At 43.5% G+C, this 262,136-nt stretch overlaps 4 protein-coding genes and 2 long non-coding RNA genes across 8 annotated transcripts; 2 read left to right on the forward strand and 4 right to left on the reverse strand.

The window, feature by feature from the left end:
• Positions 1 to 36,462: 36,462 nt before the first annotated feature.
• Positions 36,463 to 71,637, reverse strand: LOC137534321 (gastrula zinc finger protein XlCGF17.1-like). Its single transcript, XM_068255767.1, has 7 exons — positions 71,340 to 71,637; positions 54,251 to 54,333; positions 50,829 to 50,931; positions 49,612 to 49,707; positions 45,748 to 45,842; positions 44,802 to 44,919; positions 36,463 to 38,020 (listed from the first exon to the last, which is right to left on the reverse strand). Exons 3-7 carry the CDS (start codon positions 50,860 to 50,862, stop codon positions 37,203 to 37,205), a joined length of 1,161 nt encoding a protein of 386 aa, XP_068111868.1. The 5' UTR covers positions 50,863 to 50,931; positions 54,251 to 54,333; positions 71,340 to 71,637; the 3' UTR covers positions 36,463 to 37,202.
• Positions 55,933 to 58,275, forward strand: LOC137534323 (uncharacterized). The gene is made up of 3 exons (XR_011024356.1): positions 55,933 to 56,018; positions 56,105 to 56,206; positions 57,856 to 58,275. It is a non-coding gene; the product is annotated as an uncharacterized lncRNA (long non-coding RNA).
• On the reverse strand, positions 63,648 to 68,756 carry LOC137534320 (uncharacterized). Its single transcript, XM_068255766.1, has 3 exons — positions 67,975 to 68,756; positions 65,426 to 65,588; positions 63,648 to 64,542 (listed from the first exon to the last, which is right to left on the reverse strand). The coding sequence occupies exons 1-3, from the start codon at positions 68,387 to 68,389 to the stop codon at positions 63,711 to 63,713; spliced, it is 1,410 nt and encodes a 469-aa protein (XP_068111867.1). The 5' UTR covers positions 68,390 to 68,756; the 3' UTR covers positions 63,648 to 63,710.
• Positions 69,056 to 71,829, forward strand: LOC137534322 (uncharacterized). Its single transcript, XR_011024355.1, has 2 exons — positions 69,056 to 69,117; positions 71,593 to 71,829. It is a non-coding gene; the product is annotated as an uncharacterized lncRNA (long non-coding RNA).
• A 7,482-nt stretch (positions 71,830 to 79,311) lies between these two features.
• LOC137534319 (zinc finger protein 182-like) lies at positions 79,312 to 107,045 on the reverse strand. Its single transcript, XM_068255765.1, has 9 exons — positions 106,661 to 107,045; positions 103,400 to 103,513; positions 99,542 to 99,639; positions 99,376 to 99,445; positions 98,646 to 98,750; positions 92,959 to 93,056; positions 92,097 to 92,205; positions 91,752 to 91,832; positions 79,312 to 84,501 (listed from the first exon to the last, which is right to left on the reverse strand). Exons 2-9 carry the CDS (start codon positions 103,428 to 103,430, stop codon positions 83,666 to 83,668), a joined length of 1,428 nt encoding a protein of 475 aa, XP_068111866.1. The 5' UTR covers positions 103,431 to 103,513; positions 106,661 to 107,045; the 3' UTR covers positions 79,312 to 83,665.
• A 19,253-nt stretch (positions 107,046 to 126,298) lies between these two features.
• On the reverse strand, positions 126,299 to 227,672 carry LOC137534328 (zinc finger protein 665-like). Of its 3 annotated transcripts, none has more exons than XM_068255776.1 (11): positions 227,409 to 227,630; positions 222,057 to 222,162; positions 221,853 to 221,938; positions 220,919 to 221,030; positions 215,815 to 215,913; positions 211,162 to 211,263; positions 172,994 to 173,016; positions 137,034 to 137,132; positions 136,620 to 136,709; positions 130,931 to 131,307; positions 126,299 to 127,010 (listed from the first exon to the last, which is right to left on the reverse strand). In XM_068255776.1, exons 2-11 carry the CDS (start codon positions 222,088 to 222,090, stop codon positions 126,830 to 126,832), a joined length of 1,203 nt encoding a protein of 400 aa, XP_068111877.1. In that variant the 5' UTR covers positions 222,091 to 222,162; positions 227,409 to 227,630; the 3' UTR covers positions 126,299 to 126,829. The 3 variants fall into 3 exon arrangements, with proteins under 3 accessions (XP_068111877.1, XP_068111875.1, XP_068111876.1); XM_068255774.1 differs by lacking the exons at positions 126,299 to 127,010; positions 130,931 to 131,307; positions 136,620 to 136,709; positions 137,034 to 137,132; positions 172,994 to 173,016 and adding exons at positions 143,958 to 145,189; positions 147,809 to 147,995; positions 154,200 to 154,558; positions 155,801 to 155,987; positions 157,059 to 157,387 and having other exon boundaries at positions 227,409 to 227,672; XM_068255775.1 differs by lacking the exons at positions 126,299 to 127,010; positions 130,931 to 131,307; positions 136,620 to 136,709; positions 137,034 to 137,132; positions 172,994 to 173,016 and adding an exon at positions 197,855 to 200,035 and having other exon boundaries at positions 227,409 to 227,669.
• Between the last annotated feature and the right edge of the window lie 34,464 nt (positions 227,673 to 262,136).

The raw sequence follows: 262,136 nt of genomic DNA on the forward strand, positions 1-262,136 counted from the left end.
GTGAAGGGCGGGCAAATCAGGCAGAGGAGACTAAGGGCGGATATTACATCACGACTGGCTTCAAAATAGCCACAGTAAATATGGAAACTGTCTAGAATAGGATTCTCTACTTTTCCTTTATAAAATTCACAGGAATCATAACGTGGACAGTGCAATACATGTGTTATGTAAGTAGAGCAAGTATTTATCTACTTATATATATTTTTTTCCAGAGATAGTTTGGCTGACAGATCCTCTTTAAAGGGGACCCGAACTTTCATTATGCTTTATTTAAGGCCCAGTTTTTATTGCCAGCTAGGTAATAATACTTTCCAAGGTATCAAGCATTGGGTTCTGGGGGATCCAAGGACATTCCAGAGAGCACAAGAAAAAACACAGACACTAGGAGCCCCTTATGGTGTACTATGTTAGGGTCACTTCTTGGAAGCGACAAGTCTATAGAGTAATACTCACAAATGTGACTAGCAAGATTGTATGAGCTAGATTTGTTTCTCAACATTTTATTGGTATGTACCCCTTTTAACACCCTGTACTGGCCAAGTACCCCCTAGCGTAGTAAACATTATCACAAGTACCCCTTGACAAATATATATTTAATCAGAGTACATTATAATTGGTTCTAAACAATTTCCAAGCATTTAATATTGCTTTTAATTAGCTAAAATACTAATTTGGAGTTGTTTATATAAGATTTGTAATTTTCTAAAACTTTAAATGTGTTATTCTTGGCTAAGTATATGAAGCCCGAGTACCCCCTGGAACCATCAGAAGTACCCCCTGGGGTACGCGTACCACACGTTGAGAACCTAGGACTGCTAGAAGACTAACAACCACAGTGTAATAGCCAAAGTACTATTTTTACATTGATTAATATAAACCCAAAATGTTTTTTGAGGGGTTCTTCCTACTTCCTAGTTTACTTTTCAGAGGATGTTCATTCTTGTAAGTTAACAGCTTCCACCTTTTTAATCAAAGCGTTCTCCTCGCCTGAATCCAGGGGACCATCTTTAGTTATTTTTACTTTGTGGTCCCAGTCTGCCGTTTCCTTCTTCTCATAGCAGATGGAGGGAATCTCACCTCATACTTCCTTTCCAAGATTGAAGCGAACACATGAAGGGGAAAACAGATAGCCCAATATACTGCAGTATGTAGGTGATTCAAATGTCATAAGATGGAGTAATAATCACAAACGTGGTCACCTACCGTAAATGACAAGCACTGTACGAGCTGGTGAGAAGAACAATCCTGATCCCACTCAGATTAAGAAGTCGCTCTCTGTAGCAGTTAGAAGGGTTAACACCCCTCCACCAAGGGTGGACAATGATCAATGAAACCATTGGTAGAACGGAGGTGCCAATAAGCATGAAATACGCTAAAACTGTTTAAAAAGGAGGCCGCGGTGGACTTACCTTTGGATGAAAGACACCAATGGTCTGTTTAAGAAAAAAAAAAGCAGCTTTATTAGAGTGACAGGTGCTCAGGGCTGATGCACTTAGGATCTCCCTACGGCACTTTTACTTGACCTGATAAAGCATAGTTCACCGTAAACCGCATTGTCCTATGTGCATAATAAATGTTGGGGTTTTTTGCATCTATGAAGCTTGCTTCTTGAAGGTAAGACCCACTTACCGTCAATTGTACCACGTGATATATACACCTTCACCTTCCTTGGGTGCCTCCTACCCCTCCCATTTATTAGAGTCAACTCCTCTCCCCTTTCCAGGATCTTCGTCTTTAGGAGATAACCCAACCCCTGGAAATACTGCAATTTTCTTGGCATTGCAGACCAATCTAGGATCCAGTCTCAACACCATCCCTGGGATACAGTATACCTCAATCGGTTAATTCTGGAGGTAGACTGAGTGACAGGATAGCCATGGTCCTTGTCCTGCCCCCCCTCCATGCCAGAGCAACTGGCATCACATTCAACAATGCCCTCCATCCTTTCCCATAGTAGATTCCTGAAGAGGGAGATTGACTGGGGTAGCCATGCTTCATTAGATAAGGAAAGGGAAGGAGCCTGAATGGCTGTCCATCTGCTATGAGAAGAAGAAAATGGCAGACTGGGAACACAAGGTAAAATAACTAAAGATGGTCTTCTGGATTCAGGCGAGGAGAACGCTTTGATTAAAAAGGTGGAAGCTGTTAACATACAAGAATGAACATCCTTTGAAAAGTAAACTAGGACTGGATCCATTGAGAACTGTCTGCTATTAAGGCCTTTTACAGATGGGAGGCTGAATTGTACGATTGCCAAGCAGTTCAGCGACTGCTGTCCGCCATTTCAATTGAGGTGAAATTTAATTGCAGCGGTAGTAACACCATGCATGTCAAGCGCTGACATGCGGAGGCAGCGAACCGCTACATGTTGAGTCTGAGCACAGCGGCAGCCCCGCTCAGATCTGACTCTATTGGGGACCACCTGTCTAGTGCTTGTGCCAAGAGATTACACGTGCCTGACCGGTGCAGCAGAGCAGCTGACATGCAGTGAATACACTGCCTTTCAGTTACCCATCTGAAAAAGGCCTAAGGGCTTAGGATTTGCTGCCCTCACCTGGGCCATGTGAAATCGCAATGAGTGCTGCTAAGAGGTATATACAGAGGTTGGACAAAATAATGGAAACACCTTGAAAATCAACAAAATATATTTTAATATGGTGTAGGTCCACCTTTTGCAGCAATTACAGCCTCAATTCTCAGAGGTATTGATTCATACAAATTGTGAATTGTTTCCAAAGGAATTTTAGCCCATTCTTCAGTTAAAACCCCCTCCTAGTTCTTTTAGAGACGATGGCGGCGGAAATTGACTTCTTACTTGAATCTCTAATAACGACCATAAATGCTCAATAATGTTGAGGTCTGGGGATTGTGGTGGCCAGATGAGATGCTCAACTTCATTAGAATGTTCCTCGTGCCATTCTTTAACAATTCTAGCTGTATGGATTGGGGCATTATCATCTTGAAAGATGGCATTCCCCTCCGGAAACAGTTCTTGAACCATAGTATGAACTTGGTCGCCCTTAATTCCTAAATAGTCTCTGCTGTTAATTCTTCCATGAAAGGAAATCATTGGCCCGGCGGATTTCCAAGAAATAGCACAGAACAGAACCCTTGCCATGTTTTATGGTTGGGAGTAGGCAGTCTGGATGAAATGCTTCTTTCGGCCGTCTCCAAACGTACACTCGGCCGGAGGTCGGAAATAAGGTAAACAATGATTCTTCAGAGAAAATCACATTTTTTTCACTGCTCGAGGGACCAATTCTGGTGGTTTCGACACCACTCTAAACACTTTGAAACATTTATCTTTGAGAGCAGAGGTTTTCTAATTGCAGTTCTTCTGTGGAATCCAGATTTGTGCAGCTCCCAACGAACAGTTTTTGTGGAAACTGGGTTCTGTGGGTGTTCATTCAGCTCTGCAGTGATTTTAGGAGCCGTGGTCTTGCGAGCTTTTCTAACAATTCGATTCAGAGTTTGACGGTCTCTCAGACAGCTTCGACTTTCGTCCACAACTGTGCTTTGTGTGCAGGCGCTCAACATATGAAATATATAGTTCCAGTCTCTCAAAGTCTGTTGGTATCAATATTTCAGCTTCAAACAGTGATATCAATATTTCAGCTTCAAACAATGATTCAACTAAATCCCGCACCAGATCAGATGGCTGATTAAATTACAGATCAGCATATCACGCGTGTCATAAAGCATCCAACGGTCTTCTGTCTTTCTCAGTATCTAAAACTTAAACAGCGGACATAGCGTAATCCAATTTCATAAGAACATACAACTGACATCCCTCAGCCTTACACTCACGCCAGGTGTCAAAACACAGTGTCCCCACCACCGTCAGTGCCAGCAGTATTGATATACGCTCACCAGATGCCAATGCTGATCCAGCAATATGCGCTTATAGGATGAGCCCTCCTCGTATTCAACTTTTTTCTACGTCCTTCAATCTTAAAACAAACGCCACATAGCGTAATACTGGTGAGGGATTACATGGAATCATTGTTTGAAGCTGAAATATTGATATCACTGTTTGAAGCTGAAATATTGATACAAACAGACTTTGAGAGACTGGAACTATATATTTCATATGTTGAGCGCCTGCACGCGTATACATTTTCTTGTTTGTTAGGGGGGTACCTTCCCCTCCCAGTGTGTGGCGACCCGTATAGATTTATGCTTGTGCATCTCTTCTCTTATATCTGCATATTGTTTAACATTGTTTGAGGAGTGCCCACAGTCACATTGTACATTACCACAACTGTGCTTTGCTGAGGACGTTTTTCCTTCTCTTTCAAAGGTAGTCATTAGTTTTGACACAGTACCGCTTGGAATGCCAAGCATTTGGGCAGTTTCTGTTACAGTAGCGCCTGCCATATGAGCACCAACAATTTGGTCTGTTTGAAAGTCTGAGAGATCTGCCATTTTTATAAATTTGGTTTAGATATCTGTAAAAATCTATTATTTTAATTAAACATATCAAATAACAAAAATAATAAAAACATTTTTTAAATATATATCAAGTTTTGATTGCTTAAAACGTTCAAAGATTATGATGCCAAAATTTTAGGTGTTTCCAATATTTTGTCCAACCCCTGTATATTAGTGGTTGTTTAATTATCCTCCTTGGCGGTTCAATTTTTCCGCCAAGGAGGCTGCATTGCACTTTTTTTTTTAATTTTTTTTTTGTTTCATGTAGCTACCTGAGTGGTAGCTACATAAAACACCACTAGAGGGCGCATGTGTCCCTCTAGTTCGATCGCCGCCAGCCACAACAGTAAACGGGATCGCGTATAGAACGCGATCTCCTGTTTGGCTTCTCCTGTCGCCATGGCGACGATCGGAATGACGTCATGGACGTCAGCCGACGTCCTGACGTCAGACCCACCTGATCCAGCCCTTTGCGCTGCCCGGGACTGATTGGTCCGGGCTGCGCAGGGCTCTGGCGGGGGGGCCCTCTTCCGCCGCTGCGTGCGGACGATCGCCGCAGAGCGGCGGCGATCGAGCTGGACGCGCAGCTAGCAAAGTGCTGGCTGCGCGTACAGCAATTTACAGAACAGGAATCGCCCCACCAGGGGCTGAGATATACTCCGCGGCGGCTTACCCCGAGCTCAGCTCGGGGTTACCGCTAAGGAGGTTAAAGCATCAGCAGTCGGGGCATAATTACAAATCATGGGTCGCCCCAGATAAAATATCATAGACTCCCCGCTCCCTTGTTTTCACCCTCATCCCTCCATGCCCTATATTGACCCTCGCTTTCACATCCTACCAAGTGCAGCCAACATCCACAACAAATGTGGCTATCATAATCCTCTCCCTCCCCACCAAGGGTGGCTACCATTCACCTTCCCACATAAAGTGTTTCTACCATGTGCCCAACTCTGGGGAATTCTCCTATCTGGCACGATACACGACCTGATGAAGCGGTTTTAACTGCGAAACGCGTTGTCATTTTAAATTGCCCTATTAAACAATTTTTTCTTACCCAATGGGAGTGACTACTTATTAAGGTAGGATCATTCCATAGTTTTACGCTAATAATTTGTTTAAACTGTCATTATTACCACTGGGGTATATATCAACAGTGACCTTTACTTGCCAACTGGGTTATTGTTTTCTATGATAACACTCTCCAAATTGAAAATTTATTGTAATTTAAAAACTACATCACGAGTACCCTCTAGGGCGCCTCCTATCCTCCCGTGCTGTATACCCTCCCCTGGGACCAGGGGACACCACCTTGACAGGTGGCATCTTTTTGAAGGAGCTACGACCACTAGAGTTGGGCCGAACGGTTCGCCGGCGAACTTCGGTGGTTCGCGTTCGCCTCCCGCAGGCGAACGTTTGCGGAAGTTCGCTTCGCCTAGTTCGCTTCATAAAGCAAAATTTTTTTCACCTCCATTTCACTGTCAGCAGACATGTTATTGTCAAACAAACACACTGCTTTCAATGCTAGAGAACCCGCCCACCCTCCCATCAAGCTAGGTCCTTTATACCATTTGAATCAGTTGTCTGCCTACACTAATTAATTATGGGACAGCTGCTACACACTCTGCCTGGGAGATTTTAATTGGCCTCCTCCCTCCTCCCTCCTCCCTTCAACCCTTCCAAATCCAAATCCAAAAAAGCTTTATTGGCAGGACCAAATACATTTAGCATTGCCAAAGCAAAACAAGACAAAACATTAACATGGGGGGGGGGGTTTGTGGGAATAGGGAAGGATATAGGGAGTTGGGGTATATAGTCCATAGGTGTGTGGATGATGTAAGGGGCAGCATGGGGGACTGGGATATACAGTCCATAGGGGGGTATTGGGGGGGAATACAGTCCATGTGGTATCATGTTCCTCTCAGTTGGTGGCAGGCTGTGACATATCGGGCAGCTATTTGCACGGTTGTTTCCTCCTCCCCCAGTAGGATGTAGAGTTTCCGCTCCTCATCTGTGGAGGTAAAATCCTGGATGTGGGCGGAGAGTCTCTGGAAGTGGGCGGTCCTCACAGGTGCATATTTGCTGCAGTGTAGCAGGAAGTGGGCCTCATCCTCCAAGACCTCCTGGTCGCATTGTCTGCACAGTCTCTCCTCCCGGGGCTTCCATGTCTGTCTGTGCCGCCCTGTCTCTATCTCCAGGCTGTGGGCACTCAGACGGTACAAACTCAAGACCTGTCTGTCTTTGTGGTGATGTAGCCTCCCCAGATATGGAGCCATTGTGTACTCCCTCTGTAGTGATTGATAGACAGCGAGTTTCTTGGAATTCTTTATGTCACTTCTCCATTCCTCTATGTATCGTTCCTTGCAGCTTTCTATAGTCTGTTTTATTTGGGCTTTTGTCAGCCTGTGTTGGTGGCCTTGGCTGGGCTGGCTGCTGATGCTTTGCTTGAGAGCGCGTGGTATGGCCTCGCCCCCCTGGCTCAGTGAGGCTTTATGGTGGTAAGTGCTGGGGTTGCTGCTCTGTATATGCGCCCAGTATGAGAGTGCCCTCTGCTGGATAGTAAGCCATAGTGGGAACCTGCCTAGCTCTGCCCGGCAAGCTGAGTTTGAAGTGCTTCGATGGACTTGGAGGAGATACTTGCAGAACTCTAGATGGAAGATTTCTGTTGGGCTGGAGTCCCATTTTGATTGGTCAGGGTAGGTGACCGGGCCCCATACCTCACTGCTATAGAGCAGGATTGGGGTGATGATGCTGTCGAATATCTTTGCCCACACTCTCACTGGTGGTTTTAGGTGGTAAAGCTGTCTTCTGATGGCATAAAATGTTCTGCGGGCTTTGTCTTTCAGGGCCTGTACTGCTGGTTTAAAGCTTCCTGATTGGTTGATCTCCAGCCCCAGGTAGGTGTAGCTGTTAGTGGACACCAGTGGGGAGCCATTTAATATAAATGAGGAGGTAGGGGTTTTATTTCCATTCTTCCTCTGGAACACCATCACTTTTGTCTTCTTTGGGTTGATGGGCAGTGCCCATGTGGTACAGAAAGTCTCCAATACTGACAGGCTGTCCTGTAGTCCTTTCTCTGTTGGGGAGAGCAGCACAAGGTCATCTGCATACAGCAGGAACTTCACCTCACGGTCATGCAGGAGGAGGCCTGGAGCTGGGAAGGATTCCAGGGCTACAGCCAGTTGGTTAATGTATATGTTAAAGAGTGTTGGGCTCAGACTGCAGCCCTGCCTGACTCCTCGACCCTGCTTGAAGAACGCACTTCTCTTCCCATCTACTTTCACACTGCATTGGTTCCCAGTATATGAACTCTTGATGACATCATAGGTTTTTCCTCCTATTCCACTCTCTAGGAGTTTTAGGAAAAGGCCTGGGTGCCACACTGAGTCAAACGCCTTCTTAAAATCAACAAAGCAAGCGTGTATTTTGCCACGTGAGTTGTGGACATGGGTCTTGATGAGGCTGTGCAGTGTGTAGATGTGGTCGGTTGTGCGGTGGTTTGGCATGAACCCGGCTTGGCTTTTGCTGAGTACGTCCTGCTGTGTGAGGAAGGAGAGGATCCTCTTATTGATGATGCTGTTAAACAGTTTCCCCAGTGTGCTGCTGACACAGATTCCTCTGTAGTTTGCTGGATCATATCTGTCTCCATTCTTGTAGATGGGTGTTATGAGGCCTTCACTCCAGGCCTGAGGAAAGGAGCCCGCCCTCAGGATAAGGTTGAATAGTCTTGCAAGTGCCTCATGTATGTCCGGGGGGCTGTATTTGATCATCTCTGGCAGGATGCCATCGGTACCGCTAGCCTTCTTACATTTTATCAGCTTTGTTCTTTCTCTTATTTCCTGCACCGTGATTGGTGTATCCAGAGGGTTTTGAAAGTCCTTGATTGTCTCCTCCATGTCCTTCAGTTTTGCAGTTATTTGTTTTTGCTCCAGGGTTTGGGCATTTTCTGGGATGTCTTTGTAGAGGTTCCTGAAGTAGTGGAGCCAGATGTGGCCATTTTGGATATGAAGAGGGCTTTTTTTAGGCTTTGCACCGATATGGTTCCAGGTCTCCCAGAATGAGTTGTCTTGGAGGGAGTCCTCCAGCTGTTGGAGTTTGTGGGAGATGTGGCTCTGTTTTTTCTGCCTGAGGGTGTCTTTGTATTGTCTCTGTAGGTGGTCATGGGTTTCCCTTAGGTCTCGGTTGTTGGGGTCTCTGTGTTTTTGGTTAGAGGCTGCCCTTAGCGAATTACGTAGAGCCTTGCATTCACTGTCAAACCATTTTTGGGACTGTTTATTTGTGGATCTCTTGAAGTTGGTCTGCTTGAGGCCTGCTTGTACTGCCATGGTATGTAGGATGTTACTGAAGTCCTTCACTGCATGGCTGACACCTTGTTGGTTTGGTTCATATGGGTTGTTATAAAAGTTTGTCAGCAGTTCTTGGATTTTGGCAGTTTTGGTCATGTTGGTGTATTCGGTGGCAGACTGTTTGGGCCATTTGAGGGGTGGTGGCAGCTTGTAGAGACCGGTCTGATGAGGCTGCTGTGTGGTTGGTTTGTCGGTGGATTTCAGGTACAGCAGGATTTGGCTGTGGTCTGACAGGTGTGTTTCAGGGGTGACTATGAGGGCATTGATGTTTATGGGATCTGTGTCTGTGACAGCATAATCTACCACACTGCTGCCTACGTGTGAGTTCATAGTGAATCTCCCAAGAGAGTCACCCCTGGTTCGCCCATTCATTATGTATAGGCCAAGGCTCCGACACAGGTTCAACAGGGCTTTCCCGCTTTTGTTTACTGTCTTGTCATAGCTGTTTCTTGCTGTCTGCATTGGTTCCTGGTAGTAGCTCTCTCCTCCAAGTATGTATGCGTTTCCCTCAGAGGTCAGATAGTCCTTCTCTGTGCCTGTTCTCGCATTGAGGTCTCCATAGATGAGTACTCTGCCCTGAGACTGGAAGTGGCTGGCTTCTCTTTGTAGGACCTCATAAATATCAGGTTTGTAGTAAGGGGACTCTGTTGGGGGGATATATGCTGCACACAGGTACATGTCAGACTGAGAGGTGAGGATGGAGCTGTTTATTTTGATCCAGATGTGGCTGTCTCCTCGTTTGATAGCTTTAATGTGCTCTGTAAGCTCCTCCTTGTACCAGATTAGTATGCCTCCTGAACGACGACCCTGTTTAACGTTCTTGTTTTTCTGTGAAGATACAGAGAATTCCCTGTATCCCATGGGTGCAAGAGATTCATCCTCTGCCCGGGTCCATGTCTCCAGGAGGATTTGAATATCAATGTTTTCAAGTCTCTTTTTAAAGTCTGGATCATTTGTTTTGCATCCAAAAGCTGAGGCATTCAGCCCTTGAATGTTCCAGCTACTGATAATGAGTGATGTCATTTTAGGTCTGTATACCTTGTAATGAGCAGGGATTGTCATAGGACTCAATATTTTCGGGGTGTCGCATCAGTATACTATATAAAGTGCTACACAAAGTCCTGATTTCCGCCGTGTTTCTGTCCTCCCTTGTTCCGTGTTGCCATTGTGGGTCAGGCGGTTTCCTCCGCATTTGTTGTGTTTGTGGCGGCTCTCTTTGGTAACGCTTTATTGGAGTTTGCCATCTGTGTGTTGGATTAGGTCTATCTTGGGGTCTCTGAGGTCTATCAAGTACCATGTCCTTAAACTCCTTTGCAAGGAGGCTGACTCCTTGTTTGCTAAGGTGCTTGTTGTTGTACAGGTGGTGAGCTGAGATTGTAGGGTGCTGTGCCAGTTGTATGCCTGGTGAGGATCTGAGACTGGAGGTCAGCTTTGCATTGATTTGTTGGATTGTCTGGTGAGAGATATCTTTTCTTGGGAGCAGGGAAGAGAGGATAATCTTTGTATTGGGGAATTTCAGCTGTGCCCTTTTTGCAATTTGTGACAGTTTGTCTGTGATGGTTTCTTGGTCTATGGTGTTTTGTTTAATGTCATTGGTCCCGGTGTGCAGGATGAGATGTTTTGGGTCAGTGAAATGAGGCTCATTAATGACCCCTGCTACTTGTTCAATAGTTGAGCAGGTGATTTTAATGACATTCTTCCCTGGAAAGAGTCTCTTTATGTCCAGGTATGTCCCATTAGAGTCTATAATCAGCACAATGTCAGGACTGCGAGGTCTATAGGAGCCATTTGCTTGGTGTTTAGGCTTAAGCTCTGGAGTGTTGGGTGGGGCAGTCTTGGCAGCATTTGGGGAGGGGTCTTGCTGGCAGTGGCTGGGCTCTGAGGTGTTGGGTGGGCATGTGTTGGTAGCATTTGGGGAGGGGTCTGGCTGGCTGTGGTGGTCTTTGGTGTTTACTGTATCTTGTGTGTGGTGTACAGTGCAGTCCTCAATCAGCGCACGACTTGTGGGAACCTTTGTACATTTTGTTGTCACCTCTTCTTTTGGCTGATTTAATATCTGTATTTTCCGGATCTCCTCCTTAAGCTGTGAATTCTCCTCCTGCAGTTGTTGAAGAGATGCTTTGATTTCACACAGAGCTTCAGTGTGCTCAGATTTCAGCCCTTCAACCTATTCCCTCCTCCCTCCGGGAGGAGGGTGTCTTCTGGCAGGGCATTATACTACTTTAAAAGCCAGTATACATCATACCATAGCTGGGAATCGAACCCAGATCTCACTGTGCGGTGGACACGTCACCCTAAGCAGTGTACCACTACAGTAGTAAGTGAAGCTAGCCGAAAATGTACCATTAATGCTCAATGCAATAGAACCATTAGGTTGCTTAAAGGAGAACTGTAGTGAGAGGTATATGGAGGCTGCCATATTGATTTCCTTTTAAGCTATACCAGTTGCCTGGCAGCCCTGCTGATCTATTTGGCTGCAGTAATAATAATAATCCAAACATTTGTATAGCGCTTTTCTCCTGTCAGACTCAAAGCGCTCAAGAGCTGCAGCCACAGGGACACGCTCAAGAGGCCACCCTGCAGTGTTAGGGAGTCTTGCCTTGAACTCCTTACTGAATAGGTACTTGACCTAGCCAGGATTTGAACCCTGGTCTCCCATGTCAAAGGCAGCACCCTTAACCAGTACACTATCCAGCCACTGTAGTGTGAATCCCACCAGAAACAAGCATGCAGCTAATCTTGTCAGATCTTGCAAAAATGTCAAACACCAGATCTGCTGCATGCTTGTTCAGGGTCTAGGGCTAAAAGTATTGGAGGCAGAGGATCTGCAGGATAGCCAGGTAACTGGTATTGCTTAAAAGGAAATCAATATGGTAGCCTCCATATACCTTTCACTACAGTTCTCCTTTAAAGGGAACCTTAACTGAGAGTGATATGGATGTTTCCTGTAAACAATACCAGTTGCCTGGCAGTCAAGCTGATCTTTGTGACTGCAATAGTGGCTGAATCACACCCTGAAACAAGCATGCAGCTAATCCAGTCTGACTTCAGTCAGAGCACCTGACCAGCAATTTCAGGCCAGCTTCAGTTGGTATAGTGGATAGTGTGCTTGTCCACCATACAGAGAGACCCAGGTTCAAATCCCAGCCAATGTGAGTTGGCTTTTATGCTACAAATCCTTAAAGGGAACCTAAACGGAGAAGGATATGGATTTTTCCTTTTAAAATAATACCAGTTGCCTGAATCGCCTGCTGATCCTGTGTCTCTAATACTTTTAGCCACAGCCCCTGAACAAGCATGCAGATCAGGTGCTCTGACTGAAGTCAGACTGGATTAGCTGCATGCTTGTTTCAGGGTGTGATTCAGCCACTATTGCAGTCACAAATATCAGCTGGACTGCCAGGCAACTGGTATTGTTTACAGGAAACATCCATATCACTCTCAGTTAAGGTTCCCTTTAAAGGAGAACTGTAGTGAAAGGTATATGGAGGCTACCATATTGATTTCCTTTTAAGCAATACCAGTTACCTGGCTATCCTGCAGATCCTCTGCCGCCAATACTTTTAGCCCTAGACCCTGAACAAGCATGCAGCAGATCTGGTGTTTGACATTTTTGCAAGATCTGACAAGATTAGCTGCATGCTTGTTTCTGGTGGGATTCACACTACAGTGGCTGGATAGTGTACTGGTTAAGGGTGCTGCCTTCGACATGGGAGACCAGGGTTCAAATCCTGGCTAGGTCAAGTACCTATTCAGTAAGGAGTTCAAGGCAAGACTCCCTAACACTGCAGGGTGGCCTCTTGAGCGCGTCCCTGTGGCTGCAGCTCTTGAGCGCTTTGAGTCCGACAAGAGAAAAGCGCTATACAAATGTTTGAATTATTATTATTACTGCAGCCAAATAGATCAGCAGGGCTGCCAGGCAACTGGTATAGCTTAAAAGGAAATCATTATGGCAGCCTCCATATACCTCTCACTACAGTTCTCCTTTAAGCAACCTAATGGTTCTATTGCATTGAGCATTAATGGTACATTTTCGGCTAGCTTCACTTACTACTGTAGTGGTACACTGCTTAGGGTGACGTGTCCACCGCACAGTGAGATCTGGGTTCGATTCCCAGCTATGGTATGATGTATACTGGCTTTTAAAGTAGTATAATTCCCTGCCAGAAAACACCCTCCTCCCGGAGGGAGGAGGGAATAGGTTGAAGGGTTGAAGGGTGGGAGGAGGGAGGTGGGAGGATTCCCTAGCAGAGTGTGTAGCAGCTGTCCCATAACTAATTAGTGTAGGTAGGCAAATGGTATAAAGGACCTTGCTTGGAGGAGGGAGGGTGGGTCCTCCAGCAGTGATGTGTATTTCACTCAGTTAGGTGTGGCTCCAGGTATTAGAGCTTTTGAAACATGTTTTCTATCATTTTTCCAGGTGATAGAATTTTTTAAAACTTTGAAAGTTCGCCTCCCCATTGAAGTCTATTGCGGTTCGCGAACTTTTTCGCGAACCGAACCTTTAGCGGAAGTTCGCGAACAGGGTTCGCGAACCGAAAATCGGAGGTTCGGCCCAACTCTAACGACCACCAATACTACCTCACAAGGCCGAGTGGGGACGGTACTTCCCCACATGCAAGACAGACTGGTTGCCTCACGTGCAACCCGGCTTTGTGAGTATATACGATCACTTCTTACAATCGATTCAAATCGCACATGAGATAATACACCAGATCGGGCTCCCGCCGTCTTCCCGCCCCTTTTTTAATTTTTTCCCAGTGCACAGTTTCCACCATTTCCCACCCCCAGTTATAACTGTGGCCAAGATAATCCTCCACTCTCCCCACATAACAAGTGCAGCTTCCCCCCTCCCCCCCCCACTACAAGAGTGAGCAGTTTAGCTACATTTTTACCCTCCAGCAGCTAGTGTGGCCAACATAATGTGGATTCCCCCCATCCGTGTACAATTTACCAAATCTATGTAGTAGAAGGGAACACTGAGCGATTATACCAAACATTTTTTTTCTAATCAGCCTTTATTTTAAAGATTGAAAAGGAACACAATCCAGTAAATACAGAAATATACCATACAGCAGAAAATATCAACAAAGTGTTAGGGCTGGTTCACACTTGGCACTTTTTCAGCACTTTGCAGACTGCGGGGGAGCGATACCAGGTTGACCAGCGAGCGAAACCGGGACGAGCAATGAATGCGTCAAAATCATGGCATTGTCCCCCCAATATTAAATATGTGGAAGCCCCCCGATGCCCGGTGCACTATACCTGTTCATGTCTGCCGCTGGCTCCGCCGCAATCCACGTACATGCGCCAACATATATGACGGAAACCACGTGGGGTGTGTATGTGGATCAGGGTAGTTTCTAGGTTAAATTGCACCCAGAGCGAGGGTGTAAAAATTGCGCCCCCACCCCTGTGGACTCGCGAATCCTTACTCTTTAGGGACAGTCACACAGCCACAGGTCACAAGTAGATCTGCCTACTTACTGGTGACCAGCAGCTCATCCAGGAGGAAGCAGGGACCAGGAAAACACACCGGTGAAGAGAGCCAGGAAAGCCGACTCCTCCATGGGCGCCACGCACTGACAGTCTGCTGTACCGCTATAGGACATCAGGTGTCATCACACGGTGTTGACATGATGATGACTTGACGTCTGACGCAGGCAGCCCAGGAGGAGTCAAGAAAGGTGATCGCACTGGTAACCTTCTTTTTCTTCCATTTGGCTGCACCGCACGTCACCAGCTCCCTAGCGGTTATGTCCTTCTGCCTGTGCCCCCCTTTATCTACTTCCCAGTCTGCGCCCAGGGCGGTTGCCCTGCCTGCACTGCCCAAGAAACAGCCCTGATGTGGATTGCGGCGGAGCACGGAAGCAAGTGGCAGACATGTACAGGTAAAGTATAGTATATGTAACATTAGGGGGACAGCGCGGGTCTGCAAGGCGATGGATGTGGCGTCACAGGGCTGATTCCTGATAGATTTCAGCATGTAATCGATTGGGAGTGGACCTACGGTGTATGGGCAGCCAACATATCTCTTTCTAATCAGATTCGATCAGAGAGAGATTCATCTCTCCCAACTTTGTGAGTAAAGAAAGAGGGACACTTTAAGACACGCCCCTGCCACACTTCTAGCCACACCCTCAGCACACCCCTTGCCATGCATATCACAAGGAATTCAGAATCAAAAGATGTACTTTTGTCATTCAAACCACACTGGTCCTTTCTATCATCACTAGTTGTTCTTCATTTTAACATTTGAAAACAAGACAGATATCAATCTAATTCATGGGAATAAAGTTTAGAGTCAGTTAAACACATTTTTCAGTAGTAAATACATATATTAACACAGATCTGTACATCGGTCTTGAAAGAGGGACTGTCCCTGAAAGAGAGACAGTGAGGAGCTATGGAGATTTGTCTCTAGTTCAAATCTGCCCATCATCGCTAGATGTAAGGGTACCTTAACCCCCCTGGCAGTATGAAAAATTCCGCCAGGGGGCAGCGCAGCATTTTTTTTTTTTTTTTTTTAAATCATGTAGCGAGCCCAGGGCTCGCTACATGATAGCCGCTGCTCAGCGGCATCCCCCCGCCCGCTTCGATCAGGAAATCCCGTTCAAAGAACGGGATTTCCTGGAGGGCTTCCCCCGTCGCCATGGTGACGGGGCGGGATGACGTCAGGGACGTCATTGGGAGTCCCGATCCACCCCTCGGCGCTGCCTGGCACTGATTGGCCAGGCAGCGCACGGGGTCTGGGGGGGGGGGGCGCCGCAACGGATAGCGGCGATCGGGCGCGGGCCGGCAGCGATCAGTGTGCTGGTGCAGCTAGCAAAGTGCTAGCTGCGTCCAGCAAAAAAAAATTATGTAAATCGGCCCAGCAGGGCCTGAGCGGCACCCTCCGGCGGCTTACCCCGTGTCACACACGGGGTTACCGCTAAGGAGGTTAACAAGTTTGCATATGCAGCGGTGTGACAATTATTACTACATAAACTGTAAATAAACGTATGGGATAATTAATTGTATGTGTAGAATTAATGGCAAATACGGTATATATGGAACACAGAACAGAGCTACTGTAATATTTCTTTTTGTCAGTCGCCTGATATACTGTATAGTCGCCATCTAGTGGCTACTCATACTTTTTGGCCCCCTACGTGATGCTGACTGACTCTGGATATAGTAACAAAAAATGGGTGGGGCATGTGTCATATGTCATGTGAAACCCATGGTCGGCTGCTTTATTCAGGCTGGTTGTGAGTTAATGCCTGATAACATTTGTAGGACATGAATAATGGCACCGATACTGAATATACAGTACTGTACAAATAAGCTGCATGGGAAAATGAGGAATAATGTGAACATAAACAAAAGAGGATGCAGTATTACCACTTCCATGTTGCAATCACCAATAAAAGTATAATTACGGGATTGTATGCACTCCCGGGTATCTCTTCCCTTGTTAGCGATGACGCTCTGGGTAGCGTGTGGAGCGCAGTACAGGCTACTTCCACTTGCAGTGCAGATCAGAGGGGACCTACTTGCTGCAAAACCAAGGAGAGTGGAGAGTAGAGTGCTAAGTCCCACCTGTGGAAGTATCAGAGCCATTTGCTTATTATTATTGGCTGCATTTTGAAGAAAGGCTTCACGATTGGCTCAAGTGTGAGCAGAAAGTTTTGCAGGCCAAGTTATCGGAGACAGAGGAAGCAAGTGGCTGCCTCTATTCAGTGATGGCTGAAATTTTTAAGGAGCCCTGGATACTGTATTTAGTGATTTGTCCAGCCTGGCTATGCAGCCCTAAGGTATACTTAAAGTGATCCTTAAGCCTATAAAAAAAAATAAGTTTTACTCACCTGGGGCTTCTAACAGCCCCCTGCAGCAGTCCCATGCCCTCACAGTCACTCGTCGATCCTCTTGTCCCCCGCCGCCAGCTACTTTCGATTTCAGCGCGACAGGCGCACTGTACCTGCGCAGGCCTAGCCACGCGTCTCCTTCTACGCGTTCCTGGGTTCTATTGCGGACGGGAACATGTAGAAGGCTTTGCAGGGCTAGGCCTGTTGGCGAAGTGAAAGTACCTGACGGTGGGGGACAAGAGGATCTGATCGAGACTATGAGGGCACGGGACAGCTGCAGGGGCTGGTAGAAGCCCCAGGTGAGTAAAACTTGTAGTCCACCAAATGTGCAAGTGCTTGTACTGTACCTCCAGTGGGAGGACAGAGTTGCTTCTTTGCAGCAGAGAATGTACCAGGGCATGCTGGGCTATTTCTAGGACAATGTCTGATATAGTAAACCACTTTTCCTAGTCACTTGGAATTTAATGAGATTAAACGGTACTGTATATAGATTATCATACTATCAGATTAAGTCTGTTTTCAGATATCATCTACTTCAGTGCCTCAAATATCCACAAAGCTGGCTGCACCCACAGGATCATCAATTTTCTTTTAGATGTTGTCAGAATTTACTGATAGGTTTGATTATATATAAAGACAAGAAAATGAAATTCAGTCATAACTGTCACAGCCTTTGGCTTGTTACTGCATCACCAGTGTAGGTTAAAGTTACCCATCCATCCTGAAATCAAATCTATATGGGTGATGTATTTCTTTGCTGAATAGCATACAGCTTATGATGTTTCCACCTTCTTTCTCTGCTCCCCCACCCATAGTTAACCACTTGCCGACCGCACGCTTATACCGTGCGTCGGCAAAGTGGCAGCTGCAGGACCAGCGACGCAGTACTGCGTCACCAGCTGCAGGCTAATTAATCAGGAAGCAGCCGCTCGCGCGAGCGGCTGCTTCCTGTCAATTCACGGCGGGGGGCTCCGTGAATAGCCTGCAGGCTGCCGTTGGCGGCTCGCAGGCTAAATGTAAACACAAGCGGAAATAATCCGCTTTGTTTACATTTGTACGGCGGTGCTGCGCAGCAGCGCCGTAAGGCAGATCGGCGATCCCCGGCCAATCAGCGGCCGGGGATCGCCTCCATGTGACAGGGGACGTCCTGTCACTGGCTGCACAGGACGGATAGCGTCCTGTGCAGCCTCGATCGCCGGGGGGGCAGCAGGTAGGAGAGGGAGGGGGGAATTTCGCCGCGGAGGGGGGCTTTGAGGTGCCCCCCCCCCCCCCGCATCACCCAGCAGGCAGAAGAGATCAGACCCCCCCAGCACATCATCCCCATAGGGGGGAAAAAAGGGGGGCAATCTGATCTCTCTGCCTGCTACCTGATCTGTGCTGGGGGCTGCAGAGCCCACCCAGCACAGATCAGTAAAAACAGCGCTGGTCCTTAAGGGGGGGTAAAGGGTGGGTCATCAAGTGGTTAAAGGGAACCCGAGGTGAGAGGGATATGATGGCTGCCATATTTATTTCCTTTTAAACAATACCAGTTGCCTGGCAGCCCTGTTGATCTTCTGGCATAAGTAGTGTCTGAGTCAAAACCCTGGAATAAGCATATGGCTAATCCAGTAAAACCTGAGTCAGCTGAATCAGAGTACCTGATCTGCTGCATGCTTGTTCAGGGTGCATGGTTAACAGTATTAGGGAAAATAGATCAGGGCTACCAGGTAACTGGTATTGTTTAAAGGGAAATAGATATGGCAGCCCCCAGATCCCTCTCACCTCGGGTGTAACTGTCGGGCATAAAATCAATTCTTTATTTTTATCTGGTAAACAAGTAATAAGGTTGCTAACCAGGGAATCCAAAGGTTTAAATCACAATTTTCTTGTTGATAAATGATCATTCCCCAGTTTAACTTATTCTTATTTGGTACATTGCAGCACAAAGGAAGTTGCAGGGCATGCTGGGTTGTCTTTTTTTGCTTCTTTACTTTCCTCTCAGACTCAACTAATGCAGCCCGATTGGCTGAAGCCTCTTTCCCCTGTTTTCCTCTGCCACACCTCTGTTCCTCTCTGATTGGCCAATATTCATGCTGAGACAATGCACTTTCTATTGCAGAGCTGGGTGGGAGTGCCTGAAGACTGGAAGGAGGGCGGGCAATGCATACACAATCAGGCAGAAGAGAGTAAGGGAAGAAATTACATCAGGATTGGCTTCAAGATAGACACAGTTATATGGAGGATCCTAAGAAGGATTTTGTCTTTTTTTTTACTATAGACAAATCAATAAAATCAAAACATGGATAGTGCAATAGTATGTTATGTAAATAGAGAAAGTATTTATCTACTTACATAGTTACATAGTTATTTTGGTTGAAAAAAGACATACGTCCATCGAGTTCAACCAGTATAAAGTACAACACCAGCCTGCTCCCTCACATATCCCTGTTGATCCAGAGGAAGGCGAAAAAACCCTTACAAGGCATGGTCCAATTAGCCCCTAAAGGGAAAAATTCCTTCCCGACTCCAGATGGCAATCAGATAAAATCCCTGGATCAACATCATTAGGCATTACCTAGTAATTGTAGCCATGGATGTCTTTCAACGCAAGGAAAGCATCTAAGCCCCCTTTAAATGCAGGTATAGAGTTTGCCATAACGACTTCCTGTGGCAATGCATTCCACATCTTAATCACTCTTACTGTAAAGAACCCTTTCCTAAATAAATGGTTAAAACGTTTTTCCTCCATGCGCAGATCATGTCCTCTAGTCCTTTGAGAAGGCCTAGGGACAAAAAGCTCATCCGCCAAGGTATTATATTGCCCTCTGATGTATTTATACATGTTAATTAGATCCCCTCTAAGGCGTCTTTTCTCTAGACTAAATAAACCCAGTTTATCTAACCTTTCTCGATAAGTGAGACCTTCCATCCCACGCATCAATTTTGTTGCTCGTCTCTGCACCTGCTCTAAAACTGCAATATCTTTTTTGTAATGTGGTGCCCAGAACTGAATTCCATATTCCAGATGTGGCCTTACTAGTGAGTTAAACAGGGGCAATATTATGCTAGCATCTCGAGTTTTTATTTCCCTTTTAATGCATCCCAAAATTTTGTTAGCTTTAGCTGCAGCTGCTTGGCATTGAGTACGATTATTTAACTTGTTGTCAATGAGTACTCCTAAGTCCTTCTCCAAGTTTGATGTCCCCAACTGTATCCCATTTATTTTGTATGGTGCTAGACCATTAGTACGTCCAAAATGCATGACCTTACATTTGTCAACATTGAATTTCATCTGCCATGTATGTGCCCATATAGCCATCCTATCCAGATCCTGTTGCAATATGACACTATCTTCCTGAGAGTTGATGATTCTGCACAATTTTGTATCATCTGCAAAAATAGCAACATTGCTCACTACTGCATCTACTAGGTCATTAATAAATAAATTGAAGAGCACTGGACCCAGAACAGACCCCTGTGGGACCCCACTGCTAACAGTCTCCCATTTTGAGTACGATCCATTGACCACAACTCTTTGTTTTCTGTCCATTAGCCAGTTCCCTATCCATGAACACAGACTCTTCCCCAGTCCTTGCATCCTCCAACTTTTGCACCAGACTTTTGTGGGGAACAGTGTCGAAGGCCTTTGCAAAGTCCAAGTATATCACATCTACAGCATTCCCAATATCCATATTAGCATTCACTACCTCATAAAAGCTGAGCATGTTAGTCAAACAGGACCTGTCTTTAGTAAACCCATGTTGATGCTGAGAAATAAGATTATTTTCTACTATGAAGTCATGTATAGTATCTCTTAGTAACCCCTCAAATAGTTTGCATACAACTGATGTTAAACTTACAGGTCTATAATTTCCTGGATCAGATTTTTTGCCCTTCTTAAATAATGGGAAAACGTGGGCTGTACGCCAATCCACTGGGACTCTGCCAGTTGCAAGAGAGTCACAAAAGATAAGATAAAGGGGTTTATCTATAACTGAACTTAATTCCCTTAGGACCCGAGGATGCATGCCATCCGGGCCAGGTGCCTTGTCTTTTTTTAATTTATTTAGTCTTGCCTTCACTTCTTCCTGCGTTAAGTATTTAATATTACAGTTAGAAGATTGAGACTCTTCTGCCTCTGTAGTTTGCAACAGTGCTGTTTCTTTTGTGAAGACAGAAGCAAAGAAAGCATTTAATAACTCTGCCTTACCTTGGTCATCCACCATTGAGTTCCCATCCTCATCCTTTAGGAGTCCTATACAGTCAACCTTTCTTTTTTTAGAGTTAATGTACTTGTAAAACTTTTTTGGGTTAGATTTGATATCCTTAGCGATTTGTTTTTCAGCTTCAATCTTTGCCTGCCTAATTTCTTTTTTACATATTTTATTGCACTCCTTATAATTGCTTAGTGCAGCCTCGGTCCCCTCCTGTTTTAAGACCTTATAGGCATTCTTTTTCCTCTTCATTTTATCTTTAACCTTTCTATTCATCCATAGAGGCCTTCTTTTATTCCTAGACATTTTTTTTCATATGGGATATACATACTACAGTATTGATTGAGTATAAGTTTAAAAGCTTGCCATTTCCCTTCAGTGTCTTCCCCTTGTAGTACATTATCCCAGTTCACCAAACTTAGTGCCTGCCTAATTTGAGTGAACTTTGCTTTTCTAAAATTCATAGTTTTAGTGGTCCCGCTGCCCCGTGGCCTATCAGTCACCAGATCAAACGTTATCATGTTGTGATCACTATTTCCCAAATGTTCTTGAACCTGCACATTTGATACATTATCTGGTCTATTAGAAATGATCAGATCCAGTAACGCATGCCCCCTAGTTGGTTCAGTTACCATTTGAGTCAAGTAATTGTCCTGTAGTGCTGCCAGAAATCTGCTGCTTTTACCAGAATGGGTAGCCTCAATACTCCAGTCAATGTCTGGAAAGTTGAAGTCGCCCATAATTATGACCTCATTTTTACCTGCAGCTTTTTCAATCTGCTGTAGTAATCGCAGTTCTGCAGCTTCATTAATAAGAGGTGGCCTGTAGCATACCCCAATAAGCAATTGGCAACTTTTATTTCCACCATGAATATTTACCCAAACGGACTCCACATCTTCGCAATCTTCCTCCATCTCATCGTTGAGGACAGCTGTAAGAGAATTCTTAACAAAGAGACAAACCCCTCCACCTTTTTTCCCTGTTCTATCCCTCGTAAACACATTGTATCCTTTTAAATTAGCTATCCAGTCATGGCTTTCATCCATCCATGTCTCAGTTATTCCCACAATGTCATAGCCTTTGTCATTCAGAATGAACTCTAGTTCGTCTATTTTATTTGCAAGGCTCCGAGCATTGGTTACCATGCACTTTATATTTTTACCACCACATTTACCAATTTTGTTTACATGAAATTGGCTACTTGAATTTTTACCAACCTCCTTAATCTTTACACTGTCCCCACCCCCCTCTCCACCCTCCATAATGATAGGTTCCCACTGTCTTTTTACCTCATCTTGTCTACGTATTGAGACTTTATCCTCCCGCCTCCCCCCAGATCCTAGTTTAAAATCTCCTCCAACCGTTTAGCCATCTTCTCCCCCAATGCAGCTGCACCCTCCCCATTAAGGAGCAGCCCATCCCTGCTGTAGAACCTGTAGCCGACTGCAAAGTCTGCCCAGTTCTCCAGGAACCCAAACCCTTCCTTCCTACACCAATTTCTCAGCCACTTATTTAACTCCCTAAGCTCCCTCTGTCTCTCAGATGTAGCACGTGGCACTGGCAGTATTTCAGAAAACACCACCTTGGAGGTCCTTGCTTTAAGTTTATCTCCAAGTACCTGAAAATCCTTTTTGAGGACCTTCCATCTCCCACTAACTTTGTCATTGGTGCCAATGTGTACCATGACAGCCGGGTCTTCCCCAGCCCCACCCAGTAATCTGTCAATTCTTTCCGCTACATGCCGAACCCGAGCACCCGGGAGGCAACAGACTGTACGGCATTCGCGGTTTCTTCGACAGATTACCCTATCTGTGCGCCTAATAATTGAATCCCCTACCACCAGTACCTGTCTAGCCTTAGCTGCACTCCTATTCCCTTTCTCGTTACAGCAGTCTGCCCCTTGGTTGCTAAGGAGCACATCCTGCTGCAGCATTGCTACTCCTGAATCATCCTCCCCAATATTACGCAAACAAGCATACTTATTAGTGAGGGACAACTCGGGACTAGCCTCCCTGCCACTTTTTCCCCTACCCCTTCTAACTGTGACCCAACTAGCGGCTGCCTCTGCTTCTTGGTCCGGCTGTACTCCACCCTCCTCATCTTCAACGGTTCCATCCAGTGTCTGGATCGTGAGATCCAAGCTCTTCTCCATGTTGTGTATGCTTCTCAGTGTTGCGAGATGCTTATTTAGCTCTGCGACTTCCGCCTCTAACTGAGCAACACGCACACACCCAGGGCAACAGTAAACACCCTCAATCCGCTGATCAAGGCATGCATACATGTTGCAGGATGTACACTGCACAGCATAGTCCAACATGATGACTTTTGTGTGGGGAAAAATTATTTAAAGTAAACTGTGGCGGTAAAAGATGAAACGGGAGATTGAGTGTAGCTGGGGAGGAGGAGAGGGAGAGTAAGTAAAGTTGGGGCGTGTGGGGAGTGAGGGGAGGAGAAGGGGGGGGAGGGGGCAGGAGGGGGGAGGAGGGGAGGAGGAGGGGCGGGAGGGGTGGAGGAGTGGAGGTGGAGTGAGTGAAGTTGGGGTGGAGTCCTCAAAATTTAAAGACTACACCACAGCGTGCCTAGCACATTCTAACCAATGCAAAAAACCGCAATATTGATTGAAGGTTTTTTTTTTTTTTTAGTCCTTATCTACTTCCTCTCACCACTCTCTTTGTGCCTGTGTTGTAACGCCTGTTTTTAACGCCTATGCCACTTGTGTCGCAGCCACTTAGTGAGCAAGCCACAGACTGAGCAAGCTCAGTACTGAGTCCTGAAGCTGACCAAATACCTTCTGTTGCAGCTAATCCCTCCCCCTAGCCAATTGCCTGCTGCAAAACAAACTAGAGGGAAAAGAAAAAAAAATTGTACTTTTAAAAGCTGACACTTGCTGCTTAATATCAGATGAACCACAACAGACAATCCACCAGATATTGCAGCAGCAAAAAACAATATACAAACAGCAATGTAATATAATTAGTGCTCACAATTTCCAGCAGTGAAGTGAAGCAGCCCTTCACCAAGATTAAAGGGTTACTTATATATGTGTTTTTTTCTAAGATTACTTATATATGTGTTTTTTTCTGAGATAGTATGGCTGACAGCTTCTCTTTAAAAACACCACAATAAGCTCAACATCTAAAGCCCCATCTAGACTATGGGACATTGTAGCGATCCGGCGGCTCGATTAGCCGCGGGATCGCCTCTTCCACGTGCCCGCCGCGTCCCCGCTCGCCGCATTCGATTCCCCGCTCGTGCCCGCTCGTCCCCGCCGGCGCCGCTTATCTTCTGCTCGATTCCCTGCCATTGTCCCCTCGCGGGGAGCGAGCAGGGAATCGGCGGTGCGGAGATCCGTCCTGTCGGATCTTATCAATCGAGCCGCATCAGCAGCTCGATTGATAAGGAGCATCGCGGCCGCATCTACTCGTGTAGATGCGGCTTAAAGCTCGCTGTATTATTTATCCATGCAGGGATATGGTACAGTTAGAGAAACAAATGTTCTTGCATTGTCTTGATGACATGAACTATAAATTGTTCTGAGATTACTGATATGTGGAAAACCCACATCTGCAAGAATATTTTAATATTCTTTTGCATATTTAGAGGCTTTGTTTATTTTACACAGATTTTGTTATTCACACTTTTGCAGTGACACTTTATATATTGCCTATTATTTGAGATATCAGGACCGGATTTGTACTTTCCAGTGCCCAAGGCCTGCTGCCAACAAACCGCCACCCACCCACCAGTATTCTGTCCAACACCCCGACCAGCAATATCTGGTCCGAATGGGCTCCCCTCCATTGTGCAGCTCTGCTCTGATCTCTCTCTGCCTGAATCTGGTCAGAGAGATGGGTTGGCTGCTCATACTCTGCAGGCTGATTCCTGATTGATTTTAGCATGAAATCTTTCGGGAATTGGCCTTGTGACTCCGCGTCTGCCTCTGTCCCCCTAAATGTTTATATGTGCCCACTAGTGTCCAGCCCTCCAGCTTACGTATTGGCACTCCATGTGGCTGCCGGTGTATATAATGAGGGGCGCGTGTGTGATGTCAGCAGCCATGTGGGGCACCAATGCAGAAGCTGGAGGACTGAACAGTGGACAAGTGAGATATTTGAATTGCATAGGTTAGGGGGAGGCACATGAACAATTGGGGGGCAGTGGCCGGGGGCTACATCACGTATGTTGCTTGTTCTGATATCTCTTGCCGTTACTGCTGCCCACCCGATCGACCATGTCGGGCTGAGATTTTCCAGCATGTTTGGTCAATACATTCGACCACTTTCTGACCAAAAACGGTTGAATAATCAATCGGGCATGCTTGTTGCAGCATTGACTTACATTTGATTTAATAACTATTATCGAACCAGATGGTCAATCGATCACAAAATCGCCAGATGTAAAGCCACCGGTAGCCAAATCTACTGCTGCTGACCTTTTAACATTGGAATTCAGCAAGGCTATTGAATTTGAAAAAAAAATGCACCCATGCATATTGAAATGCTACTTTTATTGCTATGCCTTTACAATGAGCCAGGAAGGAGTTAAACTGGAAAATAGAGACTGATGCTGCCATACATTTCTCTAGGTAAAAAGAGCCATTCATTTCAATACAAAGAGATCAGAGGTGGGGGAGGAGTGGGGAGAGAAGAGGAATGTAGGGGTCAGGTCCTTAAAGGACAGATGCAAGCAAGATTCAAAAAAAGAGATCTACTTACCCAGGGTCCCCTCCGTTGCAGATGCCAGGTTGGCATCTTCTGCGCCTGCACGAGCGTCGCTTGCACTCACATGGTCTGGAGTGTTCTGCACAGGTGCAGTAGTCCTGCGCTTGCGCAGAACACTTCAGACCACGTGAGTGTGATTGCGAGTGGCGCTCATGCGGGCGCAGAAGGTGCTGACCTGGCAAGGTCGCTCTGCATCTGCATCAGAGGGGGCCCCAAGCCACCGGCTGGGAGCGGAGCTGTGGCGAGGGACATATTAACTGCCAGGGGCTGGAGGAAGCCCCAGGTAAGAATTTTTTTTTTTTTGCTCGGACCTGGCTGGCTAAATAAATATACTGACAGCTGGAGTACTAAAGTGGAGCTGGTATTCTCATGAATTTGTGCTGTTCAGGAAAACTTCTTACCGGACCAAGAGATCTGCTCTCTACAACCCAGACACTAGTCACTGAAGCTTGTATATCCTGATATCATCAGCAGACAGCAGATGTAGCAGAGCATGCTGTGACCTTCTCATCACACACCAGGAAGTGAGAGAGATGCAGGGAACTCTGGAATTCAGGCTGTGTGCAGAGTAAAACAGGACAGCCGCGGACCAGGAGAGATGATTAACGTTGACTGATAATCCAAACATTTCTCTGATGTTAGATATGAACTCCTGCTTTCAGCCTAAAGAAGTCAGAAATGTATTGATGATCCTCTCTGAGACCCATTGGAAAATCAAATGGGGGACCTTCCCTTCCCCTGCTTCCTCCCTTGTACATGGCTGCACATTTCTGTTAGTTTATTTTACTTTCCCTTTTGTTCTCTTTCCTACTCCCCTTTGTCAGGACCCAATAATGCCAAATAGACTCCAATCTAATAAAGAAAGGTGTGATAGAACAAAGCATCCTCGGCTCATGTGAGCAGGGCATGCTATGTATCCCATTTAGTAGCTACAACTCACCTAAGGTTAAAATCTTAATTCTGCAGATACATTATTTAATAGGCAGTTGGAAGAAAAGTTGAATTGAGACCTCCCCTGAAGAGGGGTCTTGCAGCATAAGTCTTTGCAGAGCAGGATCATCCACCAGGCAAACCTAGGCAGGTGCCTGGGGCGCACTGGTTGTCAAGGGGCCCACCTGCTACCTTCTCTGACCTCTCTTTATTTCAGATTACCAAAAGGGACCACAAAGGGGCGATAAATCAACTACCTTGCCTAGGGCCAGGGCTGTGGAGTCAAAGTCGAGGAGTCAGAGTCATTTTTAAATACCTGGAGTTGGAGTCGGGGAAAAAAATGCACCAAATCCTAATAAATTCAAATTGTAATTAAAAGAGAAAATATGATAAAACGTTCTGTTTCTCAGAAAATAGTCATCATAAATAATTTATATATACAGTAATAGCTGTGCTTAGTCCACAAACATGAAATAAACCAATCAAAAAATAGTTACTTGTGCTGCTTCAATAAAGCAGTCCCCGTATTTTTAAATTCAGATATACACATCTGATTGTGACTGTATATATGGTGTGTACACAGGAATCTCTTATACATAATAAATAACATCTATGCTGTAAGTATAAAGCCTGATGTGAATTAAATCAATTCATTTGATATGTTGTTAAAATTGGGTTTGGTGAGCATCATCCTTATAAGGGTCTAAACGACATTGATGTGCCAGATGGGGTAATTACTCACACTGGTCAAAACCTGTATGGAATGAAGTTTTTCTTCAATTCCTCCCCTCCCCCCCCCCCCTTCCAGTTTCTCCCCAATACCTGTGATTATTAAAATTGTGTCTCAGGTTCAATACTTACCTGGGACTTCCTTAACCTCCCTGGCGGTATGATTATTTCTGGATTTTAGGTTTTAAAGGCAGTGCAATTTTTTCAGACCCTAAAAATCATAGGGCCCGTTTCCACTTGTGCGGTGTGAACTCGTCACGGAAAACGCAAAAACGAATTCGCATGCGGACGCGAATTTTACCCCGAATTCGCGTACATTTTTGCATATGTTAGTAAGTATGCAAATGTAACCATGTCAGTGCCTGTGTGCTTTTACATTAATTTTATGTGAAAACGTACGCAAATTTGCGGTAAAATTTACATGCGTTTGAATTTTCCTATTAAATGCATTGTATTGAAATCGCCTTGCAGGGTGCGAATTCTGACGGCTCTGCCGTGCAGATTTTTCCTGCACACAAAACCGCACAGGATTTCTGACAAGTGGAAACAGGCCCATCCACATGTATTGGTTATGCGAATCTGCATGCAGATTCGCTCTAGTGGAAACGGGCCCTTACTGCTAGATAGATCTGCACCAGCCCTTCACATTACACACCTCCCATGGATCTAGCTCGGGGTTACCACTCTGAGCTGTGGATTTCCATTCAGAGCCTGACTCGGGGTTACCGCTAAAGAGGTTAAGCCCCCTTGAGGTTGTTTGTTCCTTGCCATCTCCCCAGGTGCCTCCTTTCACCCACAATGCTGCCTGAAAGCCTGGCTCAGTCGCGCTTCATCACGCATGCGCGGCCCGGCCAAGAACGCTCGCCCGTCACGGTCCCATCTCGGGGAGTAATCTGCACCTGCAGAGTAGTACTGTGCAAGCACAGAATGCTCTAAGCTGCAGGAGCGCGAAGCTGGGACATGGTCCTCCAGTACCTAAGGCTGAGACACCAAAGTGCGCCTCTCCATCCCTCCCACCCCAGCTGTCACACACTGATTGCTATTAGACTAAGAGGGCCACAGGGCCCACGACCTCCCCAACACCTTAATATCTAGTTATCTGGCTTGCAGTCACTGCCATGTATCCCCTTTTCTTATTTCTTTCTGCTTTAAACACAATATGGGAATGGAATGAAGTAGAAGGAAGATCCGCAACGATGTCTTCACAAAAATCCTTTATTTAGGACATATCCTAGTAGTCAAAACCTCCTAGCTGACATGTTTCGGACCGAGGTCCTTAATCATAGCTATGTGTCCTAATTAAATAATTTTTGTAAAGACATCGTTGTGGATCTTCCTTCTACTTCATTCCATTATGATTGGGCCAGGCTGCCTTTGATCCAGCACTGTCTGTCACAGCACAGTGGAGCAGTTTCCTGACTTTGTACAATATGGGAATGATAGCTGAGTAAGTTGTGCGCCCCCTCCTACAATGCGCCCTAAGGCTGGAGCTTCTCTCTTGCCTCTGTCCGAGCCTGGGGGAGTGCAACTCCGCCAGGCTTTCGGACAGTATTGCAGGTGACAGGAGTCACCCAGGGAGATGGCGAGAGACGAGCAGCCTCAAGAGGGCTTACAGAGGAACTGTCGCAAAAATCTTAAAAATGTTAAACACATACAAATAAGAAGTACATTTCTCCCAAAGTAAAACGAGCCATAAATTACTTTTCTCCTATGTTGCTCTCACTAAGGTTAGGTCCACAGTAGGTCCGTTGCAGATTGGGTCTGTTTTAAACTGATCCGTTTTTCTAAACTTTTTTTTTTTTCCCCCTGTTTTTCCTAAAAATGCTTTTTTTTTGTAGCATACAGATGGGTTAGAAACTGATCTGTTTCTGTGTCCAAATCTGCCTGTGTAGAGGGGGGTCCGTTTTTCTATTGCCTGCCATTACGCCTCCATGTATCAGGATCCAGATCCGTTGCGTGAAAATGCAGCACATCCGGACCTTCCGTTCAGTTGTTAAAAACGGGTCCCCGCAAACGCAGACGGATCAATTTTTTGTTTGGGTGAAGACAGCTGCTATTTTTTAAATTGCTATCCGTGGCTCTAGTTTTGATCAGGTTTTAAAAATGGAGCCATGGATACGTTCCCGGACCTAGTGTGGACCAGGCCTTACAGTAGGTAGTATAAATCTGACATTACCGACAGGTTTTAGGTTAGTCCATCTATTCATGGGGGATTTTCAGCATGGCCTTTATTCTGTATAAAGACATTCCCTGAAAAAGATTTATACAAAGATACTGGCCAGCCTCCCTGCTGCACACTTTTTTGGCAGTTGGACGGAGCAACTGCCATTCACTAGGTGCTTTTAAAAATAAAGAAAACCCTCAGAATCCGCTGCAACATCCCGCTGCAACATCCCGCTGCAACACCCGCTGCAACATCCCGCCGGCCATACGGAAGCGCCGGCGGGATGTTAACCCGACGATCGCCGCATACAAAGTGTATAATACACTTTGTAATGTTTACAAAGTGTATTATACAGGCTGCCTCCTGCCCTGGTGGTCCCAGTGTCCGAGGGACCACCAGGGCAGGCTGCAGCCACCCTTTGTCGCACCCAAGCACACTGATTTCTCCCCCCCTGCCCCAGATCGCCCACAGCACCCCACAGACCCCCCCCCCCCCCGTGCCCACCCCCCAGACCCCTGTTTGCACCCAATCACCCCCCTAATTACCCATCAATCACTCCCTGTCACTATCTGTCAACGCTATTTTTTTTTTACCCCCCTCCTGATCACCCCCCCACCCCTCAGATTCTCCCCAGACCCCCCCCCCCCCCTATGTACTGTATGCATCTATCCCCCCTGATCACCTGTCAATCACCCATCAATCACCCCCTGTCACTGCCACCCATCAATCAGCCCCTAACCTGCCCCTTGCGGGCAATCTGATCACCCACCCACACTGATAGATCGCCCGCAGATCCGACATCAGATCACCACCCAAGCGCAGTGTTTACATCTATTCTCTCCTCTAAACACCCACTAATTACCCATCAATCACCCATCAATCACCCCCTATCACCACCTGTCACTGTTACCCATCAGATCAGACCCTAATCTGCCCCTTGCAGGCACCCAATCACCCGCCTACACGCTCAGATTGCCCTCAGACCCCCCCTTATGAAATGACCCCATTCTAGAAAGAAGACACCCAAAGGTATTCCGTTAGGAGTATGGGGAGTTCATAGAAGATTTTATTTTTTGTCACAAGTTAGCGGAAAATGACACTTTGTGAAAAAAAAACTATTAAAATCAATTTCCGCTAACTTGTGACAAAAAAATAAAAACTTCTATGAACTCACCATACTCCTAACGGAATACCTTGGGGTGTCTTCTTTCTAAAATGGGGTCATTAGTGGGGTTCCTATACTGCCCTGGCATTTTAGGGGCCCTAAACCGTGAGGAGTAGTCTTGAAACAAAAATGACCTGTGAAATCCTAAAGGTACTTATTGGACTTTGGGCCCCTTAGCGCAGTTAGGCTGCAAAAAAGTGCCAATCATGTGGTATCGCCGTACTCGGGAGAAGTAGTATAATGTGTTTTGGGGTGTATTTTTACACATACCCATGCTGGGTGGGAGAAATACCTCTGTAAATGACAATCTTTTGATTTTTTTTACACACAATTGTCCATTTACAGAGTTATTTCTCCCACCCAGCATGGGTATGTGTAAAAATACACCCCAAAACACATTTTACTACTTCTCCCGAGTACGGCGATACCACATGTGTGGCACTTTTTTGCACCCTAACTGCGCTAAGGGGCCCAAAGTCCAATGAGTACCTTTAGGATTTCACAGGTCATTTTGAGAAATTTTGTTTCAAGACTACTCCTCACGGTTTAGGGCCCCTAAAATGCCAGGACAGTATAGGAACCCCACAAATGACTCCATTTTAGAAAGAAGACACCCCAAGGTATTCTGTTAGTAGTACGGTGAGTTCATAGAAGATTTTATTTTTTGTCACAAGTTAGCAGAAATTGATTTTTATTGTTTTTTTTCACAAAGTGTCATTTTCCGCTAACTTGTGACAAAAAATAAAATCTTCTATGAACTCACCGTACTAACGGAATACCTTGGGGTGTCTTCTTTCTAAAATGGGGTCATTTGTGGGGTTCCTATACTGTCCTGGCATTTTAGGGGCCCTAAACCGTGAGGAGTAGTCTTAAAACGAAATTTCTCAAAATGACCTGTGAAATCCTAAAGGTACTCATTGGACTTTGGGCCCCTTAGCGCAGTTAGGGTGCAAAAAAGTGCCACACATGTGGTATCACCGTACTCAGGAGAAGTAGTATAATGTGTTTTGGGGTGTATTTTTACACATACCCATGCTGAGTGGGAGAAAGATCTCTGTAAATGGACAATTGTGTGTAAAAAAAATTAAAAAATTGTCATTTACAGAGATATTTCTCCCACCCAGCATCGGTATGTGTAAAAATACACCCCAAAACACACTATACTACTTCTCCTGAGTACGGCAATACCACATGTGTGGCACTTTTTTGCAGCCTAACTGCGCTAAGGGGCCCAAAGTCCAATGAGCACCTTTAGGCTTTACAGGGGTGCTTACAAATTAGCACCCCCCAAAATGCGAGGACAGTAAACACACCCCACAAATGACCCCATTTTGGAAAGTAGACACTTCAAGGTATTCAGAGAGGGGCATGGTGAGTCCGTGGCAGATTTCATTTTTTTTTTTGCCACAAGTTAGAAGAAATGGAAACTTTTTTTTTTTTTTTGTGACAAAGTGTCATTTTCCGCTTACTTGTGACAAAAATTAATATCTTCTATGAACTCACTATGCCTCTCAGTGGGTACTTTGGGATGTCTTCTTTCCAAAATGGGGTCATTTGGGGGGTATTTATACTATCCTGGAATTCTAGCCCCTCATGAAACATGTCAGGTGGTCAGAAAAGTCATAGATGCTTGAAAATGGGAAAATTCACTTTTTGCACCATAGTTTGTAAACGCTATAACTTTTACCCAAACCAATAAATATACACTGAATGGTTTTTTTTTTAATCAAAAACATGTTTGTCCACATTTTTCGCGCCGCATGTATACAGAAATTTTACTTTATTTGAAAAATGTCAGCACAGAAAGTTAAAAAAATCATTTTTTGCCAAAATTCATGTCTTTTTTGATGAATATAATAAAAAGTAAAAATGGCAGGAGCAATCAAATAGCACCAAAAGAAAGCTTTATTAGTGACAAGAAAAGGAGCCAAAATTCATTTAGGTGGTAGGTTGTATGAGCGAGCAGTAAACCGTGAAAGCTGCAGTGGTCTGAATGGAAAAAAAGTGGCCGATCCTTAAGGGGGGTAAAGCCCACGGTCCTCAAGTGGTTAATGGAGCGGATTGAACAATCATTCCATCAATCATTCTCTTGATCCAAATTTTTTAATGATTCTTTTAGTCTTATTGCTTACTATTGCGTGCTAAAAGAGGATGATGCCAAATTTCTAGACTAGAGAAACTCATATTGTGCACCCCCTTCCTCACAAGAGAGCAAAATGTTAATGCAATCCTGTAGTGTGAAGAATATAAAGGCTGCCATAGTTACTTATTATCAGACTACGCCGATTGCCTGGTATTCGTAGTAGACTGCGCAGGTGCAGTGCATGCCCGGTGAGGTGGGTGCGTTCATATGCAGAAGTGCTGACCCACTGATGGGTCGCCAAGCCTTTCGGGGAGCCAGCAGGACAATGGGGTGCACTGGAGCTGCGGCGAGGGACCCAGAAGACTTCTAGGGGCTGGAAGAAAGCCCCAAGTAAGTAAAGATAGATTTAGCTCTTCATCTCGTTTGTCCTTTAAAGTGAACCTGAACTCTTGCACAGTACACAAGGAAAACAGAGAGAATTGCACCCGGTGTGTTTTTAGAGAGAAGAGCCTGTCTAATTCCCCCTCATCTGTAAGTAATCACAAGTGTCATTTATCTCTCAGTTGTGTCAGCACAGAAATTCGACAGATGAGATACAAAAGTGACATGAATGTCTGATTGATTGATTGGTGTCCACGATATATATGTCAGCCTCTTTTATAAGTCAGTTATAGTTCAAAATAACACATTTTTTCATTCTCATCAAAAACTGGCTATGAGATATTTCTAACCATAACACTCTCATGGAAGATTGACTTTGAGAGTGTTTCTATCTAACCATAACATTCTCATGGAAGACTGACCATGAGAATGTTGCTATCTACAACACTAGTCAAAATATGAGATAATGTGCAAGTTCTCACATAAGCAAAAATAGTCAGACGTGTTCTGTGACGCTTCTAAAGCACGTTGTGATCACGCAGTCATGTGTCTTGTCTGCACAGGCGCACTGATACAAGCACATGATGATCACGCACCCTTATCAGCACAGGTGCATGGATGAAACGTTCTACGCCTGCGCAGACATTGAATTCTGTCTATATAAAGAAGGGAAAATGCTTTTGAGGGGGGATTCTCGAAGGACAAGCAGACATGCTGTCACCAGGTATTTCCCCTCCGAGGTCGCTGAGGTCCCCCGATCTTCTCTGGGTGATGCTGCAATACTTGGTAAGAAATAATATTGATGTTCACTAATTACTCAAATACAATGTAATTATGATTCTGAAAGCCTAGATAATTATTATAACAGGATTGTAGGTCAATAAATATTACTATGGAACCTTCCCTCATGTTTTGCTGCAATTCATTTTACCCACTACGATGGTGAGCGAAGTTAGAGGGTTTAAAAACCCTTCCCGTGAGGCAAAACAGCCGACACAACTAATATGTAAACACAGGATAATTAACCCTTTGTTTTGTTTACACGAAAGCAGACATTAGACACACTGCAGATTTATTGCAGGAGTTATGTGAGAGTAAAACAAATTATTTACTTACCCAACAACTATACATAAAATGTACAGAGGCGTGATATAAAATTATATTTACAATCAAATCAAAAATACATTGTTCACTTTTAGTTAAATATTTCTGCCAACACTACAAAAATGCACAATATTATAGTAGTCAGGCAATATCATGCTAAACAGTTTGATATGTTAAAAATCTATTATTTATTGTAAGAAGACGTGCACACAAACGGAAGCAGTTACCCATAACAACCAATCATATAGCAGCGTTTTCATGAAGCACACATTCTAATTGGATGTCCACCTGGAATGGCTTCACTATTGCTACGGTTTTCCTGTCACAATAAACCAGCCCTGACGTCATCAGGTATTTCTGCAGGTCTATGCTGTTTGGAATTGTTGAAAACATAAATACAGGACTGGGATTTGACTCTACTACCATGTAGTAGTAGGATTGACTGAGCAAGAAGAGCAATGAAGACCACAAGCTCCCCTGCAGATTCTGACTATAGCTTTTAAACAAAAAATATTTTCTATTGTATAGCAAAATGTTACAACCTTTTCCTGGGTCATATCTTAACATAGCCATAAAGTTCTACGGGGTGGGCCATTTATATGGATACACCTTAATAAAATGGGAATGGTTGGTGATATTAACTTCAAAATGGCCACCATGGTCACCACCCATCTTGAAAAGTTTCCCCCCTCACAAATATTAATGTACCACAAACAGGAAGTTAACCACCTTAGCGGTATGGACGAGCTCAGCTCGTCCATTACCGCCAGAGGGTGCCGCTCAGGCCCTGCTGGGCCGATTTTGTTCAAATAAAAAGCAGCACACGCAGCCGGCACTTTGCCAGCCGCGTGTGCTGCCTGATCGCCGCTCGAGCAGCGGCGAAAGAGGGTCCCCCCAGCCGCCCAAGCCCTGCGCAGCCGGAACAAATAGTTCCGGCCAGCGCTAAGGGCTGGATCGGAGGCGGCTGACGTCAAGACGTCGGCTGATGTCCATGACGTCACTCCGCTCGTCGCCATGGCGACGAGGAAAGCCAAACAAGGAAGGCTGCTCATTGCAGCCTTCCTCGTTACTTATGCTTGCCGGAGGCGATCGGAAGAACGCCTCCGGAGCGCCCTCTAGTGGGCTTTCATGCAGCCAACTGAAAGTTGGCTGCATGAAATAGTTTTTTTTTAATTAAAAAAAAACCCTCCCACAGCCGCCCTGGCGATCTCAATAGAACGCCAGGGTGGTTAATATTACCAACCATTCCCATTTTATTAAGATGTATCCATATAAATGGCCCACCCTGTATAGTACTGATGAATCCAGAAAAAATTCCATATGTCAAATGCAATTAGTAATCTTTCAAAAGATGTCTCCCCTTTGCCTATTGTCTGCTTCTCCCCATTGTCACCTCAGGGGTATATAACATGATGACGCCAGGAGGTGAAACCAGTCAGGTGAAGAGTGGGAAACAATTTATTATTCTTTAGTACCACGTCCAAGTGGGAAGCGCATTTACCAAATGGGTCCTAATAAGTTTAGGACCCTGAATGTGAGTAACACCATTGGTTTACTTTGTGAAGGTCTTATGTTACAATACAAAGATTTGTGATTATTCCACTAAGGTGTCCTTCCGTCACTTTTATTTTCACTCCTTGAACAGGATCGGAGGTGACAGTGGGGAGCAGAAGACACTAGGTAAAGTGGAGACATCTATTGAAGGATCACTGTGTACATGTATGGAATTATTTTTGGATTAATTAGTGCTACAGCACTATGGTTCTCACACTGACTGGTTTGGGATACAGGTTTCCTGTTGGCAGCTGGTATTGAAGGATCCACTAGATTGTGAATGGAAACGCCAAAGGCATGTTCATATAATAACAAAGTGGGGTTGTTGAAGGATAAGGAGTGTTATTGAGTGTGTAAGTGCATTACAGTGTAAATGTAAAGTATCAGCAAGCACTGCTTTATGCACTGGTACTCTTTATATAATCCAATGTTTTGGAACTACATAGAGCCCCTTTCTCAAGGTACGAACACCTGGTGATTTTAAAAGGAACCTGAAGTGAGAGGGATATGGAGGCTGACATACTGTATTTATTTCCTTTTTTAAAAAAAAAAATGCCTGGCTGTCCTGCTGATCCTCAGCTTGAAATACATTTAGCCAAAAACTCTGAACGGGCATGCAAATTAAGCCTCGTACAGACATCTGACTTAAATCAGCTGAGGTGGTTGATAAACACCTCAGCCGACAATCAGGCATGTGTACGGCACCCAACAACCCCCGACACCCAACGACCCCCGACACCCAATGACCCCCGACACCCAATGACCCCCGACACCCAACCCGCGAGCAATCCGCACGATGGATCTACTCAACCTCATCGACACCAATCCCCCCGCTGATTCCATTGTTCGCGCCGCTCCCCCACCCTCTGAGTGATGTCACACATGAGTCACTTTTCACAGTATCACAGCGCGTCGTCCGCTACACAGCTGTGTGTAGGCCAGGCCAGCAATGTCACCCAAGGAGATCAGCTCCTGATCCCAGATGGGCGACATAAGTACACAGTGCATTCGCTGCCTTAGATGTTTCTGACAGAAATCTGAAAAGATTAGCTGCATGCTTGTTTCAGTTGTGTGATCCAACCCTACAGATCACAGAATGCCAGGCAACTGGTATTCTTTAAAGGGAAATAAATATGGTTGCCTCCACATACCTCTCGCTTCAAGTTCCCCTTAACCCAGGAATGCAGCACTTGCAACTTTGGCGATGTGTGCCCGCCATTGGATGCAGCAAATGTGTGCTGCACTCTGTTATGGATAGACTGTGCAGTATCGTGCACACAAACACAGTGAGAACTTTTACTTCATAGATCCAGAATGTCTTGATTCTATGAAAAGTTCTTACTATGGGTTCATGCATGCAAGTGCAACATCACAAACTCTAATTCACTCGCCCTTCAGCAACCCCCACTATCTGATATGACCAAGGGCAGGTTGTAAACAGTTACCTACAATTAGTAGACACATTCCATAATGTCTGCGTTCGCTGAATCACTCCTGTCCTACCGTGTTCTCCAACCATAGTAAGACATCCCCAATGTGAGCCAGATCTGTAAAGATTCAAGGCCCTAACTTGTGAACCTTGTGAGTTTTCTGATGTAACATAAGATGAGTCCTCTGGGTGAAACATCTCCCACACTCAGAGCAGGAATAGGGCTTCTCCCCTGTATGAACTTTCTCATGGATAAGAAGAGTGAATTTTCTACTAAAACTCCTCCCACATTCGGAGCAGGAGAATGGTCTCTCCCCAGTGTGAGTTCTCTGGTGAAACATAAGATGAGTCCTTTGGGTAAAACTTTTCCCACACTCTGAACAGGAAAATGGCTTCTCTCCTGTATGAATCCTCTGATGGTTCCAAAGACTTGCTTTGTCACCGAAAAATCGGCCACATTCAGTGCAGGAATATGGCTTTTCTCCGGTATGAACTTTTCCATGTGTAGTGAGAGACGATTTCTGGGTGAAACATTTCCCACACTGTGAACACGAAAACGGCTTCTCTCCGGTATGAGTTTTTTTGTGTCTGGCAAGATTTGATCTTTCACGAAAACATTTCCCACACTCAGAACATGAATACGGCCTCTCGTCTTTATGAGTTCTCTGGTGTGCAGCAAGGGAGCTTCTCAGGCCAAAACATTCCCCACACTCAGAACATGAGAAGCTTTTACCCTCTTTATGAGCTGAATTAGGGGTGGCAGTGTGGGCAGAACTCTTCCCACGCGTAGATGGATGAGATGATGGACCTGCTCTAGAAGGTATTGGATGGATATGTGGAGAACCAGGGTTTTCATCAGGATTTTCTATTGTGTCATTATCTACCATTTCACCATCTGAAGAAGTAACAGGATGGTCCGTTGCTCTATACCTTCTGTATTGTCCATCTGGAGAAAAAAAAAATATGGAAGAGACCAGAAATGAGAACATACAAAGCTTGGTTGGAAATTCTTAAGACTACCGTAAATCCATTTTTCCCTGCCTTCCAACCACTTAAAGGTGGCCATACACTGGTCGATTTGCCATCAGATTTGATCAACAGATAGATCCCTCTCTGATCGAATCTGATCAGAGAGGGATCGTATGGCCACCTTTACTGCAAACAGATTGTGAATCGATTTCAGCCGGCGCGAGTCCCCGCTGTCTTCTTCTCCGCTCCGGCTCCACTCCGGCTACTGAACTTCCTGTCCAGGGGAAGTTTAAACAGTAGAGGGCGCTCTACTGTTTAAACTTCCTGCCGGGACAGGAAGTTCTGTGTACCTCGGAAGCCCAAAGCGGAGAAGAAATGGTCTGGAGCCCAAAGCGGAGAAGAAGACCAGGGGACTCGCGCTGGCCTGAACAGGTAATGTATACCCGCTGTATTGCGTCGGTCGCCGGGCATTCAAACGCCGCTAACGACGCACTCCCGACCGCAGGCGACCGAGAAAAGTCTTCCGTACGGATGGGTCGACGGAAATCGACGGGAATGATCGATTTCAGACGGAAATCGATCGTTCTGTCAGCGGTGTGCGCGGCGATTTCACAGCCATTTCGATCACTGTGATCGAAACGGCTGTATATCGGCGGGAAAATCGTTAGGTGTATGGGCCCCTTAACAAATACACAAACAAGGGTTCACCCACAGACCACATGCTTATACTCACACGTGGCCCTGCAATTTCAAAGGAGGCATCATCTCCCTCCAAGTAGGCTGTGCTAGTTTTCCTTCAACCACCCTGGCCTCAGGTTGTCCATCATGTCAACTATACCTCCCTCACATGGAGAAAACAGGAGGAAGTTTGAAAGACCATGCAGCATCCTACACCTCGCTGTGCAGACCTTGTCACTCTGGTAATAACAGGAGGGGTATCAGCCAGGTCCCCTGCCCATGGGGAGTTGGGTTTTAAAGAGTTTGTATACTTCTGGCTTTATTTGCTAAGCTTATCCACTTGTGGAGAACATAAGTGATCCTGGAAACCTGGATTGGATTTATAAAAAGGACAAAACCTGTCCGCTCTTAGGTGCCTTTGCCTGAAGCATATCAGATTGTAGTGAGGGTTGCTGAAAGGTTTGTAACATAGAAGGTATATGATTGTAAAAAATAAATAAATAAATAACTTTTTGCACTGCACACTCACATGCAAATGTCCAAACGAATTCACAAATTCACTCATCCAGCCACCACTGCTCTCCCTACAGCTAAGTTAAAAGCCGGGGTCTTAGTTCATAAAGGAATGCATTCCCTTACATAGTCACCTACACTACGCAGAAGTACTCAGGTAAACGTAGGTGTCCTAACTCTGGCCCTGTAACATGCATAGTGCAGACATGCAAACACATTCATTGCATCAAACCTATCAATGGATTAGGAGTACACATCCTGACATCCTCTCCTGGGACAGATAGCGCATCGTACTAATCGCACAAGGGAGCTAACGTAATGTATCCATGCGCACCATGCACATACACCAGCATAAGCTGTGTGCATGCTGATCAAAAACACAAACGGGAAGGAGAGAGTGCACTAGATTAACCTTTCTGGTGTTAGGATTATTTCCAGATTTGGGGTCTAAAAGCCATGCAATTTTTTTTTACAAGTTTTAGACCCTAATAACAAGAAAAAAATCATACCACAGAGAGATCTGCAGCAGCTCCTGCATATAACTCACTCAGACACGGGATTACTGCAGTGAGCTTCAGACTTCCGTTCCGAGGATGACTCGGGATTACCACTAAGGAGGTTAAAACCCTGGCAACAAGGGTCAGTAACAAGAAAAAAAACACATAAATACAGGCACATTGCCTCTAGTTAGGACATTTAAATAAGTTATTAAGAAAAGGGAGGTGCTAAAGGGGGTGTGGCCAGAAAAATAGCAAAAAAAAAAAAACTCTTAGCACACTCGCATGCAAATGTTCAAACTAATGCATTCACAGATTCACTCATCCAGGCACCACTGTTATCCCTACAGTATATACTCAGTCCCAGGTAGCAGGGGCTTATGGGAACTCAGTCTGGGCAGGAGGAGTAGGTTACTAGCCATTGATTTCAGAGGCAGAGGGGAGGAGGGAGGAGACTGAATTTACACACAGGCAAGCTGATGTCATCTCCAGCCCTTAGGCCTGTGACAATGTGACAAACAGAACATGGCTGCCCTCATTGTATCACAGCAATAAATAATCATAAACTTTTAAAGCTGTTTGCAGCTATATTTGCTGTGTAAACTATCTAAACTTTAGATAAGGTATATAGACAAGTTATTTGTTATGTTACTTTTTCATCTCGGATCCTCTTTAAGTAATCTTTTTGCTCATTACAGGATATATTTCTGGGTGTGCAGACCCTAATGTACATTTATTTCTCACTTTTATAATTGTTATTTAGTATTTATATAGTGCCATCTTCCGCAGCGCTGTACAGAGTATATTGTCTTGTCACTTAACTGTGCCTCGAAGTGGCTCACAATCTAATCCCTACCATACTCATATGTCTATGTATGTATCTGTAGTGTATGTATCGTAGTGTAGGGCCAATTTAGGGGGAAGCCAATTAAGCCATTCTGTATGTTTTTAGGATGTGGGAGGAAACTGAAATGTCAGATAAAAGTATTTTAGCTTCTATTTACTTTTCAGGAAACTGGACTGAATTCAATAAGCTATTGAACATGCTCATCCACATACACTCACCTAAAGGATTATTAGGAACACCATACTAATACAGTGTTTGACCTCCTTTCGCCTTCAGAACTGCCTTAATTCTACGTGGCATTGATTCAACAAGGTGCTGAAAGCATTCTTTAGAAATGTTGGCCCGTATTGATAGGATAGCATCTTGCAGTTGATGGAGATTTGTGGGATGCACATCCAGGGCATGAAGCTCCCATTCCATCACATCCCAAAGATGCTCTATTGGGTTGAAATCTGGTGACTGTGTGGGGCCATTTTAGTACAGTGAACTCATTGTCATGTTCAAGAAACCAATTTGCAATCATTCGAGCTTTGTGACATGGTGCATTATTCTGCTGGAAGTAGCCATCAGAGGATGGGTACATGGTGGTCAAGAAGAGATGGACATGTCAGAAACATTGCTCAGGTAGCCCGTGGCATTTAAACCAGGGCTGTGGAGTCGGAGTCATGGAGTCGGGCAATTTTGGGTGCCTGGAGTCGGAGTCGGGAAAAAATGCACCGACTCCGACTCCTAATGAATTTGTAACTGTAATTAAAATAGAAAATATGATAAAATGTTCTATTTCTCATATAATAGTCATTAAAAATAATGTATATATACAGTATATATACAGTAATAGCTGTGCTTAGTCCACAAAAATGAAATAAACCAATCAAAATTAGTTACTTGTGCTGCTTCAATAAAGCAGTCCCTGTATTTTTAAGGTCAGATATACATATCTGATTGTGACAGTATATATGATGTGTACACAGGAATCTCTTATATATACTACAGTGGTGTGAAAAACTATTTGCCCCCTTCCTGATTTCTTATTCTTTTGCATGTTTGTCACACTTAAATGTTTCTGCTCATCAAAAACCGTTAACTATTAGTCAAAGGTAACCTAATTGAACACAAAATGCAGTTTTAAATGATGGTTTTTATTATTTAGTGAGAAAAAAAAACTCCAAATCTAAATGGCCCTGTGTTAAAAAGAGATTGCCCCCCTTGTTAAAAAAATAACTTAAAGGTGGTTTATTACACCTGAGTTCAATTTCTGTAGTCACCCCCAGGCCTGATTACTGCCACACCTGTTTCAATTAAGAAATCACTTAAATAGGAGCTATCTGCCACAGAGAAGTAGACCAAAAGCACCTCAAAAGCTAGACATCATGCCAAGATCCAAAGAAATTCAGGAACAAATGAGAACAAAAGTACTGTAATTGAAATCTATTGAAAGCCATTCCTAAAGCTTTGGGACTCCAGCGAACCACAGTGAGAGCCATTATCCACAAATGGCAAACACATGGAACAGTGATGAACCATCCCAGGAGTGGCCGGCCGACCAAAATTACCCCAAGAGCGCAGAGAAAACTCATCCGAGAGGCCACAAAAAACCCCAGGACAACATCTAAAGAACTGCAGGCCTCACTTGCCTCAATTAAGGTCAGTGTTCAAGACTCCACCATAAGAAAGAGACTGGGCAAAAACGGCCTGCATGGAAGATATCCAAGGCGCAAACCACTTTTAAGCAAAAATAACATTAAGGCTCGTCTCAATTTTGCTAAAAAAACATCTCAATGATTGCCAAGACTTTTGGGAAAATACCTTGTGGACCGGCGAGACAAAAGTTGAACTTTTTGGAAGGTGCGTGTCCCGTTACATCTGGCGTAGAAGTAACACAGCATTTCAGCATAAGAACATCATACCAACAGTAAAATATGGTGGTGGTAGTGTGATGGTCTGGGGTTGTTTTGCTGCTTCAGGACCTGGAAGGCATGCTGTGATAGATGGAACCATGAATTCTACTGTCTACCAAAACATCCTGAAGGAGAATGTCCGGCCATCTGTTCGTCAACTCAAGCTGAAGCGATCTTGGGTGCTGCAGCAGGACAATGACCCAAAACACACCAGCAAATCCACCTCTTAATGGCTGAAGAAAAACAAAATGAAGACTTTGGAGTGGCCTAGTCAAAGTCCTGACCTGAATCCTATTGAGATGTTGTGGCATGACCTTAAAAAGGCGGTTCATGCTAAAAAACCCTCAAATAAAGCTGAATTACAACAATTCTGCAAAGATGAGTGGGCCAAATTTCCTCCAGAGCACTGTAAAAGACTCGTTGCAAGTTATCGCAAACGCTTGATTGCAGTTATTGCTGCTAAGGGTGGCCCAACCAGTTATTAGGTTCAGGGGGCAATTTCTTTTTCACACAGGGCCATGTAGGTTTTGAGGTTTTTTTCTCACTAAATAATAAAAAACATCATTTAAAACTGCATTTTGTGTTCAATTATGTTATCTTTGACTAATAGTTAACGGTTTTTGATGAGCAGAAACATTTAAGTGTGACAAACATGCAAAAGAATAAGAAATCAGGAAGGGGGCAAATAGTTTTTCACACCACTGTAAATAACATCTATGCTGTAAGAATAAAGCCTGATGTGTAGCTGTGTGTAATAGAGATGGTCAACGAGATGGAAATAATTCTGCATTGATGCTGATTTATGCAAATGTATGCACTCCCTTTGCTGATGAAATCAAATAATTTGATATGTTGTTAAAATTTGGTTTGGCGACTACAAATTAAAGGGTAACTGAGATGGATGAAAAGTAAAGTTTTATACATACCTGGGGCTTCCTCCAGCCCCCTTCAGGCTAATCAATCCCTCGCTGTCCTCCACCACCCGGATCTTCTGATATGAGTCCTGGTAATTCAGCCAGTCAGCGCTGTCCGGCCGCATGCCGCTCCCACAGCCAGGAACATTCTGCACCTGCGCAATAGTGCTGCACAGGTGTAGTATGCTCCTGGCGGCGGAGTGTGTGCATGCGCACTACGCCCGACTGGCTCAAGTACCTGGACTCATAGCACAAGATCCAGGTGGTGGTGGAGGACAACGAGGGACTGATTATCCTGAAGGCGGTTGGAGGAAGCCCCAGGTATGTATGAAACTTTAATTTCATCTGTCTCAGGTTTACTTTGTTACACAGTAGTACTATACTCTACATATGCACTCCCCACAGAGCTGCAGGGAATCCACTGAGAATGTTGTACACATTGAACACAGAGGTGTTGTCTATCGCCCATAAACCTGGTTCAGATTGTGCATGAAGAATGTGTAATAAAGGAAGAATCTCCTCATTCCCCTGCAGAGTACCTGCACATCATTCTTACATGTACCCACACTTACATTGCCCAGGGCCTGATAGATGTTCTTTGTTCCGGTTTGTACCTTTTACAAGTACTCTTACCAAGGACTAGTTTTAGTCTAAAGGGAATAAATATAGTAGTCTACATATCCTTCTCACTTCAGTTGTCTTGTAAAATTCCTAAGCGTTGGCAGTTAAGAGACGAATTTCATGTTACATACTTTTAATCAACAAAATTGTAATATGCAAATTAGAGGAGTCGGAGTCGAGGAGTCGGAGGAATCCTAAACTGAGGAGTCGGAGTCGGTGGATTTTTGGACCGACTCCACAGCCCTGATTTAAACAATACCCAATTGGAACTAAGGGGCCTAAAGTGTGCCAAGAAAACATCCCCCACACCATTAACCACCACCACCAGCCCCAAAAAGCAAATAGCAGGGGAAGTGCTGACTATGTCAGCGGTGCCCTGCATCTGTTACTATTTTCCATGGAGCAAGTTATGTGGGGTTTCATTGCTATCAGTTGCCTGTACTCATGTTGGCTCTGCTCCTATCTCTGCCAATCCTGGCTTCCTACACATTAATATTAGATGACTGTGGGCCTCTGCTGCCTAGCGTTAATTAGACATATTGTTAACATCCTGTGTTCATCATTCAGATCTCTGCCGTGGCAAACTGCTAACACAGCTGAGATATCAAATTACAACTTGCGCTTAGTCAAAGATGAAGGGGAATTAGACATCTAAACTATCTAAATACATACATTTCTCTATGCTTCCTTCTGTCCTGTGCAAGACTACAGGTCCACTTTAAAGGGAATTAAGTGGACCAAATAGGGAGAGGCATCTGTGATTTTGATGCAATTGGTGTTTATTCCTCACCTGTGCTGATCTCCAGATGATTTTCCTCTTTCTTACATGGCTCAGCATCATTCACCCATTCCTCCTCCTCATCCTCTTCCTCCTTCACTTCTACTTTAACAACAACAACATTTTCATTCTGAAAAGACAAAAAGTAATACAACTACTATGTGACAGTCTAAACAAAATGTAACCACTTTTTAAGACATAGCATACAGATTTTTCACTAAGCAGATGGCTGTGTAGAAGTTCTTACAAACAGGTGCTCAAATGCGGCAAGAGAGGTGGCAGTTATACAGTTTATGATCCTAGTCGCTCAACAACCAATTACCAGAAAGCTGATGTTGGGAATTTTGTGGCTCCTCAGTATAACATTCATGAGCATACAGAACAAGATGGTCTAGCCTGCTGTAATAAATCTTTAGCACTGAGGCATCATCCACACAAACCTCTGACTTTGGATAGCTTTCAGTTTGCATCCAGTAAGACATCAGTTCATGCCCGGCTACATAAGTGATTAAGAAACTGGGGGTGATTCGAAGAAAAGCTGACCAAACTGCAGTCAAACTAATGGTAAATTGAAGTAAAATGTCCATGTTCACCAACCCCTTTCAGGAGTAAAGATTAGGGTAAATTCCTTGGAAGATATTTGCAAACACAGTCACACAGTATTTGCATACACATTTACATCAACTCGGAAATATTTGCATCTCATTGATCATCCCTACTTGTTAGTGTTACAAGGTCTGAGGTGTGAATGGGAGCCAGGGGTGATAAATTTGGTGTTATTGCTCTCACAGTCTCTCATGCTGGTCAATGTAAGTTCAACATGGCAGCTCATGGCAGAGAGCTCTCTGAGGATCTTAATAACAGAATTGAAGCTCTACTAGAAGAATGATTCTCTTTACTCCCAACTTTACTACACAACTCTGCTGTATTATGCCATGAGACTCCTCACTCCAGCTACCTGATAATCCTGTGACAGGCTGTGATGGTCTTCCTGTTTAGGATGCTGGGAAGGGAGAACACTGCTACATCTCTCATTATGGCTACTCGGTGCAACTATAAGAAAGAAACATAAACATAAAATAAGTCTATAATACACTATGCTGTGATCTATAGTGCAAGCTACACATTCAGGCACATAGCTAGAAATCCATTGGCCACACAGCAAAATCCTATATCAGCCTTTGTGCCTCCACTCCCACCAAAAAATAGTTCTGTTAAGCTTAAGCAGCTCTTCTGCCCCCTCATCATCCTCTTCCAGACAGTTGTATTAGGTAGCTTTTACCCCAAATTCCTCCCCAACCAGTAGTATTAGATAGCCAGATATGTCCACAATTAGCAATATTAGGTAGTCCTGTAAAGCTCCCCAGAATGTATTAGGTAGCCAGATGTGCATCCCAGTAGAATAAGGTAGCCAAAGGTGTTCCTCAAATAGTATTAGGTAGCCCAAGGTGCCTCCAGTATCAAGGAGACCCCTAGAATAGGTGGTAGACAGAGGTGCATCCCAGTATTTGGTAGTCATAGATGCCCCCATATTAAGTAGCCAGAACTAGCCCCCCACCCCATCATTATAAGTAGCCAGTGATATCCCCCCCAGTATAGGTAGCCAGTGCAGACATCACCAGTTTTAGGTAACCAGAGGTAGCCCCCACCCCCATGTATTTGGTAAGCAACTCACCTCTCTGCGCTTCCAAAATGCGATCCGCCTTAGCCCTAGGCATCCCATCTCTGTAGTTCCAGCGGCGTCTTTCATTACGTAACTGGCTGGTCATGTGATGAGAGACGCAACTGAAACTACGGAGACACCTAGGAGGAAGATCATAGTTATGGGCGACTTCAACTTTCCAGACATTAACTGGAGTATTGAGGCTACCCATTCTGGTAAAAGCAGCAGATTTCTGGCAGCACTACAGGACAATTACTTGACTCAAATGGTAACGGAACCAACTAGGGGGAATGCGTTACTGGATCTGATCATTTCGAATAGACCAGATAATGTATCAAATGTGCAGGTTCAAGAACATTTGGGAAATAGAACGTTTGATCTGGTGACTGATAGGCCACGGGGCAGCGGGACCACTAAAACTATGAATTTTAGAAAAGCAAAGTTCAATCAAATCAGGCAGGCACTAAGTTTGGTGAACTGGGATAATATACTACAAGGGGAGGACACTGAAGGGAAATGGCAAGCTTTTAAACGTATTCTCAATCAATATTGTAGTATGTATATCCCATATGGAAACAAAATGTCTAGGAATAAAAAAAGGCCTCTATGGATGAATAGAAAGGTTAAAGATAAAATGAAGAGGAAAAAGAATGCCTATAAGGTCCTAAAACAGGAGGGGACCGAGGCTGCACTAAGCAATTATAAGGAGTGCAATAAAAATTGTAAAAAAGAAATTAGGCTGGCAAAGATCGAAGCTGAAAATCAAATCGCTAGGGATATCAAATCTAACCCAAAAAAGTTTTACAAGTACATCAACTCTAAAAAAAGAAAGGTTGACTGTATAGGACTCCTAAAGGATGAGGGTGGGAACTCAATGGTGGATGACCAAGGTAAGGCAGAGTTATTAAATGCTTTCTTTGCTTCTGTCTTTACAAAGGAAACAGCACTGTTGCAAATTACAGAGGTGGAAGAGTCTCAATCTTCTAACTGTAATATTAAATACTTAACGCAGGAAGAAGTAAAGGCAAGACTAAATAAATTAAAAATAGACAAGGCACCTGGCCCGGATGGCATGCATCCTCGGGTGCTAAGGGAATTAAGTTCAGTTATAGATAAACCCCTTTATCTTATCTTTTGTGACTCTCTTGCAACTGGCAGAGTCCCAGTGGATTGGCGTACAGCCCACGTTTTCCCATTATTTAAGAAGGGCAAAAAATCAGATCCAGGAAATTATAGACCTGTAAGCTTAACATCAGTTGTATGCAAACTATTTGAGGGGTTACTAAGAGATACTATACATGATTTCATAGTAGAAAATAATCTTATTTCTCAGCATCAACATGGGTTTACTAAAGACAGGTCCTGTTTGACTAACATGCTCAGCTTTTATGAGGTAGTGAATGCTAATATGGATATTGGGAATGCTGTAGATGTGATATACTTAGACTTTGCTAAGGCATTCGACACTGTTCCCCACAAAAGTCTGGTGCAAAAGATGAGGATGCAAGGACTGGGGAAGAGTCTGTGTGCTTGGATAGGGAACTGGCTAATGGACAGAAAACAAAGAGTTGTGGTCAATGGATCATACTCAAAATGGGAGACTGTTAGCAGTGGGGTCCCACAGGGGTCTGTACTGGGTCCAGTGCTCTTCAATTTATTTATTAATGACCTAGTGGATACAGTAGTGAGCAATGTTGCTATTTTTGCAGATGATACAAAATTGTGCAGAATCATCAACTCTAAGGAAGATAGTGTTATATTGCAACAGGATCTGGATAGGATGGCTATATGGGCACATACATGGCAGATGAAATTCAATGTTGACAAATGTAAAGTCATGCATTTTGGTCGTACCAATGGTCTAACACCATACAAAATAAATGGGATACAGTTGGGGACATCAAACTTGGAGAAGGACTTAGGAGTACTCATCGACAACAAGTTAAATAATCGTACTCAATGCCAAGCCGCTGCAGCTAAAGCTAACAAAATTTTGGGATGCATTAAAAGGGAAATAAAAACTCGAGATGCTAGCATAATATTGCCCCTGTTTAACTCTCTAGTAAGGCCACATCTGGAATATGGAATTCAGTTCTGGGCACCACATTACAAAAAAGATATTGCAGTTTTAGAGCAGGTGCAGAGACGAGCAACAAAATTGATACGTGGGATGGAAGGTCTCACTTACCAAGAAAGGTTAGATAAACTGGGTTTATTTAGTCTAGAGAAAAGACGCCTTAGAGGAGATCTAATTAACATGTATAAATACATCAGAGGGCAATATAATAGCTTGGCGGATGAGCTTTTTGTCCCTAGGCCTTCTCAAAGGACTAGAGGACATGATCTGCGCATGGAGGAAAAACGTTTTAGCCATTTATTTAGGAAAGGGTTCTTTACAGTAAGAGTGATTAAGATGTGGAATGCATTGCCACAGGAAGTCGTTATGGCAAACTCTATACCTGCATTTAAAGGGGGCTTAGATGCTTTCCTTGCGTTGAATGACATCCATGGCTACAATTACTAGGTAATGCCAATGATGTTAATCCAGGGATTTTATGATCAACAGGGATATGTGAGGGAGCAGGCTGGAGTTGTACTTTGTACTGGTTGAACTCGATGGACGTATGTCTTTTTTCAACCAAGGTAACTATGTAACTATGTAACTATGTAACTATGAAGATGGAAGAGTAACGTCACTTCTCCATGGCTCTCCATAAGGCCCACTGTAGACCCTTGTAACCCCTCCGCTGAAACAGGGTCCCCCCATGGCTACGGGCCCCATGGAAACCGCTGTGACTGCTATGGTGATCCCTACACCAGTGTACACATTAAATTATTCTTCGACATATCTCCTTAATATACCTGCCCCTAAGGCTACGCTCACAGTGGAAGCTTCATTGCGTTGCCTGTAGAACGGATGCAACGGATGGAAAAAAATCACACCACACATTATGCAACCATTAGGTTGCATACAGTCAATGAAAAGTATGCTTCACTGCCTCTGTTAGTGCATACGTTATGGGGTAATGCACCACATGCACTCTGAATGCTGCATAAACTTACAGTACTATTGCCGTGCGACTTTCTATGTTAAAATGCCCACATAAGGTCCCACCACAACGCCACACTGTATACGTAGCCTTAGTGTGTATTACTCACCTGTGCTGATCGCTACTGGAATCTCCTCTTCTTCTACCTTCACTACATGCATTTCTTCTTCCTCCTCAGCTTTCTTTACCTTTACATCTCCAGGATCTGAGAGTAGAGAGGAGAATGATGCCGTGTGACTGATACCATGACAATATACCAGACTGTGCATGTCTCTGCACATTACTTGAGACGCAAATCATTCCAGTTTGCATATACATTTAACGCAGCTTTGAATTAGCTTTATCAATTCAAACTACTGAAGGAAGTGAATTTATTTGGCACAATTTTAATCTTTATACAGACTAAGGCTTGGCAATAGCACAGACATATAAAATTACAGGCAGGGATCACTGATATATAAATAGTATCAGCAAAAGGCATAAACTACTAATGAAAGAGAAATACCAACCAAGAGTAGATATTAAGGATGCCAGGCAGATATCTACCTCCAAGAAATGACAGCTCACTTACTGCATGAAGCACTGCAGCCTTTGTCAGATGCCACTACAATGAGATATTTTAGTGTTATTCCCATTAGTGGCTTCAATGTTGTGTCTGGTTGGTGGGTGCACATATTCGCCCCATTGCTAATCACATGCTGCACCATTCTTTTTCACTGACAGAGGAGGGGCGTGGAGAGATTGTTCTAGAGACTGAACGAGAATGTGTGACTTTTATTTAGTATTCCTCACTTGTGCAGATGTCTCCAGGAATTTTTTCCTCCTCACATGTCTCATGTCTCACATCTGTCTCTTCTTTCTCCTTTTTAACTTTAGTCAGACTGTCATCCTTACAAATGAACAAATAAAACATTTATCACATTTGTTCATTTGTTTGTTTTGTCTACCACTATCTGTATAAACAATACAGAGCTTTTAAGACCTGTTCCATCTACCTTGCAATGCTGTGAGAGTGTGTGCCCCTCCAGTGTGGAATCTTGGGAATAGAGAGGACCTGTACATCTCTCTGGAGGGTTCCTGTTACTGGAGCCACCTGTAGGAAACGCACACTGACTGAATACATGCATTCTATCAGAGGTGTGTATTTAGGTGAATACTGTGTACTTCCCTTATCCTTTATAAGAAATGCAAAACAAAAGTTTGCCTTCTTAAAACCGAAAGTATTTGCAAGTATGCAGGTTGGAGTGAGCATATGATGTCTCCCACAATGCAACACTACTAAATATGCAAATCATCCTTTATAAGAAATGAAAAGTCTCCTCTTACCCGGAGATGGGAGGGGTGGCAGACCCTCCATCATGATGCTTTTGCACAGAACCCTGTCTCCGAAATATTTCCACTCCAAGTTTCAGCATAAAAGCAGATTGCACTACAATAAATGAACAGAACCACAAATTAATATGTTGTATTTTATTGGGTGTCTATATATAAACTCCAGATCTCCATTTTGAGCTAATATTTTTAGTTACATCTACCATACAATTAAAGGCCTGTACACCTGTCTGACTAAGACCCCGCGAGTGAGCCACCTGGCAGATCAACTCACCCCCCACAACGGCTGATCACATTGTCTGTGCCACTCCACTGCCCTATAATGAGGGCACCGACATACCTATACGGATTGCACCTTCATACCTATACTGATGGCACCTACACCTGACTTCCTATGCTAAGGGGCTTCTACACCTGACTTTTCATACTGGGGCACCTATGCTTTGCTACCTATACTGATGGCACCTACATACCTATACTGAGGGTAACTACATACCTATACTGAGGGTAAATACATACCTATACTGAGAGCACCTACATACCCATACTGAAGGCACCTACATACCTATACTGAGAGCACCTACATACCCATACTGATGGCACCTACATACCTATACTGATGGCACCTACATACCTATACTGAGGGCACCTACATACCTATACTGAGGGCACCTACATACTTATACTGAGGGCACCTACATACCTATACTGAGGGCAACTACATACCTATACTGAGGGCAACTACATACCTATACTGAGAGCACCTACATACCCATACTGATGGCACCTACATACCTATACTGATGGCACATACATACCTATACTGAGGGCACCTACATACCTATACTGAGGGCACCTACATACCTATACTGAGGGCACCTACATACTTATACTGAGGGCACCTACATACCTATACTGAGGGCAACTACATACCTATACTGAGGGCAACTACATACCTATACTGAGGGCAACTACATACCTATACTGAGAGCACCTACATACCCATACTGATAGCACCTACATACCTATACTGAGGGAGGGCAACTACATACCTATACTGAGGGCAACTACATACCTATACTGAGGGCAACTACATACCTATACTGAGAGCACCTACATACCCATACTGATGGCACCTACATACCTATACTGAGGGAGGGCAACTACACACCTATACTGAGGGCACCTACATACCTAAACTGAGGGCAAATACATACCTATACTGAGGGCACCTACATACCTATACTGAGGGCAACTACATGCCTATACTGATGGTACCTACATTCCTATACTGAGGGCAACTACATACCTATACTGAGGGCACCTACACCTGACTTCCTATACTGGGGACAAAAAAGAGACAATTAACCATTTTTCCTTTCAGGGAGCTAACTCCGAGGTCCCTTCTTTTTTTGTATTGATTGTTCATACAAACGAGATTGTACCACGTATGGGCATATCAACCAATCTTAAATGTTTAGTGTGCTCACAGTGGATTTGCCTCCAGAAGTCTCTAATAGGTGAGAAGTTTGTTTGACAACTGTGGCATAGTACGATGGGATTGGCTGGTGTTTGTCACACACCTATAGATGTCGGCACCAGTCTAAGGGTTAATTACCTGAGGCAGCCCAGTTGAAGGAGTGACTGCTGATGCTAGTCTATGCATCATCATTCTGTGCAGAATGCTAGGAAGCAGCATAAAGACCAGTGTATGCTTGTTTTCACAAGCTACATATACAGATATGCTGTCTCTTGTGCTTGTACAATAGCACTGGAACATTATTTGCCTGATTCCCAAGCACATTTTCTCACTCCCAGTCCTTCTTTAGCCTACCAGTAACCTTAGAAACGTGCCAGTTGTTCTGTTCCCCATCAATGGTCATGTATCTGTAGCAGTGTTTCTCAACATTATCATAGCTCCCAACTGTCCCTCTTTTGGAGGGACAGTCTCTCTTTGGGAGTCCTGTCCCTCTTTCTTCCTCATTTGTCCCTCTTTCAGGACTGATGTACAGATCTTTGTAAATAGATGTATTTTATCTACTGAAAAATGTGTTTAATTGTCTCTAAACTTTATTCCCATCCTTTAAAATGATATATTTCTTATTTTCAAATGTTAATATGAAGGAATATGAACCAAGAAAGAAAGGTTCAGTGTGGTTTGAATTATAAAACACCATATTTTTCTTTTGAAATCTTTATGGTATGCGTAACTAGGGGTGTGTCGCAGCGAGATTAGAGGTGTGGCTTAAGTGTCCCTCTTTCTTATCTCAAAACGTTGGGAGGTATGACATTATTATAGCATATATCTCTTTAGGAAGCATGGTATTTGCTGAATGCCCCTATTGGAAATAATGTCACCCTAAGTACCCTTTATCACATATAGATTTATTATAAGCACTCAATACTTGCGTATAAATGCTTTTTTAACAGTGTTTTACCCTTTGGGGTTAATAAGAGGCGGACATGACTGAATAGCGACTGAACAACAAAAATCCTTTAAATTTGCAAAATAAATGCTTGTTCAAACTTAGTTATATATAATCTACCATTTTCAAATGCCCAAACTCAATATAAAATATTGGCTATAACATCTGTAGGATGGAGTCACCAGTGCAGGAATCTCATAATAGGACATTTGATCAATCCAAGTCATGGATGTTGTCGTCTATCTATAAAAAAAAAAGTTTGATGATGAGAAAGCACCAAATTACGTTCCCTGCCCTTGGTGGAAACCGCTTATAGCTAGAACACATCATCACTCACTAGAGTACCAATGCTATCATTGGTACTCTTCTAGACCAATGCTATCATTGGTACTCTAGTGAGTGATGATCTGTTCTAGCAATAAGAGGTTTCCAACAAGGGCAGGGAACATAATTTAAGGGGGTTAAACAGGCGGGGGGGGGGGGGGATAAGTTCTGAACTCAGAACTTCCTCTCTGTTCTATAAGATAAGCAACAGCATAATAACCTTTAGGGCCCATTCACACTTGCAGATCGCAAAATGCCAGTGATTTTGCTAGTGTTTTGCTCTGGTGTTTTTTGTCGATTAACGCCAAAAACAATCACCATTCACACCTGGCGATTTTTTAGCGATTGCGTTTTGCGCTTCTATAGCACTAAAACGCGATCGCCGGGAAATCGCCTGAAAATGGTGCAGGCTACGCGTTTGCGTTTAGCGTTTTTGGGCGAATTGCGGCGATTAGTGCAAATCGCCCAAATCAGAACGGGCCTATAGACTTTTATTACCCTAGCGCTTTGAAAAGCGCTAGCGTTTGAGCGTTTTGCCGAAATCGCTGGCAAAATGCTCAAGTGTGAATGAGCCCTTAACCACTTCAGCCCTCAGTCGTTTTCTCTTTAAGCATCAGAGCAATGTTCACCTCCTATTCATTAGCCTATAACTTTATCACTACTTACCACAATGAACTGATCTATATCTTCTTCTTTATGCCACCAATTAGGCTTTCTTTGGGTGGTACATTTTGCTAAGAGCCACTTTACTGTAAATGCATTTTAACACGAAGAATAAGAAAAAAACGGGAAAAAAAATAATTATTTGTCAGTTTTCGTCCCTTATAGTTTTAAATTAATACATGCCTCCATAATTAAAACTCATGTATTGTATTTGTCCAGGTTATTACACCGTATAAATTATGCCCCTATCACAATGTATGGTGGCAATATTTTGTTTGGAAATAAAAGTGCATTTTTTCCGTTTTGCATCCATCACTATTTACAAGCTTATAATTAAAAAAAATAGAAATATTTCATCTTTACATTGATATTTAAAAAGTTTAGACCCTTAGGTAAATATGTACATGTTTTTTTTTTTTATTGTAATGTTTTTTGTTTTTTTTATTAAACATTTTATTTGGGTATTTTTGGGAGGGTGGGATGTAAATAGTAATTTTTTGATGTAAATATGTGTTGATTTTTGTTTTTTACATTTAGTTGTAGTTTGACTTTTTGGCTACAAGATGGCAGCTATGAGTTTGATTACATGACGTCACTCTAAGCGTAACATGTACGCTTAGAGGGACGTAGGGGAACGTAAGAGTCAGAAAAAGCGAAGCAGTCGCTTTTTCTGCGGGGTAGAGGAATCAATCATCGGGCACCATGGCCCGATTGATTGATTCCTGGGCTAACGATCCGCGGCCGGGAGCGCGCGTACACACGCGTGATCCACCGCGGGTGCGCACATGGCCTCCTGGACGTAGCTTTTACGTCCAGGAGGCTTAGATGCGCTTTGAGTCCTATGGGAGAAAAGCGCTTTACAAATGTTATTGTATTGTATTGTAAATGGTTAAAGAGAAATATTTCTTTGTTACAGCTGATACAAATCCAAAAATAAATCACAAGTGTTTCTACTTCCTTCTTTCATGGAAGCAGACATATTGTTAACATCCTGTGCTTACAAATGAGCTTATCTGCCTTATCTGCCGTGGCAGTCAGGTGACACGGGGAAAGATCAAATTAAGACTTGTTATTAGACATATATTAGCAGGAATTAGACAGGGCCAGGCTAAACTCTGTAAATACATACAGGGTGCATTTCTTTATGTTTTCCTTCTGTCCTGTGCAAGAGTACAGGTCCACTTTAATGGGCATGCATAGGCAAGGGTGATAGAGGGTATTAATGTTTGTATTATATTGTGATATTTGCATTGCAGTTTTTCTTTTCATGTACTGTTATTGCACTGAGACCTCTTGGTCTGTTGGCTGTTCACATATTCTGCGTTTTGGAACGCATGGAAAGAGCACAGAAAACGCATGTATAAAAACGCATGCGTTTGTACGCGTTAGTGATGCGTTTGTATGCGTTTATTCTATGCGTTTTTTTCCCAGAGAAAACCAAGCGTTTTTGATTAAAGGGGAAGTAGTTTGTAAAGTTTTTTTTTTTGCATTGTAGGTGGTGATGTCATTTCCTGGGTGTGGGTTGTGAAGGTGTTGTCAAGGGGAAAGGAGTTTGCTGGTGTGTGGTGAGCGAGAAAATGTATTTTTTAGCAGGTTTAGCTTTGATTATTATCATTGCGATTGTTACCAGGAAACAAGCAAAGCACAGGAGGTACTGGGTACACCCTTTATTGACGGAGAGGAGAGAGAAGGGCCAATTTTGGACATTGTACAATGATTTGCGCAAGCACCCAGATAAATTTTTTAGTTATGCCCGCATGTCTATTGTGAGGTAAGATTGTTATCATTTCTATTTCTTTCTGTATGTCGGCTGCAATTGTATGTAACACAAAATAAGCAATTGTGCTATGTTTGTAGTTTTGATGAACTTTTGCAAGAGCTATCTCCTGAGCTTCAACGTGAGGATACCCATTTCCGGCGAGCAGTTCCTCCATGTGAACGACTTTTGGTGACTTTAAGGTAAATAACCCAAGTTATTCCTTCCTTGCATCCTCCTTGTGTATGAGACATTACTACTCACCTACTTCACTATGTTTGTGTATTGCTTTCTCATCATTTCGTCAAGTTTTTTTTATACCCTCTCATGGTGTGTTCATGAAATGTTTCCTTCTTTATCATATAATGTATGAAGGCCCCTCCCCCGCCTCCTCCCCACAAACACAAAAAAATGTGATAGTATAAAAATTTGTATCCACTTCCCCCTCTTATTATTCCACTTGCATGTCTGGTGTCAGTATTCATGCTGTAAATGGAAATGATTTATCAAGGCAGATATACAATCAATTTTACTTACCTGTACATTCCTCCAGGGTCACTATTCCAGCATGTCCCTTTTCACAGCTGTGCAATCATCCCTTGTACGCTAGTTCCTCCCCTTCACCATGTATGTTATGCTGCTGACTTGCAGGTAGGGCTGTACTGAATCTGCACAATAGGCGGTGTCAATCACAGGTACGTGTTCCACAGTGTACTGTTCAGTCATTGTGAGGCGCACTTGAGGCTGAATAACATCGGCACTACATGGGCAGTACAGGTTTGTGTGCAACGGATGTTGTAGTACCTGTGTTCTTGAAATTGCGGCTTCTGGAAACTTTAGGTCATTTTCACATTTGTACATAAACATAAGTCCAGTAATTCCTCCTAGCATTTGGTAATGCTACTGCAATCCTGCACATCCTTGTATTAATGTGGTTTGCACCAGCCACCATTTGTAAACATTTATAGTAATATTCACTATTAAAGGGAACCATAGACGAATGGTCATTATAAATAGAATAAGCTTTTATACATACCTGGGGTTTCTTCCAGCCCCATAAGCATGGATCGCTCCCACGCCACCATATTCCGCTTCCTCTATCGCTGGTACCGGGTCCCGTCACTTCCGGCAGATGCGGCCAATTGTCGGCATCACAGGGGCTACCTCCATATTCATACGGCTGTCCAGTATGCGGTATCACGAGTACGTATTTGGAAGGAGGCCCCTGTGATGCGGACAATTCTCCGCGTGTGCTGGGCGACCGGCGGTAATGACGGCACACGGTGCAGACGGATCCAGGCAGCGGTGGTCGCCAGCATGGGAGCTATCTGTGCATACGAGGCTGGAGGAATGGCCAGGTATGTATAAAAGCTTTCCACCAACGTCTCTGGTTCCCTGTAAGGGGCCCATACACCTAAGGATTTTGCTGCTGTTGTACAGTAGTTGGACAATACTGCACCCTGTATTTGTGAAACTTCCTTAGCAGTAAAAGTATGTGATGACACAGGTGTGGATGCTGCAGCGGAGAAGCGAACAGCATACACAGTGTGACTTGCGTGTGCCGGAGCAAGTAATGTATGCAGGGTGGAGGAGGGAACAGCAGCAATGCAACTGAGTGTGATCTGTTTCATGCTGAAAGTGAAACACAATCAGTTTACATGTAATGAATGTATAAGATCCCTTTCTGATCAGATTCGCTCAGAGAGGCATGTATGTTGTGTCTCTTGATATGCTGTCAAATTGAGTATTGTGTGTGTACCTTTAGCTTCCCTTTATTCAGTATCGTCTCATGTGGTATCCCTATACCTCACCCTCTCCATTCAATGTATCTATTTACTTACCTTTTCCCTAGATTTCTGGCCTCTGGACAATCGTATAGTGCCTTACATCTGGAATTTAGACTCGGTAAAAGTACTATCCAGTCCATCGTTCTAAGTACGTGCAAAGTTATTTGGCTGAAGCTGCAACCCAACTTTATGAGATTTCCCGATAAAAAGAAATGGATGGAGGTGGCTGATTTGTATTGGAGAAGATGCAATTTCCCTCATTGTGTTGGTGCAATAGACGGAAAACATGTCCGAATGGTATGTCCACCTTGCAGCGGGAGTAATTTCTACAATTACAAGAAATTTTTCTCTATTGTTTTACTTGCTATCGTTGATGCAGACTATAAATTCTTGTACATTGATGTTGGGTCATACGGCAGCAGTTGCGATTCTGCAATTTATAACCGTTCTAAATTTGGAAGATTGGTGCAAACTGGACGTTTAGACTTGCCTGACCCAAAACCATTGCCAGGGATGAGTGCTCCAAGTTACCCATTTTTTTTTGTTGGGGATGAAGCCTTTGGCCTATCTACGTACATAATGCGGCCATATTCAAGTCGAGCTATGAATGGAAAGAAAGCAACATTCAACACTCGCCTAAGCAGAGCACGCAGAATGGTTGAATGTACTTTTGGAATTCTAGCAGCGAAATGGCGTATTTTCCAAACATCATTGCACATGGCGCCAAAAAATGCTGTGTGTGTGATAAAAGCAGCGTGCATCTTGCACAACTATGTCAGAGAGAAGGAGGGTGTGAATCTAGATGAATCGGACACCCCAATAAATTTGTCAGCTCATCGTGCTGCTCCAAGACCAAACAATGATGCGATACAAATGCGAGATAGCCTTGCAGATTATCTTTTTTCGGTCATAATAAATCTATGGAGAGATTGGTATAAGTCATGAAAATTTGCCTTGCTGAGCATGCTTTATTTGAGTGCAAGTAATTAAATACTTATTGGCACTATTACTAAATTACTATACCTGGCCCTTCATGTCTTCTCTGTGAATTGTTTTGTTATGTGATAGGATTTTACAGATATTGATGTTTACGTAATCTGTGTCACTGGGGAGTTGTATTTTAAGGTGTTTATCTTGAGATTGTGTCTCGGTTTCATTTTTGTCACTAAAAATACTCCGTATCAGAAAACTTGGTCTGTTTTTTTTAACATAGATTTTTTTTTTTTACTTTTATTGTACTTTATATCAAAAAATATGCCTGTATGACTCACTTAACCACTTGCCGACCGCACACTCATAACGTGCGTCGGCAAAGTGGCAGCTGCAGGACCAGCGACGCAGTACTGCGTCGCCAGCTGCAGCCTAATTAATCAGGAAGCAGCCGCTCGTACGAGCGGCTGCTTCCTGTCAAATCACGGCGGGGGGCTCCGTGAATAGCCTGCGGGCCGCCGATGGCGGCTCGCAGGCTAGATGTAAACACAAGTGGAAATAATCCGCTTTGTTTACATTTGTACGGCGCTGCTGCGCAGCAGCGCCGTAAGGCAGATCGGCGATCCCCGGCCAATCAGCGGCCGGGGATCGCCGCCATGTGACAGGAGACAGCCTGTCACTGGCTGCACAGGACGGATAGCGTCCTGTGCAGCCGGATCTCCAGGAGGGGGCCAGGTAGGAGAGGGAGGGGGAGGATTTCGCCGCGGAGGGGGGCTTTGAGGTGCCCCCCCCGCCACCCACAGCAGGCAGGAGAGATCAGACCCCCCCAGCACATCATCCCCATAGGGGGGAAAAAAGGGGGGCAATCTGATCTCCCTGCCTGGACCCTGATCTGTGCTGGGGGCTGCAGAGCCCACCCAGCACAGATCACTCAAACCAGCGCTGGTCCTTAAGGGGGGGTAAAGGGTGGGTCCTCAAGTGGTTAAAATAGACGTTAGAAGACCATTGTTTTGTTTCCACCTATAAATCATATACCTACGTTTTGTGTTCAGTAAACCCACCTCACTGCAGATACCTAAGTTCTGTGTGCAGCGAACACCCCTCAGAGCATTTAATTGTTGTATGTGATTGATGGCCTATAAGGTAATAATTTTAACTACCGAAATATGTGTTGCACACTTACCATTTTTCCATGTTACCTCTACTGAGGTAATTACATTCCTCCCTTACGTTATTGTATGCAGTCCACCACACACACTGCCAAATCCTTCATGTCTACTTCTAAAATACTGTACATCAGGTAGTACATACTTACCTTTTTACACCCAAGACACAAAATGAGTGTAAGGTACTGTTAGCCAAACACATATGTACAATAGTATGTGGCCTATTTTTGTTCACTGTAGTGAACATTGGTAAGCAGTGCATTCTTATCTCTAACATAATGGCCTCGATTCATAAAACTGCCTGCGAGCGGGGAAAGTCGAGCGGGGAAACACCGCTGTCGGTATTTCCGCCTTCAGGGTGGTAATTCATAAAAATTTAGCTACTTGTGATATACGTGCGGAGATACTCCGCTGTAGGCAGGCGTTAGGCTGTCGGGAGACGTGCGGAAACAGGGGAAGCAGGCGGAATCCCTCCGTGCGGTGTTCTCTCTGCAGCTGCTTGGGAGGTCTGTCCCATTCACTGCAATGGATTCCGCACGCTTCTCGCCACATCAGAGGTAGCGGTAATACCCGTCCGCATACCGCTACCTCTAATCTTTATGAATTGACATTTGTTACTGTTGCTGTGATAATCACCGCGCAAGGCGGTGATTGATCACTCTGCTCGCAAATGTCGGCTTTTCATGCGGAAAAAGCCTTTATGAATGCATATTTTGGTGTGTGGTCGGTAAAGTGAGCGTTTTTTTGCATTTCCGAATGCGGGAATGCTTTATGAATCGAGGCCAATGTTGTATTAAAAAATACAATCAAAATAGTTCAACCGAACTTTTATTGTCATGCAAAAGTACGTCCTAAACAACAGGACAGAATATTTGTAAAACCAAAAAATGGTGTACTTTATAAAAGTTACAACAATTGTCTTTCTAGACAGAACTTGTTCCAAAAACAAAACTTCAAGATAGTTTTTTCGGAATTGTCCAAAAACATAACATACAATTGAAACAGTTGGGTGTTGCAAACAGTATCACAGCTACTTACTTAATACAGTATTTCTCTAATAATTTGTACCAACCTAAATTGGTGTTGACTTTAAATGCATATTTGCATGCAAATGTAAATAACCTTTGCTGGTAAAGTAGTTGTAACGGTAGTAACAGGGCCGGCCCGCCCATGAGGCGGGGTGAAACTTTTGCCTCAGGCGGCACTTCTGGGGGGGCAGCACCTGCCCGTCCGTGGGTGTGGGGGGCGCCCGAGCTTGAGGGGATAGCGGGCAGGAAGGGGGTATTGGGCCTATCGGCGGGGAGGGGGGTCGGACCCCCCCCCTCCCTCGCCTGGGTCCCCCGTCCTCCGCTCCCCTCCAGCTTTAAAAACTTCCGTGCTGGCTGCAGCTATGTGTAAAAGAGGCAACAGGCGGGATCACTCACCTCTTCCTCATTCCAACGTGTGCTCCACTGACGTCACTTCCTGCGCCACAGAAGGAAGTGACGTCAGTGGAGCGCAGGCTGGCCTGGAACGAGGAAGAGGTGACTGATCCCCGCCCGTTGACTCTTACACATAGCTGCAGCCAGCCCAATATCCCCTTCCTGCCCGCTATCCCCTCCAGCTCGGGTGGCCCCCCCACCCCCACGGGGGGGGGGGGGGGGGGCGGGGGCGGCGATTTAGTTGAAGATTGCCACAGGCGGCAAAAAGTCTAGGGCCGGGCCTGGGTAGTAATGAACCATATAACTGACTGTCTGCTTGACGTGTCAATAATCAATAATCAACCATTGTAACGTTGTGTATACACATCAGATATAATTTTTGGGAAATTGAAATATCGTAGGACAATTGCATCCCCTTCCATGTACTATGAGAGCACATACTGTACATAGTGTATTGTATGGAGCTGAGAAACTCATTTTAGAAAAAAATTTCACAGGATGCTGTTCACAAAAAATGCTGTACACAATGAACACATCTGTATCTCCTTAAGAAGTACTCCTGCTAAAGATCAGTTCGTTCAGAAGGCATGCTTAGTGTATGATCTCTGCCCATCTCATAGACACATTGTTTAATGAACAATCATCTGAAGTTCACATCCAGCAGGATGGATCTTCAAATCTGCAGGTGAATGTTTATGAAAGAAGGTGTGTATGAGGATTGGCAGATATCTTACACTACAATCGCATGTATCAGGAAAAAATCATTTGCAGGAACAGACTTTGCGAAGATAGTGAAGTGTTGTATATGTACAACGTCTTTATGTGCATCATCTGACAGCGATTTTTATCGGATGAATACTTCAGCTCCTTACAATACAATATGTAGGTATGTGCTCTCGTACTACATGGGACAGTGTAACATTGCACTGTGATTTTTAATTTTCAAAAATGTATTATCTGATGTGTGTAACCACCTGAACGTAGGCACCTACATATTGAGCAGATAGTGGGGTTCTGGTGTATTTGAGACATTAATAAGTGCTTAAAAATAAATCTTACCACAACCACTGAACAAACAAAACCAAATATCATTCAGTATTGTAATGATTTGTAATCATGTGCGAAAGTAAAGAAAATAAAGTGCTTTTCTATTTTTCTAAATGTTCAAAAAACAATAAAACACTAAATTATTAGCTAAACATTAGCAATTACTTCGGCTGAGGGTCCATGAAACAGTACTGGGTATTACAGTACTAGTTGTGCATGCATGTTGCTACATGTTGCCTTTTGCACAGAGTACTATGTGTAGCATGAGTACCACATGTTTGTGTGTAAAATTTAGAAAAGTAGTACATGTGAATGAAAATTTATGCTAAACGATTAATTTGTGTGTAGTAGGCCAATTAAGCCTTCCATTCACCACCACGTGCAAGGGTCTCAGGTCTCTAATCAACCCCCCCCCCCCCCCACTGTGTATTTGTTGAAGTGGAAGCCATCACTGACTTAGAGAGCATCATCTTTTTTGCGGTACTCAAAATGCCCTGCGTCCATCAGTGCAGAGGTCAACGTCCCGATGTCATGTGAAGTCACGTTTCAAATAATGACGGGAGCGGTACCTTTGTACAGACTTTACACACACATTCAAGGTGCCAGTACTGGGAGAATACAGAGAACTGCGCTTTGATGGCTTCGACTTTAGCAATTCCATACATGGGGAAGAGGTAGAGAGAGAGCAGGCAAGTATCAATGTGTGTACTCAATCTTCACTTTTCTCTTAAAGAGACTCTGTAACATCAAAAACCTCCCCTGGGGGGTACTCACCTCGGGTGGGGGAAGCCTCCGGATCCTAATGAGGCTTCCCACGCCGTCCTCTGTCCCACGGGGGTCTCGCTGCAGCCCTACGAACAGCCGGCGACAGACCCGACTGCAGATGCAATATTTACCTTTGCTGGCTCCAGCGGGGGCGCTGTGGCTGCTTTCGGTACGGAAATAGACGGAAATACCCGATCTCCGTCGGGTCCGCTCTACTGCGCAGGTGCCGGAAACAGTACAGCAGACCCGACGGCGATCAAGTATTTCCGCCTATTTCAGAGCCGACAGCCGTCAGAGCGCCTGCGCAGGAGCCGGGAAGGTAAATATTGACGTCACGGCTGCACGGAGGGCTGCAGCGAGACCCCTGGGGGACGGAGGACGGCATGGGAAGCCTCATTATGATCCGGAGGCTTCCCCCACCCGAGGTGAGTACCCCTCAGGGGACGTTTTGTCGTTACAGTTCTTCTTTAATACAGGAAGCTTTGAAAGCAACACACAATGTAATGTTAAACACTTGTATGCATTCTTAATAAAAACAAGAAACAGTTTTTACAAAACATAACGTAGTTATCAAGTACACCATCCTAATGTCTAAATGTCGGTCAAATATAAGGACTCAGTGAGAGACGATGCAATGTGACTGAGTGTGCTTTGTCCCTGACCACCCATTTCAACAGCTTCTTTGGAAATTGTTTGTCCCCAATTTTGTGCAACTTCTCCACCACCAACTGGTAGCATGTACTGAGTAGAATAGTTATGCGGTGTGGGTCGCATATATGGAGCATTTTGACACTCATTGGGTGGGCGAAATTCCTGTTGAGTATGTGCCTGCCCTGTGTAACTCAAATGTGAATTATAGGGAGAGGTAGGCCTCATTGTACTATCACCTTGTACTGCTGTAGTTGTCATACAATGTTGAGTATACCTATAATTTCCATAATCTATGGCTACAGGTTGATTATGCACTGGAGGTGGGGTTCTAACCGAAGCCTGGGTGGATGTATGGCTTTGATCCTGTTGAGTTTCTACAGAAACACAACTTTGTATGGCATCTGTGAGAGCATGACGCAATCTGAACATGTTTTGTTGAGGAACAGCCTCAATCATCGGTATCAGGCTCATTGCTAGTGTGTATGCTGCATTTTTCTCCCTTTCCATAGCACTCATCACAGTTTTTAAGGAAGTGAACAGTTGTTCATTATCGTTTTTTTTGGTCTTTTTCATCAAATGTACACTTGAGCTACTTTTACTTGCAGCAGGTGCTGCATTGGTAGCAGAGGAATGAGCGTCCACACTCACTGGTTGTGTTTGAGAATCAGAAGGGCTTTGGGATAACACAGAAGCATCGGCTGGAGCATCGGCTGGGTCTATATTAGAATTGTCTTCATCCGAATCAAGATCCACACAAATGTTGTCTTCAGTCCTGGAATTAAAATAGTAAAATAATTATTTAATGCTGCAAGGTCTGGAACACATCTGCTTCAAAGTTTGCAACTGAACACTATTGCCCAACTTGTTATTACGTATCATCATGTGTTCCACTGATTGAATTCTTTAAAACAATTTTATTAATGTACATCTCAGGATTTGCAGTGGTTTTGATCATACAGGGCTAAATTTACAACAAGGCCAGATAGGCCATGCCCTACAGCGACACAGCATGAAGGACTGATGGGAAGCAGATGTCACTAACAAGAAAGGGAATGGTCAGCTACCTACTTATTTAGGAGGGAGGTGATCATTTATTTAAGGGAACCATAGGCCCCAGTAAGAAGATTTTAAACATACCTGGGTCTACCTCCATCCCCATACGCACGGATCGCTACCACGCCGCCTTCCTCTGCTGCATGGATCCGTCGGTACCGGGTCCCGTTATGGCCGTCACTTGACCAGTCGTCCAGCGGACGTGGCCAATTCTCCACCTCACAGGGGGCTCCCTCCATACAAGTACGCATGTGGCTGTCTATTGCGCAACCGCATGTTTAGGGGTATAGAGGGAGCCCCTGTGCGGCGGAGAATTGGCCGCGTCCGTCGGAAGTGACGAGACCCGGTACCGACGATAGAGGAAGCGGAATATGGTGGCGTGGGAGCGATCCATGCTTATGGGGCTGGAAGAAGCCCTATACTGCATGGATGCGTGCCATGCCCTTTTTCATAAAGATGAAGCGGAGGAGAGAATGCAGCAATCGGGAGACTTAAACCGGCTAAATCACTGGGTTTCTTGGGGGAGGGGTTAAGAGGGAGGGGGGCAGAGGCCACCTTCACATACATATATGGCAAAGTTCGTAAAGCAACGTTATACTTACGGTCGTAATTCCACACAGTTTCGCAGAAATTCTAGGTTCTTTTTGAATTTGTATGGATTCCGCCGTGATGCACCGGACCCACTTCTGGACTCCTCCACCTCAATCTTTAGATCTTTAATGTATGCGTCTTTTACAGACCTCCAACGTGTTTTCACTTCCAGCACTACGAGGGGGAAAAAATGAAATTTTGATCAATACAACTACAATCGCTAACAATAATTAATTCACATAAAAACATTTGTTTGCATACTAGCAAGCATGGTCATTCGGACGTTAATGGCGATGCTGGTGGTATTATACTACATCTCCACTTCGATACATCATACACTCCTCTATTTTTCAGGTTAGGGAGATGATCACCAAAAGACCTATATGCAAAACTGCAGCCCCCCAGCCACACTGTTTCCCCACATAGGTTTGTGTAATGTATCTCCTGAGCCAGCGTGACTCTGCAGCAGCAATTTGAAACACAGGTATGTGTGATGGTGGGGTGGTCACTACCTAGCATGAAAATTTGGAGAGTGTATGCTGTGAGGAAGAGGAGAGATTTACTATTGTACCACCAGTAGCATAAGTACATAGGAACTGTGGACACACAGTCTCCTACTGCGCATGCTGGGTAGCGCAAATTAACAGGCAGCATAATCAAACACAACACTGGAAAAGGTAATGTACTCAGTGGGGGACACAGACAACAGTGGGCCCCTGTGCAAAATTGCAATTGTGGGCCCCGTCCAAAAAATGGGTGTTGCTATAACCTGCGGCACACACAGTGCGACGAGGCAAAAAAAGAGGTGTGGATGGAACATGCGATGCAAAAACAAGGGCGTGCGAATGACCGAATGAGGGCAGAGCTAACTGTAATTTAATGCAAACCCGGGGTGAGGGTTTATTTCTTTTTAAACAACACTAGTTGCCTGGTGGCCCTGCTGATCTATTTGGCTGCAGTAATAAACTGAATTACACCAGCAACAAGCATGCAACTAATCTTCTCTGTTCTGACAATATTGTCAGAAACCCCTGACCTGCTGCATGCTTGTTCAGGGTCTATGTTTGAAAGAATAAGAGGCAGAGGACCATCACGGCAGCCAGGCAACTGGTATTGCTTAAAAGGAGAGAAATATGGCAGCCTCAAGATTATTCTCACCTCAGGTTCCCTTGAAAAGTGCAACGCAAAGACAGTCGGCCCAAGTTTTGGTCACCCTTTCCCCAGAAAATTCACATAATTGTGCAGGTTTTCTCAAGAAAAAACGTGCAATCAAGTCGACAGATATGCCCATAAAAAACATGCAATCATGTCGGCAGATATGCCTAGAAAATACGTGCAATCATGTTGCAGACCGGACCAGAACATACACCTGCTAATAGAAATAAAAACAATGAAACATTTACTCACCTGCAGCAGCAGACCTCCTGTCCCAGCCTCCATCCGACGCGCAGCTCCCATGGGTGGTTGGGTGGATAGGTAGCCTGGTGGGTGGGTAGGTAGCCGGGTGGGTGGTTAGGTAGTCGGGTGGGTGGGTGGTAGGAAGCCTGGTGGGTGGTTAGGTAGTCGGGTGGGTAGGTAGGTAGTAAGCATGGTGGGTGGGTGGGTAGGTAGCCGGGTGGGTAGGTAGCTATCCGGGTGGGGGGCCCGACTCCTATCCTCCCCCCCCCTTCCTCACCTCGGGGGGCCCCTCCCAGTATGCGTGGCGGGTCTCCAGATAGGCGCTAGAGGCTCAGCCGCTTGGTCTCCGATATGTCTCCAACTCTATATACTGCTCGCTACTTCCTGGTTTAGTAGCGAGCAGTATATAGAGTTGGAGACATCGGAGAACAAACGGCCGCTGAGCCTCTAGCGCCTGCCTGGAGCCCCGGAGACTTCCTGTATTTGCAGTCTCCCGTCGCGCATACCGGGAGGGGGCCCCCCGAAGTGAGGAAGGGAGGGAGGGAGGATAGGAGTCGGGGCCCCCAGGGGAAAAAAAAATAAAAATAAAATATACAAACAAAATACTTAACGGACCCCTGAAGCAACGGAACTTCAGGGGCCCTCATGCAGCGCACGGCCTGCACGGCCGTATGTCCGCCACTGAATGTACTACTAATATATTGCAATGTACAACGGAAATTGGAATACTGCTACAGATGCACTCCAGACCATTGGTATGTAAAACAATTACAAACAAAATACGGCCTCAAACTACACAGAGCATACACCAATGTTGCTGGATATTCTCTCACAATGCATATATTGATTACTCTACAAACCAATCCATTACCCATCCCCACCAATGCTGCAATCTGAAGCAACTTTTCCTATTCTCTTGTTGAGCAATCAACGCACACAAAACAGGCATGTGGCATCAGCTTCACACACAATGCACTATTTAATAAAGGACAGCAAATGACCCCACAATCAACATGTAGAAACATTTCTGCATATTACCCCCACCCCACAACTTATCTGCCAGCTGTGTACCTTTAATAGCACATGGAAGCAGCTTCCCAGAGAATACAATAAAAATTTCACCATGTCATAATACCAACAAAAGAAAACAAGATATACTTACTAATTACTTCTCTCTGCAAATCGGAATAGCTGTACCAATGTTCAGCATAGAAATGCTCTGCTATTTCCATCCACACTGCCCTCGCATGAATGAGATCTTTATAACGACTGTGACCCTTATCATAAAGCTCAGGGTACATCTGTACCCTCACAATGAGGTCCTCTGTGGAGAAAGCTTTCTCCGGGACCTCCACACTGCTTTTTTTAGCAGTAGCTTTGCCGCGCCCTCCCCTCTTCTTTCTCGTCGCCATTTTGGAAAAGGAAGTGCGACTAGAGAGGAAACTCAATTGCATTCTGGGAACCGCAGCTGAATACGCGTACCAAAAACCGCAACACCATGCGTTTTTATACGGATCCATTGACTTGCATTGAGGTCCGTTTGAGTGCGTTTCTCTGCGCAACGCACAGATCTGCATGCAGGTATGCGGATTTCCATACGCGTGCGTCTAGAACGCACTGATGTGAACATGTGCAATACTAATCATTGGTATCCTTTTCTATGCGTTTATGAACTCCGTACGCGTTCTTCCAAAACGGATACCAACGCGCCTTGGTGTGAACGGGGGTTGCCAGGTGTCCGGTTTTACACCGGACAGTCCGGTTTTTGGCCCCTGTGTCCGGTGTAAAAAAACATGCTAAACCGGACAATTAAGTTGTCCGGTTTTAGCGCCCCCCGCAGCGCAGGAGGAGAACAGCGCAGCAGAGAGAGAGCTGGGAGCAGCGGTGGAGAAGGGGGGCAATCTCCCCCCCCCCCTTCCCTCACCTTAGGGTGCTCTCTCTCCCCCGCTGTCTCCTCCAATATGAAGTGCAAGCTGGCGGGTGGCTGCGGGCGGAACTTACCTCTGTGTCGCTCCAGCGCCGGAAGTTCGGGTCCCGCAGCCGCTGAGAGAGATTTGACTCAAAAAAGATCCGGATCAAAGATCCGAATCATTCATGAGCCGGACAACACTATCAGTCTGAATAGTGTTGTCCGGCTCATGAATGTTTCGGATCTTTGATCCGGATCTTTTTTGAGTCAAATCTCTCTCAGCGGCTGCGGGACCCGAACTTCCGGTGCCTGCGACAGAGGTAAGTTCCGCCCGCCACCCGCCAGCCTGCTGCACATGATGGAGGAGACAGCAGGGGAGAGAGACAGCACCCTAAGGTAAGGGAAGGCAAGGGGGGGGAGATTGCCCCCCTTCTCCACCGCTGCTCCCAGCTCTCTCTCTGCACTGTTCTCCTCCTGCGGGGGGGGGGGCGGGGGGCACCTGGCTACCTATTCTGGGCACATATAGCCCCTGGCTACCTATTCCGGGCACATATACCCCCTGGCTACCTATTCTGGGCACAAATAGCCCCTGGCTACCTATTCTCTGGGCACATATAGCCCCTGGCTACCTATTCTCTTGGCACATATAGCCCCTGGCTACCTATTCTCTTGGCACATATAGCCCCTGGCTACCTATTCTGGGCACATATAGCCCCTGGCTACCTATTCTGGGCACATATAGCCCCTGGCTACCTATTCTGGGCACATATAGCCCCTGGCTACCTATTCCGGGCACATATAGCCCCTGGCCACCTATTCCGGGCACATATACCCCCTGGCTACCTATTCCGGGCCCATATAGCCCCTGGCTACCTATTCCGGGCACATATAGCCCCTGGCTACCTATTCTGGGCACATATAGCCCCTGGCTACCTATTCTGGGCACATATAGCCCCTGGCTACCTATTCTGGGCACATATAGCCCCTGGCTACCTATTCTGGGCACATATAGCCCCTGGCTACCTATTCTGGGCACATATAGCCCCTGGCTACCTATTCTGGGCACATATAGCCCCTGGCTACCTATTCTGGGCACATATAGCCCCTGGCTACCTATTCTGGGCACATATAGCCCCTGGCTACCTATTCTGGGCACATATAGCCCCTGGCTACCTATTCTGGGCACATATAGCCCCTGGCTACCTATTCTGGGCACATATAGCCCCTGGCTACCTATTCTGGGCACATATAGCCCCTGGCTACCTATTCTGGGCACATATAGCTCCTGGCTACCTATTCTGGGCACATATAGCTCCTGGCTACCTATTCTGGGCACATATACCCCCTGGCTACCTATTCTGGGCACATATACCCCCTGGCTACATATACTGGGACATTTACACCCCTGCCTACATATACTGGGACATATATACCCCCTGGCTACATATACTGGGCACATATATCCCTGGCTACATATACTGGGAACACTGGCTGTTTGTCATTATGTGCATTTAGTGGTGAAAAGCTGTCTCTTTTGTGCATTTACTGGTGAAAAGCTGTCTCTTATTATGTGCATTTACTGGTGAAAAGCTGTGTCTTATTATGTGCATTTACTGGTGAAAAGCTGTCTCTTGTGCATTTACTGGGGAAAAGCTGTCTCTTATTATGTGCATTTACTGGCGAAAAGGTGTCTCTTATAATGTGCATTTACTGGTGAAAAGCTGTCTCTTATGTGCAGTTACTGGTGAAAAACTGTCTCTTATGTGCACTGGACCAGTACTACTGGTGAGGACAGTTAGTGACATGGCTATGTACTCTGTAATGTGCTGCAGAAGATGTCAGTGCGATATAAATACTATAAAAAATTTTTTAAAAAAAGCCCATTGCTTAGCCCCACTCTACATAAAAGTGCGCTTCTGACTCCGCCCCTAACTCCACCCCTAACTCCACCCCCTGTCCGGTTTTCTCCATCAGCCGACCTGGCAACCCTACACATTCTGTGTGTCAGCAACATGTCTGTTCTAGACTATGGCGAATTCATATTGTTATTATCTAAGTATTTATATAGCGCTTGCTGACATCTTCCAGAATACATAGTCATGTCACTAACTGTGCCTCAGAGGAGCTCATAATCTAATCCCTACCATAGTCATATGACCATTATAGTCTAGTGCCATTTTTAGGGGGGAGAAATGAAATAACATGCTACCTATAATAAGGTATGGTGGACACTGTAACAGCAGGCTTTATAAAACACAGCACAGTAGACTGCATCATTCTACACCTATTTCTTAGGTGTAGAATTTCAGGTGACAGAACCTGAAATCCTTCTTCAATAAATTTGTCTCAGATTTTTTTCTTGTAGGTTCATATAACCCCTGAACCTACCCCATGTAACCTCATTGGTGCTCATACCATGAGTTTATAACCTGGAGCTAAAGCACCAACACACTTTTCACAGATTTTCTCCGTCACTTCAAAATTGCTTCCCATTTAATTCAATATTATATAGTATTGATAAAGATCAGAGGTGATTCAGGAATATAACACCCCCCTCCCCATTATTTCACTCCCTTCTCTCTCTCCCTTTATCCAATCATAATCTAAGCCATTATTACCTCCAAAGCTGTGCCTAACGGGCATCAAACTCGCTCTTCAGCACTCCAACAGGGCACCAGGAAGTTACTTGAACAATGAAAGCTCTTTCCTAGCCTACTCAAGGCTACAACAAAATGGCTGCCGACCACCCTCTATGGAGGACAACTGCACGAGAGATGATCAGATTTATTCCGTTTGTTTGTTTGTTTTTTAAACAAAGGAAATCCTTCACTTGTATATATGTTTGAATTTTTAATTTGTCCTTCTTTACAGTTTTTTTTCAGGCTGTATGTAACTGTGCGTCACCATGGAAACCAAGATGTGGCTGAGCAGCTGTGGAACGCACAGACCGGAAAAGGATTTACACACTACAGCACTCTGAGCACTGACAGACAGGAATGGAGCGATAATAGGTGGTGTCGGGAAGTAGCTGCTGAGTAATAAAGCATTTATACATTATACAGTATTATAGATTTAAAGTAATGTCCAGATAAACAAGACCTGCAACAACATCACGTTTTTATATTATTATTATATTGTGGTGCTATTCACTGTTGTGTTTGGAGTGTTAGGAAGTTGATTGGTAACAGCCCAACTTCCACCATCAGCTGAATGTACAGTAGTACATACATACAGATAAAGGTTAGCCAAAGTGGCAAATAGAGACTGATTCTGCTAAAGTTCGTTTCTTCACCGAGCTAACCTATTTCCCATACAGGGGTCTCAAACTCAATTTACCTGGGGGCCGCAGGCAGGAGGCAAAGTCAGGATGAGGCTGGGCTGCATAAGGGATTTCACAAAATCCCGCACCGCCCCCCCCCCCCCCCGCCCCCCAAATCCCTTGCATTGATTTTTATTTCAAAATCAAATTCACACTGAAGCGAACTATTTCGTCTATTTTACCTTACAGTTCGCTTCTGTGCTCCACATACAAGTAATCCGCCGTGTCCCTGCCGCATCGCCGCCTCTCCCAGCCCCTCTCTGTGAAGGAAGAGTGAGAGGGGCGGGCAGAGGCGGCGATGCGCCGCGATTGACGTCAGGAGGGGCAGAGCTGAAGCTGAAAGCTCTGCCCCTTCCAGGAAATGCCGGCGGATTGCCCCCCGGGCGATTTGGGGGCTCTGCAGCCCTCGTTTAGTGGCGGGGATGCGGCGGATTACTTGGGAGCACTGAAGCGAACTATAAAGAAGCTTTTGCCGGCGAGGGCCACAAAATATTGTATCGAGGGCCGCAAATGGCCCGCGGGCCGCGAGTTTGAGACCCCTGCCATAGACTTTACTATCCCCTTCCCTAACACTTAACCCTCCTGCTATGCGTTTGTCACTGGATGTAGGAAGATTCGACGGGTAGGTTATTTCGTTGGCGCACCCCGGCCAACACTGGTTAAGGATCTGGCATGATAGATCTTTAACGAACCCTGACGCTCAAGCAGCACCGATCGTCTGTTCTCATCGCCCACCCATGGGAAGCCTGGCCATTCTGTTATGCACCATTCATCATCCCTCCACCTCCCTATATATTGTTGCCCAAGGAAAGTGTTTCTTGATGCCAAGCAACTGTAACAAGAGGGAGGATATAGAGGCTGCCATATTTATTTCCTTTCAAACAATTCCAGTTGCCTGGCTATGCTCCTGATCCTCTGCCTCTAATACTTTTAGCCATAGACCCTGAACAAGCATATGCAGATCAGGTGTTTCTGACATTATTGTCAGATCTGACAAGATTAGCTGCATGCTTGTTTCTGGCGTGATTCAGACACCACTGCAGCCAAATAGACCAGCAGGGCTGCCAGTAGAGATGTCGCGAACCTCCGATTTTCGGTTCGCGAACCTTCGCGGAAGGTTCGGTTCGCGAAAAAGTTCGCGAACCGCAATAGACTTCAATGAGGATGCGAACTTTGAAAAATAGAAAAATTTATGCTGGCCACAAAAGTGATGGAAAACATGTTTCAAGGGGTCTAACACCTGGAGGGGGCATGGCGGAGTGGGATACATGCCCAAAGTCCCGGGGAAAAATCTTGATGTGACGCAAAGCAGCGTTTTAAGGGCAGAAATGACATTGAATGCTAAATTGCAGGCCTAAAGTGCTTTCAAACATCTTGCATGTGTATACATCAATCAGGGAGTGTAATTAGAGTACTGCTTCACACTGACACACCAAACTCACTGAGTAACGCACCGCAAACAGCTGTTTGCTTAGTGACGGCCGTGCTGGACTGGTGCGCACCGTGGCGAGAGTGTAGGTCGTGGCGGTTTTCAAGCCCATATGGTCGCCGGGCTGTGGTAGCTCAATGATAGAACAACAGTGACTGTCCAGCTGATCAAATTTGGTCTGTCCACAATGAAGCAACGACCTTATTATCTTCTTGTATGTAGGTAGGCATAGGTAGGTGTCCCAGTAGTTAGCTAGGCATAGGTAGGAGTCCCAGTATAGGTAGGCATAGGTAGGTGTCCCAGTAGTTAGCTAGGCATAGGTAGGAGACCCAGTATAGGTAGGTAGGCATAGGTAGGTGTCCCAGTAGTTAGCTAGGCATAGGTAGGAGTCCCAGTATAGGTAGGTAGGCATAGGTAGGTTCCTCAGTAGTTAGCTAGACATAGGTAGGAGACCCAGAAGTTATCTAGGCATAGGTAGGAGACCCAGTATAGGTAGGTAGGCATAGGTAGGTGTCCCAGTAGTTAGCTAGGCAAAGGTAGGAGACCCAGTATAGGTAGGTAGGCATAGGTAGGTCCCCTAGTATAGGTAGGTAGGTAGGTGTCCCTGTATAGGTAAGTAGGTGCCCCAGTAGTTAGGAAGGCATAGGTAGGTGTCCCAGTATAGATAGTTAGGCAGGGCCTGGCTGGCACAGTAATAACAATTACCAAGGTCCAGCTGCAACAGATAGGGCTGTATAATGTCAGTGAGCAACACACACACACAAAAAAAAACACATCTGGAAAACATTATCTCTCAAAAGAGCTGTTGAGGGGTGCTATTTTAGCTATAACCATCAGCCAGGAGCAAGCCAAGACCAAGAGCCTAACTAATCTTTCCCTAGGAGAACAAGTCTGCAGCAGCTGTCTCTAGAGAAAAAAAGGGGGGAAAAATGTTCTAAGTATACTTGTGGTAGCCTGCATCCAATCTGCATTCAAATTTTAGATTAGGGACTAGCACATAAATTAGCATTTAAATTTGCATAATTTTGCATCTGATTTGGATTCAAGGCGTGTATTTAGCCCTTGGGGGTCTGTACACGCCCCTTGATGGTTTATAAGCCAGTTGCAGCCTGTGAGCGCTGTCATTTTTATTTGTCAGCAGCTGTCTCTAGTCTGTCTCTTGTAGGCACACGAGTGAGTGTAATGGCCGGCAAACCTGCCTTATATAATAGGGGTGGGGCTCCAGGGCTTAGTGTAACCTGAATGGCTACAATGTGCCTGCTGACTGTGATGCAGAGGGTCAAAGTTGACCCTCATAGTGCATTATGGGGCGAATCGAACTTCCGCAAAAGGTCGCTTGGTCCAGGCGAACGCGAACCCCCATAGTTCGCCTGGAACCGTTCGCTACATCTAGCTGCCAGGCAACTGGTATTGGTCTGATATTGTGTCGTTTGAACGACTTGTACTTATTTTGAATGTGTCATCAGTCATTCCTCTTGCGTGCGCAGTATGTAAATGAGTTGGGCGTTTAGCCGTCTAGACTTGTGGACATACAGGTCATGCCTGCGGTTGGTCGTGTGCATGGTGTGCCCTTGTTAGACGCCTGTATGCGCCTTAAGGTAGAGTGACCAGACGTCCCGGATTGCCCGGGACACGTCCCGGATTCGGGGTCCGCTGTCCCAGGCTGCATGAGGTCCCGGGAAACGTCCCGCTTTCAGCAGCGGGACGTCCCGGCCTCGGGACTCTGGCCACTCTCTCCTCAATGAACTGGCAGCGGTGTCTATAGACGCCGTGCCAGTTCATTGCCCGCAGCCCCGCTCCAGCCTCCTCTTCCGGTGTCTGTTTCCGACACCGGCAGGCGAGCAGGGCTACGGCAAGATGGCTGCCGAAGCCCTGTACTGGAGACCTATTTGTGTCACTAGTACAGGGCTTCGGGCGCCATCTTGCCGTAGCCCTGTCAGTGCGGGAGACCAGAGCAGGAGGAGGAAGACGGTCCCGGGACGGAGCAGCGCGCCAGAGGCCGGACACTTCTGCCAGGTGAGTAAATGCTTTCTTTTCCAGGTGAAATGTTTGCCCGCATTGTTTCTTTTCCAGGTGAAATGTTTGCCCGCATTGTTTCTTTTCCAGGTGAAATGTTTGCCCGCATTGTTTCTTTTCCAGGTGAAATGTTTGCCCGCATTGTTTCTTTTCCAGGTGAAATGTTTGCCCGCATTGTTTCTTTTCCAGGTGAAATGTTTGCCCGCATTGTTTCTTTTCTGGCGAAATGTTTGCCAGCAGTGCGTTTCTTTTCTGGCGAAATGTTTGCCGCATTGCGTTTGTTTTCTGGTGAAATGTTTGGCCGCAGTGCGTTTCTTTTCTGGTGAAATGTTTGCCCGCAGTGCGTTTCTTTTCTGGCGAAATGTTTGCCCGCATTGCGTTTCTTTTCTGGCGAAATGTTTGCCCGCAGTGCGTTTCTTTTCTGGCGAAATGTTTGCCCGCATTGCGTTTCTTTTCTGGTGAAATGTTTGGCCGCAGTGCGTTTCTTTTCTGGTGAAATGTTTGCCCGCAGTGCGTTTCTTTTCTGGCGAAATGTTTGCCCGCAGTGCGTTTCTTTTCTGGCGAAATGTTTGCCCGCATTGCGTTTCTTTTCTGGTGAAATGTTTGGCCGCAGTGCGTTTCTTTTCTGGTGAAATGTTTGCCCGCAGTGCGTTTATTTTGTACTGACATGTTGCCCGCATTGCGTTTATTTTGTACTGACATGTTTGCCCGCATTGCATTTATTTTATACTGACATGTTGCCTATTGCGTTTATTTTCTGGTGTCCGGGGTAACTGTTACTGCATTTATTATTTAATGGTCATAGATGGCTATGTTTGCTGCTTTGTGGTTACGGTATACTATTAGCATCACACAGTTTCTGCACACCCATGATACAAAGTCTCGTTTGTCCACATCATGGCGTAAACACTGCTTTCTTATGCCTCGCTGTTACATCATTACGTTAGCTCCGCCCATACAATGTCATGGCCACGCCCATTTTTTCGGCGCGGCGCGCCGCAGCCCCCCTCCCCCAGTCTTCGCCGCTGCGTGCTCCTCACTCCTTCCCACTTTTCGCCGCGGCGCGCTGTGCGCGCCGCCCCCCCCCACGCCCCCCCCCCCCCCCCCCCCCGTCCCAGGTTGGACCCACAAAAATATGGTCACTCTACTTAAGGTTTCACGGGAGCAGACCCCTCCTGCTACTGGGAGTCAGGATTAGCCAGTGGTAGGTAGCCTCTTCCAGGTTGCCTTCCCTGGATAACGCAGTACAAACACCCAAAAGGAAAAATGAGGCTGCACACTGAAGGCGTCACAAAGGTCGTTAGACCGTAACATGTAGTGTGCTGTCAATACAAGCTACAGCACATGCATGGCATTTTCCTCTGTGCACAAACTGCTGCGCATGAACAGCCATCCTTGTGCCTGTGCAGTGCGGCTGCATTTGTACGGAGGGGGAGCGCAGCCGCCAGTGGAGGTGTCCGGGATCAGGAAAGCATCTTGAGGATCCAGAAGCTTCCCCCTACTGTGTGTCATAACTGACTATGCAGTGTGTCATAACTGACAGCAAGGCACACAGGGCCTGATGTAGTAAACTCCGGTAAAGTTGCAGTGCTCAGGGAGTGCACAGCAATTTTACTGTTACTAGTGCAGAGGGAACCCCGGCTGTTACCCCATTACCATCATACACATTACCTGGTTAACACGCATCACCATAACAACGTGCATTACTGTGGATGACACCCGGTGCTCCCCCAGTGTTAGTAACGGTAAAATTGCCGTGCAGTCTCTGCACTGCATCTTTACTGGAGTTTATTGCATCAGGTTCGTAGTGTGAACGGGCCTTAAAAAGGCCTATTTTTTTTTTTTTTGCGTCTGTGCATGTGTATCGTCGCAAAGTGCAAACGCAGGACTGAATGGCGTGCACACGGTGGTTAGGTGCAGGTTGTGTGCATGAGTACACCACTGTTTAGTGCCCGTTACCTAACAGGATGAAATGACTAGTATATACAAATATATTACCTGCCTCTGTGCTGTCATTCTCTTCTTCTGCAATCACTCAGCAACATCACTTCCTTTTCTATCTTCCAGGCTGGCACCCGACTGCTGACTGCCCTCACATAACACAATGCAGCATGACTCGCTGGGGCCCTCGCCCCATTAACCCCAGTGGCACCATGCAGGGCTACCATGGGCAACAGGAAACCAGAGTTCAAATTTTGGCTCTTCCTGTTCAGTAAGCCAGCACCTATTCAGTGAGTAGACCTTGGGCAAGAGTCTCTAACACTGCTACTGCCTATAGAGCACGTCCTAGTGGCTGCAGCTCTGGTGCTAGTCCGCCAGGGTAAAATGTTCAGTGTCTTGTCTATCTATCGGCACATATCTGACTGTTTTTTTTTGTTTGTTTGAGAACAACCATTTCTATAGACATTGCTCATCCAACTAGGGTTGAGATATTTTTTTCATGTGCTTAAAGTAAATCTGAGGTGAGTGATATGGAGGCTGCAATATTTGTTTCCTTTTAAACAGTATCAGTTGCCTGGCAATCAGCAGGGCGCTGATCTATTTGGCTGCAGTAGTGTCTGAATCACACCAGAAACAAGCATACAGCTAATCTTGTCAGACCTGACAATAATCTGCTGCATGCCTGTTCAGGGTTTATGGCTATAGTATTAAGGGCAGAGGATCAGCAGGATTGCCAGACAACTGGTATTGCTTAAAAGTCAATAAATCTGGCAGCCTCCATATGACTGGAAAAGCTGAAAAAAAAAAAGACTTACGGTAATCACCTATGGAGAGGGAAGGCTCTAGGTCGCATAGAGCTTTCCTGGTCCTTTTTCCTTCCCAGTGTTCCATCGCCAGACCCTGGTGTAGTTCTTCAGCCAGCCCTCCTTGTGCAGCCTTCAGAAGTTCTTGCGTCTCTGAGCACTTTCAAAGACGAGTTAATCCATACTGCCCGAGTTCGGGCTCAAACATGCACAGTATGGATGTGTCTGTCTTTACCGTTCAGCCGCGATCAGCCCAGGTAACTGGCTCAGTGACGTCCAGCCCGAGTCTTCTGCGCATGAGCCGTAGACCCGGACTGACGCCACTGAGCCAGTTACCGGGGCTGATGATGAACGGGAGACCACGGAAGGACGGTGAGGGACGCATCCATGCTTATGGGGCTGGAGGAAGCCCTGGTAAGTATAAGATCTTGCATTTATTTCATCTCTGAGTCTCTTTAAGACTCCAGGCATTCACTGCAATTTTTTCTCCTGCATGCGAATCAAGTGGCAGCCTACTGATTTTAATAGGCTGCTTTTCCCTATACAAATTTGCATGCGGGGAGACACACTGTCGGCCATAGTGGAAACGGGTCCTAATTGTATGTACAGCCTAAAGTGCTGCAGTTAGACTAGGTTCCCACTTGCGCCGGTCCTCCAATGGCCAGCGGGAGGAGATAGTGTAGTGTCTGCTCCGATGGTTTGTTGTGGTCCAGTTGGTGCCCGGGGCAGATGCGTTTCAACCATAGCCTGTTGGAAACACACCCATTCTTCAGAAAAAATAGCAGACCGCACAGAAGTGAGGTCCGCTTACCACAATGAATCCATCTTTGGCCTACAAGTGTGAACAAATCCTATTTATAAAACAGGATTCGTGAACAGCCAGTTTTCCGCTGCGGTAAAACTATAGTTTTCCGCTATAGTGGGAACACAGCCTAACAGAGTTAACATGGACTACATAAGAATAATGAGACCATCATAAGCCCAGAGTCTGGCCATAGCATGGAGCACTATATAAATCTGTGCCGCAGTACACAAACCACTAACAACAGACAACTACACAAATATTGGTTTACCTTTTTTTTGTTTTTTTATTTAAAATGCTTAAGACAAAAAGAAGGCTAAGAGTTCATTTCCTATTTATCCTCTTCATGTCGGCAAGTAACTGAAGCCTTGGTGTTGTAAAAAAAGTTTGCAGTTACTATAAGTGTCAGTTACCCAGAAATGACTATTTACATGTTCTGAATATCAAAACCGTCTCTCCACCATTGTATTAAGCACATATACAGCTTTTGGTAAACTATTTCAGTAAATGTCCGGCAGATGTTAAGGACACATTTGAAATATAAGAAAAATATGAGTAAAATGAACTCTATATTCCTAATGGAAAATGATTAAATAAATATATTTTATTCACAAAAAACTATTTTGTTCTACCAGGGATACACAGATCATCTTCTGCAGCTCGGGCAAGACTGATGGGATGGGAAGGGGTAAGACACCAAGGAGCAGCAATAGGGAAGTTAGTAACAACAAATAAAACTTCCCAGTGAGGTTAATCACGGTGATAACATGATCGGGAAAATAATGGTTCCTCTTGGCTCTTCTGCCAGCCGGCAACGATAGCTGCAGCATGACGACTGCAAATAGCCTCATCACAGGGCTGCACGGCTGTCATAATGTAAAACTCACAGGCAGCTGACAGGTTGGGTAAAGACAGTAGGCCAGTTCTTGATTTTAGAGGCCAATGGGATTCTAATCATTTTGAGTTAATGCAACTTGAACTGCTACTGCATTTGATGCGTCCATTTCCAAGCTGCATTTATTTGCATAAAACCTGCATTAACGCCATATTATTAAAGAGACACTGTAACTTCAAAAAGTGCCCCTGGGGGGTACTTACCTCGGGAGGGGGAAGCCTCTGGATCCTATCAAGGCTTCCCCTGTCCTCCTCCGTCCCACAGTGGCAGCACTGGAGCCCCCTGAAACCACAGCCGACAATTTGTTGTGCTGTGGCGCAGTAGCGCCTGCAATATTTACCTTCCAGGATCCAGCGCAGTAGCAGCTCCCGATGGGCTAAGGTGGAAATAGCCGATCCCAATAGGGTCCGCTCTGCGCAGTACTGCGCTCTGAGAAGTACTTACAAAGGTGGGTTATTGGTAAAGCAACCACTGTATTTGCAGGTGGGGAGATTAAACCAGACCCCACTCAGGGTAAAAAGTCACTCTCTGTAGAGGAAACGGATCGGGGTAACACCCTCCACCAGGGGTGGACTAGAATACTTGATTAGTTATAGAACAAAGGCACCAGAGTAGAGTAAAACACATTAAAATCAGTTTAGAGAGACTCTGTAACAAACTTTTCAGCCTTATTTCTCCTATCCTACAAGTTCCTATACCTGTTCTAGTGTGCTCTGGCTTACTGCAGCCTTTTCTAGTTGTACTGTTACTGCAGCCTTTTCTAGTTGTACTGTCTCTCTAATATATCTTATCTTCTTTTCTTTGTAAAGCTTTGTCACCCAGAGAGGAAGGAGCTGCCTCTGCTGTGATGGGGACAAATTATGCAAGCTCCCTGCAGGCTCACTCCTGGGTGCTTTGTTTATTTCTCACTCACAGACAGGTGCCTGCTCTCAGCCTCAGCTGTGTCTGTGAGGCTGTGGGAGGAGGGAGCTGCCTATCACATGCTGGGTAACATTTGTTACCCAGACACAAGTGCAGAGCCCAGACTCCTGTGTTTATAAAGGAATCTGAGGATTCTTGTCACGTTTCAGTGGCACAGAGCTGCAGAGGCAGAAGGTTAAACTTTTTCTAAACTTGCACATAACATCTGAAAGCTGCATTTAATAATAAAAACTTGTCATGCAAACATAAGGCAGTATACATCCTGTTTCTTTTTAGTATACTTCCTGTTTCTGCTGCCATCTTTACTGTTTACAAAACTGTTATTTTATTGCCAATATTGTGGCGGAGAGCGCCGAAAATGTCACAGAGGGGGCTAGGAAATGTCCCCGAACAGGCTGATATTTTTATTTATATAACATTTCTTTAATACAGATTCTCTTTAACCACTTGTAGATCGCGTCATGGCAATGAGCATGGCCGCGGTGGCAGCCCCAAGACCCCCTGACGCCGATCGGCATAAGGTCCTTGGGGCGGGTATTGCAGGAGATCACGTACGCTGATGCGCGTGCATCTCTGCATGAATGAGGGAACTCCGCTCCGCCTTCAGTCTCCCAGCTGCGGTTTTGCCGTCTAATTACCGTGTACAGCGTGTGACACGGCTGTCCCTTCCAGAGGCAGGGAAGTGATCAGCTGTCATAGGCTGAAGCCTATGACTGCCGATCACGCTGATTGGCTGGCGAGGGGGGAGGGAGGGGTGAAATACAAAAATATATATAAAAAAAAAAATAGGGACATTTAATAAAAAAATAATAACAAATATTTGTAGAAAATAAACAAACATCTAGGGGGCGATCAGACCCCACCAACAGAAAGCTGTGTTGGTGGGGAGAAAAGGGGGTGGGGGCGGGGTCACTTGTGTGCTGAGTTGTGCGGCCCTGCAGTGAGGCCTTAAAGCTGCAGTGGCCCAATTTTGGAAAAAGGCCTGGTCTTTAGGGGGGTTTAACACTGTGGTCCTCAAGTGGTTAAAATGATAGATAGTGGTGGAATTACCTCCCCACATTGACTCTGGAGGTGGTTTTGCTGGCTGAGATTTGCTGACAGTAACACCTATTGATTACCTGATGACGCCAATTAATGCCCAGGAAGCGCGTCGCATTTTTTAACAGTTCGATTATAAAATTTTTCAACTTGTTATTGACTGTTCGAGTCTATTTTGGGAAGTCTACCCCTACCTCCCATTTTAAACAGTTTTTAACGTGTTTTACTCTACTCTGGTGACTCTATTCTATAACGTATGAACCATCACATATTTGTTCAAAACAAAAAAGCTAGAGCAAAATCACGCACATTCAATGTTAATTGTCCAATAATGCCCATATCTGGGATCAAAGAGGGTGGGGTTCTGGGCCCGAGTGCTGTACAGACATGTCCCTAGCAGGCCAGCAACGCGTACTGTTGCTACGTGGTCAGGTGGAGGGACATTAGTGCAGCACTTGACAGAGCAGCACAGAATGAGGGAAAAGAGGGAGACAACAGCTTTTGCCTGGGCTCAGACAAGATGATCATTGCAGGCTGGATTTCTCGCCAATGCATCAGGGCTGCCATACATATACTATATATTTTAGAACCATCTAGCGTGTGTACAGTACTCTGTACATTTTTTAGCACCTTGAATGAAGCAAGTCAAGTACTTGATTAGTGTACAAATATGTAAAAACATATAGAATCCAATAAATCAGTGATTCCTGTTGCCTGGAAACAAGCATCCAGGGTGGAGCTCAGATTCATTTGCACTGTAGGACAAGTCCAGAAAAGAACAGCTCAGTATACGCTAAACAATGATGAATGATGCAGGAAAATGTTATAGAAGGAGATACATGCATTCCATTCACAATAATATTTTACATATGCTCGATAGAGCCTTGGGGAAATTCAAAGTCTTCATTCATTGTCTGGAAGCATACGAGAGGCCAAGTATCAATGTACAGCAAGTCCTAAAGAAAACATACAAACAAAAATACGTAGAACATAATAAAATATATTACTGTAAATTTAAAATGAATAAAATCACCACAAACGTATTTGTTCCAAGTGTTTGTGCGCTGTACCAGGTCAGATTTCCTGATGTTGAAATTGCAGATTTGAAATGGTTGTTAGGCTGAATACTCGCCTAGAGAAGCAGGAAGATGGATCACAGCGATGTCCCACAATCCATCTTCCTGCAGGTGAGTACATGCGACTACACGTGACGGCACATGACAGGGGCGAACGAGAGTCCAAGCGATCGCGGTACTTTACGTAAGAGTCGTCAGAGATCCTAAAGATCCGAACCGCCGTGATGGTCATTGTCGTCGCCAAATGTCATTTGCGTATTTGCACACTTGCACCCACGTCACATGATCGCAGGGACAATCGCTTGCGCTAAAAAAAAAAAAGCACTGGTCGTTGGAAAAAATCTCATAGTGGGTATGGGCCTTTAGGATTTTCATGTGGAGCCAGTTAAGGAGAATGCTTCTGTGCAGTACAGTAAGGAAAACTGACATAGAGGTATGAGGAAGCAAGTGGTTCTTATTTGAATACATAGCTGTTGGCGTGGCCACTTTACCTTCCATACAAAACCCCTCATTTGACCCTCCTTTTGAACAATTCAAGCAGTCTGTAGTGTTTGTGTTGTCTCTGGAACAACAGAAGATAAACCCAGGCAATAATGTTTCGAGAGGTATGTTGTAGACCCCAAAGCTAGTAAAAAAAAAATACTATTTCCAGGAGTAAAAGTCACATGTGAGCATGTACCGGCTGTGACACTACGGCCACCTCCTCACACAGGTACCTCCTGTCTACTGTGTGAACCCAGATGCAACATGTAGGAAAATTTCTTGGAGAACTGTTTTCCACATTCGGAACAAGCGTACGGCTTCTCCCCTAAGTGAGTCCGCTTGTGGTTCACCAGATTCGACCTGTGGGCAAAGCTTTTCCCACATTCAGAACATGCAAAGGAGTTTTGCCCAGTTTTGGCCGCTGGGGGAGGGGGGACAACACACTTCTGGGCAATACACATCCCATAAACCAAACAGGAAAACGGCTGAAGTCCTTGCGGAGCTTTGTGAGTCTCCATGTGTGTGTTGAGATCGGCTTCTCGGGTGAAAATCTGCCCACACTCAGAGCAAAAGATGGTCCTTACTCCTGCGTGAGTCCTCAGATGAACACTTAGATTAGATTTGTTGCTAAAGCTTTTCCCACATTCCACGCATGAGAAAGGCTTCTCTCCTGTGTGGGTTCTCAAGTGCAAAATCATTCCATACTTGCGGGAGAAACGCTTCTTACATTCAGGGCATGAATGTGGCTTCCCTCTGTAGCCTCTGCTGTTTGAAAAGAGTTCTTTTCTTATGGCATAGCATTCATTCTCCTCAGGAAGCACTAAGGTTTCTTCCTCCTCTTCATCTTTAGGAAGAGTAGTATAATAGGAATGGTCAGGAACACCGCCCCCTTGTGTTGTGGGATGAGATGATGGGCCTGCAGTGTGAACACCTGGTTGGTAATTCAGGATAACAGCGTTTTCTTCTTTGGGGGTATAACCAATGTAATAAGTTTGTAATCCAATGTTTGGAGCAGTACTGATCTGTTCCTCTGCATTCTTCTTGCTGTCTTTCCTCTCTGGAGAAGAAAAGGGATAAAAGAGAATAACAGTTTTATTTTAAAGAGAAATACATTTTTTTAAAGACTTCAAGCCTCACTAAACAGCAGTTATCAACTAAAGTGAGTAGCTGTTAAAATCACTAAATGCAGCCAAATAAACAAACCATGGACTTTCCTCATTCTAGACATCACATTCTTCATGTTACAGAAGCCTTACTCACCCCCCCCTCCCCCCCCCCAATCAGGTGCCTCGGAGATCCCCTCCAGTGTCCCCACCGGAGTATCTGCTACACATACATGGCCCAGGTGCCCCCTCAATTATGGTCCCATTGCTGGGAGTGTTCTGTGCTTGTGCAGTACACATGTGCAAAATGCTACAGGATCGCGATCGATGAGGCAGACATCGCGGAAGTTGGGAGGTAACCGTTTTAGGGGAGACTAAATCTTGAAAACCCACCTCCAATTTTAGCTGACCAATGATTAGTCAATTTTACCACCTCAATGTAGAATGCATGCCAACAGATATTGAATGCTCTGAGCAGATTGGGTAGGTAAAACTCTCATACTACATGGAGGTGGTAAAATTGGTCAGCGATTGGCCAATCAAAGTTGAAAGTGTGTACCAGGCTTAATGGTGGCCACTAACCATACAATTTGGTGAACGATCATTTACAAATAATACTTTGTATGAACAACCGTAAATGATCGTATGAGACCACTAATGGACAAAACCCAGCGTGCTCCAGGCCTTCCTGTGAATTCAGAAGGGATGCAGTGAATGTCACTGTGCAAAGTATCGGTTTCATTAATCTGATTGGTTAGGAGATTTTTGTCCATTAGTGGTCCCAAACGATCATTTCTGATTGTTCATGTGAACGATCGTTCGGCAAATTGTATCGTTAATGGGCACCTTAAGACTATTAATAATATCCATGTATGACAGGTTGTTTTTAGAGCAGAAATACAGGGGTTGGACAAAATAATGGAAACACCTAACATTTTGACATCATAATCTTTGAACATGTTTGAAGCAATCAAAACTTGACATATGTTATTTTTTTATTATTTGATATGTTTAATTAAAGTAATTGTTTTTTTTACCGATATTTAAACCAAAGTTGGTTATAATTTATAAAAATGGCAGATCTCTCAGACTTTCAAAGAGGCCAAATTGTTGGTGCTCATATCGCATTAACTCCTACACTATCTGCTCCATCAAAAAAGGTCCGTCTTTATTGTCAATCCATTAAAACATGGTTAAAAACAGATAGCGGGTAAGTACAGGGTGACGCACAGGTGTTTCGGACTGCTTGGTCCTTTATCAAACCATCACAAACCCACCTTGAGTGGGTCTGTGATGGTTTGATAAAGGACCAAGCAGTCCGAAATGCCTGTGCGTCACCCTGTACTTACCCGCTATCTGTTTTTAACCATGTTTTAATGGATTGACAATAAAGACGGACCTTTTTTGATGGTGCAGATCATGTAGGAGTTAATGTAAATACTTGTGACTCCAAAGTTGATCTTTTGCACAACCTTAGCCATCGATGCAGAAACAATTACTATAGAGGTGCTCATATGGCAGGTGCTACTGTAACAGAAACTGCCTGAATGCTTGGCATTTCAAGAAGTACTGTCTCAAAAGTAATGACAGCCTTTGAAAGAGAAGGAAAACATCCTCAGCTTAGCACAGTTGTGGCCAAAAGTCAAAGTTGTCCGAGAGAGACCGTCGGACTCTAAATCGAATTGTTAGAAAAGCGTGCAAGACCACGGCTTCTAAAATCACTGCAGAGCTGAATGAACACCTACAGAACCCAGTTTCCACAAAAACTGTTCGTCGGGAGTTCCACAAATCTGGATTCCACGGAAGAACGGCAATTAGAAAACCTCTGCTCTCAAAGACAAATGTTTCAAAGCGATTAGAGCGGTGTAGAAACCCCCAGAATTGGTCCCTCAAGCAGTGGAAAAATGTGATTTTCTCTGACGAATCATCGTTTACCTTATTTTCGACCTCTGGCCGAATGTACGTTTGGAGACAGCTGAAAGAAGCATTTCATCCAGACTGCCTTCTCCCAACCGTAAAACATGGCGAGGGTTCTGTGATGATCTGGGGTTCTATTTCTTGGAAATCTGCCAGGCCAATGATTTCCCTTCATGGAAAAATTAACAGCAGAGACTTTAGGAATTTTGGGTGACCAAGTTCATCCCATGGTTCAAAAACTGTTTCCGGAGGGGAATGATTCTTTCAAGATGATAATGCCCCAATCCATACAGCTAGAATGGCACAAGGAACATTCTAATGAAGTTGAGCATCTCATCTGGCCACCACAATCCCCAGACCTCAACATTATTGAGCATTTATGGTCGTTATTAGAGATTCAAGTAAGAAGTCGATTTCCACCGCCATCGTCTCTAAAAGAACTGGAGGGTGTTTTAACTGAAGAATTGGCTAAAATTCCTTTGGAAACAATTCACAATTTGTATGAATCAATACCTCTGAGAATTGAGGCTGTAATTGCTGCAAAAGGTGGACCTACACCACATTAATATATATTTTGTTGATTTTCAAGGTGTTTCCATGATTTTGTCCAACACTTGTACATCACACAGTCACACTCACTGCATCCCTTCTGAATTCACAGGAGGGCCGGGTCCCACTGGCAGCACTTTTCTAAGAACTTGTGTTTTACTGTATAAAGCTCTTGCTAATGTAATGCTATAAGTGATAATGCAGTGTAGATTCATGAAAGATATTGTACTCAAGCAACACGGGTTAAAGCAGCGAGCACACGCATCTGTCAGCATAGCGTGCGCTCTTAAGCTACACTAGCTACTTGACGCTACGCACACTACTTTGAAGTGCCGCACGATGTGATGTAGAGCGACTGCGATGCTTTACTAGCACAGCCACTACTATGTTAATTAATGTAGTTGCGGCCGTGCTAGTAAAGTATTGTGGTCATGCTACATACCATTGCGCAGCACTTCAAAAGGAGCGTGCGTACCTTAAAGTGAACCTCCAGACTACAAATCTACTCAGCAGCACTGGAAAAGGCTTGGTGTTTCTTTAAAGGGGCACTATGGCGAAAAATTGTAAAATTTAAAATATGAGCAAACATAAACAAATAAGAAGTACATTTTTTTCCAGAGTAAAATGAGCCATAAAGTACTTTTCTCCTATGTTGCTGGCACTTACAGTAGGTAGTAGAAATCTACCAGAAGTGACAGGTTTTGGACTAGTCCATCTCTTCAAGGGGGATTCTCAGGGATTTATTTATTTTCAAAAGCACTTAGTGAATGGCAGTTGCTCTGTCCAACTGCAAAGAAACTGTGTAGCGAGCAGGGAAGCTGGCCAGCATCATTGTTTAACCATTTCCGCTGCCCGGACGTGAAGCTCACGTCCGGGCGGCAGCTCTGCAGCGCTCTCGCGCTTGGGCGCGCTCCCGCCCGCGATCACGGGCGCGCCCCCGCATCCCCGCTGTGCCGCCCGGTAGCCCTGGGATCAGTGAAAGGGAACATGGTTCCCGATCACCGATCCCTTTCCCCCGCAGAAAAACCGAAGCGCTCACCTGTGAGGCTCCGGCTCTTCTGCCCGGAGAGATTTCCGCATCCCCCTTGTACTTCCTCTTAGAGAGAAGTACAAGGAGGGAAACAAAAAACGAAGGTGGCCATCTTGTGGCCAAATAGTAAAACTACAGCTACACATTTTTTACATTACTATTTACACAGCTAACATTAAAAATTTACAGTTTATGTCCCACACCAAAATATTACCCAAATAAAAGTTTTAATAGTAAAAAAAAAAAAAATACAATTGGAAAAAAAAAAAAAGACAAATAGTTACCTAAGGGTCTGAACTTTTAAAATATGCATTTGAAGGGGGTATACTACAAACATTTTTAAAATTATAAGCTTGTAAATAGTGATGGACGCAAAACGGAAACGATGCACCTTTATTTACAAATAAAATATTGGCGCCATACATTGTGATAGGGACAAAATTTAAATGGTATAATAATCGAGACATACGGGCAAATAAAATACATAGGTTTTAATTATGGTAGCGTGGATTATTTTAAAGCTATAATGGCCGAAAACTGAGAAATAATGAATTTTTTCCATTTTTTTCTTATTAATCTTGTTAAAATGCATTTACGGTAAAGTGGCTCTTAGCAAAATGTACCACCCACAGAAAGCCTAATTAGTGGCGGAAAAAACAAGATATAGATCAATAAATTGTGATAAGTAGTGATAAAGTTATTAGCGAATGAATGGGAGGTGAAAATTGCTCTGATGCATAAGGCGAAAAATCCCAGCGGGCTGAAATGGTTAAAAATCCTTTTTAGGGAAGATCTTTATAAAGAATAAAAGCCATGCTGAGAATCCCCTATAAAGGGATGTACTAGTCCAAAACTTGTCGGTAATGTCAGATTTCTATTACCTACTGTAAGTGACAGCAACATAGGAGAAAAGTAATTTATTCATTTTACTCTGGAAAAAAACTTCTTATTTGTCTATGTTTGCACATATTTTAAATTGTACAATTTTTCGCCATAGCACCCCTTTAACAATTTCACAGCATCAGAACATTGTTTTTCTTACTCAAGCCTAATTTTTAGCTTCACGGAAGCTAAGCTCCGCCCCATCAAAGAAATCTTCCCGGGCATTTTTCCCCTGTTGCTGTGCAAAGCATGATGGGATTTCTGATGTTGTTGTTCTCGTTGCCTAGTGCGAGCAGCTGGGAAGGGTGATCAGCATACAGGACAGTTGGAACTGTGTCTCATGCTCCGTCACCACCTTTCAACCAAAAAGATGGCTGCCCCATGAAACCACATTTGCCTGTTCTTTTAAAACAGGGTTGGTAAGGGATTATATTACCTATTTTAATTAACATAACTAATATAACTTAATGACAGTATGTTTGTTTAGGCTGAAGTTCCTCTTTAAAGGGGAACTGAAGAGAGGGGTATATGGAGGCTGTCATGTTTATTTCCTTTTAATCAATACCAGTTGCCTGGCAGCCCTGCTGGTCTATTTCTCTGCAGTAGTATCTGATTAAAACCAGAAACAAGCATGCAGCTAGTCTTGTCAGATCAGACTTATAAGTCTGAACCACTGAAACACCTGATCTGCTGCATGCTTGTTCAGGGGCTATGGCTAATAGTATTAGAGGCAGAGGATCAGCAGGGCTGCCAGGCAACTGGTATTGTCTAAAAGGAAATAAACATGACAGCCTCCATATACCTCTCTCTTCAGTTCCTCTTTAAGAGCGCTCACTACGCTGACAATAGCGTGCGCTCGTTGGTTTAACCCGCGCCGCTTGAGCACGTAACTCTTTCATGAATCTATCCACACATCCCTCAAGTGGGATCACATACATAGCAAGAGCTTTTCAAGTCACAAGTGATTAGTGTTGCTAGTGTGTCCCACACTGAATTCAAGTTCTGAAGGTTTCTGCCTTGTATCATTTAGGGCCTGAGCCCACTAAAGCAGTTGTGTGCAGTTGTGTCCGCTTTTCAGTTAAACATCAATGTTACAGATGCTGAAAAGCGGGCACAACTGCGTTAGTGGGCTCAGGCCCTTATAGTTTATGAACATCTTGAATGGGGGAAATCTTCTATGGAAATAGATAAATAGATCAACATCTACAGGGATTGTGGCTGTCTGGAAAATCCTATCTATTATGACTTTCCTATTCAGCTCCAGTCCAAAGCTGGCCATACACTTATTGATTTTCCATTGATATATGGCAGATTGATCACTGCGATCGAATCTGCTAGAAACTGGTGCCAAAAACAATGCCCAATCGATCAATTTTCAACCAAAATTGATCAAATCAGAACCGAATGGAATATATCTCTCAATTGGAAGTTGGTTAGGGGTGCAGCAGTAGCATCATTTGATTTAGGGACCACCTAAATGCAGAGTGCTGGCAGCAGAGCTAACTCTCACCTGTTCACTGGCGCGTCTCCTCCCATGTCCAGTGTCTTCTCTCCTTGCCGCAGTGCTCCTCCCTGTGTCTTCTCTCTGGGGCACCTGTGCCATGTGACAAACGCTAGAGGCATGGAGGCATAGGTGCCTGACCTCCAGTGTTTGGCCTCTAGCGTTTGTCACATAACCCAGGTGCCCCGGGAGGAAAGACACAGGGAGGAGCACTGTGGCAAGGAGAGAGGACAAAGAGGAAGGTGGTTTGGTAGACAGGTGAGAGTCATCTCCACTGCCAACGCTCTGCACAGCCAGGGAGGTACACTCTACATAATTCCACAGATTCTAATAGGTTTCATGCTGAGATCTAGTGAAAATCTGTGTACAGTGTACAGAAGAATAATCTCCGGCTCTGATCAGATTTGATCTGAGAGTCATTTATATGATGGTCGAATCTGGTGGCCATTGGCCAAGATAGATCCACAAAGAATGGTTCAATATCAGCAACTGCTAAACTCTGCCACCATGGTGGAGCATGCGGGGGAAATGTTATGAACACTGAGGAGTATTTGATGAATCTACAGCAAAGTACCCGTTATCCAGAACTCAGGCAACCGGAAGTCTCAATTAACCGGCATGTCTGATAACGGAGACTATGCTTTAGGGTTTTCTTTACGGGGTTTGCAGGCCATTACATACTCCCCGAGCCTCCAGCGCCGTCTTCAAATCTTCCTGCAGGTCCTAGCGGCTTTCTGGCGCCCCTGCACGGCTCCTGGCATGTCATGTGACCTGACACGGGTGACACACAGAGACCTGAACATGGGGCGGGGTTGGGGTGTTTAGGTTTGTGCTTTTTTGGCCACCAAGCATCAGGCAATCTCCGCTGGTGCCGGATGTTGGCGACTTTGCTGTATACGCGATGCTATGGTAACCGCTCTCCCTCCTTCCTGCAGTGTTACAGGTTATGTGCTGTGTTCTCTCTGGTCTGCCTACATTAGTGTTCCAACGTCACCATGGTTACATTATGCAGACCAGCATGCGCGAAGGAGAGGAGATGAAGGGCTCTGCATTGTATCACAGGAAGGGGGGAGACAGTTAGCAGCGGCCCCCTTTTAGAAGGGGATAAATGGGAAGGGGTCAGAGTAGGTCGCAGCTTCCGCTGACTGTAAGTGGAGATATTTACAACTAACTCAAAGATAAGGCGACCCCTACACTCTTACACTGTGAGTCAGTCCTAAATTTCTCAACTTATAGCTGGTATGTATATTTTATGGTGGGGCCCTATCTCAGGTTCCCTTTAAATGACTTGTTGAGAAGACAGCACCCAACCCATTATCACTCACCAGTGCTGATCTCTAGAGGATCCGCCTCTTCTTTGATGCTCACATGTTCATCTTCCTCAATCCCTCTGATGTCTCCGGGGTCTGTAAATAAAGAGGAGAGTGATGCCTCCTTTATTGAGATTCATGAAAACCACCAGAGTGTGTGGTGGTAGCAAAGGGAAGACTGGTCACATCTCTTGGTTGGTAACACATCATGACGTGCTGTGAGAAGAGACCTGAGTCCCCCACTGGCCACATACTGCCTCCCATTACTTTCTACTGACAGAGTAGAAAACAAGAGATGGATGAAGTGACCAAACAATGAGAATGTGTGGTTCATTTCTGTATTTAGTGTTTGTTCCTCACCTGGGCCAATCTCCACAGGAATTTCCTCCTCTTTACACGGGATATCACCCCATGCTAACGTCTCTTTAACTTCTTCTTTGATTTCAACTTTAACAATCACATTTTCATTCTGAATAATAAATGATGCAAATACTCAGTGAGATAAACAGAAAGATCTACTAAATACTAAAAAAAGTGTCCAAATGACAGTAAAAGACAGCGATTGTTGTCCATGTAGACCAATCAGTCCTGCTGGATCGGTTCGAACGGTGTTGGTTGTGCCATCATTTAATTCAAATATCTGGCTATGTCGTTCGCTCATAGTTAACTATTGGGGTACTCCCGTTTTCCAACGACCAAGGTCTACCTTGTGTACAGAGTTACAGAGTACCCAGCAAGCTCATGGTGTACAGAGCTTGACTTGTGCATTAACTGGTTAGTTATCATTTGTTATGCAAACGCTGATGATTGGCAGTGCCAATCTACATACTCCAGCTTCTTCGCCAACACAGAACTCGGGGAACCCATTCTCTAACTGCTGACCTTGGAGCTGATTCCTAAATCACCAACTTCTCCCTTTCTACAGGAAAAGTCAGTGTTTAGTGTTCCATCATGGTGGATAACAAAAATTAGGGTACAAATGTAATTATCTTGAAACGTTCTTCCTGCTGCAGGCACTGCTCCACTGTTTGCCACCTATCGCCACCCCTTCCCTTACCATAGAGCAGAACAGGTTACAGCACTGTAGCAAAAACAGAAATCATTCCCTGGGAATGATTACTGAACATTTCAATGTGGCTTTAGGCGAGTCTGGCTTTGTTTAGGTCTTTGCATTCCACTTCATTGTATTATATAATATTATCTGAAGAGGCTTTTGGTGTACCTGGAAATGCTGGGAGATGTGGTACGGCTCTTTTGTGGAATCCCAGGAATAACGTTGCCTGGAACATCTCTCTGGTACATTTCTGCAATACGACCCATCTGCAGGAGACACACAGAAGTGTAATATCATATATATATATTATATTATATATATACATATATATATACAGTACATGTCCAATGCTGAAAATAAATATGCTGTACAAAGCAGACTAATTTACGCTTCACGTTTATCCCATTGTTATTAACCACTTTATCCACCACTGCAATAATGTCTACGTCCTATGGCACAGCTGTTCATGGTTGAGCCTTGCTCCTGTGCACACCTCCAGCACTATCTGCTGCAGCACTAATTGGTGAAATGGAAAATATGTTCCCTGAGCCAGTAAGATTGATTTTCACCATTAAAGAAATCCTGTAATGAAAAAAACCTCCCCTGGGGGGTACTCATCTCGGGAGGGGAAGCCTCCGGATCCTATTGAGGCTCCCCCCGTCCTCCTCGTTCCCAGAGCGGCGGCGATAAAGCTCACCGAACAGCAGGGATGTAAATATTTAACTTCCCGGCTCCAGCGCAGGCGCTGTATCGGCTCTCCGCCTCGGAGATAGGTGGAAATAGCCGATCGTTCTTGGGCCGCTCTACTGCGCAGGCTCAAGTCTCCTGCTCCTGCGCAGTAGAGCGGATCCGACGGAGATCGGCTATCTTCACCTATCTCCGTGCGGAGAGCCCCCACTAGAGCCAGGAAAGGTAAATAAGGCAGCGCTTATCAGCACTTTTCAGCCTTGTCAAGGGAGGATTCCGGGACACTTCGGGGCAGCCAGCGCTGTTCTGCCTGCAGCTACAGGGAAGGGGGAAGCCTCATTGGGACCCTGAGGCTTCCCCCTCCCGAGGTGAGTACCCCCCAGGGGAACTTTTTTTTGTTACAGGTTCTCTTTAAAAATCACCTTCATTTTCTCAGTTTACAGGGAGTGCAGAATTATTAGGCAAATGAGTATTTTGACCACATCATCCTCTTTATGCATGTTGTCTTACTCCAAGCTATATAAGCTCGAAAGCCTACTACCAATTAAGCATATTAGGTGATGTGCATCTCTGTAATGAGAAGGGGTGTGGTCTAATGACATCAACACCCTATATCAGGTGTGCATAATTATTAGGCAACTTCCTTTCCTTTGGCAAAATGGGTCAAAAGAAGGACTTGACAGGCTCAGAAAAGTCAAAAATAGTGAGATATCTTTCAGAGGGATGCAGCACTCTTAAAATTGCAAAGCTTCTGAAGCGTGATCATCGAACAATCAAGCGTTTCATTCAAAATAGTCAACAGGGTCGCAAGAAGCGTGTGGAAAAGCCAAGGCGCAAAATAACTGCCCATGAACTGAGAAAAGTCAAGCGTGCAGCTGCCAAGATGCCACTTGCCACCAGTTTGGCCATATTTCAGAGCTGCAACATCACTGGAGTGCCCAAAAGCACAAGGTGTGCAATACTCAGAGACATGGCCAAGGTAAGAAAGGCTGAAAGACGGCCACCACTGAACAAGACACACAAACTGAAACGTCAAGACTGGGCCAAGAAATATCTCAAGACTGATTTTTCTAAGGTTTTATGGACTAATGAAATGAGAGTGAGTCTTGATGGGCCAGATGGATGGGCCCGTGGCTGGATTGGTAAAGGGCAGAGAGCTCCAGTCCGACTCAGACGCCAGCAAGGTGGAGGTGGAGTACTGGTTTGGGCTGGTATCATCAAAGATGAGCTTGTGGGGCCTTTTCGGGTTGAGGATGGAGTCAAGCTCAACTCCCAGTCCTACTGCCAGTTTCTGGAAGACACCTTCTTCAAGCAGTGGTACAGGAAGAAGTCTGCATCCTTCAAGAAAAACATGATTTTCATGCAGGACAATGCTCCATCACACGCTCCAAGTACTCCACAGCGTAGCTGGCAAGAAAGGGTATAAAAGAAGAAAAACTAATGACATGGCCTCCTTGTTCACCTGATCTGCACCCCATTGAGAACCTGTGGTCCATCATAAAATGTGAGATTTACAAGGGGGTAAAACAGTACACCTCTCTTAACAGTGTCTGCGAGGCTGTGGTTGCTGCTGCACGCAATGTTGATGGTGAACAGATCAAAACACTGACAGAATCCATGGATGGCAGGCTTTTGAGTGTCCTTGCAAAGAAAGGTGGCTACAGTATATTGGTCACTGATTTGTTTTTGAATGTCAGAAATGTATATTTGTGAATGTTGAGATGTTATATTGGTTTCACTGGTAAAAATAAATAATTGAAATGGGTATATATTTGTTTTTTGTTAAGTTGCCTAATAATTATGCACAGTAATAGTCACCTGTACACACAGATATCCCCTAAAATAGCTAAAACTAAAAACAAACTAAAAACTATTTTCAAAAATATTCAGCTTTAATATTAATGAGTTTTTTGGGTTCATTGAGAACATGGTTGTTGTTCAATAATAAAATTATTCCTCAAAAATACCACTTGCCTAATAATTCTGCACTCCCTGTATAGTGAAAAATACACACTGTAGCATTATTTCAGAATCAAATATCCTCACCTCATAAACTGTGACAGGAACATAATCTAAGTTTTGTGATAAACAGTAGAAATAGCCAAACAAAATGTGTGCTTTTTATCTACAGTACCGCTTTTTATTTTTAAACTACAATTGGTAAAACAGAGAAATAATGTGGTTTTTGTTTATTTTCCCCCTCTTTTTCCTATTAAAATGCATACAAAACAAAATTGTCCGAGGGAAAAAATGTCATACAATGAAAGCCCAGTTTGTCGTGAAAAAAAGATATATATTTCATTTAAGTGTCATAAGTAGGGATAAGTTATTGCTGATTAAATAGGGACATAGTAAAATGTCAAAACTGCTCTGGTCCATAAGGGGGAAACAACGTCTGGATGCGAAGTGGTTAAACAGGATTTGAAATAAACAGGAAAGAAAACACCTATCTACCTTACTCACTATAGATAAAACCCATATCAAAGCTCTCCTCTTGCATTCTGCCCCATACTTGGCTTTATGTAGGAACGCAGTGATGGTAGCAGCAGTGGAAGCAGCAGGAATCTGATAGAGTAATGACAGGATATGTGGGAAGTAAGATGCCTTCAGGCTCTCCAGTCATTCCCTACACTTTCTGGTGGCATTGAGAGCAGAGACTCTTGTCAAGGCAGGACACAGTTGTGAACTGGGATGGAGTGCTAAGCAGGAGATCGAAATCTCAGCCATGGCTGATAAACAAAGTGCAGATCCTGCTCTGCCTCATCTGACCATTGCTGAATAACAATCATTAATGTAGAATAGTTGCATTTTTGATCAGGGGTAAATTTTAGGCCCCCCTTTACACATGAATTGTAAATTTTCACCGCAAACGCTCCGGCCAGGTGTAAAACTGGCCTCAAAGGGTACCTGAGATGGACTTTTAAATACGAAATATACATACCAGGGGCTTCCTCCAGCCACCTCCAGCCTGATCGCTCCCATGCCATCCTTTTCTGACTTCCTGTTCGTCCACAATTGGCCCCGGAAAGTCCTCTGGTTTGGGACCAACTGCGCATGTGCAGCCTGGCAGTGCGCACAATCCTGCAGCGTTGACGTCACCTGGAGTGTTCTACACCTGCGCAGTACTACTGTACAGGCGCAGAACATTCCCGGCGACGGGAGCGAGCCTGTCCAGACTGTGCCAACTGGCAGATTTTGTGGGGTCAGTTGTGGGCGAAAGAGAAGGCGACTGAGGACGACCAGTGAGCGATCAGGCCAAAGGGGGCTAAAGGAAGCTTCAGGTATGTATAAATATTTAAAGGGGCCCCATCTCAGGTACCCTTTAAAGTGATCTGACAGTAAACTAGGGCAAAATAAACTGATCCATGCAGATGGCTGAACTGCAGTCGTTCTGTGGACTTCAGATACTCATCTACTGGGCAAAGGGGGTCCCATTCAGTTGCTGTCTCATGGAGCCGATTGAAAGCATTTTCAACCGGGTGACCCCAAGCATTCCATAACTTGAGGCCCCCATCCATGAAAGAATTTGCGCGCCGCGGCAAAATATAGATAGCCATATCTCAAAACAAAATGGGCGTGGCAAAAACATGATGTGGGTGGAGCCAAATACTAGCAGTTTCTAGGCTAAATTGCACCCAGGACGAGGGCGTAAAATGCGCCTCCAACGTGGAGACAGGTATAGGTGCCCGCAGTATAGGTAGCCAGCTATAGGTCCCCCCCCCCCAGTATAGGTAGCCCATATAGTTGCCACCAGTATAGGTTAGATAGGTAGGTGCCCCCATATAGGTTACATAGGTAGGTGCCCCTGTATAGGTTAGACAGGTAGGTGCCTCCGATATAGGTAGCCAGTATATTTGCCCCAGTATAGGTTAGATAGGTAGGTGCCTCCCATATAGGTTAGATAGGTAGGTGCCTCCAATATAGGTAGCTAGCATAGTTGCCCCCAGTATAGGTTAGATATGTAGGTTCCCCCAGTATAGGTTAGCTAGTATAGTTGCCCCCAGTATAGGTTAGATAGGTAGGTGCCCCCAGTATAGGTTAGATAGGTAGGTGCCCCTCAGTATAGGTTAGATAGGTATATGCTCCCAGTATAGGTTAAATAGGTATATGCTCCCAGTATAGGTTATATAGGTATATGCTCCCAGTATAGGCAAAAGGGTGTGCGCAGCGGCGGGGGAGCGGGCAGAGAGAAGTATCCACTTACCTGCCTGGATCCCTGTACGCAGCCTCTATCTTCAGCCTGTCCCGGCGTGCATCGCATTGGTAAGAGCTCCCCCTGTGATGACATTACATGGGGCGGCTGTTACCATAGCGACAGACCCCGGGACAGGAAGTAGATAGAAGCTGCGTGCAGGATCCAGGCAGGTAAGTGGATACTTCTCTCTGCCCGCTCCCCCGCCGCTGCACACACCCTCCTGTCGCTCCGCCTGGCGTCCCCACCTGCACGACTGCCGTCAGCAGCACAGCGAGGCCCCCCGCAGTGTGAGGCCCCAAGCGGCAGCGCGCCTCGCCTGTATGTTGGCGGCGCCTCTAAACCACACGATTCAGTGGTTAAATCAGCAGCACACATGCAGACTTTCTCCAAAGTTGGTCGATTTACTGTCAGAGCGATTATTTCCAACATGTCCGATCTGCTTTCCGATCGATTACAGAGGATTTTCCGATTGATTTCCTATTTAAGTTAACGGAAATTCAACGGAAAATGCTCGGAAAGCAAATCGGATATGTTGGAAATAATCGATCTGATAGTAAATCGGCCAGAAAATCTCATAGTGTGTACCCAGCATAAGTGGCACCTCTATCCACCCCGATCTAACAGCTCAGGCAGAATACCAATGGGTGAGTTCTATCATGAAAAGACAAACCTCACACAGATACACAAGACTCACTTTTCCAAGATGAACACAGCCAGATGTCTTTCGTGTACATAAGGTACTTATTTCTCCACCCACACCTCCATGACAGATACACATCAACAGTCTGAACTAAAACACATACTACACACATAACTTCTGAATTACTGTCTCACTCATTACTGTTCCTGTGCACTGCAAAGATAACACAACCAACACATCTACACAACGGAACGACTAATGAGAAGCACCCTCTGAGCAGGGAGTTGTGCCGTTTTTCTGTATGTTGTGCTTATGTGTATGTACGGTACTCACCTGCACCAATCTCTAGTGTGATTTCCTCTTCTTTAATCTTCGGATACCCATCTTCTTCCTTCTCAGTTTTGATGTTCCCCTGAGTCGCTATTGTATCTCCAAGGCCTGTGAATAAAAATGACTGGTATGAGTAGGTAGGATTAGGTATGAGAAACACAAGAGAGTATGTGGGGGAACACTGACCACATCTTCTGGCTAGAGTCTAAAGCAAGGACTGTTGCCTAGCAGGGATTGGGAACCGGTCCTTCAGGTGACAGTGCAGGGCTGAGGCTGTACAGACATGTCGATAGTTTTCACGTTAGCAACACATTCTGTTGCTATGCAGGGTAGGAGGGCCAAGGGAGCAGCACATGAGGAGCATTACAGAGTAGGTGGGGTGAGTGAGGAGAACAATGACCTCAGCCAGCAGTCAGTCACTGTACACGCAGAGGTGGTCATTATCAGCCCCCTTGGCTAAGTTTTATATACATGTGTACAAAGCTAAGTGGGAGTTGATAACTGTTGACTTCCCCACTGAGCATATGCCACTTCCTAATAGGAGCTGAAGACTCTTGGCTCTGTCAGTGGGCACATACTGTCTCCCCATTACCTCTAGTTGAGGTTCCTGACTCATCTTATGGACACATACTGTCTCCTCTAGTACTGACAGAGAGGTGGGGAGAAGAAGATACTGTTCCAGAGACAGATCAAGAAGACTGTGTGACTTCCATATACTATATTTACTCCTTACCTGTGCTGATCTCTGAAGGCTCTTCTGGCTCCTCTTTCACTTTAACATTCATATTAATCAGATTTCCAGTCTTAAAAACACAAGAGATAAAAGGTAAAATCAGCAAAGATACACATTGTCAGCATAACAGCTAATGCATATTACTGAGCCTTTCAGTTCTATCTACCTGACAATGGGGAGGGATGGTGTGATCTCCCTGTGTGGAGTTCCAGGAATGAGGAGGACCAGAACCTCCCTCTGGTGGGTTTCTGTTACTGGATCCATCTGTTGGAAACACACAGACTGAATACATTGTTCTGTGTTTTATATCAGATGTCAGTAAATACTGGAAAAAAAATTGTTGGTACCTCTTCACAAAGAAATAAAGTAAAAAAAAGAACTCACAGTTGTCTCTGAAAGAACGTCAGACCGATAGAAGTAGTTGAAACTCTTAGTTCATTTCATGTTTAAAGTGCCCCTGAACAAATGCAAATACTTTTAAATAAAGCCCAAGGATGGCTAGATAACCTTTGCAGAAGTGGCCTGGCAATGCCAATGCTCATTGCCATCTGGGGTCCCCTCAGTTCCTGGTCTCATCTTGTTTTTATATATAACGGAATCCTCCAAATATGAAAACCAGGAAGCTATCCTAGCGACGGCGCGTGAATCGGAACTGCGCAGGTTTTGATTCAGGCGAGCACCGAGCAGTACATTTTGCACCAGAATGCACTGAAAGTCTTGAGATACCAATGTTCCCTGCACAGACTGAAGACAGCCCATGCCAGAAGCCCGAAGACATAGCTAAGCCTCCTCCACGTTTCACAGTAGGCATGATGTGCTTTTCTTTAAAAGTTCTCTCCTGTGGATATGGAGCTGATGTAACTTACCTGAGAATACTCTTAAGACAGGGGTGCCCACACTTTTTCGGCTCGCGAGCAACTTTAAAATTCGCAGAGGCCAGGAGATCTACCAACATTTCAAATACTGAACTTAGCAATAATAATGCTGGTATATTACTATACAAGTCTTGTATAGTCATATAACAACATTATAAATGCTAAGTTTAGCATGGGACGACCACAAAATGCAATCTCATTGGCAGAAGATTTCCTCACAAAATGCAATCTCATTGGCAGAAGATTTCCCCACACATGCAATCTCATTGGCAGAGGATTTCCCCACAAATGCAATCTCATTGGCAGAGGATTTCCCCACAAATGCAATCTCATTGGCAGAGGATTTCCACACAAATGCAATCTCATTGGCAGAGGATTTCCCCACAAATGCAATCTCATTGGCAGATGATTTCCCCACAAATGCAATCTCACTGGCCGAAGATTTCCCCACAAATGCAATCTCATTGGCAGAAGATTTCCCCACAAATGCAATCTCATTGGCAGAAGATTTCCCCACAAATGCAATCTCATTGGCAGATTTCCCCACAAATGCAATCTCATTGGCAGATGATTTCCCCACAAATGCAATCTCATTGGCAGATGATTTCCCCACAAATGCAATCTCACTGGCCGAAGATTTCCCCACAAATGCAATCTCATTGGCAGAAGATTTCCCCACAAATGCAATCTCATTGGCAGAAGATTTCCCCACAAATGCAATCTCATTGGCAGAGGATTTCCCCACAAATGCAATCTCATTGGCAGATGATTTCCCCACAAATGCAATCTCACTGGCCGAAGATTTCCCCACAAATGCAATCTCATTGGCAGAAGATTTCCCCACAAATGCAATCTCATTGGCAGAAGATTTCCCCACAAATGCAATCTCATTGGCAGATTTCCCCACAAATGCAATCTCATTGGCAGATGATTTCCCCACAAATGCAATCTCATTGGCAGATGATTTCCCCACAAATGCAATCTCATTGGTAGATGATTTCCCCACAAATGCAATCTCACTGGCCGAAGATTTCCCCACAAATGCAATCTCATTGGCAGAAGATTTCCCCACAAATGCAATCTCATTGGCAGAAGATTTCCCCACAAATGCAATCTCATTGGCAGAAGATTTCCCCACAAATGCAATCTCATTGGCAGATTTTCCCACAAATGCAATCTCATTGGCAGATGATTTCCCCACATATGCAATCTCATTGGCAGATGATTTCCCCACAAATGCAATCTCATTGGCAGAAGATTTCCCCACAAATGCAATCTCATTGGCAGATTTCCCCACAAATGCAATCTCATTGGCAGATGATTTCCCCACAAATGCAATCTCATTGGCAGATGATTTCCCCACAAATGCAATCTCATTGGCAGATTTCCCCACAAATGCAATCTCATTGGCAGATTTCCCCACAAATGCAATCTCATTGGCAGAGGATTTCCCCACAAATGCAATCTCATTGGCAGAAGATTTCCCCACAAATGCAATCTCATTGGCAGATTTCCCCACAAATGCAATCTCATTGGCAGATTTCCCCACAAATGCAATCTCATTGGCAGATTTCCCCACAAATGCAATCTCATTGGCAGATTTCCCCGACAAATGCAATCTCATTGGCAGATTTCCCCACAAATGCACCCACACACAGTGACATTATCCCCCCTCCCCACCCCAGAATATGTGGCAGCAATCCTTCCCTCAACTAGGGGTGCCCACATTAAGCTCAGTTAAACCCCCTGCCACCCCCCAATGCATCCCCAGCCCTCTCTCCCTCCCCTCCCCCCCGCATGGCTTCTATGGATAACTAAATCCCCTTCCCCCTGCAGCCCCACGGTAAACGAATTGGCCCCGACCTGTAGCGCGACCCGACCCACCAGCACCATAATTCTATTCCCCACCTTGGCAGCAATGCAATTCCTCCACTCTCCAATCTCCAGTCCAGTCCTTCCAAAGATGGATGCGGTGGTTGATAGAAGCCCGCAGGACCTGGGGGAGGCGTGGCCACAACGCTTGACCATCACAGAGGAGGGAGAGAAGACGCTCACAATTGGCTCCTCTCCCCCTCCAGCCACGCCTCTCCCATCAGCGCTGCTCAATTGGCTCCTCTCCCATCAGCGCTGCTCAATTGGCTCCTCTCCCCCTCCAGCCACGCCTCTCTTTTTAGCACCCGCCTCTCCCATTAGCGCTGCTTCGCTCGGAAGCAGATTCTGACAGCCACAGCACGACACAGAGAACACGCGCGGCTATATTTAACAAGACGCGGCCAAGAGGCCGTGATCTACCAAATAGGCGGTCGCGATCGACCTATTGAGCACCCCTGCTCTAAAAGAAGCATTATGGCTTATGAAAATGCATGTCAGTGTTACAGACATACACAATAATAATATTAATTATAATTTTAGCAAATTCCAGTTTGGCCTTTCCATGATTCTCTTTTACAAATGGATTCCTCCTAGCTCTTCCTCCATTGAGCCCGCCTCACTCTAAAAGTGACAGATGAGGCAATCAGATACACCTTACATCTCGTTGTCCTTGGTCTCTTGTCTCCATTCTCAGCATCCATCTACCCATTCTGTCATCAGTTTTCCTCTTGTGGTCCTGGCCAATTTTGCCACCTTCATGTAATATGAGGACAGATTTTAATTACTATGACGTTGTGTAGATAAACTCTCATGGCAAAATTGGTCAATGATTGTCCAATCAAAATTGAAGGTGCGTACCAGGCTAGTGCTGTCACACCAACATCAAGCTGCTTGGCGATGGTCTTACGGGCTTTACCTTTAACAAACATGTCCATAATTATCTTCCTGATTTCCTCAGGCAAGCATCTCCTTTTTAATGTGGGACACATGATACCCAACAATAAAGAAACAACTTCTAGCCATTTACATAAGCTGATTGACTTATTGCATGATTGGAGAGATAGGATACCTTTGTAGAATAAGCCATATTTTATCTTTTGCGTTACTCAATAACATATCCGTGGCATGCAAAGATAATGGGACACTTGCTGTTTATCCAATCAGTTTTGAGAAAGCATAAAAGACTTATCCAATAAACCGTTAGGGCATCAACAAATTTGCCCACATCTATCAGTGAAACTTCCATACTGTTCTTTAATTTACAAGGCTCCTCTTACCCCATGATGGGAGGAGGGGACGATTCTCCATGGTGAAGTCCTGGAAAGATTCTTGAACCGTTGTAAAGCCTCCCCACTGCTTACTACGTAAGGTTGTAGTGTGTAGTGCTGGCTCTGCAAAAATGTAACATCAAAAAGAAAGAAAAACAAAAAACGTTATAGTTGTATCTATATCTGGCTAACAGTTTGGAAGTACAAGGGTGTCCAATACTGTCTTTACATGTGAGCGCAACAAACACACGTGTTCATTGGTTTATTTACTGATGCCGGACACCATAGGAGACCAGGATTCACGCCGGCGGAAAGGTGAGCCTTCAACACTGTACACCTCCACTGGGGGGAAACATATACATTGGGGAGGTGGCGTTGGTAGTCACGGTATTGAACGCTGTTACCGCCATGCACCCGATCGAGCTGTTGCATCTAGATTTTCCAGCATTCCCCGTTCATCCTTTTTGACTACTTTCAGCCGGAAATCAATTAGAAGATCGATCAGGTGGCCATGTCACGGTACCGATTCTCCTTCCATCCGATAAATTTATCAGATCAAAAGGTCGATTGGCCTACAAAATTGAAAAATGTATGGGCACTTTAACTATTCCTCAGAGAGGCTCACAGTCTAATCCCTACCATAATCATATGTGCCTATCATAGATTGGTAGTTTAGTTAGCTTATCCTCAGATGGGCCCCAGTCTATGGTTAGAGACTATAACTATGGTAGCTATATTAGATTGTTAAGTCCTGTCCTTTGAGGGAAAACTACCGCGTTTACCCGAAAAATAATAAGACAGTGTCTTATATTAATTTTTGCTCCAAATGTCGTGCTAGGGCTTATTTTCAGGGGATGTTTTATATTTCTATGAGCACACAAGTTCCTGTGCTGTGTGTCCTCCTGCCTTCCCCTCTGTGCCGCCACTCCCTCTGCTGGATCCACCTCTTGTGTGCCCCTGTGTCCCCCTTGTACCTTTAGTGTCTTCCTGGTGTCCCCCTCTGTACATGTGTCCTCCACTATCCACTGTCCTCTTGTGTCCCATGTCCTCCTGGTGTCCCCCGTGTCCTCATGTTTCCCTGCATGCTTTTCTTTTCCCCAGCTCAATGCCGCTGTGTCCCTGAGCTTCAGCCTATGGGGAAGAAGTCTGGCAACTTGAGTTTCTACTGGAGGTGATGATCTTGTAGGCAGGACCATGGCTCTGTTATTGGGCCAATCACTGCCCTCACTGAGTAGCAGTGAGTGCAGAGATTAGCATAATGACATAGCCTTGGTCCTGCCCGTGACACCCTCGGCTCCAGTAGAAAAACAAGTTGCCAAACATTTCCCCCTTACTGCAGCTAGGACTTACTTTCGGAGTAGGGCTTATATTTCAAGCAAGCTCGAAATTCCTGCTAAGGCTTACTTTCAGGGGATGCAGCTACCACCCAGCACCTAGATGCTAACTGCCCCTAACTTCCCCCAGCCCAGCCAGCCCCTATATGTTCCCTCCCAGCACCTAGATGCTAACTGCCCCCCCAGCCCAGCACCTATATGTTCCCTCCCACTCCAGCTACCACCCAGCACCTAGATGCTAACTGCCCCTCCCCCCCCCCCAGCCAGCCCCTATATGTTCCCCCCAGCACCTAGATGCTAATTGCCCCCCCCCCTCCCCAGCACCTATATGTTCCCTTCCACCCCAGCTACCACCCAGCACCTAGATGGTAACTGCCCCTCCCCCCCCAGCCAGCACCTATATGTTTCCATCTTAAGATGACACCTCCCACCCCAGCTAGCGTCTACATGCTCTCTCCCACCCCAGCTAGCACACAGCACCTAGATGCTAACTCCCCTCCCCCCCCCCACAGCACCTAGATGTTCCCTTCCACCCACCCCAGCCAGCACCTAGATGCTCCCTCACGCCCATCTTAGCCAGAACCTAGATACTCCCTCACGCCCACCCCAGTCAGCAGATTTACTGGGGGGAAGGCACAAACACTGTCTTTGTCCCTGACAAAGTTGAAAACCCAATCTCCGCCTCTGCCCATCCCTCTGCACCCTACTCACTAGATGAAGGGGAGCACATAGGAAGGAGGACCACTACCAAGTGATAAAATTAATAGTGGGGAGGCATCACAGAGGCCATAAGTGGGGAACACTAGTGAGAGCCATATAAGGATGAGGGGCATGCATTTGGGCTGGCGCTGCCGTGGGGCATGAGCTATGCATTCGGGCTGGGGCTGCCGTGAAAGGGGCTCTGGGTTGTGTTTTCCCCCCAGGCCAAAAGGTCCCAGTCCTCCCCTGCTGATGTGAGTACATTTCCCAGCATGCACTGCTGCAGCCAGGAGCTTACAGCACCCCCAGAAGCTTCAAACTGCACTTGCTATTTGGGTAAGATGGTAAATCCCATACAGACATTGGGCTAGAGGAGCAGCCTCCCGTAGGTAAGTAATGACACTCACTCCAACGGCACACTTTATTTTGAACCTCTCTTATAGGGAGGTTCATTTTAAAATGTTTCAGATCCATGTGCTTGGGTCACTTTAATGTATAAAGTAAATTCCAGTGAACCTGAAATGGTGTAAAAGGAAGAAATTATACATACCTGGGCTTTCTCCAGCCTAATCAGCCCCTCACCATCCTTCTGCCTCGCCTGGATCCTCTGTAATTTGCCCCAGAAATTCATCCGGTCTGGGGCGTACTAAGCATACGCGGCCCAGCCGTGTGCGCCAGTGGCCGGGAGCCTTCTTCCAGCTCAGTACTACTATGCGGGCGCAGTACGCTCACACCCACCCACAGGAGTGTGAGGGGAAGCGCACAGCCAGACTGCGCCTGCTGGAAGATTTCCAGGGAAAATTGCGGAAAATCCAAGGGGCACAGAAGGATGGCAGGGACTAATTAGCCTGGAGGAAGACCCAGGTATGCATAATTTCTTCCTTTTACACCATCTCAGGTTCACTTTAAGTGAGTGGCCAATCAAGATTGGATGAGTGCAAGATATACGATCAAAAAGGTTCTGGCAAACCTCCTGTACATAACTGCAGATGCTATAAGCACCAATATCTCTAGATTTCTGCAATGATCATCTATTCTCCACCAATCCCCAATCCTAATCTATTCTCTATCTTCTCTTGTAAGGATCACAGGACTGGCAGGGGGGATTGTTACTTGCAGGAGATCATCCATCTAGTCCACAGGGATTATGTGCGCCTCTCCCTTCCTAAAAATCTCATCGTCCTAAATCTCATCGTCCTTTGTTTAATAACACTGCAAGGCAAGAGGCCAATCTTACCTCTCGGCTCCAGCCCAACGTTTACGGCCAGACTCTACCCTTTCTCCTCCACTACAGACCTACAACAAAATGGCCGACGTCGCTGCAGCACTGGGGACACTTCCGTCTGACACATGGTGGCGATCACACTCCAGCGGTTGCTCTGTTAGAACATAATAAGATAAAGGTAATATAGCTACTGCAAACTTCTACAAACAACAATACATAGACAGGAAGGGAAGGAACTTTATGTCGTTTTTCAATCTCTCTGTGAGGCATCACTATGGCAACAAGAAGTAGCTGGGCAGCGGTGGAACGCATCTAACGGAAGGAATTAGTGCCTCCAGTGCAGGGAAAACGTCACAGAGAAAATACTGCATAGCTCCCAACTGTCCCTCTTTTGGAGGGACAGTCCCTCTTTGTAGAGTGACCAGCTTTTTGTGGGATCAACCTGGGACAGGGTGCCGCGCCGGAAAATGGGCGTGGCCATGACATTGTATGGGCGGGGCTAACGTAATGATGTAACAGCGAGGCATAAGAAAGCAGTGTTTACGCCATGATGTGGTCAAACGAGGATTCGCATCATGGGTGTGCATAAACTGTGTGATGCTATTTAATAGTATACCATAACCCCAAAGCAGCAAACATAGCTAACTATGACCATTAAATAATAAATGCAGCAACAGTTACCCCAGACACCAGAAAATAACGCAATGTGGGCAACATGTCAGCACAAAATAAACGCAATGTGGGCAACATGTCAGCACAAAATACACGCAATGTGGGCAACATGTCAGTACAAAATAAACGCAATGGGGGCAACATGTCAGCACAAAATAAACGCAATGTGGGCAACATTTCACCAGAAAATAAAATGCAATGTGGGCAACATTTCACCAGAAAATAAAACGCAAAGTGGGCATCATGTCAGCAGTAAATAACGCAATGTGGGCAACATGTCAGCAGTAAATAACGCAATGTGACACATTTTAGCAGTAAATAACGCAATGCGGGCAACATGTCAGTAGTAAATAACGCAATGCGGGCAACATGTCAGCAGTAAATAGCGCAACGCGGGCAACATGTCAGCAGTAAATAACGCAATGTGGGCAACATGTCAGCAGTAAATAACGCAATGTGGCCACATTTTAGCAGTAAATAACGCAATGCAGGCAACATGTCAGCAGTAAATAACGCAATGTGGGCAACATGTCAGCAGTAAATAACGCAATGTGTGCAGCATGTCAGGAGTAAATAACACAATGTATGCAGCATGTCAGCAGTAAATAGCGCAATGTGTGCAGCATGTCAGCAGTACATAGAGAGAGAGTCGTGTCGGAATGTCTGATGACCATCGGACTACCTGTGTGCGAGGACGCCGATGAGGCAGGTGCCATGTCAATGCGGGCTGCTGCTGCTCCGGCCCGGGCTGGTCTGGGTGTGACGGCCCGACGGTTGTTCTCTTCTTCCCTCCGCGTAGCTCTTCCAACTCGTGGATTGTGTGCTGCACTGCTGCGTGTTGACGCCTCTGCGACGTCAACACGCACATTAAAGGGAACCTAAACTGAGAAGGATATGGATTTTTCCTTTTAAAATAATACCAGTTGCCTGACTCTCCTGCTGATCCTGTGTCTCTAATACTTTCAGCCACAGCCCCTCAACAAGCATGCAGATCATGTGCTCTGACTGAAGTCAGACTGGATTAGCTGCATGCTTGTTTCAGGTGTGTCATTCAGCCACTTCTGCAGCCATAAGGCAACTGGTATTGTTTAAAAGGAAAAATCCATACCCCTCTCAGTTTAGGTTCCCTTTAAACAGCGGGGGGGGGGGGGGGGGGGGGACGGGGCAGACAGCAGCGGGAATCCAGTTGTTAGCCAATTCAATGCAGGCAGAAGACAGGGAGGGAGGGGAGCAGTAGCAGCAGGGCAGAGCAGGGCGGATCAGGGCGGCGGGGGGCCGAGGACGGAACACTGATGTCACATACTCCAGCAGCTGGGACATCCTGCATCTAAAAGTGGGACTTTTCCCGGGACCCAAGCCAGCCTGGGACAGGGGACCCCGAACCCGGGACCCGTCCCAGGTAATCCGGGACGTATGGTCACTCTACTCTTTGGTAGCCCTGTCCCTCTGTCCTCCTCATTTGTCCCTCTTTCAGGACGTTGCCCCTCTTTCTATGTAAATATATATATATTTATCTACAAAAAAATGTGTTTGATTGACTCTAAACGTTATTCCCATCCTTTAAATTGATATCTTACTAATTTTACAATGTTAATATGAAGGAAAATGAACCAAGATAGAAAGGACCAGTGTGGTTTGAATGATAAAACATATTTTTCTTATGAAATCTTTATGGTATGCGTGGCTAGGGGGCGTGGTTTAAGTGTCCCTCTTTCTCATCTCAAAAAGTTGGGAGGTATGATACTGCCAGTTATTAATAATCTAGAGATGGGAAGTTCGGATCTTTTCAATGATTCGGATGATTCGAATCGGATCATTGAAAAGATCCGGATCTTTGATCCGAATCTCGGATCATTTTACTAAGGAAGCATTTGAGGGTGAAATGACTAGCAGGACAGGACTTTCCCTGCGGTGGACACGCAGAGAAGGGAAGATGGTGGAAAGAGACGGAAAGGGAGTGAACAGGGAAGGGAGGAGGGACGAGCAGAGAGCAGAAATGTTTGTTTGCACACAATACCCACATGCTGCAATCATATGCTTTACATACAGTGGCTTGCAAAAGTATTCGGCCCCTTTGAAGTTTTCCACATTTTGTCACATTACTGCCACAAACATGCATTAATTTTATTGGAATTCCACGTGAAAGACCAATACAAAGTGGTGTACATGTGAGAAGTGGATCGAAAATCATACATCATTCCAAACATTTTTTACAAATAAATAACTGCAAAGTGGGGTGTGCCGTGTGCGTAATTATTCAGCCCCCTGAGTCAATACTTTGTAGAACCACCTTTTGCTGCAATTACAGCTGCCAGTCTTTTAGGGTATGTCTCTACCAGCTTTGCACATCTAGAGACTGAAATCCTTTCCCATTCTTCTTTGCAAAACAGCTCCAGCTCAGTCAGATTAGATGGACAGCGTTTGTGAACAGCAGTTTTCAGATCTTGCCACAAATTCTTAATTGGATTTAGATCTGGACTTTGACTGGGCCATTCTAACACATAGATATGTTTTGTTTTAAACCATTCCATTGTTGCCCTGGCTTTATGTTTAGGGTCATTGTCCTGCTGGAAGGTGAACCTCCACCCCAGTCTCAAGTCTTTTGCAGTCTCCAAGAGGTTTTCTTCCAAGTTTGCCCTGTATTTGGCTCCATCCATCTTCCCATCAACTCTGACCAGCTTCCCTGTCCCTGCTGAAGAGATGCACCCCCCGAGCATGATGCTGCCACCACCATATTTGACAGTGGGGATGGTGTGTTCAGAGTGATGTGCAGTGTTAGTTTTCCGCCACACATAGCGTTTTGCATTTTGGCCAAAAAAATTCCATTTTGGTCTCATCTGACCCGAGCACCTTCTTCCACATGGTTGCTGTGTCCCCCACATGGCTTGTGGCAAACTTCAAACGGGACTTCTTATGCTTTCTGTTAACAATGCCTTTCTTCTTGCCACTCTTCCATAAAGGCCAACTTTATACAGTGCATGACTAATAGTTGTCCTATGGACAGAGTCTCCCACCTGAGCTGTAGATCTCTGCAGCTCGTCCAGAGTCACCATGGGCCTCTTGACTGTATTTCTTATCAGCGCTCTCCTTGTTCGGCCTGTGAGTTTAGGTGGATGGCCTTGTCTTGGTAGGTTTACTGTTGTGCCATACTCCTTCCATTTGTCTGAATGATCGCTTGAACAGTGCTCCGTGGGATGTTCAAGGCTTTGGAAATCTTTTTGTAGCCTAAACCTGCTTTAAATTTCTCAATAACTTGATCCCTGACCTGTCTTGTGTGTTCTTTGGACTTCACGGTGTTGTTGCTCCCAATATTCTCTTAGACAACCTCTGAGGCCCTCACCGAGCTGCTGTATTTGTACTGACATTAGATTACACACAGGTGCACTCTATTTAGTCATTAGCACTCATCAGGCAATGTCTATAGGCAACTGACTGCACTCAGATCAAAGGGGGCTGAATAATTATGCACACACCACTTATAGTTATTTATTTGTAAAAAAATGTTTGGAATCATGTATGATTTGCGTTCCACTTCTCATGTGTACACCACTTTATGTTGGTCTTTCATGTGGAATTCCAATAAAATTGATTCATGTTTGTGGCAGTAATATGACAAAATGTGGAAAACTTCAAGGGGCCGAATACTTTTGCAACCCACTGTATATTTCACCTATGTGTTCATCTGTATACTTTGAATGCAAACGTCGCACAGTGACAGAAAGCATTCCCCAAATGCATTCCCAGAAGTGAAGTGCAGCTGTTTAGAGCAGTGCAGGAGGATCATATTGCTCAGCAATCACAGTGCCTGCCCTGTCCTAGCCCAGCACGTTGTGTACAAAGTTACTGAGCTGTTCTTCTGAGCCAAAACTTTCCAATTTGTTTACTGTGCACAACTACGGAACAGACAGCCTATAATGAGCAGCACATTATAGCCAGCATGTGTGCTCTACACATATCTGGCAGTGGCACCCATGTCCCCTCTCTCTCATCTACCTGTCCCTGCAAGGCTGGCTCCCCTCCAACAGAGCGATCCATCTCTGCTCTGCTTCCAGGACCCCGCTGCCCGCTGAGAGGGGGGGGGGGCGTGCCGCTCCTGGCCCCGCCCCCTTTGTGAGCCGAATCACTCATTTTGATGATTCGGATGATTGGACTCACAAAAGAGATTCGGATCTTAGATCCGAATCGTTCATGATCCGAACAACACTATGATAATCAGATCATAACTCGCAGCTATCCCTCTTTTGTAGAGACAGTCCCGCTTTAGGAGCCCTGTCCCTCTGTCCCTCTTTCTATGTAAATATATGTTTCTCTACTAAAAAATGTGTTTGTCTCTAAATTTTATTCCCATCCTTTAAAGGGAACCATAGATAAAAATAAATAAATAAATTTTATACATAGCTGGGGCTTCCTCCAGCCCCATATGCTCCAATCGCTCCAACACCGCCATCCTCCTCTGCCCGCAGCTACGAGAACCGGCTCCCCGCTGTTCCGTCAGTCAGAGCCAGTCTAAGCGTAAAGGAAGTGCGCTGTTTGCGTATCTCTGCAGCAGCCGCTGAAGAGATACGTAGAAGGCGCACTTCTCCTGCGTAGCTGGCTCCGATGACGTCAGTGACGGGACCCGGTTCTCGTAGATGGAGGCAGCGGAGGATGGCGGCGCGGGATCAATCAAAGCGTATGGTGCTGGAGGAAGCCACAGGTATGTATAACATCTTTTTCAATTTCCCGTCTCAGGTTCATCTCTGGTTCCCTTTAAATGTATATATTACTAATTTTAAAATGTTAATATGAAGAAGAATGAATCAGGATAGAAAGGACCAGTGTGGTTTGAATTATAAAACAACATATTTTTCTTATGAAATCTTTATTGTATTCATGACTAGGGGTGTGCTAGGGCAGTGTTTCTCAACATTTCATTGGTATGTACCCCTTTTAAAACCCTGTACTCACCAAGTACCCCCTAGTGTAGTAAACATTATCGCAAGTACCCCTCGACAAATATATATTTAATCATAGTACATGATAATTGGTTTTAAACAATTTCAAGCATTTACTATTGCTTTTAACTAAAATGCTAATTTGGTGCTGTTTAAATAACATTTATCAACTTCTAAAACTGTAAATTTGTTGTTCTTAGGCAAGTATGTCGAGTCAGAGTACCCCCTGGGACCATCAGAAGTACCCCCTGGGGTACGCGTACCACATGTTGAGAACCTAGGTGCTAGGGGGCATAATCAGGGGTGTGCTAGGGGCGTGGCTTAAGTGTCCCTCTTTCTCATCTCAAAAAGTTAGGAGGTATGTATATGGTGCTTCTTATAATAGCATGATAATGCACATTTAGAACGTTAGCCTAAGTTTGAATACACCTGAGAGTATGGGAAGATTTTTTTTTAATGATCTGCAGCTTTGGGTAAATGAGGTGGCCATACACCATTCATTTTCCTTTGAAATCTTTGAGGTTACTGTAGGTTCCCAGTGGGCTTTGCAGAGCGACATAATAGCCAAATTGTAACTCGGAATGTTGCACTGCAATGCACCACCAATGCGACCTTCACAGTGAGAACAGTAAACACCATTAAAATTCCATAAACATTTTTTGCTCGTCTTGCAAGCACTCTTAAAGGAAACCCAAGATGACAACTCTTATATTTATACTTACCCGAGGCTTCCTCCAGCCCCATGAGGTGTGATGGCTCCCTCATCATCCTCTTCAGCTGATCCGTTATTCTATAATCGCCACCTGTAATCTTGCCGACTGTGCACGCCCTCATGTCACGCTTCCGCGGCCTGAAGTTTTCTGCACCTACGCAGTAGTATTGCGCAAAATGCTCCCAGCTGCAGGAAAGTGGCATAGGGCGCGCAGGAGCGCAAGACTGACAAGATTACAGATGGCGATTACAGGATAACGGAGTGGCCGGAGAGGACAGCGAGGGAGCCATCACACCTAATAGGGCTGGAGGAAGCCCCAGGTAAGTATAAATATGAGAGTTGCTATCTCAGGTACATTTTAAACCAAGTTACTTGCTATCCAAAGTTTTAGCCTGGTTTTACATTTGAGGCGAGTGTTGTGGTGCAATGCTCTGCCCCCTTTGCATTGCAGCGCAATACCAAAAATGAGATTCATATGGCCCTGCGGCAGAGTGCGCTGACAGGGATATATGCACAGCCTCCTCGCTGCCGCGTGACGTACTCCCTGCAGGAAGTACATCACAGGGAAGATACCTGCCTTTCCTGTCGTATTTGCACTGCCCACAATTTTTTTTTTCTGTGTCACTCATTGACTTCCATGCATTCAGTCGCCTCAGAAGTTGCACGATAATGTACTGTTGACTTTGCGGCAGGTCGGCGGCGAATCATGTACTTCAGGTACAAGGCGACGTGACACAGTTAGTGTACTAGGCCTCATACACTTTCTTTGCTGTTGCATTACCCTGCCTCCAGATAGGGTAACACAATGCAAAAACAGTGCCCTAGTGTAAAAGTGTCCTTGCTTTACTTGCCCCAGTAAGTGAAGCCTCAAGAGAATCCATTGGCTTCCCCGATCATCCTACGACCCTCTGTGCTGGGATCCTTTTTTATAAATATTCTACATCATGTCAAATATTTAATGTGGTCACGCTCCCCTCTGTATACAAGTGTGCCTGCACTTCTCTGGTGCAAGGTATGGTCTGCAGAGTAGCACGCAGCTTTTTCCTCCCGGTGCCTGTACAGTGTGGTCACATTGGTACATGGAGGGGAGTGCGGATGCAAAGAAAAGGATCCTGGCTGGCAGCGGAGGGGTCGTGGAGGATTGAGGAAGCCTCCTAAGCATCTAGAGGTTTCCTTCTACAGTAATTCCTTTGAGTAACTTTTTTTTGTGGCTTCAGGTCAGCTTGAAGAACAAATGAAGTGAGAGGGATGTGCAGGACAAGGAGGGATGTTAAGGCAGCCATATTTATTTACGGGGTTTAGTAATTTACAGAGTAAATAACTGTAAAATCAGAGACACAACAGACCTATATAATATTGTGATATGAACAATAAGATAATGATGATAACAGTTTCATATCACAATATTATATAGGTCTGATAGGGCTGTTGTGTCTCTGATTTTACAGTTATTTACTCCGTGTATTATTGCCTGATGAAGCAGGGTTGTACCTATGAAACGCGTTGCATCTTTTGTGGAGTAGATCAATACATTTCCGTGATATTGAATCTTGCCTTTTTTGTGTGTCCTTAAAGAGACTCCGTAACAAAAATTGCATCCTGTTTTTTATCATCCTACAAGTTCCAAAAGCTATTCTAATGTGTTCTAGCTTACTGCAGCACTTTCTACTATAACAGTCTCTGTAATAAATCAATGTATCTTTCCCCTGTCAGACTTGTCGGCCTGTGTCTGGAAGGCTGCCAAGTTCTTCAGTGTTGTGGTTCTGCTATGAACTCCACCTTTCAGGCCCCTCTCTGCACACTGCCTGTGTGTTATTTAGGATTAGAGCAGCTTCTCTCTTCTCTCTTATCTTTTACAAGCTGGATAAATCGTCCTCTGAGCTGGCTGGGCTTTCACATACTGAGGAAATTCAGACAAGGGCAAAGCTGTTTGCAGGAAGAAAGGAGCAGCCTGAAACTTCAGTGCATGAGAGCTGAAGGGGAAAAGAAACACACAATGATCTCTTGAGATTCAAAAGGAATGCTGTATACAGCCTGCTTGTGTATGGATGTATTTTCTATGTGTGGACATGCTGTACATCAACCTACTTCCTGGTTTGGTGGCCATTTTGTTTGTTTACAAACAAACTTTTTAAAACAGTTTTTAACCACTTTTAATGCGGCGAGGAGCGGCGAAATTGTGTCAGAGGGTAATAGGAGATGTCCCCTAACGCACTGGTATGTTTACTTTTGAGCGATTTTAACAATACAGATTCTCTTTAAAGGATGTAAGTCCACCACCACCTCCTCAGCAATTTTTAAATACTGTAGTTTCTTTTATCCTCTTGGTGCCTGTTTTTTCTTCATACAAATACCAGAGTCCACCCTTGGTGGAGGTGTGTTACTCCTTTCTTCTGATCTACGGAGAGCGACTTCTTAATCCTGAGTGGGGACAGGTCTAAACTCCCCACCTGCATCTACAGTAATTGCCTATTGGTAACCCTGGTTTGTGAGTATTTTATTACTTACTTTTTTATTACCCACCCCTATACCAGTACATACTACACTATTGTGGGCTCTCGTTTTCTCCCCTCCCCCCTCTGCTTTTAAGGTTAGTTTATTCAAGAATGAAAGTATGACTCCAAGCAACCACACAGTAATACACCTGCTGGGAGAACAGCTGGTTCCCAGTCAGACTTTTTTATTCAACAAGTCCCTTCCCCATTGCTGTGAAGATTCGGATCATCTCATACAAGCTCAGGCTGAGGCTATTGTTCTTCTCCATCTCGTTTGTGCGCTGTACCTTCAGCCCTCTCCACCACAGCAACAAAACGTGTAGCCTCTAAAGAAGTGGATTGGGCCTGCGATACGTGTCATAACATAGCAATCATGTGTGATGTTGCATATAATACAGAAGCCATATTTTTCAATGTTCTGTCTGCTGTGTACTACTTCAGATGTGTATGTATGTTCAGAAGCCGTCTGGCTTTGGGGTATAATTGTCATCTGGCTGAAGGAAGCTACTATTTTGAGTTTCGGTAGGTCAAGGTAAATTACATTTGCATTCAGTGTCCAGCAAGGAAGCTTTGCATTCAGTGTCCAGCAAGGAAGCTACCATTGTCTGAATTGAATAGACCAGTTACATTGAATAGCCCAAAGAAACCTGGACATTTAATATCTACCTAGCCTCTAGCAAGGAAACTCTTAATTAGACAATTACCTGACCAGTTGGGCTGGAAGTGCCTGCATTGCTTTGAACTCTGTATATATGTAAACCGCCAATATAATCAGACTGGGTCTGGAAAGTTGACAGCTGGAACAGGAAACCCCTGAAGTTTGCATATCATAGCAAGCAAGGATGTGCTGTCACAATCTGGGAAATTAAATTATATCTGGACTTGTACCCCCGGGCTACAAATCGGACTATATAAGTCGGCCTAGGACAGTCACAAATCATCTTCTCCTGGAGGTAGCGACAGCTAGAGATGATCCTGATCCAATCAGAATTTGTGTCCTTCCACGGCCAAGTTGGACCTTTGCGCTGGTAAAAGTTCAATTTCTGTTTTGATTCCCATTTTATTTTTGCAATCTGTCTTGTTGTGTGTCTTTGTAATTTTTACCTTGTTTTTGTAAATCTTTTGTAGATATTGCTTTCTGCACTGTTCCACTTTTTCTGGAATATTAAATATTTATTTAATAAGTTTGACTTCTGCTGTACTAGCCAAAACTCATAGTCTGGAGAGACTGCAGTGTAATTTGCATTACAAGTTAAAGTGGACCCAAATTAAAAATACAAGATTTCATAAATAAAATCTATTTTCTAAATTATAATAATAAATAACAGCCTTTTTTTAGCTGCATGATGACAAATATAAAATATTTTACATTCCTTTCAAATTGCCGGGATTTTTCCGGCAAACTGGTGGAGTAGATGGTGTCCGGCAATGGAGGAATTGCTAATGGCTGCCCCCAGTATAACCCTAGTTATGAAAAGAGAAGGGTGAAAAGCATGCACTGAAATGATCATAGGTTTGAAGGAGTGTTTATTTATCTTTGTTTGTGTCAGAGTGGTGCAACTAAATATTTTTAATAAAAAAAAATATTTGGTTAGGGTCCGCTTTAAGTGCCTGATTGTGCCTTGCTACTGTGCGATTGTATTGTGTGTGTGGCGTTCCCGTATTTGGCCTAAAGCGCAAAGCTGACCCAAATACGAAAACGCCGGACTGAGTGCAGACCACTCGACAGCAGAGTGGGAATTGTTGGAGTGTCTAGCAGCAGCTAGTGGTGGCAGTGAGAAGTATTTTTCAAGCCTTGTGTTAGCTTGAATAAGGCTGCTTCCCCTCTCGATCTGGTCAAAACCCTGAGTCGGGAACCGTTCCTGCAGGCGTGCCGTGGGGTCGGTTCCTGACAATATGCATTAGGTTCTGGGGGTGAGCCAAACACAGATTCCTCCACCTCACACTGTTCCTACCTCACACATACACAGGTATTTACATACTATTGCTAATTGGTTTTATTATAGGGTTCACTTAGCTGAGTCTTTGGTTTCCCCTATTCACTGCATATTTCATATTCCCCCATTCAGCTCAAGGGATTCCATTTTATTAACACATATCCAAGGACTCGCTTGTATTTTCAGTGCTCCCAATTATACAGGTGATGCACCTCTCCATATACTTCCTACTCTCTCTAAGCCCAGATACCTGAGACACTGATTTATATGCCACTAAACTTGCAATGTCATATTGTAAATGATAAATTACACCAGAAACAGGAAACACTAGGAGGAGCTCGCTGCCCTTACAGCATTACAATTTAGAGCACAGACAGGTGTCAAACTCAAGGCTCGCAGGCCGAATGCGGCCCTCCTTGCCATTTCATGTGGTCCTCAAGAGCTTCAAATGTTCAAATGTAACATCATTGTAAGAAGCAAACTTGCATGGGGCCACCCTTTTGGGATCCAACTCCCCCAATTTTCCCTGGTGGCTAGTAACCCCCCCCCCCCACCACCACCACACACACAAACACACACACACACACACACACACAAAGACCCGACGCCATCTTCTCACATAGCAAAGTAGTGCAACAGAGCTGTGGAATATTTACCTGCTCCAGCAATGCTTTGTGTCTCTTCTATTCATTCTGGAAGTTGCCAGGGGAAAGATATATGTAGGTTAGAGAGCGTGGCTGTCAGGAAGATCATCAGAGGAGAACCGCTGCAGCAATTCAATATTAAACTGTTCCACTGCACTACTCTGCAGAACGGGGAGGAACAAGCCCCCCACAAATATTATAGTTATGTCACTTAAGGTGGCCACACACGATACAATAAAATGATCCGATTTTATGGCAATTCGATAAATATGATCAGATCTCCCCCCCAAAAAAATAGAAATCTTTTTTTCATTCGACTGAAAAATCCGATTGGATTTCCCGTTTTTTTTTTTCAATTTTTATCGATTTGGAATGCTGGAATTCTTCAATTTTTCTAAAGATTGGATGGTGTGTGTTAGATTGTCAATTAGTTTCCAATCATTTTTATTATAATTGGGGAAAAATTGAACATACATGTGTGGTACATTGGTTATATTTTTGAAATGTTACAATCAGTCAGGAAAATTGATTGCAATTCTTGAATTGAATGGATATTTAAAAATTGGTGTGTGGCCACCTTTAGCTTGACTTCTCAATAAATCTTCATACTTTTTAAACAATTGGGCCGGCAACTATGTTTTAGATTTTGTCCCCTTATGTGATTGAGTTTGACACACCTGATCTAAAGGGTATTTGTGTAATCTTTTACTAGGGATGGTCAGTGAGATGCAGAATTATGCAAGTGTTCTATGCAAATGTATGCAGCTTGGGAATGGACCAATCGAAGTGCACCTTGGCTTCATTCTACTGGTCCATTTGTTAAGGTGCATACATTTGCCAAATGAAATTGCACAATTGTACAACAACTTGTACATATCTACTTGTTACCCCTCATTTTGTCACTGGTGTCTGCTTACATGTGAAACTGAAATCTTATTTTTGTGATATTGCATTTTTTGGACTATAAGACACACTGTTTCTCTCCCAAAAGTGTGTGTGTGTGGGGGGGGGGGGGGGGGGGGGAGTCGCTACGTCTTGTAGTCCAAATGCAGGGAGTTCCTGACTTGTGAATGCTGCCAATACAGACCTCCAACCTGCCGCAATGTCGGGGACTCCCTGTACTGTGCCCATGCAGAGGAGGACACTGGGAACAATGGGGTATAGGGGAGGACACAAGGAGGCCACAAGGGGGACAGAGGAGGACACAGGGAGACACATGAGGTACGAAGTGGGCATAATCCACACAATGCTCCTTCACCATGGATGCACCAGACTTAGTATATATATATATATTTTTCCCCTGGTTTTCGTCCTCTAAACCTAGGTGCATCTTATGGTCAGGAGCGTCTTAGTCCGAAAAAACGGTATTTCATTTGATACTAGTGCACTTTGTTACTATATATAACCACATTTTCACTTAATAATATAAACTCTACATTATTGTACATGGTTTCATTTAGGTTTCACACATAATTTATGCCAATAAGAGATCTTTTATTGTGATCGGTTATGTATCGTATTTATTGACCAGGACCTAAGCCTCATTTTACATGTTAGGACTGTCTGCCTTTCTGTACAGCCACAGAGGGTTATTAGTTTGAGGTTCCTTAGTCTGGTCATCTATGGGCACAGCAAAGCTAAACATATATATATATATATATATATATATATATATATATATATATATATATATATATATGTACAGAAGATGTTAAAGAAACTGTAGTGAAAATAACTTAATTAATAAAGTTGCTATTTTTTTCTACAATATTCATTTATAAATTATAACATCTTTCCTCACCCTGATTTACAATTTAACAAATTGATCACATGTGGTGACATCTTTACTCCTGTCAGGTGATCTCTGTGGAATGTTGGAAGTGTTTCTGATGCTAAAACCCGTAAAATTACTGTAAAAGTGGGTATCCTGAATCATTTACTGCATATAATAATAATTTTTGGTAGGGCAGTTTTTTTTAAGGCAATGGCTTTCTCTTCTTTAAAGTGGTCTGAAACTCCAACATATTCAATAAAAATGTGTTTTCCTACTTTTTATTACTCATATAGTTATCATATTTGCTTCTGTACATATGTAATATTGTCTGTTTACAGATTACAAGTTTCCAAAGTGTAGTTTATCTTGCCCTAATAGCTGTCATTGCATTTTATTCAAACTGCTTTTTATTATATATTAACATCTTTTAATGAGCTATTCTGAACTGTGTGTGTGTCTGAAGCACAAAGAGTTCCTTTTAACTTGTTACACTGTGTTTATACACATTGTAACAACATTGGAATGTAAACAAGGATACTGTTATCACTAGTTTGGATGCAGATTTGAAGCTTAATAGCAGAACAAAGTGCTTTGTTTAACCATTTCAGTGATGTTCTGGTAAAAAAAAACAAATTCTGGGATAGTAGCTTTCAAGCTGTGAAGAATGTTTCAGAGCAAAGTAGAAATGCTGGCTTTCAGACCACTTTAAGGGGCCGTTCACTGTTATTTGAATTTGCTTACGTGTTTAGTTGTGGTGAAATCGCGTTTGTCGCAAAGCTAATGTATTTTAATGGGATTGTATTTTTTCCTGCGTTTTTTATGCAGTTTGCACTTTCTGCATTTTAAATTTGCGTGGCAGGTCTACTTTTTTTTTTTGCAAAGTTTTAATCATGTTTAAGGCAAATCAGTTGCAAGGCAGGAAAAACACAGTGTAATCTCGTTAAAAGCTACATTAAAACTTTGGCTAGAGAAAACTACTTCTCCAGGACCCGGCCAAGCTCCAAGTATATGAGTAACGCCTGGTATTGAAAACCTGGATATAACAGAACTTAACATATAGTAAACCTTTTTTTTTACCCCTGGGGTACTCTGTATCCGGCTATAGTGGAAAGTGGGCGGGTCCCTGCATCATGCATCAGAGTGTGAGACCCATGAGCAGTGGTCAGGTCAGCTGCTCCCTTCATGCTACTCTTGCCTGAGTGCATTTCCTTCACTACTGTAACAGCTGGTGCACGGGTTAAAAAACTCCATCAACTGGTGAGCTGCTGCCTGTGCATTTTTATTGGGCTTTGTTTGCTGGCTGAACTGAATTAACTGGTCGGCTGTACCAGCTGGTGCACGGCTGCATCAACTGGGGAGCTGCTGCCCGATTACTGCTGGAACACAATGTAATTTACTGTCAGATCGAAGGGTTGAACAGGTAATTTCCAGCATGTCTGATCTGCTTCTGATCAAGAACGTTTCTTAGATCATTACTACACAAAATTGATCCCGTTCTCCATCAGGAGCAGATTGGACATGCCAGAAACGATCAATTCGACCCGTTGATCTGACAGGAATTTGCATCGTGTGTAATGGGTGTCACCAGTTGATGCAGCCATGCACTGGCCAGTACAGTCACACAGTTCCCTCAGTTCAGCCAGCAAACACAGCCCGATAAATATGCCCAGTACTAAGTGAAATAAAGTCAGCAGCCCACCAGTTGATGCAGTCGTTTAACCTGTGCACCGGCTGTTACAGTAGTAGAGGAAATGCACACAGGCCAGACTAGTGTGAAGAGAACAGCCGACCTGACCAACGGCTCATAAGTCTCACACACTGATGCATGACGCATGCACCCGCCCACTTTCCAATATAGCTGGATACTGAGTACCCCAGGGGTCAGTACGTAGAGTAGTCTGAATTGTACCCCAGGGGTCAGTACATACAGCAGTCTGAATTGTACCCCAGGGGTCAGTACATACAGCAGTCTGAATTGTACCCCAGGGGTCAGTACGTACAGCAGTCTGAATTGTATCCCAGGGGTCAGTACGTAGAGTAGTCTGAATTGTACCCCAGGGGTCAGTACGTACAGCAGTCTGAATCGTACCCCAGGGGTCAGTACGTACAGTAGTGTGAATTGTACCCCAGGAGTCAGTACGTACAGCAGTCTGAATTGTATCCCAGGGGTCAGTACGTACAGTAGTCTGAATTGTACCCCAGGGGTCAGTACGTACAGCAGTCTGAATTGTACCCCAGGGGTCAGTACATACAGCAGTCTGAATTGTACCCCAGGGGTCAGTACATACAGCAGTCTGAATTGTACCCCAGGGGTCAGTACATACAGCAGTCTGAATTGTACCCCAGGGGTCAGTACATACAGCAGTCTGAATTGTACCCCAGGGGTCAGTACATACAGCAGTCTGAATTGTATCCCAGGGGTCAGTACGTACAGCAGTCTAAATTGTACCCCAGGGGTCAGTACATACAGCAGTCTGAATTGTATCCCAGGGGTCAGTACGTACAGCAGTCTGAATTGTACCCCAGGGGTCAGTACATACAGCAGTCTGAATTGTATCCCAGGGGTCAGTACGTACAGCAGTCTGAATTGTACCCCAGGGGTCAGTACATACAGCAGTCTGAATTGTACCCCAGGGGTCAGTACATACAGCAGTCTGAATTGTATCCCAGGGGTCAGTACGTACAGCAGTCTAAATTGTACCCCAGGGGTCAGTACATACAGCAGTCTGAATTGTATCCCAGGGGTCAGTACGTACAGCAGTCTGAATTGTACCCCAGGGGTCAGTACATACAGCAGTCTGAATTGTATCCCAGGGGTCAGTACATACAGTAGTCTGAATTGTACCCCAGGGGTCAGTACGTACAGCAGTCTGAATTGTATCCCAGGGGTCAGTACATACAGTAGTCTGAATTGTACCCCAGGGGTCAGTAAGTACAGCAGTCTGAATTGTACCCCAGGGGTCAGTACGTACAGCAGTCTGAATTGTACCCCAGGGGTCAGTACGCACAGCAGTCTGAATTGTACCCCAGGGGTCAGTACATACAGCAGTCTGAATTGTACCCCAGGGGTCAGTACTTACAGCAGTCTGAATTGTATCCCAGGGGTCAGTACGTACAGCAGTCTGAATTGTATCCCAGGGGTCAGTACGTACAGCAGTCTGAATTGTACCCCAGGGGTCAGTACATACAGCAGTCTGAATTGTATCCCAGGGGTCAGTACATACAGCAGTCTGAATTGTATCCCAGGGGTCAGTACATACAGCAGTCTGAATTGTACCCCAGGGGTCAGTACGTACAGCAGTCTGAATTGTACCCCAGGGGTCAGTACGTACAGCAGTCTGAATTGTACCCCAGGGGTCAGTACATACAGCAGTCTGAATTGTATCCCAGGGGTCAGTACGTACAGCAGTCTGAATTGTATCCCAGGGGTCAGTACATACAGTAGTCTGAATTGTACCCCAGGGGTCAGTACGTACAGCAGTCTGAATTGTATCCCAGGGGTCAGTACATACAGTAGTCTGAATTGTACCCCAGGGGTCAGTAAGTACAGCAGTCTGAATTGTACCCCAGGGGTCAGTACATACAGCAGTCTGAATTGTACCCCAGGGGTCAGTACGTACAGCAGTCTGAATTGTACCCCAGGGGTCAGTACATACAGCAGTCTGAATTGTATCCCAGGGGTCAGTAAGTACAGCAGTCTGAATTGTACCCCAGGGGTCAGTACATACAGTAGTCTGAATTGTATCCCAGGGGTCAGTACATACAGTAGTCTGAATTGTACCCCAGGGGTCAGTAAGTACAGCAGTCTGAATTGTACCCCAGGGGTCAGTACATACAGCAGTCTGAATTGTATCCCAGGGGTCAGTAAGTACAGCAGTCTGAATTGTACCCCAGGGGTCAGTACATACAGTAGTCTGAATTGTACCCCAGGGGTCAGTACGTACAGCAGTCTGAATTGTACCCCAGGGGTCAGTACATACAGCAGTCTGAATTGTATCCCAGGGGTCAGTAAGTACAGCAGTCTGAATTGTACCCCAGGGGTCAGTACATACAGTAGTCTGAATTGTACCCCAGGGGTCAGTACATACAGCAGTCTGAATTGTATCCCAGGGGTCAGTAAGTACAGCAGTCTGAATTGTACCCCAGGGGTCAGTACATACAGCAGTCTGAATTGTATCCCAGGGGTCAGTAAGCACAGCAGTCTGAATTGTACCCCAGGGGTCAGTACATACAGCAGTCTGAATTGTATCCCAGGGGTCAGTACATACAGCAGTCTGAATTGTATCCCAGGGGTCAGTAAGTACAGCAGTCTGAATTGTACCCCAGGGGTCAGTACATACAGCAGTCTGAATTGTATCCCAGGGGTCAGTAAGTACAGCAGTCTGAATTGTACCCCAGGGGTCAGTACATACAGCAGTCTGAATTGTATCCCAGGGGTCAGTAAGTACAGCAGTCTGAATTGTACCCCAGGGGTCAGTACGTACAGCAGTCTGAATTGTACCCCAGGGGTCAGTACATACAGCAGTCTGAATTGTATCCCAGGGGTCAGTACATACAGCAGTCTGAATTGTATCCCAGGGGTCAGTACGTACAGCAGTCTGAATTGTACCCCAGGGGTCAGTACATACAGTAGTCTGAATTGTACCCCAGGGGTCAGTACATACAGCAGTCTGAATTGTATCCCAGGGGTCAGTAAGTACAGCAGTCTGAATTGTACCCCAGGGGTCAGTACATACAGTAGTCTGAATTGTACCCCAGGGGTCAGTACATACAGCAGTCTGAATTGTATCCCAGGGGTCAGTAAGTACAGCAGTCTGAATTGTACCCCAGGGGTCAGTACATACAGCAGTCTGAATTGTATCCCAGGGGTCAGTAAGCACAGCAGTCTGAATTGTACCCCAGGGGTCAGTACATACAGCAGTCTGAATTGTATCCCAGGGGTCAGTACATACAGCAGTCTGAATTGTATCCCAGGGGTCAGTAAGTACAGCAGTCTGAATTGTACCCCAGGGGTCAGTACATACAGCAGTCTGAATTGTATCCCAGGGGTCAGTAAGTACAGCAGTCTGAATTGTACCCCAGGGGTCAGTACATACAGCAGTCTGAATTGTATCCCAGGGGTCAGTAAGTACAGCAGTCTGAATTGTACCCCAGGGGTCAGTACATACAGCAGTCTGAATTGTATCCCAGGGGTCAGTAAGTACAGCAGTCTGAATTGTACCCCAGGGGTCAGTACGTACAGCAGTCTGAATAGTACCCCAGGGGTCAGTACGTACAGCAGTCTGAATTGTACCCCAGGGGTCAGTACATACAGCAGTCTGAATTGTATCCCAGGGATCAGTACGTACAGCAGTCTGAATTGTACCCCAGGGGTCAGTACGTACAGCAGTCTGAATTGTACCCCAGGGGTCAGAACATACAGCAGTCTGAATTGTATCCCAGGGGTCAGTACATACAGCAGTCTGAATTGTATCCCAGGGGTCAGTACGTACAGCAGTCTGAATTGTACCCCAGGGGTCAGTACATACAGTAGTCTGAATTGTACCCCAGGGGTCAGTACATACAGCAGTCTGAATTGTATCCCAGGGGTCAGTAAGTACAGCAGTCTGAATTGTACCCCAGGGGTCAGTACATACAGTAGTCTGAATTGTCTTGATTTGCAAAACAGTACTGTTTAAGGTTTGCATTTAAAGGCAATAAAATGCCAATTATCGACTGAAGATACAGTACTACAGTATAGTATGACAATTTTTGCTATAGTAAACTACTTTGCCAGGTTTATTTGAGTCACTTTTTAAACAATATTTTTTACTTGGAATAAAACAGTGTTACACTATAGGAAGCTGGTGTTCCTGTTTTTCCCATCTATTTTGCATGCACCCATGGACTCCCTTTTGTGGACATAGAGGTGATCCCATATTCCATCTCTACCCAACCATCGCGGAAGGAGGCAATCTGTTCGAAAGGTGACGGGGGGGGCCAAACACCCCGAATGCGCACAGTGGTCTATTAAGACCCCAACATCTGGTGAGTGATTGCATGAAGGGGGGCCATCATTGGGCGTCTTTAATCTAAACCAAGAAGCGCAACACATATGAAATTAACTATCAAGGGATTCTACTGTATTTGCCTCGAAAAAATTAGCGTGATTTTGAAGTTAATTAGTTACATGTTCATTTAAATTCCTCTAGATTGTAAGCCTTTGGGCAGGGTCCTCCTCCTTTTGTGTCCTACCTGATCGTGCACCTGCATTACTGTGCCCCCATGCTATGCACTTGAGTGAGCCTAACTTGCCTAATCTCCATGCTGCATCCAGTGACTGACAAAGCATTACCGTGTACTCATACTGTGCTGTGTGATCTGGTTTTCTTGTATTCCTGTAGTGTCTTATCGCTGTATGTTACCCCTAAATATTGTCTGTAACCTTAATTAACGTTCAGCGCTGCGTAATATGTTGGCGCTTTATAAATACAATAAATAAATAAATTTAAATGAGCTTTATTGATATGCACAGAAAAATTGCAAAACTGCACCCGAAAGTTCATTAACATACACCTGAAAAATCACAAATTCAGAATCATGCATGTGGGAAATCACAGGCAGAATTCACATTGACAGTGTGAATGGCACTTTATATATCAGAAAAAAGAACGATATGGCGTCCCATTCCATGTGCAGCTCCCTCTTCCATGTATACAGCCATTTTCTTTGATGAACAGCTAAGCCTGGGCAGCAGTTTCCCTTTTTCATGTGTTTCCCCCTATTTTCAGCTTCCTCTTTCATATGTATCAACCCCCTCTGTCATGTTCAGTAGCCGCATTGGCCCGCAGCCACCCAAGGCCCGGGCCTTTGGGGCCTTTCCAGAAATCTGGCCCCGATTGTCCGGTAAGTTATTCCCAAAATTTTTTTTTTTTTTAAATGCAGAAATTTACATTTTAGGGATATTTTTGAAACTTTATTAACAAAACTAGGAATGTGAAAAAAAACATTTCCATAAACATAATACGTGTTCACTACCACAAGGCCATGTCTGCAGCATTGTAGTCCAGTTCACAGTGGAATCCTGTATCCGGGTCTGGGAAGGTTTTTCTGACAGCGCCGACTACACAGGCTGGGATTGGCTTGCTACGCTCTTTCTTAAGGTACCCATACACCCATGTCACAAAGGCCCTGTATGCTGTGTTCCGTAGATTTCTGTGAGGAAACAAAATAGAGGGGATGTGTTGTCTTTTCAGGTACTTTTACTATTCATTTATAAGATTTAGGACCAAAATATATAGGGAGTTTCAGTATCTTTATTAAAAATATGAAGACCTATCGAAAATGACACCCTTAAAGAGACTCCGTAACAAAAATTGCATCCTGTTTTTTATCATCCTACAAGTTCCAAAAGCTATTCTAATGTCCTCTGGCTTACTGCAGCACGTTCTACTATCACCATCTCTGTAATAAATCAACTTATCTCTCTCTTGTCAGACTTGTCAGGCCTGTGTCTGGAAGGCTGCCAAGTTCTTCAGTGTTGTGGTTCTGTGATGCATCTCCCCCATCCAGGCCCCTCTCTGCACACTGCCTGTGTATTATTTAGATTAGGGAAGCTTCTCTCTTATCTTATACAAGCTGGATAAATCCTCCTCTGAGCTGGCTGGGCTTTCACATACTGAGGAATTACATACAGGCAGAGCTGTCTGCACTCTGCAGGAAGAAACAGCCTGACACTTCAGTGGAAGATAGCTGCAGGGGGAAAGAAACACACAAATGATCTCTTGAGATTCAAAAGGAAGGCTGTATACAGCCTGCTTGTGTATGGATGTATTTTCTATGTGTGGACATACTGTACATCAATCTACTTCCTGTTTTGGTGGCCATTTTGTTTGTTTATAAACAAACTTTTTAAAACTGTTTTTAACCACTTTTAATGCGGCGAGGAGCGGCAAAATTGTGACAGAGGGTAATAGGAGATGTCCCCTAACGCACTGGTATGTTTACTTTTGTGCGATTTTAACAATACAGATTCTCTTTAAAGGTCCCCAGGTATCTGCTGCCCCCCTCAAACTTGATTCAAGCAATGGAGGGAGTGAGGGGACATATGATTGGAACAACTGGCACATTACTTACTGCTTACCAGACTATTCCACATACTGCTGACATTTTACACTTGGGGGACAGTGGCCAGGGGTCAATCGCCTATGCAGGTCATCGCAATATTGAACGCCATTACTGCCGTGCACTCGATCGCCACTTTCAACCGAGATTTTCCAGCATGTCCGATCAGTGCATTCGACCAATTTGATAAAATTATGGAATCGTATGGTTGAGCGTTACAGTGTTGGTACAGTTGGGGTCTGTCTTACCCCCCCATCCCCCTGCACCGCCATATTGGAGTGTGCCAGGCCCTTAATGTGGCCTCTGTGTCTCCATAAACCCCCCTCCCTCCTTCTTTTACTTACCCTTTCGATCTGCAAGGGCTCCTCCTCTATAGCTTTTCAGTAACAGGTTCATTGTTATGATGCCCTCTAGTGGCGCCACTTATCAAATACATCACAACAGGGATCATAGTGATGAGCCTGTAACTGACCAGCAGAGGGATGCCAATGCGGCGTGGACTGGGAAGTGTAAGACGTACTCGCACCACTCTGCATATCCCAAGGGGACACTCAGGGAGGGCATACAAACTACATCACAGGCCTGGCAGTGGCACACTCTGGTCTGGCAGCGTGGCGGGGGGATAACAGACACCAATTTCACATGCACTGTAGCACTGTGCACATGGCTGGGTGGGGGGTGGGGGGGCAGGGCTTATGTGGCCATTAGCACTGAGCTTTGTTCACATTGCGATGGGGGTGCACCCAGGGGGCACTACTACCTGCTGCCTCGAGTATAAGCTGAGACCCCCCCTCCCCCCACACACACACTTTTGGGCCTCAAAAACCCAGCTTATACTCAAGTATATACGGTATGTTTAAAATGGAAGCATCAGAATGATGTGCTGTATAAGGACTTGAGTCTAGGGTAATTCCAAGGCAGCAAACTTGTGAAATGTACAGAATGAGAAAAAGAGAGAGGTTGTGTAGTGAAGAGGGAGGGGATAAGATAATAAGTTTGATACATTCACCTCTATCTAAACCAACATACTGTAGAATATGTGAATGAAGATTTCAATAAATGGCGAGCCTGTCTTTTCACAATAATACTGTATATGAGTAAAATAGCAACAAAGGGCAAAAAAGCACAGAACATAAAAATGGTTTGGCTATGGCAGATCAGTTTTGTAAAGCCACCAAACAGCAATGGGCATGAGTGGAATGCTTATAGTAAGCAGGACAGGTACAGGGAAGCTGTTTTACCAGGAAGCAGCATCACAGCATATGGGCCGGTTTATGCTTGCTTTAAAGTACCCATTCTGGACGTTTTTTAACCACTTCAGCCTACAGTGTATTTTCACCTTATGCATCTGAGCAATTTGCACATTTCAACGCTCCTCCCATTCATTTGTCAATAACTTCATCACAACGAAATTATCTATGCCTTGTTTTTTCCGCCACCAATTTGGCTTTCTTTGGGTGGTACATTATGCTAAGAATTATTTTTTTCTAAATCCATTTTAATGGGAATATTTAGAAAAAAATTGAAAAAATTATTTCTCAGGTTTCGGCCATTATAGTTTTAAAATAATACATGCTACCATAATTAAAACCCATGTATTTGATTTGGCCATTTGTCCCGGTTATAACACCGTTTCAATTATGTCCCTATTACAATGTATGGTGCCAATATTTTATTTATAAATAAAGGTGCATTTTTTTCAGTTTTGCATCCATCACTATTTACAAGCCCATAATTTAAAAAACAACAGTTATAGATCCTCTTGACCTACATATTAAAAAAGTTCATTCCCCCAAGGTAACTATTTATGGTTTGTTTTTTTGTTTGTTTATTTTTTAAATTGTATTTTTTTTATGCAAATATCTCATGTGGGTATTTATGGGAGAGTGTGGGAGGTAAGGGGTTAATTATAAATTATGTGTAGGTCTCTTGATTAAAATAAATGGATGTAGGTGTAATTTTTCTATTTGGCCACAAAAGTTCCTCACTCATTAGCTTCCTGCGCGTGCTTTTAAAACGCAAAACAGGAAGTAATGAGTGTAAGGGTAATTACAGTGTTTACAAATGACCGCAGGCATCACATTGATGCTGCTATCATTGACGCAGGGACCTAAAACCATGAATGGAAACTGCGTTCCCAATAATTGATCTCCGGGCTAACGGTTGGTGGAGAGAACAAGCAGGATCACACACACGGGTAAGCAGGATAGCGCACAGCGGTGACTTCGACAGAGTACGTATATTTACTCCCCTGAGGCTTAGATAATGTTTTTAGGTGAGCAGATATACTGTCCACTTAGGGCAGGAAGTGGATACTAATGTTAAAAATAGGATCCACCTCCACTTGAAAAAAAATGAATCTGCTTGGCACGTTGTGCTAAAAAGAACGCAGAGTCCAAACTTTGCATATTTTCCCGGACCAAATGGCAAAATCTATTCAATGAAAGCCTATGAGAACGGACAGTGCCTATTTCCACTTGGCTATTTGCTGCGTCCACTTCGCCCATTTGGATTGCCACCATGATGTAATACCCACGTGTCAGTCTCCGTACACAGCCCAGTGGCTGACAGAAGCTAAAACGACCAGTGGGAATCCTCAGCAACAGGGGATATACTTATTAGTTTGTGGTGGACCAATGAAAATTCTCCCTGTTGCTGTTGTCTCCTTTCTGCCCCTACTGGCCTCCGGGCTGTGTACCGAGGGACCGAGCAGTGGCAGCGACGCATACGTAATCGGCGCAGGACATGTGTTTGAAGCAGACTGGCGGACGCGCAGCACACGGTGAAATTGCTGCAAGCGGTTTCAAAATGGATGGAATGCATCCGCCTAGCGTGTTCGTTTTGCATCGACTTTAATGTGAAGAGGCAGCCAAGGGTTTCTCATACCTTTTCAGGATCCCAAATTCAGAAATGGATTATAATTGGATAGGGATTTATTTAGTCTCTTTATGATTCATATACTTATCCTATCATTATTTTAAACATAAGAAAAGAAAAAGACAGGCACATACCTATTGCAGGATGCATCAGGAGGTTTAAGGGAACAAAGATGACGCATTTTTAGTTCAATGGTAACATTTATCCTATTGGCAACCATTGATTGAAACACTTCAGCCTCCGTTATACATTTCCCTGTTTCGGGAATCTGTTTCTTGGCATTTGGGATTTCATGGCAGCAGACGGATTCTTCTCCGGTGCTCATAGGAATACAGTTACCACATAAACACCAATTGGTGTTTCCGATTTTTCGTGCTTTAGGCTTTTCTTTCTTTACTTCCTTCTTGGTCGTTTGTGTTTGTTTTCGAATTTTTGCTGGATAATGAGGGAAAGCCGGATCATCTTCAGGTTTGGGGTACATGGCCCATATCTCCTCCAGCAGTAAAGCCCTCTAAAAGAAACATATATAGAAAAATATAAAAGAAAGAATGTGATACTGAGCTCTTCATTGTGGTTCTCCTGTTGCCTAAATATCTTAAAAACGACCCTGTTCCTCACCTGGCCTATCTTAGCTCTATCCCTTCTCTTTATAACACTAACCTCAGCAGCCATCCACCCCCAACACTAAGTGGAGCCTCTACATCCAACTCTCCCCCCCCCCCCCCCCCCCCATCCAATACTCACAGTTCCTCAAGTTCAAGTAATGACATCACACTTGATGCTGCCAGCCAGAGTGCTGCCAACTTTTAGAGAGTGTCTGCTGTGTCACTACAGTGGTCAGCCTTCTGCAGTCACTTCTAGGAGTGGGGATGGTGCAAGTAACAATCACCCCCTCCCTTTGCAGAACTAACCTCCACCTTGAATTTTGACAAGGGGCAGCTGTAGGAAGCCTTGACGGGGATCATTGCTTAGGAATCAAGCAAGAGTATCTGGGATGGGTCACAGGAAGGTTAGCACCATATTTGTATTTGACAAGCTTTTCCTTTCCTTTTTGTGCTTCAACATACATCGGCCTCAATTCACTAAGCTTATCTCCTGTCTTTAATAACTCTTCTAGAGTTGTTACCATGGTGATAAGGCATGTAGTATTCAGGAAACATTTTACCTCAGGCAAAGACAGTTAAAGACAGGTTGTTCATTAACGGCCTGTGAAAATAACTACAGAGGAGGTAAATTAACTACAGAGGAGGTAAATTAACTACAGAGGAGGTAACGTAAGGAATGAAGAGATAAGATAACTCTCTCACTGTGTGGAGGTAAGTTTTCTCTTGCCTTATTATCTCCAGCATGATCTTAGTGAATTGAGGCCTTAGTCTCAGTACACTCCTGTCCTTAATTATATACTGCAGGAGGTACAGATCTTTCTTTCTTAGTGTCAGGCCTGTAGGAATATCCACTCACAAATCAGCTTCAATGCCCCAATCTACCTCCACACGCTTCACCCTATGTGGCGCATCCCCACTTGAATGAGAGGTGAAAAGACAACACCTGCCCGACTTCGGTTACACCCAGGGCTTTAGTGTGCAAGGTATTGGAGCTGAATGCAGGGTGAACAAATAAACTTCCAGGCCTATACAAGAACACAGAGTAGCAAAGTCCAGCAACAGTCCAGGGTCATACATGGGTAAACAGAGATATCGCAGTACAGGAGGGCTAGGCAGAAGAGAGGTCAAAGAATGTATTTGAGGTCAAACCAGGCAGCAAACAGTCGTAATGATAATCCAGTCAATAGGTCGGTTCAGGCAGCAGACAAGGGAGGTCCCGTAAACAAGCAGAGGTCGAAATCCAGATAATCCAATATAACAAGAGCAGGTATACAGAGCAACCAGCAAGCTAGAGCTATCACGGGCAACATGCAACTGTCAGAGCAAGGTTTAAATACTGACAGCATCCAATCAGTGGCCGGCCACATGCACACAACAGCCAATAACACGCAGGCATTAATTCTGTTTAAGTGTCAGCTGACAGAGAGATCAGCTGACACAGGTGGCAATACATGTCAGCTGACTAACCAGTACTGACCAGCAAAACATCCTGACTGTGTGTCAGCTATAGCATACAGGTTAAGGGCATCGACTCCGATGTGAGAGACCATGATTCAATCCCAGCCAGGGTCAGCATCCATTATATTTATATTTATTAAATAAACCCCTGCCTAAGTGTCAGCTGACTATCCTGTCAGCTGACACTACCTCTGTCACCGCCTCAGACCATACTGCGGCCGAGAGGAGCGATCCCTTACACTTAGCCTTGAAAACATCAGTCTATATTAATATTAATCGCAAAACAATAATTTGCTTTGAGAAAAACAGATTTCAGGTTCTGTGGGTGTGGCTATGCCATGTGCCTGCACTGCATCACCTCCTCTGTTTAAACCAGGGGTGTCAAACTCAATCACGCAAGGGGTCAAAATCTAAAACATTGTCTAATTGATGGGCCAAATTGTTTCTTAATTTTTAACATTTATTGACCTGTCTAAAACTAAGTGGCATAACTATAGTGACCGTGGGGGGGCCTGCTTCTCCCCCTTCTGCAGAGTAGTGCAGTTGAGCAGTTTAACCACTTCAACCTTCAGTCGTTTTTTCACCTTATGCATTCGAGCAATTTTCACCTCCCATGCATTCGTCAATAACTTTATCACTTCTTATCACAATGAATTGATGTGTATCTTGTTTTTTCCGCCACTAATTAGGCTTTCTTTGGATGGTACATTTCGCTAAGAATGATTTTTTTCTAAAGGCATTTTAATGGAAATATTAAGAAAACAATGAAAAAAAACATTATTTCTCAGTTTTCGGCCATTATAGCTTTAAAATAATACATGTTACCATCATTAAAACCCACATATTTTATTTTCCCATTTGGCCTGGTTATTACACAATTTAAATGATATCCCTGTCACAATGTTTTTACAGTTTTGTATCCATCACTATTTACAAACTTATAATTTAAAAAAATAATAGTAACATTCCCTCTTCACATGCATATTAAAAAATGTTCAGACCCTTGGGTAACTATTTATGTTTTGTTTTTTATTCTAATTTTTTTTTTTTAACTAAAACATTTATTTTGGTATTTTTTGGAGTGTGGGGGAGTGAACAGTTAATTTTAAATGTAGTAAATTGTATTTTAAAAAAAATGTACGTAGATGTAGTTTTACTTTTTGGCCACAAGATGGCCACAGTCAAAACACTTCTTTTAGCCCTGTAAGCGAGCTCTCTCGCTTACAGGAAGTGAAGGGAGGACGGGAAACTTTTTTTCTTCTTTGGAAAGATTGCGGTCTTTCTAATGGGGACTTAGATCAATGAATGGGGACTGTGCTCCCATTCATTGATCTCCGGGCTAACAAGCGGCGGCACGGGAGCACGCGAGCACATGCAGCCACGCGCAACCAAGCAGTAGCAGCCTTTTGGACGTAATAGCAACATCTAAAAGGTAGGTAGTTAACCCTCCTGGCGGTTTATTAAAATCTGCCAGGGGGCAGCAAAGCCGGTTTTAAATTTTTTTTTTCATGTAGCGAGACAAGGTCAGCGGCATCTTCCCAAAGAACGGGATCTCCTGGAGGGCTTCCCCCGTCGCCATGGCAACGGGTGGGATGATGTCACCGACGTCGTGACATCAAAGGGGACTCCGATCCACCCCACAGCGCTGCCTGGCACTGATTGGCCAGGCAGCGCACGGGGTCTGGGGGGGCGGCTGCGGTGCGATGGATAGCGCCGGATCGGCGGCGATCGGATTGCACACGCAGCTAGCAAAGTGTTAGCTGTGTGTAGCTAAAAAAAATTATGCAAATCGTCCCAGCGGGGCCTGAGCGGTGCCTTCCGACGGCATAGCCCGAGCTCAGCTCGGGTTTACCGCCAGGAAGGTTAATATCTACCTGCTCAAGTGCTGCTTGGGGTCTCCTCTGATCCCTGACAGCCACATGGTTTATGCTGCATACCTCTGGCTCCAAATGCATGTCATGTGATCAGGAGCTGGAGGTATGCAGCAAAGAGCGTGCAGCTACTAGAAAGAACAGAAGAGATGTGCAGCACTGGAGAAGGTAAATATTACACTGCTTTGCTGCGCTCCTCTGCTATGTGGGGAAATGGTGTGGGGGCAAGGTGTTTGTGTGTTGGGGGTGTCCCCTGAGATATTGCTGCACCCAGCACAAACTGACAATGTTTATAATCAGAAACACTGTCACCAGAGTGCTCCTCTGGACAGGAAGACGGTGCAGGTCTTTCTTTTGTTGCTTACAATGATGTACATTGGAAGCTCTCGAGGGCCACATAAAATGGAAAAGAGGGCCGCAATCGGCACGTGGGTCTTGTGTTGCCCGTGGGTCTTGCTAGCCTTATTTTTCCTTAAAACTGCATATATGCAGCCCCACAATCACATGTGGTATTGAGATCCACTAGAGGATCGGTTTAAACTTAAGTCTTAACTAACAAGCAAAACTATTGCTACTGCTGAATTTCACTGATACTAACTCTTATCAAAAAATCTATGCTAACCAAAATCAGAGTTCACACTGGGATGGTCTTAAATTGTACACATATTCTCACAAGTTGGTTATCGCACACCACGAGTGCTTATTTGTGAAAATACTTCAATGATCCTATGTACCAATGCAATGCAAAAAGATACAGTGAACTGCAAAATGTCTGAAAAACTGCCGACAACTGTCTGAATTGAAATTGCAAACCCAACACGAATGTGATTTTGCACTAAATGGGGTTGATTCACTATAACAAATAGGAGGTAACTGTCACTTGACAGGCAGCCTATTGGGCTAATCAAAGTGCAGGGATAATGTTCTTTAACCCTCCTGGCGGTTTGCAAAAAAATCGCCAGGGGGCAGCAAATCTTTTTTTTTAAATTTTTTTTTTTTTTTTCATGTAGCGAGACAAAGTCTCGCTACATGATAGCCGCTGCTCAGCGGCATCCCCCCAGCCCCTCCGATCGCCGCCGGCGATCGGAGATCCGGAGATCCCGTTCAAAGAACGGGATCTCCTGGAGGGCTTCCCCCGTCGCCATGGCGACGGGCGGGATGACGTCACCGACGTCATCGACGTCGTGACGTCAGAGGGGACTCCGATCTGCCCCATAGCGCTGCCTGGCACTGATTGGCCAGGCAGCGCACGGGGTCTGGGGGGGGGGGCGGCCGCGGCGAGAGGAATTGCGGCGGATCGGCGGGTAGCGGCGGCGATCGGGCACTGCACGCAGCTAGCAAAGTGCTAGCTGCGTGCAGCAAAAAAAAAATTATGCAAATCGGCCCAGCGGGGCCTGAGCGGTGCCTTCCGGCGGCATAGCCCGAACTCAGTTCGGGCTTACCGCCAGGAAGGTTAAAGTGATTGGACCTGCAGGGCTCAGGGTAGGACGAGTGGAGCTCTCGTCATTGTCAATGAGCAGGCATATGTTCATAGCACTCGCTATGCTACTCTGCTAAGGCACGCTAACTCTGATAAGGCAGGTTAATTCTGATAAGGCACACTAAGCGTGCAGTAGGGGGAGCAAAAGGAGATAGCAAGCATTACAGGAGGTAACGCTCGCTATTTGTTATAGTAAATCAGCCCCAATGTGAGCTGGTGTAAACCACATTTTGGCTTACAAGCGCCTTCATTAGGTAAATCAGGCCAAGTGTGAACCCTGCCTTACACTTAACTTCCCAAATGCTTTACTGGCCCTAACCTTCTAAACCCCTAAAACTAACATTACATCTCTATCAGGTGCAAGTCCTCTGATGCTGAGAAGAACCATTTAGACAGGAATACAACTTACTCTCTCCTCTCTAGTCATCTCACTGATCTTGGCAGAAGATGAAATGTCTTCTTGTGCAGTAGATTCCTGAGAAGGACCTTGATGGGTATTCTGTGCATATTGTAGTATTCAGTCATGTGCAGATGAATAATAAGAAAGAGAAAACAGTAACATTAGCAGCAGAACTGGGAAAGAAGCACATGGAACGAAAGTTAGAAAGGTTTAACTACTAGTCTACACCAATGAACTGGTTTAGTTTGAAAACATCCTATCAGTGTGTAACTCAATGAACATGTCAGCAATGCCTGATCCAATATGGCATACCCAGGTCTCATACCTGTCGTTCTTTCAGAAGAAGGTAGAAAACAAGAAGGAGAGAATCGGAAGCCCCTTATGGTGTCGTATATCAAGAAAATATAACTAATGAGCACTCACATCACTGGGTTGTAGAACTGAAAACATGGGTTTCAGCTTGAAAGTGGTAGAACCAACATCCAAGGGAGGGGTGACTTGCTTTGGTGTCGGTAGGTCACGCTTAAAAAAATAAGACATGAGATGTGAAAATGTAAATAGTTTAAAAGGCAAGAAAAAAGTACCCCAAGACAAGATCTAATATACAGGGAAAAAAATGTATTCAAAACACTGGACAGTGCATTTCATAGGCATCCACCCGTTTCTTCAGGTCAATATAACCGTGTTTCAAAGTAAATGTGAAATGGCTCAGAGCGCCTAAGTCTCCAGGCCTCAGCAGCGTCTAACTTGATTTTTGGTACATCACCATGATACACTGACATATGGGCAGTCCTACTTACTGCAAATTAGCTCATTTCTTGTCAGTGTGTCATAACATATCAAGGCTTAAGTATAGGGAACTAAACAAACCACCTTTACATACCCTGACAGGTCCTCTATGATATAAAATATACAGTATTACAGTTGTTATACAGAAGCCACATATCTATAAAGATTTATTACTGATTTGATCACATGGTGGCCTTGCAGCACTAGTGTCCTAAGTTTCCTCCAGCATCCCTGAAACATACTGTTAAGTTAATTGGTTCCCCCCAAATTGGTTTTAAGGTGCCCATACACATTTACATTGCCACCCAACTTTATGTTTGCCATCCAGCAGGTGGCACTGTGTGCATCCAGTAGGCAGGCTCTGTATCCCGTTAGTCATATCACTGGATGGAGTTGCAGAGCTAAAGCCCCATTCACACGCTCAACAGCGGTCTTTTATGCTTTCACAACTTTTGTTGTGAAACAAGTTAAAACACCTAAAAAAATGATTTTGCTTTTGTTTAAAGAGCTGATAAGACTGATAAGAAGTCAATCCAACTGTTGGATTGACTTCTTTGTCAGTCTTATCAGCAGTTTGAACAATAGCAAAAGACTCTTTTTAGGTGTTTCAACTTGTTTCACAACAAAAGTTGTGAAAGCAAAAAAGACCGCTGTTGAGCGTGTGAATGGGGCTTAAGGCTCATGAGAAATTACCCTCTGCTCTTTAGGTACTCTGCTCCAATCATACTTTGTGGTGTAACAACAGCAACCCTGACAGCACTACAGTGAATTCAGCAGCCATTATACAGTATATGGGCATCGGAAGTTTGGAGGTCTTGACCAGTTGTTAAGACACCCAGGGAACCCTGGTGAAATTGCTATTTAGAACTTCATAAGCCAAAAAGACAAGTAAGTTTAGTTTTTGTTTGGACCTGTCACCTGGGCTATATAGATGGCTAGAACACATACACAGTGATCATCGGCATGGTTTCCACTTTTTAGAATGAAGAATTTTGTAATTTGTAACAAACTTTACATGGAATAATGGCCCATTTCTATGAATGAACTGCACTACTTCAATCAATGTAAGCTTATGTTATAAAACACTTGAAGTAAATAAAGACCAGCATTTATACTTAGCTGGGGCTTCCTCCAGTCCCCCGTAGGCTGTGGGCTCCCTCACCATCCTCCTGGGCCGCTCCGTAACCAGGAGCGTCCTGTGACTGCGCAGTTACAGTCTTAGCAAACTGCATGAGCAGCGCACGATCCAGCAGCAAATGCAGCCAGGATTGCGCAAGCACAGTTGAGCGTGACTGAAGAATTCACTGGAGCTGACTGCAGGTCAACAGAGCCGCCCGGAATGATTGCAAGGGAGCCCACGGCCTACAGGGGGCGGGTGGAAGCCCCAGGTAAGTATATGTGCTTGCGCATGTGCAGTACGGCCAAGTCCGTGCTTGAAGAGCAGCCTGCATCGTGAAACACTTTTAATGAATTTTCGCTAAACAATATTACGGGATATCCTGAGAAAAATTGTTGAATGCAAAAAATCGTTCAAAAAATGGCAAAGTGGTTATGGACCTTTAGCTTTCACATTGTACAATTCTTCATTTCCATGTTAGACAGGTCCCCCTTGTAAAGAGTTGCCTACGTAATATTTTGCCTTTGCTAGGCCTGCTGAGAGACATACTCAAGCATTGGTGGAAAGAGGTTTTTTGAAATGCTCAGTCAGTGGGGAGCAAAATGATTTCATGAGCACCAACAAATGGGACCACATACCACTGGAAAGTTCAACCCCAACATTGGACTTCAGAGCTCTCACATAATGGGGTGACACATGGATGAGTCACAGCGCCAACCACAACATGACTTTGTCATCAGCCACCACAGGAACATTTCAAAGTCCAATTTCAGGAGAAAAAAGTTTTACTGTAGATTTACATGACCTGGTAAGCAAGTTAGATTTCCTCTTTATAAATGGAATCTGCTGCGCCATGGTGAACTTCCATGCCATAATACCCAGTATGACCTCTGACGTGATACCAGCTGGCCAATACTAAAGGAGTTCACAAATGCATTTCATGTTGGGATGTCCTGATTCATAAACGTCAATGACCAGCTGACCTCAGGTCAGAGGTCATGCTTGGCATTATGGGATTGACCTTTGCTGTTGGCAAACCCATGCTGTGGTAAATTCCATTTGTACCTCTCAGATGTTTTGGGGCTGTTTTTTTTTGTCCCCATCTATAAGCACTTCCAGTCCTGACAGGATGTAAGGTAAATATCTCCAAGAGGGACAAAGGCTGCAACAAATAAAAGGTTTTTATTAAGTAGCGAAGAGTAAGAAAACCCAACAAGATTTAATTGTTGTCCTTCATTTCCTTACCTAAATCTATCAATCTTCATACTAGAAGCTCCTGCTCCAGGTACATGATGTTACCACGGTAACACACATGCTACTAATGGGTTAACGGCCGGTGCTCTACCCGCACTAGTAATGTCAAAATGATTGCATGCTCCCTGCTCACACCTACTTTACCATACTTTAGTGCATCAGGCCCGTAGAGTTAGATGTATTGAACAGTGGTGCATTAAAGTTTGTGAACCCTTTGGAATTATTCTGAATAAATGTGAACTTGAATGTGATTTTTGTTTCCCATGCAAGTCCTGGATTAGATAATGCACACCCATAAAGAGACTAATTGTACAGCTGCAGATAATCCTGGACTTTAATCATCATCTCCTCATTAAAAAAGGCTTTAGTAGTCATCCTCTCCACTGCATCTTCTTCAGTATCCTGCAGGACATAGAATATAATGCTGAAAAGCAATGCTGGTCACATACTGGACAATACTCCTCCTCCGTACTGAGCTCCAAAATGGCATCAAGCAGTCATTTCAAGCAGGAAGTAATCATCAAACATTGTGATAAAACGGATGTGTACACTTTACAATGCCATAGACTAGCAGTCTGTCCGTTGCATGTTCACTATCTGTAAATATCTGTGCCGCAGTACTCATTATGATTTTTATTATTATAAAATTAGATAGTTACTTCACTAGTAGGATGCCTCCTTATAGGCATACATTTGTTTTAGGGTTTAGCCATTCCTTTCGGCTTATGATTTTAGAGCGTACGTATGTAAGCATTTGAAATTTTGGCCCAACAATGTTGTTAAAGGACAACTGAAGTGAGAAGAACACAGATGCTGCCATATTTATATCCTTTTAAACAATACCATATGCCTGGCAGCCATGCTGATCTATTTGGCTGTAGTAGTGTCTGAATAACTCCAGAAACCAGCATGAAGTTAACCTTGTCAGATCTGACAATAATGTCAGAAACACCTGATTTGCTGCATGCTTGTTCATGGGCTATAGCTAAAAGTATTAGAGGCAGAGGATCAGCAGGACTGCCAGGCAACTGGTATTGTTTACAAGGAAATAAATATGGCAGCCATCATATCCCTCTCGTTACAGTTGTCTTTTAAGTAATTGGATTAACATTGGGGGAACATTGATTTAAAAAATATTTATGATGAAAGACAGAGTGGGTACGAGATTTAACCAGAAAGACAGAGTGTGTAAATCTATAGGAGGAACAGCTGTAGGATTTGAAAGTGTATTCTTTAGAGAAACTGAGTGCAGTTCAGGGGGATAGGCAATGAGTTTGCCTACTACCTATGACATCCAATGCTGTCACTTGACTGCTTTGAATCATTTTAGTTAATGAGGCGTCTGTGCCAAAACTGAAAACCAGGGCTGTGGAGTTGGAGTCAGAGCAATTTTGGGTACCTGGAGTCAGAGTCAGTGGTTTTATAAACTGAAGAATAGGAGTCAGGAGTCGGATGATTTTTGTGTCAACTCCACAGCCCTGGTAAGTATTAGACTAAGGAGTCAGAATCGAGGAGTCTGAGCAATTTTGGGTACCTGGAGTCAGTGGTTTCATAAACTGAGGAGTCAGATCATTTTAGAACCAACTCCACAGCCCTGGTGAAAATGGCTACCATCCGCTCCAAACAGCCAATGTGGAAGATGCAAGGCTTAGCCTGAGACCATGGCAACCCTCTCTGCTTGTTGCTTCCACAAAAGAAGATGGACTCCAGCACTCTCCATAAGATTCTTCTTTATTTAGCCATGGGTTACAGGTACAACAGGTGCCCCCTGTCTACAGCTGTTTCACGTGTAAACACGCCTCCTCAGGACACGTGGGGCCTCTCTGCTTGTTGCAACCTGTATCGGTTTGTGTAAGCTCCAGCTAAGCCTTGCATCTTTGAAATCAGCTGTGGGGAGCGGGCTGTAGCCTCTGTGACTTTTGGCATAGACGCCTCATTAACTTCAGTGATGCCTAAATAATGCGGTAAGCGAGGAGAATTGGTATGGCATCCGGCTAAGCCTTGCATCTTCAACATCTGTTGTGTGGAGTCGGTTGTAGCTGTTCTAAGTTTTATCGCAAATGCCTTATACTGCTATAACGACGGCAAGTTGCTGCAAGCTGGGAGCATTGGCATCGTCTCCGACTAAGCCTTGTATCTTCAACATTGGTTGTGGTGGGCTGGTTATAGCCGTTCTAAGGTTTGATGCAGAGGCCTCATCAATTGCAAACATGTCTGCATGTTGTAGCAAGCAGGGAGCAGCAGCATGACCAACATGCAAGCACGATAGCAGTTATTGATGAGTACTGTAAAAATAGTGCAGGAGATTTGGGCGCAGCCGGTGCCACCATAGGCCATAATAGGAATTATAGCTACTCAGTGAGTAATTTGGGCACCGTCAAAAGACGGAGCACAAATTACTACAAAACACTGTAATTCGGCCGCCAGCAAAAGCTGGAACCCAAATTACATAATTCCCCCACTATCCATGGCGGCCTGAAGAAGAATAGTAATTAACGTCGCAGAGACTTGTGCAGGTGCAGAGTTAATGGTTTATCGGCTTTACCCTGCGCCCAAATCTCTTGGTGGCCGATTCATAGGTATGCGTTATTGAGGTGTATGTGTCAAAAGTGGAAGCAGCTACAGACTGCTCTCAACAGCCATTGTTGAAGATGCAAGGCCTAGCCGGAGGCCAATACCAATGCTCCCTACTTGTCGCAACTTGTAGTACTTTGGGTACCCTTTGGCAAAGCCTTGCTAACTGTGACATATGTTGGTGGTGCAAAAGAAGCTGACTGCTATGCAATAACTACTACCTTTATGATTCAGAACTTGCAGAATTGATCTCTTTAGTAGTGAAACTAGCCCAATCTCAAGCTTTATTTATAGCACTGTATAACTGTTCAATGTGAAGTTGTTGAGTTAGAGTACATGCTGAAAAGTAATAGTATGTGCTCATGATATATGATATTATAAGTGTAGTTTATTATACAACCATGATAGCCAATATATTTAAAGGCATTATTTCTATACATATCCCCATTCATACTAAGCAGTTTTTGTTTGGCTTCAACATCATTTCAGCAATAATTCTTCTATAAATTACATATAATATTGAAATTCTTTTCAACATATAGAAGTAATGTATTCAGCATGAAGTATAAAATAAACTTTTTATTTCTTTAAATTAACAGAAAACAAAACCTTTTTTTAAACAATATTTTTTATTGCGCAAAACGCTGTTCTATGCTAGTAATTGACAATTCAACATTATTTTCAAAATACTGTACATAAACAACTGTTGTCCTTATTGACCTTATGTACAATGTTTATAGCACTGTAAGTATTTATAGGGAAATGACTTACAGTCTGTACTGCAATGCGGTAAACCATACAAATGAAAGTAAAAACATACTTAAAGGGTGCCTGAAGCGGGATAGAAAAATAAGTTAGATACTTACCTCAGTAGAGTGAAGCCTCTGGATAGTCCTATGCCTCTTCATTCCTGCACTAGGACCTTCTTTACAATATTCAATATCAATGTTTATTACTTGCAGCTGCACTCCTTTCCATGTATGAGCGCAGCCACACTGCAGACAAGTTTGGACCACGCCGGTGCAGTAGCATGGAGCTGTCCATACATGGCTTTTTCCTGTGTGTGAGCGGCTCCATGCTACTGTGCAAATGGGAGCCCTACTGGCACCTGCTCTCTGTGCTACTGCAGCCACGAAGAGGAACAGGGTCCAGGGCAACAGCAGAGCTTGTCATGGAGGATCAGTAAAGCCTCAGGAGTATCCAGACTTCTCTACTCTGGCAAGCATCTAACTTTTCTTTTTGTTAAATCAGGGGGTAGGGGGAAAAAGAGTTGAACTTACCTGGGGCTTCTAATGGTGCCCCGCAGACGTCCTGTGCCCGAGCAGACACTCACCGATGCTCCGGTCCCCGCCTCTGGTTCACTTCTGGAATTTGCAACTTTAAAGTTGGAAAAGCACTGCGCCTGCACGTCCCTGCTCTTGCTCCCGCTGATGTCACCAGGAGTGTACTGCGCAGGCCCAGTACGGTCTGCACCTGAGCAGTATACTCCTGGTGACATCAGCGGGAGCAAGGACACGGGCGCAGTGGTTTTACGGAAGGCAGGGACCAGAGCATCGGTGAGTGGCTGCGCGGGCACAGGATGTCTGCGGGTAACCATTAGAAGCCCTGGGTAACTTCCACTCTTTTCCCCCCTACCCGACCTACAGTACTCCTTTAAATCTTACAAAAAAAGGCTTGTTGCGTATGAACATAACATTGTTTGAACAAAGTACAGTCACGGGAGAAAGAAAAAAATGGAACATAAATAACCAAAGGTCGAAATGGAGACTTGTCAAAGCTCGAATTTTGAGAGTAAGTAAGGTGTCAAGTAAGGTTTACCGGTAATTGTATTAGGTCTCTGCAGAGTGATTGACCTGCAACAGTGATCTAATATCCTTACCAAGAGAAAGGATGTTGTCATTAATTTGCTCATTGATTTTTAGTACTTGCTCATTAACATGAATGTTTTTCTCCATAAGTTTTGTAAGTAGGGCTTGGTTCTTCAGAACATCCTTTTGTGTTTCATGAATAAGACCTATCATAACGGTTTGTTGTTGAGAAATCTTAAGAAAAGATTTTTTTAGTTCCATGCCTACATTCCTAGTTTTTTTTCGTTTTTTCTTACAAAGCACCTCAGTAACATTAGTAGAACTTAAATGTGGAGTATTATTGGATTGTGATTCATTGTCAGTAGTTGTTGTCGTTTTGTTGGAATTCTCCAGTAGGTAAGTTTCAGTTGACAGTACATCATTTTCATCTTCTATTATTACTACAATTTCAGAGTTTTTGCTAAACTGAGTAATGCAATTTTTACTGAAATCATCAGAAACTGTTTCATGTCTCACAAGAGTTCTAATCTCTTGAATGCTTGCTTCAGCAGCAGCAATTGTAGTACATTCCTGAGTCCTCTCCTCTTGAATGTTTGCTTCAGCAGTGGCAATCATAGTACCTTCCTGAGTTATCTTCTCTTCAATACTTGTTTCAGCAGTGGCAATCATAGGACCTTCTTGAATCCTCTTCTCTTCAATGCTTGTTTCAGCAGTGTCAATCTTAGAACATTCCTTAGTCCTCTTCTCTTGAATGCTTGCTTCAGCAGTATCAATCTTAGTACCTTCCTGAGTCCTTTTCTCTTGACTGCTTGCTTCAGTTGAGGCAATCTTAGCACATTCCTGAGTTCTCTTCTCTTGACTGCTTGCTTCAGCTGTGGCAATCTTCGAACATTCCTTAGTCCTCTTTACTTGAACGCTTGCTTCAGCTGTGGCAATCGTAGGACATTCCTTAGTCCTCTTCTCTTGAATGCTTGCTTCAGCTGTGGTAATCATAGTACGTTCCTGAGGTGTGTTCTTCATTTTCTTTGTCTTGTTAGCTACATGGGAAATGAATATCAAACAAAAGGTAATAAAATAAACTGCATGTCGCATTGTGTATTTACATAACTTCACATGGTGTCATTAAGGAATTGTGAATCCATAGCATACATCTCAGACCATTAATGGTGATTTGTAGTTTATGTAAAAATCTTGATATCATTTACAGTATATTCCATCAAAAATGCTATAGACTTTCTTTTTACTTGTTATATGTTTACTTGTTATATGTTGTATTTGTTTACTTGTTATATGGTAATGCTATGCATTTAATCATTTTTGTTCTTCTGTGGTTTTACCTCAGCACTTGTACCTGAACATTAAAGAGGGATTTTAAGTTCTACTAATGTGTCTGTTGTGTCACTAAAAGACAAAAAAAAAAGAAGAGATAGCGCTCTATAAAAGATATATGTCGGTCTGTACATTGTCCTGTCCAGGACAACACGTTTCACGGAGGATCAGCCTCCGTTTCCTCGACCTGAGGAAACGGAGGCTGATCCCCTGTGAAACGCGTTGAATGTATACCCCCCCCCCCAACTTATCTGGTATGCCCAATAAATCTTTTCAAGCCACCTAGCATTTCCCACTGTTTGAATAATTCAGTTGCTGCGGAACTGCCTAGTAACCGCATGATGCCCACTACACTGCCTACAGCTGCTGACGGCTATAGCTAGGAGGACATTACTCCCCATTACTGCCACACTTGAGTTGGGTTGGGTTGAGTCAGCGTCCCCTATACATACCTGGAACAACGCCATCCAATGAAGAAGTCTGTGCTGCTTCCCCTGGGAGACTCTACACCTGCCACCTCCGAGAGAGCTTGGTCCCTTGCTGGCCTGAAAGGGACAGATGCCTTCTCTGGCTGGTTTCTGCAAACAGCCACAATTGAATCAGGTGAGACCTGTCCTGGACAGGACAATATACAGACCGACATATCTTTCATAGAGCGCTCTCTCTTTTTTCTGTCTTTTATTTACATAGTGGAATATAGAGCTTCCTATATTGGGACTGTCTGATCGCACCTCTAAAGGGGATCTTTCCAAATCCCATACATTTGCCTCTGTTGTGTCACGTCAGTTTATAGATGTACGTCAGGGAGACCTGTCATTATTTTTATTTCATGGCGGTGAGAGGGTCTTGTTTCCTAAAAGTAAAGGGATGTACAACGTTTATTGCTGGGAATAGTTTATTGATCTACCACCAGGGTATCCGTTCTCCAGAAGGACTGAATGCCAGATCGGACTTAAACAGTATAAAACATTTTATACAGTAGTGAACTGAGCTATTTAACGAAAAAAAAAACCTAAATAACTGAGCATCAGAACCCCACAGGTTTAAGCAGGGAACACACTAGACAAGTTTGTGCACAATTCTACAGGCTATTGAAGTCAATAGACTAGCACAGGATATGCTTGCTGTGACCGTTCGTGTTTTGCGTTCGCATTTTTAAACCACACAGTTTTCTGCTTTTTCTTGCATGACGCCTGCGTTCGCATTCAGTATTTGCTGCCACACACACGAAAACAATTGAGGAAAAAACGTTTGCCTTAAAGGCAAATGCAAAACCTGACGGAAATCTGGGAATTGCAGGGGAAAACGGCCCTGCAAGTGTGTTCCCTGCCTAAATCAGGTAAGCACCCTACAGTCGTAAAAGCTTACTTAGAAGGAATGCATTTCTGAGCTTCATTGCTTTTCATTCTGTGCAGCTGTCTCGTGCCCGCTTCATTCAATCTGTGGGGTCCTCCCTCTGTCCCACAGAGCAATTTCTGAACCTATAAGCGGCCATTAACAGCCGTGTTAACTGTACCACTAGAGCCAGGGTCATACCAACTGAAAGGGTATAGCATTTTATATGTGTAAGGGGGAAAAAAATCCTCACTATTTATTTAGCGTCTCTCCCCAAGTCCGTTAAACGTCAATGTTACAGTACATAGACATTCTCAAAGAATTTTATGATTCTTTAGGCTTTTATTCGTTAGGCTTTTTTATTATTATTATTATTATTAATAATAAATAGCACAGTTGTGTTATAGACACAGAGACAGACAGACACAGAACATTTATATTGCGCTTTTCTCCTGGCGGACTCAAAGCGCCAGAGCAGCAGCCACTAGGACGCGCTCTATAGGCAGTAGCAGTGTTAGGGAGACTGGCCCAAGGTCTCCTACTGAATAGGTGCTGGCTTACTGAACAGGCAGAGACAAGATTTGAACCCTGGTCTCCTGTGTAAGAGGCAGAGCCCTTAACCATTGCACTATCCAGCCACTATTATACCATTATACCATTTAAAAAAAAAATTCTAACAAGAAATGTCCTTTAAAGTATGATTTACTCCCCCCATTCCCCCCCCCCCCCCCCCACTAACCCTGTTTTTCTATGTATTGTATTTATTTCACCTTTCATGTTTTTTTATATAACTTTTGTTCGCCTACGATGCTTCTGTATGTGCATTATTTTATATACAGGCATGCTGCTACTGCTCTAAGTTACTAATTGAGCTAACCTGGGATCCTGCACTCTCTGTATGGGAACCATAGAAGAACAGCTTCTCTCCTTCTCCTCATCTTTTTACCACATTTACAGCCCAGCATACAGATCTCCAAAAGTGATGTATTTACCTCTGCGTATTCCAAGGCCTGGGTTGGCCTTGATTGCCAGTTTCACTTTGTATTCCCAAATGTTATAACGAACGACTTCCCGATTCATCTCTCTCTCCATCATTCTTCTTACATGCAATCTACAGTCTTGGAACCGTCGTCTACAAGCAAGTGACGTTCTACGTTGTTTTCTTTCAACTTTAGTGACCTGAAAATGTAAGAAGATGGTTGGAAATGAAAAGTGTGTTGCGTTCTTACATAAGTACTGGCCTATAGCGTTAAGGAATTATGCTGTTAAAGTCTATGTTCATCAAGTTTTCACCAATAGTAAGTTCAAAGTCAAATCAATGTGTTAGAAATATAATTTACAGCATAACACCCTACAGTGATCTAAAATTCCTCATCCATAGGACTGTTATATGGGAAAGGTAATCTACTGTATTAGGGAAGAGTGGCAACACTTATAAAAGTGATCTCCAATCAAAATGACTTGTTAAAGTGTACCTGAGATGTTAAGTTGTAAAGATTTGATACTTACCCGGGGCTTCCTCCAGCCCCATAAGCTGGTCTGAGTCCCTTGCTGTCCTCCCACGGTCTGCCGTTCAGCCGCAATCAGCCCTGGTAACAAGATCAGTCAGGTCGGGTTTTCTGCGCATACACAGACCTCCCACGCATGTGCAGTAGACCCGGACTGACGTGACTGAGCCATTTACCGGGGCTGATTGCGGCTGAACGGCAGACCATGGGAGGACGGCGAGGGACCCACACGTGCTTATAGGGCTGGAGGAAGCCCAAGATAAGTATCAAATCTTTACAAATTAACGTCTCTGGTTTCCTGTAATGTTAGTTGTAGGCAGCTATTTACTCAGTAGACTTTTGTCTAGTTAAAGAGTCACCACTATGACATATACTGTAGTAGTATATAACACACTCCCCGACACTGCTACCGTTACCTAGTGGCTGCAGCTCAAGCGCTTAAAGCCCACCAGGAGAAAAGTGCAATATAAATGTTATTTGCTATATATTGGTATGTAACTCCGCCCTCCCAGTAATGTTTAGACTAGGCTATTTAGTTATGCAGCCTTTAGCACAAGAGCACTATGGGAGATCATGGGCCATATGCAATTCAAGGTAACAAAAAGCTTGCAGCGTGTGTTCTTATCGCCTGACAGGATTTGCGGGCAAATTGAAATGCCTACTTCAGCTGAGTAATGTCCAAGAACCATGCCATTTTTGTTTTTTATTTATTACAAAGAAAAAAAAAAGGATGTAGTTTACCCCCCTCCCCTTCCTTTTACAAAACTTTCATTGACCCATTTTCACGCAGGATGGCTGAGTCAACCTGCGTGGGGCTCTGCCATACTAACCTATACCAGCCCACATGAAATGGGGGACTCTTACAGAGAGGGGCAACAACGCCTCTTACTCTCCTATAGAGGCCTTGTCCACATCCGAAGCCCTGTAGGAAGTGGGAATAACTACCTCCACATGGTCGGGGGGGGGGGGGGGGGACGACTTATGGTGCAATCTGGGAGCCCCTTTAGTAAGTTGACCCCCAGATGAATGTCACCTTCCAGGTAAATAGCTATATAGAGGGTCACTTTTGATTGTCTACCAGTTTAGTGTTCAAAGTAGTCTGTCTCTTCTTTTATTTCTTCTATCTTTTTAATTAAACTTTGATAGAGGTGTACTACTGGCTGCCAGGCCCTGCCGCTGGCCACTGGGACCACATGCTGCACCACATTTTTGCTGTCTTCCCGGTGCTAAATATATTCAGGGAGCCCTGGCAAAGCATCTTTAAATCTCCCGACGGGGCTCCCCATTGATACAGAGCATCTATCAATGAAAATCCTCCCTGAGGAGGATTTTCATTAGGCAGTTAAGTGGACCAATGAAAGTCCTCCTCAGGGTTTGGCGGAATGGCGGAAAGCCAGCAAGAAGGAGAAGTGCGGCGTATGCTCCTGACAGCCAGCAGCAGAGAGACAGGTGGTCCTGGTGGGCAGGGGTAGCCTATTTATAAGGCATACATTTGAGGTGTGCTTAGTAAAAAATACGGCGGCCTCCACGTACCTCTCGATACAATTGTCCTTTAAAGGGAATATAAAATGAAAATAAACGTATGATGATTTGTATGTGTAGTACAGCTAACAAACAAAGCATTAGTAGCACAGATATGAGTCTCATATTGTTTCCAATACAGGAAGAGCTAAGAAATTTCGTTTCATATCTATGCAAAAGAGGTTCTCTGAGCTCTCCAACCCAGCATGGTTAGCTACAGTGCTGTTTTCTGAGGCACTTATCTCAACCTGTCTCTTACTGTTTCTTGTTTGTTTAAGGTTTTACTTCAGGAAAGTTCATAGGGTCAAATAAAGAGAGTAGTTTACAAACAGCAAAAATTATAGAATGATGCAATGTTAAAAAAAAGCTATATGATTGAAAACAAAAATATGAGACTATTTTCTTTGCTACTAATGTTCTATGAATTATCTGTACTACACATACAATTCATTATCTCATAAGGTATTTTTTCCACTTCAGTGTCACCTTAAGCTGAATTGCTCCATATGTGTAGCCCCTGCCTTGAGATTTAAGGATGCATATACATTTTGCAATATCTAGCATTCCTTGTTTAGAAAGATGTCATCCTTGCTATATCATCACTGCACCTGGGAGGAACATAACGTTCTGTAATACTATTATATACCTTTCAATGATCAGTTTAAGTGTTATACAAAGTAACACAATTGTAGTTAAAATAGCATAATGAATAAAGTTGCTTATTGTTTACAATAGACATTTATAGTTTATTTAGTCAGTGTTTGCCCATTGTAAAACCCCTCCTCTCCCTGAATTACAATCCGAAATGTATCGCTGGTGATGACATCTTTAGTCCCTCCAGGGTATCTCTGTGGAATGTTCGTTACTGAGAGTTCTATACACAGAGGGAGATGTTGCTTGCTTGGCAATTGGAAATAGGTGTTATTTCCTACCATGCAACAAGGTTCACAGACAGCAAACTGCCTGCACCATGGTCATGACATCACACAGTGGGAGAGGTTTCACCACAATATAAGCCACACAGATCCCTGATGATCTATTGGAGAAAAGGCTAAGATTTCTCATGGGAAAGGGGGTATCGGCTACTGATTGGGATGAAGTTTAATCCTCAGTTAAAGTTCCTCTTTTAATAAATACAGTATGATATTTACTGTTATTCTGGGAACTCAGGCCTCCCCCCAATTAATATTGCTCCTGGGGGCCCCTGCTCCTTTCAGGTGTGTGATTCAGACACTACTGCAGCCAAATGTATCAGCAGAACTGCCAGGTAACTGGCACAATTAAAATGGAAATACATATATCAGCCTCCATATGCTTCTCACTTCAGGTACCCTTTAAATGCAAGTAGAAGTACAAGAAGCACAATGGAGTAAAAACTTAACCCCATAGTAGCTGAGAAATGACCGTGCGTGTGTGAGAGACACAACCACGTTTGTGATTTCTGAAGGATTAATTACATACAGTTGTCCTCATAAGTTTGCATATGCTGGCAGAATTCATGATTAACCATTTTTCATAGAATATGAATGATAACACAAAAACATTACTTTCACTCATGGTTGGCTGATGTAATTTAGTGTCAGAAAACTAAGTTTATTCTTTTTAAATCATAATCACTACACAAACTACTCAAATGACCCTGGTCAAATGTTTACATACCTCAGTTCTTAATACCGTGTATTGCCCCTTTAATATCAATGACAGCTGGGAGTCTTTTGTGGTAGTTGTGGCTGAGGCTCTTCATCTTAACTTGCTGCATTCATATTGCCATTCATTCTGACCAAATTTTCGTGTGCCTTTGTAGCTCACACATCCTCAAAACATCAGCCATACACCACCATGTTTCACAGTAGGAATGTATACTTGTGGACTTTTGGGATCCTCAGACCTTCCAGGGAGACAGAAAAGCACAAAGGGTTTGATTCACTAACCTAATTAGCGTGAGTAACCTCCTGTTACTCACGCTTTTACACTAGGGTGCCTTAATTGTAAGTCCTTGCATGCTAATGGCAGCATTGCGTACAGAGCCGGGACAAGGTCCTCCAGCACCCAAGGCTGAGACACCAAAGTACGCCCCTCCATCCCTTCATCCCAGCCGTCACACACTGATTGCTATTAGACTAAGAGGCTCCCCAGGGCCCCCAACACCTTAATCTCTAGTTATATGGCTTGCAGTCACTGCCATGTATCCCCTTTTCTTATTTCTCTCTGCTTCAAACACAATAGGGGAATGATAGCTGAGTGAGTTGTGCGCCCCCTCCTACACTGCGCCCTGAGGCTGGAGCCTCTCTTGCCTCTGCCTCGGCCCGGCCCTGATTGCGTGCATAATTAAGCTTGACTTTGTGCCAGAAAGTTTGAGGCTAGTCTCTGTGCTGTTTGGCATAATGTAAGCGGATGCTTTGTGGCATTTGCATAGTAATGGCTTTCTTCTAGCAACTAGACTATGCAGCCCATCTTTCTTCAAGTGCCTCCGTATTGTGCATCTTGAAACTGCCACAACAAATTTTTCAGAAAGTCCTTGTAACGATCGGTGTAACACAGAGAGAGAATCTGATTACCGGTGATCTGCAGTATCACAGGGAATACAGATATATACCAGATTATAGATGATCTGCAGTATCACCGATAATCAGATATATAAGCTAACCTCTGGTCACCTGGAAGTAAGAGTGTTTGGTGCAGACAGTAATATACTGAGGGCTGGGCCTCAGAGCAGTAAGGAGTCCTGCACAATTCCTTCTAGACTCTCCCGGAAGGAGGAGTCAGGCCGAGAGAAGGAACGAGAGTGACACTCAATGGGGAGTGTCACTACCAGGACTGGAAACCGCCTCAAACAGTAAGGTCGGTTCTCGAGGTCGGACAGGCCAGGTCGTAACCACACGGACAGATAAAGTACAGATACAGAAGGCAGAGACGGAGTCTAAAGTATAGGCAGGGTTCGGCAACAGGGTATCAGAAATATCGAGGTACAAAATCAGAAGGCAGATGCAGAGTCTAAGGACGAGCCGGGGTTCGGCAACAGAGTATCAGAAGGACAAGGTACAGGATCAGAGTTCAGGAGAATAGTCAGGCAGGCAGAAAGTCATAACAGATAATCACAATCAAACTAGTACTTTAAACTATCAACAGAATCTAACTAAGTGTAGGATTACAGCTCCAGCTGGTCCCGGCACACTTTAGGATCTGACTCAGGTCTGAGTGCTACCACTATGTGATCGCAACGCCAGACAACCAGCAGAATGACCAGCCTCCAGTATATATACACACAACCTCTCCAGCACCTCCCTAAGTGCTGGACCAATGAGAGAGGGCTGAGTTGTCAGCTGACCAGTCTGGTCAGCTGACCCTCTTCTGGCTGCCATATAGGTCTTGCCTCTCCGCGCCCACGCGCGTCATTCTGAATCTGGACGGACTATGTGTCCCAGCCACCCCAGCACCTCTCTGCGGTGTTTCTGTAACGGGGCCATGTGCTCTAACCGCCACGTCAGACGTGGCGGTTTCTCCGCTCTCCACCATGCCCTTCACAGCCGCCTCACGCTGAGTAGAGGCGGCTGTTTTTCCGCGCTCCGCCAAGCCCCTCACGGAGACAGCCGCCTCGCGCTGAGTAGAGGCGGCTGTCTTTCCGCGATTTCTCACAGTCCTGTATTTCACCTGAAGTTATTTGTGGGGTTGTCCTTGCATTCCAAGCTATTTTTCAAGCAGTTGTGGCTGAGGTACTGGATAAAAGATGCAAGGGTCTTTCAGGATCCCAGAAAATCATTGCCCTTTATACATACCCACTTATTACAAGCAAACAGATCATAGGTGAAAATGGTTGCCGTTAATAGCCATTAAAACCCATTTTTGTCAAGTTGTGTGCATGTAATCAGGCCAAATCACCAAGGTATGTAAACTTTTGATCAGAGTCGTTCAGGTAGTTTGTGTAGTAATTAGGATTTCAAAAGTGGTAACACCCCCATGGGGTCCTGTTTTGGTTTATGTTCCAATGGTCGTACAATGCACACCTGGGATGGGTGGGGGGATGGGATTGGAAATAGGGAGGGATGAGGGTAGAGGGTATAGTGTTTGAAGTTCCACTGTTGTATTATATGAAAAATTCAATAAACTTCAACTGTTACAAAAAAAAAAAAGGATTTTTTTTTTTTACAATAAATGGATTCAGCCAACCACTAACCATAAGTGAAATACATTTTTTGTGTTATCATTCATATTCTATGAAAATGGTTAAGAAATCCTAAATTCTGCCATGGTATGTAAACCAATGAGCACAACTGTATGTTTCTTTATCTGCTAATGCACAGGCACAATAATGGCTTTATAAGTAAGTAGAATAATACATATATTTATTACTTACTTCTTCTGCTATTTCTTTCCAAATGCTCTCCTTCTTCTCCAATTGAAGTATGTTTTTGTCCCTTTTCATCAGAAATTTATAGTGTTGAGAAACTAAATGGCACAGAGCGTTGTTCTCTTCCTCTGTGAAACGATAAGCTCTCTGCCTGTCATGTAGTAGTGCTTCCTGCCTTTCTGTTTCTGAATCTCCCATGCACATGGTTTCAGCTATGCTTGCGACCATCTCCCCACTGTCGTTCTCTTCTGTGTTCATTGTAGAATATTCAGTAGAAGTTTTTGTTCTCTTGGTCTCTGTTTGCGTTATTCTTGCCTTTCTTTTGCCCAGTCTATCTTTGGAACTGAGGCGAAGAGTACAGTAGGCTAAAAAAATTGGAAAATGAGATTTCACTATACAGAACTTGGATTATCAGATATACTATTTGTTTAAACAGGGGCCTAACAAGATGACCCCAGGCCCCCCACCAAGCAAAATTTCTGACCCCCTCCTCTCCATCGTCAGTCATATTTCGGCAGCCTATCCTGCGCCTACCCCTTGGCGACGTAGTGCAGCGATAACTGTAACGTTTACCTGCTCCGCACTGCATCAGTTCTATTTTTTCTTCTGGCAGCTGCTCGCTCTATGCAGCATACTCGGCTCCTGGTCACATGACATGCATTGGGAGGTGGAGGATTACAAAATAGAGTGAGTGGCTGCCCGGCGGAAAAGGAGGCCCAACGCAGCATGGAATAGGTAAATAATACACTGCTCCCTGCACTACTCTACAAGGTGGGAGGGAATAGGAGTGGGGTCTATTATTACACTGCAGGATTTAATGACATCTAATGTTAAGTGGCTACTGTTGTAATGACTTGCTGTCAACTGACAATCCCACTAGTCAATCGGAAAAAAAATAATGATGTATATATCCAACACAGAGAAAGCTTTCCCAGGCTTTTGGATCATTTAAAGGCTAAGGGCGATGGGGGTCCCGCTTCCTTTCGGTCTCCAGTAATAAGTCATATTAAATAATATAAAAATGTTATGAAAAATATTATGAAAACCTTCAATGACTGTACTGTTGTAAACCCAAAGGCCTTAATCCCCTAGTTAGATATTGTTGTACGTGACCTGGCACACTACATCTGTCTCAACATTAAGTAACACCAGGAGAAGGCTTTGCTGGAATGATATGCAGTAAAGGAACGGCATTTGCATGTTACCAGTCGTCAACAGAGTGCCTAGGTCACACATACATAAAGGCGTCATTCGCCTCTTACTCAATACTCCCTACTGAGCTAACCTATACTGTGCTCCTCCATTGGTGGACTAAGCAGTTTTCTTTATGTTTTTGGGCCAATCGAGTCCCAAAAATCCATGAGGCATGTGGCTTTGGCACACAGACACCTGTCTTTTTTTGGCTCCTCTATAGACTGCAATGCGATGCTAATTTGCGGCCATGGAGGAGCTGGTGTTTGTTTATGGCACAAGCATGGTGGTTTCTGAGCTCTGTCTGCTTTATTTCTATAATATTTTATGCAGAAGAGAACACAGAGAAAAAACAGGAACTCTTTTTACCACATTTACAGCCAAGCGTACAGATCTACAAAAGTGCTGTGATTTACCTTTGCGTCTTGCAAGGCCCGGGTTGGCCTTCATTGCCAGTCTCACTTTCTGTTGCCAAAAGTTATAACGAACGACTTCGTTATTCATCTCTCTCTCCATCATTCTTCTTACATGCAATCTACAGTCCTGGAACCGTCGTCTACAAGCACGAGACGTTCTACGATGTTTTCTTTCAACCTCAGAGACCTGAAAATGTAAAAGGATGAATTTGAAATGAAAAGGTGTTGTCGTACTTACATAAGTACTGACCTACAGAGTTAAGAAAATATACTGTTAAAATGTATACTCATCAAGTTTTCACCAATAGTAAGTTCAAAGTCAAATCAATGTGTTAGAAATATTATTTACAGGTTTGCCTGTACAACATAACACACTACAATGACCTAAAATTCCTCATCTATAGGACTGTTATATGGAAATGGTATTACCGGTATACTAGGGAAGAGTGGAAACATTTACAAATGTGATCACCAACCAAAAGGACTTGTTAGTCCTTCCTTGTTAGGAATGTTAGTTGTCAACAAGCTATTGTAGACTTTTGTCAAGTTAAAGAGTTTCCACAACTACATTTAGTAAATAATACATTATTCAGGATAGCCAACTTTAAGTAAGCTATCCTGGTTTTAGCACAAGAAACACTTCTTATATATACATTGCTGTCTATTGGAATGTAGCCCCACCATCTCAATGATGTTTCGGTAAGGCTATTTAGTTATGCAGCCTTCTGCCCTAGAGCACAGGTGATGTTTCAGCTCACTTTGGAACAAAAAACAAACATTCCGCAGTGATGCTCCTTGCCAGCAGTTAATCTATTCCCACCTGTGGTCAATTTAAGAATGTAAATCAGGGTGAGGAAAGTATTTATAATGGGCAAACGTTGACTAAATAATTAATAAACGAGTATTGTAAACATTAAGCAATTGTAATTAAGTAGCATTCAGTAAAGTTTCTAAATACAATGATTGCCTCCATATGTGTTGCCCCTGCCTTGAGATTTTAGGATGCCTAAAACAGCTAACAATGCATGCCTGGGATGCCTAAACTAGCTACCAAAGCAAGCAAGAAAGCCTAAAATAGCAAAGCAAGCCTAGGATGCCTAAAACAAAGTAGAAAACATTTTTGGTGGGTGGGGAGCATAAATATGTTTGTAATTTATGAAGGATTAATGATACATGTTTCATTATCTGCTAATGCACAGGCACAATAATGGCTTCATAAGATGTAAGTCGAATAATACATATTATATTTATTACTTACTTGTTTTGCTATTTCTTTCCACATAAGCTCCTTGTTCTCCAACTGAAGTACGTTGTTGTCCCTTTTCATCAGATACTTGTAGTGTTGACAAGCTAAATGGCACAGAGCGTTGTTTTCCTCCTTTGTGAAACGATAAGCTCTCTGCCTGTCATGTAGTAGTTCTTCCTGTGACGTTTCAGAGTCTGATTCTTCCATGTTCTCAGCTATGCTTGTGAACATCTCCCCACTGTCGTTCTCTTCGATTTTCACTGTGGACCATTCTGGAGAAGTTCTTCTTGCCTTTCTTTTGCCCAGTCTATCTTTGGAACTGAGGCGAAAAGTACAGCCGCCTAAAAAGTTTGAAAATGAGATTTCACCATACAGAACTCCGATTATCAGATATACTATTGGGCGTAACAAGATGTCCCCGCGCCCCCAAACAAAACGTCAATAGAGCATGTCCCCCTCCCATTTCCCCTCACCCAAGCACAAACAGCTGACCTCTTTCCTCTCCATGGTCAGTCAGAAGAGAGCCCCAGCAAGATCAGTGTAATATTTATCTGCTCCAGCGCTGTGTCTAGTCTCCTTTTCCTCCCCAAAGCTTCTCGCTCTATGCAGCATACTCGGCTCCCAATCATGTGACATGAAAAAATCTATTAACCCTTCGCACACTCACATGCAAATGTTCAAACAATTGCATTCACAGATTCACTCATCCAGGCACAACTGTTATCCCTACAGCTAAATTAAAAGCCAGGGTTTTAGTTCACAGAAGAATGCATTCTTATGCTTAATCACCTATACTGCGCAGAAGTACCCAGGTAAACATAGGTGTCCTAACTCTGGCCCTGTAACATGCATAGTGCAGACATGCAAACACATTCATTGCATCAAACCTATCAATGGATTAGGAGCACACATCCTAACTTCCTCTCCTGGGAAAGACAGTGCATCTTACCAATCGCACAAGGGAGCTAATGTTATGTGTCCATGTGCACCATGCGCATACACCAGCATAAGCTGTCTGCATGCTGACAAACATACAGGGGAAGGGGGGAGTGCACCGAATTGGACCCTAGCCACAGGGGTCAATGATAAGAATAAACATACATATATCCAGGCACATCGCCTCTAGTTAGGACATTAAATAAATTATTAGGGAAAGGGAGGTGCTGAAGGGGGTGTGGCTAGAAAACAGCAAAAATCTATTAACCCTTTGCACACTCACATGCAAATGTTCAAACAATTGCATTCACAGATTCACTCATCCAGGCACAACTGTTATCCCTACAGCTAAATTAAAACCCTGGCTTTTAATTTAGCTGTAGGGATAACAGTTGTGCCTGGATGAGTGAATCTGTGAATGCAATTGTTTGAACATTTGCATGTGAGTGTGCGAAGGGTTAATAGATTTTTGCTGTTTTCTAGCCACACCCCCTTCAGCACCTCCCTTAATGTCCTAACTAGAGGCGATGTGCCTGGATATATGTATGTTTATTCTTATCATTGACCCCTGTGGCTAGGGTCCAATTCGGTGCACTCCCCCCTTCCCCTGTATGTGTTTGTCAGCATGCAGACAGCTTATGCTGGTGTATGCGCATGGTGCACATGGACACATAACATTAGCTCCCTTGTGCGATTGGTAAGATGCACTGTCTTTCCCAGGAGAGGAAGTTAGGATGTGTGCTCCTAATCCATTGATAGGTTTGATGCAATGAATGTGTTTGCATGTCTGCACTATGCATGTTACAGGGCCAGAGTTAGGACACCTATGTTTACCTGGGTACTTCTGCGCAGTATAGGTGATTAAGCATAAGAATGCATTCTTCTGTGAACTAAAACCCTGGCTTTTAATTTAGCTGTAGGGATAACAGTTGTGCCTGGATGAGTGAATCTGTGAATGCAATTGTTTGAACATTTGCATGTGAGTGTGCGAAGGGTTAATAGATTTTTGCTGTTTTCTAGCCACACCCCCTTCAGCACCTCCCTTTCCCTAATAATTTATTTAATGTCCTAACTAGAGGCGATGTGCCTGGATATATGTATGTTTATTCTAATCATGTGACATGCATCAGGAGCCTGAGGGTGGCAGCAAATAGCATGTGGCTGCCTGCCGGGAGGAAGAGGAGGCCCAACACAGAGCGGAACAGGTAAATATGTCACTGCTCCCTGTGCTGTTCTGCAGGGTGGGAGGAGATAGTAGCATGCCCCCATATCCCCTCCAGTCACAGGGGTCTCGAGGGCTGTTATGCCGCTGGGTTTAATGACATCTTCTATTAAAGACTACCTCCAGTCAAAAAAAATATTGAATGGCAATACATATATGTAGTCTATGCACTGTAATACAGTTAGATGAACATACAAAGTTTACATCTGGTATTTCCTAGTGTCTAGAACAGACACACAATTATATCTGTAGTAGCACCTCCATCTTTCTCCTCATTCTCATGCCTTGTAAGTACACCTTCAGCATTTTGTCCTCCCCTCCAGCCTTGTGCTCTCCCCTTCATGCAAAAATGCCTGTGAAATCCTGCACATGCTCTGTACAGATTATGACCTGGACTGATGACATTGTAATGCCTGGTACTCACGATGCAATTTTCCATTAAATTGATGGAAAATAGAAGTATAGAAGTGATCAGAAAATTAATCAGGAAAACTATCGGAAATTAGGTCAGACCTGTTGGAAATAATAGTTTTGACCGTTTGCATCGTGTGTACTAGGCATAAGAGCCAGACTAGTTTTGGTTCAGCACTTGGGGAAGAAGTGAGAAACAGCAGAATGATTAGAAAGATAAGAAATCTAAGACAGCTATAATTCTTATCCCAGATGTCTGCCTTCCTGGATCAGATTACATCTCTCTTCATGGTGGGCGTGGGCTGGGAGTAATTAATAAAATCCCTTGCACAACAACCCCTCCCCCACCCAAATAACAATCACTTGCAAAAAAATAACAGTTACAAAAAAATGCATGAATAGTTGCCTTAGAAACTCAGATTTTCTAATATGTATGTCATGAGGATATATTTCTGTAACAGTATTTAATAAAATAAATAAAATAAATAAATAAGGGCTAGTGAGTGTTGGCCTCCTACAAAAAAACAAAAACAGAAAAAATACACTTTTATTTTGAAATTATATATGTTGGCTATACATTGTACTAAGATCATAATTTAATTCTTGGCCTCGATTCATAAACAGCAGTGCCATAAAAAAATCTTGTCTGGAAAATACCGCACTCTGTATTTTCCCGGTCTGTGTGCTAATTCATAAAGATTTCCCCAGCTGCCCTTGGAGGTCGGTAAATTACCGCAGCCCATTGAGCGGTAGAGTAGAGCAGTGTCTCGATTCCCTCTTTGCCCTGCAGAAATGAATCACACAGACGGCTTTCTCTACTGATGACTCAGACAGATGAGTCACACAGTCTTTCCCTGCCTGCAGAAATGACTCACACAGAGGGCTCTCTGGCTCTCTCCACTGATGACTCAAACAGACTTCGGATTTCTGCACTTTTACATTCATCAGAGCTGTCAGAGCTGTCGGTAACTTGTTATCGCCTCACTAGAGGTGTCGGTAACTACCGCCAGGCTTACCGCTTGTTGAAGGCTTTATGAATTGACATTTTCTGACAATTTACTGACATCTGTTGTCGGTAACTGCAGCCAAGTCGGTAATTTATCTCCTTGGTCGGTTATGTCAGCTTTTCATGCGGTAACAGCCTTTATGAATTGACATTTTGCTAAGTGGTCAGTAAAGTCTGCTGTTTTCAGCATTACCGCATGAGGTAATGCTTTATGAATCGAGGCCATAGTGATAACCAGGACTAACGGGCAAATAAAATGGGTCGGTTTTATTTATAGTAGCATTGCTTATTTTAAAAACATAGGGGATGGAATCCAAGAAATAGTGTATTTTTTATTTTTTTTTTCTTAGTTTAACCTATAAAATGCATAGAAAAAGTAATTACTCAAAACAAGTATCGCCCACAAAAAGCCTAATTTGTGGTAAAAAAAAAACACTACAAAACACACTACGTCTCTGTTCCATGTCCTCAACAATGAGCTTTTCAGCTGTTGCTCAATACTTTCAATTAAGCACTTTGAGTTCTATGGGAGAAAAGCGCTATAGCAGAGGTCCACAAACTTTTTCTGTGAAGGGCCAGGTCAACATACATAACATATGGGTGGCCGGAACATACATAAAATGATGTTGCAAAACATTACATTGAATGTAGGTATTGATTCCCCCCAGTCATGACCGGAGGAGTACTCCCAGCAGCAACCATTCAGTTATGCGGTGCTCCAAAGAACGTCTTTGTGCACCAGTGACGCATACCCAGGTGATAACCTGCCACCCAGTTGGACAGCAGTGTCACCTGATGCAGAATTGGATTGGAAGACGGTGAATTACTTCTCACTGGCTTCTACAGTATGCGGATAGGTGGTGCCAGCACTGCTATTCTATATGTTTTAGGACCACTGCGCTATAGAAATGTTATTGTAATTGAGCTCACCCATACTTCACTCGTGGCCTAAGAAGTTTTTTCTGTTTAGTGGACCAATCGTTTCGCGAAAATCCAGGTGGTTTTGGCGCATGGGAGACTGTCATAATTCAGCTCCTCCATAAGCCGCAATGATAATTTGTGTCTATGGAGGTGCCTGGTGTTTGTTTATGGCTCAGGAGCTGGGCAATGACATAGCTGAGCACACATAGTGGAAGGGAAGGCCGAACTGATCGGTAACAAGTTGGTCTATATGTTCGCCAAACTCATATAGCAGCGGGAGCTGTGAATGCATTGGTAGTGAGTCCGGCTACACTGTCTTCTGGCCCAGCATGTGAGAGACAATGCATGTAAGTGTGTCATCATTGCCATGTCCTCTGTCTTAAGAGTGACAGTACATTAGTTCCAAAGCTTGCAAATTATGAACTCACATGCAGCCTAATCTATCTTCCCCTTCTGGCAACAAGTTTTTTAAACCAATTCATGTGTGGATCGATTAAATTTGAATTTTAAATCATTTTAAGTACAGTGTCTTTAGAGAATGCAGCATACATGGTGAATTTTGAGCTTGGTCTGCTTTATTTCTATGACATTTTATGCGGAAGGAGAAAGAGGACACAGAAAAACAAAAAACAACAGTATAACTGAGAAATGGAGAGAACAAAAGACATAAGGCGAACACACATACAGCGAGAAACATACACACACAAACACACACAGCGAGAAACATACACACACACACACACACACACACACAGCGAGAAACATACACACACACACACACACAGGGAGAAACATACACACACACACACACACACACACACACACACACACACACAGCGAGAAACATACACACACACACACACAGCGAGAAACATACACACACACACACACACACACACACACACACACACACACACACACACACACACAGGAAGAAACATACACACACACACACACACACAGGGAGAAACATACATACACAGCGAGAAATATATATATATATACACACACACACACACACACACACAGTGAGAAACATACACACACACAGCAAGAAACATATACACACACACATACACAGCGAGAAACATACACACACAGCACAGCGAGAAACATACACACACAGCGAGAAACACACACACACACACACACAGCAAGAAACATACACACACACACAGCGAGAAACATACACACACAGTGAGAAACATACACACACACACACACCGAGAAACATACACACACACACCGAGAAACATACACACACACACACAAACACAGCAAGAAACATACACACACACAGCGAAAAACATACACACACAGCGAGAAACATACACACACAGCGAGAAATATACACACACACACACACACACAGTGAGAAACATACACACACACAGCAAGAAACATACACACACACAGTGAGAAACATACACAGCGAGAAACATACACACACACAGCGAGAAACATACACACACACAAGGTGAGAAACACACGCACACACACGCAGTGAAAAACACACGCACACACACAGCAAGAAACATACACACACACACAGCAAGAAACATACACACACACACGCAGTGAGAAACACACGCACACACACGCAGTGAAAAACACACGCACACACACAGCAAGAAACATACACACACACAGCGAGAAACATACACACACACGCAGTGAGAAACACACGCACACACACGCAGTGAAAAACACACGCACACACACAGCAAGAAACATACACACACGCAGTGAGAAACACACACACACAGCGAGAAACATACACACACACACACAGCGAGAAACATACACACACACACACACAGCAAGAAACATATGCATACACAGTGAGAAACATACACACACACACACACAGCGAGAAACAAACACACACACACACAGCGAGAAACATACACACACACCGAGAAACATATACACACACACACAGCGAGAAACATACACACACACACCGAGAAACATACACACACACACAGCGAGAAACATACACACACACACCGAGAAACATACACACACACACAGCGAGAAACATACACATACTTCAAGTAAACACAGTAACTCTGACTCCCTTCCCCAATTACCATACACCGGAACCTATTACAGGTTGTCTGTAATCTTCCAGACAGTATTGAGAAACCTTCATAAGGACCTGATCTTTAGTGAATAGACATTTACTTGGCATAGAATGCAGTAGACTCAGCCCTCAACTACATGGAACTCAGTACATCCCAAAATACTCACCCAAATTGCACCCAGCACCTATAGATTCAGCCGCTACATGGTACTCAGTACTGTTGCACCATGCAACCAGCTCCCACAAGGTACCCAGTATCCCCCATAGCCCACACGCAGCACCTACAGTCCTGGCCAAAAGTTTTGAGACTGTCAAAAATATTAATTTTCACAAAGTTTGCTGCTAAACTGCTTTTAGATCTTTGTTTCAGTTGTTTATGTGATGTACTGAAATATAATTATAAGCACTTCATACTTTTCAAAGGCTTTTATTGACAATTACATGAGATTTATGCAGAGTCAGTGTTTGCAGAGTTGGCCCTTCTTTTTCAGGACCTCTGCAATTCGACTGGGCATGCTCTCAATCAACTTCTGGGCCAAATCCTGACTGATGGTAACCCATTCTTTTATAATCACTTCTTTGAGTCTCTCAGAATTAGTTGGTTTTTGTTTGTCCACCCGCCTCTTGAGGAATGACCACAAGATCTCAGGTTTAAATGGGGCCTTTCACATATTCCTCATATTTCATAACAACATAAAGCAATGCACAAATCTAGTGTGAAAAGGCACTAAGTCTTGATGTATGACACTGTAATGAGGAGCAGTGATGCTTTCCTTTTGCTCAGTATAGGAAAGTGGAATGTGGCACATGCAGTGCATACAGCATACAACAAAGGTTAAAGCAGCAGGGTCAGCCATACTATCCCAGGAAAAAAACACATGTATAAGTAGATAACTACTTGTTCTACTTACAGAACAGATGTACTGTGCTGACCACGTTTTGATTTCAACAAACTTTATATAGTAAAGGGAATTCTGTTCCTTGCAATTTTCCATCTGGCTTCCCTCTGACTAAAGCCAATCCTGATGTCATTTCCTCCCTTACTTTCTTTTTTTTTCTCCTAGAAACTGCAATGTCATAGCTAGCTTGCTTTGTAAACACATCACTGAACTGCCCTCAGCCACTCAGTGTGGACCAGGAATGTGGGAGGGATGATGACAAGCTTCCTTCTCATTGGCAATGGCACAAATAGAGCCAGGCTGACTGAGATAAGATTTGTTACAGCAGAAACATTTCTGAATAGATTGGAGTGCTTGCAATACAGGGTAAGGTTGCTGGCTGCATATTAAACACAGAGCAGTGGGTAAATGAAATTCGATTTTGTGGCTGACAATCCTTCTTTAACTACTTTGGCCTCCTGGACGTAGTAGCTACGCCCAGGAGGCCATGTGCGCGATCGCGCGCTCCCACGGCCGATCGCGCGCGTGCACACGTGCTCCCGGCCGCGGTTCGTTAGCCTGGCAATCAGTGAATCGGGCTATGGTGCCCGATCACTGATTGCTCTCCCCCGCTGAAAAAGCGACAGCTTCTCTCAGAAGCTGTGCTTTTTCTGGCTGTAACGTCCCCCATACGTTGCTCTAAGCGTATGTTACGCTCAGAGTGACGTCATGTAAACAAACTCATGGCCGCCATCTTGTGGCCAAAAAGTAAAACTACAAGTACAAGTGAAAAAAAATAAAACTCAAGACATTTACATTATAAAACAATGGCTTACATCCCACCCTCCCAAAAATACCCAAATACAATGTTTAATACAAAAAAAAACAAAAAAAAACATTACAATAAAAAAAAACCATGTAAATATTTACCTAAGGGTCTAAACTTTTTAAATATCAATGTAAAGATGAAATATTTCTATTTTTTTTTTATTTTAAACTTGTAAATAGTGATAGATGCAAAACGGAAAAAATGCACCTTTATTTCCAAATAAAATATTGTCGCCCTACATTGTGATAGGGACATAATTTTAACGATGTAATAACCGGGACATATGGGCAAATACAATACATGAGTTTTAATTATGGAGGCATGTATTATTTTAAAACTATAATGGCTGAAAACTAAGAAATATTGAATTTTATTCTTCCTGTTAAAATGCATTTACAGTAAAGTGGCTCTTAGCAAAATGTACCCCCCAAAGAAAGCCTAATTGGTGGCGGAAAAAACAAGATATAGATCAGTTCATTGTGATAAGTAGTGATAAAGTTATAGGCTAATGAATGGGAGGTGAAAATTGCTCGGATGCATAAAGTGAAAACGACTGAAGGCTGAAGTGGTTAATGAACTTTCCAATTATGCCTAGTCTTTGGCCCAATCCACAGTCTGCTATGGCTACACCCACTTTTTGCTGTGCTGCCCTTCTTTGGTCTAGATACTGTGGCTTGTTTAGGATTAAGTACTAATGTTGTTCGGTCATTATTTTATGTAAGTGAAATTCCATTTTCTAATGTTAAATAAGTTATATCTCTCTATTAATAGCACATTCTGTATGTCTGTGTGAGGGAGTAAAGAGGAGGGGAGGGCAGGCGAGGGGAGTGATTAATAAGGTAGATTTCCTGTGGTGCCAAAATGGCCAAAAAGGACCCTGAGTACATGCAACTAAAAGAAAACTTTCTATTAAGAGAGGAAGAGGACCAACAGAACAAAGGACAATAGGGCCACTATCTGTACTTCTGGAAAATATTTTGAACAATGCTCTCATAACCCTTTTTATGTTATTACCTAACGCTTTATAATGACAATGAAAAAAAAAACACAAACAAATTGCATGTATTTGTTTTACAATACTTTTGTGTGTCTAATTCTAAATGTTTATATTGTGTAACCTATAATGATAAATCAAAATGTACATCTTTCTCATAGTTTGTGCATAAAGGCCAGTCATGCTTCTGAATATATTTCCTAACATTCTAATATTTATGTTCCTTAGAAAATGACTACTTCATCTGCTAAAGGAACACCATCTATTCAAGACAAATGAAGTACAAGAGGAAAAAAAAAATAGGCATAAGATGGTTACCGGTGACAATCAAAGTGCCAGACTTTAGTCCTACACTTTATTTTAAAGGTGCTGACACAACGTCCCATTATATCCGACAACGGCACCCCTCGCAGCAGTCATATTTATCATTGGCGGACTATGTCCAACAGTGGAACTGAACAGGAAAACAACATAGTCTAATAAAGGATCGGAATGGGTTTAGCACAAGTTGCAGACAAAGGGCAGCTACCACTTACAATCTTTTTGTGCAGTCATTTAAACAAAAGTATCATGCTCTGCACCATAAAAGGTTGATACCCTCTCCACAGAATCAGAAACACTTTCTGCTAAAAGACATTCTTCAACTTTCAGTTGCATTTATTGAGTAAAATAAACTAACTTCAGTGCAATGTTCTCCCCAGATTTTTTTTTTCAGCTGGGTGGCAGGAAAATGTAGGCAGGTGGTGCAAGACAGCGAACCAGGTCATTTGGGGTGCATGCATGGTGGTGCATAATGCCAGATGACAGTGCGGCTATAGCTGCGATGCTATAGTCTGTGTCCTGTGTAAAGGTAATTCGGGGTTCCGGCGATCGCTGGACCCCGAATTACTTCTGCCCCCCAGTGATTCAGCGGCAGCTCGTCCTGTGCCCAACTGACTGTGCGGCATACTAATACATATCTGCAGGCCAGGAAATGTAGGGCTGGCACTTCCATAAGGGCAACCTGGGCAATTTCCAAGGGAGGACGCAGAGAAAACACACACACACCCACACACTACATTAGGCTTTTCAAAGGCATAGCACCAGCTTAAAGGACCACTTTCGTGAAAAAATTTCAAAGATTCTGGCTAGCCTCCCAGCTCTCTGCACACTTTTTTGTGCAGTTTTATGGAGCTACTGGCATTCACCAAGTGCTTTTGAAAATAAAAAAAAAACCCTAAGAATCCCCCATGAGGAGATGGGTTAGTCCAAAACTTGTCGGTTCTAGCATATTTCTGTAAGGATTCCTCCTGTGGCGTGTTCTGTCCGTTGCGGTGGAGCCGCAAACGGACAGTTCTGGCTTGTCTGCCTGCATTCGCTTGTGCATTTGCAATGAGTCACAATGTCATTTGCAATTTTCTCTGCAGTTCTGGGCAGCTCAGGATGCTGTCATCATTCCACCAATGGCTTACTACAGCTGAGCTGCGGCCAGATAGCCCTGGATGGAGCGCCTGTTTAAACAAAATGAAGCAGGTGCATAAATTTGGGCACCACAAAAATAGATGAAATCGATATTTAGTAGATACTCTTTTTGCAGAAATTACAGCCTCTAAACGCTTCCTGTAGGTTCCAATGAGAGTCTGGATTCCGGTTGAAGGTATTTTGGACCATTCCTCTTTACAAAACATCTCTAGTTCATTGAGGTTTGATGGCTTCCAAGCATGGACAGCGCTCTTTAACTCACACCACAGATTTTATATTATAATCAGGTCTGGGGACTGAGATGGCCATTCCAGAAAGTTATACTTGTTCCTCTGCATGAATGCCTTAGTGGATTTTGAGCAGTGTTTAGGGTCGTTGTTTTGTTGAAAGGTCCTGTCCAGGCGCAACTTCAGCTTTGTCACGGATTCCTGGACATTGGTCTCCATAATCTGCCAATCCTGAGTGGAATCCATGTGTCCCTCAACTTCGACAAATTTCCAAGTCCTTGCACTGGCCACACAGCCTCACAGCATAATGGAACCACCACCATATTTTACTGTATGTAGCAGGTGTTTTTCTTCAAATGCCGTGTTCTTTTTCAACCATGCGTAACACCCCTTGTTATGCCCAAATAATTTTAATTTCATCAGTCCACAGCACCTTATTCCAAAATGAAGCTGGCTTGTCAAAATGTGCTTTAAGCAGCTCTGTTTGTGCTGTGGGCAGAGAAAAGACTTCCTCTGCATCACTCTCGCATACAGCATCTCCTGTGTAAACTGTGCCGAATGGTTGAACGATGCACAGTGACTTCATCTGTAGCAAGATGATGAAGTAAGTCTTTGGTGCTGGTCTATGGGTTGACCCTGACTGTTCTCACCATTTGTCGCTTCTGTCTATCAGACATTTTTCTTGGTCTGCCACTTTGAGACATAACTTGAACTGAGCCTGGGGTCTTCCATTTCCTCAATATGTTCCTAACTGTGGAAACAGCTGAAATCTCTGAGACAGCTTTCTGTATCCTTCCCCTAAACCATGATGGTGAACAATCTTTATCTTCAGGTCATTGGAGAGTTGTTTTGAGACCCCCATGTTGCTACTCTTCAGAGAAAATTAAAAGGAGGAGGGAAACTTACAATTTACCCCCTTAAATACTCTTTCTCATAATTGGATTCACCCGGGTATGTAGGTCAGGGGTCACTGAGCTTACCAAGCCAATTTGAATCCAATAATTAGTTCTAAAGGTTTTGGAATCAATAAAATAAAATACAGTGCCCAAATGTATGCACCTGCCTAATTTTATTTAAACAATTATTGTGCACTTTATGTAAATACAATAAACTTAATTTCACTTCTCAAATATCACTGTGTGTGTCTCCTCTATAAATACATTCAACTGACATTTTTTATCGTAACAACTAACGATTTATACAGAAAAATCATGACAATTAACAAGATTGCCCAAACTTTCGCATCCCACTGTAGTTACTTCCAGAAAAAAATCTCAGACATTGTCAAACTAACATGTACAAGGAAAACGTCACACAGACACAAATATAAAATAAAGGTTTATGAAATTCATGATGGTGGAAAAGTAAGATTAAGAAGGTAAACAATACAATAAAATGTTTTACTACCATTTAGAATACTAGTTAAAAAATAAATTCCACTTTTATATTCTTGACTACGCACGGCGAGCAAAAAAAAAAAAATGAGACAACTGAGAATTTGGAGCTTTGAAAACAGGACAGCAATATGTGTTAGAGTTCACTGAATATTTTATTTAACTGACTGAAAAGATGTACACATTTGTTGAAACAATTACTTTGTACATTATTTATACAAACATCATGTGTAATAATTGTGTAATAATTAAAGTTGTAATGTTAACATTTCTTCATAATGTATTATTTATTAGATAAATGTTACATTAACATCTTAAGATAAATTATAAATATATAGTCTTTCCCATTTATGAATTCGATTTTTAGAAAATGCATAATACATTAAATAAAAATGATGGTTATACAATTGGTGACACAATATACATATATTACAAACATGTTTTTGAGGTTTCCAACCACAGATGCTATGTGTCCAATCAATCTTAAGGTGGCCAAAAATGATACAACAAAATCATCCGATTTTATGGCAATTCGATAAAAACAATCGGATCTCCCGAAAAAAATCGAAAGCTTTTTTTTCATTCGTCTGAAAAATCCGATCGGATTTCCCGTTTTCTTCTATTTTTATCAATCCGGAATGCCAGATATTTTTCTTCAATCTTCCTAAAGATTGTATGATGTGTGTTAGATTGTCAATTTATTAATATACAAACCCTAGCAATTTTGTCAGCGTTTCCAATCATTTTTATCATAATTAGGGAAAAATTGAACATATGTGTGTGGTACATTGGTGATTGGTCATATTTTTGAAATGTTGCAATCAGTCAGAAAAATGTATTGCAATTCTTAAATTGAACAGATATTTAAAAAATTGTATGGTGTGTGTGGCCACCTTTAGTTAAAAAAACAAAAACAAAAAAAAAACATACAGAATAAGAAATACAATAAATAGACAATAAATCAGTACTACAAGAACAAAATGTCTTCTTCATACAGCAACGATTCAAAAACATGGGCTAAATTACAAATTATATGGTAGCTACATAACATTATAATAGTGTTAACATTTGAATAGCGCTTTTCTCCTGTCGGACTCAAAGCACTTAAAAGGATCAAATTGAGATTGAGGAAATTATGAGTTTGGTTATGGAAAAATACATGACTAATCGATTAAAGTAAAATAAACATCCACAATTCCGCCACTAAAAATGTACAGGCTAATTTTGGTGATATTACAAAGCAAAATCACATACAGTAAGGGCAGACGTTCATTGGGAGGATGTGTTTGAGAGCATACATTTCTTTTCGATGTCTGCCATTAAGCAATGTTAATTTCCACATCCGAAAGCAGCAACGTTAACTTGTCGGCAACGCACGGCAAGTGTTATTCCGCAAATATTCAGCAAGTGGAAGCTTTTTGGGCACATTTCAGACAAAAACACACAACAGTTATTATTGTGCAATAAATCAATGTTTCATGCTCATTTACTGCACATCAATTCACCTAGTACAGATTGTAGCCAAACAAGGAATCAAACCAGTGGAAAAGCACAGAGGTGATGCAAAGGAAGACAGCGACCCAAGAGATTACATTGTAAGCAGCTTTGTTAGCAGGGATGTTGTTGTTTTAATAAACGGAATTACGCTATGTTTTATCCTTACATTGGCTCTAGGAAGTTTTTTACAGAGGCAATGGCTGCCAGGAGTTGGGCTTGTTTACAAGAAAACTGAGAGTGAGCGGCCACTCTATAATTAGTGGTGGAGGTTCTCCAGGCTGGGGGCTTTATCACATTATTCGGAAGTGTGTGTTAATCACTGAGGGTGTCAGTAAGCAAACGTTACACACCATATGTTGGTTTCTTTTTCCCCCATACATGCTATTGGATGAATCCATGAGGAATTAAAGCGCAGCAGCATTGAATACATAACGTTTGGACTTCCTATACAGAGGACACTGCTTGCGGCTGGGACACCTGTCAAGTACTTTTTTGCATATTTTGCGCAGTGATACTATTGAATATGTGTAATCTGCTACACAAAAACGCACTCAAAACCGCTAGGTATGTTTAGAAAACGTCTCTAAACATACCTAGAATCGCTCTGAAATCCGCTTCAAAAACCGCTAGCGTTTTGTGGATCGGCTAGCGGTTTTGATATGCACTGGGCCTAAGATTCAAGATTCAAGCACGGTATTGTCAATGTGTAACACAGCAAAACTACTAAACAAAACCCTTTGCACCAGTTGTATCGACCCTATTGAGTCCACTATTTTGCAGTCACATCCCTAAGCGCTGTACATTGTTCCTTTTGGCTAAATAAAGACTGATGTAACAAAAATAAAATGGAAGCAACTGCACACCACTATTACCCTCTCCAAGGGTGGTCAACCAACTAAGATCACCCTAAGAAAAAGGAATGCTCAGAGAGATGTCGGGGATCCCCAGCGAATTTGTCTAAAGGTGGCCATTAACGATCCAATTTCTAGCGAAAAATTGTTCAAGCGATCTTATAATTCTGGTCGGAAGAAAAATCGTTCACTACACCATCAACGAACCAATCTTTGCTTCCTATCTACCACAACCAACTAGAAAATCCAAATTGTGGTTTGACCAAAATCCAATCGGACGACTACTTTTATAATCGTTCGTAATCGATTGTACCCATCAATGGAGATTATTTACAACCAATGCGATCAGAATTTCGGATCGCTCTAACGATTTTTAACTACAAAATGGACCGTTTGCGGCCACCTTTAGGATCTAAAAGTTTCTCTATCACATTGGGGAAAAAATGGTGACGTAAGGAGAAAGCCACTATTGAAATAAAACAGTGATGTGTGTCGACTTTTTGTTAATGACTACATGAATAAGCCAGAAGGCTACAGGAAGAATGTTCTGTGGACAGATGATACATATACATATTTTTTGCTTGAGTGCAATGTGTTATGGTTGTGCAATGCAGTCTAAGAACCTTTTCCCACCGACTTTAGTGCTTCTGGATCAGGATATTTACCATCATTAATAGATATACTGTATAAATTCTGGATTTTATCAGCAAACTCTGTAGGAAAATGTCAGGAATGTGCTTTAAGATGATCCTGACCTCACAAAGTTGATGTACCAAAGCATTGTTAAAGCGGAAGAAAGTTGATGCTTTGGAATAGCAAAGTCAAAGTCCTGACCTTAACCCTACAGAAATGTTGTGGAAGAACCTGGAAAAGGCAGTTCCAATGAGGAATCTTGCCAATATTCCTGACAAGAGGCTATTCTGGACAGGAGGAATGGGTTAAAATGTGCAGGTTTTGCTGTCTAAGTGGGACACCCAAGTTACTAAAAGCAAAGGCTTATGTATTTTTGACACAGAAATATACAATTTTAGACAATCTTCTTCAGTTTCATCAGTCAAAAAAACAAACAAACAGATTTTAAGTAATTTTTACTGAGTTTTATTGAAAACTCAAAAGGGTTCACAAACTTTCAAGCATCACTGTAGGTGTACAAGAAAAATTTAAATTGTGCTGAAAATCTTACATGCTATTTATTTATCTAACTACTTACAAAATAAATGTTGCTTTCACGTACCTTTTGGGTCACCAGGGCAGCACCTACAGTAAAGAGAATGAACCCATCAGCCATCATTTTCAACTATGTAGCACAAAAAGTTTGGACAAGCACCATATAATAAGCTATTATGATAATCAATTAAAGTCTGAATGGTTGCTCAAAAGTGAGAGCCAATCCAATCAGACTAATGAACAGTATGTGCTAATGGGTCAATATACAATTTACATAAGTACAAGAACAGTGCCCAAGTAACAGCACCAAAACGACTCAGGATAATTATAATTAATTTTATTGCGAAAATACTTTCTATGGGATGAAAAACTGTTAAAAACACCAAAGGTGATACACTAGGTAACAAGTATAAACAGTCCAAAAAGAGTAAATAATAATCCACAGGAACTCCAATCCACTTATATACAATCAAAATGCTGGCGTGAGGCTGATAATGTCAACAACACTGGAACAGCAGCAATAATGAATAATAGTTTATAAATGAATAAAAAGTAAGCCACAGACCACAAGGGGCCAACACAATTTGTATATCCATATATAAGTGCCAACAATTATGTTAAACATCCAGAGGGCTGGAATGAATAAAATAGGAAGCAAATCGCTGCTAAAGTAAGGTGCAAAAATAAAGCAAAGTGACTAGTGAAAAAGTGCTTACGTGCCAGTGAAGGATTGAAGATCCCAATGACCTAGCGCAGTGATCTGCAAACTTAGCTCTCCAGCTGTTAAGGAACTACAAGTCCCGCAATGCATTTGCCTTTATGAATCATGACTGTGGCTGTCTGACTCCAGCAATGCATTGTGGGACTTGTAGTTCCCTAACAGCTGGAGAGCCAAGTTTGCAGATCCCTGACCTAGCGTATGACCGCCTTAAAGGGAAGGTTCAAGCAAAATAAAAAAATGAGTTTCACTTACCTGGGGCTTCTACCAGCCCCATGCAGCCATCCTGTGCCCTTGTAGTCACTCACTGCTGCTCCAGTCCCCTGCTGGCAGCTTGCCGACCTCGGAGGTCAGCGGGACGCATTGCATACATTTTACGCATTCCCGCTAGTGCAGGAACATTAACGCATACATTTTTACGCATTACTGGTTCAATGCGTACATTTTTACGCATTGAACCAGTAATGCGTAAAAATGTATGTGTTAATGTTCCTGCACTAGCGGGAATGCGTAAAAATGTATGCAATGCGTCCCGCCGACTTCCGAGGTCGGCAAGCTGACAGTGGGGGACTGGAGCAGCAGTGAGTGACTATGAGGGCACAGGATGGCTGCATGGGGCTGGTAGAAGCCCCAGGTAAGTGAAACTCAGTTTTTTATTTTGCTTGGACATTCCCTTTAATGCATCTTGCGGGTACCCCCACTTCTGAGAGGGGCAAAAATAAAGCACCGTGACCAGTGAAAAAGTGCCAGTGAATGATTGGAGTACCCGATGACCTAGCGTATGACCGCCTTAATGCATCTCGCCGGCACGCCTCATTAAGGTGGTCATACACTAGATCATCGGCTCTTCAATCCTTCACTGGCATATAAGCACTTTTTCACTGGTCACTTTGCTTTATTTTTGCACCTTACTTTAGCAGTGGTCTGCTTCCTATTTTATTCATCCCAGCCCTCTTTCTGTTTCACATTATTGTTGGCACTTATATATGCATATACAAATTGTGTTGGCCCCTTGTGGTCTGTAGCTTACTTTTTATTCACTTATAAACTATTATTCATTATTGCTGCTGTTACAATGTTGTTGACATTATCAGCCTCACGCCAGCATTTTGATTGTATATAAGTAGAATGGAGTTCCTGTGGATTTACTCTTTTTGGACTGTTTATACTTGTTACCTAGTGTACCACCTTTAGTGTTTTTAACTGTTTTTTATCCCATAGAAAGTATTTTCGCAAAAAAATTATTTATTAATTATAATTATCCTGAGTCGTTCTGGCGCTGTTACTTGGATACTGTTCTTGTGCTTATGGTCATTTTTAACTAGGTGAACTGTAACAATCAAAGTAAATCCAAATATAAAATCACCTCGGAAAAAATGGTTGTGGGAGTTGCTGTATCAAAGTGCCTCCAGTTACAGGAATAGGGCCGTATTTGTTTTTATGTGGCCAGGTTGAGTTGCATTGCCCTAGTATTGCTGGAAACTATTTTCTTTATATCCTAAAATTTGACTGCACCAATTATGGTGAAAGTGTACTCTTTCTTCTACCATGATTCTTGATTTCTTCTACCATGATTCTTGTGTTCCAGATTTTTTTTTTTTTTGCTTTTCGTTTTTTTTTTTTTTTTTGCACAAGCAACACAAATGTATTTCTATACTCCCTCGGAATATATTCCCTCAATTAAACACTTTTTTACTCCTTATCACCTGTGTATGATAAATGCTCAACAACTACAGTAAAACCTTGGATTGAGAGGAAGGGCTGGTGCACACCAAGAGCGGTTCTGAGCGTTTTTTAAAACGCTTGAGGATTGAAAACCGCTTGGCTAATGTATTTCAATGGGCTGGTGCACACCAGAGCGGCTCGTCTTTGCCCAAACGCAAACTCGGGTCCTGCAGCATTTTTGAGATTTCTGAGGCGTTTCTGCCACAAGTATAGGAAAGTATAGGAAAGTGGAAAACTGCTCTGAAAAACGCTAGATCAGAGCGGTTTCCCAAGCGTTTTTGTTACAGAAGCTGTTCAGTTACAGCTTTACTGTAACAAAATATAAAATCTGCTACACAAAATTGCTCTAAAAAACGCTAGGCATGTTTAGAAAACCTCTCTAAACATGCCTAGAATTGCTCTAAAAACAATTTCAAAAACCACTAGCGTTTGCGAATCCGCTAGCGGTTTTTGGTGTGCACCAGCCCTAACTTGGTTTAACCACTTCAACCCGCAGGTGTTTTCACATCTAGGACAGAAGCCATTTTCCACGTCAGTGCTCCTCCCATTCATTCGACAATAACTTTATTACTAATTATCACACCTAAGTGATCTATACCTTGTTTTTTCGTCACCAATTAGGCTTTCTTTGAGTGGTACATTTTGCTAAGAATTATTTTGTTCTAAATGCATTTTAACAGGAATAATAAGAAAAAGTGAAAAAAATTCATTATTTCTCAGTTTTCAGCCATTATAGTTTTACGTTCTACTGAGCATAAAACCCACACATTTTATTTGCCCATTTGTCCTGGTTATTTCAACATTTAAAATATTTCCCTAGTACAATGTATGGCCCCAATATTTTATTTGAAAATAAAGGTGCATTTTTTCAGTTTTGCGTCTGTCCCTAATTGCAAGCCCATATAGGCGCAACATAATAGTAATATCCCCTCACAACATACATATGAAAAAGTTTAGTCCCTAAGGTAACTATTTATGTATTTTTTTTAAACTGTAATTTTTTTGTAACTATTTTTTTTTAGTTACTGTGCATGGTGGGGGGTTCAATCAGTTCTTATTCAATGTGTAATAGTTATTTTTTTTTTTTGTTTCTACTTTAATTTTACTTTTTGGCAACTAGGTGGCTCTAAGCACTCTCCTGGAAGTTACCAGGAAGTGCTCCATCATTTTTTTTTTTATTTTTTACATTTTGTGACGTCTGCTTTTATGAATCCAGATGCTTCCTGATTGGAGGCATCTTGATTCATTCACAGCCAGCTTACTCGGCCTTTACCTGTGGCTGATCTTGGTTCTTCACCACACAGCCAGCTCAGTGGAGCAACTAACCCTGCCCTAAAACACTTCAGCCCCTGCTTGTTACAAGTGGCCTGATTTCCTATATTTTTATTTACGCATCTTGGTCCCAAAACAAACTTCGTATAATACAACAGAAAAACTGAATAAACACAAAACACTGTTTTTGAATTTTTATTTTATTTACCAAAGGAAAATAATGTTCACCAAATTCCATATCAACCATGTGAAAAAGTAACTGCCCTTCACACAAGCACAGCCACACAATCAACCAATAAGCCATATTTGTAAAATTCAATTCAGCTTGATTGTTTAAATTATGGTTGTAAACAAAAGGGCTGTAAACAGACATTTTCCACCAATGTGCTATTTTCTAAAAGGTATAAACTAGCAGCCAGTTCTCAGTCACCAGACATTCGAGAGTACACAAGGCATCATTCAGTAAAGGGTTTCAAAGCGATCTCTAAAACCCTGAGTCTCCAGTGAACCACTGAGAGAACCACGACCTCCATATGGGAAAATAAAAACTTGGAACAGTGGTAAATTTGTGCAAGACAGGGAATACAGCTGGGAAATCACAGAAAACCTCACGAGTATCATGCCTTAACTTTCCTAGCAGTAAGCAAACACATTGCCTGCTGCTACATCTAAATATTTCAAGAATTTTTTTTTTTGTGCACACCAAGCGTCATCTCTGTGTAGGACTTTTAATGTAAATTCAGTCTAGCTTTCTTTGCAAAACATTTCCCACATGATGAACATAAATAAGGCCTTCCCCCCTTACAAGACTCTTCTTCTAGGAAAAACACATTCCACTTTCTGAAAATGAATATTGCTTTGGTCTTATGATTGATGCTCAATAAAATTAGCTCCATTTTAAAAAACATTTCCCACATTCAAAGCAGGAACATGGCTTCTCCTCAGAATGAGTTCTCTCATGTACCGTAAATGTTCCCACACTGAGAACATGGATGTGGCTTCTCTCCTGTATGAATTAGCATATGTGAGATAAGGTTTCCCTTTAGGGAAAAACATTTTAGGCACTCAGGACATGAGCTAGGCTTCTCTCCAGAGGGACTTTTTGATTGCATAATTACCTCTGATCTTCTAGAAAAGCAATTAAACATTCAGGACATGAAAGCAAGTGCTGTTCTATGTTACTACTATGCTACTAGATAAAATTCCCTATCTTCCAAACACGTATTCGACTTTATCCCTACACGAGTCCTTTTATGTGTTATGAGAATTATTTTCCAGGAAGTTCCTTCAGAATATAAGAAGAGTTTTTCTGGTGTGGGAATCTTCTGATGTGAAAGAAGATTTTCTTTCTGAGCAAAACATTTCCTTGATTGTGAACATGAAAATGGGTTCCCGGCTGAGTGAGGTCATCGATGTTGGTTGTTGTTTCTGAGAAAAACATTTCCCACAATCAAAACATAAATGAGCATTCTCTACTTTGTGACTCGTTTATTTTTTTTTTGCCTAAGTTTTTTCCTAGAATATAAATGTTTCCATCTATAGGTAAGTCACTAGGCCTTGTTTCCACACCAGAGATTGCTTGTTATCCAAGTGCTCCATGAAGCACACATCTGACTAGACTTATTGCTCTGGATGGGTGTTCCAGGGTCCCATTGGTTTCTGCTGGACTTGAACTAATGATGATCTTCTGACTGAGAAGGCAAGTCACCAGTGATGTGTCTTTCATATGATGCTCTACATTTCCTTGGCCAACCACTGAGTTTTTCTGTACTCAATAATGGACGTTTCTTTGTGTTTCTGTAGAAGAGATTAAAGGCTTGTATACACGCTTGACTAAAGTCGGCTGAGGCGACTAATAAGCAGGGATGGGCTCACGGGTAATTACAAGTCCGCAATTAAAATGAGCCTTAAAGAAACTCAGAGAGGAGTCTCACTACAGTTTTTTTACTTACCCGGGACTTCCTCCAGCCCCATAAGCATGGCTGCGTCCCTTGCCGTCCTCCTACGATGTCCCATTCAGCTGCGGTGAGCCCCAGGAAGTGGCTCAGTGACGTCACCCCTAACTAACCGCTTATCATCCAGCCGCACAGCTGCTGCAATTAAAGCTCATTTTAATTACGTATTCGAGTTCTTACGGACTCGTGATTACCCGTGAGCCCATCCCTGCCAATAAGGACTGCCTCAGCCGATTATCAAGCATGTGTATAACAGCCCTAAACCCTGAAGAGATCTGCCTAGCAAATCAACTCACCCTACAAGCGGCCAACTTCTTTGAAGACGCCGTTCGCATGTGCCACTGTCCCTCCACTCCTCCCAGCATAGCAACAGAACACGTCAGCTACACAGCTGACACACGTCTGCACTGGACTGCCCAGTGATGTTGCCCAAGGGGATCGGGTCCTGATCCCCAGTGGGCAACATATATCACGGTTGTGTAGGCACCTTAAAACAGCACATATAGTCCATGTATAGGCATGGGTATGCGCACAAATGAGTAAACAAACAAATGATAACAGGTGGTTTGCCCGATCCAAACGTTGGATCTACTCACACGACTGTTGGTCTGATATCGTTCAGCTGGCTGTGAGTATACAAATTGTTTGAACGAATTGTACTTGTTTTGAACGTGACCATATCGTGCAGTCCTTCATTCCACTTCTGTGCACAGTATGTTAATAACGTGGCCGTTTGAACGTACAGGTTGTGTCAACGTATAGGTCGCGCGGCTGGTCATGTTGTTGTGCACTTGTTGGATGTGTGTATTCAGCTCTTCCATTGAGTATTCAAGCATCATAGATTAATGGGAACAGCTATTGTTTCTACAAATCAGAGTAGGCGGAGGAGGGAAGTTGGAAGGCGCTGTGTGTGTTCAACATTCACACAACTCGTGCGCAGTAATAACAGCGCAGGAGATTTGGGCGCAGCCGGCGCCGCTATAGACTGTAATAGGAATTACGGCTATAGCAACGCACAGTGAGTAACTTCGGCGCTGTCAGAAGACGGAGCTAAAGTTACTTTTAAAACACTGTAATTCAGCTACCAGCAATAGCTAGAAGCTGAATTACATTATTCCCCCCCATCCATGCTGCCTGGAGGGGTAATAGTAATTGACGCTGCCAGGACTTGTGCAGGAGTAGGGTAACCCGTATACCGGCTGTATCCTGTGCCCAAATCTCCCGGCGGCGATTTCCAAGGTACGCCACACAGCTTTGTATTGAGCAGTACAAAAAAAAAAAAAACCAACAATATTCTTTCCATCTTTTTTCTGAAATCTCATGGAATATTGAATGGTGCACAACGTTACCCCAGTCCATTAGCATCAGACAGATATTGTATACCTGATCTGGAGAGTATAAAAAATAAAAAAAAAAACACCACTCAACCTTACTCCATCAAACTAGATGTGCTGGTGACCAGGATGCTGAGAAGATTGTAGTGTAGAAAAGGTCCGCACCAGTGATGGGCTCACTAGTCACAAGTCCCTAAGGACTCGAATTCGTGATTTAAATGAGGTTTAATTGCCTCAGCTGTGTGACTGGGTGACAAGGGGTTAGTTAACCATAAGTCCGTTGTCCTCCCTGCGCTCCAAACAGCTTGCACGCATCCTATTGGACACGTTGCAAGCCTCACTACGTGCACTTCCTCCTTCAAGCCGGAGGGAGGAAGTGATCGGTGGTGAGGCTTGCAACACGTCCAATAGGACACGTGCAAGCTGTTTAGAGCCCAGGGAGGATGACAGACTTATGGGTAACTAACCCCTTGTCCTCGAGCCGCACAGCAATTAAGCATTATTTATATCACAAATTCAAATCCTTAGGGACTTGTAAGCCCATCACGGGTCCGCACTCACCAGGATTCAAAGTCCAAGACATACCAAAGTCCAGTCCTTAACATACCTGTTGTTACAAATCTGTGTTATCTCTTGATTATCCAAAGAGAAACAATGACGAAGCTCATAGTTATACACCCCTCCCTCTGGATGAAGTTTTCATTTTAAGGTGCAGGGAAGAGAAGTGTTGTTAAGGACAACTGTAACAAGAGCGATATGGAGGCTGCCATATTTATTTCCTTTTAAACAATACCAGTTGCCTGGCTACCCTGTTGCTCTATTTGCCTGCAGTAGTGTCTGAATCACACCAGAAGCAAGCATGCAGCTAATCTTGTCAGATACACCCGAGAGGCTGATGATTAGCAGGATAGCCAGGCAACTGGTATTGTTTAAAAGGAAATAAATATGGCAGCCTCCATATCCCTCTCATTAGAGTTGTCCTTTAAGCAAGCAAATAAAGGACCAAAGTTGTATGAGTGACTGACTGTGACAGCCACGCAATCAGCAGCAGTAGCTCCATCTGAACTTTAAACTGTCAACCATCCAGGAGATGATGTAAAATTGCAAATGGCTGCTGTCACCACAAACTGCACTGTGAAAGTGAGGGTTATTTTTAATGACATGGGGATAAGGATTTGGGAGACAAGTTTTTATTGTAAGTTATGACAGAATGGAATTCCATATCAGAGCGAAATTGAATTCAGTTCAGTTCAACAGTTTTGCTGTCCTTAGTCCCCTCCAGTTTACCCAGTAATGGACATTTCCATCTGACTTATGGGGATGGTCCATGAATTCCAGGGTGTCAGGCACTAATACCCCACGCCAGGAAAATGGCAGCTGATCACATAGGAAACTGGGAGCATCACCAAGTTGTACTAGGGCAGTTGTTCCCAACCTTTTCCGGCAGGTGTTTGGGCGACCTAGTGGACAGTGCCGTGCGCAGCAGGCTATGGGGTGCGGCTGCATAGCTGGCATAGTTGCCCCAGTATAGGGAGTTTAGTTGCCCCAGTATGGTTAGTATAGTTACCCCAGTATAGTGCCCCAGTATAGCTAGTATAGTCCCAGTATGGATAGGTAGTGCCCCTGTATAGTGCCCAGTATGGGTAGGTAGTGCCCCAGTATAGCCAGTAAAGTGCCCAGTATAGCTAGTATAGTGCCCAGATAGCTAGTATAGTGCCCAGTATAGCTAGTATAGTGCCCAGTATAGCTAGCATAGTGCCCAGTATAGGTAGGTAGTGCCCAGTATAGGTAGGTAGTGCCCCAGTATAGTGCCCAGTATTGCTAGTATAGTTGCCCCCAGTGTAGGTAGGTTAGTTGCCCCCGTGCAGGTAGTTTAGTTGCCCCCAGTATAGCTAGTTTAATTGCCCCCAGTATAGCTAGTACAGTTCCCCCCAGTATAGATGCCCAGGAGGGGGGAAGCAGCGCTAGAAGGAGGGGCAGTGGAGGCAGCGGTGGGGAGGGGGGAAATATTCCCCCCCCCCTCCCTCACCTGGGACCCCTCCTTCTGCCTCTCTCCCCCTTCATTTAGCGGTGGCAAGTGCGGGCTTGGCGGCGAGGAGACATGTGCAGAATTACTCACCACTTCCACGTTCCAAGTGCCGGCAGCGTCATGTTATCACAGATCTCCGCCTTCAATGCCGCCCACTGTGCTTCCGCTAATCAGGAAGCACAGTGGGCGGCATTGAAGGCGGAGATCTGATGACATGACGCTGCCGGCGCTTGGAACGCGGAAGTGGTGAGTAATTCTCCGCATGCCTCCCCGCCGCCGAGCCCGCACTTGCCACCGCTAAATGGAGGGGGAGAGAGGCAGAAGGAGGGGTCCCAGGTGAGGGAGGGGGGGATATTTCCCCCCTCCCCACCGCTGCCCCTCCTTCTAGCGCTGCTTCCCCCCTCCTGCGCCCTACAGTAGGAACAGGTCTGGCGAGAAGCCAGACCTGTACGGCACACCAGGCAACATCCCTGTACTAGGGGATTAAGTACTCCAACGTCACTGGGATTCCTGCGTTTCCCCATCGTATTTCCATCTTTTTGCGCAGCACTGCCAACATATTTAAAATCCCTGCATCACCCACTGACTTACACGACTTCTGCCACTGCTGCGTCGCTGCAGAAGTCTGACAGTAATGTGCTGCTGTTGACTTTCCGTCAGGAAAGCAGTCGATTAGGCACTTCCCGCTCAACGCGGTACATGTGCTAGGGCCTGCTGCCTCGTCATTGTATTACCCTGCGTTAAAACAGGCTAACGCAATGCACAATGGCAAATAAAGTGTAAAAGGGGCCTAAGACGAACTATAAAAACACATTACGAAGAAACAGGAGACAAGCAGGCTACTCAATGATAAAACGGGAAGATTTATTTTTGTTTTTTAAATCAGGAAAATAATCTAATTTATCATGCTTACAATTTTGAGCCAATAAATGGAGCTCTGGATACCAGAAAAAAAGACTCAAGCACTGCTTTTTATGGGCTTGTATTGATGGAATTAGCTAAACAGCGCTGAAGGGTCCACTAGTGGAAACAATAAATGAGATGCCTCTTCAAACTGCCAAACAAACCGGAAAGGCCTCTGGGTTTGATTGGCTCAGCACATTCTATTCTATATGCTACATTGATTGTCATTCTATATGCTACATTGATTGTCTATTTCATCTCCTGCTGTGTTTGCCCATTGTCATGCATGTATGATCTCATTGTTTGGGCCACTTTTTGTCATGCAGAGCCCACTGCACATTGTCTTTGCATTGTTTGTATACTGTTTATGTATATTTTCTTTATAATATAATCGGATTTAAGCATCACTATTGCTTGGTGTGCCAGTTATTTTTATGTATATGATTTAGTGTAAGACCTCTGGTTAGGTCTGGTTTATCAACTGAGCACCCATCTGCTGTCTGCTACCTTGAAGGTGTGCATACCGAGTTTGATTGAATGTTCTTGCTCTTTTGTATTTCAGGTATAGCACCCTCCTGCCCCTAAACAGTATGTCATTTTCTGATCTCAGTGGTCTTTCCAATCGCATAGCTGACACATTGGCATTCACTCAAACAGAGATTGATGGTGTTGTCTCCCAGTACTCCAATACACATTGCAATATTTCTACAGATGTACCTTTTCTGAAGAGACAATATGAGGATTTAGAGAAAAGAGTAATCGAGTATAAGCTGCACTCAGATACCTTGGTAGAATATCTTCGTGCCAAACGTATTCCCAGAGGACTACGACTAAACATACGCCCCTCATTTTGTAGAAACAACAGGGAGTACTGTGAAAAGTGGTACAAAATTTTGAACAAATGCAGTCTTGATCTTATCACATTAACCATCCAAGGCATCCAGGGTGAGATCACAAGACTAGAGGCCTTAGCATCTAACCTTTGCACTAAACTTGAATCCGTCCTCAACGAGGACGACTTTGAGATATACTCAGAAGAACACAACGCAGCCCTTGAAAAATATAGACAAGAGGTCCTGGCCAAAAAACTGGACAAATTTCGTCGCGATACTCTTGACTATCAAGAGGATCGCGTCTACACTTGGCGTGGAGACAGGCGACCTAGACGCCGCCCACAAACCCCGGGTAATCCACCATCAGAATCCAGTTCAGGAGAGGGTTCTTCAGGATCAGGGGCTTTTTTAGGAACACGCCCACGGGGCAGAGGGGGAAGAGGAAGAGGACGAGGAGGGGCAGACGGCGTTCCAGCAGATTCGAGAGTGCTGAGGAGCCACACGCAGGGGAGGAGCTAGTGGTTAACCTATCCTCACACATCCTTAACGACTCTGAACGCAAGGTACTAGGACGTGGCCTGGGATTTGTTCCCACCCACTCTGGCAACTTGCTTGAACTTGACACTGATCTATTCAATTTTTTTAGGACACTGCGTATCAGGGCTTTTTTCAGCAAGTCATCTGCCTCGCACATTCAGCCCTCCCAGACTATCAATCTCTTCCCACCAGACGTGGACCTCACCATGTGTAGATCCAAAAGTAAGTGGCAACCACCAAATTCGTCACCAGCAGTAGAGACGTTTATCAACATGGTCCAACGTGACCTAGCCTCGATCGGCCGACAGGGACACCAACTATACAGTAACTTACCACGACAAGAGCGCGAGGCGCTCAAATCTCTGAGCAATAATTCCCAGTTGGTGTTCAAGCCGGCCGACAAGGGCGGGGCCACTGTTATTATGAATGCCACTGACTACAGGCGTGAGGTGATGAGACAACTGAATGACACCAATGTATATCTCAAACTTCCAGGTGACCCGACAACCGCAATCAAAAAGGATATCGATGCTCTTGTTTCAAGTGCCTCTGAGGTTGGCATCATCTCTGATAAACTTTCTGATTTTCTCTGTACTCCATTTCCTCTTATTCCACTCTTCTATATCCTTCCAAAAATACACAAGTCACTAGTTAATCCTCCTGGTAGACCTATTGTGGCGGGCACTTGTTCGGTTTTTCAACCTTTAGCCATTCTTCTGGACCAAGTACTACGACCACGGGTGACGGCTATGCGTTCTTTTCTATTAGACACCACGGACTTCCTTTCCAAACTATCAGGCTTTGGATTCTTTCCGTCTCCCATACTCCTCTGTACCATGGATGTCACCAGTCTGTACACTTCCATCCCACATGACACAGGCCTAGAGGTGATTCGACAGAATTTTGACAAATTATCTTTACAACCATTATTGGCAGACTTTCTTATGGCCCTATTGAGTATGGTTTTGAAACGTAACTATTTTTGTTTTGAGGGCACATTTTTTCAACAGCTACAGGGCACGGCAATGGGGAGCAATGTCGCTCCGGAATATGCAAACCTCTTTATGGAATTTTTCGAAGAAACTTTTGTTTACACGCACCAGCTATACCTCAGTCAGACTTTGTGCTGGCTGAGGTATATAGATGACATCTTTTTCATCTGGTCCGGCTCCGAATCCCAACTACTTTCTTTTAAAGAGGATTTAGATCACTGTTTCCCCACCATCTCCTTTAGTCTGGATTACAGTGCCAATGAGGTGCACTTTTTGGACGTCAGGGTCCAAATGGTCGATGGGACCATAAGAACTGCCCCCTACCGAAAACCGACGGACAAAAACACGTATCTGTTGGCAAAAAGTTACCATCCAGAACGTCTAAAACAGGGACTTCCATATAGCCAGTTTTTGCGCCTAAGACGCATTTCCTCCACCGATGAGGCCTTTTTTAAAGAAGCAGGGGTGATGTTTAACCACTTTAGAGAACGGGGGTACAAAACCAGTCTCCTGAATAGGGCCCTATCACGCGCTGCTGCCAAAAAACAGAGTGATCTACTTACACATCGACCTACTAAATCACAAAATCGTATACCTGTGGTTTTAACGTATTCTCCGCTATCCTTACAGGCACAAAAGACCATCCGCCAACACTGGCATATACTGAGCACTGACCCTACTACAGCCGATGTGTTTCGGGAGAAACCGATTTGCGCCTTCAGGCGCCCTAGGAGCATCCGAGATTCTCTGGTTCACGCCAGAAGTATAACCAATCCAAATTCTAACCAAGGTAATTGGCTTTCCAACTTAAATCGACCAATAGGCATGTTCCCCTGTGGACACTGTGTCCAGTGTGGTTTTGTACGACGGGGTCCATCATTTCCCCATCCACAAACGGGCAAAGCCATTTTTTTGAATGAATTTGCTAACTGCTCCTCAAAAAATGTTGTATATTGTCTGAATTGCCCATGTGGCAAGGTCTATGTGGGCCAAACCACACGGGACATCCGAACTCGCATTAGCGAGCATCGGAGCAATATAAGATGTGTTAATTTGGATTCACCGGTTGCGAAACACTTTCTTATGGCAGGTCACAGTGTATCCCAGTTGCGTTTTAGGGTGTTGGAGATTGTGGGTCCATCTTACAGAGGTGGAGACTTAGAACTCAAACTACTGCAACGTGAACTATATTGGATATACAAATTGCAATGTAAAGTTCCTTTAGGTATGAATGAGGATGTTAGCCTAGTCCCCTTCACACGATAATTAAACTTATCCTGTCCAGATCATTATTTATACTTTTTGTTTTTCTATCATTAATATAAATTTTTACATCACCGCTTAGTCTGGATATGACCCATGTGAATAAATATTATCTAGTGCCCTTTTTTTTTTTTTTTTTTTTTTTTTTTTTGGACAACCTAGTTTGTTCTAAGTCCACTGCCTGTGCTAGGTAGGTGTACCTGAGTACTGGGTACTGCCATCCATACTCTGTTTGTATAGCATTAGATCGCCTTCTGCAATCCCTGCTATTTTCCGTATGTCCCAGATCTCTATTAGATTAATGGGTTGTCTCCTCCTTCTTTTTTGTAGTGCTTGTTACATGTTTTTAATACTTTCTTTTTTGTTCTAAATCATAGGACAACTGTGCCTCCACGACCAGACACCGACATGATCGGACAAGCCGGACACCGCACTATTATACTATTGTTCAGCTCCAGGCTTCTGTATGCAAATTTCCCCAAAGATGTATCTCATGGTTGCAATACCCGGTCCCACCATTGGGAGAAGGGGCGCTTGCCTCCCATACTGTGGCTGGCAATTGCTGGCCCCAGGTGGTTGGCAGTGTCTATTCCCAATGAATGGGAAGCGGAAGTGACGTACTGACGTCGCGGCAGGGCGCCGCGTGACGTCATCGACGTCAATGGGCCGGCCCACGGTGTCTGGCGTGGATGCAGCCGAGCGCAGATCGCTATTTAAATGGCGGCCACACATAGGAATGGTGCAGCACTACCTGGGGACCACCTCTTACCCTTTGATAAAGACTAATCGAAACAGCGCTGTCAGGGTAACTATTTCTGCTCATCTGGACAATCATTTAATTCCTCTGACTGCTGCTAGCAGCCCATTCATTTGATCTGCCTTTTTGCAGAAGCATTGTGCTACATCTCTAGCAGCTGTTTATCCCTATATGCTACATTGATTGTCTATTTCATCTCCTGCTGTGTTTGCCCATTGTCATGCATGTATGATCTCATTGTTTGGGCCACTTTTTGTCATGCAGAGCCCACTGCACATTGTCTTTGCATTGTTTGTATACTGTTTATGTATATTTTCTTTATAATATAATCGGATTTAAGCATCACTATTGCTTGGTGTGCCAGTTATTTTTATGTATATGATTTAGTGTAAGACCTCTGGTTAGGTCTGGTTTATCAACTGAGCACCCATCTGCTGTCTGCTACCTTGAAGGTGTGCATACCGAGTTTGATTGAATGTTCAGCACATTCTATTCCCAGGCAAACTCAAGAAATGTTCTCCTCACTAATCAGCTCAGTCCAGAAGCTCCAGTGGATGAAATTCTCATCATTGTTCCTGTGACAATCAGTCTTTAGGAGGGAAACGCCTGTTGTGCTTTAGTAGTGAGAGACATGAAGCTTTGCAAACTGAGCAACAGGGATAGTCCCCGTATTATTTATTTCTAAAAACATATTTACATAATAAACAAATGCTTTTAAATACAGTCTAACTTTCTACAAATTTCAAAATGTTTTATAAAGAAAAATCTGCCATTTTTTGCATTATACAACAGTGTTTCCATCTCAGTGAATTAATTAAGCCAGACAATGTACAATATTTTTTTTAATATTTATAATTAGGGTTAGTCGTAAAAAATAATTCTAAAAAGGTTTACATACTAAAATGTAGAAATGAGGCTGGCACCACCAAAAGTAGAAAAGTAAAAAATTAGCTCTTTATTGATCAGCCATTGGATGGCTAGTTGCGGCGGCTGTTATGCATTGATATCGCGTCTATGGGACGCGTACTATGCGGACATTTGTACGCGTATACCATGCTGTATTTTGATGGGTGGGCTGATGGAGCCTGTTCCTATTGGTGCATGTGATTTTGTTTATAATGCACTTCCTGTTTTTGCATGTGAAGGTCTCTACACCATGCTGCTATGGGTGTCCTTGGTCAGCTGACTGGGAGGTATGTTCTGATGACATCACACACTGCCTGTTCCCCATCAGGTCCATCCACACGTTCCTGCACGCTGATTGGTGTTTCTGATTTTGAAATGATTGGCTAATTGATGTATAGACCAGTATATAAGTGTGTGGTCATTGTTGCTAGCATTTTATGGGCTGACCGGCTTGAGAAAGAGCTATAACAGCTCGAAACAGCGGGCTGTCGGCGCCAAAGCCTTATTTTTTTGACCATGCTGTCATTTTAATGACTGATCAATAAAGAGCTAATTTTTTACTTTTCTACTTTTGGTGGTGCTAGCCTCGTTTCTACATTTGACTACTGAGGATTCTGAGGATACAGGAATCCAAGGCTTGGGCACACAACAGTTCCTTCCTACGGATTAGTGCTCCTCCAACTTCTGTTTTTGAAGGTTTACATACTAAAAATGTAGTAACTCGTATTTAGTATGACGAATAAGACTTTAATGTCACCTCGTAGTTTAAATGTAGAATTCAGTAAGTGGAAGTGTGTGTGTTAACCACTTCAGTACCAGAAGTCTCTGGCCCCTTAAGGAAACTTCTGCTTGAAAAAAAAAAAGACGACAACATCACAATGCATGGACCCATCTTTCTCACCATTCGCATGGTTCTCCCACTGCTGCAGCCAACTCGCTCTGCTGTCGGTATGAGTACCCGACACTACCTGTAGTTACCGACACTTTAGCTGGGACACTAAAGCTGAAGCTGTTGGAAAGTAACAAATAGCCTTATTAGTTAGGGTTAAGCTCCATGAATAGGAGGGTTAATATTAATTGATAAGGCAGGGGAAGATAGGGCTAGGCCTCAGAAGGGAATTTCTATTGGATGGTTGGTGGTGGTGAGGAAAGGGGGGCCGGTTAAGCATCAGCAAGGTTTTGCTATGGGTGGACGTTAGCCATGAGGAAGGAGCTGTTGTTGGGGAAAATTTAGGAATAGGCATAAGAGAGGAGTGGCGATTAGTCAAGAAGGGGCTGACATGTAGGTAGAGAGGTTGATTACAACTGGAAGAAAAAGGCTAATGTATACAGTGAGGGTGGTTATAGTTAATATTAAAGGGCAGCATTGACACGCTGCTTAACGGGAACCATCGCCAAAGCTCACAGGGCCTTAACTATACATAACCAAGAACAGATACACATAGGGAATGAACAAACAGCAAGTTGTGAGCGAGAGAGACACACAAATAAGAGCAGTATTAATTACTGACACAGGGACAATGCCTCAGAAGAAACAAGAATCTGGATCAAATCCAAAAACTACCCTTTTGTGGAGGTCTCTAGAGGTGGCTATAGATCATACATTAGATGAAAACAAATAAAAATTCCTAATCAATGTTTGTTTCAATGACTGTTGATATTGGGAGAGGCCATTTTTTGAGCAAGCAGGAGCAGTACATGTACCAATGCTACATTAGCTTAGTGCTATGTCGGGTTGCACAGATCAAGTAGCGGCAGGGGTGCGGAGTTCTAATCCAACAGTAGGTGGTGCAAATTAAAGAGCAGGTAAATGAATGATATCAAGCAGTTATTGATCCTTTACTTGAACTAACAGTGTATTCTGGCCTTTGGTAAAACACTTATTTCAACTGCCATGAATAATAGGCTTGTGCCTTGTGAATTTTTAGTGTTCAATAATCTTTCCTTCCTAAACCTCTAGACCTTCTCCATAATGCCAGAATGTGGACAAGGGCCATCAGGATTTCTCCCCTCCTTCAAGCTCCTCCCACCGGGCCATTGCTTTAGAGCCATCCCCTTCCAGAACCCCCTTCTTCCCCCAGGCTGTCCACCTACTGAACTTAAGCTCCCTCGGCCAGATCAGCCCACCGTCGGCATTCTAGCCCCTTGGCCGACATGGGTTCCACCAAAGACTTCCAAACACACTAGTGCAGGACTTGCCCCTTTCTCTAGCTTTTAGTGTTCTTGCTGTCTCCCTGCTCTATATGTATGCCTGCCATGTCTATGCCTGTAACGTGAACATTTCTCATGCCGTCAATATGTCTTTCAGGGTTCTACTGCCTTTACCATGTGTACCACAAACAATTCCAGGTACATCATTTCGAGTACTTGAGGAATAAAAGCAATTCTGATTTCCAGCACAAACACAAAGACCTGATGAAGGGTACAAGCAGTGAAGAAACAGAATGACAAAAAAAAAAAAATCACATGAAGCGTACATAACATTACTCTATATAAAAACGTAGTGTTTATTGAAATTTCAAAATGAATTATCTAACACACACAAAAAGTGTAGCTAAAGTATTGCAACCTAAAGAGCTGAATAAAGAAAGTTTTTTCGTAGGAATGTTAGGAATAGCTTAAAAACTCACTTTTTAATGTTTCTTTCCTATACAAAAAAGGGTTACAGTACCTACAACTGTATGAAATGTACACAGGACATACGGTAACTACTACACCACCATCCCCTGCCTTGCAATGTCATGCGCTCCTTGTGTTCAACTTTGATTTAAGAGTTTTCCAGAGTAACTCGAGGGACAATTTCATTTACTTGTTCACATAGTAGACAGGTCAATAATTAATTGCTCTGTGGCTACACAAACAAATACAGTGATGTGAAAAACTATTTGCCCCTTCCTGATTTCTTATTCTTTTGCATGTTTGTCACACTGAAATGTTTCTGCTCATCAAAACCGTTAACTATTAGTCAAAGATAACATAAGTGAACACAAAATGCAGTTTTAAATGATGTTTTTTATTATTTAGTGAGAAAAAAAACCTCGTAACCTACATAGCCCTGTGTGAAAAAGAAATTGCCCCCTGAACCTAATAACTGGTTGGGCCACCCTTAGCAGCAATAACTGCAATCAAGCGTTTGCGATAACTTTTAACGAGTCTTTACAGCGCTCTGGAGAAATTTTGGCCCACTCATCTTTGCAGAATTGTTGTAATTCAGCTTTATTTAAGGGTTTTCTAGCATGAACCGCCTTTTTTAAGGTCATGCCACAACATCTCAATAGGATTCAGATCAGGACTTTGACTAGGCCACTCCAAAGTCTTCATTTTGGTTTTCTTCAGCCATTCAGAGGTGGATTTGCTGGTGTGTTTTGGGTCATTGTCCTGCTGCAGCACCCAAGATCGGTTCAGCTTGAGTTGACGAACAGATGGCCGGACATTCTGCTTCAGGATTTTTTGGTAGACAGTAGAATTCATGGTTCCATCTATCACAGCAAGCCTTCCAGGTCCTGAAGCAGCAAAACAACCCCAGACCATCACACTACCACCACCATATTTTACTGTTGGTATGATGTTCTTTTGCTGAAATGCTGTGTTACTTCTACGCCAGATGTAATGGGACACGCACCTTCCAAAAAGTTCAACTTTTGTCTTGTCGGTCCACAAGGTATTTTCCCAAAAGTCTTGGCAATCATTGAGATGTTTTTTAGCAAAATTGAGACGAGCCTTAATGTTCTTTTTGCTTAAAAGTGGTTTGCGCCTTGGATATCTGCCATGCAGGCCATTTTTGCCCAGTCTCTTTCTTATGGTGGAGTCTTGAACACTGACCTTAATTGAGGCAAGTGAGGCCTGCAGTTCTTTAGATGTTGTCCTGGGGTCTTTTGTGGCCTCTCGGATGAGTTTTCTCTGCGCTCTTGGGGGTCGTTTTGGTCGGCCGGCCACTCCTGGGAAGGTTCATCACTGTTCCATGTTTTTTCCATTTGTGGATAATGGCTCTCACTGTGGTTCGCTGGAGTCCCAAAGCTTTAGAAATGGCTTTATAACCATTACCAGACTGATAGATCTCAATTACTTTTGTTCTCATTTGTTCCTGAATTTATTTGGATCTTGGCATGATGTCTAGCTTTTGAGGTGCTTTTGGTCTACTTCTCTGTGTCAGATAGCTCCTATTTAAGTGATTTCTTGATTGAAACAGGTGTGGCAGTAATCAGGCCTGGGGGTGACTACAGAAATTGAACTCAGGTGTGATAAACCACAGTTAAGTTATTTTTTAACAAGGGGGGCAATCACTTTTTCACACAGGGCCATGTAGGTTTTGAGTTTTTTTCTCACTAAATAATAAAAAACATCATTTAAAATTGCATTTTGTGTTCAATTATGTTATCTTTGACTAATAGTTAACGGTTTTTGATGAGCAGAAACATTTAACTGTGACAAACATGCAAAAGAATAAGAAATCAGGAAGGGGGCAAATAGTTTTTCACATCACTGTATATTAGGCAGAGAAAACAAAAGGACGGGGGCACCAGGAGCCCAATCTGATGTAGTATGTTGGCATAAAATGGCAGTTGAATGGTAGTTAGGTAAGTGAACACTCACAAGTGCGGGTTGCTTTATCCAGCAACCCCCAATAAAGCATGTGGGAAAATACCATCCCCACTCAGCCTTGAAGGTGAAGAGAAGGTCGCAACTCCAAAAAAAGTGAACTTTATGATAAAAGCATGACATTTTAACACCCCCAAAATGGGGGGGGGGGGGGGGGGAGATGATACATGAGAAAGACAACAGCCGGAGGCACCCAAAAAAGTAGAATGCAATTAAAAACCACTGATAAAAGAAGGCAAGTGTTGGCTTACCTTCATGAAGTAAACGTATTTGTTTTCATAAATGTATTCAGGTAAGTAGTAGCACAACAGGCAACGCATTTCACGGCTAAAAGCCACTTCTGGTCAAATGTGCCAACTCAGCAGTTTAGATAAAACTCTTAGATAAAGGCCCTCAGATCTTTATCTAAACTGCTGAGTTGGCACATTTGACTTGAAGAAGTAGCTTTTAGCCATGAAACGCGTTGTCTGTTCTACTACTTAACTGAATACATTTATGAAAACTGATCAGTCTACTTCACGATGGTAAGCCAACACTTGCCTTCTTTTTACATTTTTTTTTTTTTACTTATTTCATATTTTTTGGGGTGCCTCTACTGTCTTTCATAAACAAATATAGTTTATGTTAATGGCATGCCTCAACACCAATTACACAGCACTAGCCTGAGGCAGCTACATCTGGTAGGGATAGACAGAGCTGGAATGAAACAAATAGATACCAGTATCATTCCAGGCTTTTGTGTTGTCGGAGTACTTTGCTTACATAATTGTCCATATATAGTTAATACACTGCTGCATGTTGCAATGTACCAATGAGCATCAGCTAGTGTCTGGGGTGGATTTGGAGATTGTCCCAAGTAGATCATTTCCCACATTGGAGCTCAAAAAATGGAAAAGCTGGGAGATTTATCCCCATATTTATCATTACTGGTCCCGATGCTGTCACTCCCACCAATGTGCAAGCTCTTGATGGGTTGTGTGGCTAGGTACTGTTTTTACAAAGTTTCTGGACACAAATCTCATGAGTATACATTTTCAATACTGTACTTTTAAAATGAAGGTTAGGCTGTACATGAGCTATCTGTTCCATAAACAACCTTGAAAATAAAATAAAGGTAAGCCTATCGGTGCAGACATTTGTGTGACAAAACTTTAGTTCCACTTTAAAAAAAAAAAACAAACACCATACTGGGGCGAGATTAGTTAAAATTTCTGATCTGCAGATCATAGAAGATTGTCTGGCAAACGAGGCCTGTATTTTTTCTTTAACTAAGTGGCAAAGGATTTCAAGTCTCACCTGGACTCGGTTGGCTGAAACATTAGTGGATGAGCAAGGAAACAAAAATGTCTTTCTGCAGATGTGTGACTGATGGTGAACTTTGAAAAATTCTCATAACATAAAACCTCCACTGACCCATGAATGGAATTGTATTAGAATTCTTGCATTACACTGAAAATGACTGCATCCACTATGGCAGAAAAGTACAAATATGATCTCTCCTGATTGTTGGAAGAAGCATCATTGGGAGGGATGTCACTTGGATCCAGTTGTTCTGCTTTGACAGGCATCTTAGATAAGAGTTATGGTTGTAGAAACCCCATAGATAGCAAGGAGTCACTGCATGTACACTTGCAGATCAGAGAAGCAAACAGGAATGATCTAAAAGTACCTTTTTGCTGCCGGATTTCCTAGCACATGCGTACTTTACATTACATCCAGAATTATAGTGTGCTGAAATAATTAAAATACTGCAAATAAAAGTAAACTTATTTTTTTTTAAAGTTACAAACCAGTGCAAGTCGGGGGAAGCCTCTGCTCCAGAGGCTTTCCTGATTCACTGTCGGCTCTTCCTTTTGGCAGCAGCACGCCCCACCGTGTACGAGTGCAGCTGTACTGTGCAGACATCAGTGGATATACGCATGCACAGCATCACGGAGCCGCTCGTGCATGGAGAAAAAAGCTGTCCACGACCGGCTCCGTGCGACTGCGCAGGGTCAATGGAAATGTAAGGATTTTATGCACATTATTATTGACTGCAATCTCACAACTACTAATTCATCATCCTGTAATGCAGAATGTACGGCTGCTACAACCCAGAATGTACACCCTACCGAATTATCGAGACGTGCACCCATTCTGGAGCTAAATATTCATGATTTCCCATAAGTAACTCCTTCACTGTGATCTACGTAGCTTAACTGCACAGAAGCTCTACTTCGAAACAATACTAGTGATGTTGTTCATCCTTAGTGCAGCACCTTGATGACTATTAAAGCACTGGTTTAAAGTCCAAGTTCAGTAAACTGAATATGTAGGCGCTTTATAAAATCAATAATAATTCTCCTAATGCCTTGCTACCCTACCAGTACAGTAGCGGCGATATTGTGTTTCATGGTAAGCAAGCTCCTAAACTCCTACAATAAAGAACAGCTTAGATGGTGCTGCTACAGACTAAGGGCTCGTTCAGACTATACACGCTGCCATGCGCATTTTGGTAGCGCGTATAGTGTGCGACACGCAAGAACGGTAGAATGGCATAGACAGCCCTTTGACCGCTCCCATGCGCTATCGTGTGCTGCATGCATTTTCGGGAATCGCAGCGTAGATCCCATTCATTGTAATGAATGGGATCTGCAGCGCAGCACATAGTAGCGCAGATGGCGTGCGATCGTATGCGTTCCGTTCTGATCGCGCTGAATATGTGAATGAGGCCTTTCAGACGATTATCAGTAATGTAAAGAAGGGGAGGTATAGTGGATAAAAATAAGTGCTGGACTTGTGCTGTTAACAGAATTATTTTGCACAATGAAGGTAGGACTGGTAGCCCTGATACATGATTACACTGAGATGTGAGACCCATGGAAGGCTTGAATCCCCTACTTTTAAATCTAACATAACTATAGCTCTTTTCCATAGCTTGATCTCATTTTTATGTTATTATTGGAAGCTAAATTCTCATATTTAATTTATGACATACGTCAGTAAGATTCCTATTATGAATTGGATCACAAATTCAGCCATTCTGATTACTTGTAGCTTCATCTAACAGTAACTCTAGTTAGAGGATAACTCCCCTTTTGTTAAAATGTAATTTAAATGTTACAAACTACAGGTAGTCCCTGTCTTACAAAAGCCCGACCTGCTGATACAAACGGCATGGATTCTGTGAGAACAAGGCAAACATTTTTTTTTACAAATTGGACTTGTAGTTTTTGAGAAAATCAATTTCAAAAAATTCAAATAAAAAATGGATTTTAAACTTGTGTAAGTAGGTGCAGAGGTGACACAGAGGAGGTACAGGGTACAGAGATGGCACAGTCTTTTAAGAACAGATTTAGGTTAAGAACAAACCTACAGTCCCCTATCACGTTAGTTAACCAGGGACTACCTGGAACTGTAAATTAACACTATTAAAAATGACCCCACCCAACCTTTCCCATTTTAGTCTGCAGCTGCTGTAATTTTCTAATACAAACTTCAAACTCATTTTGCTGGAAACCATGGCAACAGTATACTGTTTGGTATCCAATACTTCTCAGAACTCGGCTTCATTGCTTACCGAATAGCCTCCACAAATCAGGAAATAAAAACTTCAGAGAACATAGGTGTCTCAGCATGTACGTACACACATCCAATTTTGATTGGCCAACTTTACTACTTCCATGTAGTATGAGAGCTTACTCGCTGCAATGTCACAGGGAAGGAGAGTGCGGGTTTGCAGGCTGATCATTTTAGTGCATGTATTGACCACTCCCACTTCTCACTTCCTGCTTATAGGTTATTCCAGTGTATTACATGAACAGCTCAGGAAGACAACACGTATGTTTGTACAATGCAGTAGATACTTGCCATGTATAAAAGAGACATTTCCACTCTGCCCCAAGTATATCCAGACAAGATAAGAATAAATTATAAATATATAATGGGAAATATAAGGACTTCCAAGCTCTATCAATCCAGGGCAACCATTCCATGCACTCAGATTACAAATACAGCTTAGTGCATCTGCCCTTAAAGCTGAACTCCAGGCACTGATCTAAATAGGAGCACTTAACAGATTTGTAATCAAGTACTCCATTTTTTTTCTTATCAGAATGAGGCTTCTGCAGGTAAAAGCCCAGTCTACATTTTGGATCACATGACCTGAAGTAGCGAAGATTAAAATGGGATGAATCTCCATATAAACTGAGAAAAAAAACAACCAATAAGAAATTACTTATTTAGCTTACCTATCTTGTTTTTTTAGTGTTCCCAGTCAGATTTAGGCCCTGTTCACATCACAAACGCGGATGGCCATGCGTGCGGAACGCAACGCATGGGAACGCACGCCATCCGCGTTTTTGTGCATTGCGTGGCTGATCCCATCACTGAAAAGTGAATGGGACAGCCACGCGTTGCAAAAAATGCGTGCAGCATGCATTCTCGGACCGCACAGGTCCGGAACGCATGCAGTGTGAACATCAGACAGTGCACAGTGTCGGCCCCCCGCACGCGTTTCCAAACGCCGCTGGAAACGCGTGCAGTGTGAATGGGGCCTAAGGAGAAGTGCGATATATAAAAAATAATAAGAATATTTCTGATTGATTCCACCTTTACTGTTTCTCTGTGATGCCAAGTGACATTACTTCTGCTCTTTGGATTTAATTACCTTCCTTCTGGACATAGTGTGCTTATTCTATCCAAAATAGGAAGATTTCTGCTATCTGCATGCTGACGTAAGATTGTTACTGTGGCAAAAACAAAAACCTCCCACAATCCCACTGGTCCCAATTCCTGCAGTTAGGCACAGGCATCTAAACCAGGTAAAAAAGAAAAAAAATGGGGGACATGTAGGGACCTATTTTTAGGAACACTAACTTTTTGGCAATTTTCTTTTTTTTTAGGGGGGGGGGGGATTATGTTACAACCCCCTTTAAGGCCAGATCCACACTATAAGCGCTTTTGTGAGTGATTGCGTTTGATTAGTGCTTGCTGAGCACTTTTTAGAAAAATTGCTCCCATTCACTTTCATTAAAATCGCGCAAAAATCACAGCAATTGCGTACGCGGGAAAAACAGACGATTTTTGTACGCGATTTTAATGAAAGTGAATGGGAGCGATTTTTTTAACAAGCGCTAATCAAACGCAAGCGCTCACAAAAGCGCTTATAGTGTGGATCCGGCCTAAAGCCATTAGTATTAGTTTCTGTGGGTGGAGCTTCTGCTTAAATTACATCACCCTGCTGAAAGGCAGGCACGGACAAAGCTCTCTGGGCAGACTGCAGCCTATAGCATGGGAGTCTGTGGTACAGGAAGTGGCTGGTTAAAGCCCTCCTGACTATTATCAGCTAAATGTGGAGTTTCTACACATATAAAAACAAGCTCTGCTGCTGAATGAATACACAGACTAGAAAACATTTGTGCCCGGAGTGAGGCTTTAACAAAAACATCTTCCACATTCAAAACCTGAAAAAAGTCATTTCCAGTATGGATTACTTCTTGCTAGGTCAGAGATGATCCATAGGGTAAGCCATTTCTCGCTTTCCTGACATGATTAGGTCTTCAAATCAGTGTGAGTTTTCTGATGTAAAGTTAGTCTAGCACGCTTGATAAAACATTTCCCACACTCAGAACATGAAAACTGTTTCTCCCCCCTATGAACTTTTTCATGAGTTGTGAGATGTGATTTCTGGGAAAAGCTTTTACCACATTCAGAACACAAAAACGGTTTCTCAGTGGAGTGAGTCGTCAGATGTTTAGCAAGAGTAGATCTTCCAGCAAAGCACCTCCCACATTCAGGACACGAGTAAGGCTTCTCCCCTGTATGAGTCGTCTGGTGTGAGGTAAGCTGGACTTTTTGGGCAAAACATTTCCCACACTCTGAACAGGTGAACGGTTTTGCCTCATCATGAATTCTTTGATGCACAAAGAGGTGCGATTTTTCTGTAAAACCTTTGTTACACTGAGTACATAAATATGGCTTCTGCCCTGAATGAGTTGTGCGATGCGCCACAAATTTTCCTCTTCTGGAAAAACATCTCCCACATTCTGGGCATACATATGGTTTTACCCCAGTGTGTGTTCTCTGATGTATCAGAAGGAGAGCCTTCTGCGTAAAACACCTCCCACACTCAGTACATGCAAACGGCTTGACTCCAGCGTGGACTCTTTCATGTGCTATAAGGTGCGACTTCCTGGAATACCTCTTGGGGCACTGAGAACAGCAATACGGTTTCTCTCCTGAGTGAGTTCGCCGATGTGTAGCAAGATTTGATTTTGAATTAAAACCTTTCCCACATACCCCACAGGGAAAAGGCTTCTCTCCCGTATGAGACATTTGATGAGCAATCAGACGACTCCTCTGGTAAAAAGACTTCCCGCATTCTGAACAAGAGTACGGCATCACTCCTGAATGTAGTTTCTGATGTGTAGTAAAATTGGTTCTGTGTTTAAAACATTTCCCACACTCCAGACAGGTAAATGGCATCTCTTCTGAGTGAGTTATTTGATGTGCACTGAGAGCCGATTTCATAGCAAAGGATTTCCCACACTCAGGGCATGAATACGGCTTGTCCAGCTTCTCTCCTGTATGAGTCGCCTCATGTGTAGTAAGACTCCTCCTCTGAGAAAAGGATTTCCCACACTCTGAACATGAAAATGGCTTTACTCCATTGTGCATCTTCTGGTGTGTAGACAGAGTGCTTCTATGCTTAAAACATTTTCCACATTCCACACATGAAAAGGGCTTCTCCCCTGAGTGAGTTCTTTGATGCTTATTGAGATTTGATCGGCTAATAAAACTTTTTTTGCATTCAGAACATGAGAAGGGCTTCTCTCCTGTATGGGTCATCTGGTGTGAGAGAAGATTTCCTTTCTGGGAAAAACATTTCCCACACTCGGAACAGGAAAATGGCTTCTCAATTAAGTGAGTTTTTATGTGTCTAGCAAGTTGCCATTTTTGAGAAAAGCATTTATTACAGTCAAGACAGCAATATGGGTTCTCCACTTCATGGCCACTCTGGTGTAGCAGGAATTCCGAACTCTGGGGAAAATATGAAGTACCTTCAGGACACATGAAGAGGTCAGCCCATCTGGGAGTTGTATGATGGGCGATGGGCGGTGGGTGAAAAGGAAAACTTCCCATGTGTGTAGAGGGACCGTATGAGAGGTATGCACTGGGATGTACAGGATAGAAATTTGGTGTGATGGGATTTTCTTCTGAAGAACCACGTCTGATGTAATCTTCTGTTTCACCAGCTGGGGAGATAGTGGGATGGGTTTCCAGATTATTTCTGATGTCTTGCCCCTCTGGAGGGAATAAGGAATGAAAGGGAATAAAAAATAAATACAATAGTTTAAGAAGAACTCTGGTCTTATTAAAAATCCATAATAATGGACTTAGCCATTCTATAAACTGCAGTCTGTACATTACAAATGAGGCCTTAGTCTTTGAATCCTTTCAGGATGCATTAAACAAACTCACTCATACAATGTCTAAGGGTTAAACATTCCTGAGTACACACACGCTTATGTTAAAGGATGCAATGCCAAATGGATTAGATTCCCTTAACCACTCTAAAGCTATGTACACTATGCTATAAATATTTCTCGGTGAAACTATAATTCATGATCATGCCTGATGACAATCTAGAATAAGTGCAGGTGTCCACCAAGGTCACTGACCTCTAATTCGGCAGTCTAGCAAGTCAGCAGTCTAGCAAGTCAGCAGTCTAGCAAGATCACTGGAAGTGATCACAAATTATCATTTATGTAAAAGTTATCAAGTTAGTGTGTGATGCTTAGTGTTGTAGCTGTTGATCCAACTCCTTCACAGTACGAGCCCTTACCTATACATACATTTTAATGGAAACCTGCCAGCCTTACAGCAACCATTACTGCAGCACAAGTAAAGCAAAGGGTAAGATTACACCGCAAGCAGCCCTTTTACAAAAAAAAAAACAACATAAGAGCTCAGTTAAGTCCCTGAAATCTGACGGCCTCCTTCACCAATGTAAATGCTAAAGTATTGTTGGATGAAATTTTGGAGTAAGTATTCCAGTACCGCATACGAGTTTGGTGCCAGGTGGTGCTGCTACCAATAAAATGTTGGTAATTTAAATGACCAATATTTTAGTAATGGTAGTAAGAAGTTTGGCATTGCGAGCTGTTGCCAATAAAATATCTCCACTTAGGTCCCGTTCACACTAGTAAACTAAAAATGCGAATTTCTATTACTTTGTTTTGCAATTTTTCGGCGATTGACTTTTGCAATTCTCATTCTACTGAATGAGAATTGTGCGGCAACCGCCAGGGAAATGCTGCATACAGTGCGCTTGCCATCAGCGATAATCGCAAACATTCTGCAATGAGTGAGAGTAATTCCATAGAATTGCTTGTTCAGTGTGAATGGGCCCTTAGTTGGATTTCCTGGTTAAGAAGCACAGACATGCCCACTCACAGGACTCCTATACCTGCCCATTAACCTCTCCTGAGATCAGTTCTAAACATCTCCAAACTCACCAATATCCATTAGTCAAGAATAAGCAATCCATTCATTATGCCCGGATTGCTAAGAATAATGTCAATGCCTAAGTACCTAGCCACTACTTTGTGTAACAGGTGTGAAAATAACTCACTAGACCATCTGCTTTAACCCACAGTGAAAGGAAATATGCTTTAAGTCATGCAGAGAAGGGAAATATGTGAGCTGTCTGTACTAAAACAGAGTAAAGAATCCAGGTTAACCAACTCCTGCATAATGGCCATTTATTAACATCCTATTTGTGCACCTTTAGTGCTAATAGGGTGTTTTATAAAAGTCAAACTATTACGCTAAAGCACACACACACACACACACACACACACACACACACACACACACACACACACACACACACACACACACACACACACACACACACACACACACACACACACACACACACACACACACACACACACGACATGGAGTGGTTGAAAAACAAACACATTTTATGTTGTCATTTGAAGACGCTCTTAGATAGCTACACATTGAAAAGCATTTCTTAACAATGAAGTACAAAAAGATGTGTGCTATCTCCAGAAACTGTGCACCACTGATGGACTGGGGCCTATAGACCTTGTTTCAACGGAAAAGGTCCCAGTGCAGCGGTAGGTTTTAAAGAGAACCTGAGGTGGGTTTTAAGAATACTATTAGGACACAGAGGCTGGTTCTGCATACAATGACTAGCCTCTGTTACTATACTGTGCCCCCCCCCCCCCAGGCCCCCCACTGCTGTCTCCCAGAAATAAAACCGCTGTGCTAGCGACATGCAGCTTGCCGGCTGTTTACATCCAGGCTGTCATTTACCGCTGCTCCCCCGCCTCCTCTATTGCGCCACTCCCCGCCTGCGTCCCTTCCCTCCAATCAGCTTACGGAGGCGGGGAGGAAAGGGACGCAGGCGGGGAGCGGCGCTCTCTTTAAACTTTCTAATATTCGATGGCTGACTGAAACAGATGATATTGGCAATTTCAGCAATTTAAAGCATTGGATCTATGGATAGCTTTAAACACAATGTGGATATTTGCAACTCAGTTTTTAGGTTTATATTCTACAATAATATGCCCCTTTTTATCTTCCTGATCATATAAGTACAAGCAGTCAATTTGGCTTGGAAAAGGTTCCAAATCTTTTCAGCCTTACAGCCCGTACTAATCCATTCTCCCCTCCATTAGGGCTAATTCAAATGGACTCCTACAGAGGAACCTTACTGAGTAAAGCTTAACCACCCTGGCGTTCTGATTAAATCGCCAGGGTGGCTGCGGGAGGGTTTTTTTTAAATAAAAAAAAAAACTATTTCATGCAGCCAACTTCCGATCGCCTCCGGCGGCCAGAAGTAAGACGGAAGGCCGCAATAAGCGGCCTTCCGTGTTTCGCTTACCTCGTCGCCATGGCGACGAGCAGAGTGACGTCATGGACGTCAGCCGACGTCCTGACGTCAGTCGCCTCCGATCCAGCCCTTAGCGCTGGCCGGAACTGTTTGTTCCGGCTACGCTGGGCTCGGGCGGCTGGGGGGACCCTCTTTCGCCGCTGCACGCGGCGGATCGCCGCGCTGCAGCGGCGATCAGGCAGCACACGCGGCTGGCAAAGTGCCGGCTGCGTGTGCTGCTTTTTATTTCATTAAAATCGGCCCAGCAGGGCCTAAACGGCAGCCTCTGGCGGTGTTGGACGAGCTGAGCTCGTACAGACCCCTCAGCAGGTTAAAGAATAAAATTGTGTATTTAGATGAAATTACTTTATTCAATATTTGCTTGTTGTAAAATATGTTTATTCAATATTTGCCTGTTATAAAATCTTTCCTCAACCTTATTTACATTCTTAAATTTATAACAGATGGCGGCATCTTTACTGCTGGCAAGGTGAATCACTGTGGAATTTTTTTCCCCTCTGAAGTGAGCAGGAACGAAGATCACATGATCTTCCAGAGTGCTTTAGCATAGAAGGCTGAATGACATCATAGCCTAGGCTAAGCATCACTGGGAAACCGGGTTGCTTATCAATAAAACAGTGATATATAGGTATAAGAAGCATTTTGGATGTTAAACCAAATGGAAAAATGGAATCCTGAATAATGTATTACATTCTACTGTATGTTATTATGGTTCCCCTTAACCACACATTTGCCACACAGTTTAGCCGCAAATCTGTTAGAGAATGAGAGCTGAGTGGGTGCTGTGAATACAAGTGTTTGCAACTGTATGCATGTTAGTGGTTTGCACACAGTATGCTTACTGTGCAGTATAAAACCACTGCAGGGTGTTAGCCCCCCCCCCCCCCCCCTGCTGTCTGTGCTGAACGCTTGCAGCAGTCTACGAGCACCCAACACAGATCCACAGGAGCAAATCCACAATTACCATACCTGCTGTACTAAATGTACTGCTGTACTAAATCCTGTGTCATGCTCCATAAGTTGCTGGACAAAAAGACATATCGTAAACAAATTATTTGTGATTTTGGTATTGATAGCATTATGCAGTCCCCACCTTTTTAAATATATTTTGATTTAAAATTGATCGGCATACATCCCAAAATGAAAAACTACTGATGCAACATAGTTTTCCCCTATAGTATGACCTTTGTTCCCTGTGTGGATATACAGATAATTTTTTCTACTGTTCTCATTTGATCCACAGGAGCAGTGAACAGCTGGTGGGCGCACTGCTGCCGACTGCCTGTGTGAAAGTGCCCTTACTAATTTCCAGTAAAAAAAAAAAAAAGTCATATTATAAAGTTTGGGAAAAAAAACACTCCCACAAACATTTTACAGCCTAAATGCATCTCAATATATGAACTCAGATAGTAATAAGACAATTTTACCAGCCAAACAACTATTAGAGATGTAGATAGAGTATGGGAATACACAGAAGGTCTCCTATTAAGTAATACAGAAGGAAAGTAGATGATGTAATGGGGGATGTAAGTCATATGTATTTATATTTACTGATCTTACTACAATTCATTGTACAGGCATGCTGCTCGGCTATGCGCAATGCAGCCTATCCTATGGAAAAGAGGAGAGAGATCAACACAAAGTAGTTTCAATGAAGCCAGGGCTGTGGAGTCGGAATCGAGGAGTCAGAGCAATTTTTGAGTACCTGGAGTTGGAGGTTCCATAAACTGAGGAGTCGGGAGTCGAATGAATTTTGTACCAAATCCACAGCCCTGGTAAGTATTAGACTAAGGAGTCGGAGTTTAAACCATTTTGGGTACCTGGAGTTGGTTGTACCGACTCCACAGCCCTGAAAAGCTATGCTAGCCATCAGCTGAGTACTACTTGCATAAGAGAAGGATGATGTCAGGGGATGGTCGAGGGTTGCTAATTTTTCCAGTGTGCATGCAAACCTTATGCAGGCCAGGTATTAGCAGCAAGTGCTCTTGATTGGCACAATTCCATGCTGAAGCACTGGCCACCTTTACTGCTGACAACACCTGTACTCAAGATAAGCCGTCACCCATGACTGTCACAGTCGCTTCAGGAGATAAAAAAAACCTAGCATGCTACCCAAATGACTGCAAACAGACTTGTAGAAACAGAACATATGCTATGATGTGTAACTGCAGGTCCCTTCAAATAAAATCATACAAAAAAGGTCAGTGGTGCCGGATATAAAGGCTTGTAAAAGAGCAAACAAAAGTTTTCAATTATTCTAGAGTATCTCAAAGTGGGTGTAGCAGCACCCTGGGTCAGAAGAGCAAATTAACGTGGGAGCTGCAGCCTCCATAAGTGCAGAGTAACACATGTGGAAGGCTATGCTCGATGGTTATACTCACCTGTCCCCACTACCCAAGTATTGCAGTTTTCCTCCCAGCCAGGCACATACAATGCCATCACCCCTTTGGCATGATGGGCATGTGACTTTAGCTTTACATAAGGTGAGTCTTAATGGAGTGGAGTTAGCACGTGAGCCCAAATGAAAAACACTGCAATCCAATGAGAGCAGGGGCAATTAAATATAACCATCCAAGGTGCTCCTTGATATACATTACACTGCACTGGAGCAGTTAGCAGGGTAATATAATGAAGGGAGCACCAACAGCAGCACCATAACTAATGTAGCACTGTGGGGGAACTATACTGAGGGGAGCACAAGGAGGGGTGCAATAATAAAGGAAGCGGTTGCCGTAATAATGGGGCCTATTAAAAAGGGTTACCATTCACATTTCTCTGTTGTCGCCAGGTGTAAATATAAAACAAATATATCGTTTTGCATCTTTAACGTTCATTTCCATACCAAATTTGATTACAACAACACATTATTTAATAAATAATCATTTCTACAACTGTATAGTTGTTTCTAAAACTGTTCCCTATGCTTTCTCAGGGAAAAGCAGTTTATATTTCAACCTTTTGCACCACAACAAGCAGCTTCCATGATTCTCACCTATGTTACAAATTAATGGTTTTCAACAAATTTAGAGTGTAATTTATAAAAATAGTTTACTTTTACATTTTGACTCCCTAATTATATTCTATGCTAAATAAAACCATAAACATTGGGGGGGTGTTGGTTGGATAGTGTTAAGCAGCACCAGGGGGGGGGGGGGGGTGTCTTAGGGTTAGGCACCACCAGGGGAGGGTCCGGTGCGAGAGTTTGGAGAGGTTAGCTTATAGTAAAATATCGGTAAGTATATGTTAAAGAAACAAACAATTATATATTACACAAACAAATCGGGGGATTAAGAGGGAGGTAATGTTAGGCACCACCAGGGAAGGGGCGGGGGAATTAAGGTTAGGCACTACCAGGGGGGTCTAGGGTTAGGCACCACCAGGGAGGTCAGTCTTAGTGTTAGGCACCGGGGGAGGGGGGCGGTGGGGGTTGTCTTAGGGTTAGGCACCACCACGGGGAGGGGGTATTAGGGTTTGGCACCACCAGGGGGGTCTTAAGGTCTTAGAGCTAGGTGCCACCAGGAGGGTCTTAAGGTCTTAGGGTGGGGCACCACCAGGGGAGGGTTCTGTGTGAGTGCAGGGAGTGGATAGCTTATAGTAAAATATTGGTAAATATTAAAGATATTTTACTATATGAATGAAGTAGTTCAACTTCAGTAAATTAAATGATATTTTACCAATTTTACTAGTGCTCATTTTAGTAAACATAAAAATAGAGGTTACAGTAGGGAATAGTAGAATATCTGTAATACAAACAATATTTTACATCATATCCTGGCGTCCATTTTACTAAAGGATAACTTCATTATCATTTATATTTGGCGGCCATTTTAACAGGAGCCTTTATTATGTGCACACCTGTAGAGAGGTGGACTATAAGGAAACAAACCTAGGGATGCTTTGAGTAAGGGCACAACTATGAGATCAATGATGGAGTGCGCTAATTGAACACATTAAAATGATAGGCACCTATTTACAGTGCAATCTACCGAACAATCGACCTTATGATTGATTGGATTAGGTACACTTAATGCTGTCAATCAATGAGGAACCGTTCGGGAGCAACCTCATAGGGTTCCACTGTGCTAACGCTTTTCTGATTACTGGCCTAAGGCGCCACTAGTGTGAATTAGCCCTAAGGGTGATGTGAACTGATCATTGACAAGTTTGACCCTTTTCATCTGGAAAGCCTCCCAAAAGATACCTTAACGTTCACATTGATAATTGCAAATCAAAAGGAAACCAGAAGAGGAACATAAAAATCTACACATTGCATACCTTTATTTAGTAATACAATGGCATAGCAAAAACAGGAAAAACACTATATAAAAACACTAACGTTCATTATGGATGGTCACCCCTCAGCAGTAAATTAGAGTTACTTACAAAAAAAAGGGGAATAAATACTTGTAGGGGAAATGGTTCCAAACCAATGCATGGCTTCCACAATGACAAAATTCATAGTACGAAAGTGCCAGGTGCATAAATATAAATACTATACTTTATACTAATGCAGACTCATGCACATACAAAAAGTAGGTAAAAATAATGGAATTTACTCAATACAGTATGTCCCCCGGGTTTGGAGGGAGCTACGACCAAGTAACTGTCCTGTTTCATGGGAAAAATCCACTTCCTCAGAAGCCTCTATGGGCTGAGACACACCAGAAAAGCTCCCCAAACGCTAGAGGTTTCAAAAGCTCTTCCCAAAGTAATGCAATAGGGTTTTTTTTAAAAATCCTTATCGCTCCAGTGTGCATAGACACATAGGATAACATTAGCAGGAGGTTTCAAAAACTCAAAACGCTCAGAAAAACTCCTCTGGTGTGCACCAGGCCAAAGTGTCAGTGACTGTGTGTCTTAATTCCGTTGTGGCTGCATAATATGTGTGGCAAATTTTGCAACTTCATTTAATCTCTTTCCCACACAAATGGTGCTCATCTGCTAAAGTTAATCAAAACTAACTTTTTAATCCAAAATTTATGACCATGGACCTAACTCCAGTAACGCTGCTGTGTGCAGGGAATGCACAACAATTTTACCATTTCTAGCGAAGGGTGAAAACTGTACACTAACCCATTACCGCCACGTTGTATTAACCCAGTAACACGCGTGGTGCTACTGTGTCCATGTCTGAGGCTCCCCCTACGCTAATAATGATAAAATTGCACTCCATGCGCACAGCAACTTTACCGGAGTTTACTGCATCAGGCCCCCATGTCCCTGTGCCAAGAATTTCATAAGTCAAAGTGATCAATCGAAGCAGCAATAGAGGACATAAGACACACGAGTCATCAAACTAGGCACTTGTCATAAGCCTACCATTCAAACGTAGAGGTGTTATTAAAGTGATTACAGCAGAAATAGCACAAACTGGTACAGAAGCAGCCCTCCCCATATGCCAGGCTTATATTCAGACGTAGGGTAAACAGCATGGCAGAAGGGCTTTTGATACTGTAGTTGGTTTACAAAAACTGTACAGATTAAATCAGACACATGCAATAAGAGCCTCATGGATATAAGCCTGGTCTCACAGAAATCTGTACTACTTCATCATATTATAGAGTCTAAGGTTACGACCACAGTGGGGCATCCTGTCAGATAATATAATCACATGGCTAACACGATGCAATTATATTGTAATGGAACGTTCACAGTGACACAGCAGTGCAGTGGAATCAGTCAGCATAACTCGGTATATATAGCATGGTACCGCATAACGCACGCCTTAAAGGAGAACTGTAGTGAGAGCATACCTCCCAACTTTTTGAGATGAGAAAGAGGGACACTTAAGTCGCGCCCCTGCCACACCCCTGATCACGCCCCTGCCACACCCCTAGTCATGGATACCATAAATATTTCATAAGAAAAATATGTTTTATAATTTAAACCACACTGGTCCTTTCTACCCTGGTTCATTTTCCTTCATATTAACATTTTATAATTAGTAATATATTAATTGAAAGGATGGGAATAAAGTTTAGAGTCAAACACATTTTTTAGTAAATAAATATATTTATTTACATAGAAAGGGGGACAAAGTCCTGAAAGAGGGACAAATGAGGAGGAAAGGACAGAGGGACAGGGTTCCCAAAGAGGGACTGTCCCTCCAAAAAAAAGGACAGTTGGGAGCTATGTGAGAGGTATATGGAGGCTGCCATATTGATTTCCTTCTAAGCAATACCAGTTACCTGGCAGCCCTGTTAAGCTATCTGCCTGCAGAATCTCACCAGAAAGAAGCATGCAGCAAATCTTGTCAGATGCGACAAAAATGTCAGAAACACCTGATCCTCTGCATGCTTGTCCAGGGTATAGGGCTAAAAGTATTAGAGGCAGAGGATCAGCAGGACAGCCAGGCAACTGGTATTGCTTAAAAGGAAATCAATATGGCAGCCTCTATATACCTCTCACTACAGTTCTCCTTTAACAAAACTTTGTATGAACTGTATGCTTCATAGTATGTATCGCAACGCATATATAATGCACACTGCAACATTTACCATCTGTTGCAATTACTTCTGCAGGATATGCCACGCTCCAATGTGAACATAGCCTTAGTTTAGACTTATGAATTTGAATGCATATTCTGTGAAATAGTTCATAATCTGATGCACACAAATGTTTGTACATTGTACACAAACAGTTTTTGCATTATTATTCAGTTTTATCAACTGTCTTCATGTGTTAAAGTCACATACAGCGCATAGCTTAGATGACAGGATGGTGTTATGTGAGCTGTCCAAACTTCTCCCCTTCTGCTGTCATCCCCACATGAAGTTGTCAGGAAGGATCTGGATAGTGGGCTCACCTCTCATGTGCTTTTGAAAAGAGAGATTAACTCTTTGTAGTCAGCACTGCCACTCTAAAGCATTGAATAGTCTCACTATCAATGCCATTATTCTTGTCAATTCCTCCTTGCTCAATGGACATGATTCACAAACTTTTTCACCTGTTTTCACCTCTAGGCTACTTTTCTAAGCTCCCAAAGAGCTAAATTATAATATAATGAAGGTAAGAAAAGTAATATTGTAATGAAGTTAATCAGGAACAACTTACTTTGAGTGATTATTTTGCTTGTAAATGTGCCTATCACTTAGGTGATAAATAAGTCATTTATGAGAAGTTTTGTGAATAGAGCCCATTGTGTAATAGGAACAGTCACTTTTTTCTACAACGCAGTAGAATTGTAAAACATACGTTTTATGACAGAGTAGTAAGAAATGGCTTCATACTGCAGACATAGAAGAATGAGGTAACATTAGGTTTAATAAAGTTGCAGTACTGATCAAAAACAATCTCTGTTAGTCATGGGATAGGGCAGGCTGGGTACACGATCTGCCCTGTACTGAGAAGGAACTCCTACTATGCTGGCCATAAGGTGGATGCTGCCAAACAGGATACATTTATTGAAAAATGTACAGATGTGCAATGTCCATACCTTTTTGCTTCGCTAGTTAAAGGATACCAACGCTGACAAGATTAGGAGAAACAAGGGGAGCAGGCATGTATGGGGAGCTGTCCTAATGGCCACCACTCCCCCGTTCTCCTCTGCCTCCCTTCTTTCATAGCTAAATGCCCCCCAGCAGCCTTTTCCGGGTAGCCAGAGTCGGGCATCAGAGCACAGCACTGGCCCGGCTCCACGCATCCTATATAACGTGACTGCATCCAGGAGCGCTCTGTGCGTGACGTCACGATTATGTGCAGAGTGCTCCCGGCCATGGTTCTGTGCTGTAGGACGCGTGCAGCCGGTCCAGTGCCTGCGCACTGATGCCCGACTTCGGCGACCCGAAAGAGGCTGCTGGGGGGCATTTAGCTATGAAATGGAGGGGAGCAGTGGCCATCAGGACAACTCCCCTTACATGCATGCTCCCTCCCCGTTTCTCCTAATTTTTTTCAGCTCTGCTATCCTTTAATGCAGATTTACTATCATTCACATAAAAAAGGGAAGATGAAAAAGGGCTTGAGCTATGCATACGAAGCTTAGTAACAGATTTCCCATATAAGCTGACAGGCAGCTCAAGGAGGATCGCAGATAAAAAAAAAAAGCCACTAGATCAGTATAGCTGCCAAACACATGAACAAACGTTTTTGTGCATGCTTCTGACAGTTCCAAATTGTGTTGGTGTTCAAATTTGGCATATAGAACTTGGAACACTCGAATACTGCTGCACATCCCACTTCAGCACCGCACAGCTGACAAAGTCAGGGGGAGCTCACTACATTCACGCGACTCCAACAAGCCCTCCTTCCGGCTTTGAAAGGAGGAAGCATCAGTCACGTGAAACGCACCATAAAGCGCAAGTAGTGCACTCCCCCTATCCCTGTTCGCTTGTGCGGTACTGAAATGATACAGAAATGTTGTGTTTAGCAGTATTCGGATGTTCCGGGTTTGTTATGCAGAAATCATACACCAACACCACTTGTAAACAAGGCAGACAATATAAATTATTTTAAAGGAGGACAAGCATCATAGTTGTACCAAAAAAACATACTAAATGTATTACTCACCTGTGCTGATGTCTTCAGGTATTTCCTCCTCTTTAATCTCAATATGTAGCTCTTCATCCTCAGATTTGATGTCTGTCTGGGCAACTCTGGTGTCTCCAGCATCTGTTAATGAAAAAGACATTAAGAATGTCCTGTACTGGCGTGTATACCAAACCACTAGATCATACATGCAGGAAAACTCTAGACAATACCTGCAGGGGGAACTGGCAGCTCCTGACACCCCCACACAATGGGCTCTATTCACAGAACTTCTCATCTAATTAACAATAATAACCTTTCAACAGACTTACAAACAAATTAATCACTTAAAGTAGGCTGTTCTTGATTAACTTAATTTCAATATTACTTTTCTTACCTTAATTATATTATATTTTTGCTCTTTCGGAGCTTAAAAATGTAACATTAATAAGGTGAAAACAGACGAAAAAAGCTTTGTGAATGACGCCCAATGCCTCTTCACTATTTCTAACGGGGGATGACACCTCCTGACTCCCCCGCTGGCCACATACTGTCTTCTCATTACTTCTAATAGGGGCTGATGTATCCTGACTCCCCCACTGGGCACATATTGTCTCCCTATTACGTCTAATAGAGGCTGATGTCTCCTGACTCCCTCACTGGCCACATACTGGGCTTGATTCAGAAAAGGGTGCTAAGTGTTAGCACGCCAGTGAAAAGCCACTTTGCATGTGCTAACATGCTTTGCACGTGCTAAGTAGTTAGCACATGCAAACTACTTAGCACCGTAGTTAGCACATGTAAACTACTTAGCACCGTAGTTAGCACATGTAAACTACTTAGCACCGTAGTTAGCACATGTAAACTACTTAGCACCCTAGTTTTTTTTTAAAAAAAATCAGTGTTTATTCAACAAAGAAATGGAACATATGACAGAATATGCAGTGTAGCAGTGCGCCTCCTAACTTTTCCAACAGAAGTTTCAGCATCAATTATCACTGTGGAAGATGAGAAGTATTGTTAACAATAATATAATGATCGTCACATAATATATAGAGCTCAGATTGAATTTAAATTTCCAAATATCCTATCTTTTACAAGATCATAATTAGCAAGACCAGGGGTACCTAACCATGGAGCTTAGCACCCTAGTTAGCATGGTGCTAAGTAGTAGTTTGCATGTGCTAACTACGGGGCTAAGTTTGCATGTGCTAACTACGGTGCTAAGTAGTTTGTATGTCCTAACTACTTAGCATCCTAGTTAGCATGCCCAAAGCCTTTAGGCGTGCTAACTGGGTTAGCACCGTTTACTGAATCGAGCCCACTGTCTCCCCATTACTTCTAATAGAGACTGATGTCTCCTGACTCCCCCCCACTGGTCACATACTGTCTCCCCATTACTTCTAATAGGGGCTGATGTCTCCTGACTCCCACACTGGGCACATACTGTCTCCTCATTACTTCTAATAGAGGCTGATGTCTCCTGACTCCCCCCCCCCCCCCCCCACTGGTCACATACTGTCTCCTCATTACTTCTAATAGAGGCTGATGTCTCCTGACTCTCCCACTGGGCACATACTGTCTCCCCATTACTTCTAATAGGGGCTAATGTCTCCTGACTCCCCACTGGGCACATACTGTCTCCCCATTACTTCTAATAGGGGCTGAGGTCTCCTGGCTCCCCCACTGGCCACATACCGTCTCTCCATTACTTCTAATAGCGGCTGATGTCTCCTGACTCCCCCACTGGGCACATACTGTCTCCCCATTACTTCTAATAGGGGCTGGTGTCTCCTGACTCCCCCACTGGGCACATACTGTCTCCCCATTACTTCTAATAGGGGCTGATGTCTCCTGACACCCCCACTGGCCACACACTGTTTCCCCATAACTTCTAATAGGGGCTGAGGTCTCCTGACTACCCCACTGGCCACATACTGTCTCTCCATTACTTCTAATAGGGACTGATGTCTCCTGACTCCCCCACTGGGCACATACTGTCTCCCCATTACTTCTAATAGGGGCTGATGTCTCCTGACTCCCTTACTGGCCACATACTGTCTCCTCATTACTTCTAATAGATGATGAGGTCTCATGACTCCCCCATTGGCCACATACTGTCTCCCCATTACTTCTAATAGGGGCTGATGTCTCCTGACTCCCACACTGGGCACATACTGTCTCCCCATTACTTCTAATAGGGGCTGATGTTTCCTGACTCCCACACTGGGCACATACTGTCTCCCTATTACTTCTAATAGGGGCTGATGTCTCCTGACTCCCCCACTGGCCACATACTGTCTCCCCATTACTTCTAATAGGGGCTGATGTCTCCTGACTCCCTCACTGGCCACATACTGTCTCCCCATTACTTCTAATAGGGACTGATATCTCTCAACTCTGGACAACATTCTGTCTCACCAATCTCTTTCATTCGCTCTAATAAACAGGGCTGTGGAATTGGAGTTGGACTCGGAGCAATTTTGGGTACCTGGAGTCGGAGTCGGTGATTTCATAAACTAAGGAGTCGGATGATTTTTGGACAAAACCCACAGTCCTGGTAATTATTAGACTAAGGAGTCGGAGTTGGTGATATCATAAAGTGAGAAGTCGGAGTCGAAAGATTTTTGTACCGACTCCACAGCCCTGCTAAAAAAAGACTAGCTCATGACTTCCAAATGGAGCATACACAGTTTGCTGCAACAAAACACTGACAGGTCTTGGCTTTTCCACTTCTCACATACTGTCTTCTCCAGTGGCGTAGCTATTGAGCTATGGGCTCTGGTGCGAGTTTTACATTGGCCCCCCAAGTACTCTATAGGCAACACTTGATACGGCGCAACAAAACCTACCAAGGTCATCCACAGCATTAGAGGTGTAAGAAGGGGATGGGGAACAGTTTGTTAATGATTATTATCATTCAAAGTATCTATAGAAGTGATTATTACCACCACAGGACCAATAAACAGCTAATACTTTGGTTGAGGAAGGGCCCCATGGGGCCTCTCTGGCCCAAGGGCCCCGATACGGTTGCTCCCTCTGAAATCCCTATTGCTACACCACTGGTCTTCACTACTGCCTTCTACTACAGGAGGGAGTGTTTGCTTTACTGAGAAAGAAGTACTGTCTGGGAATCTTTCTTGTACTTTGGGCAGATTTATAATAATAGTAATTAAGTCAATATAGAACATTTTTGCACATTGGCGCTCAATTTTCTATTCTCAAGTTTTTAGCGCTGCAACTTGCGATTAGAGAGGGATCGATCACTTTGCCACCTTGGGTAGCAATCAATAAGTGTACGGCCACCCTTAAAGTGTACCCGAGGTAGAATGTGATCACAAAAGCAGATACTTACCTATGAAGAGGGAAGCCTCTGGATCCTCAGGCTTCCCATGTCTTCATTGTTGCACCGTTGCTGAGCATGGACCCCAAAAACATATCAGACAAGAGGTTATTGTATACGTTATCGTGGCTATACTTTGCCTGCACAAGTATGGCAGCGCCCCTGCAGTAAGCTGAAGCTGCTCGTCCATGAGCGTCTCCATACCACTGTTCAGGCACGGCCATACTTGTGTACAGCAGGGAGCATGGCACAAGAGTGCCCCAGGAAGCGCCTGTTACCTGGAGGAGGACAGAGGAAGCCTCTGGGGGTCTCTTCCTTGGTAAGTATCTGTTTTTAGGTTACAATCAATTTTTTTTTTTACTAATAACCAGTGTTCTCCCCAGGCTCTTTTAGCCGGGTGCTCCACCCGGCTAGTTTTGGTGACCACCCGGCTGTCATCGGCTCACCTCCTCCTATGCTGTAAGCAGAGTTGCTCAAAGAAGCACTGGTCCTGCATTCTCATCTTGCCCCACCGGCTACTTTTTTATGCCACCTGGCTACTTTTCCATGCCATCCGGCTGGGAAAAAATTCTGGGGAGAACACTGTTAACTATGGTCCAACTAAAGAGAAAGTGTCATTTGCATACTTGAATTATTACCCTTTACAGTGAAAATAAAGAAACACACCCCAGTTACATGAAGGATTGGGACTGAATATATACATTGATCTTGTGTCATGAACTTTTCAAATCTTTGAAGTGTCAATAAATTTTTCTCCCACACTTTAGGTAGGAGCCTGTGGATAGGCATTTAAATAATATTTTTTACCACTGTTCAGTGCAAAGGACATCCGTAATTTCAGGAAACTTTTTTGACGTCCTCTCACCGGTCTGTAAAGACGCAAGCAAGGCTTGCTAAAGTTACAAACACATAGATTTGCCGGGTCACTAAAGTGCTCCAGCCCCAGAACACCATTAATCAGTGAGTCAAACTGTAAAGTCACTGGGTAGTGTTAAAGGACATTAACCTTTATAAATACACATAGTGGAATAGAGGTTAGCACTCTTGCCTTGCAATGCTGTGTTCCTGGTTGTAATCCCAGCCAGGGCACTATCTGCATGGAGTTTGTATCTCACAGTGTTTTCCGAAGTTTCCTACAGGCACTCCGGTTTCCCCCCACATCCCCAAAATATACAGATAGGTTAATTGGTGTTCACCCTAAATTGGCCCTAGACTACGATACATGCACTACATGATATATACATAGACATACGACTATGGCAGGGATTAGATTGTGAGCCCCTCTGAGGGACAGTTAAGTGGAAGATGTTGGCGCTATATAAATAATAAATATTAATAAGTTTATTCCTCACCTGTGCTGATCTCCATAGGGACTTCTTCCTCTTTAATTGTTACAGATATTGCTTCCATTGTCTCAGCTTTGACATCTCTCCCCCTGGTATCCACAAGATCTGTAAATAAAGATGAAAAAGTGACACCCCCTGTACGGAGATGTATGAAAACCACCAGATAATGAAAGACAAAGACAATGAAAGAATTTGGCCCTGAACTGTTGCCAGAGGGATCTAGTCCATATTCCTGCAATAGATAGTGATTGTGCATGTGTATGCACCCTAATAAAGGCTGATGGCTCCCCCACTGGGCACATTCTGTCTCTCTATTACTCTCTACTGACAGAGAAGGTGATTGAAAGGTTGTAATAATGTGCTGCTTAAATCACCCCGATATTAAAATATATACAGCACATCACAATTTCTTAATTATGACATCATTGCTTCAGCAGCACATTCCTCCAGACAGTGCTTTACAGATACATTAATAATTAACACTCTAGAAGTTCCAGGCACCTGAATACAAAACCTGTATTTCAATACCCAGTTGGTATATTACCATACAAGCCACTGTGACAGAGATCTGAAGACTCAGACCTATTCATGCATTGTTGTTAAAAAACCTGGTCTATTGAGAAATTAACACATGTAACAAAGTCTACCTCTGCCAGTTGTTTACAGAATAACAAATCCTATTGTCTCTGCTGTCTGTACCATGTCTATGCTATTGTTTCAAATATTTTCTATGTGCACTCCGGTCTAATCTGGTTTTTTCCCTAACATCAGGGTGTATATAAGATTGACCTGTAAATAAAGATTTCAGATGCTGTTCCACCAATTTAAGTGTTTGTGGTTCTGTATCTCCCAGCTGGAAGAGAGGGTATTCACTTGGATTGGGGGAGAACTTTAACCTGGGTTGCAGATTATTCTGCTAAGTCATCTTGTAGCTGCCTCCGCTGAAATTGAGCTAACAGTTTGGTGTCGAGAAGTTGGATCCGCCATATACAGTATCGGGTGAGTAATTCTATTTTTTGATTACCACCCTATACTGTCAGAGCGGATTAATAGAACCCGGAGGGAAAGTGCTTCTGTAGCGCCTCTCCCAGGAATCTGATATTCCTAAAGTAAATAGCGGGTCTGATGCCCCAATTAAGAAAGCAGTACTGTGTGTCTAAGTGAATATTCTCTCTAAACCTTGTATATTGTTGTATAGTCGCTTAAGTGAATTTTAGTTATATAAGATTGCATGTTACTGTATAGATTTGTGTAGATTGTATGTGAGGTTAAGCTGAGATTGAAGGTATAAACTTGTCCACAGAGGATAGTTAAAATTCAAACTATAAATCGGGTGTATTTAAACCTGATTAGAAACTATAGAAGAATCACATAAGCTGGAGACCAGGTTTGCCAGTAAAGTCTAATACTGACGTCACCATCCCTAGATAAACCTTCAAACTCAGCTAATCTCACTCTATTTTTTTTTAGCTTGGCATAATGGGAAAGTCTCAAGGTAAGGGGACTCCCACGGGTTATTTTTGATTTATGATGTATCATATTCTGTGATGCTGTTTAATGCGGATATATAGATTTGTAAGTTTTAGAAAGAATCATGTTCCACAATTTGCTTTGAATCTTATTTCTGACTAACTCTATTTAGGAGTTTCATTTTTTTTCTCGGAGACACTCAGCAGTTGCAGGTGTCTCTCTGGACCAGGACATTTTGAATGGGCATTGCGGCCGCAGGATAACTTTTTTTATCAGTCCCTCCAAAATGTTCTGGCCTGGCTACTAGATGTTTCTGAGCCTTTTCTTTTAATTACTATAAATGTGTTTGTCTATCTCCTCTCACTGTAGTTTCTGTGGAACTGTGATTTAAATTGCTTGTGTATGACTGGTTGCACTTTTTCAGCTAGGTTGTACTTTAAATATGCATCTCTGGACATCTGCTCAGAGTTGTTGCAGGTTTCTACCCCTTCCCTCAATGTATTAGGAGAGACTTGTGTTAATGCTTTTGTTTTTTCTCTTTCCTCTTCCCTGAAAAGACTGGGGGCAATGAGGAGAGTGTCAGGAAACAGAAACAAAAGAAGATCCCAGCTATATGTTGTTTGTCTGTTTGTGTATGTGTCTGTGCACAGAGAGTATCCAAATATTTTTTTTTAGAGTTAGGAATAAACCTCTTAATTTAATTGATCGTTTTTTTCTACAGTCAGAAAAGTCAAAAGCTAAATTATTGTTGGAGTCTAAGGTATGCGGACTGTGGTTATGTAAATGTGCATGTGTTGTCTTTCTTTGTCTACTATAGGAGAGGGTTTGTAAATTGTCTTGAGGCAAGGCAGGTGAGATTGAATGTGTAATTGGTTTTCACCTCATATAATGAATGACCCATGCACAAAGTTGCTGGCCATTGTGATGTTTTGAATTTAGTGTTTTGCATAGGAAACAATTTATTTCGGGTGAACCAGATGTAACATGTCTTAAAATTTGTAATTTAAAGTTGGTTATAAAAAATTAACATACGGAAAGGCATGTTCCATCTGAAGTTTTTTGTTTTTTTATGTGGGTTTTTTTTTTTTGTCAGGTATTTTTGCATATACCTGAGAATTCAAAGCACACAACAGTTTTGCTGTCAATGGGTGAATTAGGTTTGTAAATCTTCCAGTAGGAATTAAGTTGCTGTGAATGAAATGTAATCATTTTAACTTGAGCTTGCACTCATGCCGATATGAATGTAATGTAGAGATTGTGTCCAAAATCATCTTGCTCAAATTACTAGAAGTTATGCTCATGCCAGGTTTTCTGTTCATATTGCCAAGAATAATGCAAACAATTGTGTGAATGTTTGGGTACGTGTATAATATTAATGGTGATGAGTCCCTTAAGCAAAGTGACATACTTATATTTTTTCACTTGTAATTGTGTAAAATTCTAACAAATGCTTTTACAGCAATTTCTTTGTTGGTTTCTGGTCTGTCTCTGGTTACAATCTGAGGGGTGTGGGAAACAAACCCTGGTGTTGTGCATTTGGGGAGGGTTTTGAACAGCAGACGTTGACCCCCTGTACCACCTACTGTGCACGGGGTGAGATGGGGGGCCAACTAAACCTGCAAGTGGCTGAATCACACAGCCTCATAACCGGGCCCACATCAGTGTTCTAACATGCCTGGAGAGGGTGGAGACAAATATGTCATGTAAAATACTTATTGGTTGATTTGATTGTAATTGTCTCCATATGTCTGTTTGTATTGATACTGTGCTGTATAAAGCAAGGTCAGAGAAATGTGTTTAAGTGTCAGAACTCTATAGTACTAGGATTTACAGACAGTATGATGTTAGTAAAAGAAATTTGAATAGAGAGAGTAACCTTTGTCAAAAATATTGTTACATAGCTACGCATGTGGTAAATAGGTTGCACACACCCACTAAGCTGTTTAACTTCTTATTACCATTGAGGACCTCTACATAACTGCTTTGATTGAGACTGAGCTATCAATTACTTGGCTCATGCAGTTTGACAAACCTTGAACTCTTGTCTGATTCATCTTTACTAATTTGCCTGCACAAGTGTTCTTTATTACCTGTTCACTTGGAGACCTGCCTGTGATATCACCTGATTATGGAATACTTTGGAGATCATCTGATATGATTCTCCTGCACTGATGCAGCCCTAGAAGGATGACCCTCTGCTGTAAGGATGAGCCCTTCCTGCACCTGCCCTCCTCCTGTGTTGGTGATGGCTGCTTCAAGCCTTTCTTTTGTGTCATCCTTTGGGAAGAACTCCGCCTCTGCTGTTGCAACTGTGAGGTTTCTCAACTGGGATGAGAAGTTGAGTCTGCCCTTCCCTGCCTTCTACAACCTGGCTGCAATTGCTACATCCTTGTTATAAATCTGTTTCCATTTCTTTTGTGGGTGCCCAATGCCATACAATGAAACTGCTAACAAAAAGGCACTGGGTGTAGCCACGGTGATTACACGGCCAGCTCTCAGCCGCCACTGTCTGTTTGCCCCGAGACAGTGAGAGCTTGGCAGAAAAACATCTGCATTCATCATGAGGGCTTGTGGTGATGAATTCACCGTCCTCCTTCACCCTTCAAATGAACAATATTCTACTCTGCAATAATGAACTGACATTTCCTGGACCCACTCGAGGATCATTTTTTTTTTCCAAAATGCATTAAGGAGTTCTAACCTTATGGGTGAGGTGTGGCTTTAGGCAACCTGTTACAGTTTACCACATTCAGTTTTCCATTAAGTTATGCAGGGCTAGATTAGGATGATATACTAGCAAAGCTAACTACTGTTAATTCATCGTGTAGTTGTGTAACCCTTTAAACTGTATATTGTATTTGTGTACCAATGACAACACTAACTCATTGATCTCTAACATACATAGAGCTGTGCATAGTATCTAAGTGATCCCGCCCTTTCCTTTAGAAAAGGTTGGGATCAAAGGTTGGGTTGAAAGGTTGTAATAATGTGCTGCTTAAATCACCCCGATATTAAAATATATACAGCACATCACAATTTCTTAATTATGACATCATTGCTTCAGCAGCACATTCCTCCAGACAGTGCTTTACAGATACATTAATAATTAACACTCTAGAAGTTCCAGGCACCTGAATACAAAACCTGTATTTCAATACCCAGTTGGTATATTACCATACAAGCCACTGTGACAGAGATCTGAAGACTCAGACCTATTCATGCATTGTTGTTAAAAAACCTGGTCTATTGAGAAATTAACACATGTAACAAAGTCTACCTCTGCCAGTTGTTTACAGAATAACAAATCCTATTGTCTCTGCTGTCTGTACCATGTCTATGCTATTGTTTCAAATATTTTCTATGTGCACTCCGGTCTAATCTGGTTTTTTCCCTAACATCAGGGTGTATATAAGATTGACCTGTAAATAAAGATTTCAGATGCTGTTCCACCAATTTAAGTGTTTGTGGTTCTGTATCTCCCAGCTGGAAGAGAGGGTATTCACTTGGATTGGGGGAGAACTTTAACCTGGGTTGCAGATTATTCTGCTAAGTCATCTTGTAGCTGCCTCCGCTGAAATTGAGCTAACAGTGATAAAAGAAGAAATAAGTAGAATATGCACTTTTCTGTATTTATCCTTACCTGTGCTGATCTCTGGAGTGATTTCCACCTCCTCACACAGCACATCCCCCATCACAAAGATCTCTTCTACTTCCTCTTTCACTTCAACTTTTATGCCAATTGGATTTTCATCCTTAAAAAACACAACATTAAAAAAAATTTAGCAACTTTCATCAACTGAAAGTGAAATGAGGAGACTCACTTCAGGTTAGACACATAGGGCTCTATTCATAAAACATTTGTGGCGAAAAAACTCCTGGAGGGAAAATACCGCAGCGGTATTTTAGACTTCTGGGTGGTAATTCATAAAAATCTTGCCAGCTGCGATGCAAGTGCGGAGATCTCCCGCTGAAGGCTGGCGGTAAGCTGTCGGAAGGCATGCGGAAACACTTCAGCCGGCAGAGTCCCTCCGTGCACTGCTCTCTCTGGGAGGTCTGTCCCATTCACTTGTATGTAATCCGCAAAATCAGAGGATTTCCTCTAAACTTTATGAATAGCCATTTTGTTACTTTTTTCTAGATACATCTAGAAAAACACTGCAGAAGGCGGAAATTTCTCGCTCTGCTGGGGGATTGTAGATTTTCATGCGGGAACAGCTTTTATGAATGCCCACTTTGCTAAATGGACGGGAAAATCCGCTGTTTTGAGCGAAAAACTTGCGGTAACCTTTTATGAATAGAGCCCATAGTTAGGTAAAGGGAAGGCTCTGGATACCATAGAGCCTTCCCTGTCCTCGACCCATCCAGTCATTCCTGCACCAGCGGTGGAGCGAGAAGACTAAGTGAGGACCAGGAAGGCTCTATGCCATAGGTATGCAGAGCCTTCTTTCTACATAGGTATGTATCAAACCAGAAGTGAGTGTCCTCACTGCAGGCTCGCTTTAATCATCAATATACAGTAATTGCGCATTTGTATCAATATTGAGAACATTACTGACCCATTCAGGTCCACCTACCTGTGGGATGTAATGGTCTTGTGTAACATCCTGGGAATAATGAGGAGAGGTCCATCTTTCTGGAGGGTTCCGGTTATTGTATTCATCTGTAAGAAACACACGTCGGATGAATACATTGTGTCTCTAAGTCATATATCAGAAGATGTGTTTATCTAGATGGAGCCTCCACAATGTAATGTACACAAAACAAAAGTCTCCCCTTACCTGGCGGAGGGAAGGGCGGACGATTCTCCATCATGACCTCCTTCTACTGATCCTAAGTATTCCCACTCTTTCCTATGGCTGAGTTTAGAATAAGATCTGATCTGCGCTGCAATACAATAAAATCACAAATTCAAATATTGCCTTAGCCCAGGTAAGCAAGAAAGCATCGTTATGCAACTTGCAAGTTCCCTAATCTATTGTAACACATTGCATTTATCATAAAACAGCCACATATCAATATTGATAAATTACGAGTCTGTCCACATAACCACAGTTCTCCCACTGATTGGGGGGCCAGATCACACACGTCATTCAGAGCAGACTTCTACAATGGGCTCTATTCACTAAGAGGCAAAAACACAGCAAAATATTACCGCTATATTTCCACCAGCGGTAAACTCCGCATTTTTTCCACATCACTAATATTTTCCGCATGTTTTCCGCATGCGGGAAAAAAGATGCGGAAACAAGCCATTATTCATGCGGGAATCATGCGGTAAAAAGGTCGCATGAAAAAGTGTTTAAAAAAAAAATTAAAGTCCAGAAAGCACAGCCCTTAAAGGGACACTTAAGTCTAACAAAAAAAAAAAAAAGACACATTAGCACCCTCTTTGCTGCTATATGGTATATGATATATGCTATAGCAGCTTAGATGGCACTATTGTGGCCAGTAACGCGAAGAATCCCTCGCGTCCCCAGCCTGTTCGCTCCCGTCACCGAAACAGGAAGTGGCTGCCGGCGGGGCCAGGAGGATCGGAGGGAGACGGCAAGGGTACCGGACAGCTGCAGGGGGCTATTGGAAGCCCTAGGTTAGTAAAACTCATTTTTTTTGTTAAACTTAAGTGTCCCTTTAAGCCTCCAGACTTCATTAAAGTCAATGGGATGCGGAATATATCACGTACTATTTGTAGGTGATTAAAAAAAAAAAAAAATCGGTAAATAACGACGAAATTATGCACCTGAACATTTTTGAGAATTGATTTTTTATTGCGGAAAATACCGACTTTTGCAGAAATGTTTCCGCATGAATCCTGCACTTTTTCCGCATGCGGAAAAAACATGCAGAACATTTTGAGAATGTCAACTTGACAGTATTTTGGTCGCAAACTTCCCGCATGTACTTTACCGCATGCGAGGAAGTCTTTGAGAATAGAGCGCAATGCGTTCCCACCACAGGCTTCTATGGTAAACGCATCCGCTGTCTGGTAAATACCTGCCAGCCGGGGGGAGGGGGGGGGGTTCCGTTTGATCTGCTCCAGTGAACGTATCTGTTTCAGACTGAAAGTGTGAACATATATTATTAACAGAAGACTACTAACTGTTTAGCAACATCACCTCTCTGGCAGAAAGATATGTACTGCACACTGGAGTTACAGCTATAGAAAAATGACTGTAAGGGCTGGTGCACACCGAGCGGCTTTTTCAGCGTTTCTGCAGCCGCTTGCGGCTGCGGATCCGCTTGGTCAATGTATCTCAATAGGGTGGTGCACACCAGGGCGGGAGGCGTTTTGCAGAAACAAATCCTCCCGGGTGAGGCATTTTTTGGATTTCGGATGCGTTTCTGCCTCAATGTTAAGTATAGGAAAAACGCAAACCGCTCTGAAAAACTCCTGTTCAGAGCATTTTTGCCGGCGTTTTTGTTACAGAAGCTGTTCAGTAACAGCTTTACTGTAACAATATATGAAATCTACTACACCAAAACCGCTGCACAAAACCGCAAAACGCTAGCTGAAATGCTACAGAAAAAGAAGAAAAAGCGTTTCAAAATCTGCTAGCATTTTGCGGATCTGCTAGCAGTTTTTGGTGTGCACCAGGCCATAGTGCAGATCCCTTCCCAGGGAGTGTTTTGTGAATTACAGCTACTTGGATGCCTGCTACAGGCTGGACTGGCACTGTAATTTAGAACAGATGACAACAGGGAAAATGCTGCTTTTGTAGGTTTTGCTGTGGCTAGTTACACAGGGCCAGATTTATCAAGAGTGTCTGAGACAAAATATTGGTAGATTTTTAGAAATCCGTGCAGAACTGTCTCAGGCATCCTAAGAAATCACCAAATAGTGCAGATTCCTTCTAAGGAATAGAAGGAGTTAGGAAGGTCTCTCAGGCAGTGCAGTGTGTGAGGGGAATTGCTGTTGCTGAGGTAACCAACACACCTGCTGTCAGCAAGCTCTGAGTGAGGGGGGGGGAGCCCTTCACAAATCACATCTAGCCTGTTCATCTATAGAACTGCTAATGAGCACTTCTTAATTTGCAGCAGTTAAGGAATGGATTTGCACTTTTCTTAAAGTGGACCCAAATTAAAAATACAAGATTTCAGAAATAAAATCTATTTTCTAAATTATAATAATAAATAACAGCCTTTTTTCAGCTGCATGATGTCAAATATAAAATATTTTACATTTATTGGAGGAACCCCTCCCTTCCTTTCAAATTGCCGGGACAAAATCCGGCAAACTGGTGGAGTAGATGGTGTCCAGCAATGGAGGAATTGCTAATGGCTGCCCCCAGTATAACCCTAGTTATGAAAAGAGAAAGGTGAAAAGCATGCACTGAAATGCTCATAGGTTTGAAGGAGTGTTTATTTATCTTTGTATGTGTCAGAGTGGTGCAACTAAATATTTTTAATTAAAAAAATGTTTGGTTTGGGTCCGCTTTAACTGTAGTGTAGCTCTACAAATCCACGCTAAACTGCCACTATTACATAGGCTTTGGAAAGTTTCTTACTATCATGCAGAACTGTTCTTCTGCTGGTTAGAACAGTTTTAGAAGAAAAAACTGTCGGTAATGCACAGAGCTCCTCTGTGAGATACAGCGTAGGATGGAAAAATCGCCAGAGAAGCATTCCGCTGCAACGGAACATGTGCCGCCAACCCGCTCTTCTACCTTCAGTTCATCTGACCAACTTTGGAGGAGTATTGAGAAACTTCCGTTGTATGACTGGCCGCATGCATGGGTAATGCATTTACAGAGCATTGCTTTATATGCTGGAGCTCCAGCAAGATTATGTATGTGGCAGGCTAGCTGGTGTTTGTGGGCAGTGTGGAACCAGTTCAAGGTGCTAGGACTCCACAGTCAGGGTCTTCTTGGTCTCCCATTGGTTCCTGTTTTTAAGGGGATGGGGGCCACAGTTCTCTACTGAGTAATCCGGTAGCTAGTCTGTTCAAATAAAAAACAATTTTGATACGCACAGAGTGAGCACCGTATATGTATTTTTTTTTTTTTGTATTATTATGTACCCCATGTTTGTTTCTTACTCTGTACAATATGGGAGCTAGTCTAGTTTAGGGGACCCAGCAGGAAACCTCATAGAGAAATTCTACGATCGTGATTGGGTGGACAGAACCCTCTCAAACCGCTAGGTTTAAGGCAAAACTGAAGCATAAATAAATGTATGATATAATAAATTGTATGTGTAGAACGGATAATGAATAGAACATTAGTTGCAAAGAAAAGAGTCTCATATTTTTATTTTCAGTTATATAGATTTTTTTTTTCTATAACATTGCATCATACGGTCATATTTGCATTTTAGAAACCAAACTCTCTTTGAAGCTATAAAACAAAGCAGAAATAATGACCCATTGAACTTTCCTGCAGTAAAACCTTATCGCAAGCTGTCTCTCAGAGTTTCTTGGCTGTTTTTTTCTTTTTTGAAAGTGTCTTGGTTGTTTAAGTGCTTCAGAAAACAGGGCTGTAATCCACCCAGTGAGTAAAAGAGCTCAGCTCTATTGCATAGATAACAACTGAAGTTTTTTAACTCTTCCTGTACTGGAAAACAAGTATTTTTTTCTTTGCTGCTAATGTTCTATTTCTTAGCTGCACTACACATACAATTCATCACCTCAGAAGTTTATTTTCACTTCAGGTTTGCTTTGAGATAGGTTGTACTAAACGATACACCCACACTATTTAGCCAATCTCCCTGCTTCCTGCTGTAGAGGGTGCTATTGGAGAACTGCTCCCTTAGAGGTTTCCTGCTGGGTTCCCTAAACTAGCCTAACTCTGGAATATGTTGGTCCTTTAAAAACCTATGATAATTATTATTATTATTGGGCTGCACAGTGGCATAGTAGATAGCACTGTCATCTTGCTGCGCTGGGTCCCTGATTCAAATACCAGCCAGGGGACTATCTGCACGGAGTTTGTATGTTCTGCCTGTGTCTGCGTAGGTTTCCTCTGGGCATTCTGATTTTCTCCCACACATCCCAAAAAACATACACACAGGTTAATTGATTACTGCTTAATTGGCCCTACACTACAATGGTCATATGACTCTGGTAGGGATTAGATCAGTGGTCCTCAAACTAAGGCCCACGGGCCAAAGGCTTTTTCACTGGACCCCCAAAGACAAAATGTATAAACTTATAGATGCGGCCCACCGTACCTGTAAATATCGGCTGCTCGCATCTAGAATAGTAGAGCTGGCACCACCCATCCACATACTGTAGAAGCCAGTGAGCAGTAATTTGCTGGCTTTCAATCCAATTCTGCTTCAGGTGACACTGCTGTCCAACTGGACGGCATGTTGTCACCTGGGTGTGCTTTACTGTCTGGTGCACAAAGACGTTCTTTGAGCGCCACATGACTGAATGGCTTCTGCTGGGAGTTCTCCTCTGAGCATGATTGGGGAGGAATGAATACCTAGATTCAATGAAATGTTTGTCAGAATAATTTTATGTATGCTATGTTGACCCTGCCCTTGACTGAAAAAGTTTGGGTACCTCTGGATTAGATTGTGAGCTCCTCTGAGGGATAGTTTGTGACATGAATATGTACTCTGTAAAATGCTGCAGAAGATGTCAGTGCTGTATAAATACTAAATAATAAGAATGATGTACACCGTTTATTTCTTATTCTGTATAGCACCATGGAAGATGTTTGTGATTTATACATCCATAATAATAATAATAATATGGAAGCACACTGGTAAGCAGCCAGAGGAACATACACAAAACAGGCAGAAAAAAATTAAAGCAAGACTTATAGGGTCTTGTAACTGTAATGCAGTAAAGTCAAGGTGAGGCTGGTAACTATGTGTTTGGCTGGAGGTGAGGTGGCTATTCTAGGCCATGATGATGCAGGACAAAGCAATGCATTGGAGTGCATACCTCACAGACATGTATGTGACAGGCCTTCCTGAGCCCAGCTTTTTGCAGGCGTTATATATACATAATAATAATTCCATTAACAATAATCAAACATATCAGAATACAATACATAAATAAATGGACTGCGATAATGAAGTAATTGCAATGCAGTCAAGTCCTTAGTAAGCCGAGCACATGGGCCAGGCACGCCTCTACCGCGCGAGAGAGGCTATAAAGCACCACCCCCTCATCAAGCCATTATTACCGGCAGCCTGCAGACCAGCGCACGCACAAAGACTCGCCTCCCTGCCGCCGCCTCCTCATGAGGGAAAACAACAATGGCGGCCAGACTCCCGCACCGAACAGGATCACGTTACTTTTGCACGATAAACGTCACCCTCTAGCGGCCGCTCTAGGAAGCGCCGCACAAAAAGCTGCACACGCTGGAGTAGCAGCAGGGTAGTCACGGGGCGGCGCTTCATGTGCTACTATGGCGGCTGGTTAGACGTGAAACGCATGCCATTTCAGTGAAGGCGTACAGCGCATGAGTTTGATGCTCAAATATTGTACTGCGCATGCGTAACTGCAAAAAGTTAATGGGGGTGCAGTAATTGTCATTGCACAGGGGTCACAGAACGGAAGCTTTAATAAAGTTTCCGGTGCATTGAGAGGTTGTGGGAAGAATTGGCTTTCTTGTTGTTTTGTTTATACAATTTATGCATATATCGCATTCATTCATAATGCATAGCTCCCAACTATCCCTCTTTTGGGGGGACAGTCCCTCTTTGGGAGCCCTGTCCCTCTGTTTTCCTCTTTTATCCCTCTTTCAGGACTTTTCCCCTCTTTCTATGTAAATCTATTTATTTGCTACTTTTCCATTAGCCAAGTGTAATAGGGCAAAGTAATGTGTTCCGTGAGCCCGTTAGCTGCCCGCAACTTTAATAGGGCAAAGTAATGTGTCTGCCGCGGAATAAAAGTGGAATACGTGTAACTTGTAACTAGTTTTTACTGGCCGTCTCGCTGCGGCCAAATGTATCAAAAGTGAGTTAATTGAATTAAATGAAGCTGGCGGCAATGTAACAGATGAAGGCGCCGGCTTCGGCTCTCTCTCCTCCCCCTGCCTCTCTCTCTCCTATACAATACTGGCAGCCAGAGACATGCGTGTCCCCCCAGAGTCGTTCGTCGCGGCAGGGAATCCTGCCGTTCGTTTTTGCAGAGCGGGTGCTGGCAGAAGCAGTGTCTGCAGCCTCCCCACTCTGCTTGTTTCTTGCGACGAATGACTCTCGGGGACACGCGTGTCCCCCGGCTGCCAGTGTTCTATAGGAGTGAAGCAGGGGGAGGAGAGGAGGCAGAACCAAAGCCGGCGGCTTCATCTGTTACATTGCCCTATTAAAGTTACGGACAGCTAACGGGCTCACAGAACACATACTTTGCCCTATTCAACTTGCGCCCGGCTAACGGAAAAGTACCATTTATGTCTCTACTAAAAAATGTGTTTGACACTAAACTTTATTCCCATCCTTTAAATTGATATATTATTAATTTTAAAATGTTAATATGAAGGAAAATAAACCAGTAGAGAAATGACCAGTGCAGAATAAACGATAAAACAACATATTTTTCTTATGAAATCTTTATGGTATGCATGAATAGGGGTGTGGCAGGGGCGTGGATTAAGTGTCCCTCTTTCTCATCTCAAAAAGTTGGGTGGCATGATCCAGGGCTGTGGAGTCGGGGCAATTTTGGGCACCCGGAGTCGGAGTTGGAGTCAGAGTCGTGGTTTCATAAACTGAGGAGTCGGAGTTGGAAGATTTTTGTACCGACTCCACAGCCCTGGTATGATCAGAGCCAGGACAAGGTCCTCCCACATCTAAGGCTGAGACACCAAAGTGCCCCTCCATCCCTTCCACCAGGGCTGTGGAGTCGGAGTCGTGGAGTCGGGCAATTTTGGGTGCCTGGAGTCGGAGTCGGGAAAAAATGCACCGACTCCGACTCCTAATGAATTTGTAACTGTAATTAAAATAGAAAATATGATAAAATGTTCTATTTCTCAGATAATAGTCATTAAAAATAATGTATATATACAGTAATAGCTGTGCTTAGTCCACAAAAATGAAATAAACCAATCAAAATTAGTTACTTGTGCTGCTTCAATAAAGCAGTCCCCGTATTTTTAAGGTCAGATATACATATCTGATTGTGACTGTATATATGATGTGTACACAGGAATCTCTTATATATACTAAATAACATCTATGCTGTAAGAATAAAGCCTGATGTGTAGCTGTGTCACTAATAGAGATGATCAACGAGATGGAAATAATTCTGCATTGATGCTGATTTATGCAAATGTATGCACTCCCTTTGCTGATGAAATCAAATAATTTGATATGTTATTAAAATTTGGTTTGGTGACTACAAATTAAAGGGTAACTGAGACGGATGAAAAGTAAAGTTTTATACATACCTGGGGCTTCCTCCAGCCCCCTTCAGGCTAATCAGTCCCTCACTGTCCTCCACCACCCGGATCTTCTGCTATGAGTCCTGGTAATTCAGCCAGTCAGCGCTGTCCAGCCGCATGCCGCTCCCACAGCCAGGAACATTCTGCACCTGCGCAATAGTGCTGCACAGGTGTATGCTCCTGGCGGCGGAGTGTGTGCATGCGCACTACGCCTGACTGGCTCAAGTACCTGGACTTATAGCAGAAGATCCAGGTGGTGGAGGAGGACAACGAGGGACTGATTATTCTGAAGACGGCTGGAGGAAGCCCCAGGTATGTATAAAACTTTAATTTCATCTGTCTCAGGTTTACTTTGTTTTGTAGTACTATACTCTACATATGCACTCCCCACAGAGCTGCAGGGAATCCACTGAGAATGCTGTGCACATTGAACACAGAGGTGTTGTCTGTTTACAATCTCCTCATTCCCCTGCAGAGTACCTGCACATCATTCTTACATGTACCCACACTTACATTGCCTAGGGCCTGATAGATGTTCTTTGTTCCGGTTTGTACCTTTTACAAGTACTCTTACCAAGGACTAGTTTTAGTCTAAAGGGAATAAATATAGTAGTCTACATATCCTTCTCACTTCAGTTGTCTTGTAAAATTCCTAAGCGTTGGCAGTTAAGAGACGAATTTCATGTTACATACTTTTAATCAACAAAATTGTAATATGCAAATTAGAGGAGTCGGAGTCGGTGGAATCCTAAACTGAGGAGTCGGAGTCGGTGGATTTTTGGACCGACTCCACAGCCCTGCCTTCCACCCCAGCCGTCACACACAGATTGCTATTAGACTAAGAGGCGCTCCAGGGCCCCCAACACCTTAATAGTGAACCTCCAGACTAAAAATCTACTCAGCAGGACTGAAAAGGCCTGGTGCTTCTTTAACAGCATTAGAACTTTGATTTTCTTAACCAAGCCTCATTTTTAGCTGCACAGAAGAAAACTGCCCGGGCATTTTTCCCCTGATGCTGTGCAAAGCATGATGGGATTTCTGATGTTGTTCTCCTTCTGCAGTTTTGGTGCAAATTGTTTTTAAAAACAAATTTGAATTTGAGATTTGAAGCCTAGCGCACGCAGCTGGGATGGGTGATCAGGACACAGGACAGTTGAAATTGTCTCATGCTCCCTGTCACCTACTTTCAACCAAAAAGATGGCTGCCCCCATGAAAAAGATGGCTTCCCCCATGAAATCACAAACATTTGCCTGTTCTTTTAAAACAGGGCGGGTAAGAGATTATATTACCTATCTATTTTAATTAACATAACTAATGTAACTTACTGACAGTATGTTTGCTTAGGCTGAAGTTCCTCTTTAATCTCTAGTTATCTAGCTTGCAGTCACTGCCATGTATCCCCTTTTATTATTTCTCTCTGCTTCAAACACAATAGGGGAATGATAGCTGTGTGAGTTGTGCGCCCCATCTACACTGCGCCCTGAGGCTGGAGCCTCTCTCCCCTCTGCCTCGGCCCACCCCTGGGTATGATATGACCTCCGAAATGTAACACCATTCAGCTATAGTGCATCTGCAGCTTTGTAAAACTCTCCCTCCAAGCATTTGCCTGTTGTTTATAGATCTTACAATCTATTCTCTTTTTATTATTCTATAGTACACAGACTATTTATCAAACACAGGTGATATGAGTAAAGGGAATTGTTATGACATTTCAGAGGTGAATCTGTCTTCTATCTCTATGACAAAAAGAAGCTTTAGAAAATAATGTATGTGTTAGGCAGGAGGAGAGAGGGTTTTCACATCTATTTTGGCATTACTTCAGGATGTGATGAGCACAATCTCTAATACTAATAAGTTAGAAAAAACAAAGTTTTGTAAAGTAATGCCTTTTAATGGATAACTGATAAATTTGAATTATGCAAGCTTTCAGGGATCTACTACCTGTCTTCAGGCGTATGATAGCTGAAGGGATACACTGTATGCAGGTGAATACAGTTGTACCGTTTACTATTTAGCAGTTGGATAGCAGATGGTCGGTAGGCTGGGGCCAGTGAGCTCATAGTCCTGCTGGACTTCTTATATACTTGCATGAGCTCACTGGTTCCAGCCTACTGACCACCTAACTGTAAATAAGTAATCAGTACAACTGTATTCATCTGTATATAGCATTTACATTTACAAGTACTACTTTTACTAAATGTTTGTTCTACCTACATAATTTTTTTGGCTTACGTGTTACATATTTGTGTCAGGAGATGAGGACACTCATTTAGTTACCTCTTCCAGGGGCATAACAATAGCCCCTGCAAGGGATGCAGCCGCAGGGGGGCCCTTAGCAGGAGAATCCTAAGGGGGGCTCCTGGCTCTAGGGCCATTCTTAGGGGCAGGAGGGGGCGCAGCACGGGTAGGGGAGAAGCAGGAACAAACAGCAGTGGGGAGGGAGGCCCAGCTGCTGTTTGCTTCGGATTATTAGCTTCAGATTCACTTTAAGAACTGAAGATGTGCACATTCAGTATGCTGCCACTCACATATGCACTGATTAGTGTGCATCTTAGATCTGCTCCTCCCCACCCACACACACACACACCCCTTCCCCCATTTACAGTTTCCCCCCATTTCCATTTCTTGTGCTATCCCATTGCATCTTGCTACCACCCATCACAACTTCAGTGTCTATTTAGTGTGCTCACCAATATACATACCGTATATATTTAAAATGCCCCAAATCAACATAACCGAAAACTATTAAGCAAGGTCCTGTACACACTGCTGCGCTTTTAAAATCGCATGCGATTTTAAAATCGCAAGCCTTCATGAGAATAGAAAAAGCGCATCGCACCAATGTGTACAGGTCTTCACGATTTTCATTATTTTTCAAAAGACCTTGCGATTAAAAAGCGGGTGCGATTTGAAAAGCGCAGCGCAAGCGCTGCAGTGTGTACAGGCCCTTATTGCCCTTTTATAAAAGTTAGCCACTATATACTATATAGTTTTAACTGTAACTCCTTTCTAACCTCTACTGCCCTGATAACCGTAAGGACCCTTAGGCCAGAAACCCACTAGGAGCGATTTTTCTGAGCGCCGAGCGATTTGAAAACTCTTGCTAATGTAATGCTATGGACACACACACTGAAGAGTCGGATGATTTTTGTACAAACTCCACAGTCATGATAAGAATTAGACTAAGGAGTCTGAGTTGAGGAGTCAAAGTAATTTTGGGTACCTGGAGTCAGTGGTTTCTTAAATGAAAGGAGTCAGAGTTGGAATCGGATGATTTTTGTACTGACCCCCACAGCCCTGGACACACACATTTTAGATTAGTGGGGACAGAGCCGTGGGTTCTGTTGCTCGTCTTGTTATCACATGCCGTTACTACCGCAAACCGATTGAGTATATCGGCCCTACATCTTACAGCATGTCCAATCGATACATGCGACCAATTTTGGCATGGCGGAACCGATTTTCATCCAATTATAATAATGGAATCAGATGGTCAATCAGCCGCCAAGTCACCTGATGTATTTAAAGTGAATGGGAACCGCATTTAAAAAAAAAAAATGAAGCAAATACTTATCTAAGGAGAGGGAAGGCTCTGGGTCGTATAGAGCCTTCCGTCTCCTCTCTCGGTGCTCTCTATCCTGTGCTGGCTCCCCCCCGTTTCAATCCCCCGCTGAAAGGGTATTTGGAAGTCTTCGGGAGCCGTGTCCTCCCGAAGACGTGCGGCTCCATACTGCACAGTTGTGAGCGTGCTTGCGCAGCCGCAGTACAGGGCCGCCCTTCTTCAGGAGTACTCGGGCTCCCTGAAGACTTCTGAAGCCTCCTTCGGCAGGGTAAAGCAGTATGTGACTAAATTAGTCAAATACTGCTACCGGGCGAGCCAGCACTGGAACGAGGGGACCAGGAGAGGAGCGGGAAGGCTCTATAGGACCCAGAGCCTTCCCTCTCCTTGGGTAAGTATCTGTCTCATTTGTTTAAATGTGGTTCCCATTCACTTTAAGGCTACATACACACTTGAGATAAAAGTATTTGGAAGAGGCAAAATCACAGACCAATTTTACCCCATTCCATGTAGTATGAGAGCCATACCTACACAGTCTATTATCTCCCCATCGGATAAAACCTTTGCAAGATGCTGGACACAAAGATGCTGTACACACTGTACACATTCAGCAGATCAGTATCTGCAAAAGATCTGTTCCTGAAAAAGATCCGTTCCTGCAAAATAGATTCATAGTCTATGATATCTGCAGATCCTCAAACACACCTTGTTTAACAGACATTCATCTGCATATCTGACAATCATCTGCAGATCTAAAGATCCATCCTGGTGGATCTGATCTGCAGATGAATGTCTGTTAAACAAGGTGTATATGAGGATCTGCAGATATCATAGACAATGAATGCATTTTGCAGGAACGGATCTTTTGCAGGAACAGATTTTTTTGTAGATATTGATCTTTTGAATGTGTACAGCATCTTTGTGTGCAGCATCTTGCAAAGATTCAATCTGATGGGGAGTTCAGCTCAATAGAATAGACTGTGTAGGTATGGCTCTCATACTACATGGAAGGGGGTAAGATTGGTTTGTGATCTTGCCTTTTCCAATGACTTTTATCTCAAGTGTGTATGTAGCATAATGCCTGGAACCCAACTAGAGCGCTTTTTTGAGCATTTAGGAAGCACTTTAAATCGCTAGCGATTTCCCTAAACGCTCTGCCAATGTAAATAAACGCATTTTGGGAGCATTTGCACTTCAATGTAAAGTATTGAAGAGCTGGCAAATCGCTCATGAATCGATACATATAGTGATTTGTGTTCAATTTTAAATTACTGCAAACTGTAAAAAAATTATAATAAATTGAAAGGACCAATCAGAATTAAAATTGCATATCGCTATCACAATCGCTGGCAAAATGCTTACTTTTTAAAATCACTACCAAAATCGCTGGAAAACGCTCATGAAATCGCAAATTAAAAACGCTAGCAATTTGTAGTGGGTTTCAGGCCTTAGACTGTGAGATTGCTGCACTGAATTAGCAAGGGGAGATATTGATCTTACAGATATTTTTCTGCACACGCAGCTCACAGGCTGTAGTTTTTACTGCACTGATCTCTGCTTCCTCTGTACAAAGTCCAACACCATGCATTAAGTTAAGAAGGAGAGGTAAGGAAGTTCAGGGTAGGTAACACTAATCACAAGAATATTGAAAACATTTATTTTTCACGATACATCAACTGCAACAGAGTTATGTTTGGCTCTAGGGTGGCTAAGCAATATGATTCAGTTTTGGGATAATTTGGGAGCTATTTGTGGTATCTCACAAAAGTGAGTACACCTCTCACATTTTTGTAAACATTTTATTATATCTTTTCTTTGTTAGGCCACATTCACAGGGGCCGTTGCATTATCTGTTACAGCAGCAATGGATCGGGATACTGGCACCGCACATTATTCTCCTGTTGCACAATTTGTGTCAGGTACAGTGAAGCATACAGTCAATGAAAAGTATGCTTCACTTCTACTGTTAACGTGCGTGTTTAGTGGTAACACACTGCATGCATTGCGTTACAATGCCGCAACTCGTTATACTGCAGCACACTCGCCGCACTGTGAGCATGATATAGGTGGTGCAGTGCAGTGCAGTAAGCCGTGTTACAAAATGGCAGTTAGGCCGCACCGAAACGCACCATTGTGATTGTGATCTTGATTGTACAATTTTACCACACTTATGTAATATAAGGGAGCCGGTGTGTGAGGGTGATCAGTTTGAGGCAGAGGTGGCTTAAAGTGGACCCAAACTAAAAATACAAGATTTCAGAAATTAAAATCTATTTTCTAAATTATAATGATAAATAGCAGCCTTTTTTCAGCTGCATGATGACAAATATAAAATATTTTACATTTATTGGAGGAACCCCTCCCTTCCTTTCATATTGCCGGCAAATAATCCGGCAAACTGGCAGTGTAGATGGTGTCCAGCAAAGGAGGAATTGCTAATGGATGCCACCTGTATAACCCTAGTTATGCAAAGAGGAGGGTGAAAAGCGTGCACTGAAATGCTCATAGGCTTGAAGGAGTGTTTATTTATATTTGTATGAGTCAGAGTGGTGAAACTAAATATTTTGAATTAACCAGTTCACCCCCAAGGGTTTTTACCCTAACGGACCAGAGCAATTTTCACCTTTCAGCGCTCCTCCCTTTCATTCACCAATAACTTTTTCACTACGTATCACAGCAAATTGATCAATACCTTGTTTTTATTGCCGCTAAATAGGCTTTTTAGAGGCGATATTTATTTTCAGTAATACCTTTTCTTTTTATGCATTTTAAAGGGAAAAACAAGGAAAAAAACTGCTAATGTGCATAAAACACACACATTTTATCTGCCTATTTGTCCTGGTTATCACAATATATAAATTATGTCCCTAGTGCAAAGTATGGTGACAATATATTATTTGGAAATAAAGGTGTATTTTTCCTATGTTGTGTTTTTTGTTTTCTCATTGCATACTACCAATGAATTCAAGCTCTTATTTGCAAATATAACAGTAGTTCACCCTCATAGCATATATATTTTAAAAGCTGAGTCCCTAAGGTAACTATTTATGCATTCGGTTTTCAATTCTGTCACTTTTGGTGTTTTTTACAAGTGTTTTATTTTGGTACAGAGTATATGGAAATAACAGTTTTATTGCTTCTCATTCAGTTTGCCAAAAAACAAAAATCAAATGACATATGCATAATCTCTCAAACACCCCAAATTATCTTCTCTTGCTTGTCACGGTTAAAATGATACCCTATACACATCATCAGATAGTGTTTTGGCCACATAATACACTGTTAATCATGAGCAGCGCCAATGTATTTTTCAAGGCCATTTTTTGCACCAGAAACAATACAGTCATACTTTCCTAGAAAAACCCCTGGTGTCTCAGAACATTTGATATAGGTCATAAATGATACCATTCTGAAAACTAGAGAACCAGACCTACCCGAATATACATATTTTGTAACATTTGCACTTTTGCGGTTTTGATGAAATTGCACCGTAACTTTGAAAATGTTTTTTTTTTTACAGTTTTCTTTACTTTGGCATGAAAAAACAATTCAAATGACATATGCATGATTTCTCAAACACCCCAAATTATCTTCTCTTGCTTGTCACGGTTAAAATGATACCCTATACACATCATCAGATAATGTTTTGGCCACATAATACACTGTTAATCATGAGCAGCGCCAATGTATTTTTCAAGGCCATTTTTTGCACCAGAAACAATACAGTCATACTTTCCTAGAAAAACCCCTGGTGTCTCAGAACATTTGATATAGGTCATAAATGATACCATTCTGAAAACTAGAGAACCAGACCTACCCAAATATACATATTTTGTAACATTTGCACTTTTGCGGTTTTGATGAAATTGCACCGTAACTTTGAAATTTTTTTTTTTTTACAGTTTTCTTTACTTTGGCATGAAAAAACAATTCAAATGACATATGCATGATTTCTCAAACACCCCAAATTATCTTCTCTTGCTTGTCACGGTTAAAATGATACCCTATACACATCATCAGATAATGTTTTGGCCACATAATACACTGTTAATCATGAGCAGCGCCAATGTATTTTTCAAGGCCATTTTTTGCACCAGAAACAATACAGTCATACTTTCCTAGAAAAACCCCTGGTGTCTCAGAACATTTGATATAGGTCATAAATGATACCATTCTGAAAACTAGAGAACCAGACCTACCCAAATATACATATTTTGTAACATTTGCACTTGTACGGTTTTGCTGAAATTGCACCGCAACTTAGAAAATTGTATTTTTTGACAGTTTTTTTTACTTTGGCACACAACAACAATTCAAATGACATATGCATAATCTCTCAAACACCCCAAATTCTCTTCTCTTGCTTGTCACGGTTAAAATGATACCCTACACACATCATCAGATAGTGTTTTGGCCACATAATACACTGTTAATCATGAGCAGCGCCAATGTACTTTTTAAGGCCCTTTTTTACCAAATGCAACAATGTAATTCTTTCTTCTCAAAGCCCCAGGAGTGTAAGACCATTCAATAAAAGACACAAATGTTACCATTCTGAAAACTAGAGACTCAGGCCTACTCAGTTGCAAATAGAATAATTTAAGTGAGGCCTAAATCACTATCCATAACATGAATGACAGATACATTGGAACTCACCATTGCAGGTCTAGCAGGATGGAGAAAGGCAGAAGATGGGGGGTGGTCTGCAGAGTAAAGTCTTGTGGCGAACACTCTCGCCTTGCAGCAGCAAGTCCAAATGGGAAAAAAACTATTTGCAGGTTGTAGGAGTCTTGGGTTTCCTCTAAGCTTCTGGGTTTCCTCCCACACCCCCAAAAAAGGTGGTAATGTTAACTAGTGGTAATTGTGAGCTCCTTTGAGGGACAGTAAGTGGCAAATTAAAAGTAGAGAGGAAAAAGTCCAGTGAAAATTTAGGGTAATGAAGGAGGAAAAAAAATAAAATAAAAAATAAAGTCTAATAGCTGCTGAGGGTATGGTATGCCTCAAAGCAGCCGGCAACGCAGAGTCCCGGCTGTGAGGGGCACTTTGGGCAGTGGTATCTGCTGTCTTTCCGCCTCTTGTGCTTGGTGCACACCCGGCATCGCCTCTGTGGCTTCGCCTTAATTGGGTTCGGGGGGATCAGGGCAGGAAAATGTTTTCCCCTTAGGCGAACTGCTCCATCCAGTTGCATTGGATTGAATTCCTCCATAAGGTGTACGCTTTCATTGATCAGCGATCTTAAAGCTTGTCGCATAAACGGGAGGTAGCTGTCACCGTGGCATTTCTTTTTATAAAGCACAAATGCGTTGTGCATGGCCATCTGCAGGAGGTAAAAAAAAACTTTTTTGTACCAGGCCCTCTTTTTTTTTTTTTTAAAAAGTAGTAGGAGAGCATTTGGTCCGCAAGATCCACCGCACCCATATTTTTTGTGTAGTCGACCAATGCCATTGGCTTCTCGATCCGCTCTCTGGAGGTTGTGACAGGAACCACTTCTTCATTATGAATTGAAGTCAGGACCATGACGTCTCTCTTGTCCCTGAATTTAATAGCCAGGAGCTCACCACTTCTGAGACTGTGTGTTTCCCCTTTCGATAATTTTTTATTAACCACCTGTGGTGGGAGGCCTTTGCGGTTTGGCCTCACTGTCCCACAGGCACCAGTCTCTGCAGAATATAAAAATTTGAAAAGGGGAATGCTGGTGTAGAAGTTATCCACGTACAAATGATAGCCTTGGTGGAGGAGTGGGTTGGCTAGTTCCACCACAATTTTCCCACTGGTTGGCATGTATGGTGGGCACCCAGCTGGTTGCAAATGGCTATCTTTGCCCTCATACAGGAAAAAAGAATAGGTGTAGCCAGTGCTGCTCTCACAAAGTTTATAAAATTTTATCCCATACTTGGCAGCCTTACTTGGAATGTATTGTTTTATCCCTAATCTGCCATGGAAGGGTAGGAGGGATTCATCCACTGCAACCTCTCTCTCTGGGGTGTACACCTCGCTAAATTTTGTACTGAGGTGGGTGAGGATGGGCCTCAGCTTAAAAAGCTTGTCATGTCCAGGATCACCTTTGGGGACATTGTCCGAATTGTCGGCAAAGTGCAGGCACTTCATAAGAGCCTCATAGCGCTGCCTGCTCATGGAAGCTGGAAACAGGGGTGTTGCGTGCATAAAGTCCTTAGACCAGTACAGTCTTATTTCTGGCTGTTGGAGTATGCCCATGTGTAGTGTTAGGGCCAGAAACACCTTTAGCTCAGGTATGGTGGTGGGCTCCCATTTCTCAGCCAAATAGCAGGTGGGCTTCTGGGCAATATACTGCTGCGCAAACAAATTAGTTTGCTCCACAATGTGCTGCAGCAAATCATCACCCACAAAGAGCTGGAAGAAGTCAGCAGGCCCGAAGTTGTCAGTGGGCACTAATATTTCGCTTGCCCCTGTAAAAGGCGGGATGTTGGGTGCTACAAGGTTAGCGGGTGACCAGGTGCCCCGAATTATGTCCTCAGGTACCGGTGGGCGTACCTGCCTTTGCCTGGCTCCCCTTCGGCCTCTGCTGCTAGCTGCAGCAGTGCTACCCACTGAGCCCCCTGCGGTGGCATCTGAAGGGCCCTGGACAGTGGTTCCCCTCTGGCCTGTGCTGCTAGCTGCAGCTGTGCTACCCACCGAGCCCCCTGCGGTGGATTCTGAAGGGCCCTCACCAGTGGACTCATCATCCCTCCTGAAGCGGCGAGATGGCTGCCCAACGCTCTCTGAACTGTCAGAATCTGACTCAGAGCTGCTGCTCGTTGGGTGCCATTCGCTCCCTGAATCGTCCCCACTGCTGCTGCTCTGCTGGAGGAAGGCGGCTGCCTCCTCAACAGAATACAGTCTCCTCGCCATAGTAAGCAAAGGGGATAGATAGATAGATAGATAGATAGATAGATAGATGGATGGATGGGATGAATGGATGGATGGGATGGATGGATGGGATAGACAGACAGACAGATCGATCAATCAACCGAGCAATTGATCAATAACAGAAAGATTTTTTTTTTATTTTTTTTATGAAGATGAAAAAAAGGATATAGATAGAAAGAAAGTATAGATAGAAATATCAGAGAAAGGGTAAAAGAGGGGTGAAGAAGTACAGAAAAGTACTAAGAAGTACTAAAAAGTACTAAAATAAAACAGAAAATCAGTAAATGGCAAAGGAGGGGGAGGATAAGGGGTTAATAAAAAAGTATGGGGATAAAATTTTATTTAAAAATATAAAAATCCTACCACAATCACAGTCTTTCTCCCTCACAGCTCCTGTCACCTCTGAATGCTGATTGACAGCAGTCTGAGGTGACAGATGAGCTGGGAGGGAGAAAGCAACTTTGTTTACAGACACTACAGGACAGATCATTGTTACTGGCTTGTAACAATGATCTGCCTTGTTACTGGCACTTGATTGGCCCAGGGACCATGTGATTCCCTGGTCCAATCACCAAGCCGCGGGACCCAACGTGCGCGCGCAGCGGGAGCGCGCCCGCTCGCACACAGCAGCAGAGTTACAATGTAACTTATTAAAACGTCCTGTTGCCATTAATAGCGGCAAACATGACGTTTTAATGCGTTACATTGTCCCTAAATGGTTAAAAAAATGTTTGGTTTGGGTCCGCTTTAAAGAGGAACTTCAGCCTAAACAAATATACTGTCATTAAGTTACATTAGTTATGTTAATTAAAATAGATAGGTAATATAATCTCTTACCCACCCTGTTTTAAAAGAACAGGCAAATGTTTGTGATTTTATTGAGGCAGCCATCTTTTTGGTTGAAAGGAGGTGACAGGGAGCATGAGACACAGTTCCAACTGTCCTGTGTCCTGATCCCCCATCCTATCATGCTTTGCACAGCATTAGAGGGAAAATGCCCGGGCAGTTTTTTTTGATGGGGCGGAGTTTAGTTTCTGTGCAGCTAAAAATGAGGCTTTGGTAAGAAAAACAAAGTTCTGATGCTGTGAAACTGTTAAAGAAACACCAAGCCTTTTCAGGGCTGCTGAGTAGATTTTTAGTTTGGAGGTTCACTTTAAGATGTAATGGGGCCCGTGGCAAGGTAGTAGATTTTGGGGGGGGGGGGGGTTTCTTAGTAAGCTGAATTGCATTGAAGAGAGGCCCCAAGCACCTGCCTAGGTTGCCTGGTGGATGATCCTGCTCTGGTTGGAGGTCTAGATTTATAATTGTTTTTGAGGAGAGATACCTCTATAAAATGTATGGAAATAATGGGGCTCAGATCACTCCACCTCATAAAGTGAAGTGTAAAGAGTTTAGTCTTAAAGATAGAGATGCGATTAGGGATCTTCAAACCGTGTCTGATTTGTGACCAATCATTGAAGAAGATGAAAGTGCTGAGGGTACTGGTAATCAATCAGCCAGTAATTTTCCCATTACTAAGGTTAACAAAAATCCAAATCTAGAGATGGCTCGAACCTCCAATTTTCGGTTCGCAAACCGCGAACTTGCGAAAAAGTTCGCAAACATCATGAACCACAATAGACTTCAATGGGCAGGCGAACTTCAAAAACTACAAACACTGTTTCTGACCACAAAAGGGATAGAAAATATGTTTCAAGGGGAACACCTGGAGGTGGGCATGGCGGAGTGGGATACATGCCAAAAGTCCCGGGGAAAAATCTGGATGTGACGCAAAGCAGGGTTATAATCCCTAAAAGGCAGAAATCACATTGTATTCCTAAATTGGAGGCATAAAGTGCTTAAAAACATCTTGCGTGTGTATACATGGATCAGGTAGTGTAAGTAGTGTACTGCTTCACACTGACAGACCAAAATCACTGTGTAACGCACCACAAACAGATGGCCATGCTGGTGCGCACGATGGTGAGAGTGCAGGTGATGGCGGCTTTCCTGCCCATATGGTCGGGCTGAGGTAGCTCAATGACAGAACAACAGTGACTGTCCAGCTGATCGAATTTGGTCTGTCCACAATGAAGCAACGACCTTATTTTCTTGGGTGTGCCCCCCAACACACTCATATAGGTCATTGTGATACGCAAGCCCCTTCGCCGCGGCAAGGTAACAATCACGAAGGGAATTGACACGTCTACAAGCCTTTAGTTTTGTTGTTGCAGCCGCAGTGCAGCCGGAAAAATTAGGCAGGCATGTACACGCACCAGAAAAATTATTCTTTTTGTTAGCGGCCTTAAAAATTCAGGAATCCACCTGGCGTCTTGGACCCTGTTGGTGGTGGCGGGGAAGGCAGTCAAGCGGCCTGCAGGCAGAGATGCTGTGTGGGGACTGACTTAGTCTTGGGCCAGGCAGCAGCAGCCGGCAGGCAGAGATGCTGTGAGGGGACTGACTTAGTCTTTGGGCAGGCAGTAGCCCTCCAGGATCCACGCTTCATTCATTTTGATAAAGTTGAGGTACTGAACACTTTTTTGACCTAGGCGACTTCTCTTATCACTGACAAAGCCTCCAGTTGCGCTGAAGGTCCTTTCTGACAGGACGCTTGAGGCAGGGCAAGCCAGAAGTTGGAAGGAAAATTGTGACCGCTCTGGCCACAGGTCAAGCCTGTGCACCCAGTAGTCCAGGGGTCCTGAGTGGGAGCCTGAGAAACGGCCACCACACATCCAAGGAAGGACCCAATGTGCTGTATAAGTAATGTACCTGCCCTGACCATGCTTTGCAGACCAGGCATCTGTGGTCAGATGGACCCTTGACCCAACGCTGTGTGCCAGAGATGACACCACTTGCTTTTCAACATCATGGTACAGTTTGGGTACCGCCTTTTTAGAAAAATAATTGCTGCCTGGTATCTTCCACTGCGGTGTCCCAATCGCCACAAATTATGGTATGGTAACAGCTGGCAAGCTAACCGTTCCACTAAACCAGTTGTCAGATGCCGGGAAAGGGGGTGACTGGCAGACATTGGCTTCTTCCCCTTAAAGATTTCCTTAATGAACACCTGGCTGCTGTGGGCAGAGAAGCAGGAACCGCTGGTATAATACAGTATGCAGTCACACAGATGCAGTGAAAGGTATGCACTTACTGGTATATAAAACAGTGTGCAGTCACACAGATGCAGTGAAAGGTATGGGAATCAGGGTTTGATTCCGGTCCGGAGTGGGAGCCTGAGAAACAGCTACCACCACACATCCAGGGAAGGCAGCAGGCACGGCACGCAAGTCCAGACTCAGGGAGGTTGTGACGAAAAATAACAGTACAAGAGGACTCTTTCGAGGCCCTGCTGTATAATGATGAGACGAATACAATGAATACCTTGAAAAGGTATGCAATGACTGCTGCTATAATACAATGTGCAGTCACACAGGTGCAGTGAAAATGTATGCAGTGACTGCTGGTATAATACAATGTGCAGTCACACAGGTGCAGTGAAAAGGTATGCACTGACTGGTATAATAATACAATGTGCAGTCACACAGGTGCAGTGAAAGGTATGCACTGACTGCTGCTATAATACAATGTGCAGTCACACAGGTGCAGTGAAAAGGTATGCAGTGACTGCTGGTGGTATGATACAATGTGCAGTCACACAGGTGCAGTGAAAAGGTATGCAGTGACTGCTGGTATAATACAATGTGCAGTCACACAGGTGCAGTGAAAAGGTATGCACTGACTGGTATAATAATACAATGTGCAGTCACACAGGTGCAGTGAAAGGTATGCACTGACTGCTGCTATAATACAATGTGCAGTCACACAGGTGCAGTGAAAAGGTATGCAGTGACTGCTGGTGGTATGATACAATGTGCAGTGAAAAGGTATGCAGTGACTGCTGGTGGTATGATACAATGAGCAGTCACACAGGTGCAGTGAAAGGTATGCACTGACTGCTGCTATAACACAATGTGCAGTCACACAGGTGCAGTGAAAGGTATGCACTGACTGCTGCTATAATACAATGTGCAGTCACACAGATGCAATGAAAAGGTATGCAGTGACTGCTGGTGGTATGATACAATGTGCAGTCAACCAGGTGCAGTGAAAATGTGTGCTGAATGTGCTGGGCCTGGCACAGTATAGCAATTAGCAAGGGCCAGCTGTGACAGACAGGGCTGTATAATGCAGTGTCAGTGGGCCACACACACACACAAAAAAACACATCACAAGAACATTAGCTCTAATAAAAAGAGCTGTTTTGGTGGTGCTTTTCAGCAACAAATATCAGCAAGGAACAAGCTAACAAGACCTAACTAAGCTTTCCCTATCTCTGCAGCAACCTCTCTCCCTTTTCTAACTATAACAGCAGTGCACAGAGTGAGAACATAGCCGACGCTGCTGCCTTTTATAAGGGGGGGCTCCAGGAGGGAGTGCAGCCTGATTGGCTGCCATGTGTCTGCTGACTGTGATGTAGAGGGTCAAAGTTTAGCCCGATGATGTATAAAGGGGGCGGGTCAAACTCGCTACATGCTCGCGTTTAGATGCGAACGTGCGTAGTTCGCGCGAATAAGTTCGCGTGTGAACCGTTTGGGCAATCTCTATCCAAATGTATGCCCTCAATATCACAAGACAAACATTTGTCCCTATTTAGAGATCTTGTAGTAAAGGATTTGGATAATTTTGGCTAGGAGGTGAAAGGTTGGCCTAACCTGGAGGTTAAAGTGACACTGAAGCAAAAACAAAAAAAACCCTATGATATAATGAATTTTATGAGTAGTAAGGATAATTAATAGAACATTAGTAGCAAAGAAAAGAGTCTCACATTTTTATTTTCAGTTATACAGCTATTTTTCTATAACATTGCACCATTTTCTAATATTTTCAGTTTACAAATTACAATCTGTATTTTATATGATGAAACAGAGCAGACCAAATGACCCTTTGAACTTACTGGCAAAAAAAACCTTTAAAGAATAAGAAGCAGTGAGAGACAGGTTGAGATAAGTGCTTCAGAAAACAGCATTTCTCTCTGACTAAATTAGTCGGAAAGCTTAGAGAAACTCTTTTACATAGATAACTGAAGTTTCTTTACTTTTCCTGTACTGGAAACAATTTGAGACTAATTTCTGTGCTACTAATGTTCTATTTCTTGGCTGTACTACACATACAAATCATTATAAGTTTATTTTCAGATTCCCTTTAAAATCAGAGGACATTGTGATTTATCAGAGTGATAAAGGAAGTAATATTGTTTTGTGGAAAAGGGAGGAATATGTAGCCAAAGCAGAAAGACAGTTGAATGATGCAGAAGTTTATCAAAAGTTGGGCAGAAATCTGTTTCTGGAAATAATTAATAAAAGAGATTTGATTCTAGAAAGAGCTCTGAGTCTTGGATATAAATTATATCCAAAAGAATTTGAGTTCATGAGCACAGCTAGCTTTAGAATCCCAATTTTATACTTAACTAGCTGATGACCCGGCGTTGCCCGGGTATGTATTTGGCTGGTGTTGGCTTCGCCCACTTTTTCTAACCCTAACACACAATTACTCAATGACCAAGTTTGTGACCTTTGGCATCAATAATTTGTATATTCCCATAGAAATTAAACAAATCAGATTGGCTGTTTGTGACTCCACCCCTCTCCAGCATTTGAACCCCAGTCACCCAATGACTAACTGTAGCAGGTTTGAGACCTCTGCTATTAACAGTGTAAAAATGGCAGCACTTTAAATATTCCCCTTGAAAATCAACAGGTTAATTTTTATTGGCTATTATAGGCTCCACCCACTTCCCTGAATACTAATCTCGGTCACCCAGAGACCATCTGGGCAACGTTTAGGAACCCTGCTATTAACAGTGTAAGAAGGCCTGTAGTTTATATTTTCCCAGTGACATTTGTTTTTGGCTCTGCCCACTTTTGTAACCTGGACACACAGTCACTCAATGACAAAGTTTGTGAACTTTGCGTTTCTTGGCATCAATAATTTGTATTTTTGCAGTAAAAAAACAAAACAAATCTGATTGGTTGTCGCTCCGCCCCATTTTCTGAATTTGAACCCCAGGCAGTGACCCAATAACCAACTGTACCAAGTTTGAGGCTTGTGCCATTAACAGTGCAAGAATGGCAGCAAATTAAATATTCCCTTTAAAAATCAACAGGCAAATTTTGATTGGCTTTTTTAGGCTCCACCCCCTTTTCTGAATATTAATCCCAGTCACCCTGTGACCAACTGTGCAAAGTTTGAGAACTCTGCCATTAACAGTGAAGAAGGGCTGCAGTTTACAATTTCCCGGGGAAATCTGTTTTTGATACCACTCAGTTTTTATAACCTTAACACACAGTAACTCAATTACCAAGTTTGTAAGCTTTGTAAGCTTTCGGATTCCTGGCATCAAAATTGTGTGAATGGAAGTAGTTTATCCAGCAAAGAAATTTGATTGGCTGTTTGTGGCTCCGCCCCTTTAGTGAATTTGAACCTCAGTCACTTAATGACTGTCTGTAGCAGGTTTGAGGCCTCTGCCATTAACTGTGTAAGAATGACAGCAGTTTCAATATTCGCCTTGAAAATCAATAGGTGAATTTTGATTGGCTGTTGTATGCTCCACCTGCTTTTATGAATATTAATCCCAGGCAGTCACCCAGTGACCAGCTGTGTCAAGTGTGAGAACCCTGCCATTAAGAATGTAAGAATGGCTGCAGTTTATATTTTCCCATGTGAAAAGTTAGCTGTTTTATGCTCTGCCCACTGTTTGTAATCTTGACACACAGTCACTCAATGACCACGTTTATGAGCTTTGGGGTCCTTGGCATCAATAACTTGCATTTTTCCATTGAAATTAAACAAATCTGGCTGTTTGTGGCCCGCCCCCTTTACAGAATGTAAACCCCAGTTTCCCATGTGACTGACTGTACCAGATTTGAGGCATCTGCCATTAAGAGTGTAAGAATGGCAGCAATGTAAATTTTCCTCTTGAAAAACAATAGGTGAATTTTGATTGGCTGTTGTAGGCTCCACCCAATTTCCTGAATATTAATCCCAATCATTCAGTGACCAACTGTGTCAAGTTTGAGAACCCTGCCAATCTAACAAATCTGGTTGGCTGTTAGTTTTAGGCTCCTCCCACTTTCTAAATATTAATCCAAGTCACCCAGTGGCCAACTGTGTCAAGTTTGGGAACCCTGCCATTAACAGTGTAAGAAAGGTTGCAGTTTATATTTTCCTATGTAAAAAATGTAGTTGTTGGCGCCACCCACTTTTTGTAACCTTGACATACAGTCACTCAATTATCAAGTTTCTGAGCTTTGGGGTTCTTGGTATCGATAATTTGTATATTCCCATTGACAGGTCCTCTCCTCCTTCTAAAGCGGGGTGATGCCCGCGGAGCTGCTGGGAATGTTCTGAGGGGACCCTCTTCCTTTCTTCAGCTGCGCTGCCTGGTCTTTCTCCATTGCTCCCTGGGCTAAGTATCTTCCTTTGCACATTCCTCTTATGCACTTTAGATATAGGCTGCTCCTAGTCGGTTATTATTTAGCAGTCCTTTGCAATTACTTCATTGTATCACTCAATTACCTTTGCATTGCACTTCTGTGAGATATATGTAGTTTATGTGGTTCCTATTTTTATCTGATATATGTTTTTCACTTTTGCACTTTACTGAACCCGGGTTCAACCATTGATGGGCTCTTCTTGATGCCCATCAAGGTGTATTAATTTATTATTTATTTCATCCAGTTTGACCTATACATAAATGTGATTGAGTATTGTACACACACACATACCGTATATACTCGTGTATAAGCCGAGATTTTGGTACCAAAAAAGTGGTCCCAAAGTGGGGGTCTCGGCTTATACACGCGTCAATAACTTTGTACTGCCCCTCCAACATATGAAGTGAACCTGTGCCCGCTTCCCCAAGTGGCCGCTCCTCCGGTTTGCAGCTTTCTGTTACTCTCCGCCAGCCAGACCAGAGCGGCATGCAAGTGTCAGCTGTGACCCCCCTCCTCCTGGGCATACGAGTGTGCGCTGCAGTATTTTCCCCGGCAGACTGGAGCGACATGCCGGTGTCAGATATGTCCCTTCTCCCCGGTATATGCAGAGTGTGCGCAGCGGAGCTTTCACTTACCGCTCCATGCCACCGGGACTCCTCGTTAGCTTGCCTGTTGCGTCTCTTTCCTATGACGCCCTCTAGTGACGCTTCTCATCACATGCGCTAGTGCAGGGCGTCATAGGAAAGAGACGCAACAGGCAAGCTAACGAGACGTCCCGGTGGCATGGAGCGGTAAGTGAAAGCTCCGCTGCGCACACTCTGCATATACCGGGGAGAAGGGACATATCTGACACCGGCATGTCACTCCTGTCTGCCGGGGGAAATACAGCGCACAGTCGTATGTCCAGGAGGAGGGGGGTCACAGCTGACACTTGCATGCCGCTCTAGTCTGGCTGGCGGAGAGTAACGGAATTCCAGCTGCAAACAGAGGAGCGTCCACTCGGGGGAAGCGGGCACAGGTTCTCTTCATATGCCTGGTGACGCTATCACTTGCATGCCGCTCTGGTCTGGTTGAAGGGGAGGGGGGCTGGTTGGCGTAGCTTAGATAAGAGCAGCTATGTACCACTATGCATAAGCACTCTGTGGAGCTCTTCCCCTGCCGCCTTCCAGGCTTACAGTTCACTGCTACCAGCTCTGCTGCTCTACTAAATAATATGTTCACTGTGATATTGTGATTACATTACTCTGTGACAGACACCTGCTATCTGTGTGTGTAAGTGCAGGTTCTGTTTAGAAAAGTATGTAAGTTGCCACATAGTGTAGCATTATGTAGACACAGACCACACATGCTGCAAAGACTTCATCAATCACATCACGTCTCAGCTGTACACGGCGGGAGTAGGGAGAAAGGTCAAATCTGTAGCTTTCTTTTTGTTCAGGTATGCCCAGTCCTATGTGCCTGGTGATTAATAATCAATGATTAGGACTAATGGTGTTGCCTTCTGCATCAGAAGTATGGGTAAAATTAGTAGAAACAGACAGAGAAGGGTCACCAATTACAACTTTCAGCCAACCAAGCAACCCCCAGGCTACCTTTTTCCTACCCCTGGTTTATACTCGGGTCAATCATTTTTTCATGTTTTATTAGGAAAAAGTTGGGGGGTCGGCTTATACTCGGGTCGGCTTATACTCGAGTATATACGGTATATATATATATGCATCCAATTGTATAGGTTCGTTTTGGGCAGGATTGATAGCAGCTGTTAAGTATGGGGTCATGTGGTCTGTTTTTAGTGTTTTTAATTATTTGAATATTCATTAAATGTCCTATGTACTATTTTTTGAAATTATGAATCAATAAATATTGCTTATTATTTTTGAGTGGTGCTGTCGTTGTGGGCTTTCTCTCTTTCCTTTTATTCCCATTAAAATTAAGCAAATTTGATTGGCTGTTTGTGGTTCCACCCACATTCTCATTTTGAACCCCAGTCACCAAGTGACCAACTGTAGCAGGTTTGAAGCATCTGCTATAAACAGTGTAAGAATGGCAGCAATTTAAATATTCCCCATGAAAATCAACAGGTGAATGATTGGCTGTTGTAAGCTACACCCATTGTCCTGAATATTAATCCCAGTCATTCACTGACCAGCTGTGCAAGGTTTGAGAACCCTGCCATGAACAGTGTAAAAAGGCCTGCAGTTTATATTTGACCAGTGAAATCTGTTTTTGGCTCCACCGACTTTTTGTAACCTTGGCACACAGTCACTCAATGACCAAGGTTGTGAGCTTGCAGGTTCCTGGCATCAAAAATGTGTGAATGGAAGCATTTTATCCAGCAAGAAATCATATCTGCTGTTTGTGGCTCCGCCCCTTTAGGGGAATTTGAACCCTAATCACCGAATGACTGACTGGTGCAAGTTTGAAGCCTCTGCTATTAACAGTGTAAGAATGGCAGCAGTTTCAATATTCCCCTTGAAAATCAATAAGTGAATTTTGATTGGCGGTTGTAGGCTCCACCCACTTTTCTGAATCTTAACCAGCCGGGCGGTATTACCGCCGGAGGCTGCCGCTCAGGCCCTGCTGGGCTGATTTTAATGAAATAAAAAGGAGCACACGCAGCCGGCACTTTGCCAGCCGCGTGTGCTACCTGATCACCGCCGCAGCGCGGCGATCCGCCGCGTGCAGCGGCGAAAGTGGATCCCCCCAGCCGCCCAAGCCCAGCGCAGCCGGACCAAACAGTTCCGGCCAGCGGTAAGGGCTGGATCGGAGGCGGCTGACGTCAGGACGCCATGGCGACGAGGAAATCATAACAAGAAGGGCTGCTCATCGCGGTCTTTCCTGTTACTTCTGATCGCCGGAGGCAATCAGAAACACGCATTCGGAGCGCCCTCTAGTGGGCTTTCATGCAGCCAACTTTCAGTTGGCTGCATGCAATAGTTTTTTTTTTATTAAAAAAAAACCGTCTGGTCGCCAGCCTGGCGATCTTAATAGAACGCCAGGCTGGTTAATCTCATGCACCCAGTGACCAAGTGTGGGAAGGTTGAAAACCCTGTGATTAACAGTGTAAGAATGGCTGCAGTTAACATTTTCCCTGTAAAAATGAATGGCTGAAATTTTGATTGGCTGTTTTATGCTCCGCCCACTTTTCCTGGATTTATAACCTTGGTCACCAAGTAACCAACTGTGCCATGTGTGGGGACTCTGGCTTGATTACTGTGAGAATGGCAGCCTTTTGCATTTTTTTCCATTGACATGAATGGGTGGAATCTGATTTGCTGTTTGTAACTCCGCCCAGGTGTGCAAGGGGGACGCGAGACCCCCAGAACATATCACCCCAGGTAGTAAGGGATCTGTATACCAAGATTTGTTTAAGTTGGTCAAGGCGTTTTTGCGTGATCGACACACACGCACGCACGCACGCACGCACGCACGCGCGCGCACACACACACACACACACACACACACACTTTTATATATATATAGATTCCAAAGATCCACAAGAATACTGAAAAGCCATCGGGATGCCCCATGATTTAAGGTATACAAGGCCCACTTGAAAATGTTGAAATTTTCCTTGATGATGCTTTGAAAGCCATGGTAACTCACCTCACCTCTTATGTAAGAGACACCAATGACCTGCTTAGGTTGATGAATTTGTACGGGGGAACTGCAACATTCTGGTGGGGGTGGATATAGAATCGCTCTACACATCCATCCCCCGCAGTTGTGGCCTAGAAGGGTCAAGAGGTTTTTATGTGATACTTAGTTACATGGGGGGAGGGAAGATTCTAGAGCTCTTACTGATAACCCTACAAAAATATGTTTTAGGTTTGGGGAGATTCTACTGCCAGGCCAGGGGGTCTTCGATGGGAGCCATATGTACGCCTGCTTATGCTTGTTTGCATTTAAGCTGGTGGGAAAGGTGTGATAAGTATCGACAGCCACCTTTGGCATACATGTGGCCCTCTGGTTAAGATATATTGATAAAGACCTCATGGTCTGGCGACATATTGAAGAGTTTCTTGATTTTCTGTCCACACTGAACCACGATAAGAATATTAATCTCACTTAAAGCTTCAGTCAAACAGAAATGTCATTTTTGGATCTGGTGATTGGGATTCAAGATGGCCTTTTATGTACTAAGACTTACCGGAAGCCAACATTGGTTAATACTTACCTTCATTATGGGAGCTTCCATTTAACCTACCAGAAGTGAGTTATTCCCACTGGCCAATTCACTAGACTGAAAAGAAATTCAAATCCAAACATAAGAATAAAAATAAGGTATGTTTGGTTACAGTGTATGGATCATACCTCGAAAAGTACTGGTCAATGTTGGGGTTGGACCTCAAATTGGCAGAGATCATGGGTCCTCGCCCTTCCCTGACAGCCAAAAGGATGTTCAACTTAAGGGATGAATTAGTGAGGATGACATTCCTGCCAAGGTCAGTCATAGGCCGAATTGGCTGACTGACCTACAAAAAAAGACAATTAGGATGTTCCTTTGCGGCCACTGTCCGTACTGTAGATTAGCTGAGAAAACCAAGACTTTTACTGACTCCAGCTTGGTGAGTAAGATCTAAGATTTTATAAACTGTCAAACCACTCATGTGATACATGATAAACATGCCCATTAAACAAATGTTATATTGGTAGAACCAAAAGAGTTACAGTGGTTTGCATTCGCCCCCCTTGAAGTTTTCCTCATTGTGTCATATTACTGCCACAAACATAAATTAATGTTATTGGAATTCCACATGAAAGACCAATACAAAGTGGTGTACACGTAAGAAGTGGAACGAAAATCATACACGATTCCAAATATTTTTTACAAATCAATAACTGCAAAGTGGGGTGTGTGTAATTATTCAGCCCCCTTTGGTCTGAGTGCAGTCAGTAGCCCATAGACATTGCCTGATGAGTGCTAATGACTAAATAGAGTGCACCTGTGTGTAATCTAATGTCAGTACAAATACAGCTGCTCTGTGACGGCCTAAGAAGTTGTCTAAGAGAATCTTGGGAGCAACAACACCATGAACTCCAAAAAACACACCAGACAGGTCAGGGGTAAAGTTATTGAGAAATTTAAAGCAGGCTTAGGCTACAAAAAGATTTCCAAAGCCTTGAACATCCCACGGAGCACTGTTCAAGCGATCATTCAGAAATGGAAGGAGTATGGCACAACTGTAAACCTACCAAGACAAGGCCGTCCACCTAAACGCACAGGCCGAACAAGGAGAGCATTGATCAGAAATGCAGTCAAGAGGCCCATGGTGACTCTGGACGAGCTGCAGAGATTTACAGCTCAGGTGGGAGACTCTGTCCATAGGACACCTATTTTTTTTTCATCAATCAAAAGTTTTATTTCGCATAAAGAGCATGTTTACAGGTTAAGTACATTTGGTAGTATGTACAGAGAAGTCAGCATATACAAATCGGATTAAGAAGAATGAAGTAAGTTAGCAGTATAAATGTATAGGTATTAATGGTAAAATATCAGGGTTCTATTTGTACAGAAAAAAGAAAAGGAACACCAAGATCATACATCGTCTGATGGGACTGCGTATACATTCTAAAGAGTATTAATCCATCTATCCCATACTTTATTAAACTTAGTAGGGCAGTTTCTGTGCGCATATACGAGTTTCTTGTATGGGAGACTGTTTCTCACTTTCGTTTTCCAGATAACGAGAGTAGGAAGAGTGGGGGATAGCCATCTATATGTAATACATTGTTTTGCTATGAAAAGTGTTTCTATCAGGAAAACTTTGTCAAATTTAGGAACATCTTCGTCCACTAAATTGAGGATACAGAGTTTAATGTCTAGGGAGGCGGGTGAGCCCATGACGTCGTGCAAGAAGTCTACTACTTGCTTCCAGAAGTGTGTTATTGGCGGACAGGACCAAATAAGATGTAGGAATGAGGGATTAAGGCATGAGCACTTGGGGCAGGTGGGGGAGTTGGTTGTAGAAAATTTGGCTATTCGGGCCGGGGTAAGATAGCTTTGGTGTATAGTGTACAGTTGAGTTAGTCTCTCTCTGACACAGGGGGAAACTAATCGAGGAGTTATAAACAATCTTCCCATTCTTCTTCCCATAGGACAACTATTAGTCATGCACTGTACAAAGTTGGCCTTTATGGAAGAGTGGCAAGAAGAAAGCCATTGTTAACAGAAAAAGCATATGAAGTCCCGTTTGTAGTTTGCCACAAGCCATGTAGGGACACAGCAAACATGTGGAAGAAGGTGCTCTGGTCAGATGTGACCAAAATGGAACTTTTTGGCCAAAATTGAATTTTGATCACAGTTCCTGAATGCTGTATACACTGTAGTGCAGCCTTTCTCAACCTTTTTACCTTGGAGGAACCCTGTAAATAACTTTTGGATCTCAATAAACCCCTGCAAACAATTTTTTGGTCTCGAGGAACCCCTACATTTATTTTTCAGGAGGCATGGTCTTTATATAGGTTAGGCTGCTAATTTCACTATCTCCTACTACACTGCCACTCATTATACTGTCTCCTGACCCCCCAATTTAGTGCTTCTTGTTACAGTACCACCTATTATAGTGTGCTCTATTATACTTCCCCCACGATGGGGTAAAATGCCAAGGAACCCCTGCAGAGTCCTCAAAGAACCCTGGGGTTCCAGGGAACCCTGGTTGAGAAAGCCTGCTGTAGTGCCTTTCACTTGGTTCATTTGCTGCATCATTGTAACAGACATGCATTGGAATGCTGAGTGAATGCCTACAAATGCAGGTGTTATATGTATGGAGTAGCACTCACTGGTAAACCATCCAATCAGGAATGGTAGGTGTGCTGGAAAACAATCCCGGGCACCACAGGATCCAATAGTATCAAAAGCGTAATAATCCGCACCACCTTGTAGCATGTATCTTCATTTATTGATAGAAAAAACAGACATATTAAAAAGAACTGTGGGGCAAAACAGTCCGCTGTTTCGGGCTACCTGCCCATCTTCAAGTTGCCCAGTTCTGATTAAAACCCATGTCACTGCACACATATATACAGAGCCCATCCAATAGCAGAAGGTATACAAATTAGAGAACCTGATGGAGAACTGATCATTTGCATATACAACCACACCTACAATACCATAATGTGAACAGATTGGCTGAAATCGAGTTGTGGATTCTCAACAATAATGATCGTTATCAGCATATCTAATAGTGATCAGATCTCTCATAATCAGTATAAGCAAAAATATCCATCACCATAAAGGTTCTAAGGCAAGAATGGGTGTCAAAAAATAGAAATCAATACTCACATGGGGGACACGAATATTGTAATCAAACCCCGCTCGTACTGCAGATTGATGGGAAAGGTCCGTCACCCAATAAGAGAACCCAGGGGCGTACACCAAACTCAGTGTGGAAGGAAGCGCCGACCTATCAGGCGCAGCATGAAAGAAACGCCGACCCATTAGCATGTCGCCAGCATGGCGGTGACGTCAGCGTAAAGAGACGCCGGTCACTGGGGGAATTCCGTACAAGACGGAATTACGTAACCCATATTATTCCGTATAGGGCGGAACTCCGTTCAGCCCCATAGACTACATGGTGTCATAGTAACCAGACGCTCCCATCGCCATCGCGCCGGACCCGCCGACCAATAGGAGCCTGAGGGCAAGACAGGAAACTGCCGCCGGCCAATAGCCTCCATTAAAACAAAATCAATGGGGAAGGCATCATGGCAATAATTTTAGGTGGGACTTTTGGCATGGATCCCCCTCCAGCATGCTACAGTCCAGGTCAGGTGTTAGACCCCTTGAAACAACTTTTCCATCACTTTTGTGGCCAGAAAGAGTCCCTGTAGATTTTAAAATTCCCCTGCCCATTGAATTTTATGGCAGTTTGCGAAAATTTGCTAAAGTTCGCGTTCACGGTTCGCGAAACCAAAATATGTTTAGTATGCAGATCCCTTACTACCTGGGATGATACGTTCTGTGGGTCTCGCGCCCCCCTGCACACGTGGGCGGAGTTACAAACAGCAAATCAGATTTCACCCATTCATGTCAATGGAAATAATGGAAAAAGGTTGCAATTCACACAGTAATCAAGCCAGAGTCCCTCACTTGGCACAGTTGATCACTTGGTGAAAGAGATTACAAATCCAGGAAAAGTGGGCGGAGCATAAAACGGCCAATCAAATTTCAACCATTCATTTTGTAATGGGAAAATGTATATTGCAGCCATTCTTACACTGTTAATGGCAGGGTTCTCAAATTTGGCACAGTCGGTTACTGGATAAATGAGATCAAGAAAGTGGGTGGAGCCTACAACAGCCAATCAAAATTCACCTATTGCTTTTCAAGGGGAATATTTAAACTGCTCCCATTCTTACACTGTTAATGGCAGCGGCTTCAAACTTGCTACAGTCGGTCATTGGGTGACTGGGGTTCAAATTCACTAAAGGGGTGGGGCCACAAACAGCCAATCAGATTTCTTAGCTGGATAAATTGCTTCCATTCACACATTTTTAATGCCGGGAACCTGAAAGCTCACAAACTTGGTCATTGAGTGACTGTGTGTCAAGGTTACAAAAAAGTGGGCGGAGCCAAAAACAAATTTCACTGGTGAAATATAAACTGCAGCCATGCTTACACTGTTAATGGCAGGGTTCTCAAAGTTTGCACAGTTGGTCACTGGATGACGGATTAATATTCAGGAAAATGGGTGGAGCCTACAACAGCCAATCAAAATTCACCTGCTGATTTTCAAGGGGAATATTTAAATTGCTGCTATTCTTACACTGTTCATAGCAGATGCCTCAAACCTGGTACAGTTGGTCACTGGGTGACTGGGGTTCAAATTCAGAAAGGGGGCAGAGCCACAAACAGCAAATTATCGATACCAAGGACCCCAAAGCTCATAAACTTGGTAATTGAGAGACTATATGTCAAGGTTAGAAAAAATGGGTGGCACCAACAACTAAATTTTTTTACATGGGAAAATATAAACTGCAACCATTCTTACAGTTAATGGCAGGGTTCCCAAACTTGACACGGGTGGCCACTGGGTGACAATTAATAATTGGAAAGTGGGTGGAGCCTACAACAGCCAATCAAAATTCACTTATTGAATTTCAAGGGTAATATTTACATTGCTACCATTCTTACACTGTTAATGGCATAGGCCTCAAACCTGATACAGTCAGTCATTGGGTGACGGGTCCAAATTCACTAAAGGGGATGGAGCCACAAACAGCCAATACGATTTGTTACATTGCTTTCAGCCTTTCTGTTATTGGCAGGGTTCTCAAACTTGACACAGTTGATCACTGGATGACTGGGATTAATATTCAGGAAAGTGGGTGGAGCCTACAACAGCCAATCAAAATTCACCTATTGATTTTCAAGGGGAATATCTACATTGCTGCCATTCTTACACTCTTAATGGCGGGATGCCTCTAATCTGGTACAGTCAGTCACTGGGAGACTTGGGTTTAAATTCTGAAAAGGGGGCGGGCTACAAACAGCCAATCAGATTTGTTTAATTTCAATGGAAAAATTGCAACTTATTGATGCCAAGGACCCCAAAGCTCATAAACTTGGTTATTGAGTGACTGTATGTCAAGGTTAGAAACATCCAAAAACAACTAACGTTTTACATGGGAAAATGTAAACTGCAGCCATTCTTACACTGTTAATGGCAGGGTTCTCAAACGTGACACAGTTGGCCACTGGGTGACTAGGATTAATATTTAGAAAAGTAGGTGGAGCCTACAAGAGCCAATCAAAATTCACCTATTGATTTTCAAGTGGAATATTGAAACTGCTGCCATTCTTACACTGTTAATGGCAGAGGCCTCAAACCTGCTACATTCAGTCACTGACTGGGGCTCAAATTCACTAAAGGGGTGGGTCCACAAACAACCAATCAGATTTCTTTGCTGGATAAACTGCTTCCATTCACACAATTTTGATGCCAGGAACTTGGAAGCTCACAAACTTGGTCATTGAGTTACTGTTTGTCAAGGTTACAAAAACTGGGTGGAGTCAAAAACAGATTTCCCCGGGAAAATATAAACTGCAGCACCTTCACTCTTAATGGCAGGGTTCGCAAACTTTGCACAGTTTGTTACTGGGTGACTTAGATTAATATTCAGAAAAGTGGGTGGAGCCTTAAAAGCCAATCAATATTCACCTGTTGATTTTCAAAAGGAATATTCAAATTGCTGCTATTTTTGTGCTGTTAATGGCACAAGCCTGGTACAGTTGGTGATTGGGTCACTGGGGTTCAAACTAAGAAAAAGGGGTGGAGCCACAAACAGCCAATCAGATTTGTTTTTATTGATGCCAAGGACCCGAAAGCTCACATACTTTGTCACTGAGTGACTGTGTGTCCAGGTTACAAAAAGTGGGAAGAGCCAAAAACAAATTTCACTGGGAAAATATAAACTGCAGGCCTTTTTACACTGTTCATGGCAGGGTTCTCAAACTCTGCCCAGATGGTCACTAGGTGACTGAGATTAATATTCAGGGAAGTGGGTGGAGCCTATTATAGCCAATCAAAATTCACCTGTTGATTTTCAAGGGGAATATTTAAATTGCTGCCATTATTACACTGTTAATAGCAGATGCTTCAAACCTGCTATAGTTGGTCATTGGGTGACTGGGGTCCAAACGCTGGGGAGGGGTGGAGTCATAAACCGTTAATCTGATTTATTTAATTTCTATGGGAATATACAAATTATTGATGCCAAAGCTCACAAACCTGGTCACTGAGTGTTTGTGCGTTAGGGTTAGAAAAAGTGGGTGGAGCCAACACCAGCCAAATGCATACCCGGACAACGCCGGGTAATCAGCTAATAAATACATATACATAACTGGTAGAAAAAGAATTCCTTGTGCTTCCACCCTCTATTGGAGCAGCACAGTACCTAATTACCGAATAGGATTATTTGTCATTTTGGATGTGATTGGTTCCTTAACCAATCACATCCAAAATGACAAATAATCCTATTCGGTAATTAGGTACTGTGCTGCTCCAATAGAGGGTGGTGCAAAGGAACATCTTAAAGAAGAGGAGCGCTCTAAGTCCATTACCTTCAGGTTAAACTTTATTGCGCAAAGTAAACATGGCTACTTACAGGATTGAAGAATTAAAATCGCCACAGCGCGTGCATTCATCACTGCAGAGGGGTTTAGCGGTCAGCTCACCGCTGATAGGCGATTTCAATTCTTCAATCCTGTAAGTAGCCATATTTACTATGCGCAATAAAGTTTAACCTGAAGGTAATGCACTTAAGAGCGCTCATCTTCTTTTAGATGTAGATATACATAGCTCCCTAGCTGCTAGGTGGTTCCCAAGGCAAACACCTGGATGGCCTATGGTTAGATACAGTCCTAATGGTAGCCCTTCATAATCTTCTCACTACAGGTTTCTTTGAAGCTCAAGTTTAGGCAAAGATTTTTTTTCTCCATGCATTTAAGAGAGTATGATTTTGAATCAAATATGTATGAAAAAGGTTTGTAAAAAGACTGATGCAGTTTTTGCATGGGGAAAATGTGTGCAAGGAAAATATGTATTCATACAACTCCTGGCAAAAATATGGAAATATGGTCAATACTTTAGGAGGATCTTCAGTCAGTTTAACTTGATAGTCAAAAAAACAACAAATCACAGATATGACATAAAACTATTTTATTTAACTTTGTGCTGCATTATGATTTATATATAGAACAGATATTCTAAAATATAAAAAGATGTATTACTGTACCAGACTCACTAAAAAGGGCACTATATATACTTTTTTTAACAGACATATATGTATGAAGTATTTCGAGTGTTGTCCTGGGAAGATATGCACATATGCTCTTTATTGTTTTTATTATTATTATGGTTCATTTTACGTTAAGAGGAAAGGTGGGACTATTTAAAAATGAATGATTTTATTTGTGGTGGTTGTCATCTTTTTGCAAAGTTATAAATATACTACATGTGGTTATGTGTAATATGTTAATATGATTTAATTTTAGCAGAAGGTTTTATGTCTGCATACATAGCGACTGTGATTCTATACAAATCGCAGCGCTGCAGTGGGATCACCCTCATAGGGTTTAATTATGTTAGTGAAGTTATGATTTTTGGCTCCTTCTACGTGCAGTATTTACTAATGAATTATCCACCCAATGGTGTGTGTTTTTTTTCTGTACCCTACTGTGTCTTTGGAGTGCGACAGACTCAAGTGGGGTCAGGCTTGTTCTCCCCACCTGCTGTGTCGTTGGTTGCCTTCCAGGCAACCTATCATTAAGAATACCTTCTTTGGGTTAAATATTTTTTAAACTTTGGTTTAGCTCTCAGTCTTTTTCCTTTCTAATTTATTAACAGTTCATCACTCTAGCTTTGTAAAACATGCTTTAAAAAATTAAATGTTAATTAATGGCACTTTTTTTTTCAGACAAGTACAGAAAAACTTTTGGAATCACTGTTTTGAGCAAAAATACCTGCAGATACAAGTGAGTAAGGATAATCAATGAGATGCAAATTGTTCCGAAATTATGCAAATATATGCAGCTTGAAAAGGACCAGTCAATTTAAACCTGGGTTTAAATTGATTGGTTCATTTCCAAGCTGCATACATGTGCATAAAAAAATGTTCATACATTTACATCAACTTGGAAAAATTTGCATATCTGTGATTATCCCTACAAGAGAGCGCTTGCAGACCTTAATAGCTGTTACGTCTGGCTGATTGACAGGAAATATGGTCCCAACAAGAGAGCTGTCAGTGGAAACAATGGAATGGATTATACAATCCGTAATATAATATCGTAAAACTCCTTCAAGAAGCTATATCAATACAGACGGGGGCAAAATATGTGGGTTGTTCCCAGTGCTCTGTGTCTAAAATTTGGACCAAGTAAAAACCAAAATGAGAAGGTGTTAGAAGGGAAACATTCAGGTAGACCAAGACATCAAAGCATTAGGACAGAAGACTCAAATGTGCCTTGAAAATAAAAAAATGTACAACAAAAGTGAAGGTCAAATGGGCAAAAATAGAAGTCTGTGGGGAAGACTTATAAAAACAATGACAGTTTTTTCTAGGGATGGTCAATGATATGCAAATCATTTTGTAAGAATTATGCAAATTTTGTATGTACATTTATGCATCCTGAAAATGGACCAATCAAATTTTATCTCAGCAAAATTTGATTGGTTAATGTTCAAGCTGCATACATGTGCATACAAAATTTGCATAATCCTATATCCACTCAAAATAATTTGCATCTCATTGACTACAGTATATCTTGTTTTTTTTTGTATTATTTATTTTCTATCTATTTAATCACAATAATAATTTGTGTGTTCCGAGAGTGAATTGTTGACTTACACAAAAGCCCAAAATACTTTGTACAAATTTTGCAGGAATTTCTAAAAATGTCATACTGGTAGAACAGTGAAAAGAAGCGCTAATCAGTCATGGAAATAAAAAAGTAGTGGATACCCTGTATAAAACTCGCCACACTGAGGGATAAACTGTCACAGCTTGTACTGTGTCCTATTCCACACATAACTAATTTAAGGTTGTCAGTGACTTCTCTTCCTTATAAAGTTCAGACAGCAGCTGTACTATGAGCTAGGAGAGACACATTTTTTTTTATGCAGCAAGAATATCTGGATTGACTGATATCATTCAGTCCACCCTACACTAAGAACTGCGCTGGCTGCTGCAAATTTACTATTAGGCTGCTTTCACAGTGGGACGTTAAAGTCCCACGTTACAGCAGCCAGTAACGCAGCCTAACTCACAGCACTGTAAAATCAGTTGTGCACACGTTGCGTTACATAGTAACGCAACACGTTTAAACAAAGTGCTGCATGCTGTACGTTATACTGGGCTAAGCAGCGTTAGACTGTTTGCACATGCTCAGTAATGTTGGAGGAGGAGGTCTCCCCTCCTCCTCTGCGGCCAGCCACATGGCTAATTAATATTCACTGCACTGTGGTGACTCGTGGAACTCCTAGTGTTGTCCGGATCATGAACGAGTCGTTCATTTGATCCGGTTCTTTTTTGTGAGTCGAATCATTTGGATCATCACAATGAAAGATTCAGGGAAAGTCCTGTCCTGCTAGTCATTTCACCCAGTCTGCTTCCCTAGTAAAATGATTCAAAAGATTTGGTTCAAAGACCGGATCTTTTTGTGAGTCTTCTTTTTCTGTGTTAAAACTAAAGTACATCTTTCTTCACTCAGATTATTCTCTCACAGACTGCACCCATTCTAATAATCCTTCCTATCTCCTGCCGTTTTAGAAGGAAATTGCACCATTTTAAAATGACTGCCATAAATGGTACAATTTTTCAATTAGATAATGTAGTTCGATTATTCCGTTAGATCGAATATAAAGATTTTTCCAGCATGTCTGATCATTTTTCCCGAAAAAAACGGGATAATCGTTCGAATTTCTTGAAAATTATTTCCAACTTTCATTCAATTCGATCATTTAAATCGAATAAACGGGAAAATCAAACGTTTTTATTGTACCGTGTATGGCCACCATTAGACAGTTCTGCATGGTTTCTAGAAATTTTAAATTTCTCTCTCAGACACAACTGATAAATCTGCTCGTGTTTGTAACCAAACTGTAAGA

The sequence above is a fragment of the Hyperolius riggenbachi genome, chromosome 10, assembly GCF_040937935.1.
Source record: "Hyperolius riggenbachi isolate aHypRig1 chromosome 10, aHypRig1.pri, whole genome shotgun sequence".
Lineage (NCBI taxonomy): Eukaryota > Metazoa > Chordata > Amphibia > Anura > Hyperoliidae > Hyperolius > Hyperolius riggenbachi.

What these genes read in the sequence shown, in the direction of transcription:
- LOC137534321 (XM_068255767.1), bottom strand. Translation starts at nt 50,862, where the DNA reads ATGATGGAGGGTCTGCCACCCCTCCCATCTCCGG. An exon ending in GCCACCCCTCCCATCTCCGG is followed by an intron (nt 49,708 to 50,828) that starts GTAAGAGGAGAC and finishes CTCTACTCTCAG; the next exon opens with ATCCTGGAGATGTAAAGGTA. An exon ending in TCCAGTAGCGATCAGCACAG is followed by an intron (nt 45,843 to 49,611) that starts GTGAGTAATACA and finishes TCTTTCTTATAG; the next exon opens with TTGCACCGAGTAGCCATAAT.
- LOC137534320 (XM_068255766.1), bottom strand. Translation starts at nt 68,389, where the DNA reads ATGCAGATCTGTGCGTTGCGCAGAGAAACGCACTCAAACGGACCTCAA. An exon ending in TTTGCAGAGAGAAGTAATTA is followed by an intron (nt 65,589 to 67,974) that starts GTAAGTATATCT and finishes TCCCCCTCGTAG; the next exon opens with TGCTGGAAGTGAAAACACGT. An exon ending in AACTGTGTGGAATTACGACC is followed by an intron (nt 64,543 to 65,425) that starts GTAAGTATAACG and finishes TTTTAATTCCAG; the next exon opens with GACTGAAGACAACATTTGTG.
- LOC137534319 (XM_068255765.1), bottom strand. Translation starts at nt 103,430, where the DNA reads ATGGAGAATCGTCCCCTCCTCCCATCATGGG. An exon ending in GCCTTCAGAGATCAGCACAG is followed by an intron (nt 98,751 to 99,375) that starts GTAAGGAGTAAA and finishes TTTTATTCACAG; the next exon opens with GCCTTGGAGATACAATAGCG. An exon ending in CACACTAGAGATTGGTGCAG is followed by an intron (nt 93,057 to 98,645) that starts GTGAGTACCGTA and finishes TGTCTCCTGCAG; the next exon opens with ATGGGTCGTATTGCAGAAAT.
- LOC137534328 (XM_068255774.1), bottom strand. Translation starts at nt 222,090, where the DNA reads ATGATGGAGAATCGTCCGCCCTTCCCTCCGCCAG. An exon ending in CACTCCAGAGATCAGCACAG is followed by an intron (nt 215,914 to 220,918) that starts GTAAGGATAAAT and finishes CTTTATTTACAG; the next exon opens with ATCTTGTGGATACCAGGGGG. An exon ending in ACCTGAAGACATCAGCACAG is followed by an intron (nt 157,388 to 211,161) that starts GTGAGTAATACA and finishes CAAACTTTTTAG; the next exon opens with GCGGCTGTACTTTTCGCCTC.